Source organism: Homo sapiens, chromosome 10, assembly GCF_000001405.40.
Source record: "Homo sapiens chromosome 10, GRCh38.p14 Primary Assembly".
Classification (NCBI taxonomy): domain Eukaryota; kingdom Metazoa; phylum Chordata; class Mammalia; order Primates; family Hominidae; genus Homo; species Homo sapiens.
In genome coordinates, this window is record NC_000010.11 from 62339369 (window position 1) to 62620732 (window position 281364).

The 281364-nt window shown below is 39.6% G+C and overlaps 1 protein-coding gene, 1 long non-coding RNA gene and 1 pseudogene across 3 annotated transcripts, besides 7 other annotated features; 2 read left to right on the top strand and 1 right to left on the bottom strand.

Annotated features, from left to right (window-relative positions):
* Window positions 1-219: 219 nt before the first annotated feature.
* Window positions 220-35759, bottom strand: LOC283045 (uncharacterized). Its single transcript, NR_104162.1, has 4 exons — window positions 35503-35759; window positions 15082-15279; window positions 13570-13653; window positions 220-2301 (listed from the first exon to the last, which is right to left on the bottom strand). It is a non-coding gene; the product is annotated as an uncharacterized LOC283045 (long non-coding RNA).
* On the top strand, window positions 10638-10929 carry RN7SL591P (RNA, 7SL, cytoplasmic 591, pseudogene; annotated as a pseudogene).
* Window positions 35001-140917, top strand: ZNF365 (zinc finger protein 365). Of its 2 annotated transcripts, none has more exons than NM_199450.3 (5): window positions 35001-35090; window positions 36813-37568; window positions 49028-49208; window positions 120373-120429; window positions 140508-140917. In NM_199450.3, the coding sequence occupies exons 2-5, from the start codon at window positions 36826-36828 to the stop codon at window positions 140526-140528; spliced, it is 1002 nt and encodes a 333-aa protein (NP_955522.1). In that variant the 5' UTR covers window positions 35001-35090; window positions 36813-36825; the 3' UTR covers window positions 140529-140917. The 2 variants fall into 2 exon arrangements, with proteins under 2 accessions (NP_955522.1, NP_055766.2); NM_014951.3 differs by lacking the exons at window positions 120373-120429; window positions 140508-140917 and adding exons at window positions 59372-59409; window positions 60160-63082.
* Window positions 44248-45447: an enhancer, noted in NCBI's record as "CDK7 strongly-dependent group 2 enhancer chr10:64143375-64144574 (GRCh37/hg19 assembly coordinates)". NCBI's record gives its function as "activates an origin of replication core promoter dependent on BRD2, BRD4, P300/CBP, MED14 and CDK7 cofactors, with strong dependence on CDK7, by STARR-seq in HCT116 cells {active_cell/tissue: HCT116}" and the evidence as "EXISTENCE:reporter gene assay evidence [ECO:0000049][PMID:35650434]".
* Window positions 118109-118158: an enhancer, noted in NCBI's record as "active region_3416". NCBI's record gives its function as "activates an Ori minimal core promoter by ATAC-STARR-seq in GM12878 lymphoblastoid cells {active_cell/tissue: GM12878}" and the evidence as "EXISTENCE:reporter gene assay evidence [ECO:0000049][PMID:35858748]".
* Window positions 125436-125937: an enhancer, noted in NCBI's record as "H3K4me1 hESC enhancer chr10:64224563-64225064 (GRCh37/hg19 assembly coordinates)". NCBI's record gives its function as "activates a minimal SCP1, AML or CMV promoter by ChIP-STARR-seq in primed H9 embryonic stem cells {active_cell/tissue: H9 hESC(primed)}" and the evidence as "EXISTENCE:reporter gene assay evidence [ECO:0000049][PMID:30033119]".
* Window positions 143135-143667: an enhancer, noted in NCBI's record as "NANOG hESC enhancer chr10:64242262-64242794 (GRCh37/hg19 assembly coordinates)". NCBI's record gives its function as "activates a minimal SCP1, AML or CMV promoter by ChIP-STARR-seq in naive H9 embryonic stem cells {active_cell/tissue: H9 hESC(naive)}" and the evidence as "EXISTENCE:reporter gene assay evidence [ECO:0000049][PMID:30033119]".
* Window positions 167720-167889: an enhancer, noted in NCBI's record as "experimental_13640 CRE fragment used in MPRA reporter constructs". NCBI's record gives its function as "activates a minimal promoter by MPRAs in K562 erythroleukemia cells, with activity observed for the non-introgressed 10:64266932 or rs78993715 variant allele {active_cell/tissue: K562}" and the evidence as "EXISTENCE:reporter gene assay evidence [ECO:0000049][PMID:34662402]".
* Window position 167805: a transcriptional cis regulatory region, noted in NCBI's record as "Neanderthal adaptively introgressed variant 10:64266932 (GRCh37/hg19 assembly coordinates) or rs78993715 in the experimental_13640 CRE". NCBI's record gives its function as "modulates activity of the experimental_13640 enhancer by MPRAs in K562 erythroleukemia cells {active_cell/tissue: K562}" and the evidence as "EXISTENCE:reporter gene assay evidence [ECO:0000049][PMID:34662402]".
* Window positions 187963-188182: an enhancer, noted in NCBI's record as "active region_3417". NCBI's record gives its function as "activates an Ori minimal core promoter by ATAC-STARR-seq in GM12878 lymphoblastoid cells {active_cell/tissue: GM12878}" and the evidence as "EXISTENCE:reporter gene assay evidence [ECO:0000049][PMID:35858748]".

Below are 281364 nucleotides of genomic sequence, written 5' to 3' on the forward strand. Positions count from 1 at the left end.
AAAAAACTACCCTTTTCTATGTAGACTACTTTGTCATGTTTGTTGGCAGTTAATTCTATATATGTTTTGTTTTGAATTCTGCATGCTGCTTTATTGATCTTTAACACCAATACCACACTATATGTAGCTGTACTAGTCAGGGTTCTCCAGAGAAAAAAAAATCAATAGAAGATAGATAGATAGATAGATAGATAGATAGATAGATAGATAGATAGATATGTATTTTATATACATACATATGAATATATTTATTTTAAGAAATTAACTCATGTATTTATGAAAGCTGCCAAGTTCCAAGATCTACAGTTGTTAAGCTGGAAACCCAAGAGAGCCAATGGTGCAGTTCTAGTCCAAAGAACAGCAGGTTGAGACTCAAGAAAAGCTGATGTTTCAGTTCAAGTCTGAAGACAGGGAAAAAAATGATGTCCCAGTTCAAAGGCAGTCAGGAAAAAGGAATACCTCCTGATTCATTGTGAGTTAATTTTTATACATGGCATAAGGTAAGGGTCAAGTTTTTTTTTAAGTGAAAGCAAGTTTATTATGAAAGTAAAGGAATGAAAGAATGGCTACTCCATAAGAAGAGCAGTGGTGCACACCTAGTTGCCCATTTTTATGGTTATTTCTTGTTTATATGCTAAACAAAGGGTGGATTATTCATGAGTTTTCCAGGAAAGGGGTGGGCAATTCCTGGAACTGAGGGTTCCTCCCCATTTTAGAACATGTAGGGCAACCTCCTGACATTGCCATGGCATTTGTAAACTGCCGTGGTGCTGGCGGGAATGTAGCAGTGCAGACGACCAGAAGTCACTTTTGTCGCCATCTTGGTTTTGATGTTTTGGCTGGCTTCTTTACTGCAACCTGTTTTATCCACAAGATCTTTCTGACCTGCATCTTATGCCGCTCTCCTGTCTCATCCTGTGACTTAGAATGTCTTAACCTCCTGGGAATGCAGCCTAGTAGGTCTTAGCCTTATTTCACTTAGCCCCTGTGTGAAATGGAGTTGCTTTGATTCAAATGCCTCTGACAATTCCCCCCTCCCTATTATAAGAGAACACTTAATCCTAAGGGTTGTAGACAGATGAAGATCCATTTTCTGTAACTTCTTCAGGCTGAATAGGGGTGATAATATTCCAGCCTAACTATTGGGTCTTTTGCCTTCAGGGTAGAGAGGAGCTCATTCAGAAAGTGCTGGTATGGTGAGGGTTATTTGTAACTGAGTTCCAACAAAAGATGGTACCTGGAAGAGGAATAAGGGTTCAATTTAAGAAAACATTCAGCAAGCATATCCTGCATTCCTACACAAAGAGTACAACAGCAATATATTCCACAATAGTAAAGCAAAATAAGCAAAATCATCCCAAATAAACAAAATTAGAGGCTTTCCATGAACTGGGCAATTGTTGGAACCAAACTGATATGGGGTTGTTAGCTGATTCCAATATGTGCCCAGAATAAGAATATTGATCTGGATTTTATATTACCCATCCTTCTTAGTTCTTCTGAGCAGCAGCCAGAGATCACTGGTTGGTTAACAGAAATAAGAAGAGTCAGTCTAAATTGCAGAAAAAAATTCAAAAACAGTGAATGAGACTAGAATCTAGTAACAGTTGTACCATAGTTCTTGAAACAATTTTTTTCTCTCTCCAGTTTCCCATTTTTACTAAAGACAAATCACTGTAAGACTGATTTACTTTATTATACTTGGCCTGATTATTCATACAAAGTGCAGCAAGAATAATTATTTTTCACATAGGCTTTTTAAATTGGCTTTGATGGAACTCTGTTCTATAAGGAATCTCAGATAAGACTTTTTTCTGAAGCTGAGCCCAGCCATGGGTTTGTACACTCAAATATCTATTATTGGGTAAATTCCTTTCCTATTCAGGTCCCAAGATAACTTGGGGGCTCCTGGGACTGTTAAAAAGTGACATTCTTTACTCACAGGTTAGGAACCCTACACAGAGACTGTGTAGACAATGTATAAGGCCAGTGTTTCCAAGGGGCTTTTATTGGCTCTATAAGTCAAGTTTGATTCCTTAAAAGAAAGCACACCATTCCAGTAAAAGCCTTGGTAAAATAACCAGTTTTTCCAATTGTGTCCTGTTACAAATGAAAACAGATTCTTATTGCACTTATGCAAATAACTATGTTTCCATAAGTTAAGAATACTCACAAATAGTTTCCAAATTCTGGAGAAATCAGGTAGAGAGAAACAAACAGGCTCTGAATTTTGTTCACAGGAGTACACTTTACTCAGTTGTTAAAGGCTGTCAATAGCTCAAAAGAAAAGTTTTCCAGACTCTGAAAAACAAAACAAAGGATAAGCAAAATTTTAAGCAAAAAGTTAGAAAAGACTACTTCAATCTTCTATTAGTACAGTCCATTCAGTTAACTTCTGTTCTGCTTGATATTCAGGAACATTTCAGCTCTCCATGAGAGTCCTGAAAGCTTTTCCTCTATTCTGATGTCACAATCTCCAAAGTCATCAGAAATCTGCATTCAAAAACACCTGTCAAAGTCCTATAGCTGACTATAGACCACCTTTTAAAGAGGATCAAAACTAGACAATTGTTTGTTGATGACAAAAAGTCTTAGGACAGCCACTATTAAAGCCACAGTGACAAGGAAATTTTGGTTACTTCTATAGCATACAAAAATTTTACATAACAATTATAATTATTAATAACACACACTATATCAGGATTGTAGGAGTTTTCCATAATTTTGGAACACACATGATAACATATTTGTACAAATACAGCCCAAAGAAAGCCAAACACCATTTTATATTTGACAATGTTTCCTGTATGATTTGTATACCAAATAAGCCAAATTGCACCTTTATATTAGTGTACTATTAATGTTAAACACAATTCTTAATAAAACTTTACAGACAAATCCATCCAATTTTAATGTCTGACCATAAGGTAAGATTTTCATTAATCTTTTAAAAACTTTACAAATTTTTGCTAAAGAGCAAACTAGTGCTCTAAGAAAAATCTGTTGTGCTTTTATTTTAATGTTCAGTTTACAGAAAAACTAAATAACACTTCTTTAACTTTAGCTAATATGTTCACATACAGAATTTCTTTTACAAGATTAATTTTTCACAGACCTTCCACAACTTGTTTAAACCTTCAGCTTTATCCTATCTAACTTAAAACAATCCTTTAACCCTTTAGGCAAAAAAATTTACATTCTTATGACTTCTTACAATCTTTTACCAAAAACACATTTCACTTTTCTTACATGTAGAACTCTTTCTATGCCCCAAAGATTACTTAAGTCATGTGATCTAAAAGGCATAACAGTTTTTACTTTTCTGACAAATATTTGATTTAAGCACTTATTATTCTTATTTTTTTGAGACCAAGTCTCACCCTGTCGCCCAGGCTGGAGTGCAATGGTGCAATCTCAGCTCACTGCAGCCTCTGCCTCCCTGGTTCAAGCAATTCTCCTGCCACAGCCTCTGAGTAGCTGGGATTACAGGTGCCCACCACCACACCTGGCTAATTTTTGTATCTTTAGTAGAGACAGGGTTTCACCATGTTGGGCAGGCTAGTTTCAAATTCCTGACCTCAGGTGATCCACCTGCCTCAGCCTCTAAAAGTGCTGGGATTACAGGTGTGAGCCACCGTGCCTGGCCATTATTATTTTTTAAGCCAATTAATCAGAGCTTTTCCATATCACACATGCAACACATATGAATACACAGACAGATAGAAAAATATTCAGTAGTTGTAAGATTTTTCATTTGCAAGTTTCTAAGTTTCTCTTTAAAGCATGCAATTTCTAGGGCCTAATAAGCAGGCACAGCTGGAAGGCAAAACAGATCACAAAAAATTAAGGGTCCCATTTTTATAACAGATCCTGGATCCCCAAAAGAGGGAATTAGCCCATCTCCCATGGGAGTCTTATCTCTCAGTGAGGGAATATATCCATACCTTCCAGGCAGCCAGGAGCATGCTTCTCTCATCCAAGCATGCAAAGAGCCATGTATCCCCCCATAACTGCCATTAGCCATCCTTAAAAGTATATTTCCTACCTAGTTATTACACACCAAAGTTCTCTCATAATGTGAAGTAATTTCTGATACCCCTAAATGTTAAAAACATCAAATAATGCAATGCAAAACAGAAGAAAGTTTTAGATTTTGAGAGGGATCTATCCACTTTCAATTCCTAGGGTTTCATGAGGAAAACAGGTTTTCCCCAAGGAGTCCCACACTGTTTGAACATGAATATCCACTTTTAATTAAGCTGATTTTTAACCATAGCACTGGAAAAAAAAAAGTTCTTTTAAATTATCCAACTTTAGCCATGCCAAACGGCCAATATTTCCAGCTTTTGGACTTTACCAACGATAACCTCTCAGGTGCTTAGAGAAAGGAAAAATCAAGGTGGTTCATAGAGGGAGAGAATATCAAAAAAATGGTAAAGGTCACACAGATATCAAACCAGAAAAGGACTCATTCCCTAAGCTGGGAATTGAACCCAGGCTGCCATTGTAAAATGGCAAACCTTAACTGCTGAGCTACAGCATTGGGCAGTTTCCATTACCCTTCCTGGGAGGAGCCTAGAGGCAGCCAATTTTAAGCTTGCAATAGTTTTTAACTGCTTGAGATAATTTTTAGGGCTGACATGAATCCCCAATTCTTGTCCTCCAGATGTCAGAGACTAAGAGGAAGTACCACCATGTGGTTACAAGGTCAAGATCCCAATGACATTTTTCAACATGTGCTCTCTGGGCAAGATGGTCACCCTGAGTAACTGAAACAGTAGAAAAGAGAAAGGAGAGAAAGGGAGATAAACATTGCTGGTGGCAGGGTGGGGAAGGCAACGTGCTCAGGAAGGCCAGATAAAGACCCACCCACTGCAGCAACACTGAATCAAAAGTTCAGGCAGCTGCTTGTTGGTCATGAAGGGATCTTTTCCAGCAATCCTGTCATCTCTCAAGTTCCCCTCTTTTGGAAGGAAAAAGCGCCCCATGCCCCATGATCCTGTACTTGCCTAATCCTGTCATCCACAGCCATCAGCAAAGTGTGCAAGGCAGATCAATCCAAAGAAAATAGTGGTTAATATTCTACAAGGCCAAACTCCTTCTTAGCTGCAAGAGACTTTACTGAGAGGGACCTCCAACCCCCTAAATCTTAGGAAGGACTCTAACCTTCCTAATTTGGGCCTCAAACCCAAGTTCAGTCAAGTGTCCTTGTCTTTTATAAAGAAAGGCTTTTAACCCTCTCTGTCTTAGGAGAGACTCTAAATCCCCTAAGTTGGGCTTCTAACCCAATCCCATCATTTACCTGGGTATGCCACCACTTACCCAAAGTTGGCCAATCAGCGCAGCAGTCTATTTCCTCTGGGTTAGGGGTCTCCTCAGTATAGCCTCTTTGTGGTTTTCCCAAAAGATGTTGGAAAGGGGTCCCAATCCAGACCCCAATAGAGGGTTCTTGGATCTTATGCAAGAAAGAATTTGGGGTGAGTCCATACAGTAAAGTGAAAGCAAGTTTATTAAGAAAGTACAGGATCTGTTCCAAGTTTTTTGGACATAAAAAAAAAGAAAGTAGGCAGGGTGTGGTGGCTCACACCTGTAATCTCACCACTTTGGGAGGCTGAGGCGGGCAGATCACTTGAGGTCAGGAGTTCGAGACCAGCCTGGCGAACATGGTGAAACCGTGTCTCTACTGAAAATACAAAAATTAGCTGGACATGGTGGTGCGTGCCTGTAGTCCCAGCTACTTGGGAGGCTGAGGCTGGAGAATCACTTGAACCAGGAAGGTGGAGGTGGCAGTGAGCCAAGATCACGCCACTGCACTCCAGCCTGGGCAGCAGAGTGAGACCACAGACAGAGCAGTCAGGTTTTTTTTTTTTCCAAATTTTGGAATACAGTTGGAAATGCACCATTTTTGGAAAAAGGTACCATTTTCTAAGTAAATTACTTTGCCACTTTTGTTAAAGTCTTAGTTTATTTGTGTTGCTCTAAAGAAATACCTGAGGCTGGCATATATATATATATATATACTTATAAAAGCTGTATTTGGTTCAAGATTCTGATGGTTGGAAATTTCATGATTGGGTATCTGCATCTGGTAAGGGCCTCAGGCTTCTTCCACTCATGGCAGACAGCAAAAGGGATCTGATGTGTGCAGAAATCACACAGCAAAAGCAGAAGCAACAGTTGTGTACAGGGGTGTGGGGAAGCTCTTAATAACCAGCTTTTGTGGGAACTAAGAGAAAGAGAACTCTGGGCATTAATCTATTCATGAGAAACCTTCCCCTACGACCCAAACACCTCCCATTTGGCTTCTTCTCCTAATACCACCATACTAGGGACCAAATTTCACTATGGTTTGTTTTGGAACAAACAAACCATATAAAAACCATAGCAGGCCAGGTGCAGTGGCTCAGGCCTGTAATCCCAGCACTTTGGGAGACTGAGGCAGGCAGATCACTTGAGGTCAGGACTTTGAGACCAGCCTGGTCAACATGATGAAACCCCGTCTCTACTAAAAATAAAAAAAGTAGCTGGGCATGGTGGCAGATGCCTGTAATTCCAGCTGTTTGGGAGGCTGAGGCAGGAGAATTGCTTGAACCCACGAGGCAGAGGTTGCAGTGAGCTGAGATCTCACCACTGCCCTCCAGCCTGGGCAACAGAGCAAGACTCCATCTCAAAACAAACAAACAAACAAAACAAAACAACATAACATCTGACAAGCAACTCATCCTATGTATGTTCTGTTTTAGAACTCTACATTCTGTCTCATTACCACACCATATGTAGCTTTATAGCAAATCTTGAAATAAGCTAAAGTCTTTCAACTGAGTTCTTTTTCAAAATCATTGAACGATTCTAGGCCCATTGCATTTTCATACAAATGTTTCGGTCTGTCAATTTTTTATTGAATCTATGGATCAATTTGGAGAGAAATACCATCTTGACAATATTGAGCATTTCAATTCATGAACATGGTATGTTTCTCCACTGACTTACATTTTTCTTAATGTCTTCCAGCAATGCATTTTTAGTTTTCATTTTCTACACAGGTCTTGCTCAAGTTTATTAAACTTATCCTTAAACATTTCATGCTTTTTGATGCATTGTAAATGAGACTTAAAAAAAATCAGGATCTACTTTTGAAATGACAGAGTAAGGACCTATGAAAATCTGCTTCTCCATAAAAGCAATGAGAACACTAGCCAAAATTAACTTTTTCAGAACTCTGGAAATAAATTGAAAGCTTGCAACAATCTGAGAAGTGATTAGTCAAGGAAAACAGCTAAATTTCTATAAGAACGGTGAGCCACATGGCACTTTAACTTGCTTAATCTCATTATCCTCTCTCCAGTTTTCTTGTCATGGTCTTGGAGGCTAACAGCATTACAACTACATGATCAGCCACTGGAGGGGCAGTACGAGTTTGGAGCTCCTTGAAGCCCCATCTCTAGAGAATTTTCACTATTTGGCTTGTAGAGCAGCTTGCTAAAAAATTCAATTTTCAGGGCTTGTCTTTCTTTGATCCCACTCTGAAAACAGCCCTACCTTCAGACATTTGTTATAAACAGTGGCATTAAAAAAAAAAAAAATCTCAGCTGCCTGAGGCAGCATTACCAGCTGAAGCTAACAATAGGTTGGATAAGAGCTGAAAAGATAAAACCAGGGCATGAAATGTCCACAGGGGCCTTTGGAAATCAACTAGGAATCTAGTAGGTTGTGTACATGTCAAGGGTTGTGAGCATGTCCAGGACTGTGTGCATTCCCAGAAAAGATCCGAGAAGGCACTAAACTTTTACCTCTGGTTGATTTTGAGGCTCTGTGCTAGTAGGAAGTGAAGTGTTAGGCAGAGTTGTAAACTGTCTGCCAGAGCATTGAAGTCATGACTTATCGTGGTGAGTGCATCAGCGAAGGCTGTAAGCCTTATTGGTTCAAGGGATTTAAGAAAATCACTACCCAGTCATTAGCTGATCATTAAGCTAACTGAGCGGAGCCTTCAATGACTGCACATGGCAAAACATACAGTTTATGTAATTGGTATGGGAAAAATAACTAAAGAAACAGCAATGACAATGATTATTGTGGAAGGGAGGTATCTGACTTCAGGAATTGACACATAATATTACTCAAAATGGCCAGTTTTTAAGAAAAAGTTATGCAAATAAACAGGAAAATTGACCCGTATAGATGAAAAAGCAGTCATTAGAAACTACCCTTTAGGAACTCAGATGTCAAACTTATTAGATATATATTTAAATATCTATTATGTACGCAAAGAACTAAATAAAATTATGTCTACAGAGTAAAGGAAAATAAGAGAATGATGTGTCACCAAATAGAAAATATTGGTAAAGAGGTGAAATTTTACAAACAGAGCTAAGTAGAAATTCTGGAGTTAAAAAGTGCAATAACTGAAATGAAAACTTTACTAGAGGAACTTGAAAGCAGGTTTTAACTGGAAGAAGAAAGAATCAGCTGACTTGAAGACAGGTCAATTAAAATACTGAGAAACCAAAAGATTAAAACAATATAGAAAATAAAGAGCCTCTGAACTCTTTGCTCTGTGGAATACCATCAAGCATACCAACACACACATAGTGGGAGTCCCAGATGTGGGGAGTGGTAGAAAGAATACTTGAAGAAATAATGGCAAAAAAACTTCTCAAATTAAATTTAAAACATTAACTAGCATATGCATGATTCCCAACAAACTCCAAATAGGATAAATGCAAAAAACTCCACACCTAGACACATTATAGTCAATCTTCCATAAGATAAAGGCAAAGAGAGAACTTTAAAGGCAGCAAGAGAATATGACTCATCATGTAAGAAGGTTTTGAAAGGATCCCTCAGGGCTGAAGGGAGTGCTCAATGAAGAATGAATTTGGAATGGGAGTCTTACTGTAGAAGCTGGCATTCAATCCTCATTGAGGAAAATTGCCCACTGAATGGCAGAGAAGTTCACTGAGTTATCTGTATTAGAATTGGTCCACAATCCCTGGACAGAATCAAACAACCTTCCAGGATTCAGATGAGCAGAGGTTTGTGGACAGTCATGCAGAAGGAGTTGGGATGGCACTTCTAGCATGAGTATTTAAGTGCATTATATACATTGGAGGACCTCAGTGAGGTGGTCACCAGATTCATGCCAGAGCTGCAAGGTCACTGAGGCACTATGTGCCCTCTCTTGCAGCAGGGACAGTGTGCCACTAAGATGTTTCCTCACATATGCTCAGTTGACAGAAATATATTTTGCACACATATATTTTGCTGTACAAGAATAAGAAGAAATAAAACAGCAGCAAATTGGACCAGAAAGAGAAGCACTCTTGCAATTTCCTTCCAGCATCTAGCACTGACAAAACTTAATATTATGCTCACTATATAGGAGAAATAATTATAAAGAGTCCAGTTCATTATAACAGAGCACATAGTAAAGAATAAATTTGTTTTTGAGAGGCAATAAATTGATAACTTGTGCAATGATGATATATTGTGGTTTGATTTTCTTTGTGTTTCTTCTCTTGGGTTTATTGTCTTTATTTAATCTGATCCAAGCACACTCTGCACACAGATCTTGGATCTATGGATTTATAATTTTTATCAAATTTGGAACAATTTCAACCATCATTTTTTTTTTTTTTTTTTTTTTTTGAGATGGAGTTTCACTCTTGTCGCCCAGGCTGGAGTGCAATGGCGCAATGTCAGCTCACTGCAACCTCTGCCTCCTGGGTTTGAGCAATTCTCCTGCCTCAGCCTCCTGAGTAGCTGGGATTACAGGTGCCTGCCACCACACCTGGCTAATTTTTGTATTTTCAGTAGAGACAGGGTTTCACCATGTTGGCCTGGCTGGTCTTGAACTCCTGACCTCAGGTGATCTACTGGCCTCGTCCTCCCAAAGTGCTGGGATTACAGGCGAGAGCCACCATGCCCGGCCTCAACCGTTACTTTCTCAAGTGCCTCACTTTGTTTTCTCTTCTTCTTCTGGGATTCCAATTACATAAATGTTTGTCTGGTTGGTACTATTCCACAGATCACTGATATTCTGCTCATTCTTCTTCAATATTAATACTTTTCCCCCATCTATATATTTGTATATTTTCTATTGCTATGTCTTTAAGTTTACTGATCTATTTTTTACTGCAGTGTCTAATCAGCTAATAAGTTGAGTTTTTATTTTACATATGCATTTTTCAAGTCTAAAAATTAAATTTGGTTAATTTTTATAACTTCTGTTTCTCTCCTCATTATGTTCATATTTTAAGACCTTGAGCATATACTTTTAAGGTCTTAAGTTTTTAATCTGCTAATCTTATCATCTCTTTTTTCCAAATCTGTTTCTACTGACTGAATATTCCTTTAGTTATACACATTTTTCTGTTTCTTTGTATGTCTAGAAAGTGTTAAATTAATGCTGGATATTGTGATGTTAAATTGTCAAGTGTCTGGATTTTCTTGTCTTTCTTTAAAGTGTGTTGAATTTTACTTTGGCAGTTGGTTAAATTACTTGTACATTAGCTTGGTTGTTTTGATCTTTATTTAAAAATTGGTTACAGTGGGCTAGAGCAGCCTTTACTCTGGGGCTTATTTAGACCTACTACTAAGACATGATCATTTTAGGTTCTACATTTATTTTGGTGTCTTTCCACTCTAGATAATTGGAGTGAAAATATCTTCCAGCCTCACCTGAGGCAGGAGGATCACTTGAGTCCAGGAGTTCTTGGCTATAGCATTATGCAAGTTGAGCTTCTGCACTAAGTTTGGCATCAATATGGTGAACTCCCAGGAGTGGGGGACCACCAAGTTGCACAAGGTGAGATGAACCAGCCCAGGTTGGAAATGGAGTAGGTCAAAACTCCCAAGTTGATCAGTAGTGGGATGGTGCCTGTGAATAGCTACTGCACTCCAGCCTGAGCAACATAGCAAGATCCCATCTCTAAAAACGAGAAAAAAAATAAAGAAGTAAATGGATAGGTTTAATAGCAATTGAACAAACAGAATATGAGGATGGAGAACTCGAAAACAGATCAGTGGAAAATAACCACATTGAAGTAAATAGAGAAGAAATAATGGAGAAAATAAAGTAGACGTGAGAAATGCTCAAAACATCCAATGCATATAAATGGAAATAGAATCTGTGATGGTGTATTAGCTATTATTGCTTCATAATATATCACTCCAAAATGTAATGGCCTAAGTTGACAACAATAATGTATTATCTCTTATGGTTTCTGTGGAAACTGCAAGAATTTAAAAGTAGCTTGATTGAGTTATGGTTCAGGCTATTTTATAGAGTTGCAGTTAGATGTTGACTGAGCCTGCAGTCATTTAACAGTCTGAATTCAGCTGGAGCTCAAAGATTCACCTCCAAGGTTCTTAAGTCACTTGGCTAGTGTATTAATCCATTTTTATACTGCTGATAAAGACATACCTGAGACTGGGCAATTTACAAAAGAAAGAGGTTTAATTGGATTTACAGTTCCATGTGGCTGTGGAAGCCTCCCAATCACGGCAGAAGGCAAGGAGGAGCAAGTCATGTCTTACATGGATGGTAGCAGGCAGAGAGAGGGAGCTTGTGCAGGGGAACTCTTCTTTTTAAAACCATCAGATCTGGAAACTTATTCACTATCATGAGAACAGCATGGGAAAGACTTGCCCCCATGATTCAATTACCTCCCACTGGGTCCCTCCCACAACACGTGGGAACTCAAGACGAGATTTGGGTGGGGACACAGTCAAACCATATCATTCTACCCCTGGCCCCTCCCAAATCTCACATCCTCATCCTCACATTTCAAAACCAATCATGCCTTCCCAACAGTCCCCTAAAGTCTTAACTCATTTCAGCATTAACTCAGAAGTCTACAGTCCAAAGTCTCATCTGAGAAAAGGCAAGTCCCTTCCACCAATGAGCCTGTAAAATCAAAAGCAGGTTAGTTACTTTCTAGGTACGGGGGTGGGGGTACAGGCATTGGCCATTCCAAATGTGAGAAATTGGGCAAAACAAAGGGGCTACGGGCCCCATGCAAGTCTGAAATCCAGCAGGGGAGTAAAATCTTAAAGTTCCAAAATGATCTCCTTTGACTCCATGTCTCACATTAGGGTCACACTGATGCAAGAGGTGGTCTTGGGCAGCTCGGCTCCTGTGGCTTTGCAGGGTACAGCTTTCCTCCTGGCTGCTTTCACTGGCTGGTGTTGAGTGTCTGTGGCTTTTCCAGGCACACAGTGCAAGCTGTTGGTGGATCTACCATTCTGGGGTCTGGAGGGCCATGGTCCTCTTCTCACAGCTCTACTAGGTGGTGCCCCAGTAGGGACTCTGTGTTGGGGCTCCAACCCCACCTTTCCCTTCTGCACTGCCCTAGCAGACATTCTCCATGAGGGCCCCTCCCCTGCAGCAAATTTCTGCCTGGGGATCCAGGCATTCCCATACAGCCTCTGAAATCTAGGCAGAGGTTCCCAAACCTCAGTTCTTGACTTCTGTGTGCTCGCAGGCTCAACACCATATGGAAGCTGCCAAGACTTGGGGCTTGCACTCTCTGAAGCCACAACCCAAGCTCTATGTTGTCCCCTTTCAGCCACGGCTGGGGTGGCTGAGATGCAAGGCACCAAGTCCTTAGGCTGCACACAGCATGGGGACCCTGGGCCTGGCCCACAAAACCACATTTTCCTCCTAGTCCTCTGGGCCTGTGATGGGAAGAGCTGCTGTGAAGACCTCTGACATGTCCTGGAGACATTTTCTCCACTGTCTTGGAGATTAACATTAGGCTCCTAGTTACTTATGCACATTTCTCCAGCTAGTTGAATTTCTCCTCAGAAAATAGGATTTTCTTTTCTATTGCATTTTCAGGCTGCAAATTTTCCAAACTTTTATGCTCTGCTTCCCTTATAAAATTGAATACCTTTAATAGCACCCAAGTCACCTCTTGAATGCTTTGCTGCTTAGAAATTTCTTCCACCAAATACCCTAAACCATCTCTCTCAAGTTCAAAGTACCACAAATCTCTAGCATAGGGGCCAAATGCTGCCAGTCTCTTTGCTAAAATGTAACAAGAGTCACCTTAGGGGAAAGGCTTGCCCCTATGATTCAATTACCTCCCACTGGGTCCCTCCCACAACACTTGGGAATTCAAGATGAGATTTGGGTGGGGACAAGCTCCCAAACCATATCAGCTAGCAAGTTAATGCTAGCTATTGGTCCCTGTCCATGTGGGCCTTGGGATGGGCTTCCTTATGTGTCCTCATGACATGGCAGCTAGCTTCCACCATAGAGAGTGATGCAAGAAATTAAGAAAAATTTGCAATGTTTTTTATAGTTTAGCCTAAGAAACCATACACAATCAAAATCCAGTGTTCTATTGGCCATGTGAGTCAGCTTTGATTCCATGTGGGAGGGTGCTAACCAACAGCATGAATAACAAAGAGCAGTGTAAGCTGACTATGACAGTCTGCTCTTTGATCCTCAATGATTCATGTCCTTCCATCATGCAAAATAAACTCACTCCCTCTTAAGTATCTCAAAAGACTCATCATATAACAGCATTAGCCTAAAGCCCAGAATCTAATCATCAACAGCATTACCCTGAAATCCAGATGCAGTTGAAGCTCCTTGGTTGTTGTTCCTCAAGTGTAGCCTCTTAGAGTAGTTTCCCTTGATCTGAACACCTGTAAACAAAAGAGGCAAGTTTTATACTCCCAAATATCCAAATTACAATGGTGAGGCAGGCATAAGATAACCACTATGGCCCCCCATTAAAAATAGAGGAAATGAGAGGCAGACAGGGCTCACTGGCACATAGAAATACTGAAATTGACCTGGGCACATGTTGTCAATTCATTATTAAGACTCAAACCTATTACTGCCTAGAAATGATTCTCTATGGCACTTTAGGCCCACACTCTGGATTCTTGGTTCAGTTCCACCTCTAAATCATCTTTCCTATTCCACAAATGATAATATACATTTACAGCTGAGTAGTTTATCTCAGCCTTCTTTATGACACTAGAAATTTGGGGTCTAAAGACCTCTTACCATTTTGTACTGTCTTGGTACATTTTAGTTCATGTACTGTTAACATTAGCACAACTTTTTAAAATTTTGTGGGTCTCCTATGGATCTTATTAGCATTTACTCCATTAGAGATAAGCCACACTCACAAATGTCTATACTGGAAGCCCTCCTGAACCTTAGGCTTCCTCTGGGGCTATTGAAATAAACATCTCCAAGATGCTTAGAAGCCTCAACATTTAACAAAGATCTGCAAAGAGCATCCTTCAAATTCTTATAGGACTTTTTATCTTACTAAACAGTTCCCTGAGACATTGCTTTAGGTTTCTTTATACTCTGAACAAAAGATTTTACAGTCATACCATCTGCTTCATCTTTAGATCATATTTTTCCTCAGAGTGCCCTAGATTGATATATGCCTAAAAGTCATTTCTTAATTTTAGCATTGTTTGCCATCTGTAAATCTTGGAATAAGAAACAATTTTAATTTCAAACCCATCATGTTCTGCAATTTTAAATTCTTCACAGTTCTTCCTTTAGCTTTTCTTTCTGCTCTTGTATTTTACTATGAACAGCAAGTAGAAGACAGGCGATACATTTAACACTTTGTCTTGATATCCTCTTAGCGAATTCTTCCAGTTCATTGAGCATATTTAAAATTTTCCATTCTACCCCAGTCGACAATACAAATAAGCTTCCCATCAGTCAACAATATGTCCTCTTTTTTTCAGCTTGCAGTAACATTTTCTTTACTTTTATTTAATTTCCCACTTTATATCCTCATTGAACACCATGCAGTTTCCATTAAATGTCTCTAATGACATTTAGGTCCCACTAATAACTTCCTCATAGTCTTTTCCGCTCTTCTCAGCAAACTATCACCATATTTTTAGGTTTTTGTGATGGTGGCACCTCATTTTCGATGATCAAAACCTGTATTTATCTACTGTTGTGCAAAAAAAAAAAAAAGTCATCCCAAAGCCGATTGGATTAAAACAACAAAAGTAATTTTTTATTTCAATTGGTTTCTGTGGGTTAGGGATTCATTTTCAACATGGTTGGTACACTCTGGCTCAGGGTCTTACCTGAGATTGCAGCCAGATGTAGGCTAGAGCTGCAGTCATCTGAAGGCTTGACCGGGGCAGTGGATTCAGTTATAAAGGCTCTCTTACAAAGCCGGTAAGTTGATGCTGGCTATTTTATCCTTTCTATATTGGCCTCTGCATGGGGCTGTTTGAGTGTCCTCTCTATCTGGTGGCTCACTTCTCTCACAGTGAGAAATCCTAGAGAAAATGGGACACTGCAACATCATTTATGATCTTCAGAAGTTAAACACCACCACTTCTGTAGAATCTATATTTACACAAGTCCACTCTAATTCAATGTGAAAGGAACTATACAAGGTTATGAGTACAAAGAGATGAGGATCAATGGGGACAATATTAGGGGATGGGAAATACAGATAAGGGTTTGTATACAGAAATGTATTTGAACTTGTCAGCAGGAACAATACCTGTGAGGGAAAGAAGAAACCAGCATTAGACAGAAGGAACAGTTTAACAGTGACCCCAGCTAAACCCCTGGAGAACTCCAGAGCTGCAAAACTTTTCAGATGTGTCCTGAATTAAGGACAAATTTTATATACCTACATCAAGCAGTCACTGAATGTGAATTCTCCCTGGAGAGTTGCCCCAACCTTGAGCAAGCCATTATATTAATCCAATGGTGATTCTTAGGAAGTGAACAAGCTCTGGACTATCAGAATGCAATATTCTTGGCAAGAGAAGGAGTAAGTACTCAATACTTGAGAGTCTTTGTGGTTTACCACAGCAACCTCTACACGATGAAAGTTAGAAGAAAACCGATGAAAATTTATTTTAGTTTGGAAACTAAAATAAAATGGTTACTAATTTCAAATTCCATATTCAGTAAAAAAATATATTTTACCAATGACAGGAAAATATGCATATTTTCAGACAAACAAAATTAAGGGATTTTTTTATATAAGGTCCTCACTAAAAGTAAATTAAATAAATATCTTCAGCCAGAAAGAAAACATTCCCAAATAGAAAGATAAAAATCCAGGAAGGGAATAAAGAACACCAGAAAGAGGAACTAAATTGGTAAATATAAATGATAATTAATTATACAAAACAATAGTCATATGTGATCTGAGGCTTAAATTATATGTAGAACAATTTCACAAAAGTGGGAGATAGGTAATAGTAAAGGTAACAATTTGTAATAGTTTATTATAAGTCAAGGCTATATATTATGCATCTAGGAGAACTGCATAAATAGTTAATGACATATGCTTACAAGATAATAGAAAGTGTAAATGAAATAATCATTTAAAAAGTTTTAGTTCTTAAAAAGGAAAGAAAAATAGAAAAAGAAGTATAAAACATATGACCCCAATAGAAAATGGATAGCAACAATGTATATATAAACTCAATAATGTTCATAATTACATTAATTGTAAATGATCTAAATACACCGAGTAAAGTCTTATGTTGGTCAGATTGGATTGAACAACAACAACTATATTGTGATCACAAGAGTCATGCTTTAAATATAAAGACACAGAAAAGTAGACAATAAGAGAACCAAAAAAATGCCATATGTGATGGTTAATTTTAGGTAATTTCCCATCAACCTTAATTACAAGGCATGGTAGTACTAAGAGATGCCCTAAGGGATCTTCTGTATTCCAGGCATACTTTCTTTACTTCTAGTGTGGAGTAATAGTCCAATTTCTCCTTGGTAGTCTGGATCAATTACTCCAGACTACCACAATTCATAATTCCATAATTCCTTTCTTAGCCAGCTGACTCAGAGGCATCAGGAGCCCAAAGTGGCTGGGTGACAGTCTTAACTTCCAGTTTAATGGAATCATTGTGTCTCCCTGTGGCAGACTTCCTCCCTCTGGAAATAGAATCTGTAGGCCAGCAGAGCATAAAGTTGTGAGAACAGGAAATATGCAAAGGTGGCATATTCATCCCCATTCAATTCTCCTATTTGGCTTGTGTAAAGACAGATGGATTCTGGAGAATGACTGTGAATTATCATAAGCTTAGACAAGCAGTGACTTCAATTGCAGTTGCCCTACCAGATGTGGTTCCATTGCTTAAGCCAATTAACACTTCTCTTGGTAACAATAGTGTGCAGCTATTGATCTTGTAAATGCCTTTTTATCCATACCTGTCCATAAGGCTCATCAGAAGCAGTTTGCTTTCATCTGGCAAGGCCAGCAATACACCTTCACTGTCATACTATGGGGGTATATCTACTCTCTAGTCTTACGTCATAATTTAGTTGGCAAGGATCTTGGTTGCATTTCCTTTCCGCAAGATATCACACTGGTCCATTACATTGATGACATTATGCTGATTGGACCTAGTAGTGAGCATGAACTAGCAACTACTCTGGACTTACTTGTAAGACATTTGTGTGTCAGACCATGGGAAATTAATTCTACTAAAATTCAGGTGCCTTTTACTTCAGTGACATTTCTAGGGTCCAGTGGTGTGGGGCATGTCAAAATATCCCTTCTAAGGTGAAGGTTAAGTTCTTTCATCTGGCCCCTCCTAAAACCAAGAAAGAAGCACAATCCTAGTGGGCTTATTTGGATTTTGGAAGCAACACATTTCTCATTTGGATGTGTTATCCTGGCCCATCTATTGAGTGACTAAAAAAGCTGCAAGTTTTGAGTGGAACTCCAGGAGAAGGCTCTGCAGTCTCCTGGAGCAGCAGGAGCTCCAAGCTGCTATGCAAGCTGCTCTGCCACTTGGGCCATATGATCCAGTATATCCAATGGTATTTGAGGTGTCAGTGGCAGACAGGGATGCTGTTTCGAGCCTTTGGCAGACCCCTATAGGTAAATCGTAGTGGAGACTTTTAGTCATTTTGGAGCAAGCCCCTGGCATCATCCTAGATAACTACTCTCCTGTTGAGAGACAGCTCTTGGCCTGCCACTGTGCTTTAGAAGAAACTGAATGCTTGAACATGAGTTATAAAGTCACTACATGACCAGAGCTACCTATCTGGGTGTTATCTGACCCACCAAACCATAAAGTTAGGTGTGCACAGCAGCACTCTATCACCAAATTGAAGTCGTATATATTTGATGGGGCCTGAGCAGGTTCTGAAGGCACAAGTATGTTACATGAAGAAGTAGCCCAAAGGATCATGGTTTCTATTCATACTACACAGCTTTTTCTCTCCCAGCCTACACCCATGGCCTCCTGGGAAGTACCCTATGATCAGTTGACAGAGGAGGAGAAGACCAGGGCCTAGTTTATAGATGGTTATGCATGATATGCAGGTACCACCTGAAAAGGGACAGCTGTAGCATTACATCCCCTCTCTGGGACATCTCTGAAGAAAAGTGGTGAAGAAAATTCTTCTCAATGGGCAGAAACTTCACCTGATTGTACACTTTGTTTGAAAGTAGAAATGGCCATATGTGCAATTATATATTGACACACAGGCTGTAGCTAATGATTTTGCCAGATGGTCAGGGACTTGAAAGGAAGGGGATTGGAAAATTGGTGAAAAGTAATTTGGGGAAAACATATAGGGCTAGATCTGAGTGGGCAAAAGATGTGGAGATATTTGTGTCCTACGTGAATGCTCACCTTCTCAGCAGAGGACTTTAATCATCAGGTGAATAGGATGATCCATTCTGTGCATACTAGTCAATCTCTTTCCTCAGTCACTCCTGTTATAACACAGTGGGCCCATGAACAAAGTGGCCATGGTGGCAGGGATGGAGGTTATGCATGTGTATTAGTCTGTTCTCATGCTGCTAATAGAGACATACCAGAGACCGGGTAATTTATAAAGAAAAGAGGTTTAGTGGACTCATGGTTCTACATGGCTGGGGAGGCCTCATAATCATGGCAGAAGGCAAAGGAGAAGCAAAGGCACATCTGTCCTACGTGGCAGCAGGCAAGAGGGAGCATGTGCAGGAGAATTCCCCTTTATAAAACCATCAGATCTTGTTAGACTTATTCACTATCATGAGAACAGCATGGGGAAAACCCATCCCCATGATTCAATTACCTCCCACTGGGTCCCTCCCATGACATGTGAGGATTATTACAATTCAAGGTGAGATTTGGGTGGGGACAGAGAGCTAAACCATATCAGCATGGGTTCAACAAAGTGGACTTCCACTCACTAAGGCCAACTTGGCTATTGCCACCTCTGAGAGCTCAGTCTAACAGCAGAGACCAATACTGAGTCTTCAATATAGCATCATTTCCTGGGGTAATCAGTCAGCTCCCTGGTAGCAGGTTGATTACATTGAACTGCTTCCACCATGGAAGGGGCAGCATTGTGTGCTTGCTGGAATAGACAGTTACTCTGGATATGGATTTGCCTTGCCTGCACACAATGCTTCTGCTGAAACTACCATCTGTGAATGCCTTATCTATTGTTATGGTATTCCACAGAAAGAGCACTGCTTCTGATCAAGGAACTCACTTCATAGACAAAGAAATGCAGAAATGGGCTCATACTCATAGAACTCACTGTTCTCACCATGTTCCCCATCATCCTGAAGCAGCTGGCTTCACCCAGAACAGTAGGATGGCCTTTTGATGTCACAGTTACAGTACCAGCTAGGTTATAATAGTTGGCAGGGCTCAGGCAAGGTTCTCCAGAAGGGTGTGTATGCCCCAAGTAGCATTCACTATAGGGTACAGTTTCTCCACAGCCAGGATTCATGGGCCCAAGAATCAAGGGGTGAAAATGGGAATGGCACCACTTACCAATGCCCCCAGTGACCTAGTGGAAAAATATTTGCTCCCTGTTCCCATGACCTTATGCTCTGCTGGCCTACAGGTCTTAGTTCCAGAGAGAGGAATGCTGACACCAGGAGACACAACACTGACTTCAGTGAACTGGAAGTTTAGACTACCACCAAGCAACCTTGACCTCCTCATGACTGAGTCAACAGGCTAAAGGAGTTACAATGTTGACTAGAGGAATGATCCAGACTACCATGGGTAAATTGGTAGTCCTTACCTCTAGGAAGGTAAGGAAGGGTGGGATATAGGAGATCCTTTAGGGCATCTCTTATTATTATCATGCCCTGTGATTAAGGTCAATGGGAAATTACAGCAACCCAATACAGGCAGGACTATAAATGGTCCAGACCCTTCAGGAACAAAGGTTTGTGTCACCTCACCATGTAAATATCCACAAACAGCTGAGATACTTGCTGAAGGCAAAGAGAATACAGAATGGGTAGTAAAAGAAGGTAGTTATCGAAACCAGCTATGACCATGTGACCAGTTACAGGAACAAGGACTATAACTGTCATGAGTATTTTCTCCTTATTTTGTTAAGAATATCTTTGTGTATATTATGCATATATTAAGCAAATATGTTTTCACTCCTTTCTTATTCCTTTTTCATGTAACGTAAGATATATTAACTTTACATAAGTCTTTAAGTATTGTTAATTTTACATCATAGTATTTAAGTTACATCAGGAGAAAAGTAAACATCATCCAAGGACTTTACCTCCTCTCTGGGCAGGGATTAGTGCATTTATGGTTGTATATAGGATAATTTTATCATGTTAGGTGGAATTATTCCTTTTTATTATCTTTATTTGCAGGTTAAGTATAGTTCAAGGGTATGCATAAGGCTATCAAGTTAACAAAGGCTGGACTTGTCATGGTTCATTTTAGATGTCAACTTGACTGTATTAAGGAATACCTAGAGAACTGGTAAATCATCACTTCTGGGTGTGTCTGTGAGGGTGTTTCCAGAGGAGACTGCTGTGTGACTCAGTGGACTGAGTAGGGAAGATCTGCCCTCAAAGTGGCTGTGTGTATATGCACCATCCAATCAGCTGGCGGCCTAGATAGAACAAAAAAGGAAAGGACAGAATTTCCTCGATGTTTCTCCTGGAGCTGGGACACTCTCTTCCTCCTGCCCTTGGATATCAGAACTGCAGGCTCTCTGGCCTGAGGACTCCAAAACTTACATCAGCTGCTTGCTAGGTTCTCAGGCCTTTTGCCTTGGACTGAAAATTACACCATAAGCGTCCCTGGTTCTGAGGCTTCTGGACTTGGCTAGAGCCATGTTTCTGGCATCCCAGGGTCTCCAGCTTACAGACAGCCTGTCATGGAACTTCTCAGCTTCCATAATCATGTGAGCCAATTCCCCTAATAAATCCCCTTTCATATGTTTCTATGTATGTTCTATGGCACACAATGCTTCTGCCAAAACTATCATCCATGGACTTACTGAATGCCTTATCCACTGTTATAATATTCCACATCCCATTGCTTCTGATCAAGGAACTCACTTCACAGACAAAGAAGTACAAAAATGGGCTTATGCTCATGGACTTCACTGTTCTCACCATGTCTCCTATCATCCGGAAGGAGCTGGTTTCATAGAATGGTGGGATATCTCTCTAGAGAACCTTGACTAATACACCGTATAAACACAAAAGAAAAGGAAGATGGTGTGCCTATATAGACAGTTCTTGAAGATGATGGTTGAACTTATTATTTTTTTTTTACTTTACAATGGTGCAAAAGTTATATACATTCAGTAGAAACTGTATTTTGAATTTTGATGTTTTCCTGGGCTAGTGATAGGCAGTATGAAACCCTTGCGATGCTGGGCAGCAGCAGTGAGCTGCAGCTCCCAGTCAGCTATATGGTCACGAGAGTAGATAACCATACCCTACAGTGTACTGTGCTGCCAGATGATTTTGCCCAACTGCAGGCTAATGTAAGTGTTCTGAACATGTTTAAGGCAGGCCTGGCTAAGCCATGAAGTTCAGTAGGTTGGATGCATTAAATGCATTTTTGATTATCAAATCAAAATATCAATTTTCAAGTTAGAATGGGTTTCTCAGGATGTAACCTCATCCTATGTTGATGAACATCACCAAAATCAGACAGTCAATTTAATGCAAAAATAATTACTATGAAGATGGAAATTTCATAAACATAAAAGGGCCATTTTAGCAGGAGGCAAACACATCCCAAATCTGTATAAACTCCATAACAGAGGTTCAAATATTACTATGGTTGAAATGTTTATGTCCCCCCTAAAATTTATTTGTGGAAACCTAATCACAAATGTGATAGTCAGGGGTAGGGTCTTACGGAGGTGATTAGTTCATAAAAGCATTGCTCTCATGAATGAGATTAGTGCCCTTATAAAAGAGGCCCAGAGAGCCCCTTTGCCACTTCCATCACATGAGAACAGAGTGAAAAGGTGTTATTTATGAGGAAGTGGGCCCTTACCAGACACCAAATCTGTGAATGCCTTGATCTTAAACTTCCCATACTCCAGAACTATGAGAAACAAATTTGTTGTTAATAAGCTACCCACTTTATCGTATTTTGTTATGGCAGCCCAAACTAAGATAAATGTTAAAGCAAAAATTGGCTGAATTAAAGGAAGCTCATAAAATAGTCTAGAAAAAAATCTAGAAACATAAAACAACACAATTGAGCAATTTGGCTTTACAAAATACTGCATCAAACAATGAACCTTCTTCTCAAGTGCAAATGGATCTTTTGCCAAAATCATAATAAAAGGCTTAGCAAATTTGAAAAAATCAGAATCATTCACAGTGTGCTATCTTTCAAAAATAGAATCAAGGCAGAAAAAATAACAAAAAGTAACTAGAATGATGCCAACTGTTTGATAATTAAACAATAAACTTTCAAATAAACCATCGATAAATAAATCAAAATGGAAATTAGAAAAATTTTGACTAAATCATAATAAAGATACAACATATAAAAAATTATGGGACTCAGCTAAAGCTGTGCATAAGCAGAAATATATTGCTTTAAATGCATGTATTAGGAAAGAAGAAAGAAATTAATCATTTAACTTTCAATCTCAAGAAGCTAAAAAAAGAGAAATTAAATTTAAGGGCAGTAGAGAAAAAAATAAAGTTAAAGCAGAAATCAGTGAAAGGCAAAACAAACATATAATTAATAATATCAGCAATAGCGACAGTTGAATATTTGTAAAGATTAATAAAATGTATAAACCCAGAACAAGACTGCTTAAGAAAAAGGAGAGATGGCACAAACTACCATTATCAGGAATAAAAAAGGGATATTAATGCAGATCCAACAGAGAAAAGAAGGATAATAATATTTTAATTTAGTACCAATTAATTTGACAATTTGGGTGACACAAACAAATTCCCAGAAAAATACAACTTACCAAAACTGTGAGCAGTAGAAAATCTGAATAGCTCAATATCTATTAAAAATATTTAATCCACTATTTAACAATCTCCCCTAAGGAAAACTCTAGAGTCACATGACTTTACTGGTAAATTCTTGTGAAAATTTAAAGAAGTAATAACACAAATCTTGTGAAAACTCTTCCATAAAACAGACAGAGACAACTGTTTCTCTCATGTATCTTTTATGAGACTAGTACAACCACAATTCCAAAACCTGACAAGTATATTCTAAGAAAGAGAATTACAGGCAAATCTCACATAAACATAGTGTAAAAATCTTTATCAAACTATTAAACTACTGAATCTAGATATTTTATATGTGTGTGTGTGTGTGTGTGTGTGTATATTATATACATTGAACTTCCCTTTGGAACACAATATTGGTTTGACATTTAAAAATTAACACAATCACAGGCCGGGCACTGTGGCTCATGCCTGTAATCCCAGAACTTTGGGAGGCCGAGGCAGGCGGATCACGAGGTCAGGAGATTGAGACCATCCTGGCTAACACGGTGAAACCCTGTCTCTACTAAAAATACAACAAATTAGCCGGGCGTCGTGGCGGGCACCTGTAGTCCCAGCTACTGGGGAGGCTGAGGCAGGAGAATGGCCGGAACCTGGAAGGCGGAGCTTGAAGTGAGCCAAGAAGGCGCCACTGCACTCCAGCCTGGGCGACAGAGTGAGACTCTGTCTCAAAACGAAATAAAAATAAAATAAAATAATTAATACAATCACTTTAAAATAAAAAGGAGAAAAGTTATATGAATATCTTGATAGATGCAGAGAAATTATTTGACAAAATTTGCCCCTCCCTGTGCTTATATTTTGAAGAACTCTTGGCACACCAGGAATAAGAGGTACAACAAATAAAGAACATTATAAAAACCCAATAGCAAACATCATATACATGGTGAAATACTGAAAATGTTACTTCTAAGACTGTGAATGAGTCAAGGATGCCAGCTATTACTACTTACATTCAACATTTTTTTTTTTTGAGACAGAGTCTCTCTCTATCGCCCACGCTGCAGTGCAGTGGCGCCATGTCTGCTCACTGCAAGCTCCGCCTCCCGGGTTCATGCCATTCTCCTGCCTCAGCCTCCCCAGTAGCTAGTACTACAGGCACCCGCCACCGTGCCTGGCTAATTTTTTGTATTTTTAGTAGAGACGGGGTTTCACTGTGTTAGCCAGGATGGTCTCGATCTGCTGACCTCGTGATCTGTCCGCCTCGGCCTCCCAAAGTGCTGGGATTACAGGCGTGAGCCACCACGCCTGGCCTACATTCAACATTTTACTGGAGGTCCCAGCCATTGCAATATATTTTTTTAAAAAAATTAGGATTTGAAAGGAAGTAATAAAGCTGTCATTATTTGTAGATATAATTAGTATATGCTAAGAAAATTCAAAAGAATAAACTATTTGGTCTAATAATTGAATCTACAATGTTGCTTAATACAATTTTATTATTTAAAAATCACTTATATTTCTACATACCATCCACAAACAAATAGAAAATTATATTTTAAAACATGCTATTTATAATATCATCAAAATATAAACTACATAGGAACAATTCTAGCAAAAGATTTGCAATACCCCAACATTGAAAACTATAAAAATCCTTGAGGAAAAACTAAATAAACTTAGATATAAACTTTTAATATTTAGAAACTGAATACTGTAAAGCCATCAATTCTTCCCAAATCAATCTATAAACTCAACACTATCCCAGTCCAAACCCTACCAGGATTTTCTTTTCTTTTCTTTTTTGGCAGAAGTTGACAGACTGATTCTAAAATTTATATGGAAATTCAAAGGGCTAAGAGTATTCAAGGTAACTGAAGAGGAAGAGCAAAGCTGGATGATTTATTCTACCTGAGAACAAAACCCATCATAAAGCTAGCATTGAAGACCTCACAGTATTGGCACAAGGATTGATAAACTAACCAATGCCCTATATTAGAGAATGCGCACATGCATGGCCACCTAAGTCAAGATGAAGGCCACAATACAGTGGGTGAAAGAATCCTATTTTCCATAATCATTGATGGATTAATGAGATATATGAGAAAAATATATCCAGACCCCTTTCTATACCATTGCTCAAAATTCCATATGGATTGCAGATCTAAATATGAAAAATAAAACAATAAAGCTTTTAGAGGAGAACATAGGAAGACAACTTCATGACCTTGGAGTAGGTAAAGGTTTCTTAAACCTTTACCTAAAAGACATAAAAGGCACTAACCCTAAAGGGAGGATTCCCATACGTATATCTGACAAAGGACTCATATATAGAATACATAGAAAATGTTAATCAATAGAAATAATATAGGTGACAAGAGAAAAAATAAAGGATCTGAACAGACACTACAAGAGGATATGCAAACATCAAAAACACATGTGAAAAGTGACTTCCACTTCATTAGCCATCAAGAGCACGTAAATTAAACCACAGTGAGATACTACTGCTCACCTATAAAAATGCTAAATTAAAGTCAGAAAGTTTCAAGAGTTGGAGAGATTATGCAGCATTTGGAATTCTTATACATTGCTGGTAGGTTTGAAAATTGATATAACATTTTTGAATACTATTAGGCATTATCTGCCAAAATTAAACATATGCATATTTTATGAACTAGCAATTTCACTCCTGGGTATATACACCACAGAGATATGTACATATGCTCACCAAAAGACATATATTTGTGTGGAAATAAATGAAGATCATGCAAATAAGAAGAAGCAAAGGCTATTTACCCAGAGCTTGCTCTAGCAAGGGAGTCAGCCACCCTCATTTGTGTTTAGCTGAGACTCAAAGGCAGGCAGAGGACCAGGAAAGCTTCATAATGGAAAAAAGAGGATTCGACTATGCCCTGACTAGAGGTTGCTCAAATGGAGAAGCTGGAGGTGGGCTAAGTAGAAGTGAGGCATACTATTTGATCGTTTAGATGAGCATACTTGGCTTTCTCTGGTTGGTCCTAAGTTATAAATAGGGCAAAAAATTAGGGAAACTGATAGTTAAGGTCAACTTGTGGCCACTTTGGGGCCAATTACTACACAGGCTGTGATTTAGCATCCTGGAATGAGGGCTACCAATGTAGGTCAGGGTTCTGTTTTTATATAAGGTCTGGCAGTTATCTGTTTATATATTCAAAGACTCAATGGAATTTTCCTATAAATTTTTCACAATAATCCTAAACTGGAAACTACCCAAATTGTCATCATTAGCATCATGTATAAATAAATGGGACACATTCACACAATGAAATACTATACAGCAATGAGAATGAACAAACTACAACTACATACAACAATATGGATGAATCTCATAAACATAATGTTGAACAAAAGTCAGACACAAAGAGTACATACAATAGGATTCCATTTATTCAAAACACACAAAGGCAAGCCTAATCTACCCTAATTTACGCTATTAGAAGTCAGGATGATGGTACTTTTGAGGGGAAGGGTAAATACTTGATAGCAATACACAGGAGTGTTCTGGGAAACAGAAACTCGCTCTGTTTTTTGATCTGGATGCTGGTTACATGAGTGTGTCCAGTTGTAAAAGTTCACTGGGACTTATGAAAACTTTGTGTATGTATGTTAGTTTCCAATACAAATTTTAAAAGAATCTAACAACTCATTGGTAAAAATTACTCCAATTAACATTCAGGTATCTGCATTTGGGTATAATGTTAAAAATGATTCATATTATACTGTTGAGTTAGGAGTTTCACTAGGTTTTAATGTACACCATGTGTTTTCTTTATATACAGGAGAAAAGTCTATGTATATTTTATTTTCAAGTTCAGTTTCTCTTTCCTATAGTTACAAGGGCTCTCTTTTCACTCTCTGCTACTAAAAAAAATGTAATTCTCACCTAAAATAGTAGAATAAAAATGCCTATGTATTTTGGTCCCAGAAAATGGACCCTATTTTGACAGAGCATCAGTTCCATAATTTATTCTTCAAGTAATTATATAATTCAAACTAATTATTTAGCAATCTTCATATTTTAACTGTATCTTTTTTTCTGTATCTTTTATTCCATACCAACATGCTTTCTAGCTCTCCCACAACCACTTTGCTTAGGGGAGGTGTGCCAAAGATTTCTCTTCACATTATAAACTATCAAGAAAGGAAAGGGCTTTAAAATTCGTAAATGATAAGCACCGAAAACCTTCTGAACATCAGTCATTTATTGCATGTTCAACAATTAGTTTTTGAGGGTCCCCAAGATGCCAGGCAAGGATCTAGGCACTAAAGATACAACAGAGTAATGGCCAAGCACATAGGTTCTTAATTTAGGTAGGCAGCGTTCAAATCCTAGCTATATAACTCACTATCTTTTTAAAAATTACCTAATTGCTTTACTTCTCTATGACTCAGTTTACTCATTTATGAAAGAGGGATACAAGTAACACCTTTCTCCTAGCTTTATTAGGAAAGTTAAATGGCATATCATGTGAAAACCATTTAGAATCATCCTTTGCACACAATAAGGACTTAATACCTGTCAGTTGTTATTACAAGAGGAGATGACATTTGTTATGGTTTGGATATAGTTTGGCCCCAGCAAATGTTAAAATCTGATCCCTAGTGTCGGCGGTGGGGCCTACTGGGAGGTGTCTGGGTCATGGGGCAGATCTCTCATACCGACTTGGTGCCCTCCTTCAGAAAATGAGTGAGTTCTTACTCTATGAGTCTGGCACCTTCTCTGCCCCTCCAACCCGCCCATCATGTGATCTCTGCACACGTTGGTTCCTGTTCACTTCTGCCATGAGTGGAAGTAGCCCAAGTCCCTCCACAGAAGCAGATGTGCTCCTTGTACAGCCTGCAGAACCGTGAGCTAAATAAAACTCTTTTCTTTGTAAATTACCCAGCCTCAGGTATTCCTTTATAGCAACACAAATGGACTAACACAACACCTAACAATTTTGACCAATCACCTATTGACAAACTTCTCCACCATCACCATGACTGCCTTCCATGCCCTCTTCTCCAGCCATGCAATCCATCTAGCAAGGAAATGACAAATGAGAATTTTTTTTTGAAACAGTCTCACTCTGTCACCCAGGCTGGAGTGCAGTGGCACGATCTTGGCTCACCGCAACCTCCACCTCCCAGGCTCAAGTGATTCTCATGCCTCAGCCTCCTGAGTAGCTGGGACTACAGCTGTGTACCACCACGCCCCAGCTAATTTTTGTATGTTTAGTAGAGATGGAGATTCACCATGTTGGCCAGGCTGGTCTCGAATTCCTGGCCCCAAGTGATCCACCTGTCTCGGACTCCCAAAGTGCTGGGATTACAGGCGTGAGCCACGGTGTCCAGCCAGAAATGACAAATGCATTAACTGGACTAACAACTAGGATTGTGGTACTGGAAAGTCCTTAGTTCATTCCAGCTCCTGCTTTTTACAAACGAAGACATGAAGCCCAGAGATGTTGGCCAGCTTGAATAAAAACTCACACAACTAATTAGGGTATTAGATCTTGGGTCTGCACATTCTTAGTTCAGGCACTGGGCTGGAGAAACCTGCAAAGTAGAAAATTAGCCCATCCTCTCATTTGGTTCATGTTTGACCCCACCAAGGGAACAAGTAACACTGCTCTTCCTAGGTGGGGGGTTTAACCTTGCTGTAAGTTTTCTATTTTTAGCCCCTATAGAAGGCCTACTCCCTGCAGATTCACACTGGCTAACAGACTGCTGTGGGATCTAAGGCACTCTCCATGGTGTTGCTTTGTGCTTGCCATGACAACGAAATTTAATAGAAATAGAGTTTTCTAGTTGAGTATTCTGGTGAAGACTTTAAAGCCAGATTACAGCTCTGACTCTGAAGCTTAAATGATGCAAGTGATTTGTACTGGCACATAGTAGGCATACCATAATACCTGCTGAAAGTCAGAATGAATATATATATGCAATTAGTTGCATGAGGGAGCTGGAAAACCTAACAGCTGAGAACTGAGCTGTTACTTAAAGTCAATACTTAAGTCAGTGTGGAGCAAGTTTATCATATCCTCCTTGGGAAGTGGTGTAGCTCTGGATTTTCATAATTACCTGACACTCTGTGTGAGAAATCATTTGCCTGATTCCAAAGGACTGTGTCTGATCTTTAGGCCACTTATTAGCTCTGCAACCCAGGGGGTTCCTTCTGCACACAGATGTTTGCTGCAGACATGGAAAAAGTAGCAGGAATCTGCTCTGGGTTCCCCTTGCAGGCCCTTTATCTGGGGCAATTATTCAAATCTTAGAGGGTCTGTGTTCAGTCCCCATAAGGCTGCTTTTCAGCAAATGTAATCAACATATTTAATAAATGGATCAAAAAAATTTAAACAGCCTCTCTGGTTCAAACCTTTCAAACCTGTATTTGAAAGGCAGCCGTTCTGGCCACAAGGGGTGAATGTTATTTGATAAATGGAGAGGAAAGGGAGCTAAAAAATCTCCATTCAATTCCTAGGTCTTTCAGCAGAGATTCTCTAACTATCCCAGCCTGAAGGGCTCTTTGCTGTCTCAAGGAAATCTATATTCTATATTAATCATTTGACCTTCCTCCCCTTCTTCTTCACTTCCTTTCTGCCTCTTTCTCTGTCTCTTTTCCTACCTATTCTTCCATTCTGCCCACCTCTTTTCCTCTCCACCACCCTTCCTTTCACAGTCATGATGGAAAAAGCCCAGGCTTTTGGAGTCAGAATTAGCTTCAAATTCTTACTACCTCTCATGCTTTTTAGTGGCATGACCTTCAGCTGTATTCATCGCATCTCCAGCAGCATCCTCTCTTGTGCATAAACGGCTGCCAATGTCTGCCTCGTTGGTTACTGTAACAAAGGACTGTTTCTCAAACTTCAGTGGTCATGAGAGTCACCTGGGGAGATAGGTGAAAATGCAGATCTTCAAGATCCACACCTACAGATTTCAATTTATTAGGTCAAGGTTCCAGACATCTGCATTTTGACCAGCTCCACAGGCTCCACAGGTCCCACTTTGAGAAACACTGGATATGTGCCTAAACATTTAATATAGTAAGATCCATTGTAATTACTCTAAAGGTGAGAGCTATGATCATTAACAATTCAGCAAACATTTATTGAACATCTACTATGTGCCAGGCATGATGTCAGGCCCTATAGACACTTCCCATTTAATTCATTTTAACATATATTTAACTTCTCTATATATATATATGTCCCATATATATATATCTCATATATATGTCCCATATATATATATCTCATATATATGTCCCATATATATATATCTCATATATATGTCCCATATATATATATATCTCATATATATGTCCCATATATATATATCTCATATATATGTCCCATATATATATATCTCATATATATGTCCCATATATATATATCTCATATATATGTCCCATATATATATATCTCATATATATGTCCCATATATATATATCTCATATATATGTCCCATATATATATATCTCATATATATGTCCCATATATATATATCTCATATATATGTCCCATATATATATATCTCATATATATGTCCCATATATATATATCTCATATATATGTCCCATATATATATATATCTCATATATATGTCCCATATATATATCTCATATATATGTCCCATATATATCATATATATCCCATATATATCCCATATAGTATATATATCATATATATCATACATATATGATATATATGATATATATGATATATATCATATATATCATATATATCATACGTATCATATATATCATATATATCATACGTATCATATATATATCATATATATCATACGTATCATATATATATCATATATATGATACGTATCATATATATATCATATATATGATACGTATCATATATACATCATATACATCATATATATCATATATACATCATATATATCATATATACATCATATATATCATATATATCATATACATCATATATATCTCATATATACCATATATATCTCATATATACCATATATATGCTCATATACCATATATACCATATATACCATATATATCATATATATACCATATATATGCATATATATACCATATATATCATATATATCATATATATACCATATATATCATATATATCATATACACCATATATATCATATATACCATATACATCATATATATCATATATACCATATACATCATATACATCACATATACCATATACATCATATACATCACATATACCATATACATCATATACATCACATGATATATATATCATATATATCACATATGTGATATATATCATGTGATATATATCATATATATCACATATGTGATATATATCATGTGATATATATCATATATATCACATATGATATATATCATATGTGATATATATCATATATATCATATATATCACATATATATCATATATATCATATATATCACATATATTATATATCATCTATATGATATATCACATATATATCATATATATCATATATATCATATATATCATATATATATCATATATATGATATATCACATATATATCATATATATCATATATATCATATATATATCATATATCATATACATGATATATATATGATATATATATCATATATATATCATATATATCACGTATATGATATATATATCATATATATCATGTATATGATATATATATCATATATCTCATATATATATCATATATATGATATATATCTCATATCTATCATATATATGATATATATCTCATATATCTATCATATATATGATATATATCTCATATATCTATCATATATATATGCCTTGTTCTCATTCCACTAGTTGTAAGTGCCTGGAGGGCAGAGTAAAACAGCATAATGTGGCATAGAAAAACATCAGTGTTTGAAGACATGAACTCTAACCCTGATTTTATTCTTTATTACCTATATGACTTTAGGCAAGTCACTTTACTTCCTAGAACTTTATTTTCTTCATCAAAAACTGGAAAGCCAATGAGTACAGTGGTTAAAAGCCCAGGGTTTGCCATCCTGGCTGTAATGTGTTCTAGGTTTGTGATCTTGAGAAAGTTACTTAACTTCTTTGGGCCTGTTTCCTCCTATGTAGAAAGGGGATTTATTTCTTCAGCATTCATTCTTTTAACAAATATTTTTTGAGCACTTTGATCAGCACTGTGCTAAGTCCTGGGAATATACTGGAGAGTAAGACAGACAAGGACCCTGACTCACATAGCTTACAACTTAACAGTGGACATAAATATTAAACAGACAACTACATCCATAACCCAGCACATAGAATTATTGTGACAAATCCTGTCATAATAAATTTTCCTAGTACGCACTAACCTTGTCCAGGAGTGTCAGGGAAGACCTCCTCAGAGAGGGCATACTTGGGATGAGCTCTGAGGGATGAGTAGGCATTACCAGATAAAGAGGCCCTAGAGACGGGAAAAAGCAGGGCTCTTAAGTAAAGGGATGCCAAGGTGGCTAGAACTGAGTGTACAAGGTCCTCCCTACCTCACAGGTGTTCAAAGATTAAATGAGGTAATTGGTGGTATACACAAGTGACACTTTGAGAACCACTTAAGGTCCTAAATGCCTGTTGACCAAGTTGAATTTCCCACAATACTCAGCTTTAGGCCCTGCACAGAATAACCTCTCCATAATTATTTGATAATATTTTATATTTTTAGGGTGAGAAAAGGACTTTGAAAATCTCCATCCTCTCATTTAACAGGGGAGGAACTTAGGACCAAAAAAGAAGTAGCAGCTGTCTAAGAAATGGGAGGAGCTGGCTGGGCGCGGTAGCTCACGCCTGTGATCCCAGCACTTTGGGAGGCCGAGGCCGGTAGATCACCTGAGGTCAGGAGTTCAAGACCAGCCTGGCCAACACGGCAAAACCCCGTCTCTACTGAAAATACAAAAATTGGCCGGGTGGTGGCAGGGACCTGTAATCCCAGCTACTAGGGAGGCTGAGGCAGGAGAATCGCTTGAACCCAAGAGGCAGAGGTTGCAGTGAGCTGATATCGCGCCACTACAGCCTGGGAGACAGAGTGAGACTCCGTCTCAAAAAAAAAAAAAAAAAAAAAAAAGGGGCGGGGGGGAAGGGAGGACCAGAGCATGCTTTTGTTATGTTTTGCCATGAAGGCAGTGGGTGTAAGAGGTTAACCTGCAGGCACCTCACAAGATGACGGAGATAACTTGGCACTCCAATGAGTGTATCTTTCAGACTTTAAGATTTTGTACTAAATAAATTGATTCTTGGAATAGTCTTGAGAGCGAGTCAAAAAGTAACTTCAATGAGATATAATATTTTCAAAGCAAACACACCCCAGCACAATAGCCTATCTCCATTTACGTAGAAGTTAGTACATATTAATTCCTCTTCTCCTTCCTGCTTTTTAAATGTGTGTAGGCCCCTTTTTTATGGAATTAATAATAATTATAAATGAAGTAGCAACAACGATAACAGCTGACTTTATCAGTGTGTGTCCCTGTCAGGCAGGGTTTTTACCTCCATCATCATAGCACATTCGATCCACCGCTATATTAAGAGGTAGGTCTTGATTATCTTCATTTCATAGATGAGGAATTGAAGGAACAGAAAAGTCTAGTTACTTGACCCAGGCCCTAGAACCAGGATTTGAATCAAGTCTGATGCCAGAGCTTGGGATCTTCATTGCATTTGATGTGATAATTCATTTGTGAAAAAACAAAGCAATTCATTTGTTTTCATTTGTCAAAAACAAAACAAAATTTCAACTAAGATAACTGTTGAGCTCTTTACCGTTAAAATAAAATCGGGTGTTGAAATGAGTAACAGCAAGCCTTGAGAAAAGACACCCTGAGAAGTCAAGAGGATGCATTAACTGTCTACAGATGAACAGAATCTCTTCTCTTCTTTGAACAAGAAAACCCAGCAGTAACTTTTATCTAGGTTTCACATTTCAGGAGTTACAGTAGGGGTAAACCAAAACAGGTTAAAAAAAAAAAAAAAAAAAAAAAAAAGCAAAAGCCCAGCAAGCTGAGACATCAGAGTCCTTCAGAAGGAATGATTTGCCGTCTTCTCTTCAGGACATCCCCTCTTTAGGAGGACAAATTTTTTCTCCAGGGAAAGGGGCGTCCGCCTCAGAAATGGGGGTGTAGGTGAGGGATCTTGTTGCTTTAACTGTTTGTTCATTAATCCCTGCACTTTACTAGATTTAGTTCTGCCTGTTAACGTAGCCTCAGGACACTTGGCTAGGAAGGCTGGAGTGTACTCTCTGGGTTAGTTATTTTGGGACATTCTCGCCCTGCTGCTTGGGATGAAGAGGTCCTAATTAAATACCCGGACCTTCCAACGGGTAGATTTTCAAAGAAGATGCCCAGCTATGCTGCATCCTCATCCACACTCTCCCGCTCCCCCCAAACTAGTGCAAAAAAGCTTGCCAGGGCCTGCAGAAAGCGCCGCGACTGCGAGGCTGACACGCGTCTTTCCTTCCCTCCCCCGGGGAATGATCCCAGCATCTCTCGCAGTGATGTCAGTGTAATCCTGAGTCGGATCGGGCTCCCGGCTGGGTGGCGGGGGGGCAGATGATGCTCCCGCCAGCTGGGCAGAGCAAGGGTGTTCCCCGCGGAGGTGGCAGCCCTGGGCCGCGGCGTTCCGGAACCCCCGCACCCACGGCGCGGTGCCCCACGGTGCCCGCGAGCGCCGCCCCCGCTGGCTAGCCGCGCCTCGCTCCGCCCTGGACGCCGCCGGTCCCGGCGCGGAGGTGCGGCGGGGAGTGGGAGCCGGCCCGGCTCAGTCTGATTTACGGCTCTGCTGAAAACCGCTTCGCTCCCGCAGCATCAGCACCGGAGGCGGCGGCTGCAGCAGCAGCAGCAACAAGTCGGGTAAGAGGCGGCCGCCGGCCATCTGCGCCCGCGGCTCGGCGGAGGGGACCTGCCGGGGTGGCCGGGGCTGGGGAGGGGGTCCCCGAGCCCGCAGCATGGCGGGGAGTTGGGAGAGCCGGCTTCCCGGCCCCCACCAGCAGGAACTCATGTGCACACGAATCCACTCTGGCACCCGTGGGCTGGCACGCAGCGGAGAGGGGGCGGGGAGAGCTGGGACCCCGGGGCAGGGTCATTGCCAGCCTGCCCTTCTCTGGCAGAGTCACTTAGGGCTCTTCATCAGCCCAGTGGACTGGGTTTCCTCTGGGCCCATAAAAGCCTGCGTGCTCTGGAGTGTGTGATTACCCATTTCCCCATCCAAAATGCCACCCTTTTCCCATTGCCCCCTTAGAATCCTGACTTCCCCTTTCCTTACCTCTTGTCAGCGTCTTTGGCCCTATGCTGAGCCAGGGTTTGCATCTCGTTCCCAGAAAACCAGTGGTTAAACATCCCGGTGTACCCATCACAGGAAGAGGTTCCCCTCTCTGGGGGCCGGGGGCTTCACCTAGAAGCCTTGCCTGCCTCGCTGCCTGGGGACCATTTGCACCTCTGCTTTTGAAGAGGTTGAGGACACTTTTCACCCAAAGACCCCAGCTGGGCTCCCTCATTTCGGGTCCAATGCTTGTTACATTTAAGTAGAAACCTTTCATGGAGGAATAGAAGATATGCACTGCTTGCAGAATTGGGTTGCCAACAGTCATCTGTTGCTAGGGTGAAGATAATGCATTCCTACAAGGAAACCAGAACTTCCTGTTATTAAGAGAGTATGCTGATACCTACCTGGTTCACACACTGACCATCCCTAGAGGTTGTCATATAAAATAGCATCTGAGACAAGACAAATCCGTCCAGAACACTCTATTATAATAAAAATCTTGGCCATGGCCCCACTTATGCCAAATGGTATTTGACACATTGGGTCCCCAGGTTTCAGTGAAACTCACGTATGGGGTCTGTTATTGTTACGATTAGCACTTTGGTTTATGTCATCACAGCAATACCTGAAGGAAAAAAAGGCAAAAATTTCAGGGTGAAAAATTTTCAGCTGATTGCAGGCTTAATGCCACTGTGCATAGCTTGAGTAATCTTTCCTGTACTTGAGGATAGGTCCTGAGCTTGCTGTCTTAGGACCCATTTTGACAATTCATGTGAGTTTTCATATGTTCTTGTGTTCACGCATCTCGGATTGTATCCTTAAAATGGGGCACGGTTTTGCATTTAGTGTGCCAAATTCAGGAGGGGAGGAAACTTGAATTCCACTTCTGGATCTACCACTTTCCATCTGACCTTGGATTAATGGCTTTACTTCCTTGCTTCAGTGTTCTCTTCTGTGGAGAGGGAATGTTACCCACCTTTTTGATTCTAGGTAGGAGTTGGCAAACTTTTTCTGTAAAGGTAGTAAATATTTTAGCTTTTAGGAGCATAGAGTCTCTGTCTCAGTTACTCACCACTGCCATTGTGGTTTACAATAAATAATACAGAAATTGATACGGCAGCAGTAAATAATGCAGAAATTGATGTGGATGGATTTGGCCCATGGGCTGTAGGTTTTAAGTGCAACATAAAATATTATGTGCAAAAGTCACTTGAAACCAAAAAGCCTCTGCTGTCATGGAGATGAGCAGCAATCATTTTAGTAGTGTGTTTTTCAGCCGACTTGTAAACTACCTATTTCCCCCCTCCCAGGACTTTTAGAGTAATGCAACAGAAGGCTTTTGAGGAAAGCAGATATCCCTGGCAGGAGTCCTTTGAGAATGTTGCTGTGTGCCTGCCATTACGCTGCCCGAGGTGTGGAGACCATACCAGATTTAGAAGCTTGTCATCCTTGAGGGCCCATCTGGAGTTCAGTCACAGCTACGAAGAAAGAACCCTCTTGACAAAATGCAGTCTCTTTCCATCCCTCAAAGACACAGACCTAGTCACTTCCTCAGAACTCCTGAAACCGGGAAAATTGCAGAGCAGTGGCAACGTGGTAAAGCAGAAACCGAGCTATGTTAACTTGTACAGCATTTCACATGAACATTCCAAGGACAGGAAGCCATTTGAGGTGGTGGCAGAGAGGCCTGTGTCCTATGTGCAGACCTACACTGCCATGGACCTCCATGCAGACTCGCTGGATGGGACACGGTCGGGTCCTGGACTGCCCACCTCAGACACCAAAGCTTCTTTCGAGGCACATGTCAGAGAAAAATTCAATCGAATGGTTGAGGCTGTGGATAGGACCATTGAGAAGAGAATTGATAAACTCACCAAAGAGTTGGCCCAGAAAACTGCGGAACTGTTGGAAGTTCGGGCAGCTTTTGTGCAGCTGACTCAGAAAAAGCAGGAAGTTCAGAGACGAGAGCGGGCCTTAAACAGACAGGTGGACGTGGCCGTGGAAATGATAGCTGTACTGAGGCAACGCCTGACGGAATCTGAGGAGGAGCTTCTTAGGAAAGAAGAGTAAGTGTTGCTGACAGGGGATGCTAACCCCATTGCTTTAAGCAGCACCCCAATCGCCTTACAAGCAAATGCTAAGCAAGGTTGATTTTTGCTATTTGCAGGTGCCTTGACTGCATTTCTTATTGATATAGTTGAACCAGGAGGAACAAGGCTTTGATATCATTTACCCTCTGTGTGCACGGTCTGCAACCTAGCAGCATTAAAGTCAAATATCTAATTCCTTCTCAACTGGGAATTTGTAAACCACAGACTATGCTTTTAGAGAGAAGACTAGCACAGCCTAGCCATGGTGGGATCCATTCCTAGCACCAAATGGCGTGCAAGGGTGAGTTGAATGGGAAGGCAGAAAGGGTGAGCTAAGTGAGCTGTTCATTCTTGACAGTCTCCGTATTATAAAGTCAATGCAAGATGCTGTCTTAAGTTCAAAAACATTCCTCCAGTATAAATAAGTTTGGTTTATTTGCCATTTTGTATTATCTGCCCAGGTTAATTAAATGTTAGTAGCTGAGAATCCATTTAATTTAATTTATATTTGGGAGAAGCAGACATTAGGGCACCCAGAGGAAAGACTTTCTGATATTGCTATACTTCTATGATTTAAGTTTGAGACTTGACTTTTTGGCAAATGATGTATTTTTTTTTGTTATATTTAAGTTTTGCCCACTTGCAAAGAGTTGAGATTGGTTTTCACAAGTTATAGATCATAGAAGCTATTGCTTGAGAAATCATCATACTTAGAGAAGCATTTCTTTATCAGTAAGTATAGATTTAACCCAAACTAGAAAAGTGTACATTACAAGTCAGTGTATTTCCCAAATGCAGAATGTCAGATTTCATTTTAAATAGAGGTTTAGAAATTCATGGAATCAAAGGACATTAAAATTGATGGAGTAAAACATCCTAAAAGGTAGGTTTCCAAATAATTTGAGTTCTATTATAGAGATTGATTTAATTTCATCTTTTCTTTGCCCTCTGGCACTCTTCTATTTTGTGTTGTCTCTTAAAATGTAATAATTAGAACTTCCTGAGACACTCCATAGATTAAAGAGATCATTACTTGCTATCACTTAAATGCTTACGTTCTACCTTGAGGGGAAGCCTAGACATTTTTTGTTCAGGCGAGACATTTTTTAAATTACGTAGTTAGGATGGATTTGAATCAGCCTCTGACTTACTTTGCTCCTAGGGAAATAATCTCTAATGAAAAATGTTTCCCTTTTGGTTTCTGGTGTTTCCTGGTGGGAAGTTAGTGTCTAGACCCGTTAATGGCCACCAGAGTGACCCGCACTGTGCTGTTGAAAAAAGGGCAGATGTGGTTACTCTATGCGTAAAGAAAGGCCTAGAATTAAATTTGAACATTTTTGCTTCATTCAAGAGCAGTGAGTTTAAAAGGCAACAAAATTAATTTTTTGAACTTATTTATTTGTTGTATTTTACTAATTAATTACACGAGTAATAATGAACATGAGATCTGGGGTAGTAGTTGCCTGGAGTGATGGGTTCAAGAATGCTTAATTGTTAAAAATATCTGTCTAAATAAAAGTGGGCTATGCATGGGTCAGTTACATGTTATGGTTAATCCAAGGCTGCCACCTGAGCACCAACTGAAAAACTAAGACATGTTAAAACAGGAAAAACTTGAATAGGAGAGAATTATATGTGTAAAAGTAGCCTCTCCAATCCAAGCACATCCTATCCTGTCCTTCAGAGACAGCCACTGTTAAGTTCCGTAAATGTCCTTCCAGACCTTTCCTGTGTGCCTGCAATCGTACACACACAGATTCCATTTTTCTAAATGAAATTGTGACACATACTGTTCTGCCAATTGCACGCTGAATTGTTTTTGTTTTTAATATAATAGATTTCAGGCATCTTTTGTTTACTAAGTACAGAACTATACTACTCTTTTTGACTGTTGTGTAGTATTCCATGGTATGGATGCATCATGATGCATTTAACCAGTTTGTTATTGATGAATATATAGTTTTATTCCATTTTCCTAGTATTAGAAATAGTGCCTTGGTTATTATCCTTGTACATGTTTGTTCACATTTTTGTGAGTATGCCTGAGGATAAATTACGAGTTGATTTTTTTTTTTTTTTTGAGACAGAGTCTCACTTTGTCACCCAGGCTGGAGTGCAATGGCATGACGTCAGCTCACTGCAACCTCTGCCTCCTGGGTTCAAGCAATTCTCCTGCCTCAGCCTCCCAAGTAGCTGGGGTTACAGGCGCCCACCACTGCACCCAGCTATTTTTTTGTATTTTTAGTAGAGACGGGGTTTCGCCATGTTGGCCAGGCTGGTCTCGAACTTCTGACCTCAGATGATCTACTGGTCTTGGCCTCCCAAAGTGCTGGGATTATAGTTGTAAGCCACGGTACCCAGCCACAAGGTGATTTTTGTATGTCATTTCTGGACTAATAGAAAAAAGCAATGATATTTTAAAAAAAGAAAACAAAGTGTTTTAAATGAAAGCGCAGTGAAATTGCCTTAAACTTTTAAACATAAACAAAGTCTTTTTTTTTTTTAAACGTTCATTTGGGCCAGTCCCATCAGTTTCTGTATTCAGGCCTCAAATAATCACTCTTTCTGTACATAAAGTGGGACTGAAAGAGTCTTGTTTCCAGGGAGGACACTGGAGCTCTTGGTCTAAGAATGGGACTGTGGACAGCACCCTCAGTGTCTGCAGCGTCTGGCCTCCCCACCCCCGCACCCCTGCCCTCTGAATGGGGATGCAGAGGGAGCTGCCCACCTGTCACACTGTTAATACTGGGTTGATTTGACTGCATCTGCCTGGCTGGGTGGTGGGTGCATCTTCCATCCTAACCACCACCTCAGAGAGCTGTTGCTTCCACCAAAGAGTTGGCCTTTCAGATAAGGGAAGACCGTATTTTGCCAAGGACCATACCCGGAGTTGGGCTCCCCTGCCAAACACTTCCACATGAGCTCCCTAGGCCCATTTGTGAGAGAAAGTAGGTTGTTAACCATCTCATTCACAATTGACTTAAACTCTGGGGACCCTTTGAAACACGGATAGTAGATTTGGTTTAAAAAAAAGCAAACATCTATTATTTAAAATTCACATAAGCTTCTTTTGCTTATGGATCTTTTCCTTCAACTTTTAAAATCCTTTCTTTCAAGTTAAAATAAAAGACCCAAAGGCTGCTTCTGCCCTGAGGCCATCTATAGGCTGAATCAGCCAGACTGTAGAAGTTGTACATATACTCATAGCAGAGGAGGTTGTTTGAATTGAGAATACACTTGACTCTTGAATGACTCAGGTTTGAACTATGCAGTTCCACTTAAACGAAGAGGTTTTATTGTCTGTGCCATCAATGAGACAGCAAGACCAACCCTTCTGTTTCTCCTCCTCCTTTACAATGATCCATTTCCATTTAATGAGAAGTAAATATATTTTCCTTATGATTATCTTAATAACATTTTCTTTAGCTTACTTTAAGAATACAGATATGTAATACATGTAATATACAAAATCTGTGTTAATCATTTGTTTATGTTATCAGTAAGGCTTCTGGTTAGCAGTAGGCTATTAGGAGTTAAGTGTTTGGAGAGTCAAAAGTTATACTTGGATTTTCAACTGCATAGGAGATTGGTTCACCTAATCCCTGCATTGTTCAGGGGTCAACTATTTTGCACTTTTGTACTGGTCAGTCTCATTGTAAACCCGTAGAAGGTATCTGTAGGTTTTGGAGTGCAAACCCAAGAAAGAAGTTGCTCATTGTCTTGACAAAGTCAGTGTGATTTTAAAAGTTCTAGTGAAACAGGTATTTACTTATTGAAGAGTATTCAGAGCTGGTGGGTAGTGCTGTCTGTAATCAGGTAAATCAATCCTGGAAACCTTGCTTTAAGGTATCCCTTAACAAGAAAGGATGGACTTAGTAGCTAATTTGCTGGCTGAGTTGGTCCTGTGGGGTCTGGAAAATTTGAGTATAATAAAAGTAACACAAAATTTACATATACACTTTTCTGCAATATGTTTTGAAAAGTCCTGATTGAACATCTGTAATGTGCCCAGTGCTGTGTGAGGTGTGTGGGGGGGAACATAAAATGCTTGCTGTCTTTCCCTAAGGTGTTTGTGTTCTGTATAGGAAGAATAAGGGATACTCAGGAACATGCAAGGGGAGTTTTGAGAAGTGCCTCAATATAAGCCACAGTTTCAAGTTGGTAATACATTAGAGAACAGATTTTTATGTGTGGAGAGGCCACACTGAGGAAATGAGGAGGAAAGGCAGAATTTGCATTGATGGCCAGAAGAGAGTGACCTTGAAGGGGCGGCAGGGAGGGCTGCTAGAGATGGCCCCTGAGTAGACCAGGTGATTTCTGATTTGAGAACCAGAAGGTTGCCCCTGTTTCCTGCTGGATAACACACTCATTTTATACATGCAGAAAATAAGGCCTAGAGCAGGGGAATGACTTGCCCAAGGATAGAGATTTAGTAGCAACGCTGAACCTGGAATCCAATTTCCCTGTCTCTCTGCTGAGTGTTTTTTCCATTAGTTCACTGTGTCCCAGCCAGACTCCTGAAAATGTGATTTTTTTTTCCCCCAAAGCGTCAAGACTTATGTAATACTGAGTGTGGCCCATTTTGGATGGGCTTGCTTCTTTGCTATTTTGAGAGGGCTGCCATGGTGACATCATTTATTTTTCTGATGTGATTAAAGAAAATGTCAGCTGGCATCTGAGGTGTTGGGAGGCAGGGGAAGGGTGGCATCATCAGTGTGGTCATGATATTAAGCTTCCAGAACACCCAGCCCAGGGCTTTTCACTTGACTCTCAGATGTCCTTGCTTAATCGGGGTAGGGCTTTTGCCACTGCTAGGCTTTGATCACAATGAGAGGACTCTTTGTGATTCCATCTCTAATTTCCATCCTACTCCCTTGCAGGCAGTGACACGTAGAATCTGTTTCCCTTTGTCCTTCATCATTTGCCTCGTTCCAGCCTAAAGCCATGCAGAAGACAAATCTTTATTGAGTGTTTGCTGAGCAGCAGATACTGATCTAGGTTCCGACCATGGGATGGTAAACCAAAGGCATCCAGTTCCTGCCTTCATGGACTTTATAAACCAGAAGGGAAATTTGACATTAAACAGGTCATTAGGGTGTATGACAAATGAGACATAGAGGGGGTGGCCTGAGCTAGGTAATGCCCATTTAGGTTTTTTTCCAGAGCTGACCTTGGAATGCTGGCCTTTAAAAGGCAAATCTGATTTGGTAACTTGCTTTGCACAACCAAATCCTCTTGCTATTTAATTCATTCCCATTTTTTGATCAGCTAAAGCAGCGACTAAGCAATGTAGTGTCCAGACTGATTCATAGCTAGAAAGCAGGCCAAGAAAAAATCACATTGGATATAGAGGTCAGCGGGGTGGAGAAGGGTCTGTTTGCTCCACATTGTTGGTTCGTGCATATAAATGGGGTCCTCTCTTTTCAGGATGTGTTCCTTGCAGACTTAGAAACTCATATAGAATAAATGACGTGTCAAGCATATCCTCTCAGGGTTGGCACATGGTAAAATTCGGAAACCCAGGAAAGTTTTCAATTTCTATCTCTGCATATTCTCTTTTCTCCACTCCCCTGCCTCCTATCACATCCCCACTCTAGGCCCTTGGGACTCAGAATATAGTATTAGTCAACTTACAACCAATGAGAATAGTTTGATTTTCTCATTAGCGTTAAGGGCCAACAAGAGTAGAGATGGGCCATGCCTTAAGACGTGCAGTTGTTGCAGATTCAGGCCTGTGGTGCCGGAAAGAGAGCGCAGGAGCCGACTCCATGCTATGGGTTTGCAGCCAAGCTCCCTGTGCTCGGAGGTGGTCGACTCCTGCTTTGGGATTTGCCTTGTGGTTGACGTTATGGTCTGTCTGAGGTGCTCTGTGATCAATAGCTAGACTATTTTTAGCTGGAGGTATTTTTACCGTTTCATATTCCTCTGAAGAGGTTCATAAATCAGTCATGTAAAGTGAAATTTAAATAAGTTGGTAGAGCTTCGCCTTTGGGAGGAGAAGCTGATGTTAAAGTGTTTAAGAATAGAAGAGAGGCATCAGTTTTAGATCCCACCCCCTACTCCTGTAGGAGGTACCCGTAGGTTACTCATTGGTTTTATGCCCCAGTACTTGTCTGGAAAAAGGAAAAAAGAAACTTAAGGATCTCTGTGTTGGTTAATGATTTTCGAGTAGAGATATAGTTGCACATTTCATGCATTCAGCAGAAATGCATTAATCCTGTATTGTGTGCTGGGCTCAGGTTAGGTACAGGGGGTACTTGCAGACAGTGAAGGAGCACACAAGGTCCCTGAACTCACTGATTTTATGGTCAAATGGGGAAATGGCACACTGGTTCATTGTGATGTGCATGGTGATAAGGTACAAACTTCTGTGGAAAACACAGTAGGCCATGTCATGTACACCTGGGCATGTGTCTGAGAATACTCCCTGGCAAGAGAGTCTGAGGTTAGAGGAATAGTTAATTGATAATTAATTGTGGGGGCTTGGGAAGAGGAGGAGGAATGACCCTGGCAGAGGGAACAGCATATCCAAAAGTAAGTGTGGCTCAGTGCAAAAATGAAGGAAGTTAAAATAGACATAAGAAATGGTTTGTTGATAGTAGATTATAATACATGATAGGATCAACGTGTTGTCACTCATTAAAATGCATAGTTCAATGCCTGTGCAAAATTGCAGTGAGCACCACAGTGCGTGAACGCATATTTCCATTACTCTCTGCACATGCTTCTAGGGTGTATTGGTCACATGATAGCATGTCTTTGATTTTTCTGAATTAACCTGTCTTTAACCCATCTCAGAAGAAGTAACTGAGAGGATTCCATCTGTAAAAAATGAAATAATATTATCTATTTTTCAGACCATATGGTCATCCTGTAAATTAATGAACGCATGTGTGAATGGATATAACTGAAGGTTTGGCTCTCTGGAAAGGGCTTTTTCCCTCATTGCTCCTCTTCTACTGTGTTGGTTTCTGGATACCTATCCATCTGACAGATTTCCAGATCTGGAAATCATTCTGCATAATAATGAGCTTCAAGGTCAGTTTCTTATATTGTACTGGTATTTTTTTTTTTAGTGTCAAATATTGCTTTAAATAAGCATGTTTTCTACTGAAGCCTAAAACCTCTGATTTAATAATATTTGGCCTTTTTTTTTTTTTTTAAATAAAGAAGAAGTCGAAGATGGGGCCGGAAGTGGCTTAGAACCAGTTAAATTTCCCCAACACTGGTCTGCACCCACACCCTGATTGAGTTTCACTCAGGTTGGCCCTTATCTTCTCATCTGGCCTTCCAGCTTTCACACTGTATTCTGAGTCACAGGGTTGAGAACCAGAAATAAAACCACACAAGTCTTCTACTGTTCTGTCCGATAGCATCATATTATTCTTCTTCTTAGTCACTTTTAACTAGCTTTGTAATTACGTGTTTATTTCGGTATTTCCTTCTTTCATTGTTTGACTCTCTCACTACATGTATCCATTATATGCTAACGTAAATAACATATTTTTATGAAAAATAACTGTTTTCCCAAAAATAATTTAGTGAAAAGAGCGGTATTGTTTTAAAAGTTTATGTGTGGCTTCATAGAAGGCAGCTGGACTTTGGTAGTTCCACATTCAGTCTGTTGCAAATTTGTTGTTTTGGTTGAAACAGATGAAGAAAATCTAGTCTCCCACAGATACATAGTAGGAAATGGAGGGGTATTTTAATAGCCTTCTCAGATAATCATGGATATTTTGCTTTGATGCTGTGCCAAATGTGACAGTTGGTAGTTTCTTAAAGAGTCATTGCAATGTGGGATCTGAAACCATATCAGTGAACATTTTGTACTTTCTTACGTTGAAATCTATTGGTCTGTCTTGCACTTTGAATGGATATTTTATTGTTTGGAGTGTAATTATGAAAGAGGTTACAAATGCAATGTGTTTAACCCCTTTTCTTTTCCATTCAGAAAAACCCCAAGATTCTTTGGGGAAATAAGAGGTGGTTCTGGATATTCATCCAGACTGAACAGGATGTGAATGAACGGTGGATCTGAGATGTACACACATGATATTCCACAATTAGTCACTTGGTTTTGATCCCTTTTTCATCTAACAAAGATACCCTACACAATCTCAGTATGATGAACTTCTCCAGTCTTTCTCTTGTGTTTAACCTGTCTTTTAAAACAAAATCATAGGATACCATCAAGCTTGTTTTAACTGTTTTTTTCCACCCTAGTTGATGTAATACATCTACAAACTGAAATTAGGTTAGCAGTTTGTGCCAGGTTGGTTGAAAAATACAGAAGGTATTAACTTCTCAGCTTCAGGGCACAAGATAATTGGTTGAGAGAAGTTAGAAAAAAGATCCTTCTTTTCTGTGACATGGCATAACATTCCAGGAGCGTATTAAAATTAATATTAAAAATTAATATCAGCATTAATATTAATTTTTAAAAGTTTCATGTAGAAACAGTGGCAAAATATGTGATTGAAAAATACAGCCACAATCATAAAAGGTGTTGCATTCAAATTTGTTCTCTTGCTTTTGTGATGCTAATCCCCTGAGATTAAGCCATCAAATGTTGCTGTCTTCGCATATGCTAGACTGTATAGCATGAAAGCCCTGGAATGGTAAATGTGCACAGAGATAAATGACAGGAAAAAAATATACTGGATATTGACAGTAGTTGCTTCTGAGTGGTGGGATTTTGGGTCATTTTTAGTTTCTTCCTTGTCCTTTATAAACATTAATTACAACAAATACTTATTCAATATTGTGTGTCAAACACAAATGTGTTGAGTGCTGGACTTAGAACAGAGAACAAAAGCTGATTCTGTCCCTGCCCAGTTGAATCCTCCAAAAGGTCAATTTTTATATTTTCCTTAATATATGTGAACCATTTCCATAATAAGATGTAGGAAATATTGACCGAAATGAATTTTTAAAAATGGTACTTTTTTTTTTAACTTTTGGTTGTTTGCCCTGTAAGTACAGTTTGGAGACAGTTGCATCATTCAGTTATCCTAAATATCTCCCAGGAAATCTCTACAACAGGCTTGTAGAAATTTGGATTCTCAGACTCCAAATGAATTGAAGCCTTAATGTTGGAAATAAGAAGTAGTAACCATTTTCCTGTGGTGTATTTCCAGAATACTCCATCCCAAAGGACCTAAACCATAAGCAAGAACCATGAAAGGGCTGGGGATGCATTCACATGGGCCCGCCACTCGTTTGCTGCTAGTTAAAGTTTGTGGCTCATGTAGGAAGCAGATCAAAGTGAATGACGGTAGAGCTTAAAAATTGGCTTGTGTTCATGGCCTGAATAATGAAGACCTTGAAAAGTACACATCTTCTATTGAGGGCTAATATGGAAACATCTGGAAATAAACTTGAAACTTGACGATGAAAAAAATTCTTTTCCAGAAGGACTCTTATTTCTTGTGTGTGGATATTTCTTAGCTACTGAAAGATGATGGAATTATTATGGAATTAGGGTTTATGTTTGATCCTGGTTGGGAAACTAGAAAAAACAGGGGCTGGTATCACTAGCATTTCTTTGAGTGAATCATTATTAGAGCCAGCCTGTTGTCTGTTTTTATACATATGTAATTCCCAAAGTTTTGTAAGGATGTGTGATTCTATAGGAAGTGTCAGAAAAGTTTCAGTATGGCCATGTGTGGCGTAATGTATTTGTGAGAGAAAAATCATGACTAATTGTAAAAGTGGCACACTGACTATTAGTACAGAAGAAAAGAGCTGGAGGTCACTACCAGCTATTTTGCAAAGATCTTATGTAAAACTCTGACTTCCTGAGCTAGACTTCCCTGAAGTTCTACTCCCAAGAGAATTACAGAGCTCAGTGGAAAATAAAGATCAAGTGGAGGTTGAGAAGATGTAGAGAAGCCAATGAATTTAATTAACTGTCTAGAACAACTGAATGAGGTTGGATTAACAAAAATTAGCATTCACGAATCAAAATTGAAAGAGCCTGAAAGGACAGAAAGTAGAGTCTTTAGAATCTTGTGTAAGTTGAACATGGCAAAAACAGTGAGAGGCCATTCCTTGAAGACTGAGAGAGATTTTGGAGACATGTAAAGGAAATACTACCCAACGGACAGTAAAATTATGGAACTCATTAGCTCCCCTGGGACTTGCAGAACATACAAGGGTGATGACTAAAAGGATATTCATGGCTTCTTATTAAGTGAAGACAATAGGGTAGAGAGAACTCTGGCAATATACACCTATTCATAGTGGTGATTACTGGGTCCTTGGCCTAGGAAAGAGGGTTGGAGAGAGGGGAATTGAGAGTTGAGAGCAAGGTAGGAAAAGAAGGAAAACCGTGTATGTGTGCTTGGGTGGGTGTGTTTGGGGATGAGTTTGATGTTCATGAGGATGGCTACCAAGATAATGGTGGTGGTCTCAGGATAATGGAGTTTCAGGTGATCTTTCCTTTTTTATATTTCTAATGGGTTATTTGAATTTTTTAAATAAAGAGCTTATTTATAAATCAGAAAAAAATACTATTTTCATATTTCCATTAAAAATGAAAGCAAAATATAAGATGGTAATAAAGTTATTAGAATTTTTCTGGATTTGTAATCTACTTGTGAATTATGTAGATAAAGGAGTAGTTGAAGTATTTTGCTCAGCTTCTTAGGGGAGGGCAACCCATGCATTGCTTCTCTTATGTCAGCATTAGAATAGTTTTCCCGGTGGTCTTTGGGTTGACCTCGTGGTAGCTGTATGGGCTGTTTTGTTCTAAGCTCTAAGCTAAAAAATATACTGTTGGACAAGATGACTCATTTGATGTGCTGTTTTGGTGCTCAGCTCGGCCTCTTGCTCCTATACTTTCTCTCCCTGTAGAGTTTTCTCTCCCAATCGCCAGACTTTAAAAATCCAAGTCAGAGCTTGTCTTAAAAGCAATACATCCAATGGTTTCCCATCTCATTTGTAATAAAACCAGAAGTCTCACAGTGACCTGTGAGGTCCTACCTAGCTCCCTCCTCCATGTAGACCCCCTTGCTGTACCTCAGACCCATCTGCTGTCCCTGGTTTGCTCTTCCTAAACACCTGCATGGCTTCTTCCACAGGTCTCTGTTCAAATGTCACCCCATTCAAAAGGTCGTTTCTAACTTTGCTTTTTAAAATATTATTCACTCCTTTCCTTCCTCTGTCACTGTCCCCTTGCACCCAGTTTCAATTTTCTTAGCACTTATGACCATCTGACATATATTTATTTGTTTGTTTTATAGTGACTATCTTCCTCTATTAAAATACAGTCTGTAAATGTAATCACAAAGAGGTGATTACCTCTCTCGTCATTGCCATGGAGTACTGCCTAGGGTGTTAACTGACAAATAGTAGGCACTCAATAAATATGTGTTGAATGAGTGAATTCCTTGCCTTATATTTCCCTTTTGTGTTCTGACATTTTTGCCTTGCAGAGAAGTTGTCACATTCAACCATTTCCTGGAAGCGGCAGCTGAGAAGGAGGTTCAAGGGAAAGCCCGGCTCCAGGACTTTATTGAGAATCTGTTACAGCGGGTAGAACTGGCGGAGAAGCAGCTTGAGTACTATCAGAGCCAGCAGGCCTCTGGCTTTGTCCGTGATCTCAGCGGGCACGTGGTGAGTCACCCCGGGCCAGCCACCGAGTGTAAGATCCCTGTGGTTGGTGAGAATGGGCTGAGGACAGAGAAAAGGGAGCTGGGTGACTTGCAGGGACTCTCTAGACATCATTTGAGAGCACTGCCTGGGCCATGCCTGTATTGTGGAAATGTTACTGGGGAGTCCAGGACGCCTGGAAGTAAGGTAAATGCTGCATGTGCCGTTTTCAGTCGCTCTTCACCCTCCCACTCCACATCATGCTGAGTTGGTAGAAATATATATATTTTAAATTTGTAAAATAGAAGAGTTTGAAGTATCCAAAGAAATCATTCATTTCAATTTTGATGTTCAAGTAGCTCAGAAGTTATTATCATGTTTTGGAGGTCTTCAAGAGAATCTTACGAAATTCAGTAAAGTAAGATCAAACCACATACACATTTTTTTCCTTAATGGGGGGCAAGCACTGTTCAACAGTCTCTATAAGTTAAAATTCTTCATATAGATTTTCAAAAAGACTGAAAGATTCACAAGTGATAGTTCTAGGGTAGATTCCTGCATACAGTTTTGCATATAGTTTCAGGAGTTTAAGAAACGCCTAAAGCCCAGATGAGATCCCTGGATGTGGATAAAGATCCAGGTTCTCATAGGGGGCTTGATCAGGATTCCCTTGGTCTCGTTGGAGGGCGGAGGGAGGTACAAATAACCATACTCTAGGTCGATGGGGGGCGGGGGTGGGTGGTCATATTTGCCCTGTCTACGGTTTCCTACAACAAAACCAAGGAAATATTTTGGATACCCCAAAGCGGTTTATTTATAACATTTTCATTACTTATTGAACTTTATTTATGCTTACCTCCTTCCTAGCAGATTTAAAAATAGTTTTGTTTTTTTTTTTACTGCTTCCACCCCCGCAGCAAATGGGCTCTATTATAAGGAAAAGAAAATAGGCAACATTTATGCCGATCAAAAGATTAGCAAGGTTGCTATTGGTTGATTTAAAAGTTTACTTAGAGCTTTCTGGAAGCCAGGGTGAAAAGGCAACATGATTAAATAAGAAAACTAATTGTCCAGATGAAGGAATGAAATGAAAGGCAGGTGGATAAAAGAAGGAACAGCAGAGAGGAAGGGAGGAAGGACGGAAAGAAATGAAGAAATCCTACATGGTGCTTGTTGTAATCATGTACACTTGGCCTTAGCGCAGCTCAGTGATATAAGCCCCAGAACTTTCCAGAACAAAAAGAGACTGGAAGGAAGTGTGTTACATCTGTGAGGTTTCAGGTGCTATATTCAAAGAAGTCTCATCCATGTAACATATTTATTATTTTCTGGGTGGATGTCTGTGGTCTTCTACGTAAAATGCTTCTGAGGGGGAAGTCACACCACACTTTGATCCCTCTCCATCTCCTCCTTGGGAAACCATGAGCGTGTCCAGCCTTGACTAGCTGTGGCTGGAGGGACTATCTGAGCCTCTTTCTGCCGTCTTCTTTCATCCTGCCCTCTTAAGAGAGGGTTGGGGCATGAGGTTATGGTGCCCAGATGTGAGGTGAAAAGGCCTGAAAATGCCTGGCTTCCGGTTTATTCTTACTCTGCTTCTGACTGGGCAAGATAGTTAGTCTTCCTGGGCCTATATTTCTTCTGTAAAATGAAGGGGTTGGATTCAGTGCTTTCCAGGTTGTTTTGGCCTCTTAACTTGTGTGAGCATCACCTGACTTTGATGGTTAGGAATTCTAAAATTAAAATGTAACATTGACACTTTCATATTTAGAATTATAAGTCATCCAGAGCTAAGAAATGTATGAAATCTTCCGATACTCAGCCAAGAGGAATCTCAAAGAGAGAAAACAATGGAAGGCAAGGAGGAAGTAAGGAAGCCCATTCATTCTCTCTTTTAAAATTGTTTTTGCTCACCTTTTTTGCTTAGTTTATTTTTTTGGCTTGAAAGTTGAACATTTTTTAAAGAGACATAGCCAGTCATTATTTCTCATCATGCCAAATAATGTAATCAAAAGTTGGGTAGCATTTTGGCTCTTCTAGTTAGATATGTACATGCAAAATTATATCCAGTTGTGTCGCTTTACAATGTGACACATTCTGAGAAATGTGTGGTTGGGCAATTTTGTCATTGTATGAACATCATAGAGTGTATTTACACAAACCTACATGGTATAGCCCACCACATGCCTAGGGTATATGGTATATGGCCTATTACTCCCAGGCTATAAACCTGTACAGCATGTTACTGTACTGACTACTGTAGGTGATTGGAACACAATGATAAGTATTTATGTATCTAAACAGATAGAGAAGAAGAGAAGGTACAGTAAAAATATGATATTTAAAAAAGGTAAGAAATAGTATAGCTGTATAGGGCATTTACCATGAATGGAGCTTGCCGGATTGGAATTTGCTCTGGGTGAGTCAGTGAGTGTCTGGTGAGTGAATGTGACATTACTGTACACTACTGTAGACTTTATGAACACTGTACACTTAGGCTACACTAAATTTGTTTAAAACTTTTCTCTCAATAATAAATTAACCTTAGCTTACTATAACTTTTTTACCTTATAGACTTTTAAATTATTTTTTAACCTTTTGACTCTTTTGTAATAACAGCTTAAAACACAAACATTATATAGAAGTACAATAATATTTTCTTTTTTAAGTTTTTTAAATTTTTAATTTTTGATTTCCATTGGTTTTGGGGGAACAGGTGGTGTTTGGTTACATGAATAAGTTCTTTAGTGGTGATTACTGAGATTTTGGTGCACCCATCACCCAAGCAGTGTACACTGTACCCAGTTTGTAGTCTTTTATCTCTCACACCCCTCTCATCCTTTCCTCCTCCACCCCCTCCCCCGAGTCCTCAAAGTCCATTGTATCATTCTTAAGCCTTTGCATTCTCATAGCTTAGCTCCCACTTATGAGTGAGAACATACAATGTTTGGTTTTCCATTCCTGAGTTACCTCACTTAGAATAACGGTCTCCAGTTCCATCCACGTTGCTGAGAATGTCATTCTTTCTTTCCTTTTTATGGCTGAGTGGTATTCCACGGTATATATAAACCACAATTTCTTTATCCACTCGTTGATTAATGGGCATGGGCATTTGGGCTGGTTCAGTATTTTTTCAATTGCAAATTGTCCTGCTGTAAATGTGTATGCAATTATCTTTTTCATGTAATGACTTCTTTTCCTCTGGGTAGATACCCAGTAGTGGGATTACTGGATCAAATGGTAGTTCTACTTTTAGTTCTTTAAGAAATCTCCACACTGTTTTCCATAGTGGTTGTACTAGTTTACATTCCCACCAGCTGTATGAAAGTGTTCGTTCCCTTTTCGCCACATCTCTGCCAACATCTATTTAAAAACTTTTTCATTATGGCCATTCTTGCAGGAGCAAGGTGGTATCACATTGTGGTTTTGATTTGCATTTCCCTGATCATTAGTAATGTCGAGCATTTTTTCATATGTTTGTTGGCCATTTGTATATCTTCTTTTGAGAACTATCTATTCCTGTCCTTAGTCTACTTCTGATGGGATTGTTTTTTTCTTGCTAATTTGTTTGAGTTCCTTGTAGATTCTGGATATTAGTCCTTTATCAGATGTATAAATTACGAAGATTTTCTCCCACTCTGTGGGTTGTCTGTATACTCTGCTGATTATTTCTTTTGCTGTGCAGACTTAAGTTTAAGTCTCATCTATTTATCTTTGTTTTTGTTGCATTTGCTTTTGGGTTCTTGGTCATGAAGTCTTTGCCTAAGCCATTGTCTAGAAGGGCTTTTCTGATGTTATCTTCTAGAATTTGTATGGTTTCAGGTCTTAGATTTAAGACCTCGATCCATCTTGAGTTGATTTTAGTATAAGGTGAGAGATGAAGATCCAGTTTCATTCTTCTACACGTGGCTTGCCAATTATGCCAGCACCATTTGTTGAATAGGGTGGCCTTTCCCCACTTTATGTTTCTGTTTGCCTTGTCGAAGATCAGTTGGTTGTTAAGTATTTGGCTTTATTTCTGTGTTCTCTATTCTGTTCCATTGGTCTATGTGCCGTTTGTTTGTTTGTTTGTTTGTTTGTTTGTTTGTTTGTTTGTTTTTGAGACGGAGTCTTGCTCTGTTGCCAGGCTAGAGTGCAGTGGCGTGATCTCGGCTCACTGCAACCTCCACCTCTCGGGTTCAAGTGATTCTCCTGCCTCAGCCTCCTGAGTAGCTGGGATTACAGGCACCTGCCACCACACCCAGCTAATTTTTTGTATTTTTAATAGAGACGGGGTTTCACCACATTGACCAGGCGGGTCTGGAACTCCTGACCTCAGGTGATCCGCCCGCCTCGGCCTCCCAAAGTGCTGGGATTACAGGCGTGAGCCACCGCACCCGGCCCTATGTGCTTATTTTTATACCAGAGAAGTACAATAATATTCTCTTCATGTGCTTTATTCAATAAGCTTTTTTTCTATTTTTACATTTTTTAATTTTTCTGTTAAGCTTTTTTTTTTTTGGTTAAAATCTAAGACACAAATACACACAGAGCCAGGATTATCAATATTCCTGTTCGCATCTTTTCCCACTGGAAGGTCTTCAGAGGCTATAGCGCGTACTGAGCTGTCATCTCCTATGGTCACAACACCTTCTTTTGGAATACTTCCTGAAGGACCTGCCTGAGGCTGTTTTACAGATAACATTTTATTTTTATAGAACAGGTACAGTCTAAAATAGAAAGATTAAAAGTATAGTATAGTAAATACACAAACCGGTAGCCTAGTCGTTTATTGTCATTATCAGGTATTATGCTCTGTACATGATTATATGTGCTATACTTCTATGTGACTGGCAGCACAGTAGATTTGTTTACACCAGCATCACCACAAACAATTCATTGTGCTACAACATTATAACAGCTATGGTGTCACTTGGTGATAGGAACTTTTCAGCTTTGTTATAATGTTATGGGAACACCCTCGTATATGCAGTCTGTCGTTGACTGAAACATTGTTTTTTAGTACATGACTGTGTATATGTGTGTGCCACACACAAATGTACATATACATGTACATGCATGCATATACACACATAAATACATGCACAAAAATGTACACATCCATATATACATACACAAATGGTGGGAAATTAATAAATATTTATGTTTGTACCTTCTGTATTCCAAATATGATATGATCAACCTTCATGGACTTGCTCTACTGAAGGAAAAATTGACTAATTCAAATAAAGTACAGTTAGAATATAGCAAGAAATTTACAGACGAGAGCTGTGTATGAGTGGGGCATGATCAGGCTGTGGTGAGGGAACTGTATGAGGGTTGGAGGGAGGATACGTTGCCCTAGGAAGACCAAGAATGAGGTATGTGATTTCTGAAAGGATTAGGCAGATGTGGTTTCCCCTTGTTTCCTTGTATAGTACTCGAAATTCTGCTTTGAACCATAGTCAGACACATTATGACACAGTCTGCAGACCCTGTAGACCATTTTTCCTTATAACAGTGTGTTTCATTGTCATACAGGTTGAGTATACTTTATCCGAAATGCTTGGGACCAGAAATGTTTCAGATTTTAGATTTTTTTAGAATTTGAAATACTTGCATTCAGCTTACTGGTTCAGCATTCCTAATCCAAAATCAGAAATCCAAAATGCTCCAGTGTGAGTATCTCCCTGGAGGGTCATGTTGGCTCTCAAAAAGTTTCACATTTTGGAGCTTTCGGATTTTGGGTGTTTGGGTTAGGGATATTCAGGCTGCGGTAGTTAGCACTATGTAAAATTATATTCATTTGTTTAATCAGTAATTGTGTCCCCCTCCTCACTGAGAGCAGTTTCCTCAGTACCAGTAAGTTCTGCACCCCAGTAAATATGTGTTAAATGAATTACTGCTAGTCCTGATGTAGCAACCTGCAGGACATAAATGCAACACTTAAAATAAGATTATCCAAACTGTTCCATGACCTTCCATTTGAGCAGTTGTGTGAGTGATTTTGACAGATGGGATAGTAGGTCACTTTGTGTCTAATTCGGCACCATTTTTCAGAGCATAAAGATAAAATATCTGAGTAAGCATATTATATTTTTAGAAATCAGCCAGGTGAACAAGAACATAAATGCTCAAGGGAATTGAGGGAAAGATACAGATGCCAAAACATTATTTCAGCAAAGACACTAAATGGAAGGGGAAGGAAATTTTTCCATAGCACAGAAGATTCTTTAATGCTATAAGTCACCTTAGAAACAAGCAACTTACATATCAATCTAGGAATTTCACTGCTCTCTAGAGGTGGTAATGAGAAAAAGAGGGAAGAGAAGAGAGGGAGGGAACTAAGGTGGTTATAAGAAGGGAGATGAGGATCTACACTGCTTTTGTAGTGCAGCCTTAGTGGAGAGAGTGAGATCCGGGCTGGGGATGGTATTCCTCATTGTTCTAAAGGAGGGAGCTCAGGTATGCAAGCAAGAGGGAGAGAGTGGGGAGTAGAGTCAGAATCTTCTGCTTATTCTGCAGTGCACTGGGGCAAGAAGCTGTCCTCGGTGTGGCTGAGGCTTCAGAAGCGTGGATTTCTGGGCTCTCTGTATCTTCACTAAGCTGGGCCAAAGATATTATTCAAAACTTTCTTTGTTAAAAGCATCTGAGTTATTCTTTGTCTCTATAGCCACAGATACCCTGGGCAGATTTGGCACTTTGATGATATCCTGGGCACAGATTTGGCAGTTTGATGATATCAAAGACGTGGCTTCTTATTTTATAGGTGAATGTATATTACAGGCTGAGCATCCCTGTTCCAAAACTCTGACACTCTTTTTTTTTTTTTTCGAGGCGCTCTTGTTGCCCAGGCTGGAGTGCAATGGCATGATCATGGCTCACTGCAACCTCTGCCTCCCTGGTTCAAGCGATTCTCCTGCCTCAGCCTCCCGAGTGGCTGGGATTACAGGCACCCACCACCACACCCGGCTAATTTTTTTTTTTTTTTTTTTTTTTGTATTTTTAGTAGAGACGGGGGTTTCACCATATGGGCCAGGCTGGTCTCGAACTCCTGACTTCAGGTGATCTGCCCACGTCGGCCTCCTTTAGTGCTGGGATTGCAGGTGTGAGCCACTGCACCAGGCCAAATCTGACATTCTAAATGCTCCAAAATCCAAAACATTTTGAGTGCTCCAGGGTCATGCTCAAAGGAAATGCTCGTTGGAGCATTTTGGTTTTCATATTTCTGGATTAGGGTTGCTGAACTGGTAAGTAGAATGCAAATATTCTGAAATTCTAAATCTGAAGGACTTCTGGTCCCAAGCATTTTGGATAAGAGTTAGTCAAACCTGTACTTAGGTTGGCTTTTAGTACAAGGCTATTTATATTTTTCCAATCTGGGACCTTGATCAAAGGCTCTTTTGATCCTCATCTTAACATCCTCCTCTCCCTAATCAAAAAGAAGACAAAAGTGTTGGACTAGGAGAAAATGGAAGTAGGTAGATGGACTAAGTGGGAAAAGCTTTTCCATCTGCCTGACGCCAAAGGGGCCAGGAGGAACAGTGGCCTCTTGTGTTCATGGGGGGAGCAGAGGAAATTCTGTGGTGGCTGTGATGATAAGCCCTGGCCTCCACCCCAAACCTCATCATTTATAGGATCTTTGGAGGAATTCTAGTCCAGCCATTGATTCCACTTAATTTATTGTGTACATACTTCTTTGTTCTTATATGTATGTACATGAACACATAGTTTTTAAGAATACAGTACAGAGTGAAGCCTTGCTCAGGCTTGGAGTCTGCTAACTTGGATTTGAAGCCCAGCCCGAACACTGGTAAAGCACCGAGGCTTCAAATCAGTTACTTAACTCTGCTGCCTTAGCTTCCGTATCTCTAAAATTGGAATGATGATGCTTACCTCCTAGGGCTGCTGTGAGGGTTAATTCTGCCTGTTCTGTGGTCAGTTTTTGATCTGGTGTGTGACATCTAGACATGCACAATTTATAGTACCTTTATATGTGTGAGCTTCATGACCCATCTTTACTCATCTTTATCATGCATTTCCCTCTTGGTAAGACACAGTAAAGTCCTTTCATATCTTGAGGTCCCAGCAGGGCCCATTAGTGACATTCATAGTCACTAAGGTTGGAGTTCTAAAAACATTTTTGAAATCAGAGATCACTTTGAATATGTGATAACACTGTTAGTCTTTTTCTCAGGGACAGAAACATACACACACATGTATTTGTTCTCTCTCTCTCTCTCTCAATTTTGCATAAAATTCCAAAGAGCAGTATGTATACAAATGTATGCAACAAATCATTAAACTGCCACTTACATACATACAAACGGTAAAGTGAACACATTTTGTTATGCTCTAATAATTAAAAAAACAATAAGGAGAAAAGATTTAAAGGAAGAAAATCCTTGTTTATTTTTACAATTTATACATTGACTGAAGTTCACTGAAGGAGCCCAGCTGAGAAATACTTATTGGTGATGGTGGGGTAGAGAAAGTTGATGCCAGTGCCTTTGGTTCCCCAGAAGCTACCAGCCTGGCGTTTGCCGGAGCCATCTGTCCCACCTTCTTTGTATGTTGCATAATCTTTGGGACCTCATGTGATAACGGTGCCTTTTTCTGTTACACTTTACTAATCTGAAGCCAAACCTAGCCTGCATGAGCAGGCTCAAAATATTGCTGAGTTCTGATTGTGTCAAAAGACAGAACACAAGAATCCTATCTTGTCTCCTCATGACCTGAGCCTCCTTTTTTTTTTTTAAGGAACTTCCTTTGCGGCTTGCTGCAGACAGAAGAATGCAGGCAGTGATCCTGTTAGGCTGAGCTTGGGTTTTCAGATCATTTTAGTACAGCAGGGACATATATCTTGGCCACACTGGCCCAAATACCAAGGTGGCCTTTTCTCCATATTTTATTTGTCGTTTCTCTTCTTCTGTTGGTCTGCCTGCTAATGTGACACCACTTATTCTAGTGAAAACTACATGAGGAAGATCAGGATCAGGGGGATGGAAATACACTGCCTATACACTGGATGGTGACATCTCTATCACAAAATGATAATTATCAATTTATTCTGCAGATGAGAATATTCCAAGCCCAGCCACAAAAGTGCATGCAGATATTTTATTGCATGAGTTATTAGGAGTGGGAAATCATCTCAATGATAGACAGCCTCAGGGACATTTGTGGGGTTGTTCTTCATATTCTCTCATTTTAGGAATGATGTATTATAGGCAAGAAACCTTTTATGTCAGTGTTCCCCTTAGTTGATACATTGTGACTGGCCACAGCTATAGATTAGCTGCAAATACAGCCTGAATCAATCAAGAAATCATGGCAGATCATTTCAAGTTTTCAAATTTTATGTATTTATTTTATTTCAATGGTTTTGGGAGGAACAGGTGGTTTTTGGTTACATGAATAAATTCTTTAGTGGTGATTTCTTAGATTTTGGTGCACCCATCACGTGAGCAGTGTACATTATACCAATATGTTGTCTTTTATCCGTCACCCCACTCCTTGAATAACTAAAAGTAGAACTACTGTTCGATCCAGCAATCCCTCTACTGGGTATCTACCCAAAGGAAAAGAAGTAAATTATATGAGAAAGACACATGCACACACATGTTTATAGCAGCACAATTTGCAACTGCAAAAATATGGAATCAGCCTAAGTGCCCATCAACCAACGAGTGGATAAAGAAAATGTGGTATATGTGAACCATGGAATACTACTCAGCCATAAAATGGAATGAAATAATGGTCTTTGCAGCAACTTGGTTGGAGCTGGAGGCCATTATTCTAAGTGAAGTAACTCAGGAATGGAAAACCAAGTATCTTGTGTTCTCACTTGCAAGTGGGAACTAAGCTATGAGGATGCAAAGGCATTCCAGTACTTGGAAACATATTTCTTCAAATGTTGCTCTACTGGGGGGCTCTTTTGCGTGTTTGAGATTTTTGAGATCTGCTGACATAGACTTCTCAGAAATCTTAGAACAAGTGCCCACAGAGGCTCCTGGAGTAAGCAAGCAAAGGCTGAGCATGAGATGTTCTTGTTCACTGATGCAATGGATGGTGCTGCAGGTCGTGCTACCAGTAGCAGTCACTGACTCCCTTAATGGGAATGCAGTTTTTAGAAAGTATAAGAAATATTTTAAAAACCAAATCCAGTCCTCAAATGCAGTTAACATTTTTTCTTATTTGTTTTCCTTCAGCTTACAGACATCTCCTCAAATAGGAAGCCCAAATGCCTGTATGTATGTATTTTTATACTTGGGCCATTTGATAATGTTTGTATTGTATGTTTTCCTGTTGCATTTTATATGAGATCGTATCTATTTTATATGATATCTATATTATAAATGGCTTTGGGAGGCTTAAGTGAAAACTGACCTGCATGTGTATCTAACTTTGTGAAAAGTTGATGTGACCTTTCAATATCCTACTAGTCTATTAGTATATACCACTATGATGGCACTGGAGGAATATTTTTAGAGTATTATATAGTATAACTTTCTCTTATTGAGGTATAGTGTGGTCATAATAACTCTATAGTACTATTAATGTAGTTCATGTACTACATTGTTTATGTAAATTCATCCTGGCAGTCATATGCTTTACAACATCTATGCAGTGAATTTGTCTGAGTCTGCTAGTCGTCACTTAACAAGTCAAGAGACATGAGTTCTGGTCCCATCTTCTCCATAGACCAACTGTCTGTATTATTCGGGGTAGTCATTAACATTTTCTATACCTCAGTCTTATCACTGTAAATAGAACTAGTAATATCTCCCTGGGAATTTAGTACCATGTGATCTTTTCATGGCGACCACAGGAATTTTTGGAAGAAAAATACTCATATTATGATTTGCCTTTGTGGTAGCATTATCACCACTGTAGCATGTAGGAGAGATTGTGCCATGAGTAATTATTCTTTTAAGGTTTTAAAGAAATCTTTCTTTCTGCTCATCTCTTCTCCACTCCCCCCTCCAACCCTCTGTAGAAGCCGAGGGCACCCGCATTCGGTATGTAACCACCCTGATCTCAAGGCCCATTTCCACCCAAAGGGAAGGAACCACCTGAAAAAGGCCAAGGATGACAGAGCCAGCATGCAGCCTGCCAAGGCCATTCACGAACAGGCTGAGTCCTCAAGAGACCTCTGCAGACCTCCAAAGAAAGGGGAGCTCCTGGGGTTTGGCCGCAAAGGCAACATCAGGCCCAAAATGGCTAAAAAAAAGCCAACAGCCATTGTGAACATCATCTAAAAGGGTGGGTGGTGCTGGACCAATCATCGCTGGGCTTTGGGGAACGTTGTTCCAGGAGCCAACAGTAATGTCTTTCTGGAAACATTCCATAGTAAGACACATTGGAAAAGCCAAGGGCATAACACAGGCAAGCACCTCAATTAACCAGAGCTTAGCAAATGGGAATCTTAGTGAACCAGAATTTTATTATAACCCCCTTTTAGAAGCTTGCAAATTACAGAAAGAATAAAAAAATTAAATCAATCTTAAAGCTCTAACTTCTAAAGTAACTGGCCCAGTCTCCAGTAATCTTGGCATCTGGGCTTCTATGCAGTGGTCACTAATTTTCAGGACCAAGGCCACACAAAATGTCAGGCCTAGGGAGAAAATTCATCTGTGCCCACTGCTCTCCAAAGTGCGAGGCAAGGAATGGCAGTGTAAAGTTCTGTTAATAGCAGTAAAATGAAAATATTTGTGTTTGTGTATAACCTTCCCCTCAGCTAATTTGAAAGCCTCCAAAATAAGGATTCCCATTCCCCGAGTATTCTGGTTAATCAAGATTTCAATTTCTGGGTTGCTCAAGGGACTCGTTCAGTCAGACTTCAGTTCTCATTCCGACAGGGTGTCTTTCAGTTCGTTTGTTTGATTGAGGTTTTTTGGTGGCCTAGATGCATGTTTATTCAGATTTTGGTACACCTCTGCCGTCTTCTTTGGCTGAGTATTCTGCACCCACAGACCATGCTGCCAGCCTCTATCTTAATAGCTGCTTCTGTGGATATGGCTGGGGAGCGAAGTAAAATCCTCTTTTGATTAGCACCCAGCATGGGCTGGGTGGCTAGGTGGTTGGAATGACAGTGGACTGCACGCTTGGTGCATCGTGCATCGTGACCATCCTGGAAGCACTGCGGGTGTCGCCAAGCCCTTTCCTAAGACCTGCTTCCCGGCCAGTGTCAGTGGCCCTCTCTCTCTCTGCTATGGGCATGACTTTCTCTTCGCTGGCTTAACTTTTCCACTGGGTGGTTCACTTTGCCTCCTGCTGCTTCTGTGCCCTGTTAAGGGCTTCAGGTATCTTTCAACCAAGTATCTGGAGTGTTCACTCTATGTTGCATTCTAAAGTAATTTCTGAAATAAACAATGCATGTAGGAGCCAGAATCTGACACTGTCTTCCCCTCCTTCCCTCCCTAAAATGGCTTTAGTTTCCACAAAGAGCTGTTAAGAATTTCCTGCTGTATGATTTTCCTCAAGAATGAATTTCCATGTTATTTTTTCCTTAAATTTAGCAATATCATCAGGTCTCTTGCAGAGTTTACAAGTGCTGACATTCTTCTGAAAACAGGAATAATTTTGTCCACAAATATATACATATATACATATATATAACACATACAAAATATATATGTTAAGTATATTAATAATTTATTTTTAAATACTCATGGAGAAAGTGTGTGTTTGTGGTGGGTGGTTTTTAAACTATATATGTTTGTTCATGTAAACTGAATTCTCTTATTTAAAAAATCAAAACTGTAACGTAATTAACATTGGCAGAATTATGATTGTTACTGCAATAAGCATCAAATTAGCAGCGCATTAAAAATAGGAAATAAAGCAGTTGCTTAAAATGCCAGTCAATTGAAAAGTGTAACTTATCATTATACAAACATTCTGAACCTACCATAATGAAAATGTTCTTGAATCTTCACTTTGACTTTCAGTTTATGGGGGGGGTAGATCATTCATGTGATATATAAGCAGCTATCAAGTGGGCAAAAACATTGCTGTGAATAGCACTGTTTAGGCTAACATTGTAAAAATTGTAATGTTATAATTATTATTTATTTGGAGAATTAACTTCCCCCTCTAAAGTTATTTATTATTGATGCTTATACCATGATTGCACCTTAGCCTTTTACATACTAAAAACATGACTTGTTAGTTGTATTGCATGCTCTTTGTCCTGTAATGTGTGTGCAATGACAACTTGTTTCTGTTTTATTTAAAGTAACTGACATTTTGGATTTTCATCTAACATAGAGGGCATGGCAACTCTCTTTGACAGTGGTACCCCATGATCTTCAGAAAGTACCATAATGTCATCCTACTCTACATTTCACAAGACGAATTATTTTGAGATTTGTTTATTATATTAAAATGTTTTTTTACGTTCCCACTAAATTTTGACCCCATATAAAGAAATGTGTTATGTATGTTGTGCCTCCTTAGAGACATAAATTTAGTGTCAAAACATGGGAGATGGCTTACTCAGAAGCATACTCCACTTAACATACCATGGCCTGAGCTAAGTACCATGTCCTGTTTGTGTCTTATTTTTAAATATTTTCTTTGTCCACATGGGCCGTTGACCTTAGAGTTAAGGCGGTTGCTTTTTTGAAGAAATCACCAAAGTTTCTGGGAAACTATGTTCAAGGTTGAAATGGAGAGTAGATTTAATTTTATTTGTCTTGTAGGGAAGAAATCTTCCTTTGAACCGCTTTTCTTGCTTTTTCCCTTTTTCCCAAACTAGGTTACAGGTTCTTATCTGCAAGGTTCAAGTTGCTTAGACATTGTTTTCCAGTATTCTGCAGGGCCAGTCAGTTGTACAGAAGTTGGAATATTCTGTTCCAGAATTAAAGAAGTTTTTAGATTATGAAATATTATGATAATAAAGCTATATTTCTGACTAATGTGTTGATATGTTTTGTCTAGTTGGAGTGTTTTTTGGGGAGCCAAGTATGTTGATCCACTAACAGGAAACAAAATGGTCCTTCCTGAATAAGCTGTTCATCATACATATAATCACCAGGATCTTGTGTACCTATAGGTTTTCTTAACTTAGCTAGATCATTTTTGTTCATCATAATTCCTATATCTAAAAGTTATTTTTACATATGTTCACACTGAGACAGCTTCATTAAAAGCCCCATTTGGCACTTTTCCCCATCTTCCTCCACAACCATGAGTAATTTTCCTACACTGTATTTTTAAACTTGTCATCTCTTAGCAATTCATAAACAGATTTCACAGTATATATCCCAGCCTGTATATGCTATACATCCAAGACATTGCAAAGCCCAGAGAGTGATCAGAATAGATAACAGAGAGAAGTATGTGTCTGGTGGAATTAGCCATTGTTCTTTTAAGAACCATGAAATCAGGAAAATTTAGGGAACTCCATTTGTTTAGGAGCTGTGAGAGTTATTCAGGAGGTGACCTTAGTCTGCACTTACAGTTGACCCTTGAACAGTGCAAGGGTTAGGGACATCGACTCCTGCGTAATTCAAAATACATGAGTAACTTTTGACTGCTCAAAAACTTAACTACTGATAGCCTACTGTTGACCAGAAGCCCTACTGATAACATAGTTAACACATATTTTGTATGTTAAATGTATTATCTACCGTATTCTTACAATCAAACTAGAGAAAAGGACATGTTAGTAAGAAAATCATAAGGAAGAGAAGATACAGTTATATTCATTAAGTGGAAGTGGATCATCATAGAGGACTTCATCGTCATTGTCTTCACGTTGGGTGGGCTGAGGAGGAAGAGGAGGAGGAAGGGTTTGTCTTGCTACCTTTGGTGGCAGAAAAAATCAGGATGGAACTGGACCCGCCGGGTGCGGTGGCTCACGCCTGTAATCCCAGCACTTTGGGAGGCCGAGGCGGGCGGATCACGAGGTCAGGAGATCGAGACCATCCTGGCTAACATGGTGAAACCCCGTCTCTACTAAAAATACAAAAAATTAGCCGGGCGCAGTGGCGGGCGCCTGTAGTCCCAGCTACTCAGGAGGCTGAGGCAGGAGAATGGCGTGAACCCGGGAAGCGGAGCTTGCAGTGAGCTGAGATCGCGCCACTGCACTCCAGCCTGGGTGACAGAGTGAGACTCCATCTCAAAAAAAACAAAAACAACAGCAACAACAAAAAAAGAACTGGACCCACTCAGTTCAAACCTGTATCATTCAAGAGTCAACTGTAGTTATGTCAAGGTTAATGGGTTCCCCAGGTTATAGTGTTTTTGAGAAATAGCTGTGACATTCCTGATTATCTCAGTTTATTAGAAAACATAAATCCCAATATCTTGATTCTGCTCAATCTGGATCCTTCAGAAGTGAATTCCAGGGGTGGCATGCCTGCATGATCCCAAAAAGAAGCCCCGGAGCAATTTCAAATGTTTAAATGATGAAGAGCTTTAGAAATTGAATTCCTTTTTGTGGAATTAAGTAAATTTTTTCTTTTGTGTTCCTTTTTTTTGTTCATGTTCTGGGTCAGAACACAACTGAAATTTTCATTTAAGAAAAGAGTATTCGAACTATAGCCCTATGTTAAATTTACTCTGGATCTTCAGCTATTATTCCAGGATGGAAGAGTTTTTCCAGTAGAGGAACCTCACATATAGGCAGGCTAGATTCTCCTTCCCACCCTGTAATGGGGACACTGATACATTTTGCATATGTGGAGGTAGATGCCTAGGATGGTAAATGAGAACTTTGGTACCAATGTCCTGTGAGAAGAGGAGAGATTATTGCTGCCCTTAAGTATCTGAGGTGTTATCACATAGAAAAATACATATTTTGTGTGGCTGCAAAAGATATTACTGAGATCTGTGAGAGAAAGTTCTGAGGAAGCAGATGTCAAATTACTAAATGTAAAATTTCTAAGCACAACGGAATAGGTCACCTAGTTAAAAAGCGAGCTCCCTGTCTCTGAGCTACTATTTCCTTTGAGTACTACTTTTCTCTTAGCTACTCCTTTTCTCAGCCATTGTTCTTTTTAGAACCATGAAATCAGGAAAATTTAGGGGACTCCATTTGCTTAGGGGCTGTGAGAGTTATTTGAGAGGTGACCTTAGTCTGCCCTTATAGTTGACCCTTGAACATTGCAAGGGTTAGGGACACCGACTCCTGCGTAATTCAAAATCCATGAGTAACTTTTGATTGGGATTCTACATTGGGTTGGGAATTGGGCTGGGTTCTTCCAAAAATACTTGTAGTCTTGGGATTCTATTGTTTTATATATGTATTGATGTTACATTAATGTAAATGTTGGCCACATAAAACTTAGTGTCAACATGGTAACTTGATTTTGGAGATTTTATTTCACTGACTTGGGCTTTGCAAAGTTTGTAAATTTTGTAAAGTTACAAAGATAACACGCACCCATATTTATCCTTACAGAATCCTTTTGAAGCAAGTAGGGCTGAGGAGGTACAATTTTCTACTCTCAGCAGGTGGAGAAACAGCAGTTGGGGAAACAGGAGATGTACATCTTGTACTATTACCTCAGGATGATGTGCTTCTTGGAACGGAAGCATCTCACCTCCCTGAATGTGATTTCAGTGTTTAAAGAGAAGGTACATTTTTTGTTACAACATGGCTCCTGAATGCAAGCCAGGAACCTCATCTGGTGTTCAGTTAAATCAACAGCAGTTCTTTCCAGCACTGGAAGATAAATTGGCAATGTTGGACTTAGAGATGGTGTGTGTCATGTCAGGCTCCAGCATCGTGCCTTCTTCAGGCATTTTCCAGGTAGTTTTGATTATTCTTCAGCTTTTGCCTTTCTTATGAATATACTTAAGAAGGTGACATCATCACATTTTGCAATGAGAGGGGGGCTTATGATGGCTTGAAAGGGTTTCCAGGGCCCAGGAACGCCTCTGTGACAGAGCTTGAGTGAGAAAAAGGAATTGTCCTTCTACATCTCAGCCAATGCTCCTTCACCGTGTTCTGCCTCCTCATTGACAAAACTCCAAAAAATGATCCTATATGCATTTGTTGATTACATAAAAGTTCTCAGTGTCCTAAAATTCTGTTTAACATTTATGATTGGTTATTGCACCTATGCAAGCCACTATGGGAGTTATAGACGTTGCCACTCTGTAAGCTCAAGACCTCTGCCACCCTTTAGAGATGAGGACCCCAACTTGCCAAGGAATTTCGAAGTCTCAGATTGAAGTCTGTTAGATTTTAGTGCATATGTTTGTGGACATTTCACATTGGTTGTTTGCTGACTAACAAGTGGCATTGTTCACTTTGGTTGAGTATATCATACAGAAACAGAAAGATGGTTTTATATCTCAACCTCTCCTCTTTCCAAGCCCTAATTATTTGTTCAAGGGTGAACCCCACTTCCCCATTCTCAGGAATGTACTTTATTTTTATCTTTAAGTGTGCCTGTAGCTTGAAATTATAGCTAACACTTCTCATATAGTCCTAAACACAGAGATCTGGTAGAGGGAACCAAGATTCTTAAAGGGTAAGGGATACCCGAGGAGCTTAGAGTGGGTAAGGGCAAGAGGAGTGGACACACAGTTAGTTATTGGGACGAAGATCAAAGCATTGAATTTGCCCCGCATGCCCTGGCTCTGGCCTGTCTCTCCACTCCAGCCAGCACCAGACCTCTTGCTCCTTTCCAGCCACTGCCTTCCTTTCAGAGAGAGCAGAGCTCTCTCCATGCACTGCTTCCCTGACATGTGTCTTCTGCCTGGAATGGACTTCTCTTTCTTTTTCATCTAGTTAATTTCTGTTCAGCCTTCAGATTTGAGATCAATTGTCACTTCCAAGGCAGCTTCATAACTCTCAGAATACCATGTACCTATTCCTTGTAGGACTGATTCTAGGTGCCCCTTTATAATATTTAATGGTGTGATGACTTGACTCATATCTGCCTTCCCCACTGTTCTGTCATTTCCATAAAAAGGGGCCAAGTCTGTACCTTTTATCCCTAGTATGTCCCCAGTGCCAGATGCAGTACCCAGCATAGGGTGGGTCCTCAATAAGGTATTTGTGGAGTATGGGAACATCAGTGGCCTCAGATATGCTAAAAAAGAAAACTACAATGAGAAAATGGACTTTCTTCCAGCTGGGGAGGATCAAAGAGGAAGTAGTGTTTGCAGAATGAACAGGATTGGAGTTAGCAAAACAGCAGAGCATTTTAGGCAGTCTGAGTGTGGTCATGGAGGTAGAAAGCATAGGACAAGTGAACCCTGGGAAGTAACATAATTTTTCCTTGAATATCCATTTCTTGGCCAGTCTGTCTCCCATTTTAAGCGTAAGCCCCTCAGGTCTGCAGCTATCCTGTAGTGTTGTATCCCATTGTGAGAGAACTGTATCTACCCTGATGCTCCAGCACCTAGCACTGGGCCTGCCGCTGTGTAGAGATTCAGGAGATCCAGTGAGACAGCATCATTCCTGGAACCTGGGCAGGGGCTCACCTTGCCAGAGGGTCAAGTATCTCCAGCTCCAGGAAGAGAAAAACTACAACAGTATGGAACCAGGCAGAGCACTGGAGCACTCTGCTTCTGCTTCTAAGGGTCCTTCCAGCAAGGGCTGGAGCCCACAAACTGGCTGTCACTCCTCTTATTGAAGCCATTCCTACAAACTTTATAAAATTAATCAGAGAAGCATGGAGGGGAGAAACAAAAATAAACCAAGCTGGCAGCACTGTCAGTGTTTGTTATGAGGTCAGCTTGCCCTCTGACCTGCTTCCCCATAGTGGTTTGTGGCCTATTGCCCCAGAATCATGCAGACCCTGCTGTAAGACTATAGCTCCCCTGAACTGCTGTATAGATAAAAACTCAAACACTACAAAACATTAAGCTTTTCCTTTGAGATATTCCTTCAGGTCCTGTGTACCAGTGAAACTACTGACACCTGCTTGCCTGAAGGACCCCACAAGAAGCTGACTCACTAAAGAATGCGGTTCCCACATTCCCTTTACCCTTCTTAGGAAAACTTTTGACTTTTGACCCTCACTGTCCCTGATCCCCTTAAAAACACCAGCCCAGGAAAAATCAGGGAGATGGATTTGAGGGTCTCCTCTCCTCTCCTCTCCTCTCCTCTCCTCACTCGGTGCCCTGTGATTGTTAAAGTCTTTCTCTGCTGCAAACCCTGCTGTCTCAGTGTATTGAACTATTACTGTGTAGAAGGCATATGAACCTGTTGGTCCTAAAGCCTTATCAGTAGGTATTTTAATACTCTCCTTCTTTTAGCCTGCATCTATGGTAAGATAGAAAATACATGGTATTTCCTTCTGAATCCATGGTAGACATTGCTAATTGGCCAGGGTTATCTTTCCTGATGAACACAGACATAGCCTCAGAATCCTTCTTAACACAGCCTTAACCAGCTGTGGTAGGCAGAATGTCTACCTACCCAAACTTTTAACTTTGGAAGAATCCTTTAGATAATAACTATGTGTTGTTTAAGCCACTAAACTAGTGATAATTTGTTACAGCAGCCATAGAAAATGAGTATACCAGCTAGTCAGCATACAAATCACAATCTATTTGCCCTTCCTCAACAATGGTGCAGTTGAAAGGGCACTGATCTTGGCATCCTGCTTTACAACTTACATCTGCTTTGACTGTGGGTCCAGTTTCCTCATCTGGAAAATAGATAGAATGATGTCTTGCCTTGGCCATGTGGAAAGCACATGGGAACAACCATGAAGTCTTCTCTCTCCCCTAATAACTTTCTAATCAAGAACTTGAAAATAGAAAAACAAGATTCTTCCCTGTGTACTAAAACAAAGGGCAACGTTTAATGAACTCAAAGCAGAAAATCATTAAGTTACATTAAACAGTCTGAATGGTGGTAAAGAACTGACTATAACCTGTTTGAAGATATTAACCTATCTAATAGAAACAGATAGGTATTAACATATCTAAAGAAAGACATCAGGCTCTGCCACTTACTAGTTTTATTATCTTGAGCAACTTATTTAATCGATTAGAGCCTCATTGTCTCTCTTTGTATTCAGGATCATGGTGCAGATTCAATAAGATATCCATATAAGGTTTTTAGCATAATACCTGGCACAGAGTCAGTACTTAATATATTTGTTTATTTGAGACTATTGGCTAAACACGGAGACTTAGAAAAGAGAGTGTCAGAAAACAAATACTAACAGCATCTGTTGGGGGATATATGGGCCAGTAAATAAGATTCCCCTCCCAAGTTATGAATTAACCAATACTTATTAACACACAAGCCCAATGCCTAGAGACCAAAATATCAGAGCTACTGGCAAGACTAGATCGTAGAACAGCCTTTGGACTCATATCTTGATGCGTTGGTTTTGTACCTTCATGCAATTGCTTTGCTTTGCTTCTTAGCGTCCTATGTTTTTATTCCCCAGCAGGGTCAAGATAGCGTCTCTGATCTTCTTTTCTTGGTCTTACTTTCTCTACTCCAGCTGTAGTTGACATCTGCTCTTCTTTTTGGCTGTTCGGAATTCAAACCCCCTTCTTGTGACTGCAGGGAGATTCCTTCCCTAATGGGGTAGGGCCATCTCCTACTTAGAAGCTGAAAATGCCACATGCTCATTTTCCTAGCTTTTCCTGAAACTGTGACTTAGAATCTGCCTATCAGATATGTCCACCCCAAGCTTCGGTCCAAAGGAATTAACTTAAAGAGGTAGGATGTGTATAAAATCCTGTCTGGTGATGGAAGAGAGTGGAGGCAGCAGCTCCATCCAGTTGCCTGAGGTATTGGCAATGACAGTTCTGACAGCAGAATCCTAGTGTTTTCAGTAGACCAATTCAGTGGTATAATTTTGGCATTGTTCCTGGCTGGCTAGCACCTCCAGATCTGGTTCTCTGTCCTCCCCAGAGATAATGTGATGTAAGAATGCCATTTTAATAAACTCTTTTCTAACGAATCGCTAGAATCCGTCTCTGTTGCCTGCAACTAAGAACCCTGATGAATAGACCACAGCTGCTTCAAGTACTTGGGGAAGTGAGGAACCATTTCCCTTTAAGGGTCTGTAGTGCATTCCAGTTGGGCTGTAATGAAGTGGTCATTGACTCTGTGGCACAAAAGGGTTTTTTTGTATTCTTAGCCCATTTCCTTCTTGTGCTTCAGGGTCAGGTACAGAGTACTACATATGCCTAATAGGAGGGAGCTGTTCCTCAAACAGAATAATCAGTTTGGCTCAATAGCTTAAACAAGCCCTGATTTAAGGCCTCACCAGATGGATCTTGTCAGAATCACTAGAGTTAACTAGATATTCATCCATCCAACCAACCAACCAACCATTCACCAATATTTATTTGGGGTCCTGTATAAGCCAGTCATGCAACAGTGGGTACAGGAGATATAGCCTGCCAGATATATATGGGGGTAGCTGGTGAAGTTTTCTGAACCATCAGGGCCAATCCCATCTGAGCTATCAGGGCCAATTTCCTCTCTGTGATGGTGTCCACATTACCTTGACTGGCCCTAGTGCATTTATAGCCTTTTAGGATCACAGGATCTCAACAGAATCCCTGACTTAGTCATTCTCTGTCCCATGGCACTATGTATTTTTTCAACAGCACTGACTTCTATCTGAAATTATCTTATTTATTGGTTTACTTGTTTATTGTCTTTCCCTTCCTTTTGCCTCACGGGACTGCCTTGTTGGTTTTGTTCACTGACTGCTACTAAAATCCTGATTAACTAAGCCTTGTTCAAAGAACCAATAAATTGGTTCTGGAGAGAAAATTCTCTTGAGTTCTGATTTGGAGCAGGGCTAAGGGATAGCTACTGTTGACCAGGAGATTACAATGAAAAGACTTTGAGGAATTCCTGCAGTATGTAGAATGTATAGAGGAATCTCTCTCTCTCTCTTTTTTTGTCCTTCAGCTTTTAAGTTCTAGGGTACATGTGCAGGATTTGTTACACAGGTAAACATGTGCCATGGTGGTTTGCTGCACAGATCAACCCATCACCTTGGTATTATGCCCAGCATCCATTAGCTATTCTTCCTGATGCTCTCCCTCCCTCCCCATAGGCACCTGTGTGTGTAGTTCCCCACCCTATGTCTATGTGTTCATATTGTTCAGCTCCAACTTATAAGTGAGAACATGTGGTGTTTGGTTTTCTGTTCCTGCATTAGTTTGATGAGGATAATGGCTTCCAGCTCCATCCATGTCCCTGTAAAGGACATTATCTCATTCCTTTTTATGGCTGTATAGTATTCCATGGTATATATGTACCACATTTTCTTTATCCAGTCTATCACTGATGGGCATTTGGGTTAATTCCATGTCTTTGGTATTTTCATGTCAAATGGTATTTCTGCTTCTAGATCTTTGAGAAATGATCACACTGTCTTCCACAATGGTTGAAATAATTTACACTCCCACCAACGGTGTAAAAGTGTTCCATTTTCTCTACAACCTTGCCAGCATCTGTTGTTTCTGGACATTTTAATAATTGCCATTCTGACTAGCTTGAGACAGTGTATCATTGTGGTTTTGATTTGCATTTCTCTAATGATCAGTGATGTTAAACTTTGTTTCATATGTTTGTCAGCTGCATAAATGTCTTCTTTTGAGAAGTGTCTGTTCATGCCCTTTGCCCACTTTTTAGTGGGATTGTTTGTTTTTTATTATTGTAAATTTGTTTAAGTTCCTTGTGGACTCTGGATGTTAGACCTTTGTCAGAGGGATAGATTGCAAAAATTTTCTCCCGTTTTGTAAGTTGTCTGTTCACTCTGATGATAGTTTATTTTGCTGTGCAGAAGCTCTTTAGTTATCAGATTCCACATGTCAATTTTTGCTTTTGTTGCAATTGCTTTTGGTGTTTTCATCATGAAATCTGTGCCTGTGTCTATGTCCTAAATGGTATTGCCTAGATTTTCTCCTAGGGTTTTTATAGTTTTGGGTTTTACATTTAAGTTTTTAATCTGTCTTGAGTTAATTTTTGTATAAGGTGCAAGGAATTAATCCAGTTCCAGTTTTCTGCATGTGGCTAGCCAGTTCTTCTGGCACTATTTATTAAATAGGGAATCCTTTCCTCATTGCTTGTTTTTGTCAGGTTTGTTGAAGATTCAATGGTTGCAGCTGAGTAGTCTTATTTCTGAGTTCTCTATTCTGTTCCATTGGTCTATGTGTCTGTTTTTGTACCAGTACCATGCTGTTTTCATTACTGTAGCCATGTAGTACAGTTTGAAGTTGGGTAGCATGGTGACTCCAGCTTTGTTCTTTTTGCTTAGGATTGTCTTGGCTATTTGGGCTCTTTTTAGGTTTCATATGAATTTTAAAACTAATGAGAACAAAGAGACAATGTACCAGAATCTCTGGGATGCAGCTAAAGTAGTGTTAAGAGGTAAATTTATAGCACTAAATGCCCACATCAAAAAGCTAGAAAGATCTCAGATTAACAACCTAACACCATAATTAAAAGAACTAGAGAACCTAAACCAAACAAACCCCAAAACTAGCAGAAGACAAGAAAAAGAGAAAACTTCAAGCCAGTATCCCTGATGAACATTAATGCAAAAATCCTCAATAAAATACTGGCAAACCGAATCCAGCAACACATCAAAAAGCTTATCCATCACTATCAAATTGGCTTCTTCCCTGGGATGCAAGGTTGGTTCAATATATGCAAATCAATAAATGTAATTCATTACATAGGCAGAACTAAAGACAAATAACACAAGATTATCTCAATAGATGCAGAAAAGGCCTTCAATAAAATTCAACATTGCTTCATGTTAAAAACTCTAAATAAACTAGATATTGAAGGAACATACCTCAAAATAACAAGAACCATATATAACAAACCCACAGCCAATATCATACTGAATGGGCAAAAGCTGGAAGAATTCCCCTTGAAAACCAGCACAAGGCAAGTCTGTTGTTTCTTACCATTGCTATTCAACATGGTATTGGAAGTTCTGGCCAGGGCAATCAGGCAAGAGAAAGAAATAAAGGGTATTCAAATAGGGAGAGAGGAAGTCAAATTATCTATGTTTGCAGATGACATGATCTAGAAAATCCCATCATCTCAGCCCAAAATCTTCTCAAGCTAAAAAGCAACTTCAGCAAAGTCTCAGGATACAAAATCAATGTGCAAAAATTGTTAACATTCCAATACACCAACAACAGGCAAGCAGAGAGCCAAATCATGAATAACTCCCATTCACAATTGCTACAACAAGAATAGGAATACAGCTAACAAGAGAAGTGAAGGACCTCTTCAAGGAGAACTACAAACCACTGCTAAAGGAAATCAGAGAGGACACAAACAAATGGAAAAACATTCCATGCTCATGGATAGGAAGAATCAATATCATGAAAATGGTCATACTACCAAAAGTAATTTATAGATTCAATGCTATTCCCACAAAACTGCCATTGAGCCCCATCTGATCTGAATGCTCTTCCTTAAATGAAGGCAGTTCATAGCTGATGCTGGTCTTCCCAGGGATAGCATGGACTTTGACAGAGCAAGTTGGAAAGAGAGAAGGTTGGCTAATAGGCAACTCTCCCTCCTCAAGTGGTAACAAAAACTCCTCTGAGATTACTGTATAGCAATGGTTCTAAAACCCTGATGGGTATCACAGTTACCTCTGGAATTTAGTAAAAGTAAAAATACAAAGGCATCTGATGTTTTCTATTAGCTCTCCAACTAATTCTGATATACACCAAAGTCGTAAACTACTGCTCTATGATGTGGTTGTATTTCCCAAAGTGTGTTCCATGTATCACTAGTTCCTCCGACTCATACTAGTTAAATAAAGGAATTGTCAGGCTAAACATATTTCCCTACTGCAGACGGTTCAGCATTACGACAATGAAAATGTGCATTGTGAATCTTTTAGAGGAGAAAAAAAGTATGCAAATGCTCCCTAAACTTATTTGACCATGGAACTGTTTCTTCTAAGGGAACATGCATTAACGTCTTCTGCAAACACAGCAGTTACTGTTCAGAATAATATTATAGTAAACGCTTCAAAAATACAATCACTGAGCACCCCTCTGTCTTCTTAGGAAAACTTTTGACCCTCTGTCTTAAGGCAATTCACAACTGTCTGCCAGAGTGGTCAAATTTTAGATGATTTAGGGTGTACCTAACACCTCACTTTTAAAAATGTTCTGTAGTCCAGCAGTATCCAGCATCACTTGGAAGTTTGTTAGAAATGAGGAATACCAGGTCCCACCCTAGATCTATTGAATTGGAATCTGCATCTTAATAGGATTTTTGGATGGTTCCTTTGCATTCACCACGAGAAGCAGAGGTTTTTAACCAGAAATAAGAGGAGGAGCCATCCAATATACAAATATTGGCCCTCTCTTCACCATCCTCTATCAAAACTTCTGAATCATTCTTGTAAACAACGTGAAACAGAAATATGCCTGTAGATGACACTGATATACTCACTAGATCTTCCTTTCTTTGGTTCAGTTTTTCAAAGGCTGGGCTCCTGACTGAAAGAGTCACAGGTAGCAGTCCTCATAGATTCAGGATTACCAGCAAGAAGCAAACACTTCCTAAAACTTACAGTGTTTCTCAGCCAATAAATTATATATATTAGTTTATTGGATATAATAGAGAAGAAATGCTTTGTGACTCTAATTAGTGCAAAAATTGCTTAGGATTTTAATCATTGTTTTTAGGCTTCTTAGCACAAGTGAACTGTAAATGAAGCTCAAAATTATCCTATCTAGCTCTTTTTTTTTTCTTAGACAGAATCTCTTTCTGTCACCCAGGCTGGAATGCAATGGTGCAATCAGAGCTCACTGCAGCCTCAACCTCCTGGGCTCAGAGGATCCTCCCACCTCAGCCTCCCATGTAGCTAGGACCACAGTCATACCACCATATCTGACTAATTCTTTTTTTTTTTTAATTTTGTTTTAATTTTTATAGAGACACTATGTTGCCCAGACTGGTCTCAAACTCTTAGGCTTTAGCAATCTTCCCACTTTGGCCTCCCAAAGTGCTGGCAAGTGTGAGCCACTGTGTCTGGCCATCTATCTGGAGCTTTATTCTTACAAGTTTTCAGCTCCATTTCTGAAATACTCTGCCAATTGTACTACCTGGTGGATCATCCAGGTAATGCATCTTCTTTTTTTCTGTTCATATGGCATCTCCCTAGTTTCTAACCTTCTGCTACACACCCAAATTCTCCTCCTTGTCTTGCCTTTGGCTTTCAGCCGTTTTATTATGATGTGTTTAAGTGTGATTTTATTTGTATTCATAGTGCTTGTGGTTGCTTCTTGAATCTGTGGCTATTATCGTTTCAAATATTTCTTCTGTCTCATTCTTTCCTATCCTTTTGGGATACAGGCTATATGTATGCTATGCCTTTTCACTGTGTTCCACGTTTCTGGTGCTTTTTCTATATTTTCCATTCCTATTCTTTCTGTGCTTCAGTTTGAATATTTTCTATTGACCATTCTTCTGGTTTATTAATCCTGTCTTCTGTGTCTAATCACTGTCAAACTCATAATTTCAGATGTTACATTTTTAAAATCTAAAATTTTCGTCTGATTTGTTTTTAGAGATTACGGTTCTCTGAGAAATTCCTCATTTTAAAAAGTATTTTCCTTATTTTTTTGAACATATTAATTACAGTAAAAGTCTTTGCTAATTCCAATATCTAGGTTACCCGTGGCTCTATTTCTATTGCATGTTTTTTTTCCCTCTTGGTTTTCAGTAACATAGTCCTCACTCTCAGCATGTGGAAAATTTTTTTTTTAACCAAATGCTGATCACTGCATGTAAGAATTATATAGGCTCCAGATGACTTTTTCTTTCTCCCCAGTGTGTTCGCCCTTTCCACTACTGGGCAAACAAAATTAAGACTGATTATTTAAAGTGATTAGGGTTTGAACTGAGTTGAGGCTGATGTTTAGTTTTGGTAAGACTCAGTCTACCTCTTATTTGGTCCTGTTATTACGATATTGTTTCTTAGGGTTTTCAGCTGAATGCTTGGTGTGTTCATTGGGCTCTCTCTCTCTCTCTAGAAGAATCTAATCTTGATCTCATTAGCATTATGAAACAGTAAAAACTCTTCTGATTTTCAGGTTTTGGGCTTAGCTTGCAAGTTCTAAAATTTACTCTTATTTCTCTAGTACCATAAGTACATGAAAAGCATGCTACTTTGTGTTTCATATGTTTTCTGTTTAACTTTTCAATCTCCTGCCCTCACATCTTCTGAAATTGGCAGAGGTCTTGAAGGGTTGTGTGTTTGAGGCTCCTCATCTTCAATTCTCTACAGACCCTCAAGACCACATACTTTGCTGGTATTTAGTTTTAACAGCAGTCTGGGAAAGTCTTAAATTGCCAATTTGTTAAAATTTGCAAATGCCCCTAGGAAAAAGTGACTGCCTCTTACCAACTCACCTTTCTGAGGTTCTCTCCTGTTTAGAAAATTAGCCATTCTTGTCCTCTTTGGTTCAACAGCTATCTGATGTTTTTGAGAGTTAATCTATATTTTATTCCGTGTTTATAGTTTTCTTGAAGGAGGCATTGGTCAGCCACAAATTATTCCCCTTCTACTCAGAACTGGATGTTCCTATCTTGCTTCTTGGATTGACACTTCAGTCACATAATTTCCCTGGTTTTTCATTTTGATTTCACCTTTGCATTCTATTTCTTAGATTGCCCTCACCTCTGAGCTGTGCAAATCTCTTGATTCCTCCCTCAGCACAGGTCCTTACACAGGTCAAGTGTCTTAACTTCTACCTGGTCAGATAAAATATTACCAGAAAAAAAAAAACGATGAAACTAAAACTCAGCATAAGCTGAACACAAAGAAAGCCAAATGCAAGAAATAACTTGGTAAAAGAGTGATTTGTACCCAAGTTAATGTTCTCCTAACAAAAGAAAGGGAAGTGCTTTCTCTAGGTATTCATTCTCTGAAGAATGCTTTTCATGTGAAATGTTCCCATGTTTTCCTAATACTGAATCTCAAAACCAAATGTCTGATATCTCAAATGGATAGCCTATTTTTCGAATGTCTTGATGACAGAAAATGAGAAAAAAATGGATGGATTAAAGATGTTTGAAAGGTCATGGATCCTTTGCAGCTCAAAATAGCTTTTTCTATTCATGTTGAATCTTATTGAGGCGGAGAGAGTTGAGCAGACACATAATTGTAGAACATGAAGTTACAGGTTGAGCCTCCCTTTTCAGAAATGCTTGGGACTAGAAGTGTTTTGGATTTTGGTGTTTTTTGTTTGTTTGTTTGTTTTTACATTTTGGAATATTAGCCTTATACTTACTAGTTGGGCATCCCTAATCAGAAAACTTGAAATCCAAAATACTCCAGTGAGCATTTCATTTGAGTGTCATGTTGGCACTCAAGAAGTTTTAGATTTTGGAGTATTTCAGATTTTAGTATTTTGAATTTGGGATGCTTAACCTGTATTACTATAATTTAATGTACTTCTCCAAACTAATTAAAGGGCCCTTGAAGGCATGTTTCTCAGTAATTCACTAACCCAGAGAATTTCAGATTATTTGAGGTCTGATAGAGCTATTTTGTTAGCATAAGACTTACTGGAAATAGTATTAAAATATATATTCCTTTTCAAGAGAAATAACCTCAGAAAGTATACTTACTTTGTTTACCAATGACCACTTGTGTTGTTCCTAAAAATTTCCAACATTTGTCCTCAACGACTTGAATGTACTTGAACTAAACATGTGATTCTTTCTCCTTATTTTGTGTCATTATAACGTTTGCTCCTGCATCAGCCTAATGCTGATTATTACTGTGCATCTTGTCTGAAGTGTTTGGAGTAGACTACTTCAGTACTTTGTGCCCTAGCAGTCATTTTTTAAAATACTGGTAATGATCCCAGTGGATAAAACATTTAATAGTCTTTCATAAACAGAGCCTGCTATAAAAATGAACAAAATGTCCATTCTCATCAATTTGCTAATGCCGTGTTTGGTTCAGCTACAGTTCATTCCTGCAGGCTTTACCTCTAAAGGGTTGGCATAGAAAATGAGAAGAAATGAAAATCAGCTCATCTAAATAAAACCACTGGGACACTTGCTAATATTCCTCAGATCTCTTTCTCCAACTTAAGCTAGATGTGATTCAACATCCACGGCTCAAATTTTGTTGTTTTATTTTTGCCTTAGAAATGAACAGAACTTAGAGATCTTTAATCTCCTGTCTTTTTTTTTTTAATACTTGGGGAAACTAAAACATGTTCAATAGAGTGACATTCCAGGAATCACCTAGAGAGTAGCATGGAATACAGCCTGAGTCTCTTAATTTTCTCAAGTCTCTTAATTTCTTCAAGCTCCTTGACAACAAGTAACAAATTTGCTTTTCTTAAAAAGACTGACTTTTTGTGTGAAAGGGAAAGGGATATATATGAAAAAGGAAATACACATGTATTTACAAAAGGAAGCAATGAAGTGATAAACTAAAACCTAATAAAAATAGTTAATTCTAAAGGGAGTGAGAGAACAGGAAGGAGGGGACAAGAATGGAACTAAGACTTTAAATTACCTTGTTTTATGATTTTCATTTTGGACATAATAAACAATTTAAATGTAGAAAAATTGAAAATATAGAAAAATAATGACAAAAATGCACAAACAACTAAAGGAATAAAAAATAGAATCTAATATATTTACTATCAGGAATAATTTTAAGTGGTCTATCTTATAGTATTGATATTTGAACATCAAAATGAAAGTCTCAACCCTGGTCAATATTTCTTTTTTTGACATAAAAAAGCACATACATTTTGTCAATATTTATATGGTTTGGAGTTCACAAAAAATAGGCTGGTTAGAATTGAATAAGTTAGACGCAGGGGCTTATTTACCCTTCTAATGGATAAAAACAGGTTTGGAGTTTTTAAACAAAGTTTATAGGAGGCCATTGTGTGAAATGACCAAACCAGAATGGAGTTTCTGGAGCTAGGTGCCACATAATCTATCTTTAAAATGACTTCTCTTCAAAAAAAGAAGTGATGTGCAGCAACCAATCAGAAGGGGTGCCTGAGACAGCATAAGGATGTCTCCTCTCTGTTATAGCTTTAGGGAAATTAACTTTGAAATGATTCTAGAAAAAGTCAATTAGATGTTTATAATAAATTTTCGTAATAAAAAAAATCAGGCTTCAAGTGATTAGGCAGTATGAAAATACGTGGGCGAAGTAATGGAAGATGAGGGCTATTTTTATTAAAGTCTGTTTAAGCATATTCATCTTGGTATTGGCTCTGTCTTCAGTAAGAATAGTAGCTCTTCTCTCCCTAGTATAAAAGGGGCATCTTCCTCAAAGGGCAATCCATACCTTCCTTTTAGGCAGATAAAGCCTAGAAGAGTAGAGAGCTCTTCCTGCATCTGCTGAGTCTCAATTGCCTTTAGCTCAAAATAATCCTTATGCCAATGTGGTGTGATGACTTATTCTGAACTCTTTCAGTGCCAGCTCAGACAGGCAATAGAAACAAAGAACCTTAAGCACATAGCCAACAATCTTACTAATATTATACACGTCTGAAGAACATTATAAATATACCCTGGAAATTTATTGCCAATATCAACATTGACTTCAAGTTTGCTTTCCTCAAACAATGTGGTCAATATATCTAATGAAAGAAAATCTAAAAGTAAATGTGTGCATTCCGCTTTGATACAGTCTACTCCTGAAGATAGTGTAACATATGTTACATGGCCAATCTCCAGACCATGTTACTCTTAAAGATGGTACTATGTACTGGCTTTGATTTGGAGGCTATACAGTTGGATTAATCTTACTATGTTTGCAAACTTAGACAAGTTACTTAACTTCTCTGAGCTTCCATTTGCATATGTAAAAACTGCACATAATGATATTTATCAATCTAAAAGGAAGACGGAGGCTGAGGCAAAACATATAATTTAAAGGGTTTATTTGAGCCAAAGGGAGGACAGCTATCTAGAAGACTTAGATCCAAGTAACCTTGAATATAAGCTCCATTTGGCTTTTGTTACAAGCAGGTTTTTAAAGGAAAAAAAAAAAAAAAGGACGGGGTGGGCTTATACAAAGTCGTTTGTCAGGAATTCTCATTGGTTAACAGAGGTAACACTGATTAATGATTGGGTGCACATTGTTTAGCTATTGAGCGTGGATTTTAGTGTCTGATGTGACATTGTTCAGTTAATTTATAGCTATTTGCAGCAACAGCAAACAGTTTTGAAAGATGAATACATGGCTCAAAGCGGGGAGTAGGGTTTTTCTTGTGTTATTTATTGTTGTTTTTGCATGAACAAAAGGTCAGAATGTTAAGGTAGTCAAGTTCATCAATAGTTTTTTCCTTTATGCTTAGTGCTTTTTTGTTTTATTCCCTACCCAAGGTCATGGAAATATCCTCATATATTAATTAATGTTTTATCATTGAGTATGATCATTATTGTAAGTTTTTGGTATGTACACTTTTTAGGTTATTATAATTCCTATCAATTCCTGGTTTGCTAAGATATATCACAAAAAAATATATAAATTTAGAGAGATGTTTTCTCCTTTATTGAATGAGATTTTGTTTTATATTTCTCCTTTAAAATCTTAATGTATTAGGTTATGTTAATTTATTTTATAACATTAAATAAACCTGAGTTCTTGGAATAAATCATACTTAGTCATTACATATTACTTTTATATACATTATTGCATTTAGGTTGAAATTAATTGGCCTACAATTTTCCTTTTTTGTATTGACATTGTCTTATTTGGATATCAAAGTTAGACTAGAATTTACTATTTCTGAAGCAGTTTGTGCAAATTTGAAATTAACTCGTAATAAATATTTGTTAGAACATGCTTGTAAAAACATTTGGGACTTTGTTTTCTTTGAACCAGTGATTCAATTTTTTTGTTATTGTTCAGTTTGATGGAGCTTCCACCATCTTTGTAACACTGAGACTTAAGCTTAAATTTAAGTTTGTATTCTTGTAGGTAACTATGTCACAGAAAAAGACAAGAGAATTGCATGTAGGATTTTCTCTGTCTTAACTCAGAAATGATTCACATATTTTTTCACATTGTAATTGGCCCATATAACTGCAAAGAAGCTAAGAAATAAAGGAAAGTAAATAGAATACTTAGCAAGCTTTACTGTCTCTGGCAGCCTCTAAGTTCTTGGCCTGGACTACAGAAATAATACTTTGATTGATTGCAAGTTGGCAGTGAACTTGAAAATAAAGGGATGACCTGCCTTGATTTTCTGTCGTCTGGACATTCCACTGGTTTTGTATGCACCTAATGTCTTCTAGAATGGTTTCTGTTTTTCTTGTTTTCAGGCTTTTTTTTTTTATTGAGTCAGGCTCTGTCACTCTGTCACCTGGGCTGGAGTGCAGTGGCGCCATGCCAGCTCACTGCAACCTCCACCTCCCTGGCTCAAGTGATCCTCCCACCTCAGCCTCCTGAGTAGCTGAGACCAGAGGCACCTGTCACCACACCCGGCTAGTTTTTTATATTTTTGTAGAGATGGTTTTTTTTTTTTTTTAACTGAACACTGACTGATAAACCATTTTGTACCAGAAGAAGTCTGGAAAACAGACTTCAAAAGATAGAAATGTGGCCTACTTGGGTTTAGAGACATTGGCAACCGATAGTGGTAGCTCATTGCTTATACTGGAAAAATATGTATTTGTCTATTTTGATTTGATTGTTAATGTCTAAGTCATCAACAATCTTATTGTCATCACCAATTTTCTGAACTGAGCTAGTTCACAAATTGAACAGGTCTTGTGAATGTAGGAGAGTCTAGTCAACTTGATGAAAGATCGTACAACACTGGCACAATTATGTACTGCAAATCTGTTACCTGGCCTTTACCAAAAGAATCTGGGGCCATTTACAAGGGTGAATCCACAGTTGATAAAGTAAAATACCCAATCTTTTTAGGGATTACTTCTCATCAGCCTTGAGCTGATGCAAATTCCTCAGGACCATGAATCCTCTATACTCAGTTAAGCGGGTGGGCTTTAGAATTTGGGTGATAAAATGAAATGTTAACCCAAGTCCGTATCACGTAAAGCCAGGAACTCTGCAAAACCACAGTGTGCTAATCCCTGAAAGCATGGTTGAAATAGATTTAATTATGTACTGACAGCCTCCCGACATTGGCATACTCACTGTTGAAGTAAAGGCTTTAATGATAGAGATATGCAAGAAGTCCTTGGGATTTCTTTCTCCAAATAGTAAACAATAATTGATACTACATCCCTGAGGTAATTGAAAAGATCAGTGCCACCATCAAAATCTTGAAAGCTGCAGAGCTATTGATTTCTTTCAGGTCAGCATTAACTTATCTGTTTGCTCTATGCAGAATACAGATGAATCTGGAATAATGACAGCAGATTATTACAACTATAGTTGTTACAGATGTGAACTCCTTGCTGGATCTATAGCTGATACTCAGCTATTGATTTGGATAATGTTTTACCACTGTATTCTGAATAGCAAAAAAATATCAGAAGCAGCTTCCTCTTATCTGCAAGGTACTGCCATATATCTTCATTGTCTTAGTTCAGAGTTATGTTAGTATTCTGGTTTTCAGCAATAATCTAGTCCAGAGAAACCAAGTATTACCATTCTACAGGGCAGCATGTTGGTCCATTATATGGATGAGTCATGCTGAGTGGGCTGTGTGAGTAGGAAGGAACCAGTATTTTAGATGCCTTGATAACTGCATGCATGCCAGAGGTGGGAGAAACACCCCATGAAAATTCAAGGCATGTCATCTTGTTCATCTTGATGAAACTTCTAGGGTTGGGTAGACTGGGAAATGTGATATCTCATAAGAAAGAGAATATAAGTCGCTATGCCTTACACCCTCATCATTAAGGAGGCACAATATTTTGTGAACTTCTTTGGTTGTTAAAGGCAACATTCCCCACTTTTGAGTGTACTGCTCTGACTCATTTACCAGATGACAACCAGTAAATTTGCCAGTTTTGAATGGACCTAGACTAAAGGAGGCACTGCAGCTGGTCTGGACTGCTGTGAAAACCACTCCACTATTTAGACCTAATGACCAAGCAGACCCAATGATGCACAACATGTCTATGGCAGCTAGAGGTGCTGTACAAATGGAGCTGTGAGAAAACCCAGTAGGAGAAACAGTGCAGATACCTAGGGCTTTAGAGCGCGGCCATGCTCTATTCTGAAAATGATCATTTATTCAGTTTGGAAATAGTTCTTAATTCTCTACTGGGCCCTAGTAGAGACTGAATGCCATACCACCTAAGTAGCCCATCATGAGTTAGGTGTTATCTCATCCACCAAACCTTACAATTGGGTGTTCGTAGAGTACTCCATGATCACAAGAAAAGAAAACTGCATATGAGATGGAAATGAAGTTGATCTTGAAGACGAAACTAAGTTGTGTGAGTACCTGGCACAGACTCCCTTGGCACCTACTTTTGCTGTCTTGCCAACTTGTTCTCAACTCACACCTCTAGTCTCCTAAGAAATATCCCTGATGAGTTGTCTGAGGAAGGAAATATTTGGGCCTCTTTCATGGATGGTTTCACACAATGTGTTGGCACCAGCTAGGGGGAGACTTACTATAATGTTAAATGAATTTATAGTGGCAACTAACTTATATAATAGATACTCCATAAATGTTAGTCTTTCTTATCAATTTCCAAACTGTGTTCTGTAGCATGTCACTAAGTAAGATACTTGAAAAGAATTCCTGGTCTATACAACATTTTTAATAGAAACTTAAAAAAAAAACTCCAGGAGTTCTAAAGGAGTTAGTATAGTAAGATACATTTTGAATTTCAGCATTTCTCAAGCTTTAGGAGTTCTAAAGGAGTTGGTATACTAAGATACATTTTGAATTTCAGCATTTCTCAAGCTTATTTGACTCCAAGACTCCTACTTCATAGAGTATTTCACAGGATTAGTGCTTTTCAGAATCTACCTTGGGAATTTCAGCAATTCAGACTTGGACAGAATATTAGTTCTGATAACCAGGAATGATTTGGGTACATTCAATCATTCCAGTTTTTTCAGAATATTAGTTTTGATAGCCAGGAAGAAAAGTGTTAAATTTTTACACTAACTCTAGGATGTGACATGTGCTCATCTTGGCTATTCTAAATGACTAGAATTCTTAGTTCAAAAAGATATTTTAATAGAAAATCCTTGCTATGAGGGTAGCGTAGGTGACACTACCCAAAAGGAGCATGTAAATCAAATTTAATGATGATTTTTCCATTTTATAATAGGGATTAGGGTTACAAGGAGATCACAGCTCTCTGAATCCAATTAGGACTAATAAAATGCATGCTTTGAGCTTACAAATGAATTGATTTAGAGAGGAAATAATTATAATAATAAGCATGATATTTGGCACTATGATTACATATTAGGTTATTCAGATTATTAAAATCATTCTTATTTTCAAAACTGAATGTACATAGTTTTGCACAATGCAATGAAGTTTATGGAGTCTGAAGTATATTATACTTTCTTTTGAGACACTGATGGAAGGAAAGAATTGTAAACAAGATAAGGGCTCGAGGTTAGGATAAAGAAAAAAATTAGACCTTATTAGAGATAACTGTGTTATTAATGAACTTTTATAACAGACTATAGCAAATATTATCTGGGGAAAGAACAAAACATGATTGATCAGACCAAATTTCTGAGAACTCTATTAATTTGAGAAGCCTGTGAGTGAGTATGCTTATCCAATGAAGCTTAGTTTGATTTTGATCCCATTACTGCCCCCTTGCTATCAAATTTAACACTTAATGTTCTTTTTGTAAGTGATAGGAGATGAAGAGGTGGTAAGGTCCAAGAAAGTACACCTTTTTGCAGGCACCAGTACCATGTCCAGCTCTTCTCAACCAGGGTTTTAGGAGAGAATTGAAGCACGATGCTCTCAGGAATCTATTATAAGCAATGAATTAACTTCCCTCCTATGCATCTAAAGTGATACTAGCTATGTCTCATCCTTGGGATAATTGAGAAAATAGTCATTTGATAATTTTCTGTTGGCCTAGTTCTCTAGTGGAAACATTTTAAGCAGAGGCTATTTTGGACCACTGATCACAAAACACCTGTCAATGAGAGTTTTAAAAATTCTTGCATGCTGTCTTCACTGATTTGGATTCCATTGATCAGGAATGGGATTCAGCAGTATGTGTTATAAAAATCTCTCTAGATATTTCTGATATAACCAAAGTCTGGGAACGACCGCTCCAAATATAGAATACTGGTAGCCAAGATGCTTTATGAGACAAATGTTCCATGGCCTACAGTGCCCCAGTTGGGGACTTACAATGACATTGATGTATTAAAGAATCTCAATTGTCCTAGAGTTACTACACAGTTATCCCAGGTTTCTGAAACTTATTTCAAGATGGAAAACGTTTTTGCTGGATACCTGTAATTATCTTGTGGAACCAGAGTGCCACAGAAGCACTTTGGGAAATGAGGCTAGAGAATGGCTGTTGGCATCCGAGAATGCAGGCTTCAGCAGGGTCTTCTGCAGCCAATTTCCACACAACCTCCCTGCTCTGTCACCTTTAGAAACACATCCTTTTGGGTCTTAGAAGTTTTTCATTTCAAGAGTCCCTTGTTTTTCAAACAGTAAACTGACTTTGTTGATTACACCAAAATAAACTCCAGATGTATTAACATTTTAAATGTTACGTTTAAGTTCATAAAATTATAAGAAGAAAAAAATAAAGTTTTCTTCATTCATGGAGTGGAGATAACCTTCCTAGATAAGACACAGAGTCTAGAAGCCATTAAGAAAAGGTTGATAAATTTTATTACCTAAAATGTAATACTTCTGTATAGCAATTATGATTAAATATATGACATATATAAAAATACATAATCTCAATATAAACAAAATAACACAATGGTAAGCTGAGGAAAACATTTGTAATATATATGCTAGGCAAGGGATGATTTCTTTAACATGTGAAGGATTCCTAATCAGTAAGAAATGACAGGCAAGCTAAGAGCAAATATGCATATGAACCAACAGTTCACAGAGTAACAACTACAGATTCTCAATAATTACTTGAAAAGAGGGGGCCAGATATGGTCCAGTCAAGGACCTGTGTGATTACCATTCCCTCTGCCTAAACTGTCCCTTCCCCAGATTTTCTTTTGGCTCTCAGGCTGACCTGTGAAGCCTTTGGGTCAGTGTCACTTTCTCAGGAGGCCTTCCCTGCTTCACACTGCACACTCGGCATTCCCCATTTCCTTTCCTTGCTTTACTTCTCTTCATAGAATGTATCACCATCGGATGTACCATATATTTTCTTATTTATCTGGTTATTGTTCATTTATCACCATTAGAAGACAAGGTCTATGAAGGCAGGGAATATGGTGCTGACTGCTATAGCCTTCACACTTAGACCCATACCTGGCATATAGTAGGAATTTGACAAATATTTGCTGAATGAAAAAATGAATAAATAATAAGATGCTCAAGTTGGTCATAATTAAAGAAATGCAAGTCCAAACAACCATTTTGACTCAGTAATGATTGACAAACTTGTCAATAATCAGTCAAAATGTTTTAATCCCTCCCTATATGTTAAAGCCTATACTAGCGGTTTTATTTTTAGAACTCCAGAACCAAACTCTTCATCTTTGCCCCCACACCTGATTGTGTGATTCGCCTACTAGATTGATGATGTCACTGTCTTTCTAATCCTTGACTCCTCTTTCTTCCTTTTGGTTGACTCATCTGGATGACTGAAATAACTTCTTTGGTTCCCCTACCTACAGCTTTGATCAGTGCCATGCTAATCTGAAACATAGCTGAAACTAATCTGAATCATAGCTCTGCACCTGCCACTCCCCTGTCCAGAAGCCTCTGTGGTCTGTTCCTCACCATAGTTGTCTAGGTTTTCCATGATCCAGTCAAACCTCCCTGCAGGCTACCCTGCTAGATATGCACAGCCCAGTTCCAGAATCCTAAATATACCCAGAGCTTTGTTCCTTTGTAGTTGTTCTGTGTTCTTTAATGTGATGGTGCAGCTACAGGAGAGGCTCTGGAAACAAAGTTTATTATGCTCACAGGCCCTAAAAATAGGAGGCATGCTACATCACTCAAAGTCATTTGAGGAACACCAGGTTCTGGTCAAGAGGTAGAAGACAGGAGCAAGAGGAAGGCAGGCTAGAGCTTTTACTGGGGTTTCTGCGGGAAAGGCAAGGCTGGGCAGGGCAAACAGTTTAGGATTGGCGAGTTTGAATCATTTCATGGGGCTCTAAGCTATAGGGATGGTCCTTAGGTGCCTGATATCCAGCCCTGGGATGATTAAGTTAGAGGAATGTCACCTCCTGGGGTGTACTGGCCAGATAGAAGTGTGGCTCTAGATGATTAGTTTACACATCAAAGGTGAGCAACCCACTGAGAGCACTTTGCCAACTCTAAGAATTGGCTAGCTCTGGGAGGGGCAGAGTCTTCTCTCCAGCCAGCAAGGTTTGTAAAATGTCAAGACATCGTAATAACAGTCATGACCTTTCTGTCAATAATGGACCACATATATGACAATGGTCCCATAAGGTTATAATGGAGCATAAAAATTCCTATCGCTTAGTGAAGTTGTAGCTGTCCTAACATCCTAGCGCAACACGTTACTCACATGTTTGTGGTGATGGTTAATAAATGACTATATTACTGGCTTATGCTTTTTCTATACTATTTATCATTATTTTAGAGTGTACTCCTTCTACAGTCACATGACACATGATGATATTTTGGTCAACAATGGACCTCATCTATGATGGCGGTCCCATGAGATTATAATACCATATTTTTACTGTACCTTTAGTATGTTTAGATACACAAATACTTAGCATTGTGTTACAACCACCTACGGTATCCAGTATAGTAACATGCTGTACAGGTTTGCAGCATAGGAGCAATAGGCTATACCACATACCCTAGGAATGTAGCAGGCTATGCCAGCTAGGTGTGTGTGAGTACACTCTATTTTGTTAGCACAGCAACAAAATCACCTAAAGATGCATTTCTTGGAATGTATCCCTGTTGTTTAAGGATGCGTGACTTACACAGAAAAGGAAAAATATAAGCAATACAGTAGTTCTGTGTATGCTGTTGTAGAAAGAAAATCTTTTGCCAAATATACCCCTTAACACTTGGTCATTTCTCTTTTAGGTCTGCTTGGTACTTGCGTATTTGCATTGCTTCACGGTGTTACCCTGGAGGAATGTTGGCCTGCTAATCACCCCTTATGTTGCTAATGTCTTGAGTCTATGAAATAAGGACAGAAATGGCTGCTATCCCTGTGTTAACAGGCTTGTAGGTGCTAGAAGGCGACTCCTGCACTGGGGATCTTCTCTGTTTCTGTTGTTGCAGTAGGTGCCAGTGCTATAGATCACAACTGCTTGCCTCTTGCAGAAGTGTTCTGAGTTGCCAAGAAATTAGCCATGGGAAACTTGGACACAGAGGAAAATTCCATATTCACTTTATTTGAACATCACAGAAGCCAATATGATTGGAAAACCAAGAGTGGCGTAGGAACTTTGTAGCCTCAACCGCAGGTTTAGTTAGAGAACCAGTTTTTGTATCATTTTTTACCTTGCTTGCTATAGTGTTGATCCTACGTGATTAATTCCCTGCGTGTCAGGACACAAATATTATGATATTTACCTTAGAGTACTATTGTGAGGTTGGAAATATTAGATTTTTAAAAGACTTCTGGGATGTAGATGTGTACTCAAAACACATGCTGGACCTCATGCCCTATCTTTCCAGCCCAATATTAGAGAGGCCTTGATATGGTTTGGCTGTGTCTCCACCCAAATCTCATCTTGAATTGTAGTTCCCATAATCCCCACATGTTGTGGGAGGGACCTGGTGGGATGAAATTGAATCATGGGGGTCATTTCCCCCATGCTATTCTCATGATAGTGAGTGAGCTCTCACAAGATCTGATGGTTTTATAAGGGGCCTCCCCCTTCAGTTGGCTCTCAATCTTCTCCTTCCTGCTGCCATGTGAAGAAGGATGTGTTTGCTTCCCCTTCAGCCATGATTGTAAGTTTCCTGAGGCCTCCCCAGCCCTGTGGAACTGTGAGTCAATTAAACCTCTTTTCTTTAAAAATTAACCAGTCTTGGGCAGTTCTTTACAGCAGCATGAGAGCGGACTAATACAGGTCCATAGAGGAGCTCCTTCTAGGGCACACTGAGGCATCTAAGGCTGGAGGGGGGCATCTAGGGTTGGTGGGGTGAAACCCATTCAATTAACAACCCCATACTGAGTAAAAATCCCACTTGACACTGAACGTGGCTTGTCACTCTAGACTCCTTCCCTAGATATGTTCTTTTTCAGGGGCTCTCCCAGTGGTATGCTAGTAAATATTTAACAGCTCGCTTGGGAGAGGGGAGAAGTGGGGGTGATGTAGACTGATTTATAGCATTTACTGCTTTTCTTGGGATAAATGCTTACACTGTGGCCAATTTCAGGCTATCAGTGTGCAGTCACTAAACAGAGTTGGAATGAGAGGCACGCAGTAGGCACTCGCTAGCTGATGGGAGCTGGCTCTAGCACACCTCTGAGTTCTTCATCTCCTTGTGCCTTTGGCCTCTATCTCCAACTAGATAAGCCAATGTGTGCCAACGTTAGTTCTGGACAGGGTTTTAGTTCTCCATGGGAGCTTCCCAGCCTCCATTTAAACCAGGGATGCATAGAGAAAGAAGTGGGAATGGTTGTCATTGTTGCATCTTATGCATGTCTAATAGTGTATGCCCTAATCTCAGCCTTGACGTCTCAGAGATGTTCTGTTTCACATATTGTTGGTGTTGACTAAGTAATCACTGATTGCTGTTTGGCACTTGGCCTTGAGGATCTCAAAGTGGTTTTCATTATATTAAAAAACAGAATTACTATAAGCATAGCTGCAATTTAAAGAGGTTGTTTGCAATAAACTTCCTTCAGAATTGCGAAGACTTTACACAATGCTTAACTCTAAGCAGAACTAGATTTTGACCTTGAACATAGACTAGAAGATGAATAAATGTACTTAACTGTTATGTGAGATTGGGGGCAGGAGGAGTAGACTGTGTTTGCAATTATTGAGAGAGATGGTGTTGTTGCTGTAGGGGATGGATATCCTTACTTATCTTAGTTTTGCACAGTTCAATTTATTGGGAACATAGTACCACCAAATGTCATTTATTCTAACTTCTTGGGCAATTTCAGTAATTGAAACGTATTATTTAATAAGGGGAGAAATTAGCTTTTTTCCTTCTGATAGGTATTGGTTTATTATCTCTCTTTTGCCCATCAAAAACTAAGACAGACTGAAGCTAGATGTTTTGCCTACCACTAGGAGTCACAATTGGAAGTGGTGAAAAGTTAAAGCTCAGATCTTCTTGCACTAGCGTTACTCACCAAAGAAACTTATTCAGGTTCAATCCTAGCATAAAATTATCCCAAATACCAGAAACGGTGACAGTTAACATAAAAATAATAAAATTAGAATGATATTCTATATGCAGGGTTTATATGAATCTTGTCATTAACATTGTTAGTAACATTGTACTGGTCTATCATGTGAATGTACTATAATTGATCCAACTAATAATTTAACATAAGCATGATTTCACTATAATAATAAGAATTTGAAGAACATCCTTGTACCTAAATCTAACTCTTTGGTTATTTGCTTAGGATGTAATTACAGATACAAAGTTGTTAGATCAAAAAGTAAAGACATTTTTAAAGGTTCTAATTTTATAGACCTAAAATTGCTTTTGGAAAAGGTTTTTTTTTTTTTTTTTTTTTGGTTCACGCCATTCTCCTGCCTCAGCCTCCTGAGTAGCTGGGACTACAGGTGCCCGCCACCACGCCCGGCTAATTTTTTGTATTTTTAGTAGAGACGGGGTTTCACCATGTTAGCCAGGATGGTCTCGATCTCCTGACCTCGTGATCCACCCGCCTCGGCCTCCCAGAGTGCTGGGATTACAGGCGTGATGGAAAAGGTTTTATCACATTGAATTTCTATGAGATTCCCATCTTCCTAAAAAGGGGAGGGTGAAAACCTTCCTTATTTGAAGTTTAATAACATAATAAAAATAGAATGGAATGGACCCTTGTGAGGTTTTAAACTTAATCTGCCATAAAACTCCAACCCTGGAGAAAACAGGAAATGGTATTTTGGTGACAACTTTTGTAAACAATCATTCCTCAGCCATCATCAAAATGCAAGCTGCCAAAACAGGAAGGAGAAAGAGACGAAAGAGACATTGGCTATGTTTCCAGCCTATGCAAATGCTTAGCTAACCTGGATAGCTTGCTGGGTGGAATTTCTTTCGTTATTTTTCTTTCTGCTGAACACCAAACATAAGGTACCTGACAAACAAGATGTAATATGACAAATAAGGTGTGTCTTTAGGTGTATTCCTGAATGAGTGGCCATCACACCGATCTTCAAGGAGGTTGTAATAAGGATTAAGAATCTAATACTATCATTTTGTGGCTGTTTATATCTGTCATGCATGGTATAATTATAGTGTTTCCCTTTCAAATGGCTCTTAATGTGTTTAGCCAAAGGGGAAAACCAAAGCAGTTGGTAAAAGTCAAATGCTTCACCATCTGTCTCTATCACATTTCCCTGGTTGTAGTTCCAGCAGCCCTGCCTGGGAGGACTAACTTCTTTTTACAAATAGGTCAAATCTATTAATTTTGGCCAACAGCCCTAGAAGTAAAGAAACACAGTGGCTTTCTCCCCCCTGCTCTTTCTTCCTACTTAAGAAATTCTTATCAAATAATAATGCTAATAGTAAAAACAGTACTTCTCTTGAGGGTCCTTCCAGAATTGTCTATGCAGAAACAAAGTTATGTGTATATAAATATAAACACTTAACAAACTCACACAGAATCATCCTACATACATGCATCCTGTTCTTGTTTCGCTTCATATCATATCCTGAACATTTGCTTATATCAATAAGTAGAGATCTTTCCTCTTATTTTTTTAACAGCAACATAGTCTATGCTGTTAATAGTCTAATGCTGTTAATAGTCTAATGCATAGTCTAATGCATCTTTTTTGACCAGTCTCCTACTGATGGGTCTACCCTATTTTTGATGGTTCCAACCAATGCCACGATGCAGATCTCAGTATATTTCTGGGAGTGAATGTTTATGATGAGCCTCTAGGCAAAAGGGTTTGCACAACAAAATAATCTTTTGTTGACAAAGACAAAGCAAGACAGAGGATGAGCTTCTGGATATAAGAATAGGATAAGAATGGGTATTATTTTAAGAAAGATTTTCCTAAAAACAGCCATCTGATAAGTTCTCCAGTCTGCCATTTTAAGTAGAGAGGTTTAAATAGCATTTGGGTTTTTGTTTGTTTGTTTGTTTGCCTTTTTTTTTTTAAAGTACCCAATGCAAATAGAAACTCCAATAGTGATATTGAGATCCAAAACTGACAAAGGCAGGGTTTGGTATTGAAAGAAGAATGAGAGACCTGAGGTAACTTACAGTTGGTCACAAAAACATACTGTGAGCATGGGCAAATCACTTTTTGGGATCCCAGCTTTCACATCTGTAAAAATAAAGTGTTGGAAGATGTTTAAGCTATTTTTTAGTCTGGTTTACTGTGATTTGTCTGCCACTTGAGACTTCCAGCAGTATTGTTCATGAGTGGATGCAGGTTAAACCTGCAAGCCGTGGCCCTGTGAACATGGGCTCTGGAGGTGAGGGGTCCAGCCTTTGTCCGGATTAGCATTGCTGGGAGCTGAGGGGCAAATAAGATATTTTAGGAGAGCAGTTTTTAGGAGAGCAGTTTCTTGTTTCCCATATTGTCTCCATCATTTGGTCCCAGACATTTTACTCATGTGCTTCAGAAGTAATTTGAGCCAATACTTTGTTAATTCAACCCTGAATTCAATCTTCCATAGCAGGAAGCAACCTTAGGAATGACAGCAGGTCAGGGCTGCTCCTATAGTTTGAGGGACTTCTGTTTTTCTGTCTTGGAGTCTGATTTCCAGGAAGAATTTCACTGAAATGGGTACCTTAGTATTTACAAACCTAGCACAGATGGATTGACCATTGACATTTCCTGGGTTCTTTTTCTAAGCCCCTTACTTAAACAATTAATACCTTGAAATCTTTTAAAAGACCACTGCCTTTTAAGACCATTGTGAGTATATTAATACCTCCATATTTTCAGTTTAGCCTGATGTTGGGTAAAATGTAAATGCACAACAAATGATAGCAACTATTACCATTATTATAATGACAGAAGACGGGCAATTTTGCAAGAGCCAATTAGGATAAGTATCAGGCCCTAAAAGATTTCCAAATATATCAGTAAGATTGATGAAAATCAGGAAGAAGACCACTTCTTTATCTCAAATAATATGAAAAAGTTTCAGTCCCCAGAATATTCTCTTGAAAGCCCTAAAATGTACATGGAGATCTTTCCCAGTAAACCCAAATTAGGCATTAACTCCTCTCACTTTTCATTTATCATGAGATTTAACAAACTTAAGGATTTGTCCACAGCAAAACCACTCCACACTTTGGGTTTTCCCTAAAAACTCAGATTATCAGGGAAATCAAACCAAAAGGAACTTCAAATTCATCCTAGATCATGGACTGTTCCTTGTAGAACCTACTGCTTGATATGAAGTTTGATTTGGATTTGTTTGAACAGGAATAAAAACTGAGGTAAAGGAAAGGCTACAATAACTCCAATAGAAGTAATGAGTTACTAAACAGTTTAATGAGTTTTGGAGGCCCCTGAAATTTGGGTTCCTGAAATGAATTCTCTCAGACAGTAGACAAATGACTCACCAACTTTGGCCATCGAGGCGGGCTGAGTCATCTAAAGTCAGCTGAATCACCTGCTTTCAGCTCTGTTTTATAAGAATTGGGGCTGGCTGGATATTTCTGTCCCTCTGATTGCAAGTATTAAGCATTTAAAAAAACAGAGAATATGATGTCCTTCTTAGGAAAACCACACAAATTGCTCATGCACAGATGGACTGCATTAGTGAAAACAGATTAGTAATTGCTTTTAGTTCCTGATGATGAAAAAGTGGCTCTGAACACCTACCTCGCTGGATTCTTTACTCACCAGATAAACCAAGTGATACTTGATGACGATCCAGATTTGGATTTAAGAAGCAGAAGGTCAACTCCACAGAGCTCCAAGTCAGGTTGAGAGCATCCTGAGATGGCATCGGTAGAGCTTGCCTTTAAATCCTGGACCCCAATCCAGGCCAAACACACATTATGATTGGAGTTAAAAAAAATGTTTTCACAACAAGGAAATATTGAAATAAGTCAGCTAACATTTTCATTTGGAAATACAGAGGAAGTTAAGGCGTTTTGGGGGTGCTTAGTTTCCTTGTGTGTATTTTTATAGTTTTTTAGTGGGATGGAGATTTAGTGGAGGCAGGCTGGTACAAGGGAAAGAATCCAGGTCCAGGAACTGAAGATTCTTAGTGAGCTGTGTGACCCAGATGTACTTTCAGGGCTTTCTCAGACTTAGTTTCTTCTGCTAGTAAATGAAAATGTGTGTGTTAGTGTTTCCTAAACCTGCTTGAACATAAGGATCACCTGGGGCACGTGTTAAAAAAATCTGAATGCACTTGGCCTCACCCAAACCTGTCGGAATCCGAATCAGCAGGGTGAGGCCTGAGAATTGATATTTTAACCAGCACCTTGGGTGATTTTTTTGTTCAGACAAGTTTGGGAAACATTGAATTAGATAATCAGTAAGATATGCTTCGGGTCTAAGATTGCTCAGTGGTGCTTCAACACAGCAAACCTTATTTTTTTTTTCTCCCTGTAAATTGGAGAAACAACAATCAAATGAAAAACAAATCAACTGATGGGTGGAGAGGTTTTGGTGGGGCTAATGTGCAACTTTATCACAATGCTTACAAACGTTTGTGGGTATACTTAACCTCAGGTGCTCAAGGACTGTGTGTTGTCCCTGCTCTAAATTGATACTTCCTCTTAGGAAGGGCCTGAACAATTCATTCATCCTAGAATGAAGAGCCTTCTTGCATTTTCTCTCTGGCATATTAATATAATTAGATGTCGGTGGGACTGAGACTAGCAGGGAAAGCACTGAAAGCAGTCAATGACTTTACCTACTTGGAAGACTGCACGGAACCGGCTCCACTTGAAGTAGGAAAGCCTGCCTCAGAAGGACAGTGAAATAGGACATTTCTCCCCTAAGCAAGGAAGTATACTGGAAATCAGAACAAAATTAGTGTTGTCATTGCAGAGTGCAAGCTCTGGGCAGCCTCCTTAAGCTGTTTTAATCTCTTCTCACAAAGTCATCTGCTAACAAGGGACATTAGAATAACCTCATTCAGAAGAGTGAAAACTCATCAATCATACATTTCTTCTTTTAGTATTCAGTATTATTTATTGAGGAAACTTATTTATTCATGTCTTCAACATTACTTCTTGAATCCTCCCATGCATCAGACACTGTTTCAGACCCTCTGGATACAGCAATGAACAAGATGGGTTCCTGAATGCATGGAGCTTGAATTCCAGAAGCAGAGATAGACAATAAAATCTGACAAATAAATAAGACCATTTCAGAGGGTGGAAAGGGGTATTTTGGAAACTAAATAGAGAAACCAACTTAAAGAATGACTGGCTAATGACAGACTAAGAAAGATCTTAGTTTATAGGACTTGCTGAGATTTGGGAAGGACTATTTAGACATGATCTTCTTCACTCACAGATGAGCATGTGTCTCTGCATTGGTGGGTGAAATAATTGAGGTCCAGGGAGGATAAAGGACTGACGAAGGAAATGGCAAGACCAGCACCCAGGTCTAGCGTTTGGAGGTAAATTTTTTTCTGATAAACTTAACCTTCTGAATAATACTCCCAAGAAGAAGGTTTCATTTTTTGCCTCACACATGCCTGAGATATATTTATCTGAGTCCTTTTGTATTCAACACTAGCTCTGGTTTAAGTGATGAAAAAGGTTAGAGATCTGGAATAGTGCAAGGCTCTCCACCCTAAATGCTGCAGAATGTTAGTAGCCCATTTTCAGGAGATTAAAGGATAACACTCGGCCAATAATAGCAAGATACCATAGACTTTTAATATCATCTGACAAAGACTATGGAAAAATGGCTTGTTCCCAATCAAGGGAGATCTATAATGGCTTGATCATCAGAAATGAAAAATCAATCCCAATTCTCATCCATTCTTTTAGCTACCATGCATATTATTTTTACCATGGATATTTACAGCTACATTTCCATCCAGACTTCTGGCAATGCCTAAATTCTTCCATAACAAGAAAACAAACTCATTTCTTTTAAAAACCAGTCTCTTCCCCATAGGCAAAGTGGATAAACAGCCTACTCAAATTTGATGTCATTATCTGAAATATCTAGCAAAAGACTAGTTGTATAAAAAATGATATTTCAGCATTGGTGCAAAAGAAGGCTACCCATTCTGACAGTTCTGTGGTATTTTGTCCTTTTAACTTAATGCTTGGAATGTAGGATTTCACACCTGAGACTCTTCAAAATTTTTACTTCATGGGTATTTGGTTTTTTTTGTAATACCGTAATACTTTAAGACTGTTACTTTTCTTTCTTATTCAGCCTTACTGATGCACTGGTCTGAACGTCTTTGTGAGTTTCACTTATATATATATAAAGGAGCCACCACCATCTAATGTATTATAAAAGATACTATAATTAGCGTGTAACTGGCAATCCCACCAGGCAAGCAAGCAATTTTCCAGGCCATGGGAATTTTCTTCTAGACAAATAGGAAAGTTCCAACAGCCATATAAATTAAATAGGGTAAAAAGTTGGTTAACTGGTACTAAAGTAACTAGAACCCTTAATTAAACTAAGTGATTATTTTGGGGAAGTTAAAAGAGGGTACAGGGAATCATTCTTTATATTTAGGAGAAAAAAAAGCCACTGGCAAAAAAATAAATAACAATTGAGATTTAGTTACACAATAAAATTATAGAACATATCCAGATTTGTAATAACACATAAAAATATAATGCTAAAAAGGATAATTTTGATGCTTTACAAGACCTTAGTTGTTAATTAGGTTCATTATTTCATTAAGGCAGGAAGATTTTCACCAAGAAATTTTTATTCACTAAGAAATGAATATTTCCTGAAGCCTTTTGAATCTTGCCAGCACCCTTCATGACCAACATCATTGCACTTACTAAGTTCCTGCTTCTTGTTGAGCAGAGCCAATTAACTGAAAAAGCTAATGATGGAAGGACAACCAATTGGGATCTAGTAAGATCTAGCCCTGTAGCTGGTAACATTGTGCCAGGAATTTAATATGCCTGAGCAGGCTCATCTGTAAGATGGTTATGATAGTACTGTTTATATCATAAGTTGGTTAGGAGGGTTAAATGCCTAGCTCAATGCACCGTAAACAACGAGTGCTCCAAAAAATGTGGCTAGCACACACACACACCAAGCATTTCAAACAAGACCTATAAGCAGATGGACTTCTGACTATAAACTTTCTTATAAATTCCACATAAACTCTCTCTAGCTAAGAGGGAGAGTCAAATACCACATTTAAATGTATGTATGAGAAATGTATTCTCTGTTTCCAGTGATTTCAGAATCAGAGATCATTTTGGATGGTTTATTTTAAAGTCTTCCACAATCTATACCCATAGATACAAATATATGTGTCTGTGGGTGTTTTGGAAAATAGGATTGGGTGGAGGCAGGGAAATGTATGTGGTTGAATTCAGTTAAGCAACTGGCTGTTTTGCGACTAATGATTTGTAAGTAGCAGTTTGGCTGAATTTAACTTTTTTTGTCTTTAAAAAATGTAGTTTTCTGAAATTTATCTAAAAAAGTTGATCTATATCAAGCTTTAGGGTAACTTCGTCATGGTTTCCTTGCTTTCTGGAAATTCTACGCACGTCATAGAGTAAATGTCAAATTTTAAATAGGAAATCAATATTCTTCTCTAAGAGGCTTTGAGAATAAATAGCTATTTTAATTCTTTCTCAGGAAGGGATTTCATAAGGAATTGTAATGACGGAAGCAGACAAAGTTTAAAGCGAGTTTTTAGCAAGTTATTTACATCTCATGTTATGTTTTCCAGGCAGTTAACAAACAGCCAGATCATCAGAGTAAGGTGTAACTCATAAAGCTTTTTCCTTCTAAATTCACACATATACGTACGTGTGTGTGTGAATAGTATATGCAATTTAAAGGTTGTGAGATTGGTAGCAAATGCACTTTTCTGTAAATCTCCTGGCTTCTTTTCCTTCCTTTGACCAGAAACAAGCAGCCCTGATAATTATATTCTCTACCACTAGGGGGTGACAGCTGATAATCTATCCACATACTTTAAAGTAAGACAAACCACAGGCTTGATTATGTAGGTATTAATCTTTCTTTTATTGGTCGCCTGGTGAGATTTGGTTTGATGAGTTTTATTTGCTGAACACGCTCTACATCCAACATCATTCTTCTGTCGTGATGCATAGCATGGGCCTGTTGGAATAACAGCTGGTGCTGGACAGCTTTGTAGATTTCAAGTAACTGTGTATGGGAAATTAGTTAACAGATAGGAGCATTTATTCACTCATGCATTCATTTCATAAATATTGAGAGTCCACAGATCCTGTGACAAGGACTGAAGATACAATGGAGAACAGGAATATTATATCTGTTTTCATACAGTATTTTCTTGTTTTTGTTTTTGTTTTTTTTTTTTTGAGACAGAGTCTCACTCCATCACCCAGGCTGGAGTGCAATGGCTCTATCTCAGCTCACTGCAACCTCCGCCTCCCAGGCTCAAGCGATTCTCGTGCCTCAGCCTCCCTGGTAGCTGGGATTACAGGCGCAGCAACCATGCCAGGCTAATTTTTGTATTTTTAGTAGAGATGAGGTTTCGCCACATTGCCCAGGCTGGTCTCAAACTCCTGGCCTCAAGTGATACACCCGCGTTGGCCTCCCAAAATGCTGGGATTACAGGAATGAGCTACCATGCCCAGCCACATAGAGTTTTTATTGAAAGGGGAAAGACTACAAAAACCAGGTAAACAAACACATACATAAAGTAATTTTGAGTGTTAACAAGATAGATAAAGGAAAAAAACATGAAGGGCAGATACAGAATAACTGGCATTAAGGAAGAGATATAACATTAGATCAAGTCACTCCCTTATCTAAGGCCTTTGCTATTCTCTTATGTAAGCAGAAGATTCAGAGGCACACTGTGCCTTACTCCGGGTGCTTTCCACTTGAATAGATTCTGGCAAAATCCTCATAACTCAGCATTTCGGTGCCTTTGAAGCTTGCAATAGCTGATGAATGGTATCTAGCACCAGTATCCTTCCTCAGTATGCTTCTCACAGTACTTAGAAAGCTTTATTAAGGTAGGCATCAAGCAGAAAGAATTTGCCTGGTCTCTATTCCTTCTGCATTACAGCCTCACTAACTTGCAAGCATTTTGTCTAATTAGCTAGAGTGCTTCTTGAGAAATACACACACAAACACATTTCAAATAGAAAATAGTGCTCATTTAAGGTCATTTAGCATGGAAAATAAAATTATTCTAATGGTATGAATATCGGTAAGACTATCACCTTGCTGTTGTTGATACTACACTTATGGTTTCTGGTCAGTATAGATATTTTAATTCCATTTCCCACTTTCTTAGTTTTTCTCCCTTACTTGAAATCTCCTTCATCTTTACCAATTTAAATTCTTCTCATCTTTCAACTAATAATGGGTCTATTCTTTCTCTTCTCGGTCTCTGTCTTCCTCTCTCTCTTTACATTTTCCTCATGCCATGTGTATTCCTTCATTGTGTTTATTCCAGAAGCACTCACGTGATTGAGCAATTGATTAAATAATCTTTACTTAGAATTTTATGATTATTTCAACTCTAGCAAAAAAAAAAAAAAATGTTGACTCACTACCTAACAATGCCTCCCTTTCCCAGATTCTCTTGCAGCTAGGGATGGGATGTGTAGCTCGGTTTAGCCAATGAAGCATAGGGGAAATACACTGATATCTTCTGAGAAAGACATATTCTTTATAACAAAGATGGGAAAGCATATGTGCAAGCCCTCTAATAGCTGTGGCTCTTCCTTTGCCCTGACTTTGCATGAGGTTATAAAGGATTTAATGTCTGGATCTGCAAAATTATCTTGTGAACAAAATGGGAAACCCAAGGGACTCTTGAAGATGTCAACCCAGTGACCTTGACAATGTGGAGCTGGTAAATCAGCTCTGAAATGACCATCCTCCAGCTTCTTATATCTTCTATTACTTAATTTAATGTCTTTATTGTTTATGCCACTAATAATTTGGTGTACTGTTACTGAGAGCCAAACATATCCTAACTGACACAATCTAAATATTAAAATCCCTCAAAAATATCATCTCACTTTTAATTTTGATACTTCTTAGAACCTGGCCCAGTGCTTGAGACAGAGTGGTGGCTAAATAAACATGTGCAATCTGCATGTTTTTCCTTTGTCCTGTCCGCACTTTCTCCCGCACAAAATGGACTTCTTGAAATTAGTCTCATATGCTTATCTAAGAGACTGCTAAATTGGAATAAGGAACTTTGCCTATGGAGTCTGTTATACAAAATGCACGTATGTCAGAGGATACCTTAGGCTCATTTTGCCATGCAAATGCTAATAATTATAAGCTTTATGAATGCATAGTTTTATTTATTTATTTATTTATTTATTTATTTTTGTATCTCCTCTTCTTGTTTCTTTCTCTTTTTTTTTAAACTTTTATTTTAGGTTCGGGGGTACATGTGAAGGTTTGTTACATAGGTAAACTTGTGTTACTGGGTCACGGGATGGGGGGTTTTTTCTACATATTACTTTATCACCCAGGTATTAAGCCTAGTACCTAATAGTTATCTTTTCTGCTCCTCCCTCCTCCCAACCTCCACCCTCAAGCAGACTGCAATGTCTGTTGTTTCCTTCTTTGCATAAAAATTTACTTTTAGAGGGCAGAGGTTTTTCTTCTATCTTTATGTCTACCAGCACTGTGCCTTGTACAGAGTTTACAGACAATGGGTGAATAAGTAGGGGGAGAGAGAAGGGAAGAAAGTTAGAAGCAGCAAAATGCATTTAGCAAATTGACAGATATGAGATAGAGAATTGTAAGTTCCTTGAAATGAAAATACTGCCTTACTAATTGTGTATCTCTATAGTAGTGTTTGTAAAAGTGTCATCTCATTATTCAGAATCAGCTGGAGCTTTGCTGAAATCCGATTCCTGGTCCCTACCTTAAAACTACAGAAACAAAATGTCTGAAAGTACACCCAGGAATCACTTGTGATTTACTCACTTGTGAATTACTGCCTCAGTGCCTGGCAAAGTCCTTCCTACATATTAGATATTTAGTAAATAACAGAATGAATACATCATCCGATCTCTAAAGTCATTCCTTTAAAACCTAATGTCTTTATGTGATGAGGCAAATATTTCCCTCACAAAAGAGAAAAGGCCCTCTTCAAGTGGGCAAAATATTTTCCTTGATAACTAAGAAGACAAATAAATTATTTAAATATTCACTTACTCATAATTGATGATTATTATGAGTATTCTTTGTGCTTTATCTACATTGTTTGGTTGAATCCCCATAAAAAGTCCAAGAAGCAGATATTATTATTATCCCCATTTTATAGATAAGAAATGAATAACCAGTGAGGTTAAATTGCTTGGCTAAGGTCATACAGCCAGTATGTTGCAGAGCTGAGAGTCAAATCTAAGGATGTCTGATTCTAAAGTCCATACTTAGAACCATTCTACACCCATTGGCAGTTTCTTTTTGCTCCCAGGTCCCACGTTGTTCATGAAGCCTTCTTTGACTTTTTGCATCGATTTTATCTATACCATATATATTAGTTCTTTAAATAGCAAAATCCTAGAATGCTAGAGAAAGAAGAACACAGGGGCCATCTAGACCATTTTCTTTATTTTATAGATAAGAAAATTGAGGCTCAGAGACATGATCTTATTAGAAGTCATACAGACCTCAGTCATCCACACAGGGCAGAACCTTACTGATTCTTGGGGCCTGCTTCTAGAGTCTCTGGGTGCGTAAATCAGATGCAAGGGCCTGGTAATACAGCTCCATGGTTGTGTCCAGTCATCAGCCAAAGTTGGGAATCACATATTCTATATCACTTGGCATTTCATCTGTGTTGTCTTATCTCTCCAACCTTACTTTAATTGGAAGCTTGCTCTATATTTTGGGATCCCTACAATGTCCAGCAAATAACTGGACCTATTTTACATGTTTAATATATGCTTGTGAATTGAATCGAAGAAAGTTTGAGATACTGGATATTTCACTAGGAGGTGGCAGGGAAATGGATTATAGCAATTTAGTAAGGCCACATAACAGCAAATACTTCAGGTGGGAGGCAGAATAGATGGTGATTATAAGATTTGGCTTGTCTCGTTTGCTTCAGCTCATAATGATTCCGGAGCCCCGTCAATCAAAGATTTCAGATTGCAGAGTCTTGATTTCTGATTTTCTTTTGCCTTCCCAAGCTGGGTAGACATGCTTAGCAAACGTGATCCCCAGATGCTTGGGACATGTCTTACACTGCTATAAGCACACAGAACCAAACCCCAGTGACACTCTTGCCTTGGAGTGGCAGAGCCTTATATGGAAACAGAGTGTACTTTTCGTTTTACTGGGGGATCTTTAAATAGCAAGGAACAGCAACTCAAAGCTTTCCAAAGAGCTACTTAAAGTTATTTTTCTCCATGACAACAGCCTGGCAATAAGGATAGAATTTAAAGAGCCAGGATCCCAAGTCGAAAGAGAGAAGGAAAATTTCCCTGCTAAATTGAATGCTCAGAGATGAATCAAAGCCAGAGTGTAAATTCCATACATTGACTCACAACTATAGAACAGATGAGATGAGCAATCAAACTACATTCTTTAATTAACTGTATGCAAAATCGCGGATATTTAAAGGTGTTCACTTGGTGGTGGGTGGGGTGGAGGGAGATACTCACAGGCTTACGTTACAATTGCTGGTGCTGAAACGATGGCTTCATTTTCTTGCTTGTTACCTTTAGAAGTTTGGAGGGATGGATGTCATTTGGCTGCTTAAAGGTCAACTTCTAAATAATCCTCCTGGCCTTCTTCCTTTGCCTGCACCTAGCAGAAACACCTTTGCCCTGTCTCTTGAAATCCTACTCCTCCACATAGGCTATGGTGGACTCAACTCCTGGTTCTTCTTTTCCAACAAGGGAAAATATTCAGATGTCTTCTCAGGGAGTCCTCACATTGGCTTTTTATTTTTCTAATCTGAGAGGCTGGCTTTATCCCCAACATGGGGGGAATTTCTGAGATTTACCTTCCACTTCTGATCATCCCCAGGAATGAGGACGGACTTGCCCTGATAACTTCCTTACCCTCCACTCCTGACCAAGTTCTAGTCCACTGGAGCACCATTAGCTTTAGAATTGATCAACCCCAGAAACAGAACAGATTCAATTGTCCGTCGCATACAGGGATGCACTCAACAGTGCTCCCTGCAAGGGCTCAACCGGGCTTTGAATTCTGAATCACCGGACACTCTGTTTAGTGACACGTAGCTCTCTAGCTACAGTGGCAGTTTTTACCACTGACCAGTGCCCGTGATGACCTTTCATTTGGCAAACATTGAGTGCCCTTTATAAGTCAAGCACTAAGTACAGCACTGAAGCAGTGAATAAATCAGTTATCAGCTTCTTCCTTCTGAGGTGAAAGGGATTTTCCTGTAATGATTGGTTCTAGTTCTGCCCTTTGAAAGCATATAATTAGTTATTCCATTCCTTCAGAAAACTGGAGACAAACAGAGACCCTCAATGTCTGTTGTCACTCTGATCACTCCTTCTTTTGTGTATGCCCCAGTTGGTCAGTGACCCTTTCAAAGGAGACTGCTTAGAATTTTACCTTCCTTCTCGGGTTCCTCTGCCTTGTGTTTAGATGCTCTGGTTTTATTACAGTTCCCTGGTTCGGAGCAGTTACATGGCTTATCATGTTTCCAGAGCCTAGAGGTGCAAGCTTGCATATGTATATGTCTCTTGGGGAGAAGGAGTTAAAAACATTAACTTCAACCTGGGGAGTTGTTTTTCTTCTCCTGCTCTTTAACCAGAAAATAAATGTGATTGTAGCTTTGAAAACTGAAATGCTAGCTTTTAAACAACTGGCAAATAATAGCGTTCAAGATTTCAAGGGGAAAATGGGCTCCATAAAACTTCTGTGCTCAGAACCCCCACATTGTCCTTTTAGTTGGTAAATTGAGAATAAGTGGCAATGAGGAGGTAATCGCCTTTAACTGCATTTCACTGAGAACTAATGTCCCTGTGACCAGTAAATAATGTTAACTTAAAAAAAAATTAAGCCAGGCCTCTCCACTGTGACAACTTAAATATGCAATGATTACAGTCTTGAACTTTTGCCCCCATGGAGTACAGCTTGACTGTGAGGAAAGGGGTACATTCATCTGTTCCACCAAAGCATTCTCAATGCCATCCATGACAAAAGTTTTGGACTGATATTATCAAGGATTAGGCAATCCCTCTGCTCTTAGACTTGGCATCTTCTAGGGCTGAGAAGTGTCAGACTGACTCCAGGAAGCATCAGCCATTTCCTCTCACTCCAGGGACAGGAAGGACTGACTTATTCCCCTGCTGATTATTTTCTGCCCCCATTTCCCATCTTGTTCTGCTCCCCAGATGCATTCTCTGCTCTTCTCTGTGCCCTGGGAGGCTGATCCCTGCAGATACATCTCTTGGTGTGCTGGCTGATTTTGAGTTGAGTTTGGCCATTGAGAGGCCCCGGTAGGAGACAGGAGAGTGGGAAGAGAGGTCAGTGTATAACTTCTGAGCCCTCTGCTTCTGTAGTATGTCTCTAGAAGTAGCTGCGCTCAATTACTTCAAATTACAGCTTCTGCCAATTAGCTCCTTATCTATGGTTCTAGTTTTCAGTAGACTCTAGCAATTGTCTTGGCCCTGGGCCCCAGGGCTGGTAATGGCCCTAGGAGGCTGGTAATAGCCTCCTATTGTTGCTAGTCTCTGGATGCATCAACCACCCTAACTTTTCCTTAACCTGCCCTCTCCTCTGTCCTTACATCTTCTTCATTCAAATCACCTGGAATGAATTCTTTCCTGCATGGGCCCTGGCAGTTAAACTTCTGAATGTTCGAATCTCTTCTTGTAAGTCATGTAATGCCATGCCATCAACTCCAGGGAAGCCTTCTTACCTCTTTCAGGCAGATGCAGTCCCCAGTTCTTTTATTTTATTTTATTTTATTATTATTATACTTTAAGTTTTAGGATACATGGGCACATAGTGCAGGTCAGTTACATATGTATACATGTGCCATGCTGGTGTGCTGCACCCATTAACTCGTCAGTTAGTATTAGGTATATCTCCTAATGCTATCCCTCCCCCCTCTCCCCACCCCACAACAGTCCCCAGAGTGTGATGTTCCCCTTCCTGTGTCCATGTGATCTCATTGTTCAATTCCCACCTATGAGTGAGAACACGAGGTGTTTGGTTTTTTGTCCTTGCGATAGTTTACTGAGAATGATGATTTCCAATTTCATCCATGTCCCTACAAAGGACATGAACTCATCATTTTTTATGGCTGCATAGTATTCCATGGTGTATATGTGCCACATTTTCTTAATCCAGTCTATCATTGTTGGACATTTGGGTTGGTTCCAAGTCTTTGCTATTGTGAATAGTGCCACAATAAACATACATGTGCATGTGTCTTTATAGCAGCATGATTTATAGTCCTTTGGGTATATACCCAGTAATGGGATGGCTGGGTCAAATGGTATTTCTAGTTCTAGATCCCTGAGGAATCACCACACTGACTTCCACAATGGTTGAACTAGTTTACAGTCCCACCAACAGTGTAAAAGTGTTCCTATTTCTCCACATCCTCTCCAGCACCTGTTGTTTCCTGACTTTTTAATGATTGCCATTCTAAGCAGTCCCCAGTTCTAAGAGCAGGGGTGAGGCAGCCCCAACCAGGTCGCTCATCAGAATTGCATGGAGAGCTTTGAAAAAGATGCAGATCCTGAGATCCCACCTATTGAATGGCACTTTTCTAGAGTGAGGTTTTACAGTTTCTATTTTTAAAAAGATCTGAGCAAGAGGGCAAGGTGGTGATAATTGTGCAAGTTAGGTGCTGGATACGTGGGATTTGTTACACCATTTTCTCTACTTTTGTGTATGTTTGAAAGTTTTCGCTACAAAAAAGAATCATATTAAGATTCTAAGTTGAGAACCACTGATTCAAAGTGGAAATCTGATATTTGTTTTGCTCATCTCATTGTTCTTTTTCTTCATTGGCCTCGGTCAGACCATGGTAGGGTCCCCATATGTGTAAACAATTGGAACGAGGCAGAGATCCAGCATCTTCTATTGACTGTAGTCTTAGGCACCATGAACCCAGGAACTCTGGTCTTGTCTCATCGGATACCTTTATAGATTGGGTTGAGCTGATTTGGCCAAATCTATTGGTCTTTTTTGAGCAGTTCCCACTCACATAGACACAATTTGTGACCTTTAACCAAATTCTGTAAGTGTAAGGTTGGAAAACCCAAGTCACTGCACTCTGGGATGGCTCTCCTTCCCTTCTTTATGAGAAAGTTCTCAGGAGTCCCGCAGTTCTATTTGTACTGTACCAGAAAAGGACCCAGAGTTCCAAGTAGCAAATTCAGGTTTCCAGTCCCTGCTCCTGTGTGATCTTGGGAAGACAATTCCCTTTAGAATTTCTTCAATTTCATGTCATAGTAGTGAAAGCACCATCTCTGACTTTGAACCCGAGTTCTGCCACTTCCTAACCATGTGACTTGGGGCAGATTGTTCAACTTCTGTATGCCCCAATTTGTTCATGTGTAAAATGGAAATATTAATAGAAACCACATCATTAGGTAGTTGAGAATATTAAATGAGCTACTATATGTAAAGGGAATAGCATTGTGTGTGGTGTATCACAAGTTCTGGATACATGCTAGCTGATGTTATCATTATTGCTCCTTAAATTTATATTTATAACTTTGGAGAGCTAGGCAGAAGGAAACAGCAACAGTTTCAGATACAGAGCTTCCAGGGATTTTTTTTCTTTATCATAATATAATTTGAAAACTACTGCTGCAGCTATTGAAGAAATGAATGGCTATAAAATTTTGGGGGAAAAAATCCATTCAAAAAAGCCTGTGTGGTTGACTCTGTAGTTGCTGGTCGTTTTGTAGAGTTCTGGGATTTTGCCACCCTGGGTGAAACGGCTGGCTGGTCCTGAAACTGCTCTTTCCCTGCTCTGGCCTGGGACTGTCAGGAGCGGCTTGAGTTACTAGTTTTGATGTGTGGGAGGCGGTAGTGGAGGAAAGAATGGAGGAGCATCTAGGATGCTCCTGAATCAAGTGGGAAAAGACAAAAGGCTGAGATGGCCTTGGCTAATGTACACCCTTTCTCAGCCAATTTGAGGACACCCGGCTTCATTTAGCAAACCTGACCTCATGTTCCTGTCAATTAAAAACTATGCAAATGTGTTTTGAATTTTGTAGGCAAGGGTGTATTATCTCCTAATGCTGACTATTAAAATTCCTGATAAAAGCCAATATCCAAAAGTTGGATAGCAAGACAGAGAGTCAGAGAGAAAGAAATTTGGGCCTTTTAATAATTGAGTACAAAAATACATACATTAATACATAATTGTACTAAAGAACAAGTGCTTAAGCCCTCTCTTGGCAGGGAGGAAAAGATTAACCTCCCCTTTACATACAAGCTAACCTAATCTACTAAACTAAAAAATATATATATATTGTTTGTTTTTTATTGTGGAATCTGGGCTTCACAGGAGTGAGATGCTAAGTGACATAAACTGCTTCACTCTTAAACCAGGATCTAGCAAATGGTTGAAAGCTAGCCCATCTGTAAAGAAGTATGTCTTCACTCTGAAATACTGGTCACTCACACTCTGGCATATTCTGTTATTTCCTCCAATCCCTTGTGGCATGTATTTAAAAGTCACTGGCTGAGAAAAGTCGGATTCCATTGCTAGTTTTGATTTGAGAATGGCAAGGAGGGACCTCATCATAGTGCAGGACTCAGAACCTACCATTCACCCTGTTGTTCTGAAGACGGTCAAAGAGTCACATGCGGTGGCTGCCTACCTCCTGATGGTGTGCTCCAGTACTTGTCTGTGCTTTACCCCTTTCTTTGCGGGGAATCACGCTTCCCTGGAAACTCTTTTCTTTCTGCTCCCTCCTCTAACATGTGTCCTGAACAAGAGCTATGTGACAATGCCTTTCAGGTCGTGGTGGATGGTTTCATGGCAGGCAACTGATGGAAGCTGAGCAGTCAGTGTCTTAACCCTCACATTGGTTCAGCACTGGGTAAGGGACCCAAGCTACTTAAAGTACAATCTTTCCTTGGGATTAATTCCTGCCCCTAACCTTTTATTATGAAAATTTTCAAACATCACAAAGTTGAAAGAACTGTATCGTGAACACCCGCCACCCAAACTCTACCAGTAGCCATTAACATTTTATTACATTTGCTTTATCTCATATCTATCCATCTCACCAGCTATTAATTCAATTTCTTTTTGTTGCATTTAAAAGTGGATTGCAAATATTATACACATCTCCATAAATGTTTCAGCTTGTGTTCATTAAGTAAGATTCAGTATTTGTTTACAGTGGGCTTTCTTTTTGCTATAAAAATTACATACAATGAAATGCACATATCTTAAGGGTATATTTGCAGAGTTTTGGCAGTTGTACACACTCAGGATTTATTTTCATCAGGGGTGGAGACAGAGTCCCTTTCCCACCAGGAATGTGAGGCTCAAAAATGTGAGCCTAGAGTGGGGGACAGCTATGACTCCAACCTTCAGATTCTGAAAGCCAGCTAGGGATAAGAGAGCTGACATACCAATGTGGAGGCAGAGCTGAGAGATAAAAATAATGTCGAAAGTATTGCAGTCACTTTGGCCCTTTTTTTATTCAGTTTGTTAAATGCGCCTGTAAATTCCCATATTTGCTGAAATGATTTGGAGTGTTTTTTTACTTGCACCCAGAATCCTAACACATAAACGGTCCCCTTTAATTCTAATTAATGCATTATGTCTCTATTGCAGATATGGTGTCTATTATAGGTATCTACCAAGTGCAGAGGGCTTACGAAAGTCTAAGATTCCTTTCAAATCTAGGAGACTATGGATCTGGTAAGATGAAAGCATTGGTCTCACCTAGGTCCTAGCTATGGATCCATCATATATATGAAATAAACAATTTTGCACAGATACTAGCATCTTTATTCAAAGCATAATCTCCAACTTAAATAAAAGCAAAAGCAAAAAAAGAATAACCTCAATATTAAAAGTATAGTTATTAATATTAGAAGCAGGACCCTAATGGACTTATCGATTATTATTTCCAACTTTGAACATTATCCAGTTTTTGTGGCTTTAGCTAAATAATTACAGAAACAGAGGCAGTGTGTTTTCACTGTTAGAGATGAAATAGGTTGAAAAATGCCAAAATGGATCCAATGTGGAAAATGTTGAATCCATGTGTGAGAGAAGGGAAAAGAGAGGAAAGCTTTCAATTATTTGAGGGGGAGTAAAGGAAGTCTTTATTGCCCAAGAGAAATTTCTACTGTTAGATTTTTGGTTCTTGCTTATGATACTATTTATCAGTTGTGTTATTTTGGTATTGTATGGCCAATATTGATTTCCTTTTCTCTCTTTGTCTCAAACCAAAATAAAAGTCTCTCTTTGGTGATTTCTATAAAAGTCAGAATAGAGGTTGTTTTGGGGGGCAAGGGAAAGGCTTGTGATTAGAATGGGCTCATGGAGGGGTTCCAGTGTGGGTGTCCAAGTTCTGTTTCTTGACCTAATGGTGATTACAAGAGTGTTCACCTTATATTAAGCTATGCGCTTATTTTGCTGGGGTTCTATGTTTGTATTTTATATTTTACAATACAAATCTTACAATCTGGAGCAAATATGTAAAGATTGTTAAGATTTGATAAAGCTATGGGGTGGGTTTATTATGAGTGTATTTTTCTGTACCATTGGAACATTTTACAATATAATATTTGAATTAAAAAAATTCTTCTGTAAGCTCTAGCTTCTCTATAAAGGATGGACATTTTATATAGGCTCTCATTCTGAGATCTGTCCACACTGGCAGTAAATGACAATCATCTCAAAATTGTCACTATCATCTTTTTCTTTTGCACCTTCCCCTCAAAGTAGTTCCTCAATCTCCAAATCTTCCCAGTTGGTCAACTTTTTTGCACTAGTCTTAGCCTGGTTCATTTTTTTTTTTTTTTGTAGAACATTTGAACTGTACTGTACATTTGAACAATAAATCTTGACTGACCAGATCTACTCATTGCCAAAGTGAATGAGGCAACTAATGTAATTATTTGGGTAATTTATGTTAAAGATTTCCAGTTCAGATAATTCAAATGTAAGCACAGAAAAGAGTGTAGGCTGGGTGCAGTGACTCACACCTGCAATCTCAGCATTTTGGGAGGCTGAGGTGGAAGGATTGCTTGATCCAGGAGCTCAAGACCAGCCTGGGCAACATAGCAAGATCCCCAACTCCATTAAAAAAAAAATTTTAAGACTTAGTGGTGATTGTCTTGTATGACCTAATTGTTGCCTAATTCCTCATTTCGTTTGGATTTTCAGTTTCTTGGTATTACGTATAAGCAGGTAATTTGTAACAACGATAGCTAATAATGTTTAAGTGCTTGCTGTGTGCTAAGTACTGTGCAAAGCACTTTACAAACATCATTTCATTTAATCATTCCATACGTCGCGAAATAAGTACTATTATTGTCCCAAATTTAAAGATAAGAAGCCTGAGGCTTCTCAGGATGATTTTTCCAAGTCACACAGTTACCGTGTGAACTGAACTGTCAAAGAAGGCCCTGTACCTGGTTTAATGCTCTGAGGTCATTGTCTTGAGATTCTTAATAATTTTTGAACAAGGAGCCCTGTATTTTCATTTTACACTGAACTCAGCAAGTTATGCACTGTGAGGTAGAACAGGGCCAGAAACTCCAGAGGCATGCAGCTAACCCCTATTCCTTTCTGCTGCTTTATTCTTCTCCAAGTAAAGTTAGGAGAGGGAAAAAGCAAAGAAACAGAACAACCAAGACAGACAAAAACACCCAAACAAACAACTGAATAACAACAAAGAAACTAGAAACAGGTGACCAGCTGATATGGCATATGGATATAAGTAAAGACAGCAAGAAACAAATCTGTGAAGAATAATTTAAAAGTGTGTGTTTTGTGCTTAGATTAACATTTCCTGGATATTGTGCTTGGTAAATGAAATTAATATCTGAGACTTCCTCTAAATGAACCTATTCCCCTGACATAAAGTTTATTTTTTCTGTATTCATCACATATAGTTAAGACAAGAGTTATCTTTTCTGAAACCAACCGTTTTTGAACAAGAGCACAATCTGTAGATTTGCTTGTTGTTTTTTTACAACTGGGAATAGCTTCTCACTGCCTGGTGTTTAGACCTATAAATTCATCCACACATGCCCCAAATGAAACTACGTGCAGAAAACAGCAGAAAAACAATGGCTACAGAATGAGGAAGGCTGAGTTGTGAGCAAACTCGTGCGTGTGAGATGTAGGGAGGAGTTTGGTCACTTCTTTTGCCTGTGATTCCTTTATTTCCCACTTTTTCTGATATGAATCTTGATGCTCCTTTTTTCTGTGACTGCTTTGGGAGCTCCATTTTCCATCCTTCTTCAATTTTTGCCCTTGTTTTGCTTGTGGTGCCTGCCTGAGCTTGTTTCCTTGTTCAAGTTGCTCAATTTGAGCTGCTCGTTCATGGCTTGTCTGATGTGGCCTCCAGGGTCTTCATGGCTTGGCAGCGACAAAAAGCTTGGCTCTCACTCTTCCCTGGTGTGACTTGTTCTGTGGAGGGTGAGGGTTAGGGCTGGTGGTAGCAAAAAAGCAGAAACTGGTGCAGAGGTTCCAGTTCCTACTCAAGGCCCACTGAGGCATTCACCACCTGCCTCTGGAGAGCTTTGAGACTTAGATGACTTGAAAGTTTAAAATATTTTACCTTAGTTGTGACTTCTTCATCAGAAAGTCAAATCCCAGGAGAAAGAGCTTTCCTTGCCATGCAGGGGCTTGGCTACAGTTCACTAGTGGTTACCGACATTCCCTCTCTGGCCCCACCCAGCTCAATAATGCCCATCATTGTTTCCAAAAGGGCTTCCCCTGTGTCTGGTGCAGACCTGTAGAGGCAGCTCCACAGCAGCATCCAGCTGACGCCACAGCCTCCTCAGAGCTGGAGCATGCTTCCCAACCACCAACATTCCAAACTGGAGGATTGTCATGGGTAATGTGACAAGGAATTTTTTCCTGCTTCTGAATTCAGGATGGATATTAAATAATAAAAATAATACTTACCCAAAGCCCCCAAGGTTTGTTTGTAGGATCTTCACCACATACTTGTCAGAGAGACAGGATAAGAACCATTACTATTCCTATATTACCAGTGCAGAAACTGAATTTCGGGGAAGTTGTGATTCCCGAAGGTCTATCTAGGAGTTTAACTTAGATCTTTCTATGCCAAGAACAGTGTTTCTTCATTGCTGCATCACATTACCTGTGCCATGAAACAAATTTAGAGTAGAAGGAAGTTAATTAAGAAAGCTGGGTGTGGATTTCAGGGTGAAGATGGAAATACTATTATTATTAGTGACTCTAGGATGTGGATCTAAATTGTCAGCCTCTCCAGTGATGGCCAGGCATGGTCAGAACAGAGAGGAAAGGCCATTTCTGTATCAGGAATCAAGGAAATTGATGGGAAAGAAAAATGCTGACCCCTCTAGGAAAATTAACCACCCCCAGAATAATGACCGCACATTTTATGGTTAACTGGAGAACAGATCGTGTTCTCTAGAATCTTACACTGACCAAGGTTGAAAGAATCTTGAAGAGAATTTCTTGTTTCTCAAAGTGGAGTACACAGCAGTCTCTTGGGGTCCTTGAAGCTACATATTAAGTTATTGCACATCTATCTCCCTGGAGCAACAATTCTATCTGATAAAAATGAAAAAACAAAACTCATGTTACTATATTAAAAACCCCAACATCTTATGGAGAAGAAGGCAGTTTTGGCCTGAATCTGAGAGGAGGAAAAACTGCATGCCTGCAATGGATCTCTTTAGATCAATACACCCCAGGGTCCTAACTCTAGGAATAAGTTTTTATTCTCTTGTATCTTTGGGCTATTTCTGTGAAAAGTTTGAAAAGCACTGGTCATGTTAGTAGACAAGTAGAAATGAAGATATTAAATTATTCTCCTATGGTCACAGAAGGACTGGGCAGGCCCAAGGTCCCTTGAATCCTTCCTACTGCCACCTTCATTGTTCCATAAATATATTCTTTGCTGTGGAAAGGTTTGTAAAATGTAAGTGTATCTTCCTGGCTTAGGGAGATTTATTGGTAACATTTTTTTAAATAATAAAAATATTCAGTGTTTGTGAAACACTGAATTAGAAAAAACAAATAATGAAATAGAAATTTATCCAGCCTATTTGGTAGAATAGCTGGAATACAAGTACTAAAAAACTTGGAGTTTGTACATCTTTAAAAAATTTTTTAAATAAATTGATGAGGTACAAATTTAATTTTATTACATCCATAGATTTTGTAGTGGTAAAGTCAGGGCTTTTAGGGTATCCATCACCAAATAACGCACATTGTGCCCATTAAGTAATTTCTTACCATCCACATCCCTTTCACTCTCTCACCCTTATGAGTCGCCAGTGCCTATCATTCCCCACTCAATGTCCACGTGGACACATTATTTAGTTCCCACTTATAAGACAGAACAGGCTGTATTTGTCTTTCTGTTTCTGAGTTGTTTCACTTAAAATAATGGCCTCCAGTTCCATTCAAGCTGCAAAAGAGTGATGTCATTCTTTTTAATTGCTGCATAGTATTCCATTGTATATATGTACCACATTTTCCTTATCCAATCATCTGTTGATGGATGGACACTTAGATTAATTCCGTATCTTTGCTATTGTGAATAGTGCTTCAATAAATATGTGGGTGTAGGTACTTTTTTTAATATGTTGATTTCTTTTCCTTTGGGTAGATACCCAGCAGTGGGATTGCTGGATCAAATGGTAGTTCTATTTTTAGTTCTTTGAGAAACTGTACTCTTTGACAAAGAAATTCTACTTCTATAGATTTTTTTCTCCAAGGAAATAAATATGAAAGTATGTAGCCATAAAGATGTTCATTTCAAGATTGTTGAAAATAGTGAAAACTTGGAAACAATTTAAATGTCTAATATTTGGGATATGATTTAAGTAAGTTGTAATACATCTTTACCATAGAACACCATTGTAGCCTCACACCCCATTTAAATGATGCTGTGAAGGTTAAAAGAGTACGGATTCTAAAACTTGATTTCTTGGGTTTGCAGCCTGATTGTGAACTTACTACCTGTTAGATATTGGTAAAGTTTCTTAAATTGCCAGTGCCTCAGTTTCTTTTTTCATTTTTTCCTTTTTAAACGTATACCTTGCTGTTCATGTACAACTCAGTGTCTCAGCTTCTTCATGAAGATAATGATGTAGCATTACACCTTCCTCATAGGGAACTTACCAGGTACTTATCAAATATTAGCTATTGGTAGATAAGCAGTTACCAAGCAGGAAAGTCATGTATTACTTCTTATTAAATACAAATCATTGGTTAACAAAAGTCTGTACAATATGACAATGTATTGTATTTTAAAAGATCCTTTTAGAAGGTCTAGACCAGTAATTCCCAAACTGTGTGCCAAGGAATCCTGGGGCACTATGGTGAATTCACAGCAACACCCATCCCAATATATTCTAAAATTTCTAGGGAAACACAGTGACACCTTTGGACACTGGGAACTACATACTACCATTAAGGTGTTTGGACTAAACTACATAATAAACATAATTTATTTTGGTCTAAAATGCTAGACAAATTTACGGAAACACTGAGAGTGCCATGAACCAAGAAAGCTTGAGAACCTCTAATCTAGCTTGTGGACATATACCAAGGTGTTGATGTTACTGAGAGGTGGTATTACATGTGCTTCATGTTTTTTTTTCTTTGCTTCTGATTTATCTAGACTTTCTAATTTTCTGCAGTGAACATTTACTATCTTAATTAAAACAATTTCTTCCTGAATCCGTGCAACAACCATTTATTAAGCACTATTTGGTGTCAATTTCTGGGCTGGACACAGGAAGGCAAAGATGCCACACCCTCAAGGAGCGCATACTTGAGGGTGAGTCTGGAATGTAAACAAATAATTGCTGTTCAGTAGAACAGGCTCTGAGACAGTGGTGCTGATTGGAGTGGGAGCTCTGAGCTCTGCTTTTGGAGATTAGTGCAAAGTTAGGCACATCTTGTGGGATAAATGGGACTTCCAACTGGAAATGGAGAAGGGGTAGAAGAATGTTCCTCCTTGTGGTTTGTGGGTGGAGACTTGGATACATTTGGTGGGGGGTTAAAAGACTGGAAAGGCAGGCAAGGTTAGAATAAGAAGGCTTTGGTGGGGCATGCCTTGGACTGGGCAGTTAACTTGTAAAGGACAGAAAAACGCTGACAGGTTTTAAGCAGGGGAGTGTTATAAATGTTGTGCTGTGGAAGGATCACTCTGGCAGCACTGTGGAGACAGCACAGGGAGGCTGGGAGAGAGCTGGACAGGGAAGGGGACCAGCCAGGAGGATTTTGTAATAGCCCAGGAAAGAGGTCATGAAGCCCCAGTTGGCTAACAACAGATTATGTAATGGGCCCCTGTGGACTAAATCAGCAAAAGCAAATGATCCAGATGTAGAACACTGTTCATCTCAAAATATGTTGGTATCTTTAAAAGTAAAAACTTTTTTTTCTGGTGATAAAGATAATACATGTTCAATACAGAAATTTGGAAACTATAGAAATGTACAAAGAAGAAAATGAAAGCATCTATAATCCCATGAACTGGAGCTGAGATATATGTATATGTACATATACTGTATATGAGAGATAAAAATTAAATATTATATTTATATTTAAATACTGATTTATAAATCTCATATATACATAGTTTATTTAAACTATGTGCATATGGTAAAATAAAATTAACTTAGAGAAGGATAGAAAATAAAAAGTAAATATTGAATGTTTACCACATGCTGGGCACAAAATATAAGAACTTACATATATTTGGTTATTTAATTCTCACAGCAACCTTGTGAGAAAGGTCTGCATGTATTCTGCCATTTTACTGATAAGTGAATTGAAGTACAGAAAGATCAATGTGACTTACCCAAGGTTCAGTAACTTGTAAGTATCAGAGCTGGGATTTGAAAGGAAACTAAGCTGTTTTTCCTCCAGGGCCTGTACCATGAAATCGTGATGGGGCAATTTTGAATGATGTATTTAAACTTCTGTTGTTTGATTCATTGACTTTACACAGTGACTCCTGACACTCCACTACAGCGTTGTCCAACTAAACTTGCTGCGGTGATGGTGATGGACAGATTCAATATCTGTTCAATCTAGTACAGTAGCCACTAGCCACATGTAGCTAGCTGTTGAGCACTACAAATGCTGCTACTGTGAACAAGAGGCTGCATTTTAAATTTTAATTAATTTAAATTTAAATGACCAACTGCTGCTAGTGGCCACCCATGGGACACCACAGATCTCCATAAGATAAAAAAAAAAATGAACACCTCATCCCTTGGTCATATTCTCTGTCCCAGTAAAACCAACTTTATTTCTTATTTCAGTCCTTTCCCATGATCATCTCCATAAAACATGCCTATATTTATATTTCTTGATTTACTGAATTGAACATTATGTTGTCCATGCCGTGTAAGATGAGAAATTATTTTGTGTACGCCACTCCCCCACCCCTCTCTTCTCATTTTTATGAATTTATTTCTATCATTGGTTACCTGTATACTTTGGTATTAGTTAAGATTCTTCTGATTGCAAGTTGGATAGAAAAAGCCAAATCCATCTGATTTCAGCAATACAAAAGGAATTTACTGGCTCATATAAACAAGATCAGAGGCAGAACTGGCATTAGACCAGGCTAAATTGAGAGCTCAATGTGAGCGGGACTCGATTTCAGCTCAGCTGTCCTCAGTCTGCACACTTCATCTTCAAGTTCTATGTGGTGACCACAGCTGTAGCTCTGGTTTCATATCCTCTTAGATTCTAGACTAGCAGGAAAGTAAGCATCTGTCTTTCTTGTAATGCTATTTAGCTGTGACCACAATGATGCTCAGTTAAAACACACACACGTGCGCACACATGCACACACACACACACAAACTCAGTGATTACAACAATAAGCATTTACTTAACATGTGTATGTGTGGGTTGGCTGAGGTCAGATGATCTAGATTGGGCTTGTTGGGGGTTCTGCTGATCTTAGTAGGAGCTGCTCACACTTCTGAGCTCAGCTGGGGGTCAGCTAATTTAGGCTGGGCTTGTATGGACAGCTCTGCTGATCTTTCTTACGCTTCTGGGCTAGTGTAGCTCAGCCCTGTTCCATATGTCTCTTATCTTCTTTCCTGAGACCGGTGACCCATCCCAAGCATATTCTCATGGTGATGACAGAGGCACAAGAGTGCAAGACCAGCTGCACAAACATGTGTACCCTATGCTGTGTCATGTCTGCTAACATCTCATTAGCCAAAGAAAGTCACATGACTGTACCCCAAATCAACCGAATGGAGACGTACTCTCCTCCCATGAAAGTGAGAAGGAGGCAGAGAATATTTCTGCACAATAATTTTCTATACCACTTAAGCAGATGGGGTTGGCTTGCTCATTTCAAAACAAGTGATGTGGCCAAGGGCATAGGTTGTACACTTTGGCCTAGACCTAGGTCCCATATTCCATCATGGGTGTAGAATTACATTCACATTTGCCAAAGCATGTGAGCTAAGAGTGGAGAAGGAAGGCTTACTTCAAATGAAGGTTAGGGTTCTGCTAGCTACATATAGGGGAAATGGATGTGAGATGGCAAACCACAGTGACAATTATAACTTTAAACAATAGACTTACAGTTTTATTTCTTGAGTCTTTGGTGTTAGATAGTATCCTTTGACACCACATGTATAACAGTTCTCTTTCATGCCCCATTTCCACTCTGTCAACTCAATCATTCATGCTATTTGTTTATATTTATGAATGAAGGGCTAGGTAATTAACAACGGTGGCTAGGTGTCAGGTGCAGCTCCCTGCCACTGAGTAGGTGTGTCTCCTCAGTAAGCATATCTGAGGTTGGTGGCTGGCTGTGTACATGGGTGGGATGTGTCAACCACAAGCTTCCCTTTAGGATGCAAGTACAGAGAATCATGCAAATGACTTTCTTTTCACCTCAAAACACCAAAAACAGAGGGCTTCACTGTGGAATGCCAAATACCATACAACAAGCCTTAGCTCTCCCAGGGAGACATCTTATTTTCTTAATAGATCAGATCTTGGGGAGGGGACGAAGGTTTCTGAATCCCCTCTTGCTGCTCCATCTGTATGCATGGGAAAAGAGGAGAGAGATGACAAAAGTCAAACGGTGCAACCATTCTCTGGTCAACCTTCTGTTAATCACTTGGTTTTTGCTCCTCTTTCCATTCCTGAGTTCTGAATCTGTTCATGTCCAACGTGAAGATTCCCCAAGGCTTCTTTGGAAAGAACATTCCACCCTTTCTGCAGCCTCCTCCTGAGTATATCTGGGGTGCTGCTTTCTCTGCTCTGTTTCATCTATCCATACTATTCACTGTCTTTCCTTCTTCCAGAAAAGTATCAAAATGTCTGCTGATGGTTTCCTTTTTTGTCTTCAGCATGGTTATGAATTTATTTCCTTAACTGACTCTTCAGCAGAATTTTGAAAAGGAGTGTAGATAAATGCAAGCATCCAGTCCACCATCTTGAACACACACACACACACACACACACACACACATATATATATAATATTGTGTGGGTATATAAATGTGTGTGTATGTGGGTGCATGCACATGTGTTTTTTTTAAAACAACATTAGATTTTGCCAGTTACATTTTTGCTACTGGCTTAATTGAATACCCTTCTAGAAGAGTTTTGAAAGCTGTTTCTTAAAACCACTTGGGGAAAACAGGGATCTTCCTCTCACTTTATTATTATTTTTTAATAATATTAGCTGAGTTTTTGGTCTTTTTTCCTACCTGAATGAACAAACTTCAGAGATGATACGATCTGTTACACAGAAATCTGTTTAAGTTGTACTTAAAAACAAGAAAAGATATGTTGATTCTAACCTCTGGAGGTCAGCATTGGCTTTATCTATATTTTGGTTTTTTGTTGTTATTTGTTTTTAATACTGAACAATCCTAAACCCTACACCCTTATCAAACTAGAGCATTCACTTCAAATCCTGAGAGTAGCTGGTGAAGAATGGGCCTGGAATAAGAGTGGGTAAATGACCCATGAAAGAAATGACTATCTTATGTTGGATCTAAAACCTAACTAGTAAATATTTATTTGTTACTGTTAGTACTATGTATACATTTACTGTATGCCAATAGTATTCAAAATATATGGTTCTACTGAGGATGGCTAAAACACACATAGATGGAGGGAGAGCTTCTGCCTAGTGGGCTTCAAATTGAAAAGATGCACAGCATTGAGATAGACACTTTCCAGGAGAAAACCATGACTCACATGGGGATGACTTCAATGGCATCTGGTTTCCATCTTCTTTGTTTCTTCTCTTGGACTCCATTCAGAGGCACTTCCTTCCAGCTGGATCTTTTAATGGCATAATGTGAAAGCAAGATCCACAGAAGTGGGTTTACAGGAGGGACTTGAAGGAGAAAATGCAGATCATCAGGGGGAGACGATGGAAAATTACACCCAGATGGGAGGGAACAGAGAATGTACACACATCCAGACTAAAATATACCAATTAAAATATTTAGGGAAATGAAGAGTGGTGTATGATTTTTAATATAGGGTAACAAAACTCTGAATGCAATAAAAAGGCAAAGTGATATAGTCCTGATTGCAATTAGCACATTAATGCAATTTCTGTTTCTAGCCTGGGAAAATATGTCAGCTCTCTTTACTTAAATGAATGGAACATGGCACTGCTTGTAGTCTTGCTGTGACTTATTCAGTCTACACACTAGCTCCATTCATGATGGCAGTACCCTTCTTTTCCTTTCAGAGCTGGAAAGGTGCTGGCGAAGCTCGCCTGGTGTGCCAAAATGACCTGGAATTGGAGGTAAAGCCACCACCTGGGTGGGTGGGTTGGGCCTGGTTACAATAACCAGCAGCCCATCTGGGTCCATATGAGAGAGACTGGAAGGGGCGCAGCAGGCCATTGGTTTCTGTATGAAAACACACATTTTCACATTCTCCTTCTCCCAAGTCATCATTAGCAAGGAGGAAAGTCTGTTTCTTCCTTTAAAATGAGGGTCCATTATATTCTGTAGCTTTTCCCCCTATATATGATGTTCCTTTTAACTGAATAGTACCAGATTTGAGTGACTTGCCACTGGTCTTATTCTCTTCTCTACCTCCAAACAGCTCTTGAGAGGGGCCATATCACTGGGAGGTAAGTGGTGATGGCATGGAGGCTGTAACGATGGTTACAGTTCTTCTGTACATTGTGGCAGTCAGACCTGATCCGAACTGACAATAAGTCAAAAAATAATTATTGAGTACTTGTCCAAGTCCCTGCAGAGATATATATTAATGAGTAATTCTTCAGTCCCTCTTTTATGTGCCAGGGATGCATTCAAGACCCGCAGTGGATGCCTGAAGCTGTGGATAGTACTGAACTCTTACATGTTTTTTCTTATAAATACATACCTGTGATAAAGTTTAGTTTATAAATTAGGCACAGGAAGAGATGAACAACAATGGCTAATAATAAAATAGAACAATTACAACAATATAGTGTAATAAAAGTTATGTCAGCGTGGTCTCTCTCTCTCTCTTAAAATACCTTATTGTACTGTATTCATCTATTTTTGGGCCATGGTTGACCATGGGTAACTGAAACCTAGAAAAGCAAAACCTCAGATAAGTGGGGACTACTGTATAGAAAATGGTAATATGAGACAGATTGCTCTAAGCCCTAAGAGAGATACAAATCAGGCTAATGGGAACAATAGAGGTTAATTCTGATGTGGTGTTGGGAGACAGGAGTACATATCAGAAGACAAGAGTTGAAACGACAATGTGGAAATGTATGGGGAGGATTCTTCACTTCATTGGTTTGGCTAAATTCTGGGGCAGCATTGGCTTTACATATAGGCCAGGGGTCCACAAACTCAGATGCCCATAGGAGCCAGACAAGCCCCATATATATGTGAATCTGTCCAGGTGTGAAGCAATCGGGAGTGTTGGAACCTGTGAGAGAAGGAGGGTCACGCCCCCACAGAAAGATCTTCAATTTCATGTTAAAAATTCAAACAATTCATGCTGTTGTCTGCAGATCTTCTCCGTCCTACAAAGACTTCCCTGTGCCTCTACATTCAGACTCAACTCCTCCACCCCAGAGAGAGACCCAAGCTTCCTCTCAAACGCACAATCATATTTCCATAACTAACAGAATCTTCTAGGGCTGATCCTCCCAGAAATATGAGCGAGCAGGCCTTAAAGACAAGTACACATCTCCACTGTGGGAGATGGGATTCTTTAAAGGGCAGTTTAATCAGCTTTCGCAGGGCGTTCTATCACACGTGGGCCAAGAGCCTAGCGCTGGAGGAGCTGGTAAAGCTGGCTGAGTCTCCTGTGATTTTTCCAGGACTGCCCCCAGTCGGAGGGGGAGGAGGAGAGCTTCAACCAGAGCAGCTGTTTCACAGGTTGAGCTCCTGAGTAAAATCTTGTCTGAACAGGGAAAGGCCTCTGAGCATAGTTATGACACAGATGGGGAAACTCCATCCCTGCTCTTCAGATGGGGGCTTGGGTGGACGCCCTGCCTGGGCTTTCCTGACCGTGTTCCGCACGGAGCTTTTCCCCTTTGGCACACAGTGTATCCATCCCATCCCCCTCCCATTCCAATAAATACAAGGCCTTGGATGTAGCTGCTCAATAAGGACAACTTAGTAAAGTCACATCAGTCCTGATTAAATTCACAGCTTGCTGTAGAATTTTCCAGAATTGAAGAATGACAATCGCGGACTTCAATGTGCTCCACAAGTAGCAAATAGGATTAAAGAGAAAATAATAAATTCATACATAGTGAAGCTAAAGAACACAAAAGGGAAAAAAATCTTACAAAAAAATTAAATTAGAATTTAATCCCTGCCTAAAATATCTGCATTCTCTCCTTTAATCCCTTCGACAATAAGCAAACCTATCAACTTATATTAAAAATATAGAGGCTTTATATTAAATCAGAATGTTGTAAATTCTGCGGGCAAACAGGAATACTTTGGAATTCTCTCCCCATCCTTTTTTTTTACTACTAGTGATTTTAGACATTTGCAAATAGTCTTTTTTGGTTGTTGTTCCTTCCTTTGGTTTAACTCAGTGATTCTCAAACTCTGGCATGCATCGGAGTACTTTGTATAGGGCTGGACCTCCACCACCCAACCATGTATACAGGGGGAGTTACATGAGATTCTCACCTGATAACCAATTAGATGTTTCAGCCACTACCTCCCCTCCCACACACACACACACAGAGGAGGCTGACTGTGGTGAACTCAACTGTGTTTGCTCTCCTTATGTTTTACACTTTCTCTTCATATCAAATAGGTACTCAGACTTGTTCTTCCTTGCTTAAGGCAATAAAGGAGAAAGCCTAGAGAAAGCTTCTTTAGGCTGGAGAAGAAGAGACTGCCCTGTTGCTCCTGTGAGCTGTGGGAGCCAGGAACCGCTCCATAAGTGTACCCCTCAGAAGGGAGGAGGCTGTGTGTACTCCAAGGGAGGCTAGACCCTAAGGGTGGGTTTTCTCACCTCCTAGAGATCCCTGGCATCCCACATGTGGCCTGAAATAGCAGAGATGAGATCTAAGTGGGCCATGTAGACTGCGACAATTGCTACTTCAGCACTAACCAGTGTAGACAGATGACAAAATACTAGAGTAGTCTTCCCTCAACATTGCATAAGACCCTGTACTCTGTAAGACCCAGACTTTTGCAGAATCCTGGTGTGTGGGGGTGTGAGAGCAGCCCAAGCATGGCTGGATTAAATTTCCTGCCAGCTTGGTGGGCTGGTTACTCAGAATCCAAATTTAATTTGATGTAAGGAAATCTAAAAATTTTATGTTTCTTGAACACATGAATTTATAGACTGAGATTTACACCTATTTCAAATATTGAATGCCTTGCTAATGGGAAAGATTTGCTGACAGCTACAAGGGATCTATCTCTGCCAGCTTGGGATGGATATGTCCCATGAAAATACATTTCTGAAAGGTGAGCTCATGTCAGCAGTGGGAAGCCGTAAAGGTTGAACTATACCAGTAGTTCAGTTTCTCAGTTTTTCCAAGGCCTTGTTGTGGATCATTTAGCTAGTGCCCTGATCTATCCTTGCCAATACTTTTGAGGGTTAAAAAACAAACATCAAAGTGCACACATTGAAAAACAAACCAACAAACAGCTTCACTCTTAAAAATCACTTTATTAGGCTCAAGATGAGCTCCTGCGTGCAAAGCTCTCAACAGCTAGAAACTGTGGGGCAGGCAGCCGCCTACTTCCCATCCAAGTCATGGTGCTTAGGGTTCAACTTGAATGGCTAATTACTGGTCACCTCACCTTCTTGTCAAAGCCAAAAGATTATACTTAATGCACAACTTAAGCCGTCCCCTGGACCTCACTTATTTGGGCTGGCAATCACGTTTTCTGTTCCCCTCCCCACTTACCTTAAGTTTTAGTAATTGCCCTCTGGGCTCAAAAGAGCATCCCACTAAGCCATTGAAATGTTGAAAAGCTCCCTCACATGGGACATGTTTATCTGCACTCAGAAAAAGAGCCGGGACAAATATGTGCGGCTTTGGTACATGACAGGATGCAGATTTCTTGTGAGCAATTTCTTAACTTTCAGCTTAGTAATAACTATAATCAATGCAGTGCCTTTAGAGTTGGTTAGAAGTGTTGTTACACAGTAACTAGAAACTTTAAAGATGGTAAATAAATCATAATGGTGATATTTTCCACAGTGTAAACATAATGCCCAGTATCCCTTTGGGCTTTGCAAAATGCAGGAACACTTGCTCAATCCATCTTTCTAGGAATAAAGAAGAGAAAGCCCCTTTTCTAGCTCTTCTCTAGCCCTTCCTGCTGTGGGATTTCTAGTAGAAGGACTTGCTCAACTCTGGGTAGCTTTTTCAAGGTTGCATCCAATGATCTACTACCAACTAACAGGTCACCCCTCCAACGGATGAGAGACTCAAACTGTGCATTTTGGGATCACTTTAAAACACTGACACCAGCGGGATGTAGGTGTAGTCATCAAAATGGAGCCAGGTGGACATTATCAATAAAAAAACAAAAGTCTTTCAACTCCAATAGGCCTAATATTGAGCCTCACAACCCAGTCTTGAGCAATGAGAGCCTGGATAAGTAAATAACTTAAGAGATAAATACATGTGTAAGCCTCACCTGTAGGGTGAGCATTATAATGACTTTGGGACTCACCATATTCTTTTCTGTGTCAAGTTCCTATGCAATTCATTCTTCCTGCCTTGCTAATTCTTATTCATGCTTACTAGCTCATTGTAAATATGATTTTTCTCCAAAAACTTTCCTGCTATGATCTCCCATATATGTTAGCCCCCACTGCATGGTCTTCCTCTCAAAACACCCCATCCTATTTCTTCACAACACGTAAGAGGATTGTAACTAAATCATTTTCTCTGTAATTTGTCTCCATTGTTGGAATTTAAGATCCAGAGGGGCAAGGAGTGTTTCTTTTGCTTACTGTGGTATCCCAAGCGCCTTGTACACAGCCTTACTCATAGCAGATGTTCAGTAAATAGTTGTTGAATGAATGGATGGTTGCTCTGTCTGTTGAGGTTGGTGTAAGGATTGTGAGGCAATGCCTCTAACAGAATCTGCACATAGAAGCAGTCACATCAATCCATTTTAGCTTTATTCCTCCTTTCTTTCACTGGTGTTTGACAGATATATTCCTTTCCCCATTTTCTTCCACAAACTCCAGATTTTTTATTTCCTGGCAAAGAATAATAATTTTAGAGCTGGGGGTATAGGAGGATTATCACTTTATGGATCCTCATGTTAGGGACACAATACTCGAAGTCATAAGAGAAATTGTTAATTGTCAGAGTCACATAATCTATGTGATGGTGATGGTGATGGTGGCGGTGGCCCATCTGGAGTGGCCACTACAAGGATGCCAGCTATAGCAAGGGAGGCGCAGCCAGAGCTGTGCACTCTGCAGCACCAGCAGGGGCCGGAAGCAGGTGGTGCCAACAGGAGCCCTGCACCCTATCAAGTTGGTGGGATGGGAGCCTGTGCTCCCGGGTGCAGATGCAGCTGCCCAGCCACCCAGCTACAGCTCCAGATCCAAGCATCCCTTTGCTCTCAGGATCCCAGGAAGCCCCCTACCCCTGCAGGCTTGGAAGTGCCTGCTCCTGTTCCCTGGCCTTGTCCTGCTCCCGGAGCCCACTTCAGTGCAGAGCAAAGTTGTAGCTAAGCCTGGGTGCTGTCGCAACCTGGTCAGGTTGCACATGCTTGGAGCAGCGCTGACACACCAGTCGCCTCTCCAACTGCCTTGGCTTCCTCCAGGCTTTGGGCACTGACAAGTGTGAGAGGGAGGCCAGGGTACTGAGGGTGGCTTGGTGCAGGCCTGCAGGTGCCCTTTGATGTGGACAGCCTGGGCGCTGTGGATGGCACGTTGATGGTGGTGGGGGGCAGACAGGTTCCTAGGTGGGAAGGGGTGTGTCCCTAGTGAAAACCCACCTTCAAGCCAGGAATGCTCTGGAGGCTGGGCTGCCAGTTCCAGGTGGAGTCCATGACCCAGAGTGAGAACTCATGGTGTTTTTTCAGGCCCACCCATGGCTTCCCATGGACCAATCAGCATGCACTTTTTGAGCCCATAAAAACCCCAGACTCAGCTAGACTCAGACACTCACTGGGACAACCTGCCTGTGGATAGAGGCTACCCACTTTGGGTCTCCTGAGAGCTGTTCTGCAGCTCAGTAAAGCTCCTCTCTGCCTGGCTCACCCTCCAGTTATCCACATAACCTCATTCTTCCTGGATGTGGGACAAGAACTTGGGACCCACTGAATGATGGGAGTGAAAGGAGCTGTAACACGTTCCTGGCTGGCTTACTGAGCTGCAGGCAGTGACACACTCCCAGACTGTGGAAGTGAAGCATCGCAACCCTTCTTGGGGCCCAGACCCCAGGGTTCCCTGAGCCAGAGCTGTTGTAACACTACAGCCCTCCCATGCTTCACTTGCACCCAGAAGCCACCCCATGGGATGAGAAGCAGCAGTGGGGACAGGCCAGTCCAAGAGCTGTGGACCTGAGTGGGGCAGTGGGACTAACACAGCTGTAACACAAATAGGCTGAAACATATCCACCACTCTGTGCACACCCCTACTCACTGCACTGCGGGCGACAAGAAGGAGAGAAGAGTTGAAGCCCTTCTGGAAGCCCAGACCTTGGGGCTTCCCGAACCTGAGCTGTGACACACTGTAACACCCTCTTTGGGGTTCTGTAGTTCCTGGCATCTCCAAGCTTTCAGGTGCCACTGCATTCCCCTTGTCTGTCCAGACCCTGGTGCCTGCAGTGGCAGTCACTTGGGGCATGCAGCCTCACATGAAGCCAGTGCCTGTGCTGGCACCTGGAGCTGCCCACTCTGCTGCAGCAGCTGGTGTGCCTGGCTGTGCACAGCAGCGAGACCCTGCCCCTGCTCATGCATTCACACACCCCCTGCCACTCTGTGCCTGGCTTGTCCTTAGCAAGTATGGGATCTGGGCCAGTAGCACGGGCCGAGCACAGCCTGCTGGGCTGTGTGGGTGAGACAAGCCCAGCAGGAGTAAGCAAAACCCAAGCAGAGGCACTGCTGGCCATAGAGGTTTCTGGCTGGTGAAATGACACCCTAAGCATTCTGTGACAATGGTGCATTTGGTGCAAGGTCTCTAGCTTCTGCTTCTTTGTCTATAGCTCTAGCCTTTGTATTGCACTCAGTATATACTATAGTTTTTTTTTTTTCTTAATCACCAACATTTGCTAAAACTTTTGCCTAACCAGAGCATTCAACAGGTTACTTGAAATGCTAACCTTATAAGAGTCTGACCTGGCTGAGACTGTTTTTATTTTTTGGGACAGGGTCTCACTCTGTTGCCCAGGCTGGAGTATAGTGGTATGATCACGGCTCACTATAACTTTGACCTTCCAGGCTCAAGTGATTCTCTTGTCTCAGCCCCCTGAGTATCTGGGGCCACAGGTGCATGCCACCACACCTGGCTAATTTTTGTATTTTTTATAGAGATGGAGTTTTGTCTGGCTGAGACCATTAATGAGAAAAACATTTCCTACCAAAATTCAGCATACATTAACCATTTGCAAGTAAAATAACCTAAGAAATTTGCCTTCAACCTGAAAAAAGGGCAGATTTCATTTGCCATAGGCAAGGCAACTGGAATAAAATGTTAAATTTTTAATTTTTTTAAAATCCAAAGAGATATTAGATGTTTTCTTCTTTTGTTGTGTGATTTGTCAGAATTCATACTGTAAGGCTTTCAAATTAGTTCACTGCATGATTCAATGCTAAAAGTGGTCAAAATTGTAGATTTTTTTTTGTTCCAATACCCTTGATCTTTGACAGTTTATAGATAATTTGGAAGAAGTGAAAACTGGCTGTGAAGATTAGATTATTTTATCCAGTTAGAGGGCTGAGTAGCAGAAAGTTGTTGGAGGTCTTTATCAAATTCAGATCAAAGACTTCTGGGAATTAATGAGTATCTTGAGAGAAACAATCTGTTAGACCCCTCAGAGATGCAAGATTGTCTTTTTTGGCAGACACGTATTCATCTGAGCACATTGAATGAGAGCATTGCTCATTTGTTCAAGAGTGTACAGGTATATGATATGCGTACTACACATATGGGTTGAGGGATGATGACAAATCCAAGTTGGACTTATATTCCATTGTGACCTGGCCTGGACTTAATGGAATCAGAAACTCTGAAGAAGTGCAGAACTGTCTGAAACAATGAAGTCACCCTTTCAGAGGCAATTCACTCATTCGGATGCTATGAATCATGCTTCAAGCCTCTTTGCTTGCTTTTGATGCTTAAATAAGGAAAGTTCCTGAATGATCAAGTATCTATTGTAACTGTGGCACTCAGCTGCTCAGTCTTTGGGCAGTGTTTGCATTTGCATGGCTCTGTGACAAAACTTTCTATTTAATTCACACTGAGACCCATCATCAACAATATAAGCTCAGGAGCAGAATATACCCATTATTCTCAAAAAGATGAATTTTGCTAAATAGTGATATTTTCCCTGACTTCATCAACAAGAATTGGCTAGCCCTGGGCCAAAAATTGCACATTTTTATGTGAAGAAATTCAGGTAATGTACCTTTATGAGTCGCTTTAAGATTATTTATAAAATTCATTAAAAATAGCTTTTGTCATATGACTACAAAAGTAATAATTCTAAAAATTAGGAAAATATAAAAAAGCACAAAGAAAAAATATCCACCACCTTAGTATACAGTCATATACTATAATAACTTTGCATATATTTCCTATGTTTCTATACTTCCATAAATATACATGTGTGAGAACTTATATATGTATGTATGTATTATGAATATATATGAAGGGACATCAAAATGTTCATGGAAGATGCATATTATGAAACAACTATGCATGAATTTCAATTTTTTGCACCAAAATAAACTCATACTACTTGTTATAACATGGCTGAAACAGGATCTAGTTTGAGGCACTAAGAAAGCTTAGACATAAGTTTGTAAAGAGCCCCTATCAGAGCAACATGAATTCTGCTAAAATTGAAACAAGAACAAACATCAAATTTAGGGTGAAGCTGGGGTTGAAGAATGGTGAAATCACTGATGCTTTATGAAAAGTTTATGAGGACAATGCCCCCCCAGATTAGCAGTTTGCAAATGGATAACTTATTTTAAGAAGGATGAGATGATGTTGAAGATGAAGCCTTCAGCGGCAGACCATCCACATCAATTTGTGAGGAAAAAATTTATCTTGTTTGTGCCCTAATTGAAGAGGACTGATGATTAACAGCAGAAACAATAGCCAACACCATAGACATCTCAGTTCAGCTTACACAATTCTGACTGAAAAATTAAAGTTGAGAATATTTTCCACTTAATGGGTGCCAAAACCACTGTGCCCAGATCAACTGTAGAAAGGGCACACCTTTCAATGGGAATTGTAAGCAAGTGGGATCAAGATCCTGAAACACTTCTTTGAAGAATTATAAAAGAAGGTGAAACATAGCCTTACCAGTATGATTCTGAAGACAAAGCACAATCAAAGCAATGGCTACCAAGAGGTGGAAGCGACCCATTCACAGCAAAAGTGGACCAGTCAAGAGCAGAGTTCATGGCAACAGTTTTGTGGGATGCTCAAGGTATTTTGCTGTTGACTTTTGGGAGAGCCAAAGAATGATAACATCTGCCTATTATAGACTGTTTTGAGCACTTTAGTCAAACAAGGTTTTAGCAGAAAAATGTCTAGGAAAGCTTCACCAGAGTCCCTCTCCACCATGACAATGTTTCTACTCATTCCTCTCATCAAACAAGGGCAATTTTGTGAGAATTTTGATGAGAAATCACAACATATTCACCTTACAGTCCTGATTTGGCTTCTTCTGAATTGTTTTTCTTTAATAATCTTAAAAAAATCTGTAAAGGGCACCCATTTTACTTCAGTTAGTAATGTAAAAAAAGACTGCACTGACACAGTTAAATACCCTCAGTTTTTTAGCGATGGACTGAATGGCTGGTACCATGACTTACAAAAATGCCTTGAATTTGATGGAGCTTGTATTGAGAAATAAAGTTTATATTTTTTATTTATCTTTTAATTCCCTTTTTCTGTGAACTTTTTGAAGTCTCATTATACACGTATGTGTGTGTGTGTTAAAATGATACAACATATTGTTTTGTAAACTTGTACTTTATTATATAATATTAATAATAATGGTGATGATAAATACTATTACTGTGTGCCAGGAACTAGGCTAAGCACTTTATAGAAACTATCTCACTTAATATTTACAGTAACCCTGTGTGATACTATTGTCACCCTCATTTTACATGTGAGGAAACTGACACTTAGTGAGGTTAATTAACTGTCTGAAATCATAGAGGTAGCAACTGGTGAAGCCAGAACTGGAAATGATATCACATTTCAAAACCTGTCTCTTAACCATTATGTAATACCACTTGCCTTCTCAAGACATTAAATATTCTTCTATTGTCTTTTAATGTGTATATATTGTATCATAATATTGATGAAACTATTGCTATTATTAATATATGATAGTTCCAATTTCTAGTAGTATAAATAACAATGTGATGAGCATCCTTTTAGATAAATGTTTGCCTATAACTTTGGTTAGTTTCTCCTGAATACCGACCTAGATAGAAGGATTTGAGTAGCTTATTTGGGAGTGATCCAGGAAACATCAGTAAGGTAATAAGAAAGAGAAAGGAAGAAAGTCCTTGGAGGATTTGTTAATGAGCAAGCCACCACCATGGGCAACTGAGGCCCCATTCCATTATCACCCCTGGGAGTCTGTTCTGCACTCACAGTTGTCCCCATTGAGGGCGAGGAATCCTTAACTTCTATCATTGGTTGAGGACTGCTTCCAGGGCTGTTAACCCTTTGACTTCCAGCCAGCCTAATTCGTGATTTAGCACACTTCCTTATCCAGAAATGATCCCAGGCAGAAGTTGCCAGTGCTGGCAGTTGGAAACTACATTGCATGCATACACAGGATAAGGAGGGACACTGACAACCTCTGCTACAGCCTATGTCCTTGATGCTTTCTTTCTGGATAAATTTAGGTTAGATACAAATCTCAGATATAATAACTTTTGATTGCCAAATTGACCCACAGAAAGGTTGTTAGCAGTTTATACACACTTTCCATGTTATGACAGTGCTGGGGTTTGCTATGTTTAGATACTCATTGTGTATAAAAATGTATTTCATTTTGTATTTTCTTGATCAGTGTTGCAGTCAAACTTTAAAATATAAATATATACTTATTAGTAAAATTAGCTTGTGTGTGTGTGTGTTGCCTTTCGTTTATTTTGATTATTTTTTCCTGTTGGAGTGTTCATCCTTTTAATTTACTGTTTTTTAATGTGTTGCAAAAAATTTTTTCCTGGTTTATTCTTTGGCTTTTAATTTTTATAATTTCATTAACATGGAAGAGTTTTAACCTCTTATATACCTTCATCAGTTTCTTTCATAAACTTGGATTGTTCATGCATTTTTTTTTTTTACTTTAAAAATGTTTAAAACCTCTGGTAAATATGTCTGGTATTTAATTTACAGTTTGAGGTAAGGATCAAATAGGTAATCTAGGCCGGGTGCCGTGGCTCACTCCTGTAAGCCCAGCACTTTGGGAGGCCAAGGCGGGCGGATCACGAGGTCAGGAGATCGAGATCATCCTGGCTAACATGGTGAAACCCTGTCTCTACTAAAAATACAAAAAACTGGCCAGGTGTGATGGTAGGCACCTGTAGTCCCAGCTACTCAGGAGGCTGAGGCAGAAGAATGGTGTGAACCCGGGAGGCGGAGCTTGCAGTGAGCCGAGATTGTGCCACTGCATTCCAGCCTGGGCGACAGAGCAAGACTCTGTCTCAAAAAAAAAAAAAAAAAAATAGGTATTCTCTCTTTCTCATAATGATTTGAAATAGCATCATTTACTTAATTCTTATGAAACGGATCAATCTATTGAAAACAAAAACTGAGGGACCTCTTGATTGATTGACTTGTATTTCTTATATTTTCTGGCATCCATACTTGGAATAGCGAAAGGCAGTATGCCATAGTAACTGCTATTTTAAAAATTTTAAATTGTTGATATTCATATTAATTTATGATTATATGGCTTACTATTGCAAAATCCTGGCTACCTATACCGTACACCCACCATTGCTTATATTCTTGGCATGGATGTACAAAAAAATCTGCATGATTATTCTCTAATTTCCTGCATTTTTTTAACATTCCAGCCTACAAGTCACACTCATAACGTCATCTAGAAAGAAAACATTATTTTGAATTTTTATTGTAAACATAACTTGAACATGATTTTTAAATTACCTTGTCCGCAAGAGGCAGCACTCTATTCAGCAGGATACATTATTTGGTTATAAAGTAAAATTCTAAAAATTGTTACATGTTGAATCAGCCATCAGGGACTCCTTATGTTTCCACAAATGCAATTATCAGTAGCATAAGAATGGAAATTGCCTGTAAGTGTTCAAGCTTCAACAATCTGCCTTTTCTGATGGTGTAGTTACATGGGAGAAGTGAGCCAGAGCTGGGGTGCATAGCACAATACACAGCCTGCTACTTAGCTATCGGGCTCCCTGATTTAACATGCACCTGTCATAGATTACATTTACCGTTTTCCAAGTGGTGCCCTTCAAGCTGAGTCCATGTGGTGTCATCCCACTGTGTTAAAATGTCAAGGGGTTGCTTATCACAAATGCCTGAGAAAATTTGTTGTTCTAAGAAAAGAAGCCTCACAATGGCCTCCTGTCAATACTGTGTTGATGGAATAAATCTCCAGAAAGCGTTCCAATATCTTTCTGTAATCAGTTGAATTGTGACCCACTCCCAATTCCTATGTCAAGGTCCTAAACCTGAGTATGCAGATGGCATCTTTGCAGAAGTAATCCATTTAAAATGAGGTCATTAGAGTAGACCTTAACCCAATGTCACAGGTGTTCTTAAAAAGGGAGAAATTTGAACACAGGCAACACATAGAGGGAAGATAATGTGAAGAGATGTCATTATATACAAGCCAAGGAACACCTGATGATTGCAAAGTGAGGAGAGGGGCCTGTGACAGAGCCTTTCCTAGTGCTTTTAGAGTGACCATGGCTCTGTGGACACCTTAATCTTAGACTTCTAGACTCAAGAACTGTGAGACAATACGTTTCTATTGTTTAAGCCATTTGGTGTATGGTGCTTTGTGATGATGGCAGCCCTAGCAAACTAATATACTTTCCTTGCCTATTTTACATTTTTTGTACTCTCAAAGCATTCTGCCTACATTTCTAGAAGAAATTTATCACACTTTTTGAACTTTAGTCTTTCCTAATTGTTGATGAATGGGTAATATGGATATGGGGAAAATTCCAAGTATAGAATAGCACAAAAACAGACTTAGGGTGAAAACAGAGTCTCCTCAGCTGGTTGCCTAGTGCACTCTACCCCACCCCTCCAAGCTCCCTTCCAAGAGGCAACCACTGTGACCTGTATCTTATATTCTTAGTTTCATGATCATCTCCAATTTAGGTTTTTATTTCGTTTCATCGGCCATACGCCCCTTGGGGAAAGGGACCATTCATTCATTCTGTGTAATCTCAGCTCTCCATAAATGTGACTTTACAGAACTGTTTTCTGGGTAGATTCAGGCAGATGGATGCATAAAATTCAAGCTAGGTTTAAGGCTCCAATTCCTGGTAAAATCCAAACACTCTTGTTATTTAGTCATTTACACCTTTGTGGGTCGAGTGGGACCTGAGAGAATATTTTGCTTGGGGGTAGAGCAAGGAGACAGTAAGGAACCTGGGCAAAGTTGGGGAGATTAAGTGGAAAGAAAGTCATCAAACAGGAAGTAAAAACTTTGTTGATCTGACTTCTCCTTTGCTGTTCTTATAGTTCCCTAGTAATTGACTTTGAATAGGAGTAACCTAGCTCCTGTTTGTTAATCTGAGAGGCGCCTAGTATCCTGGTTATGAGTTTCGATTTGGGGGCCAGACTTCCTGTGTTTGTAATACTAGTTCTACTATTAGTTAGTTACGTGACATTGAACAAGTACTTCCACCTCTCTGTAATGAAGTTCTTCATCTGGGAAATGAAGAAGACAAATAGTGTCTTCTTCTTATAGTTGTTATAAGGATTAAGTGGGCTAAAGCTCTTAGAACCATGCCTGGCACATAGTAAATGCTGTGTTAGATGTGTTACTATTCACCTATAAATTGTCCCACTGGGGGTTTGTTAGTGTATCGATTAGAATGCTTTTCTGGCAGCAAGTTGAAGAAAACCAAACAAAGAGGAGCTCAAATAATAAAGATGTTCATTATTCACTCTAACAAGAACTCCAGAGGTTGGTATCAGGGTCGGTAATTCAGTGGCTGGTTGACAGCACCAAGGATGAAGGTTCCTTCTTTCTTTAGAACACCAAAGTTTGAGGGATGGGCACCCCAGCATGTTGGCTTTTGTCCTCAGTCTTCTCTCCTCAGGGTCAAGAATGTCTGTCACTCTTCCAGGAGGCACACATAGACATATTAACATTGAGAGAGGGAGTTAGAAAAGGGAGTATCCCCACCACCACCAGTCCCTTTGAAAGAACAAGTAGAGTGTTCCCAGAAATTGCCAGAAGTTTTCTCATGTTTCATTGGCTAGAATTAGACCACATGTCCATGCTTAACCAATTATTGGATGTGCAATAAGAACCCCATGATCATGGCTGGGGCCACCTTCCATGAAAGATATGGCCATCCAGAGCAGGGCACACAAAATCAGGACTCTCTTAGCCTAGAAAAACAGCAGTAGGTCAGCAACAGGTGTCTCCACCACACTTAGTTTGCCTTTTGATTTCTGGATGGAGTTGCTGAAATTTAAGTTTTCTTACTTGTTTATTCTGGTAAATTATTTTTGTTTTGTTTTGCCTTAATGTGTACCTTTGGCCTCAGATAAATTGTCATGGAAAGTAATACTCTTTGCCATTTCGTGTGTGTGTGTTTGAAAGAATGAGAGAGAGAGAGAGACTATTTCTGTGAGAGCCTATTTTTCTCTCCAGTTCCTCTAAGGAAACCACCATTCAATCTTCTTTACCCAGCTGTTCACATTTCCTAGGTAATCTCAACAGTGTTCATGGTCTCAACTACTGTCAATAAGCCAATGATTCTCCAATCTCATTGTCCACCTCAGATCTCTTCTGAGCTTCAGATATGCATATTCACCTTCTTGATGGCAGTCTTTATTTGCCCATCCTATAGGAATCACAAAGAAGCCCAAAACTAAACGTTTTCTCCCAAGTTGACATAACTAACCATCAAGGAGAATGGGGCCTTCTGGAGTTCACAGTGGAGTAGCTCCAGTTCACATGGTCTTGTCTCTGATTGTATGTTTCTGACATGCTTAATTTCTCTGGATCTTGTCCTGTCAATTTGACCAACTTTTCCTTTAACTGTCTCAATTTCCAACCCTACTTCTTTACTTTATGATCATCAAGTAAGCGGTTTCCTTTTGGACAATGCCTCTTGGGCTATGCACCTGACAAGAATGCATCTTGGCACAGTTGGAGCTCTCCAGCCTGCTGTCTTGTCCCTTATGAAATTCTCATGGCCACTCTGGCAAGACATGGCCTTTCTTCAGGCCACGGTCAGCTCCTTTCCCCTATTTCAACAATGGAGGGTTACAAGTTTGTCATCATCACTTAATTCCTCACAATGGACAAGTGGTCTATCAAATGGGACTGGGGAACAGAAGCCTTGTAATTGGGATGACTCAAATACAATAGAAAGACACTTTAAAGTCTGCAGTGGCATGTACCTATAGTCCCATCTACTCAGGTGCTCTGGTGGGAGGATTGTTTGAGCCCAGGAGTTCAAGGCTGAAGTGCACCATGATTGTGCCTATAAATGAACACTGCATTGGGCAACACAGGGAGACCCTGTCTCTAAATAAAATAAAATAAAATTAAATTAAAAAGACATTTAAAGATACTGTATAATTGTGACTGTTCACTATGAACTGGAATTAAAGAAAACCATACCATCTCATGCTACCTTGAAAGCAAATTACAAAACTTTGAGAGACTACAAGGCTCTCTCAGGTCAGGGTAGAAGAGAGGGAGCTTGCACTCTTTTCTCAAGCTCACCAAGCTGCGACCAGATCCGTGGCATAGAGCCCCATCTAGGAAATGCCCCACGTTCTTCAAATGGAAAAGTGGGAGTCACATTTCCTCCCAGTGAGTTCACTGGCCCCGAGGGCACCATGGCGGGATGAAGCCTTGTTTTGAGAAGAAGCTGGTTTTTCTGAGGCAGGCCCAATTAAGCCACCAGCTGTGATCAATTATCTAAAAAGCCAATCAGGTGCCGGCAGCTGGGTAGTGTGGGGGCTGGATTGGAATTTTCTAGAAAGTTAGCAGACTCTTGGCTGCCTAAAACTTCAATTTGATTTGTATTTATGAAGACCCTCTTAAAACACAGATGGATCTTATTGAATCTCCTGCATATGAGGGGTGTTAGGATACAGTGGAGGGAGCCAAGGTCAAGGTTTACTGTCTGATAAGTTATTAGAGACATATTAAAAAACCTTGGGTTTTCCTGTTCTATGTCTATTTTTTTGTGGGGAGGGGTAGGGTGGGGAAGGGTTTCTATGGCCCAGGGACCTACACCTACTGTGCTTTTTCCTCATGCAGGAGAAAAATCTTCTCTTAGAAAAGGACTTCCAAATAATTTAGTTATTTTTATGCAAGTATCTCTAGGGTTATATAGACTTGAGCTTCGCAGTGCTTTTCAAACTGTTCCTCAGAACCACCTAAGTTTGATAGAGTTTCTACAGAGCCTGATTTGGGAGGAAAAGTGTGCCACAGTTGGGATTCTAACTGATCTTTCCTCCCAGGTATTAAAAAAAAGTTTTATTTTTAAAGTTCTAAGTTAAGGAAGTGAAGGCTTCATTTGGGATAGCAGCCAACAATTAGATATTTTGGAGGGATGAGAAACTTTCATGTAGCTCTGAAATTTACTGTACATGTATTGCTCACTACATGACGTCCTAACTAAGGTCATATTTAAGGTTACAGCTAGAGGAAAAGATTGTTCTGCCACCTGATGCCAAAGAAGCTGTTAAGACTAAGATCTTGTGTTAGGAACTTCAATATAGGTTTCTCTAATTCTTCTTCCATAGAAGTTCTAGAGAAAAAAGTGAAATGCATAAGTCAAATGGTTAAGGAAGCAAATTAGACATTGAAGTGTTCTAAGAGCTTGATCTGAATTGTTTTTATAATTGAAGCAGCCTTATTCTATGTCATGAATGCTGTCTCTCATCACTGTTTGAATTTCAGAAAGCAGAAAAATACCATTTTAATGTTTCATGCTGTTAGGGCATTTGTACACTGGAACCCATTCATGTTTCCTGTTCTGTCTTATTAGTGGGCAATGTCCATCATATATTACTGAGAGAGAAAAAATAGTTGTATCTTAAAATTAGATTTACTATATTGTGATTAATTACTTTTGTCACCAGGAAGCATACAGGAAGTAGAAAATTCAGCATCTCGTTATTGAGTTCATTTTCTGTGCCAGATACCACGCCTGGCATGGGGGGGATTAAAAAGTGGAGCCAGACTCAGTCCCTGCACAGTGGCCCATAATCCAATGGAAGAGAAAGGACTGAATATAATTCTAAGAAAATTGCAAGTGGGTATATGAGGTGGGGAAAGCTAAATAATGAATGTGGCTGGGGTAGGTTTTGAGATGAAGCAGTGGAGAAAGAGAACACTAACTTAAATAAATGAAAAGAGACTGACATCTTAGAGGTATCCTGGTGAAATTTTGGAACACTAAAGATAAAACAATAATCCTAAACTTTTCTAGAGGAAAAAAAGAAAGGCAACTAGAAAGTCCAGGAAAAACTACATGCTAGATAAGAAAATCAGTTCAACTATGAAGCAAACAAATGTATCAAGATTTTGTGTCACTGAGGGTTTAGTGCTTCATCCTTTAGATATGTGGGATTATATCTCCTTCTTTATAGGTCCAGGCACATTACTTGGCATTATGGTGAATAATCTTTACATTATCTTAATATTATTAGCACCGTTTATTGCTGTGACTATCAGAATGAACTAGGTTATGCTGCATATGACCTCAAGTCTTAGTGGCTTCCAACATCAAAAGCTGATTTCTTCCTCATACTAAATGCCCATTACAGGTCAGCTGAAGCCCAGATGTATGTTTTCCTAATTTGGGGCCCAGGCTTTCACTTGAATGTTGTCAGTCTCATGGCAGAGAAAAGAGACATGGTGACCCATGTCTCTCAACACTTCTGTCCAGGAATAGCAAACATCACTTTCACCCACATTTCATTGGCCAAGGTACGTCACATGGCTACTCTTGAATTCAATGTGGGGTGGTGTTTATAATCTTACAACAGGTGGCACCACAGAGGTAGAAACAAAAATATTTGGTGAAAGGTAATACAAACTCTCACAGTCCACCTTTCTGGTATTCAGCTATTCACATCCTCCTTTTCCCACAAGCTGAACATACTCACCCCTTCTCCAAGAAAGACAACCAGAAGTCCTAAACAGTAATTTGGACTTCACCTTTACTGCTAAGGAAAAGGCCAGTCAGTATCTTCAGGTGATAGGAGACAGTCTCTGTATCAGGTATGGATACAGCTTTTCTTGATCCAAAGCTTCAGAAAGAAAAGGAGAAGCCATCTGCCTCTCACATACCCAATATACAGTGATGGCACAGGGACAAAGACCATAATAAACATGCCCATTTGGAAAGGTGAAAGGGGACTCACGACTGCCACCAGTCTCTGTTGATTCTGAAATCCCCCTAGGAGGATATTATCTCAGAGAGGGAAGGATTGCTTGATTAGGACATGGTTCTATTCCCTGGGCATAGCTCCCAGACATTTTCTCCCTTTAGCCCTTTGCTCTATCCTATGGGAAGTCTTACTTTTACATTATTGTCTTTGGCTACATCTCAAGAAAGAATTATAGAACATGATCTCCTTGGGGTCTAGAGAACTTTCTCCTCCTGCTTCAGCTCAAGCAGGAAGGATGGGGAAGAAGCAAGTGTCATTTTTTTGTTTGTTGTTTGTTTTTTTGAGACGGAGTCTCGCTCTGTCACCCAGGCTGGAGTGCAGTGGCACTATCTCCGCTCACTGCAAGCTCCGCCTCCTGGGTTCATGCCATTCTCCTGCCTCAGCCTCCCATGTAGCTGGGACTACAGACACCTGCCACTACACCCGGCTAATTTTTTTGTATTTTTAGTAGAGACGGGGTTTCACCATGTTAGCCAGGATGGTCTCGATCTCCTGACCTCGTGATCTGCCTGCCTCGGCCTCCCAAAGTGCTGGGCTTACAAGGGTGAGCCACCATGCCCTGCCACAAGTGTCGTTTTTTAAGTCTTAAACAATGTTTTAAAATTTAGGCTAGTAGTTCTATTGGTAGTACAATGCTTTAAAAAACTTAATTTCATATCTACTTGATTCTTATCAAAGAATTTCTATTCTGTTTTGAAATATGCCTCTCTAGACATGTTTAATTTCTAGTACCTTGCATCTATCAGACTTTCCAAGGAGACCAACACCCTTAATCTCTTCTCCCTGAGTCATTCTGTCCAATTAAAGGGATTTACTGAATGCTGTCTTACTAAGTTGAAAAGTTCCAATAAATGGCCTGCAGAAATTCCTTGATTTGATCCTTGCCATGAGGCTGAATTTTAGTAGAACTTTGTTGTTCAAAGACATATCCATATTCCTCCCACGTAGAAGAAAACCAGAACATTTTATAATTAGGAACATAATCTGTCATAATTACTCTTAATTTTAGAGTCAACATATAGAAAAAGCACAGAAGACAACTACAGTTATACTGTAGAATTGGAGCACTAAAAACACTAACCATATGAAAAGACGAACATAGCTGACAAAGGTAGGAAGATAAAAAGTGGTGTGTACAAACTACTTTCTTAAATAGAAATCTTGCCCCATACCTCTGGCTCATCAGGCTTTATCTTGCACTCATGGTGATTATATAACTTATCATCTGAACCAGGACACTCTTGAGAGTTGGTGCTATTAATAATTACTTCAGGAAATGGATAAAAACAGAGACTGTTCTATTCAAATCAGGATGTATAATTCCTTACCTGAACTGCCCACTCAGCACATGATCTCAATTACAGACATTGCTGGAATGGTGTGACTTCTCAGTTGTAGAAGACGCTCCTCGTGTCTATCATAGTTTGGCAGCACATAAGTGAAGAGTTGCCAGTACAATTGTTTGCCAGGACCCATGGTTGAAACCACTTCTTTTTTTGACTATTGTTGCTGGCACCTAGATACCACTGCAACTCTACTAACTTTCCTTTTGGCTTTTATGACTAGGAGTCTGCGATTGTGGAATAATGAACTTCGAATGATGTGATTCTGGATGAGGACTTGGATCAAGAGAATCGCAAATTAATTGTGCCAGAGAAGCTTTCATTCATTCAACAAATATTTATTAAGCATGTTTTACACTCCAGGAACTTTACAAGAAACTTGGGCTACTTGGTGACTTTACTCACCAGGAGTGGGTTCAGACTCCTGATGGATGAGCTCCAGGTCCTCCCTAACAAGACTGCAGACTTCCTGAGGGCACAGCCCACCCCTCATGCTTTGAGTTTCTCATATAACCCATCATAGCAAGTAGAAGATGCTTCAGAACATTTGTCCCTATGAGATAGAGTCATATTCTATTTAGCTTGGGACATGGCAGGTACTCAGTTGTTAAATAAAAAATAGTTATTGAGTAATTTATTTATTAAGTTCCATTCCCTTGGTGAAACAAAATCTGGTACTGCACTAAAAGTAAAACACTCAACTGTTTGAGGAAGTCCAGTTTAGCTCGTTTCAGAAGTATTTTTGCCAGAATACTGAAATTCTTTCATGAAGCAACACTATCTTGCTCTTCTCAGATTAGTGACCTTACAACATGAGATGAGGGTGAAGTATTTTTTTCTTTAAGGCATCTTTAGCACAGCCTTATTCAAAATGAAGCATATTCTGAGAGTTTCTCTTAGTCTTTTGAGATGTTGGTTGAAAATCCATCATGACTTCATTTGAAGTATTTATGAAATTGTCAGCTTGAGAAACACATCTGCTCATTTTTTTCACTGTGAAATTACTTCACTTAACAGAGGGGTGCAAATTTGGCAGTCCTGTCATGATTTAAATGGCCTGCGCCTCATTAGTGTTTCCAGCATTTATTTAATAAAATCAAATCAGAATAGCATTTAATTTAGTTTTAATAGGATAGTTAATGTTAACGAAATATCAATTGATTATTAAAATGAAGAGTGCTGAGGTATAACAGATATGTGAGATATAAATCTTGCTGCTATGTCATTAATTCAGAACTACATAAGCAATAAATGTCTAATTAGATTCTTAGTAGTGATGAGTTGTAAGCATTTATTGAGATTCGATAAGATTGATGTTACAGACTTGTGCTAAGGACCACAGCTTAATTAAGAAAAGAGGAACAAACCTTCGTTCCCATTTTCACCAGTCTTTGCCATTTTCTATTTCATATAATATTAAGCTGGAGGAGTGGTGGCAGAGAGAGGGGTGTGTGATCCAAGTACAGTACCTCAGGTAATCCCACAGTGGCCAATAACAAGAGTACAGGGCTGATTATTCTCTGATGAGCTTGGATTTTGGGACTTTGGATAAGGAACTCACTGATATCTTTTCTTTTTTCTTTTTCTTTTTTTGAGACAGAGTCTCACTCTGTCACCCAGGCTGGAGTGCAGTGGCGCAATCTCAGCTTACTGCACCTCCAACTCCTGAGTTCAAGTGATTCTCCTGCTGCAGCCTTCCAAGTAGCTGGGACCACAGGCATGCGCCACCACGCCCGGCTAAGTTTTGTATTTTTAGTAGAGTTGGGGTTTCACCATGTTGCCCAGGCTGGTCTCGAACTCCTGACCTCAGGTGATTGACCTGCCTTGGCCTCTCAAACTACTGGGATTACAGGCATGAACCACTGTGCTCAGCCAGGGACTCACTGATTTCTAATTTCCTTTTCCTATAGAGAAGTTTGGAGATTCAGCACGACATGGCAATATAGTCAGACCATTTCAGTAGCACAAGGTGAAAAGTGGCCCAGAACTAAATGGAGGAGAACAGGTCACTTACGTACTGTGATTTTAGGAGTTCTTGCTACCCCCAAAATATCTCTCCTACTTCCCTCTCATATCGCTTGAAAATCATTCAATTATTCCTTTGAGCTCAAGTTATTATTACCTCTTGATTCCTGGATTATACAAGATAGCCATGAAGTCTGGAAACACAGGTAATTTTATAAGATAAAAGGATAATTGATATAAAAAAGACATGATATGTTCAATGACATTACATGATAACACTTATTGTGTTGTCCCTTGGTAAAAATACATAGCTCAATGTGCTGTGCAGAATTGCAAGTAATGCATTTCATTGATGCAGTATTTCATCATTCCCCATATATGGGTATGTGACATATTGCCTTATTTGTGTCTCTGATTTTCAGTGAAGAAACCTGCATCATTAGCATACCCCAGAAGAAGTAATCAAGTAGGTTCAATCTGTAAGAAATGATTTATCTGTGCTGCCAGATCTTATGGCCACTCTGTATTTTAAGCTAGTATCCGTCAGTTCTCTAATATCATTTGGAAAATTAATCGAACTATTTACTTGTCATATGTCATGGAGATACTTTGACTTTGGAATTAAACACATGATTTTGAGGTTTGTGTTTTGTTCCTAACTATACGGACTTCTGCAACTTACTTAACTTCTCTGGGCATAATGATACTGGGTCCATGGTGTTATTGGGGGAATTAAATGAGATTTAAATGAGATCAGGTATTAAAAATGGCCAGCACAATATCTCCTACATTTTTCCAGATAAAATAGATGTTGGTGACATTTCTTCTTCCCTGTTCTCTTCTACCCCTTTCCCTACCTCTTATCTTATTTCATTACCTTTAATGTACTAACATTGCCCACTCTCTTTTCTTTTGGAGGGGACAGATGGAATGCTGATTCTTAGATGGGTGTGTGGCTTAGTTGCTGGAAACCTGAGGCAGGAAGTGGAGAAAGGGCAAAGAACCATAAAAGGGAAGGTGGTAGAATACTAACAACATAATTTCTTGCTGCTCACATTTTTGCCACAGGCCAATCCTGGCCTAGCTCAGCATCAAAAGCAATCCCAGCTATAGCTGTTGCAGGAACCAGGTTGCTCTGTTATAGAGGTTAAGTACCTTAGAGCAGCTCCTTTCTCTGCTGGAGCTCCCCTGGGGCTAGGCCACTGCCTACCTCAGTTGTGTATTCCTAGACTAGGCAACTCTGAAAGGAGACATCCCAATCTGCATGGGTGTAAACTCTGGTTTCTGGCTTATAATTGTGCCTAACTAATTTATTCACTCAATTATTCATTTGCAAACATCCCCTGGAAGCGTCCCTTAGTTCCATGACCTCTGCAAATCTCTATGGATAGAAAGATGATTCAGAGAGGTTCACAGCTAAACATAGATACCTGCTTGCAATGCCTTTTTACACTTGGAAAACCTGTACCTGTTACAATAGGAACCTTCCAAAGAAAGGAAATCATTAGAAGTCATTCAAATTTTTATCTACAAGGTCAAGCAGTAAATAAGAAATTTGACTTTTTTCCTAGAAAACTCGATATCAGAAGCTATGGGCATATATTTCCCCTATTTATTGCTTTCCTTGTTAGTAAGACTTGGGTACAGGAATCTGACTACGGGAAAGGGTCTTATATTCCAGGCTCCTTTCTTTGCTGTTATTTTGGTGGTTTCCTCTGTTATTTATAATCTCCACCAAAAGTTAAATAAAAGAAGAAAGATTAATCAGGCAGGTTTTATTTTATTTCTTCTATCAACAAGCAACTATTTTCCAAGTCTCTTACTATGCACTGAATATTGTTCTAAGCTCTGTAGGAGATAAATATTCCTTGTCTTCATGGAGCTTTCTCAGTCCAGCTAGAGAAACAAAACTCACTTATTTGAAAAAATGGAAACCAATTGTGGACTAGACTTTGTGGTCTAGTTAATATGAGATCAGAGATGAAAAGAATCACAGTGCACTACATTCTCCAGGCAACAGATTGAAAGAAGGAAAAGAAAGAGGAAATAACTAAGTTCTAGGAGTATCCTATTCCATTTCTGAAAATGTGATCATTCAATTAAGTTTCTGGGGCAAGTTTTATCCTCATTTTATCTGTGTAAAAACCAAGACACAGAAAGAACCTAGCCATATTTCTTTACCTCTCTACAGTCATATAGCAATTAGGTGTTGAAGTTGAATTTTATTCCAAGACCAGTTGATGTCAGGGTTCTTTCCCATAGATAATACTGACGTACCAATGGGTCTTGAGCCAGGTCTTGCCAGATGATATACAGGTATAGAGGAAGACCTGGATACAGGAAGAAGCAAACCCTTCAAGAAGCTCTGGGCATTTGAAGGCCAATGAGGGGTCTAATGAGATCAAAGTGGGCTGGGGATAGTGGGAGACAATATTTTCCTTTAAATTAACTGTATTCTTTGGCATTTTTTTTTCAGTAGAATGATTGATATTGAGTGAATAATGTTTAAGCTAAGCAATAAAAAATAAGTTTGGAACTCTAATGATTTTTATGATAAAGATCTAAAATATAGTTATCTTCTTTCTATACTGTATTTGTGTACAGGAAAAATAAATACATTTCTATTGCTACTCAACTTGGAGCATACAGTACTATGCAGCATAGCTCAAGTGAGTAGTTTATTTGCATACTGTATTAGTCTGTTCTCATGCTGCTAATAAAGACATAACTGAGACTTGGTAACTTACAAAGGAAAGAGGTGTAATTGACTCACAGTTCCACATGGTTGGGGAGGCTTCACAATCATGACAGAAGGCAAAGGAGGAGCAAAGTCGCATCTTATATGGCGGCAGGCAAGAGAGCATGTGCAGGGGAACTCCCCTTTATAAAACCATCAGATCTCATGAGACTTATTCAGTATCAGGAGAACAGCATGGGAAAAACCCACCCCCATGTTTCAATTACCTGCCACTTGGTCCTCCCATGATATGTGGGGATTATTACAATTCAAAGTGAGATTTGGGTGGGGACACAGAGCCAAACCATATCACATACTAACACCTGCAGTTTGGAATATTTTGTTACTGATGTGATTCATGAACAAACAGATGCATTCTGTGATCTGTGGATCTTTGAAAGCAAAGGAGTAGTTTGACAATCCACCATGACGATATATAAATCGTGAGCCTCCATACACCTAGTGACCTCAAAATACATAAAACAAAATTTGAAAGAATCACAAAGAGAAAGTAATTCAGAATCATAGTGAGAGATGTTAATATATTTCTCTCAGAAACTGGTAGATCAAGTAGAAAAAATAAACTAGTTAAAGTGTAGATTTGCATAGCATAACTTAAAAGCTTGATGTAGGCATGGAACCTTGTAGGCATGGAACCTTGTAGTCAAGAGTCCAAGATTGCATTCTTTTAAAGATCTAATTAAACACGTATAAAAACTGATCACACACTAGGGCAGGAGAAGAGGCAGAACAAATTCCAAAGATCTATTCGTATGAGCCATCTTATCTAATCACAGTGAAATAAATTAGAAACTACAAGAAAAAGACAATTGAAAACAACAACTCTTGTAATATCTTTGGGGCAATTGGGCATATGTCTAAAAACGTTAATTGCTGGGCCAGGCACGGTGGCTCATGCCTGTAATCCCAGCACTTTGGGAGGCTGAAGAGGGCGGATCATGAGGTCAGGCGTTTGAGACCAGCCTGGCCAACATGGTAAAACCCCCTCTCTACTAAAAATACAAAAATTAGCTGGGTGTGGTGTTGCGTGCTTGTAATCCCAGCTACTCAGGAGGCTGAGGCAGGAGAATTGCTTGAACCCGGGAGGCGGAGGTTGCAATGAGCTGAGATGGCACCAGCCTGGGCAAGAGAGTGAGACTCCATCTCAAAAAACAAACAAAAAACAGCAAACAAACAAACAACCTCTTAATTGTTAAGGAGGAAAAAATTTGGAGATTAAAACTATTCAGTACTAATGAAAACAGTACTGCATTTCAAAACATGAGCTAAAAGCAGAACTCAGTAGAAGATTTATAGCCTATAAATTAATTCTGTGTCAATAAGAAGTCAATGGAGTTTTCATGATACTTTAAAAATTATAAAGAAAAATTATAAAAAAAACTTTAAAAATTCATAAAGAAGTCAGAAAATAATCAAAAATAGCCAATAGCTAAAACTATTCTTAAAGGAGAATAAAGATTACAGACCTGTACTACGTGATATCCATATTAGTTATGAAGCCATAGTAGTAATAAAGGCAAGGTGGCAATGTGCAGGGATTGATAAACAGATTATCGGATCACAATCTAGAGCCTAGGAATGACATCAAGTGTACATGGGCTTTAGGTGCATAACAGAGGAGTCACTGTCAAATCTGAGGGATGGTGATATGGTTTGGATCTGTGTCCCTGCCCAAATCTCATGTAGAATTGTAATCCCCAGTTCTGGAGGTGGGGCCTGGTGGGAGGTGATTGGATCATGGAAGTATTTCTCATGAATGGTATAGCACCATCTCTTGGTGCTATTCTCATGACAGCAAGTGAGTTCTCATGATATCTGTTCATTTAAAAATGTGTAGCACCTCACTGACCCCAGTCTTGCTCCTGCTCCCACCATGTGAGATGCCTTGTTCTGCCTTTGCCTGCCACCATGATAGGAAGTTTCCTGAGGCTTCCCCAGGAGCTGAGCAGATACCAGTATTTAATTGGTTTGTAGTAGAACCTGCAGAACCACAAGCCAATTAAACCTCTTTTCTTTATAAATTATCCAGTCTCAGGAGGGTGGGTGGAGTCTCACTTTGTCACCTAGGATGGAGTGCAGTGGTACAACCTCAGCTCACTGCCTCCGCCTCTAAGGTTCAAGCGATTCTCCTGCCTCAGCCTCCCGAATAGCTGGGATTACAGGCGCCAGCCACCACACCCGGCTAATTTTTGTACTTTTTTTTAGTAGAGATGGCGTTTCACCATGCTGGCCAGGCTGGTCTCAAACTCCTGACCTCAAGTGATCAGCCCTCCTCAGCCTCCCAAAGTGCTGGGATTACAGGCGTGAGCCACTGCGTCCGGTCCTCAGGTATTTATATATATATATAGCAATGCAAGAATGACTTAATACAGATGGGATGAATTAATCAATTATTGCTGCAGAGGAAAAATTGTTTTTCATACAGAAAAAGTAAAATTAGATCAATGCCTCACATCATACATAAAAACAACCTCCCAATAGATTAAAACCATAATGTAAGAAAACCCTAAAAAGCATTAGAAGAAAATATTAGAGAACACTATGATCTCACAGTAAACAATGATTTCTTGAACAAGACAGCAAAAGCTTGTTTCAAAACAGAATAAATTATTAAATTTGATTACTCCAATTTTTAAAACATCACAATAACAAAATTCAAATATAAGTGACAATAGAAAGAACAGAGATGCCATATTTGTGACATACAAGCCAAACTATAGATTGTCGTGTAGAATATATATGTCAATTAAAAAGACAAAAAAATCTAAAAGAAAAACATCAAAGGGTATAAGCAGTCAATACTTGGGAAAGGAAATTTTAATAATCAAATTTTAAAAAACTAGCACACACACAGATGAGTGAGTATAGGTACAACTGCAGAAATCTGAGTATGACTGGATGATGCATAAATGTCAATATGCTGGATGTGGATTTTTATATTATAGTTTTGCAAACTATTACCATGCAGCAACCAGGCAAAATGAACAAGAGCTCTTGCTGTATTATTTTTTATAACTGCATATAAATCTATAATTATCTCAATTAAAATTTCAATTAAAAAATACAAAATGATGCTCAGCCTTACTGGTAATCAGGAGAATTCGATCTTAAACAGTGAGATACTATTTTACACTCAGAAATTTGGTAAAAATTAAGAATTGTGATCATAGCCATTGTTGGCAGGGATGTGAATATTCAAAGAAAAGGGAATTCTAGTAATTTGCTTGTGGGAGTGTAAATTGGAGAATAATTTTGCAATAGCTCTTAAAATTGGAAGTGTGCATACTCAACAAATTCAATTCTACGTGTATATCCTGAATATGTTACTTGACCGGTGCCCAAGGGGATGGGTAAAAGGATGTTACTGCAGTTGGTAATAATAAACAATTGAAAATAACTCAAATATCCATACGTAGAGTACTGGATAAGTAGATTATGGTATACAATGGAATATTAGACAACAATTAAAACGAATGACCTAGGTCTTTGTGTATCAATATGAATAGCATTTGAAGACATAATGCTGATTGAGAAAAATCAAACTGGAGTGTAACATACACTGTGAAACTATTCACTGTAAGTTACAAACATACAAAACAATTTTCTATATTGTTTATGGAACCATATGTGACAAGAGGTTAAAGTAAGACTCTTTCTGTTTCAGTTTATACTGGTACCCCAAGTGAAGAGACAAAAGTGCTCTTGTATTTTAAAAAGAGATACAAGGCTAGTGTTGCAGGACTTATAAAGGTGTGGTCTGAGGTTTACTCCTTAATTGCTCCTAACTGACCGTAACTCTACTCTTTTTTATTCTTTTTTATTTTTTTTGAGATGGAATCTCATTCCCTTGCCCAGGCTGGAGTGCAGTGGTGCCATCTCGGCTCACTGCAACCTCTGCCTCCTGGGTTCAAGCGATTCTCCTGCCTAAGCCTGCCGAGTAGCTGGGATTACAGGCGCCCACCACCACACAAAGCTATTTTTTTTTTTTGTATTTTTAGTAGATATGGGGTTTCACCATGTTAGCCAGGCTGGCCTCAAACTCCTGAGCTACAGGTGATCCACCCACCTTGGCCTCCCAAAGTGCTAGGATTACAGGTGTGAGCCACAGCACCTGGCCACAACTCTAGTCTTTAAATGAAGAGGGAGATGTCAAGAGTGATCTTGGAAATTAGAGAAAGAATTGCTTTGGAAGATGAATCTCTCCTGTCTCCATCATTTTGGGCACAGCGAGATGGGCACTCTTATCTCAAGTCGGACAAGAGGGGCTTCCCTGGGAGACTGTGTCCACAGTTTGTTGAACACAGTGGCCTGGTGCGGGGTGGAGCTTGAGCAATCTAAGATTGAGAAGGCATGGCTGGGGCTCAGTGTTCCAAGGGCCCTGCAAGGAAAGAGGCTGCACTGGGAATGACCTAGACCATCAGAGTCAGGGATGCAAGATATCCTGAATAATATCTTGGACAAAATAAACCATGAAGAAGAGCCTGCCGATCATACATTTGTTCATTCAACAAATACTAAGTGCCTATTATATGTCAAGCACTGTTTTAAGTATTCAAATCTGTAAATAAACAAGCCGTGATTCTCGTACTCATTGAGTTTACATTCCATTTGGAAGAAACAGATAAAAATGATAAGCATAATATATAATTGAACGATAGAATAGGATATGACAAGTATTATGGGAAAAACAGAGGCAAGGAAGGGGCACTGGAAGTTTTAGAGTGAGGTGGGTATGTAGGGTACAATTTTTAGAAAGGGCTTCACAGCAGGCCTCATTGAGCTGATAAGATCTGGGCAGATGTGGAGGAGGTAAGAGATTCAGACTTCCACATTTTGAACAAAGTCTTTTCTAGGAAGAGAGAATGCCAGTGCAAGTGCCCTAGAAGGGAGCATGTACAGCATGTTCAAGGTGCAGCAGAGCAGCTGGAGTGGAGTGAGCATGGGGTGAGAAATAAGAGATGAAGTCTGAGGTCAGGAAGGTAATGGGCTGTTAAAGTGAGGTGATCGCATAGGGCTTTATAGGCCCTTGTGTGTTCTTTGATTTTATTCTGAGTGAATACAGAAGCCCTGCAAAGCTCTGAGAAGAGGAGCCACTGTGACCTGCTTATGTTTTAATGAATCTCTAGCTGCTGTGTTGAGAATAGGCTGTTGAATGGCCAAGGGTGGGAAAAGGAAGACCCACTGGGAAACTGTGGCAGCAATCCAGGGAAGTGGTGATAGAGGTTTGGGCAAGGGCAGTAGAAGAGGAGATGGTGGGAAGCAGTCAGATTCTGGGATACATTTGAGGGTGAAACCAACAGTATTTCCCAGTGTATTGAACAATGTTAGAAGAAAAAGGGAATCAAGGATATCTCCAGGGCTTAGGGCCTGGGCACCTGAAAGAACAGTGCATTAGTGAGGCAGGAAGGGCTGCAGGTGGTCTGGAGGGCAAGACCAAGAGCTCAGTTTTGGGTGTGTTCATTTTGAGATATCCATGAGACATCAAGTGGTGATGCTGGATGTAGGAACCTGGAGTTCAGGAGGCAGATCTGGGCTGGGATTTCAATGTGGGAGTCATTGATGATGGTCATGTAAGGCCCCTGAGACTAGGATGAAATCATCAGAGAAATAAGAATTTTAAAGAATAAACTCCAGAGTCTTAAACACTGAGACATAAGGAACACAAGGGGGAACTAGGATATGAAATTAAGAGGGGATGATTAATGAGAGAGGATGAAAACCAAGGGAAGTGGTGACCTAGAGACCAAGTGAGGAGAGTGTATTCCAGGGGAGGATGCCTCTGGAATATCAGTGCCACGTGCTGCTGATAGGTCCAGTAGGCTGAAGCTGAGAATTGATAGTTGATGATCATATCAATTCCTGATTTTAAACACCACAATAAAATAAAAATAAGTGAAAAATTCCTTAACATAGTAAAATACATCTATAATGTCTATATCAGTATAAGTCCAAAGCCAGCATAAAATTATTATTTGCAGACAATATGATTGTTTACCTGAAAAACCCAAGACAATCAACCAATGCCCAGGCTGGAATGCAGTGAAGCAATCATAGCTCACTGCAGTCTGGAACTCCTGGGCTGAAGTGAGCCTCCCAAGTAGCTGAGATTACAGGTGTATACCACCATGGCAAGCTAATTTTATTTTTTCAGTAGAGATGGGGACTTATCGTGTTGCCCAGGCTGGTCTCAAACTCTTGGGCTCAAGCAAATTCCTGGTCTCAAGTGATCTTTCCAAAGTGTTGGATTACAGGTGTGAGCCACCACGCCTAATCTGAAAAATTTTAAAACACTAAGAGAACGCAGTTAAGTTTTTAGGCACAGTATTGATATACAGAAATCAGTAGTCTTTTGATATCTGAAACCTCATTGGAACATATAATGGCAAAAAGATCTCTTTTATAATAACAACTAAAAAGATAAAAGACCTGGGAAAAAACAGCACACACAAAAGTATAAAACTTACATAGGGAAAACTTTACAACACTATCAGAGGCCATAAAAGACCACCTTAACAAGTGGAAAACATGGTACATCCCTGAACAAGATTATACAGATGATAATTATCCATTAATCTAGATGCATACTGCAATCCTAATAAAAATACTAATAGTTTTTAATATATTTAAATTGTACAAACTTTTCTAATGTTCAGTGGATAGACAAGTTTGACAATAAAATAAAAAGACATCTTCATGGAAACAAAAAATATTCTAAAGAAAGAGAAAATATAAATGACAGATTGGGAAAAATTTTCAACTGATATAACTGAGGAGTAACTTTATTAATATACAAAGAGCTCCCACAAATAAATAAGCAAATCAACAACTCAATAAAAAATGGCAAAAGAAAATAAATGAGCAGGTAAAAGAAAATATAAATGTTTTAAAATGTATGAATTGATTCTCAATCTCACTACAAATAAAAAAATTGTAAAACTATAATGTAATATTGTTTTTCACTTATCATATGGGAAAAGATCAAAAAGTTTGATAACACCTTTGGCTAGTATCTAGGACGACAGGCATGCTCATACTTTGCTAATTGAAGTATAAACTGTTGCTACCTCTTGGAAGAGTGATTTGAGAATGCCTGGTTACAATTAAAGGGCCTCTAATGCTCTTTGATTTAGAAAATCCACTTCTAGGACTTTTCCTACAGATATACCTGCATTGGAGTGGTAACTATATATATATATATATATATATGTATGGGTATTTATTGCAGTATTTTGTTGTTGTTGTTGTTGTTTGTTTTTGTTTTTTAATCCTGCTTCTTTTGTATGCAGAACTATTTTGAATAGCAAGAGATTAAAAACTAATCACCTATAGAAAAGGGCCTGGTTGAGTAATATATATTACAACATGCAAGTAAGCATTACACAACTGTCTAAAACAATGAAGCAGTGTTATACACTGATATGGAAAGTTCTCCAAGATATGTTAAGTGAAAAACAAAAAAACCAAACAAACCAATGTGTAGAATGTGCTAATATTTGTTAAAGACACACATGTGTGATGTACTTTCCTGGAATAATGTAAAGGGTGGTTACCTCTTAGAATAGGAACTGGGTAGCTTAGGCAGACTTATTTTCAACCTATGTGCCTTTTGAATTTTATGCCAGATGCTTGATTTACTGATTTAAAAATACAAATAATTTTGAAAAAGTTAAAATAGATGTATGAAAAATTGATTAGAAAAGAGCAAGAAAATAAGCCTTTAGAGGTGTCATCAAGGTACTCTGCAGTGAATTCTGAAATGAAACAAATTAACAAATAAGTGAGACTCTATTTTAGCTCCTGCTGCAAATTCACTTGAAATCCACCAGATGGCACAAGAAAATGCGTTGTGAACAAACTTGGACAGGTTGGTGCAGGTAGCAAATGGGATTGGTGAGAAACTAGGACTCAGGAAAACAAAGGTTCTCTCCAGACTGATTCTAGGTGAGTGCATTCTAATTCCAGGCTAGCCATGGACATCAAGGGCATGATTTTGTCATGTCAGCCAGGTGATGCCAGGAATCACCAAGTAGTATCGACAATTATAAACATGGAATTATCTACATATCACAGCCTCTGCATGAATGGTTTATTGAACGCTCCCTTCCTCAACACAGAATTCTCTTTTTTTTTCTTCCCTCTTAATCCATACTTAATGCTTTATGAAAAGAGGTATTTGTTTCTTGGTAAGCCATGTTTCTTTAATTAAAGGAGGAGAGTTGGGAGAGATCCACTGGAAAAGGAGAAAATTCTGGTTTCACAATATGCACTATTTATGAGGGTGCTTTGCTGTTGAAACCTATTAAAGGCCAGCCCAGCCTAGTTTGCCTCTTGCCCTCCCAGGAGACAATTACTGTCCTGCATAACAATTTGAAGGAAATATCGGATGTGGTCGAAAGACCAGTTGTGGCCCTCTCTCTAGCAACCATTTCTGCTTAGATTTCTTAATTGTTTCCACCACTTCCTTTACTGGGCTTGTGGCCTTCTGTGTTCTGCAGGATTCTGAGCTTTCATAAAAGCCTCCCATTCTCTCTGGAACTCACATGTGCAAGCAGATACTTCCTGGATCCCAGAGCAGCAGCACCTTAGAGAAGCGGCTCCAGCCAAATTCATCTAGTGCACATGCACATGGGAGCCTTTGCAACGCCTGGGCTTCTTTTTGACCACGGGGAAGAAGGCCCAAGTGGTCCAAGCCACTCTCTTCCCTCCTTATTCAGCCTAGCTTTCCCTTCCTCCACTCCCAGAGTTCTGGTCTGTTCTTAGCCCCTACTGAGAGTGTCTTTGCCAATGACTTTCTCCTCTCACCTCCTTGTAGGTCTGTTTCAGGTGTGGCCTTCCGAAAGATTTTGCCAGGTAAGACAGGACTTCAAGGAAAGGAATAAGACAGGAAGATTCTTCAATGGTACAGTTTTTGCCATTGAAATGCCCAGGTAGAGAGATATGTAGGGAAACACTGAGGACTACTGGAGAAATGACCACCTTTTTTGCTAAAATGAGGGACTAGCTCTCTTATCAATCCTGCCTCTGACCTGTGGGCAAAACACTGGCACAGAGTTAGAGGCAGGCAGGGGTGTGGGACCAGGAGTCAGAGTAGCCTCATCTCAGCACTGTGACCTCCATTTAGGGAAAGACTGCACTTACTATCCAGAGCCTTCGTGTCCTCCTCTCTACAATGGGAATAGCAGTTATCAGTCAAGTCCACCTCAAAGAACAGTTGAGAAGAGGGATACATTCGTAATTTATGTAAAAGAATTTTGAGATTGGTGAGATGTTTTGCATCCATGGAATATTAATAAAACCACAGCAGAACTAGCTTATGTATTGGGAGGTATGTTGATAAGAAATTATGGCTGTGATGGGACCTAGGAAACACTGCCATGGTGTCTTTGGCTGAATGTGGGGCTTAATGCAGGTGAGGACATGTGCTGGGTAATTGAAGTCACTACAATTCTTCCAATATGGGCTAAATGCAAGGAAAGCTCCTCTGCCCTAGGTAAAGAGCTGGCTGCCTTTTAGGAAATTGAGGCTTTTTAGTGAAAATATCAAAGCTGGGTCCAGGAGCTCACACTTGTAATCCCAACACTCAAGTGAGATGGGAGGATCACTTGAGCCCAGGAATTTGAGACCAGACTGGGCAACAAATGGAGACACCATTTCTAAACAACAACAACAATAACAACAACAGCAAATTAGCCTGGTGTGGTGGCACATGCCTTTAGCCCCAGCTACTTGGGAGGCTGAGGTGGGGGGATTGCTTAATCCAAGGAGGTTGAGGCTGCAGTGAGTCATAATCATGACACTGCACTCCAGCCTGGGCAATAGTAAGTCTCTCTCTCTCTCTCTCTCTCTCTCTCTCTCTATATATATATATATATATATATATATATATGTTTGTGTGTGTGTGTGTGTATATGTGTGTATGTGTGTACATATATATTATTTGAAATGTTGACAGAAGCCTCACATCAGTCCTTCTTGTCAATGAATGATAAATCAAATTCAATACTTGTAATTCTCCATTTGTATCTTAATTCGGAGCATCTGCCAATTCTTATCCCATTCTTTGCTTTTCAAATAGACTTGCAAACGTGGTTGTTACCAAATCTGGAATTGCACACACAATTCTCCCTAAACCCCTTCTGCCAGATTACTGTTATGTAAACCACCTTCTTTATAGTCCTCCACAGTTTGCAATGGTATTTTACTTGATTTTTTTTTTCAGTGAGCTCCCCACCTTTAGTGCTACAAGTCATATGCTACATTTACATTTAAGCAGTGGTCCACTTATAGAGTATGAAGAACTTCCACAAATCACATTCATTACCCACAAAGCACTCTGTAATACAGATACCACTTCTCTTTCTTTTTTATTTTAAGTTCTGGGATACATGTGCAGAACATGCAGGTTTGTTACATAGGTATACATATGCCATGGTGATTTGCTGCATGTATCAACCCGTCATCTAGGTTTTAAGCTCCACATGCATTAGCTGTTTGTCCCAATGCTCTCCCTCCCCTTGCCCCCAACCCCTGACAGGCCCCGGTGTGTGATGTTCCCCTCCCTGTGTCCATGTGTTTTCATTGTTCAACTCCCACTTATGAGTGAGAACATGCGGTGTTTGGTTTTCTGTTCCTGGATACCACCTCTCTTTCACAGATGAAGAAACAGACTCAAAGGGATTTGCTGATTTGTCCAAAGATGTAGTTTGTCAATTCAAAGTAAGAATTAGGACTTAGCCCTATAAACTGTCCCTGTTTTAGCAGCACCATGTAAGAAGTCGCAACAGTGCAGGAAACATTGGAGTTTCATGATGCTGAATGAAAGAAACGACACGTGACATCTGTCATGGAGCATTTAGTCGTGACTCATTGGCTGCTCTATCCTGCTCCACCTATTTTCTAAAATGTGTTGGAATGTGTAGCCCCTGAGACTCCACAAAAAAAGAGGCTCCCTTGTCCAAATATATTTGGAAAATGTGGCATATTACACTCGCCCTCCTCTCCTACAATGTGCACATTAGCATCGTAAAGGCCCTGAGAAGTCCTCCACTAAAGAAATCTGTTTTACCTTGTTTGACCCTATATTTCCCAAGCTTATTTGGGCACAGACTTCTTTATATAACATCTATTAAATCTATTAAAATCCTGCAGAATTAGTGTGCCATGCAGGGAATACGCTTTTGGAGAAGTGTATAAAAATGATTTGAGGGAAGTTGAGAAAGTCAGAGAAGGTAATCAAAGGGGATTTAAACTAGTCAAGAAAAAGTGTATGAGAAAAACAGGCAGCACAGTTGAAGGATACCCCTCAGAAGTCTGTGAGCTGGATGCTGCTGCTGTGTGCCTCTGACAGCTCTTCATCCAGGCACTGACCCAGCTCTGGGCCTCAGCTTCCCCATCTCTAAACCGAAGGGGTTTGCCTGGGATTTCTCTAAAGCTATTTCCCTCCCAAATTGTCAGTTACATTTTCCCCAGGAGATCCTGAAACTAATTCCGTGAACATTTTTATTTGCAACCTTTTACTTTGATATAACTTGAAATTTAGAGAAACATTAGAAAAAGGACACATGAGGAATTTTCTTTCCTCCGATTCATCCGCTGTGTATATTTTGCCATATTTGCTTTCTAGTTCTCCCTCCATCTCCCTCTTTCTTTCTCCCTCCCACCGCCACTTTCTCCTATGCTCTCTCATATTCTTTTTCTCTGAACCACTTGAGACTAAGTTGGAGATATCATTCCCCTTTTACTCCAATACTTCAGGGTGAATTTTCTAAGAATTAGGACATTCTCTTATCTATCCACAGTATCATCATCAAAATCAGCTACTTAACTTTGATACAATACCATCATGTAATTCATAGTCAATAATGAAGTTTTATCTATTCTCTCAATATCTTTATAGCTACCATTCCTCCCCTAAACTTCATTAACTTTGTATAGAGGGCAAGGTTAAGTCAATGTTAAAATCATTTGGGAGGCCGAGGAGGGTGGATCACGAGGTCAGGCGTTCAAGACCAGCCTGGCCAACATTGTGAAACCCCGTATTTCCTGAAAATACAAAAAATTAGCTGGGTGTGGTGGTGGGCACCTGTAATCCCAGCTACTCGAGAGGCTGAGGCAGGAGAATGGCTTGAACCTGGGAGGCGGAGGTTGCAGTGAGCCGAGATTGCGCCATTGCACTCCAGACTGGGTGACAGTGTGAGACTCCATCTCAAAAAAAAAAAAAAATCATTTATCCACCTAAAATGAAATAAATGGAGCATCCCATTTCCCCTGTCCTCTTGTTTCAACACTGGATAAATGGGTGGAAGAGACAGATAGGAGAGGAGTGAAAGTTGTCTGAAAAGTATTAGGCAATAAATTTTGGACTTGGTATGTCTATTCAGCCATACAAGAACAAATGCCTCCGTGCATGTTAATTGTTTTACTGAAAGTCTTTGAGGTTTACAATGAGAAAAAAACTGATTTATTGTGAAAATCAGCACTTTCTGAAAAAAGAAATTTGGTCACTCCTCCTTCTTTTATTTATTCTCACTGTGCATATATATTTCCTTAACTAGATTATAAGTGCCTTTGAGTGATAGCTGGCTGATTCAGAGCACAGTGAAAGATCCGACTGGCTAGAGAAGCTTTATCAAAGAAAAGAGCAAGGGATGTGTTTGGAAAGGTAGGTTTGGCACAAACCTTGAATACTTAAATACATCGCTTAGGATTTAATTCTTTTCTTCTTTCCTAGAAAGAATTATTGCATCATAATCTTTCAGCAGTGGAGGGCAGATGAAAGAGAACAGACTTTGAAGTCCTAGGAATCAAATCTCAGCTTCACTGCTTATTAGCTGAGCATGTTCTTTAACCTCTCTGGATCTCACTGAAAAAATATGTATCTTAAGAAAGCGGACTGAGAGGTGGGCTTCAATGAGCTAACATGTATCAAGTGCTCATCCTTCCTCTTCCCACTTGCGTATATCTCATATCCTCAAATATTCTCATTTGTTAAACGCTGAAAGTCTAAAATCAACTTCTCACAAGAATTTAACATTTACCTGGGATCTACACATTTGGGAGAAGGAATCACAGAAATAGGAATATGGTGATGCTGCAAAACACCTTCATAAAGGGGGTTTGGACATTTCAGCCTGGATTGTATTGATTGCTTCCCTCTTACGTGTGTTTGGTTTGTCATCTTCACTCTTTTCTCCAGATTTCTCCATTCTGATTGGAAACCTCAAATACAACAATCTGGCTTTCACAATGAAGGTCCAACTGCAGGTGCTCAAAAAATGAAGCCCAGGGTCTCTTTCCTTCCTTGAGGAGGAAGGCAGTGTCAGCTGCTTGGAAGAAGTTGTTTGGAAAATGTGTACGTTTGTGTGGTTTGGAAACCTCCCTTTTCTTTCTCCAACTTTTGGAGAATTTTTGACTCTCCTTGGAGACCCATGTGGGAGGAAGGTTTTGGCTAAGTAAGGGTTCTGTGGGAGACCCTTCTTATCTGGAGCCAGTGCTGAGACTGGTGTCCAAAAGAGAGCACTATTTCAGGAGTCCCCAAACGTGCTGTGTATTTGGTTTTGGAAAATAATTTCCAAAAGGCACGTGTAGCCACTATTTGTATCCTTCTTTTAAAAAGCAAACAGCGAATGTGCAGCCAGCATTAGGCAACAAATGTCAAATATATTCAAGCCCATCGTCAGTAGGCAAAGATTAGTTGTTATAGAGAGAAGCCAATTGCTTTGAGCCATTATTTTGGCTTTGGGTGGGTGGTTAAATAAGAAAAGGAGGGGGGTTTAAGAACAAGATGAAACAAAAATGTTGAATGGAAACCATTTTCTTCTAAGGGGGCTGTCAAGCAAAGCAGTGATTCCCCTACAACCCCTCTTTCACCCAACCAAGTTTAGACTTGCTTGACACAATGACTGGCATTTCCGCTCTCAGGTAAGAATACTCCAAGTAAGAAGCTTGCTCGTGCAACTGTGTTTTTATGGACTTGTGTGATATGTCTGATGAATTGAGTTAATTCATTCATTAACTTAACTGGCAAGATTTAGTGGTTCACATTGAAAGCATGAATAACCATTTTGTTCCTTGAATGACTCTAGTTTAATGCCTCCTGATGTCAGTGTATTTTGCCCAGGGTAAAACTTGCTATATGAATTATTCACTGCTGGATGGAATGAATGGGGCCATGTTTGCCCACAGAATGTTAGCTGCAGTTATCTGATACGATGGGGCACAGTGGCTGCATACAAAGGACAATGGATAATTTAGAATGGGGTTTTAGGGCTCAGCCATTGCAATTAAGATCTTTGTAGACAGCGCAGCACCTTTTTGTCCTGTGCCACACATCATGAGAGCCTCAGTGAGCCAAGAAACTCTTGGTCTTTAAAAAGCAAAAAAGATCTAAGTGTGGTTCAGAAGTGGGCACTTTTGTCTTTGGTTAAACTTTTGGTGGGGGGGTGGAGGGCAGTGGGGGAGTAGAAATACATTTAAGAATTTAAAATAAAGAAAGAAATTAGTAATTTTTATCATTGTGGCTTCACTGATGTGAAATGAAATATTTTTGGTGAAGAAGAAGCAATGAGGAACCTTAACCTTCATTTAGAATCAAGGAGATGCAAGCCTTTCCATTTAGGAGCATTTGGGGTGAGTTATCTCCTTGGCTAGAGTGCCCAGCTTCACCACTGAAATGCCTCTCGTTTAATAAGAATGATTTATAATCTGGAGACACAGTTAATGCAATTTAGTGGGAGCTGATAAATGAATGACTGAGTTTACTTATACAAATAAATGGGGCATTAATCTTGACTTTGAATTTCCTCATTGGGTTTTCTTCATAGCCATTTATGATATTGTGAGTGACAAGAAGAAATGATTGGCAAGTTTTAATGGTTGGCAAAACTTTTCTAATTGTTTTTAAACTTTATAAACAAGACAAATAAGCCTTGAGATTGAAATATGGATTAAACTGCTCCATCCTTTTAGTGTTTACAGCTTAGTGGTAGACAGCTTGTTAACATTTGCATTCAAAAGGCACCATGAGGCACAGCTGAAATCCCAGCCCAGCTTTGAGTCTTTCTGTGGCAGATCTGGGCAATGCCACCAGGGTCTTGCTAGCATCTGTTTCCTAAATACAGATCCACTGGAGAAGTGCTCACCCCTAATTTACTCTGGCCAAGAGGTATGGTACAAACATGGCAACAGGTTCCTATTCCTTTTGTGGATGGAGAGTTACTTCTCAGAGAAGGGAGATCCCAGGCAAGGATGGCACCTGTGGTAGGCTGACTGCCCCTCACCCCCAAGACATCCATGTCTTAATTCCTGGAACCTGTGAATGTTACCTTGTATGTCAAAAGGGACTTGCAGATGTGAATAAGGATCTTGACATGGGGAGATTATCTTACATTACTTGGATGGGAACTAAATTTAATCACAAGGGTGCTTATGTAAGGGAGGCAAGAAGGTCAAAGGAACATTTAGGAAATGGGATGATGGAAGCTGGAGTGATGAAAAGACAGGCTCACAAGCCAAGGAATGCAGGCAGACTCCAGAATCCAGAAAAGCTAAAGAAACGGGCTCTCCCCAAAAGGATACAGAGAGAACCAGCTCTGCCAACCCTGATTCCACCCTGATTTTAGCCCAGTGAACTGATTTGGGACTGCGGCCTCCTGAACTGTAAGATAATGGATTGTGTTGTTGTAAGCTATTAACTTTGTGGTAATTTATTGGCAGCCTTTACAACAGCAGCAACAGGAAACTAATATGATATCCAAATGGTCCCTCCTTTGAGAGTATTATAAATATCTCGAAAAGATCTCTGTTTTCCTTGATCCTCACCCTCGCATAAGTTTCAAAGCCTAACGTCATGGTGTCATCTATAAAGTTGTTAGTTCACTGTAAAAGAACTGTTGAAATATAGACCATCATGTCACTTCCTCCGAATCAGAAGACTGTGTGTTGTGGAAATACTGTATGCAACAGGGAAGGCTATGTTTCCAAAGAGAAGTAAAGCCTTCCCCTTTGCATATGGTAAAGCTCAAGTAATTGTTGATACAAGGACAAATAAATGCATGGAGGAATGCAGGGGGAAAAACAGCCATTGAAAATCAACAAGTAACTCAACCGTTTCTGTTTAATATTAGATGAGTTTCAGTGTTAAAACTCATTGTAAGACATAATATTAACAAATGGGAAAATCAATGCTTGGCTTCTAAATTAGCCTTTGTTTTCATTTGGGTCTAATAAAAATGCTAAAGGAAAACCTGATTTAGTCTTCCAAAATAACTCTTTGAGTTTTTTTGGGATATGCCTGCAAAAGATACATTTTCTTTTTACTTATTTTCCCCTACATTGCTATCCACTAGAGCACATATCACTACAAAAACTCACTTTATGGGGGAAACATGTCAAGTTCATTACAATTTGATCCTGCTGGTCCCTTTAGGACAAGCTGAGACCAGTGTTGTGTTTTTGATTCTCAGCTACTTTCCCAGTGTCTTCATGTGGGGAGGGAGAGTTAGACAATTATTAAAAACTTGGAAGTGTCTTGAACTTTTATTGACAAATTCTGATCCTTTTCTGATCTTCATTCCCCTTCATTAATATATCTAGCATTTGACACAGCTGATCACTCTGTCCATCTCTCCTCTTTTACTGCTATAACTTTGTACTCACTTGGTTTCCCTTCTACCTGCCCAAGAGGTTATGCATCAACTCCTCTTCTCCAGCTTTTGTTCTACTTGTAAGCATCTCCCCAGTCTCAGTTCTTACTTCTTGCTCTCTTTCTTCTGTGGGCACTTCTATTTTGATGACAACTCAAGAGTCTTCTTTCTCCTGACCTCTATCATAGCACCCAAAAACAACCTCCAGGTAATGCTACTTGGGTAGTTCATCGCCTCTAATACATCTATAGCCTTGAACAGGGCTATGGCTTCTTCTGTCCCAGTGCCCTTGCACATGCTCTTCCCTCTGTCTGAAATTCTTCCTCCTCTTCTCTTTGCCTATCAGATGCCTACAGATCCCACTGTATATGTCCCTTCTTCATGGAAGCACTCCCTGACCACCCTGACTAGATCAGATTCACATTGTAGGATCTCTTAACACCTGGTGGGAAGAAAAAAAAATTAAAATCCCTTTTTGAGAAATAAAAATATGACACAAAAATTAGTACCCCTATAAGAAGGAAATCAATTCTGATTAAAGGGAAATTAGGAAGCACATCAATGGGAACTAAAAATATTTTGTTTTTCAGAAACTTTGCTATAAAATGCTGATAGGGAAACTGAATTACAACTTAGTGAACTAAACCAAGAGCCTTGTTTAGGTGACTCAGTGATTAAGCAAAAGTCCTGAGTATGACCAACTGTGATATGCTCTACTCTCTAGCACCCAAAGTTATTACACAACTTTGAGCTAGAACTTGTGTTTAACCATCTGACATTTAAACTGTGGTAACTGTGGAAAGCCATAAATCATGGCCAGTATAGAAGAGAATGACTGTTCATGAATTGTACCTGTTGTTAATCACTTTAGCCATAACCGAACTTAAAAAACAAACTCCCTTAGGTTTTAAAAATATTTTCTCTTCCATAGCCTACCTCTATATTCTGCCACATATCTAAAAAAATTCTATTGTGATATAATTCACATGCTGTACAATTCAATCATTGAAAGTGTACAATTCAATCTCTTTGAGTATACCCACAGAGTTGTGCACCCATCACCACAATCAATTTAGAACATCTTCGTTATCTACAAAAGAAACCCTACATCTCTTAGCTCTCACCCCCCAACACAAAATCTCCCCATACCCAGCCCTAATTGGCTTTCTGTCTTCATGGACTTGTTTACTCTGGGCATTTCATATAAATGGAATCATACGATATGTGCTGCTCTATAACTGATCTCTTTCACATAACATGATGTTCTCAAGATTCATGCATGTTATATCATAAATTGGTACTTCATTCTTTTTTTGTTTTTTTTTTTGAGATGAAGTTTTTCTCCTGTTGCCCAGGCTGAAGTGCAATGGCACAATCTCAGCTCACTGCAACCTCCACCTCCCGGGTTCAAGCAATTCTTCTGCCTCAGCCACCTGAGTAGCTGGGATTATAGGCGCACACCACCACGCCCAGCTAATTTTTTGTATTTTTAGTAGAGAAGGGGTTTCATTATGTTGGCCAGCCTGGTCTTGAACTCCTGACCTCAGGTGATCCACTCACTTCGACCTCCCAAAGTGCTGGAATTACAGGCCTGAGCCACCGCACCTGGCCTCTTCATTCGTTTTTTATGATACAATAATGTTTCACTGTACCACATTTTATTTATCCATTCATCAGTTGATGTCGTTGTGTTGCTTCCACTTTTTGGCTTTCGTGAATAATGCTGCTATGAATATAAAATGGTTTCTGAGGTTTGAAAGCTGCCTGTACCTTTTTCTCCTCTCTGTAGTTATTTAAAAATAAAAGGTAGCTTAGACATTTCTAAATCCGAAGCTGTAACACAAGTTCCATTTTTTGGCAACTGTACAAAATTTATTTCACCTGTTGTTAATGTTAACTATCTGTAGTTATCTACATGACATTGGTTTTCCCCCCATCTGTGAGCTCCACGAGGATAGCAATCATATTGAGTTTTCTTGTTGCTGAATCCCTGGCAACTTGTCCAGTGATTGGGGTGCATTAAATCTTTCTTGACTAATTTTGCCTAACCCCAATCTTAGATTGGCCTCTCAAATTCCCCATTTCCGTTAATGGTATTACTATGATCTCAATAACTTGAGATCAAATCAGTCATATTTGACTCTTCTCTTTTTCACTCCTTTTATATCTGATCAGTCAGCAGTTTTTTGAAACCCTGTTCGAAGCAGTTCTCAACACTTGTGCACCCATTCTTTCTCCTACACCACTCAATCTAGACCCTCACATGTGGCTGTCCTGCTTTCCTTCTCTCCTACTTCTAAGCTATTCTGTGGAGAGATGTCAAAGTAATCTTCACAAAAAATCTGATTGCATCACTTCACTTCCCTCTTTATTAGCTCCCAGTGGTTTCCAATTGGCCACCGATTAGAAGGCCTCGACTCAGAGTTGGAAGAATTTCATAATATGATTCCTGAAATCATGAGGCAAGTGCTACTTCAGTCTTTTCTAGTACTCTCTCCTCTTGATTATTAGAAGATAGGCTGTACCTCTCTGGTCTATTGGGTTGGACCCAGATTTTCAGATCAACTGCTTAACATTGTCAGGGAGGCAAATACTAGTAATTTGTAACATTTTTATGGCCAGCTCTCTTCTCATCAACCAGTGCCAAGACTGGTTCAAAGATTAGTGAATATTTGATTCACTAATGTCAAATCACTACATTCCAACCCAAAACATATTTACTTTGATATTTTAATCTCTTTCCAAAGGCCCTTACCCATAATAATATTCTGTAAGGAATTCCCTATATACCGGAACTTTCTGCTTTCCTATCATAGGGAACATCATAAATAGATCATTAATACATCTCCCACATTCTATTTCTTGTACAAGCTCATATCTTCCACGGTGCTTGCTATGGTGCCTTGTGTATGGTAAAAGTAAAGATACAGAGAAAGTCTAATTTTTTTTCTTAATGGAGAATTTCTCCCCCCCAACCCCCAAGCTAGAAATGTTTGCTTTTGTTATGTAAATAATTAGATCATCATTTACATTTGGAGTGACAGCCTCACTTCCAGTGGCATGTTGAGATAACCACAGATTGTTGCTTAAGGGACTTCCAGAGAGTTTTGGCCTGGTAAACTATCTTAGCTTTTTGCTTTATTTTGGAGTGTGCACCACTTTGGGGTCAAAGCTGAATTGTTTGGAACAATAGCGGAGATTCTGAGAATGGGTTCTGTTGGGGAAGGGGACAGCCAGTAGCTAGAATCTAAAAAAGGCTATGGGAGTAAATAAAAGGGTTCAAAGAGGATTTTATCGAGGTTTTTTTTTTTTTTTTTTTTTGCATGTAGTTTGCAGTTAAAACCCTCTTCCCTCTCCACAAAATTTTGTGTCATCTGCTCACAAATTTTAAAATAAAATCTACATTGCTTGCTAAGTCCTTGTGGGATGGTTTGCTATCTGGGGCTAAGATTTTGCTGAATTAGGCCCCAAGGTTGATGAAGATGACAAAAGAGACTGCCAGTGACAGGGCAGCTATGTAGGCTTTGCATACATTTTAGGTAAATATGTATTAAATGAATACGTTTTTCTTGTCTTCTTATGCAGATGATATTCCCCTTGCCTCTAGGTGATTTGTAGAGGAAGTATTCAATGGTGACTTCCTAATTAAGGAGGAATGTTCTGTTAATTCTAACTTGTCTTTAAAGGAGGAAGAAAAGGCACTTGCTGGGTATCCTCTTTGTAGCAGACTTTCACATTTAATCTCAGTGAATCCTTACAACCTTGAGAAGTAAATACCATTAGTATTATCCTGATGATAATTACCTTTTCTAAATGATTATTACTTTTTCTAAATGAAAAAACTAAGGCTCAATAAATTTAAATAACTTTCCCAGGTACATATCATCAGAAAATGATAGATTTGGGATTCAAACCCAGATCTGTTTGACCCCAAAGGCCTCTGTGAACTCTACTATGAACTTCCATTTGAGAGAGAGAGGGGGAGAGAGAGAGAGAGAGAGAGAGATAAATTGCTCAGAGAGAGAGAGAGATAAATTGCTCATTAAGATAAACTAATTTGGTTTTGTATTAAAAACAAGATCCTTGATGCTCTTGTTTGCCTTACTTTGTTTATGTTCCTACTGTATATTAATTGTCTGTCAGTGACTGGCACCCAGTGTCCTGGGTGAGCTTTGGTTGTTACAGATAATGTTTCTCAAAAGCCTGGCTGGATTTTACGTGATCACCTACCCCAGAAGATTATGAAGTAAATTAGAGCTGTTAAATAGATCTGTTAATTTGAGGAACCACCCCCAAACCCTCTATAATTTGTATGCCACAGACAGGTTGGTAGCTAGCATTTCTTCCTTTGCAATCACAAAGATAGAATCTTTTCCTTATTCTTGATTATTTCATTTTTGTCCATAGAGAGTTGAGGATAAAATCCTTCCCCATATTCTTTAACAACCAGCTGTCTTTAGATTCATTGAATGATAGCCTGCCTCAAAAGTTAGAGCTAGCCATAAAATTGTGCATATTGAATATGTTATGTCATTCGGTGGCAAATTACTGAGTTGTCTTTCAATGTAATCTTGAAATAGCAACAAGAAAAATATTTTTTTTTTCAACTCTCAATGATGAGGATGGCTTCCTTCTTCCAAGGTGGATTATCGGTTAAAAAGTCACAGGACTGCGAAATTGGGTACTTCTGGTTACAAAAGAAAGTCATCAGCCATTGGGACCATTCAATAATGCAACCGCAAGTCAAGGCTGTCATTAAGACCAGCCTACTGTAATTGTTCATTAGTGGTATCTAGTCAAGTAAAAATATCATCCTTAGAAGCCAATTACTACCAAAGCAGTGGTGGTTTTTGTGGTTGGTTTATTTGAAAATTATTCCTAGAGATCTTGAGAAAAGAATCAGACTTCTTCAGTAGTTAATGTGTTATTGATTCAATTCAGATTTAGCTTTCTTTTAAATATACAATGTATTAGAATGTGAATGGATACCTGCTGATTAGGTTGATCGGAGGAAAAAGAAAAAGTTACTTCCCAAGACAAATTGGTTAAGAAAAGCAAGTCAAGTCAATAAGCAGATTTGACTGGTTTGGGTGAGGTTCATTGTTTTACTGATTTTTACTGGCACATTCTTGCTTGTTACTGTTTAACAGTTCTTGTGTGGCTCTAGAAATATTACCATCTCTAGAATTGTGACAACCTCCCTTAGGTTTGCTCATTTGGGCTCCCAATTGCATTCAAGAAATGCTTAATAGGTACTCATTATAGGTGGGCCCTGCTTGGATAAAACTAGAGCTGCCATATTGTTTTACGAATGTAAAGCCAAGAGAGACTTTTCTTGTAGCGAAACTGAGAGGCCTTCCCCTTTTCAGCCATACCCACACACAGACTTGGGAATCAGTCACCTTCAAGAGATCTAATTGGGTTTTCATTAGACCCCTGCTTTCCAAAATTCAGCTAGAGCCCCTCTAACCCCAGACTTCTCGAGATTCATGCAAGATCCCTGGGGCTTGAATTTCTACCCTCCCTCTGGCTCCAAGTTCCTCTTTCTGTGAGTCTCTAACTTCCACTTAAGGCCCACCTTCTATTGTATTTCCCTTCTGTCAGCTAAGCCAGGCTCTGAACTGTCCAGATGTGAAATGTGGCCCCCTTTCTGTGCTTTCTTCCTCAAGCCCACTCATTCAAGGCATATGGTCGTTAACTGTTAACTATAGCTCTCCAATAAGTGGTAATTGACTGTCTAGGATACCGAGAATAAAAGCACATTCTAGCAAATGATTCCAGACCATGTAAAGATTTTTTAATTATCTTTTTTCTTTTTAAATTCCATTTTGTCTTTCTTTTTATATTTTAAGAAGCAGTTTCTGACAAGGAGTTTCCATAATTCAGTAATGACTTCCTTAGCCAGGTATAAATTTTATAGAGAGGTAATCTACATGGTATCTCATAGAGGCACTCAAATTTTTCTCAGTTGACAAATGAAATACATGGAAATAATCCATGGCAAAAAAAAATTTCTCAACACAAATTTGACTTATAGATAATGTATGATCAAGGTTAAGGATATGCTATTCTAATAAATATTACTCAATAAAAAATATTTCTAATGAAGTTGTGGGTAGCACATTATCCACTTTTCAAATGATTTGCTTTTATACGTTTCTATTTTTTGCACATTCCAGAAAGAGTCATTTTGATTTAATTGAAAGCAACTGTGAAAATCAAGTCAATTTAACATCATTTATAAAAATAATCTTTTAAAATGGGCTGAGTGATTGAAGGAAAATGCAGTTTTATTTCCCTTTTTTGGATCACTAAAACAAATTCATTATAACTTGCATAGATTAAATCATAGCTGAAGATTTAGCAGGGAATTGAGATTACTAGACAATGAAAACTCTTCTGTGGTCAAAGAATTTTTTTCAGAGCCACTTAGTTGAAATGCAGTATACATAAAAGCCTAGTGTATTTTGGCAACTCTTAACTCTGAGATTTACATCTTTTGCTATTCCACTTTAAAATTAAAATATTCAAAAATGTCTTTTATTCGCCTTTTCAGCCATTTAGTTTCATTCCTTACACTATGCCCTAGACATGGTGAACCTGATTGCCTGCAGAGTGAATTAACGAGTCTTTTATGTCAATGGGAGTTGATTAACATTTGTGACATTTTCAAATCAATCCTCCTATGTTCTCCAATTATGGCCTCATTGTGGTTAGGCACCATCCTAGGGGAAAGAAACAAAGGGTGGGTGGGAATCATCATACTTACAACTGACTTCAGAAAAGCAAATTAATAAAGGGAAGTGTCTCTAAATTATGTTTCCTGTTGTTGTTTGTTACAATAAATGCTGAATGCAAATGCATGTTCTTTAAGTGTCTTGGCTGTCCTTCAAAAATGTGAGTTATTTTGACAGAAGGCAAAAGTTCTTTCCTTCAACCTGTCTCCATAGTTAATTTAGATTAATTTGGTTGTTTTTTCAACATGTGGGCATTTCTAAACTTTAAAGTTAATAGTATTTACACAGCAAATGTACTAAACAATAACATTACAATATCACAAAAATGATATAAGATGATTTTAAATGAAAATATAAGATGATTTTAAATGAAGGTTATTTAAAGCTATAGCTGGTTTTTATACTACATAAATTAGGCTAAAATTTATATAACATATATTTGTATTTCAAACATAATATAATATATTCTATTGTGTATATAATTATATAATAATATATATTAGATGCATAATTATATAATTAACATAAATATATCTAAATATTAAATAATTAATGATATAATTATATATATCATTAAGACAAACCTTGGCACTAGTTTCTGGGTAACCCTGAATCAAACACTAACTTACCTGGCTCTTTATCTCTATTACTTAAGAAGTTTGGACTAGATATTCCAAAGTGCTTTGATTTGACAATTTATTATGGAAGAGACATTCCGATAATTATCAGTTGGATCTTTTTGTAGAAACATATTTTCCCTTCTCAGCCCCACTTTCTCTCACTTACTAGTTATTCTCACCAGGTAAGTCAGGACATGCTGATATTTTTGATAGTTTCACAGGAATTCCACCAAATTTTAATTGTGGTGTAAAAGTTGTTTTTGCTTCAACTGAGGATATGTATTATGTTTTATGATATGTTTGATGAAACATTGTCGGCAGTTCTTTCAAGAAGGTTAAGATATAATTTGCCAAAAATAAAGGGTAGAAGGAGAATCACTATGTCAAACCAGTGACTGCTGTCCAGTATGGCAGCCATTGGTCACATCAGCTATTGAGCACTTGAAATGTGGCTAATCCAAATTGAAATGTGCTGCACGTGAACAATTCATACCAAATGTTGAAGGCTTAATGCAAAAATAAAATGAAATATGTCAAGAATATTTTTATGTTGATTATATTTTGAAATGATAATATTTTTGGATATAGTATATTACATACAACATATTGTTAAATTAATTTCACCTTTTTCCCTTTTCCCTTTTTAAAAATGTGGCTACTAGAAAAGTTTAAATTCCATATGTGGTTTCCATTATATCTCTTGGACAGCAGTGCTGTAGAGTCACCTGTTTATTGGAACATGAAAGAATTGCCTTGTAATATATAAGAAAATATGATCAGGTCAACAGCGTTTCCAACAGCTGCATAATGCAAGGCGTAATTGAATAGAAATATAGATCTACTATAGCTGTGATTGTCTTAAAGTGAATTATGACTTGTTTAGTCTTTTTCTGAGCTTCTAACACCCTGTAATGTGTACCCTCCTACACCAGATACAGAGGGCCAAGAACAATGTCTCCTTCAGCTGTAGGTTAATGTTGAAACTCTGAATGTTCCTTCTAGTATCTTCAGGGACACGTTTGTCTCCGTGTCCCTGAAGATACTAGGGACACTCCAACATACGCCTAATTCCCAGGGTAGATAAGAGAAATGAGCAGGAAAAAAGCAGCCACTTTTCTTAAGATTGAATCTCTAACTTGGACCTCAGTTGTGTTTGTAACTCAGCCTCAGTCTCAGAGGACATCATTAGCTCTGCCTAGCTCTTCCCTTCTTCTCCCTACCCAGAAGCAAAGGAGATTTGCCTTCAGCTTGGCGTTTTCCATTGGTGTGCCTTTTTTGAATTTTTTCAGGAGTTAGCTACTAAGTACACTTCTGTGTGCATTTGGAGATGTATGGACAGAGAAGTGTGTTTTGAAGGGATAGAATTTGGAAGTGAGAGATGAAGGACCTGAGCATGTTCAAAATGCAGTTAACTCTTTGAGGGCCAGTGGTTCTTTTATGAAGGTCCCACTGTGCTCCAGTTCTTAGTCTTGCTTCTTCCCTCTCATTTGTTCTGTTCTGGAAAATTTCAAGCCCAAACATCTGTTTTGAAGTGCTATGCTCCTTTCTGGAAAACAGTATTTTTTATTAATTCCCAAGTTTGCTTGTTTCCGCCTTATCATCCCCAGATGTTTTGTCCCTCTCTCCATTTTTTCTCATTCTAGTAATTGTGCAAACCCAGGAATAGCTTCTGGCAGATTTTTTTCCCCCTTTTGGATCACCCTGCACAACTTTCACCCAGAATTCTATCTCTGCTCTTTGCCCATCTTTCAGTGGACTTTGGCCAAAGTCCATGAAGGATTTGGGAGGCTAGGGTAAGAAGGTGAGCAGTAATTTCTATTCTACAATAGATAAGGGTCTCCTTGTAACCATAGTATCTATGCACAGGTAGAGCTACAGAGAAGGGAAATATATTTCATGACCACAGAGAAAAGGTCTTTTGTTGCTGTTTTATTTGTCTGCTACTAAAAGATAAAGCAAGCATAAAAGTTTGCTTTTTTAAAAAAGAATAACATTTTATCCTTTTTATTTTTAAAGAAGAAAGGTAAGAGCATATAAGCCAGCCGTGATATTATAGGATAAGAGTCGAGAACAGTCTTTATATGTTATAAATATAATAATAACAGCACATCAAATCTAGCACATTACAGTTTTTGCAGAGTTTTCACCCACAGATATGGAAAGATGGAGGAGGTTGGGAGTCTGAGACCCTCCAAATGGAGTAGTTGAGTCCTGGAGTTAGTTTGGATGCAACTCTGAAAAAAAGCTTTGGAAATTTGGGCAAATCATTTTTCTTCTATATTCCCCTGTGACTTCATTCACACCTGGCAATGATTTTACATTATTTTGGTTTTCACAGAAATTGTATGCTCTTAGTGGCAAAATTTTATTTATTTCCATTTCATGGAAGAAGAAACAGACCTAGAGAGGTTCAGTTTTTTATCTAAGATCACACCACTGCTCGGTAATAGGCTAAGGGTCAGAGTTCAGGTCCTCCACTGAGGTTGAGTGGAGCCTTGGCTGTTGGTCAGCCATGGAGGCCGTTGGTTTCCAAGGACACCCCCAACCAGTGTTGTTCATTGCTTTCCGTTTAACTTTATGTGTGTGGGTATTGGGAAGCTGAGGCTAGACCTGTTGACTATGTTGCATGACTTTCTCCCATGCTCCAGTCCATGATGTGTTGAGGAAGACAGGGCACGTGTCTGTGAATGCAGAGCCAAACCGGGCCTCTGGGGGGTGAGGAGGCTGAGATGAACAAACTGCTTTGCCTTCCTCTTGGAGAGAAAGACAGATACCCTTTGGGCACCTGAGGCTGGTGCAGCTCTGTTCCCCTGGAAAAGATTCTGGAAGACAGGAAGAATCTCAGAAAGGGCCCTGTTATCTTCCAGTGTGAGTTTTCTGAATGTTGAAATGGAGAAAGGAAAGAAAGCAGAAAACCTATTATGTCTACAGAGATTTCGAATCTAAGCCTTCTCTGTGAAAAGTTGGCAAAACACGAGGATTGATTTGACTCTTACTAAGAAAAAAGATGAAGGTGCTGACATGACTGATGATAGGATTAGGGTTTTCATTCATTCATTCATTCATTTATTCATTCTTCTGTTTAACAAATGGTTGCTAAGTGTGCACTACAGGTAAGGCACTTGCATAGTGGGCAGTCTCATTCAGAGGCAGGATCTGTAGAAAGTAGGAGAGAGATTACAGTTAACCGGGAGAAACAGAGAGTTGAATACATATTAAGAGGAAACATAGTGAGATACCAGGCAGATCTGTGGAATGATTTACCCTCTTTTAACCACAAAAGCGAGGATAGCCAAGAAGTTGATCAGACACTGACTAAAAAGAGACACAGTTCTTGTTCAAGGCACTGTGTGGACTCCATTCCTGGTTTCCCTGGCCAAAGACCCCTTCTTATGGGAAAAGGCACATGCAAATTAGGTAAGCAGTGATAAGAGACAGAGTACGTGTGGTTTTGGTTCTCTCCACTGCAGAAGAAGGCCTAGAAGGCCTGGAGAGGAGTTTCTGAGGGTTTGTACCACAAAAGAATGACATCATGAATGGAAATATCAAAAGGTTAATTAGAGCCTGCCCACTTGAGAAAGAGAGACTGTTTACTGATTACAGCCTCCAACCAGTTGCTTATTAACCTCTTAGGTATCCCTGTCATCCCAATGCCCATCAGTCAAGCCCTTGATAATCTGAATTCTTCTAGAACCCCTTCCTTCCACCTTTCTGCCTTCCCTCTGCCCCTCTTTTGTGTGTGTACTCATTCACTCACTCACACATTTAATGAACTCGCTGTGTTGCAGGACCTATAACTCACTGCCCTCAGGATGATTTCCTCCCTGGTCAGTGTTGGGGGATAGAGGAGGCCCAGAGCTTCCTTACAACATATCCATGAGAACTTTATCAGGGAGAAACCAAGAGGACCAGCTTGACTCAATAGTTCTGAAACAGATCCTGTGAACATCAGACCAAAACTCATTTAAGTATTTCTGCATGTAATTTAAACCTCTTACTTTTAGTTCCAAGGATTCATAACAGTTGTTTAATTGCTGGAATGAGTTACCAGAGAAGAACATGGAGTGCCCATTCTTGGAGGCCTTCACAAAGAGAACAATCTACTGTCTGTTTTGTATGAGTTTCTTTTGCCTAAAGAGATCTTTCCCATTCTCTATTCTATAGCTTTTGGTTGTGCTAAAAGGGACAATTCTAATGGATATTAGTTTTTTAGTTACTTCTGGTTTGCTACTAAACTCTAATTTTGTCACCAGGGTAAAGGTTTTTCATGATCTTAATCAAAGAAGAGAAAACAGTCTCAAATGTGTTGTTTGAAAGAGAGGTGCCCAATACATTTTCATCTGAAGAGATTCCAGGAGACCCTCATTCTAAGAGATTGTAGAAGTTACAGAATAGGGTAAATTATGATGGCTCTTTTGGAACCATTGACAGGGAAAGGAATACATCAGCAATACATGAAAATGTGTCCTGATTAAACAGCCGACATAAAATATGAACTGTTCTTTCTTCCTCCATCTGATTCATGTTTACACTTCATATTCCCTGTTAATTTTTTACATTCACTGAGCTTTGAGCAATGAGTCACCATTTTAAGTGATAGTTCTTGCAGGCAGAATGAAAATTGCACTAATCCTAGAGATGTTCATCCCAGGTCCTCAATTGACAGTGAGGCAATGATCCTAGAGATGTTCATCCCAGGTCCTCAATTGACAGTGAGGCCATGTGAAATGAGAGTTCTAGGGGATACACCTGGGCTTTCTTTGCAACATGTTGATCCTCCAGATCAAGTTGTTCAGCAGTAGGTTGGGAATGCAACTGTAGATGTCAGAGGGGGCTGGGACTAGAAACAGAGATGCAAAGGGAGGTAATGATTTAAGATGTGGGTGTGGGCGAGATCATCAAGGGAAGCAGGCGCAGCAATGAGGAGGAGAGAGCCAAGGACAGGCTGTTGGAGAACACCTACTCATGGGCAGGAGGACCCAGAGTGCAAAGTTAGCAGAGTGGGAATACAGGAAGGAGCGTGAGCAAGAGGTCGCCATGTCATGGCCCTCAAGAGAGCAGAGAATCCCAAGGAAAGTATGGTCCACAGGGTAAAATGCAACAGAGACGTTTGGCAAAACAGTGGCAAAAAAAGTCATGGGATGGTGGTGGTTACAAGCCTCAGGTAGCTTCTGAGAAAGTGGCTGCAGTAGAGGCTTGAAATAGATAGAAACCACTCTGCAAGATGCTCAGGTGTCCATGAAGAATAATTCAGATTAATCTTCCGAGAAGCCTGATGGCGAAAGAAGGGGAGAGAGAGGAGGAGAGTTCGAGTGCACGTAAATGATTTTGCTTTTTAAGATTGGAGATTATCTGGGCAAGTATCAGGGTTAGGAGCCTCTGGAAAGAGAGACTGAGAAGCAGTTGATAAAGTACTGAAGGAGCTGGAAAGAACCGGATTCACAGCCTGAAGAGAAGCTAGCCTAGAAAGAAAATAGATATGGGTGAAGATAAGGGGATTTCAAAATACAAACACATCCTTATTGCATAAAATTCAAACAGCACCACGGCATGATGGCTAAGGCCATGGAACCTGGAGTCAGACTGCCAGGGTTCAAATGAGGATTTAGCCCCTAAGTAGTCTTTGTGACCCCCAGCATGTTATTTGATACTCTGTGCTCCTGTTTACCCATTTTAAAAATGCGGAAAATAAGGGTACCTACCTTATAAGACATATATACATCTTCTTATTCACATTGAATCTGGAATACTTGGTGACGTTTTGTCATCTTAAAACAACAGAATCTTGTTTCATCTTTTGAATGCAAGTCAAACAGCTCAGACTGAGTTGGTCCAGGTCACACTGAATCTGGAACTCACTCTAGTCTGTGCCTTTCCCCTAGCACTTGCAGCTGCCTCCCTCATGGCCGAGCTAATCAGTGGGTGATGAGTCAGACAAAAGAGACACCAAACAAACCCTCCTTCACAGTGTGGCAGGTGTGAAGGAAAAATAAACTGTAAACAAAGCTGTATTTATCTCACAACAATGCTCCTTGAAAGCACTGTCTTTACTTCCATAGAGAGATACTCCTAACACATTTTTCTACTGCTCAAGAACCTTCCATGGCTCCCCAGTGCCTATGGAATTACAATGGCAACATGCCCAGGCTGGGCTTTTCTTTTTGGCGACTAGTCCTGATGTTTTAGCTGAAACCATCTAAAATATGATTAGAATTCAAAATTAATTTTGTAATGGAGAGAGTCTGAAGGTTTCGTAAAGTTCCTGGAATATGCGAGTTTGGGCACTAACACTCTAAATATTTTAGCCCGATATTCAACTTCATCCATTATCTAGCATCAGTTTAGTATCCTAATATTATGTCCTATACTGTCTACTCAAATAGTGTTTCCAGTACACTACTGTCTTCATCGTCTCTTAAGCTGGTCTGGGCAGTCCCACCTCTGTCTTTGTCTTGTTGTTATCCTAACCAGGAATGCCTTTCCTCCATCTATCTGCCCACCTAACAACCACCCAAAATTGAAGCCTCATTTGAAATACCCCCTTTAACTGTGAAACATTTTCTGAAAACTATTGGCTAAAGGGAACTCTTTTCTTTACGCTGCTCCATTTACTAGTTGTCTTTTCTTTTTTTCCTTTGGATCTCTCATTTTATTTAATTTCTAACCCATTTTCATTGTGTAAAATTCATACAGTATAATAAAATCTCCCAGTACCACATTTTACTCTGAAAGAATTACTGTTACAGTTTTGATGTGTGTCTTTTCATGCTTTTTTTCTATGCACTTATGGACTTGTGAATATATAGATAAATATAGCTGTGTTTATTAGTTATTTTTTAATGTTTTATATTTTATTTCTTGATAGTAAATTCCTTGAGGGAAGTTTATGCATCTTTTATCTCTCACATTTGCAATAGAGTCTCTGAAAAATCAGCTGTTTCCTAAAACCAAATTAGGGCAAGATGGGATCTGCTATGTGCCGAAGTGGTGGTCAGAGAATAGCCTTCTTGGATTTGAACATGGGCTCTAAAGTGACTTTTACTTGAGTTCAAATACTAATGTGAATTCGAGCTCTAAATATTGAGCACTCATTTTGTACAACAACCATGAAAAGTGTTTCTTCATTCTGCAACTGGAAACACTGAGAAAAAGTGATTGAATAATTTGCCCAAATCCACTCACCTAGTATGTGGCAAAGTGAAAATTTGAACCAGATCTTGCTGGCTGTAAATTCTTTATTCTTTCCATTAGAGTATGCTACTTGGGAAACTGAAAGAATGAGCACAGTGAAGGCAAGATGGACATTGACTAGGCTGAATTCGTTTGTTGATTCAATTACATGATAGGTGTTGTGGTAATGCTGGAATAAAGACAAGTTAGAACTCTTTTTAACTTCCCAGGGAGGATGGGCTCAAGAATCAAATTAAGTGAATTTATCTTTAGATAAATTCATATCTTTAAAATTTCATGCATCTTTTCACTTTTTTTTTTTTTTTTTTTTTTTGATACGGAGTCTCGCTCTGTCGCCCAGGCCGGACTGCAGACTGCAGTGGCGCAATCTCGGCTCACTGCAAGCTGCGCTTCCCGGGTTCACGCCATTCTCCTGCCTCAGCCTCCCGAGTAGCTGGGACTACAGGCGCCCGCCACCGCGCTCGGCTAATTTTTTGTATTTTTAGTAGAGACGGGGTTTCACCTTGTTAGCCAGGATGGTCTCGATCTCCTGACCTCATGATCCACCTGCCTCGGCCTCCCAAAGTGCTGGGATTACAGGCGTGAGCCACCGCGCCCGGCCATCTTTTCACCTTTCTTATGTGTGTTGGCATTTTCGTTTTAACTGCTCTTGACCTCTAAATTTCACTGCCTGCCTGAGCCTTTGGTATTGCCTTTAAGAGTTCTTTTTGTTTTTTTGTTTGTTTGTTTTTCTTGAATTTTTATCCTACCCTACTACTAAAACTGTGGTACTGAACTAGTAATTCATAAAACAAGAGACTGAAAGGAAAATCAAGCTGATAGAAAATAAACAAGAAGATATCTAGGGGTAATTTCCCAGAAGTGATGCTGTCTGCAGATTTTTTTTTGTTTATGCAACCTAGATCATCAGGAAGGGCATGAGGATTACATTTTCCTCTCTACCTGCTTCTTTTGGATTGGATTTCTCTGGGTTTTATCCATTAGCCTACTGTCTTTTTTCATCCAATACATCCAATATTCTCTTCCTGGAGAAACTTAACCATGCCAAAAGCTGCAGCTAATATTCATATATTGTATCACTGACCCTCAAGACTCTAGGTTCTCTAGATTTTTCTTCTACCCTCAGGCCCACACAGCGAATGCTAACTTTGGATCCCTATCTATATTTCCTACAGGCATCACAGCCCCACCCTGCTTCCTCTTCCTCCCCTTGGCCCCATTCTCCATTTCATATTGCCAATGTTGATGACTGATACCTCTGCCCATCAAACTCTTAGATCAGAAACCTTACTCCCTTACTTTCCATTCAGTCTGTCATGAATCCCTATTGATTCAACCTTTCAAACAGTTCTTGAACTTTATCACCCCATTTCCATTGCTATGCCTTTAGAGAAGGCGCTCTTAATTCTTGCCAGGACAGTGTATGTCATGAGCCTTCTAACTGGTCTTTCTGCCTCAGGAGTGATCTGGTTCACAAGGTTGCTTAAAACCTTTCAAAGGAACCCAAGTTCTTGAAGTAAAAAGAGGGAAACTCTTTTAGGCGTGAGCCCTAATGCGTTTCTGGTGTGTTGTTATCCTAGCCAGTCATTTACCATGCCTCTGTGTGCTCAAGCCAAAAATGGATAAACATATTTCACCAAATCGAATGCACTATTGTTTCTAAGACACACCACTCTTTTATATTCCACAAAGGGAGGTCAGGGAGGGGGAGCACTGTCAGCTAAACTATGACTTGTCATCAATGAAAGATAGACCCTAACTTTACAAATGTTAACATGTGAAAGATTATGTGTCCTAGACACAATAAACTATGGTACTTGATGTTTCCCTCTGGCCTGTGCTCTCTTGTACATGTTATTCCCTTTGCCCAGAATGTCCTTTGCCCAGAATGACCTCACTAAAATCCCTTGAGTACCAGGCAAACTCCTGTTTCTCCTTCAAGATCTGCTTTCAATTTCTCCTTTTTCAGGAAGGCTTCCCTGACCAATCTTGATGGAGCTGAGAGTTCCTCATCTGATGCCCTCTGTGTAGTAAGCATGTGGCGATCATTATTTGTACCCAGCCGTCCATACCCTAAAGAGCAGAGACTGTGTCCTACTCATGGTGTTTCCTTGATGCCTAGCACAGTGCTGGGAGAGGGTGGGTATTTCATTGGTGTTTGGTTGATAATGAATGTTTCTCTGGCTCATACCCTCAGTTTGCCCTGAGCTTGCTTTCTAGATGTATGTTGGCTTGGATTGACCTACTTGGTGACCTTTGATTTGTCCCTGGCCAATGATTTTGTTTTGTCCCTGTATTCACTTAGCACAGATGACATGTTAAGGTTCATCACTGATTTAAGCAACTATATCCTAAGCTCCTTGAGTTATACATATCTTGGATTCCTTGCAGTGTTTAGCATGGGGCCCAGCACATACTGGACACTTAATAAATCTGTTTTGATTTTTCACCCAGCCCTTTACAACTGGGGCAGAATGTGCAAGCTGCTGAAAAACAGCCTCCGTCTTAGATTGAAGATTTTGGTTGCCATGGGATCTATTTTGTACAGAAATGCTTTTGGTAACGTTGGAACACTATTTGTTCAAATTACAGAACTGGTTACTCCTAAATCTCTTCTCCAGGGCTTAGTTTTTATTCTTTGTCCTGGTGAAAAAAATTGGTCATTAGAATATCTAGTTCAGTTAGCAAGAGCATTGCATGTGGCAAACTGCCAGGCTCATTCTAATAATTTTTCACTTTTTTGGTCAGTGTGGATAATATTTCACTCTTAGGCCCCAGGCACCTTTTTCCCTCCACGAGTAAACCCCATTAACCCGATTTCAGTCAAGCTTAGTCTGTTCATTTCATTTCATTGTGAATGTTCTTGTAAGGGTAATTTATGGTATTTTTAGATTTGTGAATTATTGTAAGCATAATGGGTATTTTCTGATAATTTTCACCATAACTGTTAATTTAGCTAATCACAAATTATTACTGGACAAAAAAGGAGTTAGGTAATTTTCCCTTTACCTGAGTCCAAAAGAAGGGAAAGTTTGATCAAGGCTATTGAGTCTATTGGTTCAAGACCATTTTGTGACTATTAACTTGTTGATTCAAGCTCCTTAGTCAGAATTTGGGGTGCTTCCAACAAACATGATTGTGTAGGGGTCACAATCAAGAGTAAATCTAGTTCATGACTATATAAATGATTTGCCTCACTCATCGTTGTCAAGTGATCATAGCAAATGTGGTAGCAGTCAGTATTTCATGATTAAGAATGCCTAATGGGAAGATTCACTAAAGCATATTTGAGACAGTCAGGAACATTACTGAAAGAGCATGACTAGAGACAATGGTTGTGTCCAAGTGCATATTGAGTTTTAGTGTGAAATGAACTCCCACTAGTGGCAAGCCAATCAGAACAGTATGTTTATTACACGTGGTTCAAGTCATGAGCCAACTTCTTTTAAATTGGTTTGAGACAAATGAGAATCTGTGAAAATAAATGTTTCCATGAAAGGTTCAGCCACCCCTCATTGTTGCTAGCAAATTTTGCAACAGTTTTGTTGCTTTGATGCCTCCAGCTGAAATGTCCACATTGGCCAAGGGTCTAATACTCCAGGTAAAACTGTGAAGTGAGTGAAGTTTGTCTTTGAATCCCTACCACTTACTCACCCTATACCATTTCCACCATTTGTGAATTCTTACTTACTATCCCCTTTTTATCTAAATCACAATCTCCTTCCTCCTGCCTTAGACAACCCTAAGTCTACAAATTTAGTACTTTTCAATTCTGGAGTTAAAAGTCTGAAATGAGTTTTCTATGATAAAATTAAGGTGTTGGCAGGGCTCTGTTCCTTCTGGAGGTTCTAAGGGAGTATCTGTTTCCTTGTCTTTTTCAGCTTCTAGAAGCCACCTGCATTACTTAGATATGGCCTCTTCCTCCATCTTTAAACCAGTAGCATCTTCAAATCTCTCTCTGACTCTTTAAGTAGTTACACTTCCTTCTCAGGCTCTGTCTCTCCTGTTTTCTTCTTATAAGTACTCTTGTGATTATATTTGACTCACAGATAATCCAGAATTGTCTTCTCATCTCAAATCTTTAACTTCTTCATATCTGCAAAGGTAACATATTCACAGGTTCTGAGAATAGGACATGGACATCTTTGGAGACCATTATTCTGCTAACCATACTAGTCATGTGAGCTCAGGAAAATTATTACATCTCTGTTTTTCATCTGCAAAATGATAGTATTAGGTTTCTCAAAATATTGTTATGAAAATATAATAAGATAACGCATATAGAGTACTAAACACAGTGCTGGTACTTTTGTAAGCACTTAACATTTTTTACTTTAAGAAATACGAGAGTGGGGAGGACAGAGTGGAATCTGTTAACAAGCAAAATGACTGTCACTGACTTAGGCAACTTCCACAACAACTCCGTTTGAACAAACTATAGAGAGCAAAGCTTAAAGAGAAAACACTAGTATTCACCTGTTGTCACAAACATCAGTATCTTTCACAAGTTTCATGTCTCTGTTCCCCCTAACACTGAAACTTGATTATAAGTACCCACTAAATGGAGAGGTAATAATTCTTAAGCTTGGAAAAAACATGAAAAGTCATCTGATTGGACACCTCCAGCAACCAACACTATCTCCTGCCTATAAGTGTCCATTCTGTCTTTAGACAGTATTATGGTTTGAATGTTTGTCCCCTCTAAAACTCATATTAAAAATTAATCCCCAATGTGGCAGTATTGAGAGGTGGTGCCTTTAAGAGGTGATTGAGTCAAGAGGGCTCTGCACTAATGAATAGATTAATCCATTTATGGATTACTGGATTAATAGTTTAACGGGTTAATGAATTACCACGGGACTGGGACTTCTAGCTTTGTAAGAAGAGGAAGAGAGACCCGAGCTAGCACACTCAGTCCCCTTGCTATGTGATGTTCTTTACCATCTCAGGACTCTGCACAGAGTCCCCAACAGCAAGAAGGCCCTCACCAGATACAGCCCCTTGACCTGGGACTTCTCAGCCTCCATAACCGTAAGAAATAAATGCCTTTTCTTTTCTTTTCTTTCCTTTTCTTTCTTTCTTTTTTTTTTGCATTTAAAAAAATTTCAATAGGTTTTTAGGGAACAAGTCGCGTTTGGTTACAAGAATAAGTTCTTTAGTGGTGATTTCTGAGATTTTGGTGCACCCATCACTGAAGCAGTGTGTACTGTACCCAGTGTGTAATCTTTTATGCCTCACTGCCTCCCACCCTTTCCCCCAAGCCCCTAAAGTCCATTGTATTATTCTTATGCCTTTGCATCTTCATAGCTTAGCTCCCACTTATGAGTGAGAAGATACAACATTTGGTTTTCCATTCCTGAGTTACTTCACTTAGAATAGTGGCCTACAATTCCATCAAGGTTGCTGCAAATGCCATTATTTCATTCCTTTTAATGGCTGAGTAGTATTCCATGATGTATATGTGTGTGTGTGTATGTGTGTATGTATCACTTTTTTATCCAATCATTGATTGATAGGCATTTGGGCTGGTTCCATATTTTTGCAATTGTAAATTGTGCTACCATAAACGTGTGTGCAAATATCTTTTTTTGGATAATGACTTCTTTTCCTCTGGGTACATACCCAGTAGTGGGACTGCTGGATCAAATGGTAGTTCTACTTTTAGTTGTTTAAGGAATCTCCACAGTGTTTTCCATCATGGTTTTACTAGTTTGCATTCCCACCAGCAGTGTAAAGGTGTTCCCTTTTCACCTCATCCACACCAACGTGTATTATTTTTTGACTTTTTACTAGTAGCCATTCTGACTGGTGTGAGATGATATCTCATTATGATTTTGGTTTGCATTTCCATGATCGGTAGTGATGCTGAGCATTTTTTTCATATAGTTTGTAGGCCATTTGTATATCTTCTTTAGAGAATTGTCTATCCATGTCCTTAGCCCACTTTTTGATGTGACTGTTTTTTTTTTTCTTGATGATTTGTTTGAGCTCCTTGTAGATTCTGGATATTAGTCCTTTGTTGGATGTATACATTGCGAACATTTTCTTATTGCGAAGATTTTCTCCCACTCTGTGGGTTGTCTGTTTACCCTGCTGATTGTTTCTTTTGCCATGCAGAAGCTTTTTAGTTTAATTAAGTCACATCTATTTATCTTTGTTTTTGTTGCATTTGCTTTGGGTTCTTGGTCATGAAGTCTTTGCCTAAGCCAATGTCCAGAAGGATTTTTTCTGACGTTATCTTCCAGAATTTTATGGTTTCAGGTATTAAATTTAATTACTTGATCCCTCTTGAGTTGATTTTTGTATTAGGTGAGAAGTGAGGATCCAGTTTCATTCTTCTACATGTGGCTCGCCAATTATCCCAGCACTCTTTGTTGAATAGGGTGTCCTTTCCCCACTTTATGTTTGAGTTATTTTGTCAAAGATCAGTTGGATGTAAGTATTTGGCTTTATTTCTGGGTTCTTTATTCTATGCCATTGGTTTATGTGCCTATTTTTATACCAGTACCATGCTGTTTTGGTGACTATGCCCTTATAGTATAGGTTGAAGTCAGATAATGTGATGCCTCCAGATTTGTTCTTTTTGCTTTGTCTTGCTTTCATTATGTGGGTTCTTTTTTGTTCCATATGAATTGTTTTTTCTAGTTCTGTGAAGAATGATGGTGGTATCTTGATGGGAATTGCATTGAATCTGTAGATTGCTTTTGTCAGTATGGTCATTGCACAATTTTGATTCTACCCATCCATGAGCATGGAGTGTGTTTCCATTTGTTTGTGTCATCTATGACTGATTTCAGCAGTGTTTTATAGTTTTCCTTGTAAAAGTCTTTCACCCTCTTGGTTAGGTGTCTTCTTAAGTATTTTATTTTATTTTATTTTTTGCAGCTCTTGTAAAAGAGGTTGATTTCTTGATTTGATTCTCAGCTTGGTGGCTGTTGGTGTATAGCAGAGCTACTGATTTGTCTACATTAATTTTGTATCCTAAAACTTTGCTGAATTCTTTTATCAGTTCTAGGAACTTTTTTGGAGGAGTCTTTAGGGTTTTCTAGGTACACAATCATATCATCAGCAAACAGTGACAGTTTGACTTCCTCTGTACCGATTTGGATGCCCTTTATTTTTTTCTCTTGTCTGATTGCTCTGGCTAGGACTCCCAGTACTATGTTGAATAGAAATTGTGAGATTGGGCATCCTTGTCTTGTTTCAGTCCTCAGGGGGAATGCTTTCAACTTTTCCCTATTCAGTATTATGTTGGCTGTGGATTTGTCATAGATGGCTTTTATTATAATACATTAAGGCATGTCCCATCTATGCTGATTTTGCTGAGGGTTTCAATCATAAATGGATGCTGGATTTTGTCAAATGCTTTTTTGTGTCTATTGAGATGATCATGTGATTTTTGTTTTTAATTCTGTTTATGTGGTGTGTGACATTTATTGACTTGCTTATGTTGAATCATCTCTGCATCCCTGGTATGAAACCCACTTGGTCATGGTGGATTATCTTTTTGATATGGTGTTGGATTCAGTTAGCTAGTATTTTGTTAAGGATTTTTGCATCTATATTCATCAGGGATATTGGTCTGTAGTTTTCTTCTTTTGTTACAGCCTTTCCTGGTTTTGGTATGAGGGTGATACTGGCTTCATAGAGTGATTTAGGGAGGATTTCTTCTTTCTCTATCTTGTGGAATAGTGTCAATAGGATTGGTACCAATTCTTCTTTGAATGTCTGATAGAATTCAGCCGTGAATCAGTCTGGGCCTGGACTTTCTTTGTTGGCAATTTTTTTTTAATTACCATTTCAATCTTGCTGCTTGTTATTGGTCTGTTCAGAGTTTCCATTTCTTCCTGATTTAATCTAGGAGTGCTGTATATTTTGCGGAATTTATCTATCTCCTCTAAGTTTTCCAGTTTGTGCACATAAAAGTCTTCACAGTAGCCCTGAATTATCTGTATTTCTGTGGTAATGGTTGGATTAATAATCTCTCCCATTTTGTTTCTAATTGAACTTATTTGGATCTTCTCTCTTTTTTTCTTGGTTAATCTCAGTAATGGTCTATCAATTTTATTTATCTTTTCAAAGAACCAGCTTTTTCTTTTTTCTTTTTTCTTTCTTTTTTTTTTGCGATGGAGTCTCACTCTGTTGCCCAGGCTGGGGTGCAGTGGCACGATCTTGGCTCACTGCAACCACCACCTCCTGAGTTCCAGTGATTCTCCTGCCTCACCCTCTCAAGTAGCTGAGATTACAGATGCCCACCACCACGCCTGGCTATTTTTTAATTTTTATTTTTAGTAGAGACAGGGTTTCACCATGTTCGCCAGGCTGGTTTCGAACTCCTGACCTCAAGTGATCCACCCACCTTGGCCTCTCAAAGTACTAGGATTACAGGCATGAGCCACTGCTCCCAGCCAAAGAACCAGCTTTTTGTTTCATTTATCTTTTTTTGTTTGTTTGTTTGATTCAATTTCGTTTAGTTTTGCAAAGATCTTGGTTATTTCTTTTGTTCCACTGGGTTTGGGTTTGGTTTATTCTTGTTTCTCTAGTTCCTTGAAGTGTATCCTTAGATTGTCTAATTGTGCTGTTTCAGACTTTTCAATGTAGGCATTCAAGACTATGAACTTTCCTCTTAGCACCACCTTTGCTGTATCTGAGTGGTTTTGATAGGTTGTGTCACTATTATCATTCAGTTAAAAAAAAGTTTTTAATGTTCTTCTTGACTTCATTGTTAACAGTAATTCAGGAGCATGTTATTTAATTTCCACGTATTTTCATGGTTTTGAGGGTTCCTTTTGGAGTTGATTTCCAGTTTTATTCTACTGTCATCTGAGACAGTACTTGATATAATTTTGATTTTCTTAAATTTATTGAGACTTGTTTTGTGGCCTATCATATGGTCTACCTTGGAGAATGTTCCATGTGCTGATGAATAGAATGTATATTCTGCAGTTGTTGGTTAGAATGTTCTGTAAATATCTGCTAAGTCCATTTGTTCTAGGGTATAGTTTATGCCCATCGTTTCTTTGTTGACTCTCCATCTTGATGACCTATCTAGTGATGTCAGTGGAGTATCGAAGTCCCCCACTGTTATTGTGTTGTGTCTATGTCATTTCTTAGGTCTAGTAGTAATTATTTTATAAATCTGGGAGCTCCAGTGTTAGGTACATATATATTTAGGACTGTGAAATTTTCCTGTTGGGCAAATCGTTTTATCATTATATAATGTCCCTTTTTGTCTGTTTTTTGTTTGTTTGTTTGTTTGTTTGTTTTGAGATAGAGTCTTGCTCTGTCACCCAGGCTGGAGTGCAATGGCATGATCTCGGCTCACTGCAAACTCTGCCTCCTGGGTTCAAGTGCTTCTTCTGCCTCAGCCTCCGGAGTGGCTGGTATTACAGGTGCATGCCACCATACCAGCTAATTTTTGTATTTTTGCAGAGACAGGGTTTCACCATGTTGGCCAGGCTGGTCTTGAACTCCTGACCTCAGGTGATCCTCCTGCCTCAGCCTCCCAACGTGCTAGGATTACAGGCATGAGCCACTGTGTCCAGCTCCTTTTTGTCTTTTTTAACTGCTGTTGCTTTACAGTTTGTTTTGTCTGACAAAAGAATAGCTACCCCTGCTTGTTTTTGGTGCCCATTTGCATGGAATATCTTGTTCTACCCCTTTACCTTAAGTTTATGTGAGTCCTTGTGTGTTATTTGAGTCTCTTGAAGACAGCAGATACTTAGTTGGTGTATTCTTATCCATTCTGCCATTCTGTATCTTTTAAGTAGAGCATTTAGGCCATTTACATTCAATGTTAATATTGAGATGTGAGATACTATTCTATCCATTGTGCTATTTGTTGCCTCAATACCTTGTTTTCTAAAATTTATTTATTATGTTTTTGCTTTATAGGTGCTGTGAGATTTATGCTTTAAGGAGGTTATATTTTGGTGTAGTTTGAGGATTTGTTTCAAGATTTAGAGCTCCTTTTAGCAGTTCTTGTAGTGCAGGCTTTATAGTGGTGAATTCTCTTAGTATTTGTTTGTCTAAAAAAAAACCTGTATCTTTTCTTCATTTATGAAGCTTAGTTTCACTGGTTACAAAATTCTTAGCTGATAATTGTTTTGTTTAAGGAGGCTAGAGATAGGGCCCCAATCCCTTCTAGCTTGTAGGGTTTCTGCTGAGAAATCTGCTGTTAATCTCATATGTTTTCCTTTATAGGTTACCTGGTGTTTTTGCCTCACAGCTCTTAAGATTTATTTCCTTCATCTTGACTTCAGATAACCTGATGACTATGTGCCTAGGCAATGATCTTTTTGTGATAAATTTCCCAGGTGTTTTTTTGAGCTTCTTGTATTTGGATGTCTAGGTCTCTGGCAAGGCTAGGAAAGTTTGCCTTGATTTTTCCCTCAAATATGTTTTCCAAACTTGTTAGATTTCTTCTTTCTAAGGAACACAAATTATTTTTAGGTTTAGTTACATAGTCCCAAACTTCTTGGAGGCTTTGTTCATTTTTTAAAAAATTCTATTTTCTTTGTCTTTGTTGGATTGGGTTAATTTGAAAACCTGTTTTTGAGCTCTGAAGTTCTTTCTTCTGCTTGTTCGATTCTGTTGCTGAGACTTCCCAGTGTATTTTGCATTTCTCTAAGTATGTCCTTCATTTCCAAAAATTGTGATTGTTTTCTATTTATGCTATTTCACCGAAGATTTTTCCCTTCTGTATTAGTCCATTTTCATACTGCTACGAAGAAATACCCAAGACTTGGTAATTTATAAAGAAAAAGAGGTTTTATGGACTCACAGTTCCACATGGCTGGGGAGGCCTCACAATCATGGCAGAAGGCAAAGGAAGAGCAAAGGCACATCTTACATGGCTGCAAGAAAGCATGTGCAGGGGAATTGCCCTTAATAAGACCATCAGATCTCATGAGACTTATTCACTATCATGAGAACAGCATGGGAAAAACTCTGCTCCCATGATTCAATTACCTCCCACTGTGTCCCTCCCATGACACATAGGGATTATGGGAGCTACAATTCAAGATGAGATTTGGGTGGGGACACAGCCAAACCATATCACCTTCATTTCCTGTATCATTGTTTTGGTTTCATTAAGTTGGACTTCATCTTTCTCTGGTGTCTCCTTAATTTGCTTAATAATCGACCTTCTGAATTTTTTTTCTGGCAATTCAGAGACTTCTTCTTGGTTTGGATCCATTGCTGGTGAGCTAGTGTGATCTTTTGGAGGTGTTAAAGAAACATGTTTTGTCATTTTACCAAAACTGTTTTTCTGATTCCTTCTCATTTGGACAGACTATGTCAGAGGGAAGATCTGGGACTCAAGAGCTGCTGTTCAGATTCTTTGTCCCAAGGGGTGCTCCCTTGATGTAGTGCTCTCCCCTTCCCCTAAGGATGTGGCTTCCTGAGAGCCAAACTGCAGTTATTTCTCTTCTGGATGTAGCCACTCAGTGGAGCTACTGGGTTCTGGGCTGGTACTGGGGAGTGTCTGACCAAAGTCCTGTGATGTGAACCATTTTCATGTCTACCATCTTCAGGTGTCTCAGTCTTGGATACCAGCACCTGTTTTGGTGGAGTTGGCAGGGGAGTGAAATGGATTCTGTGAGGGTCCTTAGTTGTAGTTTTGTCTATTGCACTAGTTTTGTATTTGTTGGCCTCCAGCCAGGAGGTGGCACTTTCAGGGGAGCATCAGTTGCCATAGTATAGGGAGGATCAAGGCAGTGGGTGGAGCCCTAGAGCTCCGAAGAGATTATGTCCTTTGTCTTTGGCTACAAGGGTGGGTAGAGAAAGACCATCAGGTCGGGGCAGGGTTAGGCCTGTCTGAGCTCAGGCTCTCCTTGGGTGGGGCTTGCTGCAGCTGCTGTGGGGTATGGGGATGTGGTTCTCAGGCCAGTGAAGTTATGTTCCCAGGGGGATTGTAGCTGCCTCTGATGTGTCATGCAGGTCACCAGGGAAGTCGGGGAAAGCTGGCAGTTACAGGCTTCACCTAGCTCCCATGCAGCCCAAGAGGCTGGTCTCACTCCCACCATGCCCCCACCAACAGCACTGAGTTTATTTCCAGGCAGCCAGTGAGCAGGGCTGAGAACTTGCCACAGGCTACTAGCCTTTTAGCTGAGAAAGCAAGCAGGGCTTTCAGGTCTTGTGCCTCCCTGCCTGCTGCGGCTTCTGTGCTGTGTATCCACTCCCGATTCACCTCCTCCCCCAGTTTCTATCGAGGAAATTTGTGTTCAGTTGAAATTGTTACAAAGTTCAGCTGGAAGTTTCTTTCTCCCTGTGGTCTTTTCCCAGTTCCTCTGGCAGCCCTTCCCAAGGATCTCTGTGAGACTAAGTCAGAAATGGCTTCCCTGGGGACCGAGAGAGCCCACAGGGCTCTTCCCACTACTTCTACCCTTGTATTTTGCTTAGCTCTCTAAATTTGTCTCAACTCTAGGTAAGATCAAATCCTTCTCCCATTATCTGGACCTTCAGTTTCCCCCGTGAAGGTGTGTGTTCAAGGGCAGACAATCCCCCTTTCACACTTTGGGCACTCACATTTTTTCAACCATCTTCTGGGGCCTGCAGGAGCAATCTGCTTCCTTCAAAGGGTCTGTGGATTCTCTAGGCTTTCCGGGTATGTTCCTGCAGTAGTTCTTGGAGTAAAAGTTTACAATGTGCATCTCCACAAGCTGCTCTGTCCATCTGAGTGGGAGCTGGAAGTTAGTCCTGCCTTCTATCCACCATTTTCCTGCTGTTCAAATAAATGCCTTTTCTTTATAAATTACCCGGTTTCAGGTATTTTGTTATAAGCAACAGAAAACAGACTAAGACAGACAGCTTTAACCATTACCAAGTTCTTCCTGCCATTAAGCTAAACTGATTCCTTGTAATGTCTTTCCTTTAGTTCTATTTGTGTCTGCTTGCTTATAATACATTTAGTGTTTCTTCTATTAAACAGTCCTTTAGCTATTTGAAGACAACTATGCTGTTTCCAGCCCTACTCTAGCCTCACTCCTAAACTTTCTCTTCTCTCGAATATTCAAAACCAGTTCCTCATACTGAACTTTAACAAAGATCAAGGTTCTGTTTGAGGCAGAAAAAAAAAAAAAAAGAACTGAAACAGTGACTCTTTTTTGTTTGACCACATCCTCTTGTTTATCTTGAAAATCAAGGTGGATAGACTATGAATGTGAGATGAAAAAAGCCAAAGAGGCTCTCTGTGTTACTATGATGACTACTCTGATCTGAGCCACTATTACTTCTTTCCTAGACTACTGCAATGTATTTCTAACTAATTACTAATTGCTATCTCTGACCTGTGTCCCTATCGTGAAGGTAAGAGTACTGACACACAGAGTCTCAATAGGTAATTTACTCAAGATAATGTCACATGTAAAAGAATTGACTCCAAGACTGTTTTCATCTATAGCCTGTAACAGAACTAATGATGGCCAATGAAATTATCACTTGGGTCTTGAATTTAATCTAGATGAGATGAAAATAGTGGCACTTTTGAAAATAATTTTAAAAGCATACTTAAGAGTTCTGGTTCCAAGGAAGATGGAGTAAGCACACTCCACCCCATCTCTCCTACTGAAGGCAGTTATAAATTCTGGACTGAATGCAAGGACCAGCTACTATGTGAAGTCTCTGAAAAATAAATGGTAGCATCCAGGTTGAGGAATAAGACTTGAATTCAAAGTCTGGTCAAATCATTTGTGAATTTACCGTGTTTTCCCTCCAGTATTACCTAGCCTAGACATGAAGGCAGCCTGCTATGGTTTGGATATTTGACCCCTCCAAACCTTATGTTGAAATTTGATTTCCAGTGTTGGAAGTAGGGCCTGATAGGAGGCATTTGAGTCATGGGGGCAGATCCCTCATGAATAGATTAATGTCTTCCCTGTGTAGACGGGTGAGTGACTTCTCAGTCTAATAATTTTCAGGAGAGCTGGTGGTTTAAAAGAGCCTGACATCCCTACCTCTTGCTTCTGCTCTCGCCATGTGATCTTTGCACACATCATTCACTTTGCCTTCTGCTCTAAGTGGAAGCAGCCTGAGACTTTTGCCAGATGCCCAACCTCCCAGCCAGCAGAATCATGAGCCAAATAAACTTTTTTTAAAAATAAATCACTCCATCTCAGACATTCCTTTATAGCAACACAAATAGACTAAGACACAGCCCAGCATCTGAAAGTGCACACTGGCTGCTGTCAGAAAGAGATTCAAGAGAAACTCTTCTGCTTTAAAGGACAAAGAAAGGGGGATGCATAGGGTAGAAAACAGTGGAGAATACTTTGGTATTTTTCCTTTTTCTACTACCCCAACCCCCAGGCATTATGGAAGTGGCAATTGTACAGTGATGACAGTGGTAGCTGAATAGATGCCTAAAATTCTGAAAGAGGGGAACCTTCCCCTGACCAGATGAGTATGGATCTAAGAGCATGGTGTGAATTCCCGTTGCTTTTTTTTTTTTTCTTCTCTGTCTTCATCACTTGACCTGGGACACAGATATTGTCACAAGAAGTGCCTTGCCGAGTAGAAAAAATAAAGCTTCAACTTCCTAGCTGGAGGCCCATGAAGGAGGTGCCAGGAAGCTAAAACATATCAATGAGATCACAGAGAGGTGGGAAGTCGAAAAGGCAATTCTATATTATTGTATCTGAATGCCTGAGATCACCATTGATGTGCCCGTGTATACATCTGAGCATACCATAGAGTTAAAAGACTTGGCCACAGGGTAGTACACATGGGGAACTGATCTGGATAACACAGGAAACATTTTAAAGTTAAAGTGATATTGAAAACATAGCTTATAGAAGGTAAGTCAGAACTTGTGGCCCAAACCTAGCCTAGACAACTGCCTGTTTAAACAAACAAAGAAAAATATTTCCCTTTGGATTGAAACTAGACTTAGAATCTCATAATATATTCTTCAAAACATCTAGGATTTAATCCAAAATTACTTATACAAAAATTCAAACAAGGCAAAAAATAAAATAAACAAACAAAAAAGGAAAATTCAACTCTCAAGGAAAAGATAATAACAAATGCCAACTCCAAGATGACAAAGATATTGGAATTATCTGTAAAATAAAGGGTAAACGTTCTTCAAACAAATGGAAAAGTGAAATATCTCAGCAAAAAAAATAGAAGATAGAAAGGAAAACCAAATAGAAATTTAAAAACTGAAAAATATACTGTCCAAACTAAAAAATTCACTGGATAGATCCAATAGCAGAACAGAGATAACAGAATAAAGAGTCAGTAAACTTAAAAATAGATTAATGGAAATTACACAAAATTTATTTATAATTATTAATATTATTAATAAATATTACACAAGAGGGAGAAAAAATTTTTTTAAATAAACAGAACCTTAGGGAGCTATGAGAAATACCAAAAGTTCTAACATCAATGTCATGTCATCAGTTTTACAAAGACACAACTAAGTGCGTGCGCCAGAAAAATCATTTAAAGTTACAATGGCTGAAAAGGTCCTAAATTTGGCAAAAAAAAAAAAAAAAAAAAACCATAATTTTTTATGTTCAAGAAGACTGGTGAATCCAAAATGGAATAAAACAAAAGAAATTCATGCCTAACACAGTATAATCAAACTGCTGAAAACTAAAGACAAAGAATAATCCTGAACAGCCAGATGAAAGCAATGTGCTTCATAAAGAGAAACAAGAAATCAAATATTTGTAAATTTGTTGTTAGAGTCCACCAAGGCTAGAAGCAAGTGATACAAGATTTTAAAGAGCTAAAAGAGGCCGGGCGCACGTGGCTCACGCCTGTAATCCCAGCACTTTGGGAGGCCAAGGAGGGCGGATCACGAGGTCAGGAGATGGAGACCATCCTGGCTAACACGGTGAAACTCCGTCTCTACTAAAAATACAAAAAAATTAGCCAGGCATGGCAGCGTGCACCTGTAGTCCCAGCTGCTGGGCGGGTCTGAGGCAGGAGAATGGCGTGAACCCGGGAGGCGGAGCTTGCAGTGAGCCCATATCGCGCCACTGCACTCCAGCCTGGGTGACAAAGCAAGACTCCATCAAAAAAAAAAAAAAAAAAAAGATCTAAAAGAAAGGAACAGCCAATTCAGAATTTATATCCACTGAAAATATTCCATATCCAGTGAATATGTTTCTTAGCTAAGAAAATTGTCACAAGCATAACTACTGTAAAAGAAATGCTAAAGGAAATTATTCAATGAAAAAAATTATATTAGAAGGAAACTTGGACATGGGGAATGAATGAAGGAATAATAACAGAAATGCAAAAAATTAGTAAACATAATAGGCTATTCTTTTTTTCTTAAGTTCTTTAAAATATAGATGATGATTGGAAACAAAAATTGCAGCCAAATATTTAATACATGTGAAAACTACATCACTAAAAAGGGGAGGTGAAAAGGTTTATTTCATGGTAAGTTTTCTATATTTCACTTATAGTGGCAAAATACTAATTCTAATTAGACTGAAAATTTAGTAGAGATTATATATATATAATATGTAATTTAAATATATGTATTTAATCCCTGAAGTTACCACACAAAAAATTTTTTTTACAAGGAGATATAGTCAAAAGCTTACTAGATAAATTATATCGGAAGTCTAAAAAAAAATTAAATATTCAAAGAAGGCAGGAGAGGGAAAAGGAAGAAACAACAAAAGAAAACAAAAACAAAAACAGAGAGAACAAACAGAAAACATTAGTAAAATGGTAGCCTTAATCTAAACATATTGAAAATTATATTAAATGGAAATGGTCTAAACATGTCAATTGAAGGATAGGGATTGTCAGAAAACAAAAAATAAAACCCAATTACATGTGGTCTATAAGAAACACACTTTAAATATAATGATATAGACAGGTTAAAAGTAAAAGGATGGTAAAGATATACCATGGAAACCCTAAACAAAACAAATGGGTGGCTATATTAATGTCACAGTAATTGTCGGAACAAGGAAAATCATCAGGGATAAAGAGCTACATTACATAATGATAAAGGGTCAATTCACCAAGAAGACATAACAATCCTGAATCTGCATGTACTTTACAGCAACACTTCAAAATATATGAAATAAAAACTGATAGAGCTGAAATGAGAAATGGAGACACTCACAGTTATGATTGCATATTTTAGCAAGCCTCCCTCAATAACAGAACAAGTAGAGAAAATTAAAAGGATTTACAATCGCTAAACAAAATACCATCTACCAACTGAAACTAACTGATATTTATAGGATACTCCATGCAATAATAGCAGAATACAAAATGTTTTCAAGCGCACATAAAACATTCACCAAGCTAGGTCATATCCTGAATAATAAAACAAACCTTAAAAAGTTGAAACATACTGGAATAATACAAATTATATAATTTCAACAAATAAATAACAGAAAGATAATTGAAAAATCTCCAAACAATTGGAAATTAAATAACATATTTCAGAATAGTCAATAGATTAAACATTTCTCAAGAGAAAATTAGAAAGCATTTTGAGTTGAATTAAGATAAAAATGGACAATTTAAAATATTGCGATTAGAGTAGAATTTATAACAGTAAATGTTTCTCTTATTTTAAAGTAAATGTTTCTATTATGATCAAAGTCATAATTCAATCATCTAAACTCCACCTTTAGAAACTAAAAAAAGAATAAAATAAACCCAAAGCAAGCAAAGAAAGAAAATAATAAAGATAAGAGCAGAAATCAAAAAAATTGAAACCAGAAACACAATAGAGAAAAATCAATCAAACAAAAAGTTGGTTCTTTGAGAAAAGATCAATAACATTGGTTTAGCCAGACCAAAAAGGAAAAAAGGAGAGAAGATGCAAATTATCAATATCAGGAATGAAAGAGGAGATATCGCTATTTAATATTCCAGATCCTGAGAACATTTAAAAAAAAAAAGAAAATACTATGAACAACTCTGTATACATAAATTTGACAACTTACATGAAATAGAACAAGTCTATGAAAGCTATAAACAACCAAAACACACTCTCAAATAGCTAACCTGAATAGTCCCTGCACCTATTAAGGAAATATGTAGTTGGAAAAAACAAAAACAAAAAACCTGTATGCTCAAATGGTTTCACTGATTTATTTTCCAAACACTAAAAAAAAAAAAAAAACCCACAAATTCTATATAATGTCTTCTAGAAAGCAAAAGAAAGAAATACTTGCCAATTCATTTTATAAAGCTAGTATTACCCTCATTCCCAAACTAGACAAAGACAGGACCAAAAAAGAAAGAAAAGACAAAAAGGAAAGAAAAGAAAAGAAAAGAGAACCACAGACCAATATTCTTCATACACTTATATATAAGAATACTTGTATCTATGAGTCTATGACATAAGAGATGTAAAAATACTCCACAAAATAATGATAAATATATATATATCTATATATAGATATAGATATAAATATCAACAATGATCCTTGTGGGATTTATCCCAGGAATGCAGAATTGGTTCAATATTCTAAAATCAATTACTATAATCCACCATGTTAACAAACCAAAGAAGAAAAACTTCCCATAATTATACAAGTTGATGCAGAAAAAAACATTTCACAAAACACAATATCTATTCACATTACAAACACTCAGCAAACTAGAAATAAAAGGGAACTTCTTTAACTACGTAAAGGGCATCTAAGAAAATCCTTAAGCTCAAGTTACACTTTATGGTGAGGAACTGAATCTTTTTCTCCACAATTGAGACCAAGGCAAGGATTATACTCTCACTAATCCTATTCATCATCATACTGGAAGTCCTAGCTAATGCAAAAAAGACAAGAACAAGAAATAAAGGGCCAGACATTGTGGTGTAATTCCAGCACGTTGGGAGGCTAAGGTAGAAGGATCAGTTGAGCCTAGGAGTTTGAGACCAGCCTGGGCAACATAGTGAGACCTCACCTCTACAAAAAAATGAAAAAAAAAAAGCTGGTCCTGGTGGCACAGGCCTGTAGTCCCAACTACTAAGGAGGCTGAGGCAGGAGGATAGCTTGAGCCCAGGAGGTCAAGGGCTGCAGTAAGCCATGATCATTGCACTCCAGTCTGGGTGATGAAGTGAGACCTAAAAAAAAAAGAAAGAAAGAAAGAAAAAAGAAAGACATACAGGTTGGGAAGGAAGAAATAAATATGTCTGATATTATATAGAAAATTGTCCATGTATGATTGTCTGTAGAGAAAATTCCATGGACTCCACATAAAAGTTTCTAGAACTAAGTAAATTTAGCAAGATTGCAGAATACAAAATCAACACAAAAATCAATCATATCTATGTGATATGAGCAAATCAAAACAGAAATCAACAAAATAATAGCAATTGCTATAGCTCCAAAACAAGTACTTAGCTATCAATCTACAAATTATGTGTGGCCTTAAATCTGCAAAATGCTGATGAAAGAAATCAAAGAAGACCTAAATGAAAAAGAGAGATTGGGTTTTCTTGGGTCTGTTGGGTCATTCTCAATGGGTTGAGAGACTCCAAGAGAATTAAGACGTTAATTTTCCCCAAATTGATCTATAGAATTAATGCAATTCCAGGCAGATTTTTTTGGTAAATATAGGAAAGGTGATCCTAAAATGTATATGGGAAAGGAAAGTTTTTAAGACTTATGATAAAGCTATAGTAATCAAGACATGTGGTATTGATGAACAGACAGACACATAAACCAATGGAATACAATAGACAGTTCAGGGAAAGATGCACACAAATATGACCAATTCATATTGGACCAAAGTGGAAATACAATTCAATGAAGAAAAAATTGTCTTTTCAACAAGTGATGATAGAACAATTAAAGACACATAAAAATTGACATAAACCTCACAACACACATACAAAAGTTATAAATGGATGATAAACAACATCGGCAAAGTTTTTAGGATACTAAATCAATGCACAAAACTCGGGAGCAATTCTATACACCAATAACATACAAGCTGAGGGCCAAATCAAGAACACAATTCCAATCACGACAGCCACAGTAAAAATAAAATACCTAGGAATACAACTAACCAAAGAGGTGAGATGTCTCTACAATGAGAATTACAAAACACTGCTGAAAGAAATTAGAGACAACACAAATAAATAGGAAAATATTCCATGCTCATGGAGAAGAAGAATCAATATCGTTAAAATGGCCATATGGCCTAATGCAATTTACAGATTCAGGGGTATTCCTAATCAAACTACCAACATTTTTCACGGAATTAGAAAAAACTATTATAAAATTTATGTGGAACCCAAAAAGAGCCTGAATAGCCAAAGAAATGCTAAGCAGAAAGAACAAAGCTGGAGGCATCATGTTACCTGATTTCAAACTATACTACAAGGCTGCAGTAACCAAAACGGCAGATTGTGGTACAAAAACAGACACATAAACCAATGAAACAGGTTAGAGAAGCTACAAATAAAACCACACATCTACAATCATCTGATTTTTGACAAAGTTGACAATAACAAGCAATGGGGCTGGGTGCCGTCACTCACACCTGTAATCCCAGCACTTTGGGAGGCCAAGGCAAGCACATTGCTTGAGCCCAGGAGTTCAAGATCAGCCTTAGCATCATGGCAAAACCCCGTCACTACAAAAGAAAAAAAAATACAAAAAGTTAGCAAGGTGTAATGGCATGTGCCTATGGTTCCAGCTACTCAGAAAGCTGAATCAGGAGGATCGCCTGAGCCCGAGAAGTTGAGGTTGTATTGAGTTATGATCATTCCACTGCACTCCAGCCTGGGTGATAGTAGAGGTGAGACCCTGTATCAAAAAACAAAACAAAAAATAAACAAACAAACAAACAAAAAATAAAACCCAAGCAATGGGGAAAAAAAAAATCTCCTATTCTATAAATGGTGCTGGGATAATTGGCTAGCCATATGCAGAATGTTGAAACTGAACCCCCTCTTTTCACCTTATACAAAAATCAACTCAAGTTGGATTAAAGACTTAAATATAAAACCTGAAACTACAAAAACCCTAGAAGAAAACCTAGGAAATACCATTCTGGGAATAGGCCCTGGCAAAAATTTCATGACAAAGTCTCCAAAAGCAATTGCAACAAAACTGAAAATTGACAAATGGAACCTAATTAAACTAAAGAGTTTCTGCACAGCAAAAAAAAGCTATCAACAGAGTAAAGAGACAACCTACAGAATGGGAGAAAATTTTCTCAAGCTCTGCATCCAAAAAAGGTTTAATATCCAGAATCTATAAGGAACTTAAATCAACAAGCATAAAACAAATAATCTTATTTAAAACTGGGCAAAAGACATGAACAGACATTTTTCAAAAGAAGACATACATATGGCTGACAAGCATATGAAAAATGATCAACATCACTAATCATCAGAGAAATGCAAATCAAAGTCATTATGAGATATCATCTCAAACCAGTCAGAATGCCTATTATTAAAAAGTCAAAAAAGATGCTGGTGAGGTTGCAGAGAAAAGGAAACACTTATATGCTGCTGGTAGGAATGTAAATCGGCTCAGTCACTGTGGAATGCAGTTCCACGATTTCTCAAAGAATGTAAAACAGAATTATCATTTGACCCAGCAATCCCATTATTGAGTATATATCCAAAGGAATATAAATTGATCTACCATTAAGACACATGCATGCATCTGTTTGACGCAGCACAATTCACAGTAGCAAAGACATGGATTCAACCTAGATGCTCATCAGCAGTGAACTGGATAAAAAAAAAAGTAGTACATATATACCATGGAATACTATGCAGCCATTAAATAGATTAAAATCATGTCCTTCGCAGCAATGCAAATGGAGCAGGAGGCCATTATCCCAAGCAAATTAGCACAGGAACAGAAAACCAAATACTGCATGTTCTCACTAAGTGGGAGCTAAACTTGGAGTACACATGGACACAACGAAGGGAACAACAGACACAGGGGTTTACTTGAGAGTGGAGGACAAAGGAGGGTGAGGATCCAAAAACTACCTGAGGACAAAATAATTTGTATACCAAACCCCAGGGACATGCAATTTACCCATGTAACAAACTCGCACATGTACTCCCTGAACCTAAAATAAAAGTTGGAGGGAAAAAAATGGATGATAAATTTTATATAAAGCTATAAAAATTGTGAAAGAAAACACAAGAGAATATTTATCAATAGCAATTACCACAGCTCCAAAAAATAAAATAAAATAAAATAAATACTTAGCTATAAATCTATAAATCTTGGGGTTAGGCAAAGCCTTCTTAGATGTGACACCAAAAACATGATCCATTTTTTTAAAAAAAGAATAAACTGGACTACATCAACATTAAAAACTTTTCCTCTGCAAAATACTAAAAGAGAATAATTATAGGCAAGTTATATATTAAGAGAAATATTTGTCACGTATATGACAAAGAACTTGTATATAAAGACTGTCAAAACTTAATAGTAAGAAAATAAGCTACCCAATTAAAAATAGGCAAAGAATTTGAACCACACTTAACCAAAGAGAATATACAGAAGGTAAATAAGCACAGGGAGAGATGCTGAACACCATTAGTTATTATGGAAATGCAAATTAAAGCCTTGATGATACCACCACAAACCTGTTAGAATGGCTGAAATAAAAAATATCGACAATACCAAATTCTGAGAATGATGCAAAGCAGCTGGAACTGTCATATATTAGTGAAAGGAATGAGAAATGTTATAGGCACTATGGAAAACAGCTTGCCAGTTTCTTATAAAATTAAACATATGCTTAACTTATGGCCCAGCAATCCCACTCCTAGGTATTTACCCTAGAAAAATGAAAACTATATTTCACACAAAAATCTGCATATGAATGTTTACAGTAGCTCTAGTCATAAGTACCAAAAACTGGAAACAGCTCAAATGCCTTGAAACAGGTCAATGGATAAACAAACTGTGGTACATCCAGATGATAAAATATTACCCAGCAATAGAAAGGAATGAATGCTTGATACTTGCAACAACATGCATCACTATCAAAGGCATCTTGCTGAATGAAAGAAATCAGTCTCACATACAAATGGCCAACAGATATATGAAAATGTGCTCAATATCACTAATCATCAGGGAAATACAAATTAAAGTCGCAATAGAATATCTCCTCACACCTGTTTGAATGGCTACTATCAAAAACGCAAGATAAGTTTTAGAGAGGATGTGGAGAAAAAGGAACCTTGCTACACTGTTGGTGTGAACGTAAATTAGTACAGCCATTATGGAAAAACAGCATAGAAGTTCCTCAAAAGATTAAAGATATAATTACCGTATGATCTCACCAGCAACCCCACTTCTGAGTATGTATCCAAAGGAATTGAAATCAGTATGTCAAAGCAGTATCTGCACTTCCATGTTTATTGCAGCGTTATTCACGATAGCCAAGATATGGAAGCAAACTGTGTCCACCAACAGATGAATGGATAAAGAAAATGTAGTTTATAATACACAATGAAATACTACTCAGCCTTAAAAAATAAGAAAATTCTGTCATCTGCAACAACATGGATGAACCTGGATGACATGTTAAGTGAGATAAGCCAGGCACAGAAAGACAAATACTGAATGACCTTATTTGTCTATGGAACCTAAAAAACTAAAACTCATAGAAGTAGCAAGTGGAATGGTGATTACCAGAGGCTGGTAGGCGGAAAGGGAAGGGTGAGGATAGGAAAGGGAAGATAATTGTCAAAGGGTACAAAGTTTCCGTTAGACCAGCAGGAATAAGTTTCAGGATCTATTGCACAGCATGGTGACTCATAGCTAATGATAAAGTTCATATATCTCAAAACTGCTGAAAGGGTTAATTTTAAATGTTTTCACCACGCAAAAAAATGATAAGTATATGAAATGATGAATAATGTTAATTAGCTAGATTTAATCACTCTACAATAATTCATGACATGGCATTGTACCTGGTCTATAATTATTATTTGTCAATTAAAAATAAAATAAAATGGTCAGGTGCGGTGGCTCACTCCTGTAATCCCAGCACTTTGGGAGGCTGAGGCGGGCAGATCACTTGACGTCAGGAGTTCAAGACCAGCCTGGCCAACATGGTGAAACTCTGTCTCTACTAAAAATACAAAAATTAGCCCAGCACGGTGGTGCACACCTGTAATCCCAGCTACTTGGGAAGCGGAAGCATGAGGATCGCTTGAACATGCGAGGCGGAGCTTGCAGTGAGCCAAGATCACTCCACTGCACTCCAGCCTGGGCGACAGAGGGAGACTCCGTTTCAAAAATAAATAAATAAATAAATAAATAAATAAATAAATAAATAAATGAAATAAAATACCACAAAACTTAAAAAAAAGGAATCAGTTTCAAATGGCTACCTACTATATGATTCCATTTGTATGACATCTGGAAAACACAAAACTACAGTGATGGAGAAAAGATCAATGGTTGTCAGAGGCTATGGACAGGAGGAGGATGTGTCTAAAAAAGGAGCAGCACAGGGAATTTTGGCAGTGATGGATCTGTTCTGTGTCCTGTTTGTGGTGAAGGTTTACATGAATCTATATATGTGTGTGTGTAAATATACATACATATATACACGTACATGTATATGTACATGTTTATACACATATATGTATATACACATATGTAGTTGTACATGTATATGCATACATATGTATATATAAATAATATACACATGCATATATGTGTATATACACATATGTGTATATATATGTAAACATATATAGCGTCTCTCTATATAACATATATAATCTATGTATGTGTTAACTCTACATCCAAAAAATCAATTTTATCGGATGTTAACTTTAAAAATAAAGAAAATAGAGCAAAAATTCATACTTAGTATTTCAAATATTTTTAAAGGAGGAAATATCACTCATGAAGAAAACAATACATTGTGAAACATAAAAACAGGCAGAACTGAAACAGTATCATGTGAGTGTGAGCTTTTTTTAGAAGAGAGTGATTAAGTAACTTGACAACAAGACACATATTTAATAAGAGACACTAGTGGGATTTGAATGCAAGTCCCCTGACTTGGACTACAGAAGAATTTTTACAGAAGTATCCCACAAAGCACCCGTGCTAAGTGGGAAAGAGCCCTGGATTCCAACTCAACATGCTTGCATTTGAATCTTGGCTCCACCCTGCCTTCTAGCTTTGAATCTGTTTCCTCTTCTGTAAAATGAGATCAATAGCAGAATCTACCTTATAAAATTTTGTCACGTGTATGTAAAATGCTTCATGTATCCCCGACATAGGAGTGTTCAAGAAATGGCAGCTATTTACCTCTTGCAGCCTTAGTTTCTCCCCTAGCAACATAGAAATGACACCTGCGTTGTGAGAGATTTAAAAAGCATGCTACAAATATGTTCTTTTGCTGGCATGTTAGTATTTGCACAAAGAACACAAGTCCTTGAGGTTTATATTTAGTTACAGAAATGGATGAAGTAAATTGAATTTAGGTATGTTTGATACAAAACACAGTCTTCCTTTCACTCCCACCCCACCTCCAGCTCCTTTCTCATTTTTGGCTGTGTAATGAATGCTCTCTGGGTACATGTCCATAACTATTTAAAAATATCTATCAAGATTTTCTTCATCGAGATTTTATATATATATATATGTGTGTGTGTGTGTGTGTGTGTGTGTGTGTGTGTGTATTATATATGTCTATGTATTCCTGTACAGCCTGCAGAACCATATGGATATGGTGTGGATCTGTGTCCCCACCCATATCTGATATTGAATTGTAATTTCCAGTGTTGGAGGTGAGGACTGGTGGGAGGTGATTGGACCACGGGGGAAGATTTCTTGTGAATGATTTAGCCCCATCATCTTTGTACTATCCTCATGATAGTGAGTGAGTTCCTGTGAGATGTGGTCATTTAAAAATGTGTAGCACTTTCCCCCTCACTCTGTCATTCCCGCTCTGCTCATGTGATGTGCCTGCTGTGGCCATATGATGTGCCTGCTCCCCCTTCGCCTTCTGCCATGATTGTCTAAGTTTCCTGAGGCCTCTCCAGAAGCCAGCAGATGCCAGCGTCATGCTTACAGTACAGCCTGCAGAACTATGAGCCAATTAAGCATCTTTTCTTTATAAATTACCCAGTCTCATGTATTTCTTTATAGCAATGCAAGCACAGACTAATACATATATAATCTGGGCTCAAAGACAAGAAAAAGTAATCAAGATAAGGAACAAGAGGAAGGCAGAGGGAAGCAAGAGGAGCAGAAAAAAAGCCTCCTAGAATAACTTTTCTGAGCAAAGCAACTCTGGTTAGCTTGTTGCTTTTATGCACTTGTGAAGCAGGAGCACACATTGCAAGCACCCTGATTATTATTATAAATATAGATCACCTCGATTACTGTAAGTGATGTTGCTTAATACAATGGATAGCAGCTTTTTAAAACAGGCAAAGCTCTTTTCCAAGTATTGACGTCAGCAGGACCTTGTAATTGTTCCTCTTATTGGTTCAACCGCCACTACAGCCACAGATGTCGCCAGCAAGCATGACAGGGACTGCCGCTTTCCACACTGCAACACAGACTCGAAGAAGCTGCCCTCTACTTGGGGTTGGTAGGGTTGGTAGCAACCTTTGCCTCTAGCTTATTAGCTGTGTGCATCATTTTCAGTTAGAGGTGTAAGATGGTTGGGAGAAGCGGATCAAGGTGTGCTTAGGTAGGAAATGTTTGTTTTATCTCTTTTCTCACTTGAGTTTACAAAATTCAGTGTTAGAATTCACCTCAGTTCACCTGTAAGGTAGGCATTGGTGCTCTCCTTATTCATAGGCAGAGGAAATGCCTGCCTGGTTTAATTCTTTAGGTGAGAATCTGCAAGCCCTTTTCTCCTACTCCAACTCATTCTCCCACCAGCCCTGACATGTTGCTAGAAATATCAGGATTATTAAATCTGGATTAATATTTTGGCTAGATTTAACTTTTTGGCCTTTTAGCAAAGAGCAGGACCTAGAGAAAAAGAGATCCAAGAAAGACAAGTTTTGGCAGGAACATTAAAGGTGAGATAGAAAAAGGGATTAGAAGCAGCAAAGAATGATGGGGTTCAGAGGTGTTCAGGGTGCTGGGCAGAGATGAGGAACATTCAGAAAGGAAGAGAACACAAATAAAAATGGAAGTTGCTAAACACGATTTTGCCCACTCCATCAGAAGAAACTTACCTAGATATCACTTCATACCTGTTAGGATGGCTTTCATCAAAAAGACAAAAGATAAGTGTTGGTGAATGTGGGAAGAAAGGAAACCCTAGCACACTGTTGGTGGGAATGTAGATTGATTCACCCACTGCAGAAAACAGCATGGAGTTTCCTAAAGAAATTAAAAATAGAGGTGGTGGACATGACCCAGCAATCCCTCTTCTGGGTATATACCCAAAGGAAATGAAATCACTACATCGTAAACATATCTGCACTCGCATATTTATGGCAGCCTTATTCACAGTAGCTAAGATATGGGAACAACTAAAGTGTCTGTCAATGTATGCATTAATAAAAAAATTGTGGTGTATTTATATACAATGGAATATTATTCAGCCTTAAAAAAGAAAGAGATCTTGCCATTTGTGACAACATGGATGAACCTAATTGACATTAGAAGTGAAATAAGCCAGGAACAGAAAGAAAAATACTGCATGACCTCCCTTATATGCGGAAACAACAAAAAAGAATTGAATACATTGAAATGGAGTAGAATAGTGGTTACCAGGGGTGAGGAAAGGGGAAGATGTAGGTCAGCAGGCACAAAGTTGCAGTTATGTAGGATGAATAGGTTTAGAGCTCTAAAGTACAACAGGAGAAGTATAGTTAATAATATTGTATTATATATGAGAAATTTGCTTGGAGAGTGGGCGTTAGGCACCCTTATCACACATATAAGAAAGATAACTGTATAAGATGATGGATATGTTCCTTTGCTTGATTGTAGTAATAGCTTTGCTATAGGTATATCAAAGCATCATACTGTACACCTTAAATACAGAAAATAAAAAGTAAATAAAAGAAGAAACTTACCTGGTCCTTCTAAGATTAAGTAATAAGAAAATGACTTGGTAGTTGGCTATTCTCTGTGTCCTATTTTATCACACTCTGAGTAATGTTTATTGAAGAGCGGGAAATACTAAACATGTTGGGTTTTAGAGATAAAATGAGATGTGTCATGACTTTGAAGTTGGTTGTCTTAATTTTGCCTTTATTCACCACAAGTAAGACTTGGAAAGCTGTGAAATCTTGGGGTTTTTTTCCCCCACTGGCTATGTTCCCATGTTCATAATAATGCTTCCGGAAAGACCAAACTCAAGTCATGTCCCGGATGTGACCAAGACTGGAATATTATCTAGGATCTGTATAAAACTCTCGTTTTCCGAGAGAATGTTTGCTAAAATAGCTCTTGTAACTCCCAAAAGTCTGACTGGTTTTCTCGCTGCATGTGAAGGCTGATTTGCTTTGACTGAGACCTGTATACATGTGCTCCGCCTATGGTAATTGGCCATGCCTTAGGGTTGGGGGTAGGGTGGGGGACAACGGTACGTGTAAAACAGAAATGACATCTTCATTTCCTGCAAAAGCCATTTGTGTAAACTGTGTAAACTCTGTGAACTTTGCTGAGTTTCAATAAATACTTTGAAATCTGAGATGACTGAGACTTCTTTCTGCCCTGTCTAGGGTAACAATAAACTTCCAGCAAATGTTGACTTCTGAGGAAGTAGCCACAGCCACCAGCTTCACCAAGAAAAGGAGGGGGAGAGTTTCTTCACATCAAAGAATGCTCTAAATGGATGCAGATAATTAACCATGTTATAAAGCCCCTGGTTGTGCCTGAGTTCTATTAATGGTTTGGGTAACAGTGTGAGCTCTGGGGTCAAAGAGCACTAGGTTTAAAGCCCATTGAGTATGGACAAGTTAGTAACTTCCTCTGTCTCTGTTTTCTCACATGTAAAATGGAGGTAACGATAACATGTGAAGCACTTCAACCAATTCGTAGAGCCCAGTAAGGGATAACAAAATGGCAGATACTAGTATCATTATTGTTGCTCTTCATGTCTGTTATCATCATCATAATTATAATTCCTTAAATGGATATCTTTTTTTCATCTGCTCCACAGATTTGGAGCCACTCCTCCCATCAGGCCAGGTGGATACACCTAAAATCGCACTCTTAACTGCTAGAGCCAAGATGGCAATTAGGTTGCAGCTCAGTGTTCCAACTCTGATTAGTTGATATTAGCTTCCTGGAAAGCTGGGTAGACCAGATTCTTAAGGCTGTTGTGAGATTAGCAGAGCATCATGATCGATTATCACTGTCTGCCATAAGCATGGGAGGGAAAAGGGAATACTCTGCTTATTTGCCAGCCCTGGCCTAGGAGCTGTGCACCATGCCTCAGATGCTTTCTGCCCCACTGAAACAGTGCAGAAAAGTACAAACATTCTCCTTTCTGGGTACCATAATTCTACCAATCCTGATGTTAAAAGAGATTCTTATTGGTAACAGGCTATAACCCAGTTCAAGACCAGACACTGAAAAATTGATGAGTTGTCCTTGTTTTTCTCTTTTTTCAATTTTGTTCAGGGCTTCATAGCTTCCTTCTGGGCAAACTATTTGGCTAGTAGACATGATTTGAGTAACACGGTGGTCTGCTTTTCTTCAATAATGATGATAATGGCATATATTTTCAGAGCACTTAATTTATAAAATGCTCTTACATCCATTAGGATACTTTATATTCAACTGTTTGGCATGCAGAAGGCACAAAAGGAAGTGAAGGCAAACTGGTGTGGGTATTTCTCAAGTCTCGTCTCAAGCTCATTGATGATTCTAGCACATATGTTTTGTTTCCAAAGTGCTGGCGTTTCACTTCCAGGGTAATGGTATCTGCCTCTTGCTGTGATCCTTCCTCTGGTTTCTTGACTCCTTAATTAATTTTCCTTTCATTTATAATTCTTCCTCATGTAATACATGTTTGCCTGTTGTTAAAATATTGCCCTCACATTGTGCAGCATGCCCCAGTATTTCCTCAATGAGTCACTTATGGATCTCAGGGCCAATTTTGTTCCCAAGACAAAATGCCAAGGCCAAGATGAGTTCCAGTTTTGTGCTAATGATTTCAAATTCTTAAGGCTTAGAAACCCCCCCAAGTGCCACACAGATACCAAAATGATTAAATGGTGGCCTCTGTAGAAGGCAGGCTCTCCATCCTTTGCTGAACCAAAGGGCTATTTTCCCGTTCTCTTAGATAGCTTCTACTTCAGAAGTATAATCTATTCTCTCCCACTCATCCAGTCTCAAGAGAATTGGAACTATTTTGCAATAAAAGATGTGTAAGGCTGACCCTCCCTGCCTACGCTGCTCTCTGCTTAAATGGGTTGAGTCAGTATTTCCTCTTTTTCTAATTCAGCAATGGGCCAGCTGGTTTTGTCTGATAGACTAAGACCCAATTAAATGACCTTCTTTCTAACCAGGAAAACAATAGAGGTAAGCAATTATTTAATTAATGGAATCAAAGAAGACTGTGAAACATATAAATTTAGATTCTAAAACTTATTTCTTTCAGAGCAATATTTTGGGAAATTTCCATAGGAGAGTGATTTGTTTCCATTGTGAAACTTTGAATTACATAACAGAAACTATGTCTTGCTTTCCATTGATTGTATGACAACCTAGAGGGATGAAAATTATTTAGATGAGGAAATAAAAAATATTATTTGTTGTTTTTGGTTTCAAAGCCCAACAAAAATCTATTTAGGCTGCATGACCTAAATAGTCTCTTACATAATTGTTTTCACTGTGTTAGGGTTTGGTATTATATCTGCAGTTTACATTAAAAGGTCCTACAAGAAACAACCATATGAAAACTAATTTTGCATTTAATTTGGGGATATGATTTAAATACAGTTTCCACCATAACTCAGTGTCTCTCTATGATGCCCCACCCAAGACATTTCTTAAAGAACTAAGTTTCACAAGAAACAGTGCCTCTCTTGAAGAACTATCAATTTTCTCCTCAAAGACAATGACAAATAATAACTAATTGAGTATCTCTTTTATGCAGTTGTTTTGCCTGTTAGGAAGTTCAAAGAAAGATGTGTGGTTCAACTTCAGTATGAAACTCTAAATATATTCTGGAGTTAGAAATGGCTCAAGCAATACAGACCTGTAGTATCTCATTCACAAGAAGGCTGGAGACAGGTGACTATTGGCACTGGTACTGCTGCTCATTGATGTTATCAAAACACAGGCCTTTTCCTTTTATTTTTCTGCTCTTCTGTCTTTGGCTGTTGTCTTCTTGGTCCAATGGTTGGTGCCTCATGTCACCTGATTGCAGCCACAGAAGCAAACCACATATCCACATTCAGGTCAGAAAGAAAGAGAAGGGGTGGGTCAGCAAGATCTCTTCTCCCTGTCCGTAAGAAAAGAACACAAAAGCTTTTCCAGAACTGATCTGCTTATATCTCACTGGCATCTCTGGATCACATGACTGCCCAACAAACTCAGAGTTATGTTAGCCAAAAAGAGGTGGAGAGTGCGTAGAAAATTAGTAACTATAACAACATATTTTCCGTGGTTCTCTTTTTATAAGCGTTCTTAAAGTCAGTCTTGAATCTAAGGAATTGAGAAAAGTTTAAGATATGGCCCTTGCTTTCTTTCTATAAGCCTTCAGTGGGGAGGCAATTCATTAACGGAAAATTAGATAATAATGAGACGATAATAACAAGTCAGTAATACATGAGGTACATAATGCAATTCATGATGAACTACCAAACAAATGGTCTAGATAGTCAATGTTGAAGGATCTCACTATGATTTGGGATGAATAGGATGGATTTCAAAGAATAAGAAGGGTTTGATATAAATCTTACAAAGGAATAAAAGACATAACTGAATCTCTTCTTTTGTCATTAAGCCCAGAGATACATGTATTCTGATATAATTTTCGTTTGAAAACACACCATCTTCTTCAATTTAGAGTCAACCTTGGACTTTTAGAGATTTGTTGAGGATCCATGGTCCTTTGGTCACCTGAAAATCAAAAGTCAAGCGATAATGTAAAATAGCATAAAAAGAAAAAGATAGGTAGCTAATGTAAAAAACTAATGAGTAAGTGTGTCTATGGAGTACAGGAATTGGAAGACTCTAGTAGAGGGAGGAGAGCAGGAAGTTTGAACTCTGAACATATGGAGAACAATTCCAGTTGACATTTACTAGTTGTGTAATCTTGGGCAAACTCTTTAACTTCTTCAGTCTTGGATTTTCTCATATGTAAAATGAAGATGATAATTTTCCTCACATTGATTTGTGGAGATTATATAAACTAATACTGTAGATAGTGCTGTGTAAACTTAATATTAAGGTACAAAGTATTATTTAAAAGTGATACTCATTTCAGTGATAATCTTCTTTATATAGATTTGATTACTATCACCGCATCAAAATGCCCATCCGATAACTAGGTTCTCCATTGATTTCACATCTAGTGTTGGGGACCAAAGCTAACAAGTCCACTTAGGCCAGGGTTAGTAACATACCTTGGTCTCTGACACCACAGGCAAGGATCAGGTGTTCTGGTTCTCCCAGGGGTTAGCTCCCTCCCCTCTAGGGTCAGTCAGCTTAGAGAAATTCTCAGCTCTCAGGATCAGTGGGGATAATTCCGGGTCTGCACATAATACTGGTTCAACTAGAAGTCATGCCCATGTTAAAAGTGGGTTGTTAATGGAGCAAGCTTTTACCTTTACATTTTGAAAAAACTTGACATCACATCAGTAAAAATGGAATGAACCTCTGAAGAAAGGTTATGGGATAAGAACAGCATACTGGTGTTCAACAGTAGTTCAATCTGTATCTACTAGATTTGTTCATGGAAAACTTAATTTTGGAAACAGTAGAGTGATGGGCACTCTGCAGCTGTCCTACCACTAGCCTCCTGAAATAATTAACAAAATGAGAAAATAACCCATTCATATATTTTAAAGAAACTCCCACATGGAGCACTAAGTACTAGACAGGTTGCAGAAATTTTCCTCTAATTCTAGTTCTGTAGATGTGCAGTAAGGGGAAGGATACACAAGCCAGTCTAAAATAGAACCCAGTGGGTCCCATCCATTCTATTTTGGGGAAATTCAGCAAAGTGCGTACTGGGCTTACAGAAGTGTTGTAATGAAAGTTATATGAAAACTTGCAGGTGCCCATTTATTGGACCCACCCTACTGGGTCCAGTAAAATAAATGTTAATTTTGCAGACAATGAGAGGTTGTAACTGAGCATATGCCTCACATAGTTGACTGGCTATTATACTCTTAGGGCACAGCGTCCAAAGAAATTCCAGACATGGTACTCACTCTCATTATTTTCTGTTGAGCTGATATTTAGCTGGAATAAAAGACTTTAAACAAATAGTCCAGATGGGTTACTGACGTTGACAACATAGAATAATCATTTCAATTTAAACCACTAGTTTCCTGGACATCCTAAAATTTCCAATTCTGTTGCTAGGAAAAGAAATGAAATTTTATGTTTACTGCATCGCTCTATGACACTCTTCATAAATTAATCATTCTCTAGGCACCTTGGGAGAATAAAATTAACATGTTTTTAGGTACTTACTAAGTGCCCAGATCTTACATATGGCATCTGACTTAATCCTCATAGCCAGTCCAAGGGTAGGTGTTGTTATCATGTTTTCCCAGATAAAGTGAAATCTGGGAAGGTTACCCATTTGACTCAAAATCACAAAGAGATAGCGTGGGGATTCTAAGGAGAACTTATCAATTGCACAATCTCCTATCTGCATTCATTTTGAAGATAATTATTCTTCCACTATAGCAGATTGTCTATGAGTAGACAATTAAGAATGCATATATATATATGTATATATATATAATGTATAAATACACACATTGCCTTCTTTTGACTGCAGTGTCTAAGAAATGGGGTTAGGAGGAATTGTGACAGATTGGATTTTCTAATTACCTGAGGGTTAATAGTCCTCTGAAAACTTTGTTGCAACTATTTCTGAAAGGAATCTACTCTGTCCATTGGCTTAGCAGAATACAGTGACTAAGACAATCTTTTCTCTGATTTTGTCATAGTGTTGACCAGATTTTTGCTCAAATGTCACCTAATCAGAAAGTCTTCCTGTGGCTGCGCTTGATAAAATAGCACCATCACCCCCACTCTCTCCTTGCATTGCTCTACTTTTCCCTTCACAGCACTTATCACTAACTGTTATATTACATATTTATTTACTTTCTGTCTACCCCCTCTCCCTTAGAATGTAAGCTCTATAAGAGAAGACTCTATTATATCCAGAGCTGTTTCTCTAGGGCCTAGAATGGTGCCTGGAATATAGTAGGCACTCAAACAATGTTTATTGAATGAATAAATCCAATTCATATTAGTTTTAACTATTTGGTCCTATTGCCACAAATACATAGGGCTGAATCTGGATGCGTGACACTCCTGTCACCTATTAATTGGTATGTGGAGGTGGAGTTATTGATGATAAAGCTTTTGCCATTTTATCCAGTTCTTCCTTATGCAAATAGGCATGGAGCTGTAATTTCAGTAAATTAAGGCTGCTGGTCAGTTGGAATTGGTCCATTTGGCTATCAGGGTTTCCTATAACTTGAGGAAAATGATTGGTTTCTTGTTTGCTGTTTCTTACATCATGCAATATTTTATCCTGAGCATACCCAATGTAAACACATTCACTCTTTAACAAAGGGCATAAACTTTGAACTACTCAATTCTAAAGAAAGCAGGTTCCAATCTTCTTAATGTACTCTACAAAGAAATTCCTGAAAGGGGAGTATCCTTGGAGACGGCATCCAATTGCTGTTTTCTCTCTCTCATTCTTTCTGAAAGGCTATTACCAGCACAATCACTACCCTGCTGTATGACCCTGGTTAAGTGTTGTTGTTTTTTTCTTGCTTATAAAAAGTAATCCACATGTTGATTTGTAGAAGATAGAATGAAGATGACTGAGTGATAAGAGATGGGCAAAAATCTCTTGTGAATAATACTAAAAATAGTTGGCAGCTTAAACCAGGACTTTCAATGATGAATTAAATAAACGGAGTGGTCATAGCAAAGATGCATGTGTGTTTTGAGTGCGAAATGGACCCCAACTGCTATGTAAAACCAAATTCTATCATTGCCTCCAGGTTGTAAGTCCAATGTATTTGAAAGCATGGACGAGCCTTCAGAGTGTTTGAACACCTTCATGAAAACCTTTCTGTGAGACACAACATCATCATGGGAGGGAGTTAAGTGGTGGCTAAGAGCCTGGGCTCTGCAACCAGACTGCTTGCACTTCAATCCTGGTCTGACATTTACTGGCTGGATGACTTTGGGCGAACTTTATTTTATAATAAAAGTCAGGTCATGGCTCTTGCTGCTCAAATCTCCATCCTGGCTCCCCAAGTCTTCAGCATGGTCTATATGGTTGTGTTCTGGCTCCACCTAGGACCTCCTTTCAGGTCACTCTCCCTCTTGCTTTCCGTGCTTCAGTCTCAGGGATCTTCCACTTCCAGCTGGGCACATTTCAGGGCTTATGCCCTTGCTGGCCCTTCACTTAGAATGCTCTTGCCCACATATTCTCATGGCCTGCTCTCTTGCTTCCTTAAGACCTCTGCTCAACTTTTACCTCCTCAACAATGTTTGGTCAGAATATCTTTCTAAAATAGCATCTCTCTGACACTCTCTACTTCCCACCCATCTTTACATAACACTTATTATCCCTGAGCTTGTATTATAAATGTAGATCTTTCTTGTCTGGGCTGCACCCCACCCATCCCGACCCCAAATATCAGCACCATGAAGTTATAGACATTGTTTTGTCCACTGTGGGAGTCCAAGGCCTTGAATAATGCCTAGCACACACTAGGTGCTCAGTAAATATTTGCTGAATGCAAGAATGGATACCTGACTTAAATTGTGTCTATCAGAGCTTCTTTCTCATTGATTTAAAATTGGGCCCCAAGAGACTAAGTCATCAGCACGTGCTATAACTGTAAAGTCCAATAGTTTCAAAAGCTGAGGCTCCAATGTTGGGAAAGCAATTACTGGTCAACCTTTAAACAAAGGAATAAGGTCAGGAAGAGATAGGGATAGAAAAGGAGATTTGGGGATGGCCCCATTTTCAGTATTCTTAATTCTTCTGATTCCCTTTGCTTAAGAGGCTTGAGTGGCTTTCTGTTTCTTGCAATCAAAGAATCCCTGACTAATACAGAGGTGAAGTGAATTGATCCTCCATAAGTTTTTGAGGTCCTAGAGGGCAGAGAAAATGCTGGTGTATCTTTTTATATTTCTGTCTCTAGAGTCTATCACATACATATTTCAAGTACATATTTGATGAATAATTAACAAAAAAGTTTTAATGTAGATGCAACGACCCCTATCTTACCCTCCTGAGGCAGCGTTTCTCTTTTGTCTTCTTTTATATGTGTTCCCATTATCCAGGTACTCTCAGTCCCTCACTGAACATTCTCCTCAGCATCCTCACAAGGGACTCAAAAACAGGTTATTCCATAACAAAGCTTCTCCACACTAGGCACATACCAAGTTCTGATGAAGAGGAAATGAAGTTTCAGGGTGTCCCAGGTCAAAATATGAATGTCCATTGCCCCAAAGGGAGAAGTTCTATTATCTTTAATACTGTGGTAGGTTTATGAATTTATATGTTCAAAGAGTTGACTGAATTATTTTGCAGTTATTTTTTAAATGGTCATACTGGTTTTAGTACCAACTGGTGAATTGAAAATTCTGCTCTTTGGTATCAAAAATAAATCATTTGACAGACAAAAATCAGGGCTTGAAACATTTAATTGCAGCAACAACCAACATTGTTCTTTTAGGTGATTTAATCCATACTTGAATCCCTGATTCCACCTCTTCATCGCATGTACACTAACTATAATCCCTTCCAAGACAGAATTTCATTTTGGTGGACTGTTGGCTTCATTAAGTGTCCTGAATGTAACCTGCCCCACTTCCCTTGAAGACCCCTTCTGCTGATAATCCCCTCTGTTTTATTTCATTTTATCACCCTATTGATTTAATAACGTTTCTACCAAAGATGAAATGTCTTTATCTTTGCGTTAATGCCTTTTCAATTCTTGTATGAGCTGCCATTTAAATCTCATTTATTACTTTTTGCATAAAATAACTATTCACAATGATTGTGAAATTAGTTATCCATACTTTGGGCTCTTATGCATTATTCCTTAATTTATCTCGCCTCCTCTCACCATCACCCCTTCTTCTGGGTTCACTGCAATTACTGACTAAGAAATCCTCATCTGAATTAAATAAAAAGGAGAAAATTGACATGGTCCCAGAGTCTTTTATACTCTAACAAATCATACTCACAATTTAGAATGCTATCTTATATTAGATTGATTTTCAGGGCCAGTTACCTACATTACCTGAAAACTAGGACAAGAACACACTAATTCAACCATTTGAAGACTGAATCTATTGTTTCCACTCGTTATCACTGTCAAGAACTGTTTGACCCAAGTTGGACTTAATTTGGTTGCAAAAGTGTCCAGACTTACAGTTTAAGGCAAAGGGGAAATTTCATCCAATTTCCAGGCAAAATGGACAAAAGCTCAAAGTAGTAATGTGCTGTGGATGAGACATGACTAATGGAAGGACATACAGCCACAGGAAATCCTAGGTTTGCTGTTCTCAAACCCAATCTTGTGACATCCTTCCAAACATATCCCCTCTCACCACCCGAGGAACCTGGGCATAGGTATAATTCCATTTCCTCTACTACTCTCCTGGTAGAAAAAGCCCAGGTTGAAATACTTTCTGCCTTTTTAGCCCAACAAACATGGAACATGAAGATGCTGTTCAGTTCTAGGCCAACATTCTTATGTTTAGAACTATCTTGTGCTCCATTGTGAATACGGGTGTGGACTGGACCTTCAGCATCTTATCTTTGTTCCATGCAGGCACTTTCAGTGATCCTTGGCAAGTTACCCATTCCTGCTGAATTCTGGGTGGTCAAGGGTCTGTAGAAGGTGTTTAGGATAGAACCCTTAAATGAAGTAAGATTCCTCATTTGGCTGGTGTGAGGTCTGATAGGAGGTTGAGGTGGTGTCTCCAATGTACCATTGTTTCATATTCTGTAGGACATCTGCAACATTATTAGCAAGGCATCCCATGAGCCTCTCAGCCAGGCCAATCAGCCCATCCATGGAATTTAAAAAATCAGGGCTGAGGAAAGAGGGCCAGACTCTTTCAGGTGGCAGGGGCTGTGAAAGGAGAGATTTGGACAGTATCAGTGGTCACGCCTCCTACCACAAATGAAAGGCTGGTTCACTGGGAGAAAAAACGATACTGACCCATAGAGACACCAGAGACAAGGAGGCAAAAAACCCAGGTACTGTTCAAATCCCTGGTTCCCATTGTTCCTGAAATCCAAAGGCACCTCTTCCACTTTCACAGTTTGATTATTCAACTATTTCTTTAATCAGATAAAACATGCCTATAAACCTTCCAATAAGCTCTTCCTTCCTGGCCTGGTCAGAGGTTGGGGTTCCACTCATTTGCCCCTAAAAGTCTTAATTGTACATATGTTCTTGGGAGTTCAAAAGCATATGTCAAATCAGTCCATCTTAACAGTATGTGGGACAAAGGAGTAGTTTGTAATTATTCCAGTTATAATTTTTTTTTCCAATCTGCCTACTGCAATTAAGAGAGGTATAGGCAGGAATCACAGGTTTTTTGGTTCTGTGTTAAAGGTTGGGGCACAATTTTCAGCAGGAAGTTGCTATATTAGCTCCCACACACACTGAACACTTGTTCATCAACACATTCTCCTGGCCTCCCTTTTACTGGCTGAATACAAATGGCCACTGGATGGAGGAAAATGGGCAGAGCCAAACCCAGGGAATCCCTGGCAACCTCTCCACCTTCTCTCCTTTTCTTCTCATGAGATTGCATTTTAAATATGACTTCTACCTTAAAATGTAAAACACACTTTCCCTAAATCCTTTAGAATATATGCCTCCTAATTTTATAAATTTAAGTCCCAGCGATAGTTGATGATGTTAAACCATTTCAGTTCTCCCTCCCCACATCTCTGGAACATTCCATAGGCCAGAATATTTCAGCTCTTGGCGTATCCATTTCTATTCCCTGTAACTTTCCAGTCTGTCTCGTGGGGCACCTAATGAAGACCCAGCTCTCACAAGTCTTTTGTTGAGTGAATCAACAATCCTGCAAGAGTGTTGAGATGTTGGGAGTGGATTAATCCTTCTCTTCCACTAGGTGGTGCTGATTGGCATGCCATCTGTCTTGGAGTGTTTTAAAAGCCTCAATCTGTCACCATCTGGTTGGCAGTAAGACCTGATGAAAGGCAGCAGGTCTATTTGCACAAGCCGGGAATTTCTGAGTCTCATCTTCAGCTTTTTTCTCTGTGCGGGCCTGAGCTAGCCCCTTCTTCATTTCCTTGTTTTTAAATAGGGCCTTTATGACCCTATAGACAGCCGTTTACCCAGCTGTCGAAGGATGTGAGATGTCCTTCTCTCTTGCTCTCTCTATCTCTCTTGATATGTCGCAGAGGCCCACTTTCCTGGGGTTTGGACTTTGGGGACACTGCTTAATAAGACTCAGATGGGAAAGGGGCTCTTTGGCTGAGAGAGGAAAGACATAGTCTTGGGCAACCAGTACTGGACATCCCACTATTGCCCTGAACTCTAGCCATTAGCATTTGATCCCATGGTATTGGTGACCCAGGGGCTTTACTTTTTGTCCTGCATCTGCATTTTAGATATGGCATTTACTTTCAAAATATGAGAAATACTTTCCTTGGAACCTTTAGAACACACAGAGGGACTTTTTGAAGAACTTACCTTTCGGCAGGACCATATCCAATACAGTAATCTTTCATTTATTAGGCATTATCAGAGAAAGAGGTGTTGCATATAAGCAAATTTTCCCGCAGGGCACAGTGGCTCACGCCTATAATCCCAGCACTTTTGGAGGCTGAGGCAGGTGGATCACCTGAGGTCGGGAGTTTGAGACCAGCCTGACCAATATGGAGAAACCCCATCTCTACTAAAAATAAAAAATTAGCCAGGCGTGATGGTGCATGCCTGTAATCCCAGCTACTCAGGAGGCTGAGGCAGGAGAATCGCTTGAACTCAGGAGGAGGAGGATGCAGTGAGCTGAGACTGCGCCATCGCACTCCAGCCTGAGCAACAAGAGCGAAACTCCATCTCAAAAAAAAAGTGACATTTTATTTCTTTTTATGCCAAATCTTTAAAAAGTTTTGCAGGATTAGAGTGGATAAAAATAGTACTGAAAAATATTGTGCATATTGTGCTTTCTTAAACATAATATGTTAAATTTAATTTAGCTTACATAATAAATTCTAATTATATATAGATATAGATATTTGTTGTTGTGGTTGTTGTTATTTTTGTTGTTCTAGGAACTGTTGATGTAATCTGGTATTCTTGCCCCCTAAAATTGCTAAATGCTTCTACCATCTTCCTTTCTTTCTAAGCACGCTCTACTCTTCTATTTTTCCAATTTATCATCAATGGCATATCTTACGCTGGATACCATATTGGCAGGCTGCATAATGTGTGTTAACATAGATGCTGAACTCCTCCACTGAAGTTGTGCATACTAATATCTTTGGACAAAGGAACCTGCTCCCTTCCTGCCTTCTGTATGGTCCTCCGCACTCCTGAAAACCCCAAAACCCAAGGACAGTTTCCTGGCCAATGGTCTAACAAGAGACCCTACTCTGGGCACAGTCACTCTCATAACACCTTCTTGCTATCCATACTCTATAACAGAAAACAAAAAGAGACACCAAGAAAATAACGTTAACATAATGAAATAAGGAGAGGAAATCTACAGAGGAAATCAGCCACAATGGCAAGCTGTTACCAAAAAATGAGAGACCAAAAAAGAGCAGACAGAATGGAAACCCAATTCAAACTGGCTTAAGCTCAAAAGTTCACGAAACAGAAAGACCTGCAAAATTGGCTACATGGGCTCAAACAGCCTTCAGGGCCTGAGAACTCTTCATCTCCTCTCTGATTTCCTCTGCCTTGGCTCCGCTCACAAACCTACGTTCCCCATCCAAGGCCTCCCCCAGATCCAGGATTATACCCTCCTAGCTTCCAGTCAAATGGGAAGAGAGCTTCTCTTTCCAACATCTCCTACGAAAAATGCAGAATTTCCTTTTATTAGCTAGGCTTTGGTCTCTTGTCTCCTGAAAGTCAATTATTGTGACTGAAAGGCAGCAATACATGGATTGGCCAGTTCTGATTGAAGTTACCTCCAGAGACAGAGGGATGAGTCAGATGACCAGAAACGCATAGACTTAGAATTTAGAGTTTGAGTACAGTCAGTTCCCTAAAGGATAAACCACTGTATTTTTACCAGAGTAAGTGTAGGTGGATGCTGGGGGAGGATAAACCCAACAGGTTTGTGCTAAAGAAGCTAATGGAGACCACTCCCAAGTGGACTTACATGGAGATCTCTGCCCCAACACTGAGTCACAACTGCGGCATTCAGGACACATGTCTCCACTACTCGCAGAAAGGGCTTTTGACTTGAACCATAGAAGACCACCTTATTTATTTATTTATTTATTTATTTATTTATTTATTTATTTGAGACTGGGTCTCACTCTGTTACCCAGGCTGGAGTGCCATGGTGCTCACTGGCTGGAGTGCCATGTGATCTTGGCTCACTGCAACCTCTGCCTCCCGGGTTCAAGAGATTCTCGTGCCTCAGCCTCCCAAGTAGCTGGGACAACAGTCACGCACCACAAAGCCCAGCTAATTTTTGTATTTTTAGTAGAGATGGGGTTTTTACCATGTAGGCCAGACTAGTCTTGAACTCCTGACTTTAAGTGATCTGCCTGCCTCAGCCTCCCAAAGTGCTGGGATTACAGGCGTGAGCCACCATGCCCAGCCTAGAAGACCACCTTTTTACAACTTCCAAAGTAATCATTCATCCATAAAATAATCACTAATAAATACGAAAACTACTATATATATATATAAAAAAAGAAGCTAACAGAGATGAGGGAGTCAAGAATAGATGCTAACTTATCAGCTCCTTTTGTGACTCAGAATACTTCTAACAACACAATCCTCTCCCTCCCATTGGGTGTCTTATCTACCACATGACCTTCATCATGAAGGTTCCCTTCTTACCCCATCTGCTCCCCAGCAAAATCAGGATGGGAGAGGTAGAAGGCAAGGCTGCTGTTGAACTCTCCATTAGCCAAACATCTCTGAATTCTCCAAGATCTTTTATCTTATTAGTCAGGCTCTCAATTACTTCAACTATTTTCTTTTATTTTCACAGGTCTGAAATAGGTCCAACATCATGGCTATTTTTCCAAGGACATAAATGTTACAAAAACGATCAAATATAGATCAATAGCTAGCCCTGTGTTGTCCTGATGGTTGACCATATGCTGTGGAATGAATGCATGTGTCCCTCCAAAATTCATATGTTGAAACTTAATCCCCAATATCTAATTCTCAATAAGATACTACTTGGAGGTAGAAAATTTGAAAGGTAATAGATCATGAACACAGAGCCCTCATGTATGGGATTAGTGCAATTATCAAAGAGACCCCAGACAGCTCTATTGCCCCTTCCACATGTGAAGACACAATAAGAAGACTGCTGTCTATGAACCAGGAAGACAGCCCTCATCAGACACCAAATCTGATGATGTCTTGATCTGGGACTTTCACCTTCCTGAATGATGGGAAATAAATGTTTGTTGTTTAAGCCACCCAGTCTGTAGTATTTTTGTTATAGCAGCCCGAATTAACTAAGACACACATCAAAAAGGACTACCTGTGTTGTAGATCCAGATCATCCTTCTTACCTACTTCTCCCACTGTTCAATTCTAAGTTTTGAAGCGTTCTCTAGAACCTTTCTTTCCCTCTCTTCCTTCCTTGCTTCTTTCCTCCCTCCCTTCCATCTTTCTGTCCTTCCTCAAAAACAGATTGAAATCTTACTATGGGCCAATCACTGAGGATATAACCATGAGGACCAAGGAGTTGATGCCTGACTGCCTGACCTTGCAGAGCTCACAGAGAGTGACATGGACAAATAAGCAGACAATTATAATACAGAGTGGTCAGTTCTAGCAGAGGAGTAGACATAGGCTGGCATGAATGACTATAAGGATAAGGGCCCTTCATTCAAACTGGGAAGTTCAGAGAAGGCACCCCAGTTACATTATATTGAAGCTGAGTTCTTAAAGATGAGAAGGAAATAGGCAAAGAAAATGTCCAAAGTGAGGAAGATGTCCCAGGTGGAGGGAGCTGTGAGGGCATGGCGGATTCAGAGGAATGCAAGTCCTTCAGTTTGGCTAGAATGGTGTGAGTGCAGCAGGAGAGGGGCGGGAGCAAAGGGGAGGGAAGAGATGAGGTGTCCAGATCTTAGACAAACCCATGCGTGTACTACCAGATCAAGTGAATGACTTGTTTTCCCACCTTCAGTGTTCTTTCCAGTCTTTTAATTTTATCAGTGAGAAAGGTTTATTTTAACAACTGTCAATTAAGCAATTATGCCAGTGGGCCAGTCTACCTCAGAAAACAATGTGTGCCACTTCGTACCTCTCTGATTGTTCTGGTTGTGCCATCTCCTCCTCTTTGTGGCCTGGCTACCTCCTTTCCTTGTCTTCACCACTGTTCTAAGTACCCTTCCTCCTTAATCCCCCCTATGCTGTGTTCCCACAGCAGCCAAGACAAACCTCCTTCATGGCATTTCTGCATCATGTTGAAATTCTGTCAGCCAGTGTGGCAGGCACCCTCTAAAATGACCCCAATGATCCCAGCCTCTTGGTATTCATGTCGTAGTAAAATTCCCTCTTCTTAAGTATCAGCTGAACCTAGCAACTCGCAAAAGTGGTGGGATGCCACTTTGGAGATTTGGTTATAAAAGGTGGTGGCCTCTGTCTCAGGCGCTCTCTGTTTCCTATCTCTTGAATCACCACCAACCATGTCATGAGGACACTCAAGCAGCCTACGAAAGGGCCCACATGGGAAGGCACTGTGTGAGTGGGCTTGGAAGCAGCTTCTCTAGCTCCAGTGGAGTCTTGGGAATAACGCAGCTTTGGCGGAAAGTTTGACTGCAACCTCCTGAGAGACCCTGAGTCAGAGGCACCCAGCTAAGCAGTTCCCAGGTTACTAGTCCACTGAAACTGTAGGATAATAAATGTTTGATGTTTGAAGCACTCAGTTTTAGGGTAACATTATGCAGCAACAGATAACAAACACAGCAAGTTTGTCTTCCCCACCAGACCCTGAGAGAGAACTGTCTTACTCATCTTGGGTGTCCCAGTGTCTGGCACTGTGACTGCCATAAAGTAGGTCTCTTATAACTCTGATGAAAGGAACAGAACCAAATTGCATTTTTCCTTGTAAACCCTGTCCTCCACATACATGCTGTGTGAATCCAGCCCCTTTTTTTTTCTTGGCCACAGAGAGAATTGGCTGGGTTCATTCCCATTACCACAAAGCCCTCAAGACACACTTGCTTTTGCCTGCTCCCCATAAAATGCCTCAGGTGATATACGGGCAGGAGGAAAAAGACCCTAACACATCTTTCAGACATTAAAGAGCAGAGATTCTTACCTCAGGTCCATGAGCACTGGTTTTAGGGGTGAGAGTACTACCTAGGGTTATATGCAAAAGTCTCCATGTTTGTACATGATTTTCAGGGAGAGGATTCACAACTTTACAAGTGCCTCAAAGAGATCATGATTAAAAGGGCTGAAAAGCCAGTGTTCCAGAGAGAGACAGAGGAAAGGAAAGAGATGCAATCTCTGATGAAAGATTTCTGTGTCTGACGGGGAGCCAAGGAATGAGGGTGATTCTGGTTGAGCTGGACTTGCATCATCTCACTTTCCCTGAAACCATTCCCAGCTAGGATTGAGATTCTAGAAAGTATACTAATGGATGATGTTTTTTTCTCTTCTTCTTCTTTCTTGTTCCTTCAATGGTGAAAAGAAGCCTTTTGCATGTTGATTGTATGCAATTAGTCCCTGCCTGTCTCTCAGCCCCATCCCCTCCCCAAGAGAATATTGAGCAATGTCCTGAGCAGGCGGGATGTGGATCTGGGCTGTGTCTGGCCTTCTCGGGAAGCAGGTGAACCTTGGCTTCATGTTCCCCTGTTTTTCTGTTCTCCCTTCTGAGCCTCCATCCTCTAAACATGTGTTTCCCTCCTCAGAACTGAGCCTGTGCCCCGTTCCTGTTATTCATTTTCATCCTTACCAAAGCATTAGTTAATAACTGAGGTGTTGGTTGTTATAGAAAGAAACTCATTGCATTTGACTGTCAGAGGAACTGATATTTCAATGCACTAGAGACTCCCAAATCAAACCACAAAGATGCCTGTTTATTCCTAAGGAGAAATGTATGTGCTAGCTGGGATCACAACAATAGGTCCTGACCTTCTGAGAATCACTTGGTCTCCCCTGGTCATTACATCTTTCTCTGTCAAGTAAGAGAACTGGATTAGATTTCCTCCAGTGTTCCTTCCAGTCTCAAAACTGATCAAAGGGTTGAAGGAGAATAAAAAAAGTTACTGAGAAGCAGACTTGGACTCAATGTTCAAATAAACTACCAGTAAGCAGAAATGTCCAAATACAGAATGGGAGGTAGTAAACACCCTCTCATGGAGATGTTGATTCAGAGGCCGGACAACCCATTGCAAAAGATATTATTAAAGGATATTAATCATTTATGTGTGTGTGTGTGTGTGNTNTGCACACACACATTCATTCATTCAACAAACACTTAGAGAGCCTCATGTATCTGCTAGGCACTGATGAGTCAGCATTGAAACATGACGTTGACAATTTCTGTCTTAGTAAATCTGCATTCTAGGATCAAGTAACATGCATGTATATACAGTGTAGGTATATACACAGTAGGAAGAGGTGGAGTCTCAGGCAAACTCGAGAGTATATGCCCTAACTAAAGGCATACAATGTTAAAATTATACCCATTTTGTGGGCCAGATAAGTCTGCAAGCTGAATTTGACATGGATCACAAAGTCGTGATCCATGGTCCAGATAATAATAAAGATTAATTGAGTGATCACTATGTGCCAGCCTGTTCTAGGTGCCTTACACATATTAAAACACTTATTCCTAGAATTAAAGCACTCTTATAGGGACAGTTATTTTCTCCATCTTATAGGTGAGAAAGCCATGGCAAAAAAGAGTTAAGTAAGGTGCCCAGGTCACCTGGCAAGCGGATCTGTGACTCCAAACCCACTTTTGAAACTCTATGTTGCCTCTACCTAGCTGATTCCTCTGGTTCTGAACTTTTTTGGTTATGCAGAATTGGTCTTATTTAATCAAATCAATGAAAGTGAGTGAGTTTTATTCATTTCTCTTTTACAACAACCTGCCTCGTACAGGTAAAAGTGAAGAATCAGACTTCATTTTAGGCTTGAACCAGAATGACTGCTGACATTTCATCCCAGCTACTCGGGAGGCTGAGACTGGAGAATCACTTGAACCTGGGAGGCAGAGGTTGCAGTGAGCTGAGATCATGCCACTGCACTCCAGCCTGGGCAACTGTATGAGACTCCGACTCAAAAAAAAAAAAAAATGTCTTCTCAAAAGTAGTAAGCCCCAGAAGATATCCGTGTCAGATTATGTCTGTCCCTGTGAAACAGCCAAAGACTGGGGTCAAGCAGGGAACAAATTATTTTCTCCTTTACATGTCAAGGGAGCAAGCATGTTATTCACCCTCTTACCTAACAAGCTTGTGCCTTGACCACAGAATGGTGAAATTTAAGAAGTGGAAGAGATCTAAACATCAAGTATAATACTTCTGCAGGTTCTTAATAGGATTTATAAGAAGGCAGTAGCTACATGGTCAAATAACTTCAGGAATTTCTGGGTTGAAAAAGAGTTAACCTAGTTTTGTTACATTTTAGCCTTCTTGGACTACTTACCTTATTTTTCATGGGACATCTCTTGGACTAGGAATGTTCTGGAGAATATATTTGGAAAACCTGGCCTGATCTTCCCATCTGATTTTCACACGTGAGGAATCTGAGGAGCTTGAGAAGATAAATGAGCCACTCAAGGTCACACAGCTGGTAAATAATAGTACTGATAAAAGGTCTTTGAGTTTTATGGTTGTGACAGCTTAGATATGAAAAGGGTCTTAAAGAACACCTAATTTAAGCAATTCACTTTGTTAGAAGAGGAAATACAACTCCAAAGAGGATAAGTTACTGTCCAAGGCTGTACAGGCAAAGTCTATATGGAGAATCTGATAGACTTTCTGGCTTCTCCTTGGAAGGAAACAAAGTGAAAATGAATTTAATTATGCTAGCCAGAAATGACTCTTAACCAATGTTTTCTAAGTATGCATAAGAACTTCTGCTAAATGCTATAAGACACTGACATGACAGACACTGAGATGCTGCTGTAGCCTCAGTAAGGTAGCAACTGGGAGGTGGCTGGTGACTTCACATTAGAACCACTGGGAGCTTTATCAATACTACTGATGACCTTGTCTGAGCCATACTCTACAGAAATGAAATCTATTGAGAAGTTGGAGGTGAGATGGGGCCCCAGTGTCTGTACTTTTCAAAAACTGCCTGGGTGATTCTAGTGCAGCCAGAGTGGAGAACCACTAGCCTAGAGCAAAACAAGATCCGGAGTCAGAGAGAAGAGAAAAAGATGGCAGCAGAGGCCTCAGGCCAAGGGGTGCCCAGATCACCAGCAGAGAGGAGGCAGTGGTGCTTATCTCCTTATTATGCGCACACACACACACACACACACACACACACACACACTCCTTTCATCTGTCTCCTCTATGGCTACAAGGGGAGAAATCCCTTGGTGGGAATAAGACCAGCATTAAGAAGAGATGGATAAAAAGATCATTGGCCAGCCCAGCCTTGGGCCTAGCTAAATCTTACCAGCATAGATTTGTAAAAAATTCTGTCAGCATGGCCCTGTGACTTTTTCTGAAATGCTCCCATACTCTGTGCTTGGAAGCAGAAAGAGTAGGCCTGTGGGTTATTTAGAGCTTTGGGCAGGCAGGATGGATACAAGCCTTCTTGCTAGCAGCAGAATTGACAGGTGAGAGAAGCTGGTTGATAGATTCCATGCAGATTGTCCTTGTTTCACAATTTCAGTGAACCAGTGATGACTATAAGGAGTAGACTCCACTGTGAGGGGGCACACCTTATTCTACCTGGAGTGAATTCCCTGCCCAGGATAGTGGTGCTTCACTCTGCCCATATCTATGCTTCTTAGATTCCTTTCAAATCTCCCTTAACATCATTTGGAAATAATTTGTATTTTCATTTTGGCTAAATTTTAGACATACAACCATCCCTCCAATTATTTCTGTAATAATGTCCTTCCTGTGCCTAGCGGAACTGCCAAATCCGGCCACAGCACAGCTGATTATGAACTTGTGACTCAGTGGCCGACATTTGAAGACAACCTTTAACTCCAATAAGAAGCCAGCAGCCAGCATCTTCTAGCAATTACTGTAATTTATGTATTCAAAAAACGAAACGGCAATGTTCAGGTTTCTCTAAGAGATTCTTGCCTTAACCACATGAGGACTGAGTCTCGTTTGTAGAAAAATGAGACTAGCTTCTTGTCCTTCACCTCTGACCACGGGGAGTCTCAGAATGAAGTGCTATCTGAGATTAAATTGTGGCTTTCTTTTGTTTAATTTTTAAAATTTTACTATCCCCCGCTCCAGCTGGAAACCGAGAGTTAGTATGCACAGTCTGCTTTCCAACTGAACTGCCTAATCCTCTATGACTCAGCTGTCCAGAGCCACAGCTGGCTTGGCATTGATTTTAAAAGCCTCTCTTTTCTGTCTCTGTCTCTCTCTCTCTCTCTCTCTCTCTCTCTCTCTCTCTCTCTCTCTCTCTCTCTCGTTGTTCTCTCTCCTTTCTGCTTTCCACTCTAAAGTCCCCTCCCCCTCTCCCTACCCCAAGCCAGTTCCACAGTGAATTGATTGCCAGATCTTTCCAATTGGCCATAAGCAGTGCCAGAGGGAAACTCCTAGTTCTCTGGCTACAGGCTTGGGCTGGGGAAGCAGCTCATAAGGTCAGTGTCCCAAACTCAAGCAGACAGCAGTACAAATAAACAGCCATGGGGAGACAGACACGGAGTCAGGAAAATCCCCTACATGACTAGACTATCAGTTTCAGCAATGCCGTGACTGGGAACATCAGGTTCAAGCCCATGACACTGAGGCCAAAGGGTTTGCCTTGGAATAAGCATTGTTCTCAAGCCCATTTCTCTCTAGCCAGAGGCCATATTTTGTTAAAGAAAAAAAATTCACCTGAAGGATGACTGGGAGTCAAAATTAAATAATTATAAAAAATGATACATTTTCAGGATTTGAGTTAATTGAGGTAGAAGGACAATCTAAATTAGTTAAGAACCTGAATTATGGAAGTTCTTGAAAGACAAGTGCCAGTGGGGAAGGGTCCTCTTGGTAGTGTTCTAGAAGAAAATTTGGTATTTGAAACCACACATGTCCATTTAAATGGACAAGAACCATGAGGTTCTTACCAGAGGCAGATTTATCATGAAACTAGTGAGGTTTATATTTCAAGACTCCCCTCTTAGATAGACACAGCTAAGGGGCACTAACATTGTGTTTACATGGTTATATGTTGTAAAATTTGCAAAAGTAAAATGTTTTAATATTCTTTTACTTAAAAAGGGATCCCCAACTTATACAAGCTTCAGACCCCTTGAATCCTGAACCCATATCAATTGGGAAAGGCATTTGGGGATAGATGGGGTGAGTGAAGGGGATTGCCTTTGGGGTCCACTTTTGTTCTTGTTTATTCGGATGAAAGGAGGAGGTACCCTAGTGTGGGGTCCAGCTTTTAATTCTCATTGGTGACTTAGGGCTCCCCTTCGTCCAGGCAGCCTCCCTCTTGCCCCTCAGAACAATCTAATGTGACCCTACAGACACCTCCTGTGATCATGGTTCTTATTTTAGAAGTAAATGTGAGCATACATGTGCCCAGCATAAAGAAAGCATTCTATAAAATGCTAGCTATGGTGGACAATTTTCCGTGCTCATAATGGTACTCCCTTTCTTTTGGGCATTTCTAGTGCAACTCACATCCTTGGCCATGACAATCATCTATGGTTGAATGTGTGACTCAAATCAGGCCTTTTAGAGTCTTTCCCCAGGTTATTCAACTGCAGCATGGGAAAGAGGGTCTCTTTTCTCTGTTCCCAAGGCTGTAAAGGCTATGAACCTATGGCTGGTAGCTGACAGGGATCCAGCCTTGTGGGAAAGCTGGTGTGCGAATGAATTCTAGAGAAAGTCAGTAGCCCTCCAGTGCCTGATTTCAGCACCCCATCCCATTTTCCTGTGGGTTTATAAGCCCACACAATTCCCCTTTCTTCTCAAGAAGGTTGCTGTCTCTTGTAACCTAACTTATCCTAATCCATTTTTAATCTGGAGTCACATGGTCATGAAAAAAATTCTTCCAGCTCTCTGTTTCTCTTCTATTGCAACGAAGTTTCCTGTTGAGCATACTCCCTGTACAATCATCTCCTACAGTGAAATTTCAATCGCTTTTATCAACACTCCTGACATCAGTGAATTACTAAACATCTTTCACTTTTGCAACTCAAACTATAGCACAAGTACCTATTGGGTCCAAGGCAACTGGCTCCCATCTGGACCAGGTAAACTACCTGGAATCTGACTGTGCTTCTACTGCAAAGTAAACAAAGGTACAACATCTCCAGGATCTATTACTGAAAAGTGTGAGGAACTGGTAGGTTGACCAATGATGGCCATAACTTCTGGAATATATTAGGCACTATGTATATGCTGGATTTAAGATTATCTGAGAGCTCAAAGCACATTTTTACGATCACAAGAGTTAAAACATAGACCTGGCTGTGTTGGGTGTAATAATTTTGGTCTCACTGACATTACTCCCTAAGAGATGACTGGCCCTATTAGGGACACCTTGGGATAGTCATTTCCTGTATGTATAGGGCTTTATGGCTAGAGGGCCTCTTAGCACCTGACGACTCTAATTTTGACCCAATAAGATGCAGTGTTTACAATGCATAAATGTATACCGCAGCTCAAATTGATGTAATCAACACTCTAATTAGTGTTGCTGAGAATAGGATCTTTCAATTAAACAGTTAAGAATGACTAGTAACTACTTCACAAATAATATTTGTAGTTGATTTATTAAATAATACTATTAAAGACTTAAAAACAGTCCTTTTCATAAGTGAGTTACCTACTCAATAACCCAACTATATTCAACTTGAAACCCAATTTTCATGAAAGTTTACTATCCAAGTTTTCATAAATTATATGCTAGAAAAATCCAAATTATAGGGCAAGTGGCAAATGGTAAGTTACCCTGAATAGAGTGTTGGGCTGGAATTCGGAAGTCCTAAGTTCTTGTCTTAACTCTGTCCCTAAATTACTGCAATTACTCTGAGCCTCAGTTTCTGCATCTGTAAAATGATAGGGCTGGACCATATCATAACTACAATTTATTGAGCTATTACTATGTGCAAGGACTTGTATGTGGAGCTTCATGTACATTATTTTATTATGCCACCATTTATTTCTTCCATTAGTTATTTTAGTACATGGTACTTTTTATGCTTTACTCTGTACAGAGCAGAAAACTGAGGCTCACAGAGACTAAGAAACTTTCCCAAGATCACACAGCTAGTAGGTGGCAGAGTAGAGATTCAAACTGGGTTAAACTAGGTTCAGAGCCCACACACTTAACTACTACTTGATTCTGTTATTTTTGGAGGATCTCAAGATTCTTCCAGCTACAACGTAATTTTCTTACATTTCTAAGTAGCAATCCATTTCAGGATTAATAGGGTTTCATTATTATCTTAGTATATTTGGACTGGTTTGTGACAGTTAATTTCCAGTTAATCCAATTACGATAAAAATGTGAGCTGAGACCCACAAATTTAATTATAACCAACTCAGAACTAATTTTCAGTAAAATTAAGAAATACCAGTCAGGAAAATACCAATGGCTGTTAGATTCTATAACTTATTCTGCAGCTTATTTTGACTACATTTTAGGAACAAACCCCATTTAGAAGATGAACTCTGTCCTGAAGGGGAAATTAACCACTCTTGACTCTTTCCCCATTAGTAAAATCCTAAAACAAATACGGATCTTTCCCGCTGGTTTCCAATCCCTTTACTCCACCCCAGTCACTACAAACACAGTCTGTCGGTGTGGTCTGACTGGTTGTTGTTGGTGGCAGTGACTTTAATCCTACCCCACCTCCTCCAAGAGGGAGCTTAGATGCCAAGGGTTTAGCTCTTGGAGTATTTCTCATGCTGTTTGAGGAACTGAGTGTTGGAGCTATAAAGAAATATAATATGTGGCCCATTGCCTTATAGATATCCCAACAGTGAGGGCACAAATGAAGCAGATAAAAACGCAGAAAACAGTAGAATAAAGGGTATGTTAAGAGCTCGGCTTCTATGGTAGACGTAGGGGAAGAAGCTATGATTGAGGGCTGGGTGGGAAAGAGAAAGAGAGAGATTGAGTTGAGGTATAGACAAGACTTGGATTGGCTGGGGAGAATGGGAAGGGGAAGGAGAGGAGGGGAATTCTGGGCAAGAATACCAGGATAGGGAACAAGGAAGGAATGAATGCAGTGTGCTATAGCACTGTGAAGAGAACTTCTGTGCTAGCAGACTTCTAACCAAAACCTCTAGTTAACAACTAGAAAATTCTGTCAGAAAAGGTCTTCACAGGCAAGGACTTCATCTCTTTCGCTTATCACCATGTCCTTGGTGTCTATAAAAATACTTAATACAGAGTAGGTAGCCAACACATATAATTCAATGCCTAAATGTTGTATTTCATGTAGACCTGTGGCTCTCAAAGTGTCGTCCCTGGACCAGCATTATCGACATCATGTGGGAACTTGCTAGAAATAAAAATTCTCAGGCCCCACTCCAGACCTACTGAATCAGAAACTCTAGAATTGGGCCCCGGAGTCCATAGTTTAACAAACTCTCCAGGTGATTCTGATGCACATTGAATTTATAAACCACACCGAGTGCTGTGGCTCGCATCTGTAATCCCAGCATTTTGGGAGGCCAAGGCGGATCACTAGAGGTCAGGAGTTTGAGACTAGCCTGGCCAACATGGTGAAAACCCATCTCTACTAAAAATAGAAAAATTAGCCAGGTGTGGTGGCACATGCCTATAGTCCCAGATTCTTGGGAGGCTGAGGTGGAAGGATCACCTGAGCCTGGGGAAGTTGAGGCTGCAGTGAACCATGATTGTGCCACTGCATTCCAGCCTGTATGACAAAGAGAGATCCGGCCTCAAAAACAAACAACAAGCAAACAACAACAACAAAAAAGTATGAACCTTGGATGTAGACCAAAGCCTGATTATGGCAATTTTCTTCCTGCCTCCAAAAGCTGTGATACTCTTCCTAGAGTGCTCTAAAAGGGAGAATAGGAATATTTATTCTTTAAATGCTGGCAAGTAACATCTGAAACACTTAAGCGCTGGTAGTGACATCTTTGCATTTTAAAGAACACAGTTGTCTAAATCCAAATAAGTAAAACTAGATTTATCCATTCATCAGGACTTAGAGTGTCTCTCACAGCAAGAGGAGGACCCCAGCCTCTGGGAAGATAATACTACCAAAAAACCAAAAGTGAATTTAAAAATATGAATTAAATGATGAAGTACTAGTTTAAGATGGCTGACTGACCCAAGCATTTTCCCTTCTAAAAGTCCAATAAAATAATAATAAAAGAACAACTCATAAGAGCAAAGAGAATGGAAAGGACACTAGAACCATTTCAATTAATGCCTGAAAAGTGGAAGAGAACAGAAAACGGTGGGACCTTCTTGGAACAACTTGAAGGAATGAGTGTTGCTGTTAGTAAATGCCTGATGCAGATTCCTGAGGAGCTGAGGCCTTAAGAGTAGCAAGTCTCCCTCTATTCCTGAAGTAAATAAGTGTTCTCCACGATATTTCATAAAACCAGAGAACTGGGCCTGGCGTGGTGGCTCACGCCTGTAATCCCAGCCCTTTGGGAGGCCAAGGTGGGTGGATGACCTGCAGTCAGGAGTTCAAGACCAGCCTGACCAACATGGTGAAACCCCGTCTCTACTAAAAAAAAAAACGCAAAAATTAGCTGGGTGTGGTGGCACACACCTGTAGTCCCAACTACTTGGGAGGCTGAGGAACGAGAATCGCTTTAAACCTGGAAGTGGAGGTTGCAGTGAGCCAAGAAAAACCTAGAGAACTGAAAGAGACATTGAAAATTGAAATTCTAAACTCCATATTGACCAAATAAGGAAACTGAGGCATAAGGAAGTTAACAGATGATTATCCCTGGTAACATACTGGTTACTAACAAACCTAAGAATCCACCGATCTTTCTCTGAGAGTGCCTTCTATCATATCCCATTGCCTATCTCAATTCACCAGGATTGCCAAAGCCTTCCATGATGAAGTGCCACATCACATGGATCTCTATCACACTGTTTCGTGAGATGTAGACAAGAATACTGAACTAGGTCATAACACTCATACGCCCCAGCTCTGAGCACATGTGATGTTGATCCATTAATCTGTATTGTGTTTGTGGTGGGATCTACAGTGTGTTGGGGGTGGGGCAAATGGAGATGAGGTTGTTAATTTGCATTTTCAAGTCTTTCTTTTTCATTTTAAAAATTATGTATGCTCATTAAATAAATTATCCCAGTAACTGTAGAGTATTATTTGATGTTTAAACATCCCTTGGAACTCACTACTATTCGTGCTTTGTTTAATATTCTATTTAATAGTCTTATGAATTTATCAAACAATCAGCATTTCTTTAATCATTAAACAATTAACATTCCTTTAAATATTTGTGCAAACCTTACAACTAAAAAAAATTAAAATATGGATCCATCAAATAAAAATTTCCCAAATATTTAAATATTGATTGCTAATGTAAATACTTCTAAATATTTTATTAAAACCACAATTTTACCATAACAAATTATCTTTAGCATTTAAACACTTAAAAAGAAGACACACAAATACACACTATTAAAGTGATGAAAAGCTGATTTGTACCCTGAAACTGAAACTAGTTCCCTAAATGTTAATGCCATAGACTTAAGTACCAGTAAGTTATTTACATTTCTTCTCAGGCTTGCCTTCCTTAAATGTCTGTAATTTCAGTATTCTTATACCTCATTAGACTGAAGGAAAAGGACCAGTCTCAAAAAGTGACAGTTATGGTACCTGGGTAATGAATGGATTGACATTTGATCTGCTGCAGTATCTAAGGTAGTCTTCATTTTCTCCTTTTTATGATAAAGTTTCATTTGTTACATCATGGCAGTTTTAACTTTCTGTCTTTCACACAGATTTAAATATTACAAACCTAGTGCTTTTCCAAAAATGATTTATTCTTTAGTTGGGCACAGCTGGTAGTAGCTAACACATTGACTTGCCATTTTGATACATTGATTCTGCCTATTAGCATTATGAAACAGTAATATAAATCTTACTGGTATTTTATTTAAAATGAAACTTATTGGTATTTTATGAAACCTAAGAGGGCTATCTAGAGCAGAACTTTGCAACCGGCATAATATGTAATTGCCCATTCCTATGTGTGAATGACACGGTGCCACCATATAGATCCCTTCTGCCCTGAGCTGCTTGGAGCCTGGAGTGTTCAGGAAATGTGGAAGAGGGGAGAGAGAGAAGGGGACATCAAAAGCAGCCTTATAGTGTGTCATGAATTAATGTTTTGTTGGATAAATATCATCATTTTCTCTGTGTGCCATGAAATGAAAGGTTTGGGAAGCACTGGTCAGGAGGATTCACCTCCAAAAGGGGAGACTGAGTCTGCCTAGTTGTTTCTCTTCTGTAGGACATAAGGCTTACTTGTCCTTTTGGAACACACTGTGGCATGTCCCTTCTACTTGATTATTTTGTGTGACCCCTCCTGATGGACTGCAGGACCCTGTTTTGCCAGTTTTAATTGGTGTTTCTTATTCTTCTTATAGTACATACCTATTTTCCTCAGAATTGCATACAATTCTATTTATTCTTTCCTCCTGAAACAGAAAATAACAGGTAGTGAACTGTAAATTATGGATTATTTCTTATTAAGAAGAGAAGCAAAATATTTGTATTTAATTATATACCCTTAATTTATAAAACCAAAAAGAAATTAAAACAGCCTATCATATTAACCCTCTTTGTATTACAATGATGTTTTGTTTTTATACACTTTATATCAACTTTACCTTTTTTGTGTCACTAGAAACTAATAATTTTTCCTAGAGAGTTGCAACTTACTTTGATGAAACATTGTGTTACTCATTTTATCTTATCTATTTTGTTGAGTTCAACCTAGTTAAGGGAAGCCTCTTTAAGTTGTCTCTTTTGCCTTTTGAACATTGCCTCTGTCATTTTATAAAAAGATGCATGCTGTCTCAGACTCATCCTGACATTTCCCTGACCCCACGACGTGGAATCAACTACCTTTTAAAGGCTCTTGGTGCCCTTTAGTGCAGAAAGTGAGAGAGAGTTTACATAGAATGTTGAACTTTAGTGTAGTATGTTTCTAAATGCTACTTTTCGTAGAGTATGTGGCTTTATCAATCCCTAATATTCCTTTCCACATTGACAAAAGCAGCAACAACAACAACATCCTATGATCCCATTATCCCCACCACCACCAAAAATTGATATTGTTTGTAGGTCCTGCAGGCTTTTTTTCTCGAACAAACCTTTGACTTAGTATGTTCATCTTTTAAATAGGGACGATTCTTCAATATAACAGGTAGTTGACAGGATTAAAGGAAATTTAAAAAGACCCTGAAAATGAAAACTATTTTTATTTTCTACTCCTACTGTATTCTACTCATACATGATCCTCTCAAGATTCCTAGGACACCCCTATGCTTCTCTATTTCCTTATCTTTGTTCTCCTGCTAACATGGCTTTTTAAAAATGTGTACCAGGCTTAGCTTAAAAGCAGCTTCCTTTGGGAGCAGTCTGAGGTGTTCAGGCAGAATGAGTCCTTTCTTTGCCGTGTTTCAGGAGTACCCCAGTGATTCTGCTTTTAAAATCATTGATTATGTGTATTTATTCACATGTCCATCTCTCCTAATAAGGTAAGTTTGTGGAGGGCAGAGATCATATTTTGTTCATCTTTAAATACAAAGAGCTGCACATACTACCTTGTGTGAAGTAAACAAGAGATGTTTACTGAATTGATTGTTGATTGGGTTAAATCACTCATTGATTGGGTTAGGTCACTGATTTTCTATTATCGTGCAATTAAACAAACCCAAAGAGTTATTGACAGGGAGGATGAATAATTATTTCTAACACTAGAATTACTCTGATATGATCAGGCTCCTAAAATTGAAGTGTATGCTTCTTAAACTGTGGAATGGAATCACCTAAGACAGGGATCCCCAACCCCTGGGCCATGGACCGGCACTGGTCTGTGGCCTGTTAGGAACCGGGCCGCACAGCAGGAGGTGAGTGGTGGGTGAGCTAGCATTACCACCTGAGCTCTGCCTCCTGTCATATCAGCGGCGGCATTAGATTTCCATAGGAGCTGGAACCCTATTGTGAACTGCTCGTGGGAGGGATCTGAGTTGTACCCTCCTTATGAGAATCTAACTAATGCCTGATGATCTGAGGTGAGATGTAACAGTTTCATCTTGAAACCATCTCCACTCCAACCCCCGTCCATGGGAAAAGTGTCTTCCGCAAAACCAGTCCCTGATGTCAAAAAGGTTGGGGACTGCTGACCTAAGAGACTTGTGAAAAATGCAGGTACCAGACTCCACCCTAGACCTAGTAGCCTGAATCTCTGGTGACAAGGCAGGCAATCTGCAGTTTTGACATTTTCTCAGGTGACTATTATACCCATCAATGTTTCAGAACCACTGCCTTGGGAAATCCTGGCTCTTACCACACCCAATGCAGAGATCAATCCTAATTCAGAGGTCCATGACCTTATGATAAGGTGTTTCTGATGCGAGGGTAGATACATCTCCCAGGATGAGAACCAAGGTGGGCATGATAAAGCTAGGAAGGAGGTCCTTTTTAATTCCTAGTACTATCTCATACTGACTAGTGAGCTTTTAGAATAAACCACTCATGGACCAATGATTCTGTCCATGCAACTGTTGTTTACTGACATGGATGTGGGCTTTGGCACCAGAGTGGGTGGATTTGATTTGGCTCCCAGAATTATCACATGCTGGCTGTATGACCAGACGCAGGTGAATAAGGGTCTCTGAGTTTCCATTTTTGTTTTCTCTAAAATGAAGATGTAAGAACCCCTTTCACTCACAAGATTATGGTAAAAACTGTGAGAGGCAATGACATATGTAAAAATGTTTTATTAAACCTCAAAATGGTCTCTGTTAATTATTTTCAGTGCATAGACCAACTTAAAAGGTTCACTTCTAGATCATGTGTTTGACAGCTCCCAGCTACTCATGGCTGATAAAGTGGACCCTGAGTGTCAACTTCACCATAGACACAAATGACATCTATGATGTGACTGGGGACAGACCCTGTTACTAGTCATGGAGCACGGTATGAGTAATCACTTGGTCCCTCAGGTGTTCAGCCATAAAATTAGAGTTGAGTTGTCCATTTACGTAGATGAAAATGCGCCATACAGCCCATGCCATGGATAACTATCATGTCCATGTAAGTCACTAACATTGCTCTGCTTTGAAGAGTATTAGAGCTCCTCTTTTGCTAAATGCCAGGGAAAATGTATCATTCAGTTCAGAAGTGGATATTGGGCACTTACGATATGTAAGGAGCTATATGGCTCAGAATAAACACTTTGAAAATTGAAATAAAGAAGGACATCTCATCTGTTGAATTAGAACTGACCATTTGTGATGGCTCAGATGCCGCCTTCTGCTGCAGAACGAGCTAAGGAACTACATTTTGCCTCACTTAGTCACCTTCGTTATTCCTTTCTGCAGGCTCCAGAGTCCCCAGAATTGCACCTGCACAGATAGCCACTCAATATTTGTTGAATTGAATGTATACTTCTTATCCAAAAGATCTTCATCTAAGACACCTTACACTGGTGAATGTGGTGGTTATAATGTAATACTTCTCTTTAAAACTCCAAGTTCCACAGATAGCTTAGACAGAATCTCTTATTTGGATGGGTCCTTGACAATCTAGCATTTTCCAAAATGCATTCCATGGAACACTAATCCTGTGAGATACTCCTTGAAAGGGAGGGTTCCATTGTCAAATAACTTTAGGAAACATTGCCCACCTCCTCTTGGGAGGTCTCAATGCAAAATGGCATATTAAAGCCTCTGAGAAGTCCTGCAGCAATCCCGTATTTTGTTTTTATTTTGAGAACCTGTTTTTAAAATTAATTGTTTTTAATTGACAAATAAAAATTACATATATTTATCATGTCCAACATGTGTTTTGAAATATGTGTAGTTTGTGAAATGGCTAAATTAGGCTAATTAACATATGCATTACCTCACATATTTATCATTTTTCTGTGGTTGTGAGAACTCTTAAAATGTACTCTCAGCAATTTTCAAGAACACAATACATTGTTGTAAACTATACTTGCCATGTTGAATGTTAGATCTCTTGAACCTGTTCCTTCTGTCTCACTGAAATGTTGATCCTTTGACCATCTCCCCAGTCTCCCCTTCCTTACCAGTTGCTGGTCACCTCTATTTGCTCTCTGCTTTTACGAGTTCGACTTCTTTAGATTCCACAAGAAAGTGGTATCGTGTGGTATCTGCCTTTCTGTGCCTGGCTTATTTCACCTAATATAATGTCCTCCAGGTTTGACAGCATGATAATATGTGACACAATTGGGTAAATTTTGCTCTTTCTTGTTATGTCAGCTTCCTACACCTCTGCTGGTGTGACACAGGCTGTGCCTCCTGTAAGGCAGCCATCCCCTTTTAGGCTTTTAGTTGCCACTTTCTGCCTGTGACATGTTTGTCTCTAGACAAACCTAACTCCCTGACTAATCTCATGGTGATACTGTGGCCTCTGGTTGCCCTTCAAGGTAAACATTAAAGGCATTTTTTTTTCTACAAATTAACTCATTTTTGAGTAGTCAATAAGTTCTAATGTTTCAAACATCAAGAGGTAAGAAAAGGTGTTCAAAGAGAAGTTTCCTTCCCACCTACCCCAGGTGTTCAGTTCCCACTTTTTATCACCAACACCACTAGAAGTAATTACTGCTTTTAATTTCTTCTTTAACCTTCCAGGCTTAGGCATATCCGTGCTGATATATATCACACACACATAAGTGGTGTCCATTCTCATTTACAGAAATAGTGCTTATTATATACATTTTTTTAAGAACAATAATTGTCATCGGCCTAAAAGATGTAAATTTCACAAAATTAGATTCTATTTCCTTAATTTCCTCATATGCAGAAATGAATAAAGATTTAAAAATATGTTTGTGGAAGGCTTTGAGCTTTGAGGTCTTGCATTTGGCAAACCAAGGTCTCCTATAGGACGAGAGGCCCCCAGCAGGACTAGTGGTATGTGTCAAGTTCTTGGATGAGCAAACCAAAGCACAAGGCCTCCTTTCAACCTTGCCATGGTAGAGGCATGGAGAGACCTCTGTGACTCCTCAATGCTTCACTGCTGATATGAAATATGCATTCTGCAAAAGCAAGCTTTAAACATAAAATAAGCCAGGTGCAGTGGCTCAGCACTGTAATCTCAGCACTTTGGGAGGAGGTCAGGAGTTTCAGACCAGCCTGGACAACATAGCAAGACCCCATTTCTAAAAAAAAAAAATTAAGAAATTGGCCACATGCAGTGGTGCACACCTGTAGTCCCAGCTACTTGGGAGGCTGAGGTGGAAGAATTGCTTGAGTCTGGGAGTTCAAGGCTGCAGTGATGGCACCATTGCACACCAGCGTGGTGGATGACAGAGCCACGAGACTCTGACTCTAAAAAAAAAACAAAAAAACCGGCTGGGCATGGTGGGCTCATGTCTGTAATCCCAGCAGTTTGGGAGGATGAGGCCGGTGGATCACTTGAGGTCAAGACTTCGAGACCAGCCTGGCCAACATGGTGAAACCCCGTCTCTACTAAAAATACAAAAGTTAGCCGTGCGCGATGGCAGGCACCTGTAATCCCAGCTACACAGGAGGCTGAGGCAGGAGAATCACTTGAACCTGGAAGGCGGAGGTTGCAGTAAGCAGAGATGGGCCATAGAGTGAGACTGAATCAAGAAGAACCCAAAAAACAAAAAAACCCCAAAACCCATACAATACAAAAGCATATTTGCCAAATAGAAAATGTCAGTGTCATTAGAAAGCTAATAAGTAGGAGCCTAGGGAGAGGGAAAAGATAGCTACAGATGTCGCACTGAGTGAAACTTTCTCAGCAACTGCTGCTTTTTTTCAATTTTAATACCACGGAAGCAGAGACTTTGACCTATCGTCAAGGCAGGATTGCAGAATGGTTCCGGGGATTTAAAGTCAGTCAGGATTGTTTTCATGTCTCAACTGTGCCACTTACTTTTTGTGTGCCCTTGGGCAAGTTACCTAATCTCTCTGTGCCTCAGTCTCATCAACTGTAAAACGGAAGCAATAGGAATACCTACCTCACTGGACTATTGTGAAGGTTATGGGAGATGGTGCTTATAAGGAGCCTAGCCAAGAACTTGACTCACATGGGTTAATATGTACTGAACAGAGGTAATTTTTAAGGGGATTTTGTTAGCCCATGCAAGTAACAATTCATTCGCTTGAAAGTTCAGACCGAGAGCAGATTGTTGAGTTTTTGGTTGTTGTTGATATTTGAGCTCTTCTTTTGCTACTGCCTTAGAAGGTCCTAATTCATCCAGTATATTTGGAGCTAATTGTATTCATTGCTAAACAACAATTTCAGTTCCAATGGGTGACAGAATCAAATTCTTTCACATTATCTTAGTCCCTGGAAATGGGTTAGTGGACCAGAGTCATCTTGTTAATTCGCAGAAATGGCCGAGAGAGGGATCCATTCCAAATCTTATCCATTAACTCCATGGAAACCGGACTGAATCCATGTTCTTTACATAGAGTGGAAATGATACTTGGGAAGTTCCACAGTCTGAAATCCAGCTCTATAATAAGAACCATGTTGCTGATGTCAGCAGCTAGGAAGCTGCAGGGTATTGAAAGTCTTTGGGACTCCAGCATCCACTCATATTTATAGCAATGTTGCTTTTTTACCCTTGAAATGACACATCGTCTTAGAATTTTAAAGAGTGTTTCAAATCTGAGCTGGCTGAGCCCATTTGCAAGCCCATGGAGGAGCTGTGCTATTGAAGAAGTAGCTGTCACCTTACAAATGAGGAATAGAGTTACATCAGAAACTACTCATCCACAAATTTCTTTAGAAGTAGGATCTTCAGACAGTTCTCAGACACTGGAGGAAGTCTAAGTCTTTGGAACCCACCACAGTATAAGTGAAGGAGACAAATTCTTTCACGTGTGGCCAGTGAAATAACAGCTAACTGAACTTGACAACATTTCAAAACATTCCCAGGAAATATGCAAGATATGGATGAGTAGCTACTAAATGTAGGTATACATGTCTCATTTTACATCCTTTGAGATAAATAGTATGAAAAAATAGTACTTAATATCTTTTTGGATGATTCTGTTCTGGAATCACCTAAATGACATGAAAATTGTCATCTGTTATGAATGAGAATAATAACCTCACGAAGTAATTTTTATCCTAAATTCAGATTCTGTCTGCTTTTCCCTCCCCTCTCTTTCCACATGCTGTAATGGGATAAATGATGTTTTCAATTAGGGAGGGATGGGAAAAATTAAGAAGCTTTAGGAAAAGTATATCCTGAATTTCCAAAAGCTGTCTAGGTCAGTCGAGAGTCTAGTCAGAAAGTGTATTCATCCTGCCTGGATATTTCCATTGACGGCGGAAGCGAGGCAGGGACAGCTGAAGATGATTACACTTGTGACCCTTTCCCAGGGAGATCCTAAAGTTGAAGGTACTTTGGAGGCTCGCAGCTTGTTACCATTTTGCCTTTATTTCTCTGTGTAAGCAGTCATGCTGAATGAATTTGTGATGCACTTAATAAACACTTGGGGGAATGATTTCTTGCTTCCTCGAGCCATGTTTTTAAATCTGGTCTACACCACCCTTCAAAATATGAAAGAAAAAAATATCCTTCATAAACCAAATGACTGTTTTTCTCAACATGGGTGAAGATTGTTTTCATTCTGTATGTGTTATGGAAAAGAATATGCAGGAGCAGGATGGCCACTAAATTCGGAGTCAGCCCTACCTGTAGGTGAGTGGGGGGTGGTTTGAGAAGTATAATAAAGTCTAGAAATGTAAGGTCATATTATTCCTTCTCTGTTTGGTGAGCCCATCAGACTCCATAATAGTCCTCGACTGGTGTCCCAAGAACACTGCTCCACAACTGAGAAAATACACTATCCAATCTCCTCAAGACTTGCTCAACTTAGACATGCATTCTTTCTCTTTCAAAACTTGTTGTGTAAAACTATATAATGACTGCATACTCTCTCTTACAAAAAACAAAACAGGGAACTTATATTCTGCTTATATTGAAGCTGAATGATTTGCTTCTCCCAGTCAGCTGAGCTCCTTCACTCAGGTGGGCTTCAGCCAACTTGGCCTGTATGCTCTTCAGGTGAAATGCCCAGATGGCTCAAATAACCAGCTTCAACCAGTTATCCCATGGTTTTGCATGCAGAGGCTTCACCTTAAGTAAATCCTATAGCATATTAGTTATAAAATTTTATTGATTTTTAGCAGAAAAATTTCTGAGAACACAATTTTAGTTTTCATAGAAGGGCAATGTGCAATGTTTTCCCAATGTTCTGTGTAATGCAGCTTAATCTAGATTATTCTGTTGACAGAGTATATTGTATGTAAAAGGAAGATAGGTTCAAGTTCAAGTTCAGAGTTGTTGGTTTTACAGTAGTATTCTATTATGTATTTATATGCTTCTAAATATCACTAATCTTAGAGCAAACCAATTGTTTAAGGATACTATAGCATTGCCAAATAGCCAAACAATGTTTCACTATCGGCTATAGCATCTGAACTTTCCTCCAGAAATTCACATACTTATTTTACTTAAGACAATGAGAAGGAAAAATTAGAATGTTCCAAAATCATAAGACTCCTTTTGTGGGGAATGCATTGCTGACTGTGTCTGCAATAAGACATTTGCAGACCTGGCTTTCCTGTGAAGGGAATTTTATTGGCTTCACAGATACCTGTGTCAGTGCTGCAGGAGAACATCATACAACATGCATGCTTCATGTGGCCATTTAAGCTTTATTTAAATAATCACAGTGAGGTGTTTTCAATTTAGCAACTGTAAAATGTATTACATATTTCCAGTTAGATAGGTTTTGGTTTTGAAAGATGCTTAATTCGTCTCCTAGAACTTATCACTTTAGGCTTTGCTTTCCTTTATCTCTCTTCTATTACTAAGAACTCTTTTATTTCCTTCTATCTGGGATCTTTTTTCTCCTATTACGGCTTTCCCTTTTACCTCCCTGTTAGCCTAGTTGTTCACTAGAATATTCCTCCAGTGTAGTTTTGTCCTAGTTGTACAGTATAGAGTAGCAGGGATGGTGGTGATATTAGTTGTACATAACAAAGAATAATTTGTAATAATAACATTAGGTTGGCGCCCTTACTTTAATGGCAAAACCTGCAATTATGTTTGCACCAACCGAATAATAGTAACAATAGCCCCCGTAGTGGAAATAGCTTGTATTTGTCTTCTAGGGACNAATAGGAAAGCAAATACAAGCTATTTCCACTACAGGGGCTATTACCCCATTTGGAGACTTGACATTCCCTTACTCTTAACCTACATGGACCCCAAACCCAGTCCTGACCAACTAGAGCATTCCATCCCCTGGCCACAGTGACTAATTCAGGGCTGGAAGTGTGATGCAAACAGGCAATGAAGCCCCATTCCAGGATCTTCAGAAAACTCTTGGGATCTCTTTCTCCTGTGGTTGCTCAGCTGGGAAGATGTCTCACCATTCATCTTGCCATCTCATGGGGATGGTCTGCCTGAAAATGAAACCAATCAGAGACTACAGAGCCAAGACTACAGAGCCAAGTGATTAGAGAGAACCCATAGTGAAGACCATGGATGAGCTCCTGGCCCAGATGCTGGGCCTTTTTTGCTTAAGTTAAGTTGAACTGGCTTCTGTCACTTGCCACTAGAGGAAACCTCACTGATAAAGAGTTAACTGTGTCATTTATTGAGCACTGCTTGTGTGCCAGGCACCAGAATAAGTATGTTAACAGACATAGTCTCATTTAATCCACACAACAGACCTGTATTTGCTGCAATTGTGCAGATGAGGAGACGGGGATTTGAAGAGGTTAAGTAATTCTGAGGCTATCCAGCTTGTACGGAACACTAGAGCCTCTGCACTGGTAATATTGATAAGGTTGAATTTAGCAACATGGGCTTGGGACATTAACTCAGAAATATTCAGGCTAGAGGGATGCCATTGGCTAGTCACTAGGGCCCTGAAAGCATCAATTTAGGCATCCTGGAGCATCCATCGTCTTTGTGGAGCTGGTTTTGGCAGAGCCGGCCATAGATGAAATCAAAGCCAGGCAGGATTTTGCTTATGTAGCCATGGGGCCAGTTAGATCCTGGAATTCTCCATGGGGAACAAGAGTGAGGACAGTCAGTTCCAAGACTTCTGTGAAAAGACAGTATGTATATCAGGCTACAAATAGTTCCTTCACTCCTGAGAGAATTAAGGGACCTCCTTAGGGTCTTGAGCTAAGCCCAAATTGAGTTAAATAACTGGCGAGAAGATGAGGCAGAGGTTCACCCTAGAGTCCATCCCAGCCAGCATTTGTGGCTTGCAATTGATTTGTCATGGTCTGGCCCAGGGCGAGGTGAGGTCATTGTTGTGAAGGTAAAAAATGATCCAAATGCATTCACCATGCCAGGCCTGGGCCTACTCGCCCTCATATCTATTCCTTGCCCTTCCTCTGCTCTGCCTTGCTGTGGGGCTGACCCCTGCAGGCTGCCTTCCCCAGGTTCCTGTGTGAGATGGCTTCTGCCTGGTGCAGTCAACAACAGGCACTGGTGAGGCATTGGCAGTGGGGAGTGAGGGTAAGTTTGGGTGTTTCTCCCTCTCATTCTCTGCCTCAAACTCATTCTCCAGCAACAGCTGGGTCTCCTCCATAGCTCCAGATTCCACAGATCAGACCCACCTTGGTTCCACCTCTGCCTCCTCACCCCAGCCTCAGTGCCTCTGGAAATGCTGCTTTCAACCTAGGAGCTATGGAGGGCCTCCTGCTGGTGCTCATCTCCGGGTCATTGGATTGTCCTTCCTTGGCATCTCAGCTCTTCTATCACCTCTGTAACTAATTTCTGTTGGAAATGCTTGTAGCATTTCTTGTTTTCTTGGTTTGCCAAAGGCTCAAAATGCAACCCCTTCTTGAGAGCAGCAACCCTACCTTTGAGCACGCTCCTGTAGTAGGTGCTTAAAAATAAGTAGGTTGCTTAGTTGGTTGATGGAACTTCTTGCCAGCCTAACCCATCCATTCGTATGTTCTGCTTTCACAGAACTGCTCAGTGGAATCAGAGATCCTGTTTTCAGCCTTCTTTTAGTGGGCTGGTCCTTTTGACTTCCTACTTACTCCTTTGCAGGCTGGTAGGAGCTGAGCAATAGGAGTCTTTCCTGAAAATCTTTCCATCTTCTCAGTAATCATATTAAGTATCTGATTTTGTGTAGGCTGGCCAGAGAAAACATACTTCCCTTTCCACTGAAGGCAAGGCATCTCATCATGACTCCTTGCTGCAATTGCTTTTTTTTTTTAATTTAAGAGACAAGTCTGATTTACACTGAAAATGGTGGTTGTGGTTTATGGACTTAGCATACTAATTCCCATTTAATGCAGCAAACTTCAGGGGTAGGTTTTCATCTGAATGGAGATGAGTCACCGTATTCTTCAACCATATATTGAAAAATACCCACCGTTAGTTAAAAAACATTTCTTTTAAGCCATTTCTTCAGAGTAAAGTCAACTTGAATTCCTTGTTTGTGTGCCTGAGAGGGTCAGGAAATTCATCTTTAGCCTCAGCCTTACACATCTGCCCACCCTAGCCTCCAGAACTCCACATTTCCTATCCAAATCTTTCTTGTTGGTTTATTTGAACATCCCTCAGGAAGGAACCCAGAAGGTTCCACTTGGGCATGTGGGGTCATCGGCGCAGCTGACTCGAGTTGGCTGAGCCAACAGTGCTACTTTGGTGGAGTGTTTTGTTGGCTGGATCATCTGCAACGGGGGTTGGCCAGCGCGGGAGAACTTGGGAGTGTCCACAGGAAGTGGATATTTCCTGACCAGCTCATCCCCTGCTGACTCTCCAGCATTTTCTTGTCTACAACTAAAACGTTTTGCCTTGTATGTTCCTGCCCAAGGCCTCTTGAGACAGTGGGTGGTTTTTTTTTCTTTTATTTTTCAACTTGTGCCAAATGTGTCAGGAGTTAAGTCCATAATGCATATATCTTGGCCCCACTCTTTTAGGAATGTGGCCTCTCTGTTTCTGACACATGCTGCTGCAGAGTAACCATATGTGTCTGAAAGCTCAACCCTTTAAACAATTTTGGCTTGGTGCTTCTGTAGAAATGACAGCCTCATTAAGAAGACAGTGATGAGATAGGCCTGATAAACTCTCCCCTTCCTGTGACCTAAATAAGAATACAAAGAGAGTGAGAGCCATCTAGATTGGATGTCCAAGAAGAGGAGTAAAAGGCAGCACCCTTTAGTCTCTTGCTTAGTACCCAGCACTGGTTTCCACTTCACTTCAGACTAGGCTGTCTAGATGGGGCCATGGGGCCACTACATCTGTCTAAAGAGGTTGTGCACTGCTCAGGAAGCACCATTCCCATGAACTCTGATGTTATACGGTGTGCAATCCACCCAACTGTGCATGGTGGCCTTGTTGTGAAAGTGAGACTTCCCTGGTTATCCTTGCTACATGTAGACCTAAAAGGTCTTCTCTCTCCAGCTTTCTCTTTGTGCAAACTTTTTCTTGACTTAAAAAAAGAGGGAGTGAGTCTTACCTCAGAAAGCTTTTATGAGACTGAATGAGCTGGCAAAAAAGGGACTTGTATTACTTGGGAAAAAAGTCTTCTCCAAAGACAATGTAGTATTATTTTTTAAAGTTGGCACTAACAAAATTACTCCCTGGGAATGAAAAATTTACCCATATGAGCTGAACTAACTTATTCCATGTGCTGGGATGACCACAGATATTAGCAAGGCCTAATGCGGCCTGGGGTCCCCAACAAAGAAGCTGACTTCAAATCAACCATGCTTTGGAAAGTTAGGGATTGTAAGTAGCCTTCAAATTATTATTACTACTTCTCTGTACTAATACAGTTCTTGAGTCAAGAATTGTAACATTCATTATTCTTTGAGTCATCCTCATCAGGAAAAAGAGGAAGCACTGGGGAAAATACTGTAGATTACAAGGGAAGATTGTCTTCAAGTTTCAGGTGGATTCAAAGAGAAGGGAAGGAGGAGCAGCTCAAAGAAAAGGAAACTCATGGAACCAGTGATGAAGCCAGAGATGGTTTTTCTGGGGAGGGGCAACCAGATTGGGCTTGAAGGGGGCAGGGTCTGAGAGCTTAGAAACAGACCCGATGGACGTGAGAAATTGCACAGACAAGGAAAAAGTTTGTTACATTAGTAGGATAAACAGTTGATTGGAATGGAGACTGTGCATTTGGGGAATGAGAGATAGTGGACTGGTGAGGTAGAATCATGATAGACCACAGACCACAGACCACAGAGGGCTATGAAAGCACTCTGGGGCCTGCCCAGTGCTCAGAACCCATGGAATGCAAACTTTCCATGGCCTTCAAACCAAGTATGTGGGGAAAACCCTGTTCTTTCACCCAGGTCACAGCCTTAGAGAATCTAAAACTTTTTTTCCCTGCACAGTCTGGTGCTTCTCTCTCTATATATAATTTCCCATGTGGGAACACACACTGCTTTGCCAAATAAATAGTCCCTTCCTATTCAGACTGGAATTTGTTTTCGAAAATATGTTTGTCTCCCAGCAAAGAAAACAAATAGACCATCCTAAGACTGGCATCCTTCAAATTAGGAACCAAAGCAAGTGGTTGTAAAGCAAAGTATTTGTCATTGATAATTCGCACTGACAGCAAAGTTTGTTTTTTTAAAGCTTAAGTCTTGAAACTCTTTTCAAGTGGTATTAAACATTTAGTCTGGACACAGACTTCCCCAAGACACAGGGGTTAATTTTCTGAATCATCACCTGACTCGGGAACTAGCCAGTGCACCATCAGTAGCCATTAGGCATTGACTTCATCATGACCAATCTATCTTGGAGCTGGACAGAAGCTCAGTTAACAAGACTTCCTTTTTTTAAATGCAATTTAGCAATTACCTTTCTTCTTTCACTTGAACTTTCTCTTTGAATCTTATTCCAATCCCAGCATATTGAAGTTATTCTTCTAAACTAACAAACGCAAACACAAATGAACCTAATAGCAAATCCCTTCCAAAGATGTTAGGAAACCAAGATTTTCTCCAACTCATGACTCCAGAAAGAGAGGAAGAGCGAATACAGCAAGCTGGAGAAATCACCCTCATGGAAGCCAGGAGATAGGGGGTCGATGCTACACAGACGAAAATAGTGCATAAGTGGCATTGGCTGGAAGAGAGAAAAGCCCACTAGGAGATAAGGCAATGAAGTTCAGAGAGGTGGGTCACAATCAGAGGGACAGAACCTAATGAATAGTCTTATCTTCCTGGAGATGAAACAGCTGTAGCCTTTGGGAAGGGAATGACATAGGAAAATGAGTGTCTGAGAAAACTTATTCCCAGAGAAGTGGGGAAGTTCAGGCTATGACTTCAAGAATTGGAGAGATTTCGAAGCCAGTATAACTGGGGATTAACCAAGGGCTCAAATCCAGTACTTGACAGCAAGCCAGACTGCGAAAGGCTCCTAACATTATCTAAAGGTCTCACAGCATTTTAGAACTAGAATGACCATACTGGAAAAAACTGTTCCACGGTATCAGTCAGCATTTGGGATTGCTTTATCCAATGTAAGTGATGGGACATTCACATCAGAGAAGCATATGTCTTCTCCCTGCCTCCCCCCAAAACTCTTCTTCTCTATCTTCCTGATGTCATATCCTGGCATCCTAACAGGGGTGGGGGGATTATATAACTGTCTGAAGTAGTGCAGAACATGAAACAATAAATAAGCTATGTAAATTGTAAAACATGAGTCATGATTCTCTTTGTTCTCTATCTTTATAAATGTATTTTTTTAATTACATATTTTTTCCTCATCATAGATGTCTAAAACCAAACCAAACCAAACAAACAAACAAAAAAATCTAAGTGCCCTCTCATGGAGAAACCTATTTTATTACATCAGATTATGCCTAGGCAACTGCTATTGAAATTACAGTGAACATTTTTTGAGAGTCCATTGTGTGTCAGGCACTCAAAACTACCTACTTCTATCCTTATTTTAGAGATGAGAAAACCAAAAATAGAGAGGTTAAGTGATTTATCCATCATTGCCCAGTTAGTAATTGTCAGAGCCAAGATTTGAATTTTCGGCTACTTGTATCCAAAGTCCATTCTTTTACCCATTACACTGTACCTTCTCTTGAGTCTTCCCTGAGAAGAGAACTCTCAAGGGACTCAGCTAAAGCAAGCCTGAAGTTGGCCACCCACCCTACTACCTGCCACTCTCCTGGCTGACACTCCTGTGTTACAAATGGAAACTTTCTACAAGTCTCTAGGTGTTACTAGGCTCTTTCTCTCCTCTGCTCACATCCTAGTCTTTAAAGAAAAAATCTTAAAGCTCCTAGGCCCAACCTACAACCCACTCTTGATAAGTAAAGAAAGATTAAAATATAAAATAGCAGCAGGGCCTAGGGAAGCCTGAAAAACTATTTGTACTCGTAATAACTCTGTAAAAGATCTATGTCCATGCCATTTTGAGGCACAAAGAATGAAACCAAAACTTTGATAGATATATAGATGACGAAATGGGCTGAGGTTAATCCCGAAATTAGGCATTTAAAAATCTTATGGGAGAAGTATTCTTCTGAGCCACTAGTCCTCAATCATGTATTTTAAGTACTTTCTTCCCTCCAAAGATTAGAGTTAATTTCTGGGGATAAATATATTGTTTAAATCAGACCTGTGCTATGTGATAGAGGTACAGTGACAAAAACAACATGCCCTTTACGAGCTTACAGATTGATTAAAGAAGAGAATGCAAGAATATAAAAGGTCGGCTCTAAGGTTTGCTTGAAAATAAATATTTTTATCAAATCATAAAATGATATGATCATTTCAATAGGTATAGGGAAAATATTCAATAAAAATTTATATCCATTTATATAAGAAACAAAATAAGAAATAACTCTTGAGAAACAGGAATGAAAAGAAACTTGCCTTATTTATAAGAAACAGCTACCAAATCCATCAAAAATCATATTTAATTCTGAAATTTTATAGACATTCTTATTTAGCTTAGCAATAAGAAAAGAATGCCTCCTACCACAGCTGCTCTTCAACATTGACTTAGCAGTCTTAACCAACACAAGAAAGTAAAAAAAGAAGTTGTAAAAGCAATGATAAGATTTGAAAGAAAGAGATTAACTGTCATTATTTATAGCCTATTTGATAATTTACATTAAAAAGTTGAATCAATGGACAAACTTTTGTAAATAATAAAAGAGTTCAGCAAGGTAATGGAATACAAAACCAAAACGAAAATTTAATAATAGTATTCAGCAGTTGTAAAGCAAGCACTTCATGCATTTCAAAGCACTCACGGATGTTTTCTCATTTACAAAAGCTCACAAAAATCCTGTGAGTTTAATACACCATCATCATTATCAGCAGCAGCAGTGCATTGACTTCATTTGACAAACGTGTATGCAAATCAGAGAAATTTCGTTTTTCTCTTTTTAAAAGCAGGGGTATCAATTAACACGTGGTGATATTCAAATGTTTTGTATTACCATTCTGAGTTTTGACAAACATATAATCATATAAGAGCCACCACAATCAAGATATGGAACAGATCCATCATGTCTAAATTAAGATCTTCTGATGCCTTTTTGTAGTCAGCTCCTGACCCGCTCCCCAAGCCCCTGATAACTACTAATAGATTCAATCCTACAGTTCTTTCTTTCCTTTAAAAAACAAAAAACTTTAGCCTGCATATAAATGAAATCAAACTGCATGTAGCCTTTTGTATTTGAATTTTTTGTTAGCATGATGCATTTGAGAATGATCTGTGTTATAGCATGTAACAGTGGCTAGTTTCTTTTTATTGCTAAAATTTATTTATTTGTTTGTTTGTTTATATCCATTGTGTGATGCCCTGAAGTATGTCTAACCATTCACCAGCTGAAGAACGTTGCACTGTTTCTAAATTTTGCTGATTATGAACAAAGCTACATAAACATTTGTATACATGTTTTTGTAGGAATACATATTTTCATTTCTGTTGAGTAAATGCCCAGGAGGGATTGCAGGGTCAAATAGTAAGTGTGTTCTTATCATTATAAAAAACAGCCAGTGTTTTCCAAAGTGATTGTACCATTCTCTGTTCCCACCAGGAATGTACGAAAGTTCAAGTTGCTTTGCATCTTTGCCAACACTTGGTATTGTCAGATTTTTTAACTTTAGCATCCAAATAGTTGCATATCTCATTGTGGTTTTAATTTTCACTTCCCTGATGACTAATGGTATTAAGCACATTTTCATGTGCATATTTGCCATATGTATAACTTGTTTGATGAAGAAAGAAGAGATGGTGGGAAAAATACCTGTTCAACTTTTTTTTTTTTTTGAGACGGAGTCTCGCTCTGTCGCCCAGGCTGGAGTGCAGTGGCGGGATCTCGGCTCACTGCAAGCTCCGCCTCCCGGGTTCACGCCATTCTCCTGCCTCAGCCTCCCAAGTAGCTGGGACTACAGGCGCCCGCCACTACGCCCGGCTAATTTTTTGTATTTTTAGTAGAGACGGGGTTTCACCATTTTAGCCGGGATGGTCTCGATCTCCTGACCTCGTGATCTGCCCGCCTCGGCCTCCCAAAGTGCTGGGATTACAGACCTGTTCAACTTTTAACCCATTTTTAAAAAGTGGGTTGTTTTCTTATTATCGAGTTGTAAGAGTTCTTTGTACATTCTGAATGCAAGTCCTTTATCAGATATATGTTTTATAAATATTTCTTCCAATCTGTGGTTTATGTTTTCATTCTGTTAACAGTGTCTTTTATAGAGCAAAAGCTTTTAATATTATGATGTCCAATTTATTATTTTTTCTTTTATGAATTGGGCTTTTGGTGTTGTATTAAAAAATCTTTTAATATAAGTCATGAAGATTTTTCTAAGAGTTTATGGCTGTTTCCTGATGAACCTAGCCCTAAAAATTAAATTCTCTGTGCCTTTGCTCATTATTCTGTTTCATCACATCATGATCCCAAAAGGTAAGTTTCAAAGGTTAAGGAATAAAAACATAATTACAATGTTGTTTACACAGGGCTATGCCATTTAGAAGTTAATTTTTCTCCATACTTCCCATATGTGTTGTTTTTGCCTCAACAACTAAAGTGAATTTCTTGAGAGCAGAACCAGATTTTATAATGACTAGCATGCCCAACACTGTTGGATTAGTGGAAGACATCCAACAGACCCAATCTTGCAGCAGACATCATTCACTGACTCAAGGAAACATTCTGGACTCCCCTCATTCTGCTAACCCAGAGATCCAGTTACTCCTTCAGCTGGATCAGAGGCTACACCAGGAGGCTGCTCTACTCTCTTGGATGGGGGCCACTATCTAAGGAGCCAGCATATTCCAGATGATGCTAAGCACTCACTAGTCACTTGCTCTCAAGTCAACGTATTCTTCACAGCAACAAGCAAAAAAGCAAATAGAAACAGATTTACAAAGAACTCTACGAACTTGAGACACTGGAAAAACAACACAAATTGTAAGGAAGCTAATACATCAGGTACACCTGGTAGAAATGAAAGGGGGGTAAATAAGAGTTTCCATGTAAGTATCATTGGAATACATGGCCAAATTGGAAGTTCAATAAATTATCCTAAAAGTATTCCATGAGTCACTGTTACAACTTGGATTAGAACTCAAAACTTCCTATTCTGAGCCTGATGACAAGTCATCAGAACCATGGACGTCTGCTCTGGGGCTCACAAATCCTTCTGTGACGCAACTGCTAAGGAAATGAGCTCTGACATTACACAGCTTGGGTGTGTTGGGCTGTTGTTATCTCACTCAGCAAAGAAAAGGTGAGCAAATATTGTCTTCATTTTCATTTAGGGAGAGAAGGCAGAAGGTAAATAATGTATAGTAATGGTGTCTTTGGCAGGGAGTGGGTAGGAAGAAGACACATCATCCTCTTGGGAAACATGGTATATCAAGACAATAAACTAGAGAAGACAGAATAGAACAAGTTTCCACATTTTAAAAAGAAACTAAACCATGGAAGAAAGGCAGAATTGGGAACCATTTTATTCAAAATGGGTTTTCCCATCTAGAATGGCTTTATATTTCATCAATGAGGGAGCATGGCTCTAAAATGCTTTAGAGAGGCAGGGGTTACTGAGAAGGGATTTCTAAATAGATACACACTTGTAAGAGTAAAGACTTCCTAAATAGATAGACACCTTACAAGATTAAATGTAAGGTATGTCATAGCTGACATTCTATTATTACTAAAATTGTTATGGTTTGTCATGTGAAAGTAAATTTTCAAACAGAATAGAATTGGAACCATAATGTTAACACACTGAGGAAGGAAATGAGAACTATGCACTCAATGTTATGCGGGTTAATGTTGGGATGACTCATATGGAAATTGTTTTGTAGTTTAGAAATGGCCAAATATCTGCAATTTTATATGGTTAAATCTAATTCTGAACCAGGGTTCAAGTTTAATGATCAGTTTTCTAGCTACGGTATATTTCTAGTTGATATTCATGTTCCTGACCGAAGCCCTTCCTGGTGGTTCCAATTGTGAGTGACTCACAGGGTACTTTCCCTCCAGTTCAGTTCAGGGTCTACAGTGGCCCCTTGTTCCCTCAACTGTCACTGTTATCCTCTTCAAATATTGACAACACAAGAATAGCCATGATGGCAGATGAAGTTAGCACCTCATCTAAACTGAGCTTCTTAAACATGTCCAGTGCTTCCTTGATTCTAAAGAGACTAAATATCATTATTTTTAGCTGTCAAATGTTTTCAGTTTGTTAAATAAGATATCTCCTCTGGAAGTAGCCAAAGAATAGAGACCGCAAAATGTATTTGTTATCTTCCATCTAAGCAGAGGTGTATGCATTAACTTCAGTTGATTCATTTAATATATTATTGAGCAACTATCACATGCCCAGGGCTGTACCTGACACTGTGGGGATTCCAACACTGTTCAATTTACATGCAGGTAGAGAAACAAGATATATATATCTACATGCACTAAATTACATGAGTAGAAACTTAACTAGGAATGCAATGCGTTTGAGAAGTCATGGTGTAATTATAGCTTAAATGCCAAGAGATTTGTGCAGATAGTGCTTTGAATTTATGAGGAGGATAGTTCTGGGACTAGAGAAGTCTAGAGGTAGAATTTTTGTAGGTTTTGAAGGAAGGGTAGCATTTAGAGAGAAGGAAACCAGAGAAAAGACAGTCTAGGTAGAAGCTACAAGATCAACAAAAGCATGGTGCCAGGATAGTTTGTGGGGATCATGAGTAAGAGTGCCTATTATTTATTCCATGTACACTCAGGTGTAATCCATCATGGAGCAGTCAAATATAAACCATGGCTATCTTTATTGTTAATTAATGGAAAAGCCCACAAACACAGAGAAAAGCAAATCTTTCTTTTTTCTTCTCTTCTCACCTCTTCTGCTCACATCTCCTCACTCTCCCTTGGAGCTGGGGCTGGGTGATGGGTATTTAAATTACACCACCTCAATATTTTTGTCAGTGATTCCAAGTGGAAGAGCAGAAGTGAAAACCAATGTTCAAACCAAATAACTGCCGTTTCTATCATCTTTCAAAAGTACAAGATTTTAAGTGTTTAAAATGTAGCATTCATGATAGACAATTACATTGGTAATTCTAACTTTTAACAGTTAAACATCTTAAATTTAACTGTTAATTTAACTTAAATAGTTTATTAACTGTAAACAGTTAAACTTTTAAATGCAAGGTACTAATATAATAGTTTCAAAGAAGGCTCTGAAGCACTAGGCCTATTATTACTTTGCCTTCATCTCAGAAGTTGTAGCCCTTGGTGGTTAGTGACTTCATGGGGAAAACTCTCTAGGGTATTTTTATTTTAAGAGAAGTCATGAAGGAGAGGACAAGGCTTTACCCAAAAGAGTTAATTTCTCATGGTGAAATTTTAAGCCTTGGGGGACCTAAGTGGGAGAGATGGTTTAGGACAAAGAAGTCTTTCAAATATCACTGTAGTTCAAATAACTACTTTTTGGCCCAGAAGTGAGGTTAATCCTACCAGTGATGATAATGGACAGACAGTGGCCCCTTCTCCTGCTTTCTCACACTTAAAAGAGCCGTGTGATATTGTTTGGCTGTGCCCCCACCCAAATCTCATCTTGAATTGTAGTTCCCATAATCCCCATGTGCCATGGGAGGGACCCGATGGGAGGTAATTGAACCATGGGGGCGGTTACCCTCATGCTGTTCTCATGATAGTGAGTGAGTTCTCATGAGATCTGATGGATTTATAAGGGGCTTTCCCCCACCTTCACTCGGTACTTCTCTCATTCTTCTCCTTCCTGCCACCAAGCGAAGAAGGATGTGTTTGCTTCCCCTTCTGCCATGATTGTAAGCTTTCTGAGACCTCCTCAGCCCTGCGGAACTGTGAGTCAATTAAACCTCTTTCCTTTATAAATTACCCAGTCTCAGGTATTTCTTCATAGCAGTGTGAGAGCGGACTAATATACAGTGCCATCCAGAACCTCCATTAGACTCTGCACAAGTTTGGTGGCTATTGAAATACTAGAATTCTGAGACCCAGATTCTTAGGGGAGAAAATCACTTGGTAGGTGAGAAAATCATAGTCACAGTTTAAGCATCACTTTATAATGACCAGTATCCATGAGTTGGATGCTGGGATGACATGGAAAGGCAGCATCCTGGTGCCACAGCCGCCCTCACACTAATGAGCATTCATCTGTGCACAGTGCAAGACTGTTTGCGCCAAGGCTATGATTAGATGAGTGGAACTTTTTCCTGTTCTCACAGAATTGTCCCAAACAGCAAGTGCTCAGTACCCCTCCTTCTAAAGACAGTGGCTTAAATTTGGAACCAGACACATCCCCTCCAGTTATTAAATATCCCTGGAAACAGCCCTTCTGTTATCAACTACACTCACACACACACACCCGACCCCTGCAGTCTGTTCCTTATGGGAAGAGTTGTAGGAAAGGGAGAGAGAATCAACAAGGGTCTGAGCTCAGCCCTGCAATAATCTGAGGGTTTTGCTACCAAAGCCTTGTAGGGGCAGCATCTATGTGAGAGGCCATTCCCTTGACTCCACTAGATTCACCTAAGGTGTTATTAGAGGACAGGAAATGGAATTAAAGAGACCACAATTAATTATGGTGATCAGAAAAAATACTATCATTTTATGTTAATCCATTATAAGAATTAAGATGGACCAATAAACTGGTTACAGTCATAAATCTGTCATTTCACATTTTTTTACATCCATATCATATACTATCTAAATAACACCCCTGAACCAATTCAAATGCAATTTTATATTTATTTACCTATTTTTTATTGAGGTAAGAACACTTAGCAAGTGATCTATCCTCTTAACAAACTTTTATGTGTATAATACTGTATTGTCAGCTATACCAAATGAAATTTTTGCTCAGAACAGTATGCAGTAACCTTTTTTTTTTTTTTTTTTTTTTTTTTTTTTTTTTTTTTGAGACAGAGTCTTACCACTCCGTCACCCAGGCTGGAGTGCAGTGGTGCCATCACAGCTTACTGCAGCCTGCACCCCTCTGGCTCAAGCAACTCTCTCACCTCAGCCCTCTGAGTAGCTGGGACTACAGGCATGCACCACCACACCCAGCTCATTTTTGTGTTTTTTGTAGAGACTGATTTTTGCCATGTTGCTCAGGCTGGTCTCGAACTCCTGGGCTCAAGTGATCCATCTGCTTTGGCCTACCAAAGGGCTGGGATTACAGACGTGAAACATCGCACCAGGCCAACATGCAGTAACCTCTTTAACATTAATCATTAGGGCCTCCCTGATCTCTTTCCCCTTAACAAAGCCTCTCCTGGGTTCCTTCATTTATACCTAGGTATAAATGACTTAAAAAGCTAATATTAATGCTTTGAGCATTCAGAGGATTGCAAAGATTCACTAGACCTGTCTAATTGCTTTGGAATCCCTAATTATAGGCACTTACTGACTTCCCCATGGTCATTTCCAACCTAGAGGGCAGTCAGCAAGTCTGAGTAATGCCTGTCAGAGCCACTGGGTGGCACTGGCAGGCTGAGATGTGGGCAAGAGGGAGGAAGAAAGAAAGGAAAGGAGGCCAGGAGAGAGTCAAGGAGGAAGAGGAGGCAAGAGAGGGAGAGAGATTTTTTTAAAACAAGGGAGAGAGAAAGAAAGCAGAGAAAGAAAGACTAGGCCGCAGGGAACTGCTTTGCATGGCCTTGTATAGCCTCTGTGGTTACCAGTGACACAGACCTACAGTTTAATTCAGTACTTCCCAGCTGGGAGCTGAGTGTGCCGTACTCATCTGCCTATTCCCACTACCTAGCAGGGTGCCTGGCTCTCGGCTGATGCTCTGGGTCTGTGGACTGATGGAATGAATGCTGCTGCCCCTCTAGGAAGCGGTCCTCAAATGGAAAGCTTGAGGCAGTGTGGTCTGAATGCTCCATCCTAATGTTTTGGGATGACTTAGTTGAAAATTCAAGAGGCAATGCCTTATGAGGAAGCAAGGTAGGAATATTGGCACACACAGAGGTTAAGATTTTCCAAGGGTCAATTCATTCTGTCAAGAACTAATAGTAAATATTTCAGTCTTAGCAAGTCACACAGCCTCTGTTACAACTACTGACAGAGAGCCACTGACAATATGTAAATGGTTGGTGTGGCCGTGTGCCAATAAAATTTTCAAAAACTGACAGTAGGTCAAATTTGGCCTGTGGATTGCTAACCCTCCGTGGCTTGAGTTCTAAGATAATCTTTCTGATTTCTCTCACCTTGCTCTTTCATCCTCTGATTCAATACCACTCTTTTGGTACACGACTATTTGCTTATTGGTTTCTCTCAGAATCTGTGTGGACTGCTTGATCTTGCACTGTAAACTCCTTGAGAAATTCTGAGTGCCCGTAGATGACTTCAAGCACCATCAGTATTCCTGTCTGATCATGTTCAAGTGCTGTCCAGGGAGTACTCATAGAGAAGGTCCTTAGCTTTGAGGGTCTCATTATATGTGTCTTCTGAAGATTCCACAAAGGCCTAGATTTAGCCACAAAGATGATTGATGCCAAGTTGTAGAACACGAAGTCTTGGGAAAATTATACAGTTCTGCATACAGTGAACTAGATTCATACCAGCTTGAGAAAGGTCAGTTCCAGCTCAAACCATGAAGTGGCTGAAATTTGTCTTTGGAGCCTTCCAGCCACACATCCTCCACTCCTTCTCCTCCAGTACTCAGTGACCTGTTTCCCTTACCCACTCTCACTCCCATCAGTGCCTTGCTTCTTCACTTTACTAAAATGAAAACGACTAATGGCAGATTAAAATCTGCCATCCCGTTGAGGTATGCTCACATTTTCATAAGGTTGAGAGCATTTTAAGAAAGGGACACAGGACTAATGATGGGATTTTGTACCTCCTGGTGGTGACTTTGACCTAAAAGTACATTCTACTTTAACCATGTCAGTAGGAAAATCCAGGAGAAGTATTGTGAGTAGGGCCACTGGGAACAGCCCCATGCCTCTGCACAATTCCATAGATTAGGACGTGAATGGTGCATTTTGGAGCTGTGCAACACAGCGGTGGCCCACGTAGTGGGTTCTCTTGTGTGTGTGTGTCAGTATCTAAGAGAGAGAGACTAGTGCTCTCAAGGAATAAGCAACTGAAATGTGGACTTATATTTTTGAGTTTTCTTTCTAGGACAATGAAGGAAATGGACATAGTTGATATTTTTGCATGACAAATAGAATTAAACAACCTGGAAGAGATGAAAATGTGTGTCCTTCAGAGAAAACGTTACTCACATAGGTGATCATGACTAGGTGTGTTAGAGGCCTCTTATGTGCTTCCAGATCTCTGTAGCAGCACCTCCAGATGCTACAGCAGAAACCAGTTTCTTTATGGTTTGGAGGAGCCTCCTGCAGGTGCAATGAGACAGCTCTATGGTGATACTTCTCAATGCCTCTTTGACCTCCAAGTGGAAGGTTCATTTCCGGACTCATATGTGGGTAACATGGAAATGTGGAGCCCCCTTTACCAATAGGGGATAGAATCCAATGGATAAATCTTCCTTCTGCCCTCCATGCAGATGGTTCTGGGACCATGTTTTATAAGACTTTTCATATGGCCCTGTGGGGAGCAAGCACCAGTCGCCCATACCAGGGTCCAGTTCTCAAAAGAATCCTGGTGTTGACTCTCCTCTTGTTCAGAGGCAAAGTTGCATGCTAGTTGAAACATTATACTCTTCAATCACAGTCCTCAGAGCACTTTCACTGTGTGCAAAGCATTTTTATATACAAGATCTCAAAGACAAAGTTAATCTGCGATGCCCTTCATTTCCCTTCTCAACTACTCACTCTCGACCTAGGTGTCAGCATCCTCTATTACTCCCGGGCACACTCCCACCGCCACCCACCCACCCCATGGCCAATTTCTCTGTTATGAACATGGACAGTTCCCACCCTACTCAATGCCTCTTTCCAGCTGGGATTGGCCCACTGGCAGCCCCCTACTAAGGGAATCAGATCAGTCCAAGGCAACATCTGGCCCAAGGGTGGCCCATGCATGGGCTAGTTATAGCTTGTTGTGTGGCCCATTAGGTGGCCAGGTGAGAAGGGCTTTCCCCAGCTGGGTTGATATCATTAGCTAGCATAAGTACTCTGGCAGGTTTTTGAAGGTATATTAAAGATTAGTTAGTAGATGGTGAGAGTGGAGCAGAGCAGATATGCAGACAGCAGCAGATTCAACATGAGAGGGAGACCGTGCAGGCCAGAGAGCTTGGGCCTGAGGCTTCTTTAGAGCAACACCAGCTTCTGAATCACTTTGAAACTCCTGGTTCAGTCTGTGTTTCCTTAGCGTAACTGCTCTACAATAGCTCCTTTTCCTTTTTATGGTGGACCAAGTGGTTGTCTCAGCTTTCTTATAACCAGAAAACCTTGAGAAGTTGGTGCCCTAGGCCCTACCTTCTCCCATCAAGACCCTATCTTCCTCCAGGCCAGTAATAAGCAATGATGTACTGCTAGGTGTCAGCCCTCCATAGACAGGGACTCTCTGGAGGTAGTGTCTTACCTCAAAGAGGTGATACAAAGGCCCGGGGGAAGGCCAGCAAGTGAGAGATTTGAGGGTTTAGTGAGGATAGTTCCAGTGCCCCTTAGATAGGGTCCATAGGTCCAGCCCTATGGGAAGAATTAGATTCTGGAGCAAATGATAGCATCTATTCACATCTGGCAATTCTTCTACTTTGGAATGTGCTTTCCACAGAGGGCTGAGTTTGTGGCTTCTCGGCAGTCTCGCCAGTGACTAACATCCATGGTATAGGGAGTCTACATCCTGAATTTTATGGGATTGTCCAGATTTTAAACTATGCCATTCCAGGGTTATTATAAATCATTTATTTATCCCAGAAGTTTCAATGTTTGGTAAATAGTTTCAAAATAATTCACACTAGTGGGCATTACAGTAAGGATGCACATGGATTTGAAAGATGGGATTGCTGCTGGCTGAAGAAATATTAATGATTCATTGAGACAACAGATTTGCCATGTGTCTGAAGCTGGCTAAATTCAATCTCCCACTTCATAATTTGAAATACATTCAAAAGCATTGGAGTTATTACAGAATTTTACTTTACTGTGAAAATGTATACAAAGCAAAGGAGAAAAAAAATAGAGCCTTAAAGAGATCTTGCAATAGGAAAATCCCTTTTAGAAGAAATGTGACAACTCGAAAGTAACATTTTGTGGCTGATATATTATATTTCATCAATTTTAAGATGGACATTTACTTAGAATTTTACATCTCTGAAATTCGGATGTATCTTTTTTCAATTGGTCATACTATATATTCTAATTGAAAACATTTTTTATTTCCTAGTCATATATAAATAATTGGTGCACTTTACAATTAATGGCATCTTAGATTCAATAATATACAGTAATAGTGTAGTAAATGTTGTTCAAAGTAGAAAATTGGACAATACTTCTTATATTAGATAAACACAAGCTGGATCTCAGCCCTATAGCTTTCAGTGTTAAATTGGAGAAATTTATTATAAATATGTCTTTAAATATTTATAAATGTCATATTTATTATAAATGTGTCTTTGAATACTTATAAATGTCTTTAAATTTAATTTATTTAAATATTTATTATAAATATGTCTTTAAATACAGTTTTTAGCAAATCATATATAATTCTGTAAAACACAGTTTAGATTCCAAGCATTTAGACTTCCCCTCTAATTTCCACCTTGCGAAACCTACTTTTTTATGAATATGAGTAATGAAAAGGTAATTATTTTCCAGAAGTTCAAGGTATTGGGCACAATATTATTACCTCACAATTATAATAGATTTGTTTACCATTAGTATAAAAAAGTTGCCTCAAAAAATAAACAGGTGCAGCAAACCACCATGGCACATGTATACCTATGTAAAAAACCTGCACATTCTGCACACATATCCTGGAACTTAAAGTAAAATAAAAAATAAATAAATAAAAACAAACAATAAAAAGTTGCTTCTATCATAGTAAGCTACATCATAACGGTAACACCAGAGAACTAGCATAAGAATAGACATATAGAACAACGGAAGAAAATTGATAATCCACAAACATATTCTTACGCTTATGGTCAACTGATTTTCAACAAAGGTGCTAAGGTAATTAAATGGGGTAAAGAATTGTCTTTTTAACAAATGGTGCAGGACAACTGGATATCCACATATACAAGGATGAATTTGGGCTCTAACTTCATGCCATATAAAAATATTACATCAAAATAGATCATATACCTAAATGTAAGAACAAAATGGCAAAATATTTAGAGGAATATCTTTATGATCTTGGGTTAGGAAAAGAGTTTTAAGATATAACACCAAAACCATGATCTATAAAAGAAAAAACTGGTGAACTGGACTTCATCAAAATTAAAAATTCTTGTGCTTCCAAAGACATCACTAAGAACATGGAAAAGACAATCCACAGACTAGGAGAAAACTTTGGCAAATAACATGCTGATAAGGTACTTGTGGCAGAATTTACAAAGAACTTTTACAATAAATAAGACAAAGACAACTCGATTAAAAAATAGACAAAAGTTTTAAATAGATCTTTCACCAAAAATATGCATATGGCAAACGAGCAAATGAAAAGAGACTGAACACATTTACTCATTAGGGAAATGAAAATTAAAACCACAGTGTGGTGGGATACCACCACATACCTAATAAAACAGGTTTTAGCAGTCCCTGAAAATACCAAGTGCTGTTGAGGATGCAGAACAACTGAACTCTCACAGCTTTTGCTGGTATGGCCAATCTGAAAAACAGTTCAGCAGTTTCAAAAATAAAGTTAAACATATGCTTATGGTTTGACCCAAATATCCCACTTCTAGGCAGGTACTGAAAACTTATGTTTGAACAAAAGCTCTATATAAAGGTTTATAGAGGCTTTGTTCATAATCACCAAAAGCTGGAAATAAGCCAAAGCTCATCAACTGACAAGTGAATAAATAAACTCTGGTGCATCCACACAATGAAACACTACCCAGTAATAAAAAGGAATTGACACTGTGACATGCTACAACATGGAGGAAACTCAAAGACACTGTGCTAAGTAAAGAAAAAGCAGATGCAATAGGCTATATATTATATAATTCCATTTATATAAAATGTTTAGAAAACGCAAATTTATGCACACAGAAAGTAGATTAGTGGTTGCCTGGGGCTGGGAGAAAGAGGGGAGGGTGACTGCAGATAGAAGCAAAGGATTTGTTTTGGGTGATGGAAATGTTCTAAAACTGGATGGTGGAGATGGGCGAACAACTCTGCAAATTTATTAAAAACCATTGAATTGCTCACTTGTAATAAGTGAATTTGATGGTATGTAAGTCATACTTCAACAAAGCTGTTTTTTAAAAAGTTTAACACTAAATTTAATGTGAAAGTTATTGACCTTGACATCCTGCCAGGTTAATGGTTGTTTTGTGGGGTTTTTTTTCTATTATGAGCAATAGGATATCTGTTGATAAGATTATTGGTATGGTCATATTACATTATTAATACAAACTTTGGAAATGAAAAACATATGCCTTCTAAGAATATTTTATGGAAATTACCAAATAACTGCCATATAAAATTAATGAGGATGGGTGCCAAAGGCATAAGCTTGCAAAAATCACATGAATAGCACATTTGAAGTTCTTCCAGCTGATGTGGAAATTGATGTTATAAAAACATTGAAACATTTTTATATTTACACATTGCTACTACAGACACTGAAATCATTTGTGACTTTTATCCAACTGCTTTGCAGACAAATTTGAATATTTTTGAATATAAGATTTCCAAGCTTAATGTGTATCCTTAAAGACTATCGATAATATTTCAACCTCTATAAGGCTAACTTTGTCAATTAAAAATGATAAATGGTTCTTAAGAAAATTTTCAGAAATCCTGAGATAATTTTCATTATTGTTGTATTGGTTAGGGTAAGTTAAGAGTTGTAACAAACAACTCCCAAATCTCAATGGCTAAGGACGGTAAGAGTTTATTTATTGCCTCATGTCATAGTTCAAGGAATGGAATTGCTGGGTCATATGGCAACTCTATTTTAACATTTTGAGGAGCTGCCAAACTGTTTTCAAAAGTGGTTGCATCATTTTCTAATCTTGCCAGCAATGTATGAGGATGCCAGAATCTCCACACTCTTACCAACACTTGTTATTATCTTTTTGACTTTAGCCACCCAAGTGGATATGAAGTAGTATTTCATTGTGGTTTTGAAATACATTTCTCTTAAGGCTAATGATGTTCAGCATCTTTCATATGCTGATTACCTACTTTTTATCTTCTTTGGAAATAATTTCTATTCAAGTCTGTTGTTCATTTTTGAATTCAGTTATTTTTCTTTTTACTGTTGTCTCAGTCTATTAGTGCTACTATAACAAAATACATAAGACTGGGTAATTTATAAAGAACAGAAATTTACTTCTCACAGTTCTGGAGGCTGGGAAGTCCAAGATCAAGGTGCCAGCAGGTTTGGTGCCTGGTGAGGGCCCATTCCTCATAGATGGCACCATCTAGGTAGAAAGATGCCATTAACACAGTAAAAAGGATGGAAAGACAAAAGGGGACAAACACTGTGTTCTCACATGGCAGAAGAGCAGAAGAAACAAATTTGCCTTCTCAAGCCCTTCTGTAAGGCACTAATCCATTCATATGGGCAGAACCCTCTTGACCTGATCACTTTGTAAAAGCCCTGTCTCTTCATATCACTACAACAGGAATAAGTGTCAACAAGAATTTAGGAAGGGACACACTCAAACCATAGCAATTGTTGAGTTATGAGACTTCACATCTCTGGATAAAAGTATCTTATCAAGTCTCTTAATTTGTAAACATTTTCTTTCACTCTCTGGTTGTTTTAATTTTGATGAAATGCAATATTTATCTTTTTCTTTTGTCATTATTACTTTTAGAAACCATTACCTAATGCAAGGTCACAAAGATTTGCTTTTATGTTTTCTTATAAGAGTTTTATAGTTTCAGCTATTATATTTAGGTCTACGATACATTTTAAGTTTATTTCTACATATTGTATAAGGTAGGGCTCCAACTTTGTTTGTTTTCATGTGGGTATATAGTTATCCCAGCATCATCTGTTGAAAAGACTTCTTTCTCCATTAAATTGTCTCAGAATCCTTGTCAAAAATCAATTGACCATGAGTGTAAGAGTTAGTTTCTGGATTCCTACTTCAATCCCACTGATCTATTTATCTGTACTCATGCCAGTACCACACTGTCTTGACTATCACAGGTTTTGAGTTTGGGAAGTGTGCATCCTCCAAGTTTGTTCGTTTCTTTTTCAACATTTTTTTGACTATTCTGCATCTTTACCACTAATTTTTATAACACAATTTTCAAAATTGAAGAGGGAATAGAGGGTGGGAAATAGAAAATGCTTGCATTGGAAGCCAAATGTGAGTATGTGTGCTGGTATAAGAATCTTTAAGACAGAAGCTTATTTTTGCTTTACAAAGTAAAAATTCTCTAAGAAATAGTTATTGGTAATAATTACCATGATATAAAATTTTACAAGGAAATTACATAAGAATAGTTTTAATGATGAAGACCTTAGGACATAAAACTTGCTAGTCTTCACCAATTATCTCTAATTTATTTGGATAGAAAAAGCTCTAAGTGGGATAATCGGGGGGAAAATTATTTTCTAATTTTTACAAACCTTTATAAAATCTGACTTTTAAAAGACAAGGTGGAAATCTCTACAGATCAGAAGATTGGTCCCTGGACTATTGGCATTCCTAAATTCCTGTCTGCTAAATCAGAAAATGTACATGCTTGTCCCTTCACTGCTGAATAAGGGAGATCGAGAAGCCACTGGTGACCTTTGAAACAGTGAAATATCACTTGGTTTTCCTAATGATTACTCAGAGATTTGTGAAAAAGTGATTGCAAACAACTGGGAACAAATAATAATGAGCAAGGTGGGAGGCTGCACTACCTGGAAGGAAGGGTACAGGTGGGCTTTAGAATCAGACTGCCATGAATTTTAAACGTGATTTTTTTTTATCTTTTTTTATTTTTATTTTTTTATTATACTTTAAGTTTTAGGGTACATGTGCACATTGTGCAGGTTAGTTACATATGTATACATGTGCCATGCCATGCTGGTGCGCTGCACCCACTAACTCGTCATCTAGCATTAGGTATATCTCCCAATGCTATCCCTCCTCCTTCCCCCCACCCCACCACAGTCCCCAGAGTGTGATATTCCCCTTCCTGTGTCCATGTGATCCATTGTTCAATTCCCACCTATGAGTGAGAATATGCGGTGTTTGGTTTTTTGTTCTTGCGACAGTTTACTGAGAATGATGATTTCCAATTTCATCCATGTCCCTACAAAGGACATGAACTCATCATTTTTTATGGCTGCATAGTATTCCATGGTGTATATGTGCCACATTTTCTTAATCCAGTCTATCATTGTTGGACATTTTGGTTGGTTCCAAGTCTTTGCTATTGTGAATAATGCCGCAATAAACATACGTGTGCATGTGTCTTTATAGCAACATGATTTATAGTCCTTTGGGTATATGCCCAGTAATGGGATGGCTGGGTCCAATGGTATTTCTAGTTCTAGATCCCTGAGGAATCACCACACTGACTTCCACAATGGTTGAACTAGTTTACAGTCACACCAACAGTGTAAAAGTGTTCCTATTTCTCCACATCCTCTCCAGCACCTGTTGTTTCCTGACTTTTTAATGTTTGCCATTCTAACTGGTGTGAGATGGTATCTCATTGTGGTTTTGATTTGCATTTCTCTGATGGCCAGTGATGATGAGCATTTTTTCATGTGTTTTTTGGCTGCATAAATGTCTTCTTTTGAGAAGTGTCTGTTCATGTCCTTCGCCCACTTTTTGATGGGGTTGTTTGTTTTTTTTCTTGTAAATTTGTTTGAGTTCATTGTAGATTCTGGATATTAGCCCTTTGTCAGATGAGTAGGTTGCGAAAATTTTCTCCCATTTTGTAGGTTGCCTGTTCACTCTGATGGCAGTTTCTTTTGCTGTGCAGAAGCTCTTTAGTTTAATTAGATCCCATTTGTCAATTTTGTCTTTTGTTGCCATTGCTTTTGGTGTTTTGGACATGAAGTCCTTGCCCATGCCTATGTCCTGAATGGTAAAGCCTAGGTTTTCTTCTAGGGTTTTTATGGTTTTACGTCTAACGTTTAAATCTTTAATCCATCTTGAATTGATTTTTGTATAAGGTGTAAGGAAGGGATCCAGTTTCAGCTTTCTACATATGGCTAGCCAGTTTTCCCAGCACCATTTATTAAATAGGGAATCCTTTCCCCATTGCTTGTTTTTCTCAGGTTTGTCAAAGATCAGATAGTTGTAGATATGCGGCGTTATTTCTGAGGGCTCTGTTCTGTTCCATTGATCTATATCTCTGTTTTGGTACCAGTACCATGCTGTTTTGGTTACTGTAGCCTTGTAGTATAGTTTGAAGTCAGGTAGCGTGATGCCTCCAGCTTTGTTCTTTTGGCTTAGGATTGACTTGGCAATGCGGGCTCTTTTTTGGTTCCATATGAACTTTAAAGTAGTTTTTTCCAATTCTGTGAAGAAAGTCATTGGTAGTTTGATGGGGATGGCATTGAATCTGTAAATTACCTTGGGCAGTATGGCCATTTTCATGATATTGATTCTTCCTACCCATGAGCATGGAATGTTCTTCCATTTGTTTGTATCCTCTTTTATTTCCTTGAGCAGTGGTTTGTAGTTCTCCTTGAAGAGGTCCTTCACATCCCTTGTAAGTTGGATTCCTAGGTATTTTATTCTCTTTGAAGTAATTGTGAATGGGAGTTCACTCATGATTTGGCTCTCTGTTTGTCTGTTATTGGTGTATAAGAATGCTTGTGATTTTTGTACATTGATTTTGTATCCTGAGACTTTGCTGAAGTTGCTTATCAGCTTAAGGAGATTTTGGGCTGAGACAATGGGGTTTTCTAGATATACAGTCATGTCGTCTGCAAACAGGGACAATTTGACTTCCTCTTTTCCTAATTGAATACCCTTTATTTCCTTCTCCTGCCTAATTGCCCTGGACAGAACTTCCAACACTATGTTGAATAGGAGTGGTGAGAGAGGGCATCCCTGTCTTGTGCCAGTTTTCAAAGGGAATGCTTCCAGTTTTTGCCCATTCAGTATGATATTGGCTGTGGGTTTCTTATAGATAGCTCTTATTATTTTGAAATACATCCCATCAATACCTAATTTATTGAGAGTTTTTAGCATGAAGGGTTGTTGAATTTTGTCAAAGGCTTTTTCTGCATCTATTGAGATAATCATGTGGTTTTTGTCTTTGGCTCTGTTTATATGCTGGATTACATTTATTGATTTGCGTATATTGAACCAGTCTTGCATCCCAGGGATGAAGCCCACTTGATCATGGTGGATAAGCTTTTTGATGAGCTGCTGGATTTGTTTTGCCAGTATTTTATTGAGGATTTTTGCATCAATGTTCATCAAGGATATTGGGCTAAAATTCTCTTTTTTGGTTGTGTCTCTGCCCAGCTTTGGTATCAGAATGATGCTGGCCTCATAAAATGAGTTAGGGAGGATTCCGTCTTTTTCTATTGATTGGAATAGTTTCAGAAGGAATGGTACCAGTTCCTCCTTGTACCTCTGGTAGAATTCAGCTGTGAATCCATCTGGTCCTGGACTCTTTTTGGTTGGTAAACTATTGATTATTGCCACAATTTCAGCTCCTGTTATTGGTCTATTCAGAGATTCAACTTCTTCCTGGTTTAGTCTTGGGAGGGTGTATGTGTCAAGGAATTTATCCATTTCTTCTAGATTTTCTAGTTTATTTGTGTAGAGGTGTTTGTAGTATTCTCTGATGGTAGTTTGTATTTCTGTGGGATTGGTGGTGATATCCCCTTTATCATTTTTTATTGCATCTATTTGATTCTTCTCTCTTTTTTTCTTTATTAGTCTTGCTAGTGGTCTATCAATTTTGTTGATCCTTTCAAAAAACCAGCTCCTGGATTCATTGATTTTTGAAGGGTTTTTTGTGTCTCTATTTCCTTCAGATCTGCTCTGATTTTAGTTATTTCTTGCCTTCTGCTAGCTTTTGAATGTGTTTGCTCTTGCTTTTGTAGTTCTTTTAATTGTGATGTTAGTGTGTCAATTTTGGATCTTTCCTGCTTTCTCTTGTGGGCATTTAGTGCTATAAATTTCCCTCTACACACTGCTTTGAATGCGTCCCAGAGATTCTGGTATGTTGTGTCTTTGTTCTCATTGGTTTCAAAGAACATCTTTATTTCTGCCTTCATTTCGTTATGTACCCAGTAGTCATTCAGGAGCAGGTTGTTCAGTTCCCATGTAGTTGAGCGGCTTTGAGTGAGATTCTTAATCCTGAGTTCTAGTTTGATTGCACTGTGGTCTGAGAGATAGTTTGTTATAATTTCTGTTCTTTTACATTTGCTGAGGAGAGCTTTACTTCCAACTATGTGGTCAATTTTGGAATAGGTGTTGTGTGGTGCTGAAAAAAATGTATATTCTGTTGATTTGGGGTGGAGAGTTCTGTAGATGTCTATTAGGTCTGCTTGGTGCAGAGCTGAGTTCAATTCCTGGGTATCCTTGTTGACTTTCTGTCTCGTTGATCTGTCTAATGTTGACAGTGGGGTGTTAAAGTCTCCCATTATTAATGTGTGGGAGTCTAAGTCTCTTTGTAGGTCACTCAGGACTTGCTTTATGAATCTGGGTGCTCCTGTATTGGGTGCATATATATTTAGGATAGTTAGCTCTTCTTGTTGAATTGATCCCTTTACCATTATGTAATGGCCTTGTCTCTTTTGATCTTTGTTGGGTTAAAGTCTGTTTTATCAGAGACTAGGATTGCAACCCCTGCCTTTTTTTGTTTTCCATTTGCTTGGTAGATCTTCCTCCATCCTTTTATTTTGAGCCTATGTGTGTCTCTGCACGTGAGATGGGTTTCCTGAATACAGCACACTGATGGGTCTTGACTCTTTATCCAGTTTGCCAGTCTGTGTCTTTTAATTGGAGAATTTAGTCCATTTACATTTAAAGTTAATATCATTATGTGTGAATTTGATCCTGTCATTATGATGTTAGCTGGTGATTTTGCTTGTTAGTTGATGCAGTTTCTTCCTAGTCTCGATGGTCTTTACATTTTGGCATGATTTTGCAGTGGCTGGTACTGGTTGTTCCTTTCCATGTTTAGCGCTTCCTTCAGGAGCTCTTTTACGGCAGGCCTGGTGGCGACAAAATCTCTCAGCATTTGCTTGTCTGTAAAGTATTTTATTTCTCCTTCACTTATGAAGCTTAGTTTGGCTGGATATGAGATTCTGGGTTGAAAATTCTTTTCTTTAAGAATGTTGAATATTGGCCCCCACTCTCTTCTGGCTTGTAGGGTTTCTGCCAAGAGATCCACTGTTAGTCTGATGGGCTTCCCTTTGAGGGTAACCCGACCTTTCTCTCTGGCTGCCCTTAACATTTTTTCCTTCATTTCAACTTTGGTGAATCTGACAATTATGTGTCTTGGAGTTGCTCTTCTTGAGGAGTATCTTTGTGGCATTCTCTGTATTTCCTGAATCTGAATGTTGGCCTGCCTTGCTAGATTGGGGAAGTTCTCCTGGATAATATCCTGCAGAGTGTTTTCCAACTTGGTTCCATTCTCCCCATCACTTTCAGGTACACCAATCAGACGTAGATTTGGTCTTTTCACATAGTCCCATATTTCTTGGAGGCTTTGCTCATTTCTTTTTATTCTTTTTTCTCTAAACTTCCCTTCTCGCTTCATTTCATTCATTTCATCTTCCATTGCTGATACCCTTTCTTCCAGTTGATCGCATCGTCTCCTGAGGCTTCTGCATTCTTCACGTAGTTCTCAAGCCTTGGTTTTCAGCTCCATCAGCTCCTTTAAGCACTTCTCCGTATTGGTTATTCTAGTTATACATTCTTCTAAATTTTTTTCAAAGTTTTCAACTTCGTTGCCTTTGGTTTGAATGTCCTCCCGTAGCTCAGAGTAATTTGATCGTCTGAAGCCTTCTTCTCTCAGCTCGTCAAAGTCATTCTCCATCCAGCTTTGTTCCGTTGCTGGTGAGGAACTGCGTTCCTTTGGAGGAGGAGAGGTGCTCTGCGTTTTAGAGTTTCCAGTTTTTCTGTTCTGTTTTTTCCCCATCTTTGTGGTTTTATCTGCTTTTGGTCTTTGATGATGGTGATGTACAGATGGGTTTTCGGTGTGGATGTCCTTTCTGTTAGTTTTCCTTCTAACAGACAGGACTCTCAGCTGCAGGTCTGTTGGAATACCCTGCCGTGTGAGGTGTCAGTGTGCCCCTGCTGGGGGGTGCCTCCCAGTTAGGCTGCTCGGGGGTCAGGGGTCAGGGACCCACTTGAGGAGGCAGTCTGCCCGTTCTCAGATCTCCAGCTGTGTGCTGGGAGAACCACTGCTCTCTTCAAAGCTGACAGGGACATTTAAGTCTGCGGAGGTTACTGCTGTCTTTTTGTTTGTCTGTGCCCTGCCCCCAGAGGTGGAGCCTACAGAGGCAGGCAGGCCTCCTTGAGCTGTGGTGGGCTCCACCCAGTTCGAGCTTCCCGGCTGCTTTGTTTACCTAAGGCGCCCCTCCCCCAGCCTCGCTGCAGCCTTGCAGTTTGATCTCAGACTGCTGTGCTAGCAATCAGCGAGATTCCGTGGGCGTAGGACCCTCCGAGCCACGTGTGGGATATAATCTCGTGGTGCGCCGTTTTTTTAAGCCGGTCTGAAAAGCGCAATATTCGGGTGGGAGTGACCCGATTTTCCAGGTGTGTCCGTCACCCCTTTCTTTGACTCGGAAAGGGAACTCCCTGACCCCTTGCGCTTCCCAGGTGAGGCAATGCCTCGCCCTGCTTCGGCTCGCGCACGGTGCGCGCACCCACTGACCTGGGCCCACTCTCTGGCACTCCCTAGTGAGATGAACCCGGTACCTCAGATGGAAATGCAGAAATCACCCGTCTTCTGCGTCGCTCACGCTGGGAGCTGTAGACCGGAGCTGTTCCTATTCGGCCATCTTGGCTCCTCCCCTAAACGTGAATTTCTTACTGGCTTTGTGATCTTTGGAAGGTTATTAAGCTTCAGTTTCATTATCTCTAGAAATTGGTAAATAGTTCTTGCAGGATTGCTCTGAAGATTAAGTGATTAAGTTAGGCAAGAGATGCAATATGAACATGCCTAGAAAAATACCTGCCACAGAGCAGGGCTTCAATCAATCTCAGCTATTTTTTTCTCCAATGCCTACAAGTGGACAAATGATGAAAAAGACTGAACAAATAATGTTAACTGAATTATTATGATAAATTTGATATTTCTTCCCATGAAATCTCACTGTTTTTAATAGAGAATATTCATCGAGTAAGATGCAATAAACATAATATATTATCTTTCAGAATAATTTTATACAAATAAACAAACCATTTAAAAAAAAGAAAAGAAAACCTCTTTCATCAGCTCAATTGTCCTAATTCCTGCTTAGGAAAATCATGTTTCTTTAACTCTTCAGGACTATGTGAATACCATATATTCAACAAGCAAGCTTCAAGTTCTCATGGGTAAGTGGGACAACCAGAAAACAGAAAGTTAAATGTGTACAAAAGTATGCATCCTGGTCGCCCATCTGAGGATAAGGATGTGGTCTCTGTGTCCAAGGTCAAGCCTACAGTGGAAGGCCAAATGTCCCAATTTAAAATTATAGTCCATATTGCACAAGGGAATCTGGATTTTGCTCACTGTTTCCTTGACATTACAACAGTATCTGGCACACAGCAAGTGCTCAATAAGTAATTGTTGGATGAGTGCATAAATGAGTGGACCACAGCAGGTATCATCCAGTACGGTAGTTTTCGAACATGTTTTTAGCTGTGGGCTCTTTGATCAAACAAAATATTCAGCTAGACACCCAATGTGATACAGATGCAAAAGGAACTTATCTTGTCCAGGTAAGACTGATAGGCCTGCACCCCAGGGACCCCTAGATTTTGCAGAGCATAGCTGGAAACCCCCAATCTCATTAAACCCCTCGTTTCAGAGATGGGAACAGAAAGGCCCAGAAATGAACAGGGCTTACCCAATGCTGCATAGTGGGGCCCAAAATTTTACTTTTGCGGTTGGGAGTCCCTATGCCAGTGGGGAAAAGAGCAAATTCTACTAAGTGTTTGCATCACCAGGAGGGTGTGTAGACACCTGCAGGTCATCCAGGTGGCTTCAGTGTAGAGCTGATATTGGTTGTTTATCCTGTTTTTAGAAATGCAACTTGTTCTATGGTGCAATAAGGAGCTTCAAGCTGTGTCACTGAGGACTCTTTAATGGCAAGGCTCTGTATTTTGGCTATAACCTTATGACTTCCCAACTCTCCACCCAGGAAATTGCTTCGCAATTTAGACATCCTAAAATTGTCTCCAAAAGAAAGTGAATATGGATTCTTTGGGGAACAATTGTGTCAGATCAGTGGATGAGAATTTAGGAGCTGACTTTGGGTCTGGATCTGATAACACTAGCATCCTTCCAGATCACAGAGTTTAGAGCATCCAGTCGAGAATACTAATTAGTGCTGAGTGTGGAAGACAGACTCAACAACCTGTGCTTTCTCCCTTGGACTTTCATGTTTGCTCAGGTCATGCCCTGTTTGCTCCTCCATCCTCTCACTCTTCCTCCTTAGATGCAGCAGACGGTCTGCACCACTGAGGGCCTTGTACCCAGCCCCTTCTCCTCCTCCTCCATCCAGTCAGCAGAGGGCTACCAGGCCCATAGGATGTGGCTCAGAAAGACCATCCCTTCTCCCTTTGCAGCCTCTGCCCTCGCCTCCAATTTATTCTCTGGCCCCTTATTTTCCATTATGCTGGAGACAGAGAAAAAGGGAATTAGATTCTCTCACAGATAGAAATTACAAAGTCAAAGAGCTGAGATAATGGGCAACTTAATGCTAGCCACCACAGCATTTCTCAATTGCACAGTCCTGGATAAAGTATGACTTCTTGATGCACATACAACAACAGCAATAACACTGTAAGTCAAGTTGTTTGAAGACGCCCACAAGGTACCTGGGAGAGGTCTACCAAGCTGGCAGATGCTCCAGGCAGTTTGGGGGCTGTTCCTCCAGTCGACCTAAAGAGGGAGCTGTTTCCTTAGAATGCCTGAGCGAGAGGCCCTGCCCGCCAGCCCGGGGGTTTGGGGATCACAGCAGCCACCTGCTTGTGCACCAGGCTGTCACTGAACAAATGCAAGTTGCACTTTTCTCATTTTTTAAAAAATTGTGTCTACTAAACTGACAAGAGTTCTAGTAGATCAAGTTCTGTTACCAATCAGGCTCAATGTCTTTATCTGTAAGTGGGAACAGGGGCACAGGTCCAGCAAATTTCACTGGGTGGTTAAGAAGCCTGGCTGTGCTTGGCATGGATGGGTATCATGTAATAATCAAGCGTGTTTGCAGTAGAGACTAAAAGATCAGTTTCGAACTGATACCTCACCACATGGCCTTGGCCAGGTTTCTAATCTCTCCACCCCTCAGGTTCTGCTTGTAATTTTGGGAAAAGAATAGCACTGAATTTACAGGACTGTTGTAAGGAATAAGTGAAAAATGTGTGCAATGGATTGGATGGGGCCAATACATAATAAGCTCTTAATAAATGGTAGCTTTAAAAAATATAGCTATTGAAGCAAAAATGTTTTCAGACCCTGTCTTATTACGCACAGGTGAGACGCATGCTCTACTTCCTGACTTGGTTCTCCCACACAAGAAAAGTCAAACAATATTCCAGAAGGGAGGAGTTGTGTTTCCAATCCAAATGGAAATATATTGCTTGGGCATGACTCTCCAGGGTGCTTCATTGAAGGGAAGGCGCCCAAGCCATGTGAATGTGAAAAGGAGAAGTTGACACCTCAGTTTACACATCTCAGAGGAATTCACGTGAATGTGTTTTCCCTACAGCAATAATCCTTCCTCCAATCTGTAACCAATATTCATCTACTCATTCAATAGACAGCCATGAAGCAATAACTTAATATGTGCACTAGTATAGTCTGTAGAGATAGAAAGATGAATAGGCCCCAATCCCTGACCTTAAATTAAAGGTTTACAGTCTAGTTGAGGGAGACAGGAAGACAAATGAATAAATAGTCACGATACAGAGCTGGTAAGCACAGGGTGCTGTGAGCATATGTAGAAGGGGCCCCTAACCTGGACTATAAAAAGGGGGTGGTCCAAGCCTTACTAGAAGAGATAATGGGCTGAATTTTAACAGGGAATGTAAATTTGACATTTGAAGTGGAAAGAAAGGATGTTTTAGGCACAAGTTCTTTATGTTTCCCCTCCACAATGCAAGAGAGTTACATTAGATGGTTTCTAAGATGGTTTTCTGGAGAGAGGGGAGTAGGAAGAAGGAGCTTCCCTGCAGTAAATTCTGCTTGTGGAACTCCCATTCCATGTGCACACAGCCATAGGAGAACATAGTATGCTGGGGAGCTGCTAGGTTGTAAGAGCAGGATTTAAAACAAGGGATCAAGCTGGATGGTCACATGGTCATTGGTGTTCAGAAAAATCCATCTGTGTGGAGAAAGGATTGAAGGGGTGGAAGCAAAGAAATAGGTGGGAAGGGCCGGGCACCATGGCTCACACCTGTAATCCCAGCACTTTGGGAGGCTGAGGCGGGTGGATCATGAGGTCAGGAGTTCGAAACCATCCTGGCCAACATGGTGAAACCCCATCTCTACTAAAAATACAAAAATTAGCTGGGTGTGGTGGTGCACGCTTGTAGTCCCAGCTACTTGGGAGGCTGAGGCAGGAGAATCGCTTGACCCCAGGAGGCAGAGGTTGCAGTGAGCCGAGATCGCACCACTGCACTCCAGCCTGGTGACAGAGCGAGACTCCATCTCAGAAAAAAAAAAAAGAAAAAAGAAATGGGTGGGAAGGCAGTTGGTTGGGGAAAATCATGAGGGCGTCAGGGTCAGAGGCAAAGGAGATGCAGAAGCAGGGGGGCGGCTGACTACAAAGGCGTGTAGGAGGTAGAGTTGACAGGACTTGGTGACTTGATTGAGAATGATAGGGAGAAGTCAAGAAGGGCCCCAAGGACCCTAGCTGGGCCCATGGGACCATCTCAGAGCCCTTTCACCTAGCATCTAATGCATATTCCCTTTATGCATATGGAATCTATGATCTTCATTTTTTCCAGAGCAAAACTTACAATCAGCTAGGGGAATCAAGACATGTTATCTTCATGCGTCCTCCATCTTTGTTTCTGGTTTATAGTGGTTCTGCTGTTGTTTCAGAAGGGAGGAAGGACTAGACCCTTGGAGTGACTGCTTGACAACTGAAACCTTCAGAAGGGGAGAGCACCCACCCCTGGAGTGGTGGCAGGCTTTTCCATTCATGACAGATGGGAGCATAAAGCAACAAGATGTTTCTCCACAAACCTTAAAAGTGAACATACCCTTTTGCCCAGAATTTCTACTTTTTTTGGAATTTAGACTACAGAAAAAAATAATTAAAATGTACAAGAATGATCCTAAAGATTTATTTCAGGGATGCTCACTGCAAAGTTGTTTATAATTGTGAAAAGCTGGAAACAAACATGACACACAGAAATAGCACCTGGCCTTAGAGGACCCAAGGCTGGGCCTGACTCCCTAGCTGAGGAGTCTCAATATAGGGTGTGGGACTGGGAAGGAGATGTCCCAAGAATGTAGCGAGGCTCCTAATGTCACGTAGTGACCAACATGTTCTTTTTGAATTGGGGATGGGGCGGGGGGAGATGGTTCAACTGTACACATCAAGAATGGACTCTTTTCCCTTTCTCTTAGCTCCTAAGCATTGCTAAGCTGAGTGGTCGCAGCTGGAATAAGTAAGCTCTGGCTGGAAACTCCCCCGAGGAATCTCTCCTCCCTGCTGTTCTTCCCCACCCCCAGAAAGCTTCGTTTCATGTCTAAAAGCTCAAAGATGTGCTGAGTCATACTGTACAAATAGCAGTGGACTAGGGAATTATAAAATGTCGCTTCCTTTCTTTCTTGGACATTTATTTATTGAGTACCTACTATGTGCCATGCCCTATGCTAAGCCCCAGAGAGAGAATGAAAAATGCAACATAATCCCTACATATGGTAGTTACTTTCTTACCCAATATCAATTCTCCCCTTCTTCCTAACAATCCAAATCCTGATTGTATTTGGAATTTCAATTCATTCAAGTCATCAAATATATCTCCCATTCTCTTTGCCACTAGGGATATCTATCCAGTCCCATTCTGACCAAAGAGAGAGAAGCAAGAGTCACTAAGTGCAGCTTCCAGGAAAGCTCTGTAGAAGGAGCAGGCTTCATTAGTGAATACCTTATTAACTTCCCTTTTTCCAGTCTGGAAGTTGGATATAGAGAAAGAACAGTCATTTTGTGACCACTGGGTGACAAGCATGAAGAAAACAGCCACAAATTAAAGAGAGCTGAGCAGAAATCTACATGGAAACAGGGGCCCTAATGATTAATCATATTATAGAGTTATCACGGCAACCTTGGCTATCTAAAAAAAATTAGTCCCCTAATTTGTCTAAGATATTGATCAACTGGGCTTTTGGTTACTTGCAGCTGAACACAATCCTAACTGCCACTTGACTACCCATGGCCTAGGGGAGTAAACAGATTTCTAAGATATGATGCCTTCCAGGTTGATAAGCAGTTATGTGAACAGAGCACAGAATGGATAGATCTGCTTTGATGGAGGAGAAACAACTGGTCAAAAAGGGTTTCGGAAAGGAAGAGATGCTTGAGTTGGGTCTTGGAGGATGAGTCATTCCCCAGCCACGAAGGAGTAGAAATGGCATCCAGGTTGACAGGACATACACGCAAAGACAAGAGAAGTGAAATAACGTGGCACACTCAATAATGTCGCTGAAATGACTTCATCTGACTGGGAAGAGGATGCTTGTGGGATGAGGTGGGGGATGACATCGAAGAGGGTAGAAGCCAGGTCATAAAAAGACTTGTGGGATCTTGGACAAGTCACAAAGCCAGTTCACCTCCAGTTTCCTCAGCTATAAAGAGAGGGGGTTCACTGAGAGGAGGGGGTAGCTCTGACCAGGGGGCTGCTCTGCAACCATCCCTTGCGGAACACTGGTTGGAGGCTCTGGCTCCTTTGCAAGACCCGGAAGTTTCCACAGGAAGTGCTGTCCTGCCTGGCCCGCCTCCCTTGGTTTCACACTGCATGGTGTAGTCCAAGGACTGCACTGGCATTTCAGTTTGAACACTAAGCGGTGACTCAGAACCAACAGAAGTGTGGACAACTGTTTACTAAGAAGGCAGCCTTTGGTGTGACAAATTAGAGTGGGCTGCTGGATTGTGCAGCACTCATGAGCTAGGCAGCTTGGAAATAGCACATACCATCGCATTGGGCAGTTGATTCATTTCTTGTCCTGTCTTGCCAGGCAGGGCATCACATGCCAACCCAGTCAGACCCACCATCTATATCCAGGCCAGGGGAAGTGTTCTTTTTTTCTTTTTCTTTTTCTGGATGATGCCTTAAGTACTCTGAGATTTGTACCAGCATCCCTTGTTTGTTTTTTAAAATAACTCTATTATCCAGGAATATGACACTTTCTACTATTCATATGTTTAGTTTCCTTAACCTCTTGGAGCCAAAAGATTGCAGTCTATAGAGAGGACCATAAAGTTTTAGAGTCATGAATTAGCTTCTAGATCATCAAGCAATGTCAGCACTTCAATTCGCAGAATATTAAAAACCAACAAATATATATGGATATGCTAGGTATAAGGAAGTGTGATGGGCTAGATACTGTAAGAGAACAGATAACAAGGAGGTGATTCCTGGCCTTAAGCTTAGACTAACCTTTAGAGGCTAGTTTAAGCTTACACTCTAGATTGCGAGGCCAGGAAAGCCACGTGGCAGACAGATCAGGATTTGAACTCTGGCTCTAGGGATGATGACAATGGGTGCAACTTGGACTCATTCTCTTAATCTTTTCCAGTTTCTCTTTACTCATCCACAAAACAGGGATAATAGTACCTGCCTCCCATGGCAGATGTGAGAATTAGAGATCATGTGTGTAACAGCTACAGTGTGCAGTGGAGAGTAGTTAGTTGCTCAGCAAATGATGGTTATTCCTATTATCATTAAGTTAGAAAGCTAAATAATTTGAAGCAATTATAAAAGATACGTTGAATGACAGTCCAAAATACTTGCTGAATTCATGGTTTGAAGTGTCAGGGACTTTCTTACCTATACATCTTTCCTGTGGTTCTCACTAGAGACCTGGGAAAAATAACCCCATTTGTAGATGAGAACACTGAGGATGGAGAGAATTGAAGTGGAAACATTTAATTTGGACATTTGGAAACATTCAGTAAGAGGTGGAGCCAGGATTTGATCCTATGTGCTTTCTGCACTGCAATAGCTTCTTGCCAGGAGACCTTCAGAAGCTTCAATTCAGAAGAGAGAGAATCATGAAGCTGAGGTGGGCTGGGAAGCTTCAGAGGAGGTAACGGCAGTTCATCTGAACCCATCATTTGCTCCACCAATAATTAATACCTACTATTTGCAAAGAATTGTTCTGAGCAAGACTGACAAGATCCCTGTCTTTGTGGGGCTTGTGCAAAGAGGAGGATTTGAAGGGCTAAGTGGAGAGGAAGAAGGGAAAGGATATTTCAGGTGTGGAGTGTGTATCTAGAATCATTTCCTTAAAGGAATCTGGCTCAACCTCAGGCACCTACAAAGCCACCTCCTTTCTGCCTCCAGTATTTCCTTCCTTCGCCTTCCTTCCTTCCTTCCTTCCTTCCTTCCTTCCTTCCTTCCTTCCTTCCTTCACTTTGTCACCCAAGCTAGAGGCCAGTGGGGTGATCTCGGCTCACTGCAACCTCCGCCTCCTGGGTTCAAGTGATTCTCCTGCCTCAGCCTCCCTAGTAGCTGGGATTACAGGCCTGCACCACCATGCCCGGCTAATTTTTGTATTTTTAGTAGAGGCATGATTTTGCCATGTTGGCCAGGGTGATCTCGAACTCCTGACCTCAAGTGATCTGCCCACTGCGGCCTCCCAAAGTGCTGGGATTACAGGCATGAGCCACCACGCCCGGCTAGCCTCCAGTATTTTCTTGTACTACTTCTCATATGCAGTTCCACCACTCCTTGCTTTGCTCGTTCTGATTTCCTGGCTCCCCCATAATATCCTCTTCCCCCTTGGCCACTCAGCCCTGCTCTGCCATGCCCATCTAGGCCATACTGTTCTAAAGACCGCATCTGTGAGAGGCCCTGAGGTAGCATGCTTTGTAAAACCCTTGTAGGAATTACCCCCAGCTGAGCTGCTCTCTATCCACCCATCTCCTTACAGGAGAAGAGCAATTAGATGTCGAAAATGCCAGAAGGATTGATTGACAATGACAGAACCCACATGTTGGAGTGAGAATTATCTAGATTTGTCTGCTGATTCACACACACACACACACACACACACACACACATCATTTGGCAATGTGTATGTATTAGATAAACCTTGATTTCCTCCATGAGAATGGAAGCTCCAAAAGCTGTGATTGTTATCTGTTTTGTTCACCAGAAGAGGATCCTGGCACAAAGTAGGCCCCAAGTATGTGCTGAGTGAATTAATCTTTGCAGGGCATGAGGAAGCCCCTCTTAGCAAGAGAGCTGCTGGGACTGAGATGCACTTTGATAAGCCTGCCACTGGGGTGGAAGGGAGCCTCCTGGGCTGGGTGCCAGCAGGTGCCCCAGTTCCAGAAGGTAGTAGGAAACCACTCTTCAGATAAGAGAAGGAGGATTTGGGTGTCACAGGAAGAAAACATCCAGGAGAGAGGAAGAAAGGAGAAGGTGAGAATTGGGCTGAGGTCTGTTTGGGGAAGAATCACAGGAAAAGAAGGCCTCACTGAAGGCCCTCAGAAAAGGGCTTGGGAGGAGAAGAAGTGTGTTCAACACACTTTACCCGGTTTCAAGTATTGTATGATAAGAACTTCCTCACCCAGCTTCCCTGCAGGACTATCAATAACCAGCCCCCCCACCCCCACCCCCGCCCCGCCCTGCAACACACATAGTATTTCTTAATACTTTAGTGCAGACAGAGTTTGAATTGGTGGAGAGCAGAGAAGAGCTTAGAGAGGAGGGCAGTGACAGCTGACAGCTTGTGGGTTCTGATACAAACTCATAGGTGCTCCTCTGTGGCCTGCCAGTGACCACCAGGCAGTGTTATGAACAGACGTTGCCACGGCCCAGCGTGGCTGTCCTTGCAGACTCTTTCCTGTATCCCACAGTGCTATTCCCGGTGCTGTTGGACTCGCACGGATGTTGTCCTTGTTTTAGGATCCTCCTTCCTATTTGAAGTCATTAGACTCAGTCTCTGCTAATGTGTTTGCTCTTAGGTGCCATGTGCTTATCAGTAGGATTTGAGGCTTAAATGATTTTTCAAATATGTTCCAAAACACACTGGCTGCTAGTCTATTATTTAACCCAGAAATGACTTCTCTGTCTAAGATGAACGCCCCATGGCTTCTTGCTAACTGTACTGCCTGCACCCTGCAATGATTGGAAAGCTAGAGCTTCTCCTTTTGGCAGATGGAGTCACTTCCTGATTGGGGTCCATTTGGAACTGAGATCCTCATCTTATAGCACCATAACTCTTCCTGCTTGAAGCCCTGAAATGTCTGTTTTTGCAGCAAAGTCGCACGAGAGTTTTCTTAACCATTCTAGTCCCAGTAACAAGGACGGCCTTCGGAACCTGCTTCAAACAATACCCGAAGATCCACCAGTGTGCCCTGGGGGCATTTCTGTGTGCCCTGGGACAGAACACCACGTGGTAAATGAATGGACTAGTTCAAGTTATAAACTTAAGTTTGATTCAAAGAGAAGCAAATCTTAAATTAATAGGCAATCTGAACTAGAAGTTCAATTATTCTCATCCCCCCCAATACACACATACATGAGCAGCACTGCTTTCATTCGTTCCTGTGAGCCTGGGGCATCATTGTCTGAGATGCTGTTGTGTACGTTTCCCAGACTGTGAGTCTCCGGATCTAGACTCCAAGCTGGCGGTGCCTGGGGGCCACATGGAGCCTTTTCAGAACCCATGCTCCAGACTCTTCTGCATGATATAATCCTGCAGTAAGGAGAGCAAAACCCCAGGGAAGCCACTCAGCTTTCCCAGTGTGGCTAAGTAAAATTCCATGCTGAAAAAATGGGGTGTCACCCACAGACAGACAACAGATGAGACCTCTGAGTGTATCCTTCCTGTGTTCAAACTTGTAAAAGCTTTTTTTTTCTTCCTTCTGGGAGTTATTTAAATGCATTTATTTTCCAAGTAGGCAGGGTCCAGCTGCCTCTTTTATTAGGCTAGACTATTGCATTGTCAGGGCAAAGGGTGAGCTTTTGCCTTGCAGAGTCTTAGTCATGTGCTGGCAGCTGGTGGAGATGCTTTGCACGCATGGGGAGTCCAGAGCATCAACTCAGGGTGAATTCAGGAAGTGCATTAATCTTCATTCCGGAGCTCCTGGAGTTTCCTGGACTTGCAGCCTCTGCAAAGCCCAAGGTGCACTGTCCATTCCCGTTGGTGGCCTTCAGTTGAAGTTCATCTAACCCCAGTGAGTTGTGTGTGTAAGGGACATTTTCAAAACCCACCTAAGCTCACTTAACTGCTAAGGAAACCTGGCCACTCCTTAGGCTGGTTTCTGAAGGGGGCTCCCTTCTTCTGCCTGAAGATATCAATCAGACCACCCTTTCTCTCCTACTGGAAAACATCTCATAGTTTTGGGTGCCTAGGTCTATTTTTTTTCCTCCCTCCCCTTAATTTAGGCCCCATTTCCCATTTCTGAGAACTTGAAAACCACGGTTCACTGTAACAACGCCAAATCATTACAAGACAACCACAGTCTTGGGTAGCCAGTTCTTCTAAAGTACTCAGGAACTCTTGAATAATGATAATATATTACATAATACTAATATGCATTGAACACATATCATGCATCAGGTATGAATATGTTATTTGATTTATCTCATTTAATTCTCACAAGTCACATAAGTTTAGTTGTTGCCTGATACTAAGAAAAGTTAAGTAGCTTGTTCACAGTCACATGGCTAGTAACTGATGGAGTTGGGGCTCTGACATCTGAATTCTCTGATTTTAGCTCCTAAGCCCTTGCTCCCATTTCTGGGAGATGGGCTGCTTCCACTACAGAATCTCTTTTACAGTTAAGGCAACTCAAGACAAATGACCTGCCTAATAGATGAGGTCAAAACTAGAGCCCAAGGCAGTGGTTCTCAACCATAGTTACTCATTAAAATCAGCTGGAGAGTTAAGAACAAAACAAAAACAATGCTGTGGCTGCATCCTTAACAATTCTGATTTAATTGATCTGGGGAGAAGTCCCATCATTCGTATTTTTAGAAAGCTTCTCAGGGGATTCTAACCTGTAGCCTGGTTTGAGAATCTCTGACACATTACCAACTCCCAGACTAAAGCTTAACCAACCAAAATGCTCCACTTCATCCCATGTTCCAGCCAGTTCAGCTGGGACATGCCCAGAGGCAGGCAGTTAGGTTGCCCTACCATGCCCCATTGAGAGCTGAGAAAGTCTGCCCACCTGTAAAATAGGGAGAATGAGATCTCACAGGACCACTGGTTACATATTGGGATGTACAATGCTTATCTTAACACAGAGTAAGTGCTCAGCAAATGGTAGTCATGGTGAAAACAGTTGTCATTGTTGTAGGGGCAGAAGTTTTCTGTACCTCATTCAGATCTCACAGCCCAAGGGCAGAACTTCATCAGCCATGGGCGCTTGGATCAAGTGCCATTACTGTGATCAAACACCAAGTCATTCAAGTCAGTCCTGGACACACACAAACATGCACATGCACTAGCATCTTCACACCTGTGTATGCATCCAGGAAGTAGCCCCTTCAGCAACATTCTGTGTGAAAAGCCATGATGACAAATGAATGAGGTATATCCTAGGGTTATCAGTGAAAATCATCATAGTTTGCACTGTCAGCCTGAGTGTGCAGAGGTC

Excerpts from the sequence above, each read along its gene's own strand:
- ZNF365 (NM_014951.3), top strand. The coding sequence starts at position 36,826 with ATGCAACAGAAGGCTTTTGAGGAAAGCAGATATCCCTGGCAGGAGTCC. Across the intron at positions 49,209-59,371 it reads GTGATCTCAGCGGGCACGTG|CTTACAGACATCTCCTCAAA; the intron begins GTGAGTCACCCC and ends GTTTTCCTTCAG. Across the intron at positions 59,410-60,159 it reads AATAGGAAGCCCAAATGCCT|AAGCCGAGGGCACCCGCATT; the intron begins GTATGTATGTAT and ends AACCCTCTGTAG.